Source organism: Salvelinus fontinalis, chromosome 9, assembly GCF_029448725.1.
Source record: "Salvelinus fontinalis isolate EN_2023a chromosome 9, ASM2944872v1, whole genome shotgun sequence".
NCBI lineage: Eukaryota > Metazoa > Chordata > Actinopteri > Salmoniformes > Salmonidae > Salvelinus > Salvelinus fontinalis.
Window position 1 is genome coordinate 10,438,079 of NC_074673.1, and position 288,358 is coordinate 10,726,436.

General features: G+C 42.7%; 5 protein-coding genes across 12 annotated transcripts in view; 1 reads left to right on the plus strand and 4 right to left on the minus strand.

Moving 5' to 3' along the window:
• Positions 1-37,239: 37,239 nt before the first annotated feature.
• LOC129862043 (G1/S-specific cyclin-D1-like) lies at positions 37,240-49,266 on the plus strand. The gene is made up of 5 exons (XM_055933369.1): positions 37,240-37,608; positions 39,214-39,429; positions 39,879-40,038; positions 45,085-45,230; positions 46,552-49,266. Exons 1-5 carry the CDS (start codon positions 37,411-37,413, stop codon positions 46,705-46,707), a joined length of 876 nt encoding a protein of 291 aa, XP_055789344.1. The 5' UTR covers positions 37,240-37,410; the 3' UTR covers positions 46,708-49,266.
• An 18,260-nt stretch (positions 49,267-67,526) lies between these two features.
• On the minus strand, positions 67,527-70,188 carry LOC129862045 (fibroblast growth factor 4B-like). Its single transcript, XM_055933371.1, has 3 exons — positions 69,888-70,188; positions 68,252-68,355; positions 67,527-67,883 (listed from the first exon to the last, which is right to left on the minus strand). The coding sequence occupies exons 1-3, from the start codon at positions 70,186-70,188 to the stop codon at positions 67,707-67,709; spliced, it is 582 nt and encodes a 193-aa protein (XP_055789346.1). The 3' UTR covers positions 67,527-67,706.
• Positions 70,189-72,871: 2,683 nt separating this feature from the next.
• LOC129862044 (fibroblast growth factor 3-like) lies at positions 72,872-76,085 on the minus strand. Its single transcript, XM_055933370.1, has 3 exons — positions 75,110-76,085; positions 74,545-74,648; positions 72,872-73,712 (listed from the first exon to the last, which is right to left on the minus strand). The coding sequence occupies exons 1-3, from the start codon at positions 75,384-75,386 to the stop codon at positions 73,380-73,382; spliced, it is 714 nt and encodes a 237-aa protein (XP_055789345.1). The 5' UTR covers positions 75,387-76,085; the 3' UTR covers positions 72,872-73,379.
• A 37,722-nt stretch (positions 76,086-113,807) lies between these two features.
• On the minus strand, positions 113,808-238,369 carry LOC129862041 (anoctamin-1-like). 3 transcript variants are annotated; one of them, XM_055933367.1, is made up of 26 exons: positions 238,190-238,369; positions 221,882-222,060; positions 198,975-199,322; positions 194,657-194,755; positions 190,943-191,094; positions 187,728-187,782; positions 183,244-183,295; positions 182,777-182,832; positions 182,403-182,444; positions 157,742-157,806; positions 156,680-156,814; positions 148,614-148,774; positions 144,781-144,863; positions 143,596-143,667; positions 143,205-143,282; positions 141,454-141,528; positions 140,945-141,146; positions 134,004-134,115; positions 133,567-133,624; positions 132,932-133,032; positions 132,489-132,631; positions 120,800-120,952; positions 119,289-119,341; positions 116,667-116,842; positions 115,785-115,890; positions 113,808-115,455 (listed from the first exon to the last, which is right to left on the minus strand). In XM_055933367.1, exons 2-26 carry the CDS (start codon positions 221,987-221,989, stop codon positions 115,204-115,206), a joined length of 2,937 nt encoding a protein of 978 aa, XP_055789342.1. In that variant the 5' UTR covers positions 221,990-222,060; positions 238,190-238,369; the 3' UTR covers positions 113,808-115,203. The 3 variants fall into 3 exon arrangements, with proteins under 3 accessions (XP_055789342.1, XP_055789341.1, XP_055789343.1); XM_055933366.1 differs by lacking the exons at positions 221,882-222,060; positions 238,190-238,369 and adding an exon at positions 205,679-205,968; XM_055933368.1 differs by lacking the exons at positions 143,205-143,282; positions 221,882-222,060; positions 238,190-238,369 and adding an exon at positions 205,679-205,968.
• A 16,278-nt stretch (positions 238,370-254,647) lies between these two features.
• LOC129862040 (SH3 and multiple ankyrin repeat domains protein 2-like) overlaps positions 254,648-288,358 on the minus strand; it is a 203,886-nt gene continuing 170,175 nt past the window's right edge. Inside the window, exons 18-26 of one of the 6 annotated variants that reach the window (XM_055933360.1) lie at positions 277,852-277,987; positions 276,360-276,446; positions 271,428-271,451; positions 268,750-268,809; positions 268,077-268,204; positions 265,565-265,706; positions 262,968-265,398; positions 259,673-260,185; positions 254,648-259,498 (exon numbers count right to left, since the gene is read on the minus strand). In XM_055933360.1, the coding sequence (XP_055789335.1) occupies positions 259,462-259,498; positions 259,673-260,185; positions 262,968-265,398; positions 265,565-265,706; positions 268,077-268,204; positions 268,750-268,809; positions 271,428-271,451; positions 276,360-276,446; positions 277,852-277,987 (3,558 nt within the window). In that variant the 3' untranslated portion in view covers positions 254,648-259,461. Of the gene's footprint in view, positions 259,499-259,668; positions 260,186-262,967; positions 265,399-265,564; positions 265,707-268,076; positions 268,205-268,749; positions 268,810-271,427; positions 271,452-276,359; positions 276,447-277,851; positions 277,988-288,358 lie in introns of those variants that run through there. The other 5 variants (XM_055933362.1, XM_055933361.1, XM_055933363.1 and 2 more) reach the window with 5 other exon arrangements.

The window sequence follows — 288,358 nt, forward strand, 5'->3', positions numbered from 1 at the left end:
GGTGAGCATGAGCAATTTGAAGATGATCCTGTATTGAACTGGGAGCCAGTGGAGTTTGTTAAGGTTGGGGGTGATTTGGTCTCAAGGTCTGGTGTATGTGAGGATTCGTGCAGCTGAATTATTTATAAATTGAAGTCTGTCCAGTGTTTTGGCGGGGAGTCCGTAGAGAACGGCATTGCAGTAGTCCAGGCGTGAATGAGTGTTTCAGCAGTGGGGTCAGTGAGAGAGGGTCTGAGTCGGGAGATGTTTTTCAATTGGAAGAAAGACTGACTTGGTGATATTCTGGATGTGGGATTCAAATGAAAGAATGGGGTGAAATGTAACACCAAGGTTCTGTGGAGTTGGAGTGGATGATGCAGCCTTCAATTGTCATGTCGAGTTGACCCAGTTTCTTCATGAGGGAGTTGGAGCCCATGAGCATGATCTCTGCTGACCCAGTTTCTTCATGAGGGAGTTGGAGCCCATGAGCATGATCTCTGCTGACCCAGTTTCTTCATGAGGGAGTTGGAGCCCATGAGCATGATCTCTGTTGACCCAGTTTCTTCATGAGGGAGTTGGAGCCCATGAGCATGATCTCTGCTGACCCAGTTTGTTGATGAGGGAGTTGGGGCCAATCAGCAGGATCTCTGTTGACCCAGTTTGTTGATGAGGGAGTTGGGGCCAATCAGCAGGATCTCTGTTGACCCCGTTTCTTGATGAGGGAGATGGAGCCAATGAGCATGATCTCTGTTGACCCCGTTTCTTGATGAGGGAGTTGGAGCCCATGAGTATGATCTCTGTTGACCCAGTTTCTTGATGAGGGAGTTGGAGCCCATGAGCATGATCTCTGTTGACCCAGTTTCTTGATGAGGCAGCTGGAGCCCATGAGCATGATCTCTGCTGACCCAGTTTCTTGATGAGGGAGTTGGAGCCCATGAGCATGATCTCTGTTGACCCAGTTTCTTGATGAGGGAGTTGGGGCCTATAAGCTTGATCTCAGTTTTTTCGTCATTTAGTTTTAAAATGTTATTGCTCATTCAAGTTTTCACTTCACGTAGACAGTCAACAACAGGGGGGGGTGGGGGGGGGGGGGGTGGCAGAGTGGAGTTGGGTTATGTGTGGATCTAGATCACACCATTCCAAAAATATACTGTAGAGCATCGCTGGATCAATAGAAATTATCCATCTATCCTTCAACTTCTGCCAACAGGTTCTGCTTCAATAAAATCTAAAGTAACATTTAATCACACGCTGATATTACAAGGTCTCTGAATTTATTCTTATTTAAGGTTTTGTGCTGATAGATTCTCTGACCTTTTTCCCCCGACTTAGTCAAATATGATGTCAGGCCTGTGGAATGCATGTTTTACTTGGGTGTTTCTCTACAGCTGTCACCAAAGCCTGGCCCCTGCAGCAGCAGACTCCATGTACGATCCCCTACCGGTTAGAGCCTGTAAGTAAGCTTTTCACTGTAAGGTCTACACCTGTTGTATTCGGCGCACGTGACAAATAAACTTTGATTTGATTTGATTCAAATGGCACCCTATTCCCTATATAGTGCACTACCATTCTAATACACTTACCACCTCGGAGGCATGAAGCTTTCTCTCCTCTGATCACTGTGAGGTCATACAACCTCTGCCTGCCCCTCTCTTTCTTTAAAGGGGCAATCAGTTTCAACAATAACAAATATTTTTTCCTCCACCCCTGTTTTGGTAAAAAGCTGAGGTATGGGGCTGGAGATATCTAACCACTCTTAAATGTATAGACAGATCTATGGATGCAAGTACTGACCATCCATGTTATCAAAAGTTTTAACCATGTTTTGAGGATGTACAGTACCATTCAAAAGTTTGGACACACCGATGCATTCAAGGGTTTTTCATTATTTACTCTTTTCTACACTGTGGAATAATAGTGAAGACATCAAAACTATGAAATAACACATATGGAATCATGTAGTAACCAAAAGAGTGTTAATCAAATCAAAATACATTTTATATTTGAGATTCTTCAAAGTAGCCACCCTTTGCCTTGATGACAGCTTTGCACACTCTTGGCATTCTATCAACCAGCTTCACCTTCCAGCTTCTTGAAGGAGTGATTCCATATGTGTTATATCATAGTTTTGATGTCTTCACTATTATTCTGCAATGTAGAAAATAATACAAATAAAGAAAAACCTTTGAATGAGTAGGTGTGTCCAAACTTTTGACTGGTACTGTATAGTGTTTGTTTACATTTACATTGCTTACAAACATTGCAGAAAACAAGCTTAAATGTAGAACTCCAAAAATGGATGTAGCAACTGCAGATTGCCCCTTTAAAGCTACAGTCTGTGATCTTGGAATCTATTGAATGCCCATTTTTATTCTTGATATTTACCCATTGATTCTTGATTAATATAACTTATGAATGCTTCATGAGCTATAGACCCATCCCTCAGCTGAATAGCAAAACAAGTGACAGCTGCTGTTTTGTGGTTTTTGAAATCCCAGATTGTAGCTTTAAGATGCTCAACTATGTTCCTCGACATCCCAGGAAGAGAGAGAAACCCAACCCTTGTCATGCCAATGTTCCAGTGTTTTCACCCCCTCTGGTTGTAAAATGGGCCATTCTTCTGCTATCTTTGAGGTGGCTACAACTGACCCCTCTCCCTTTCACTTTTGATTGCTCTGAGATGGGTCTGGATGGTGAGTAGAGGTTTGTTCATGATTTACTAAGAACAGCTGTATGCGGGAAGAGAAAGCTGTGAAATAACTGCATTGAAAGGGGGGATTTTCCCGCCTACCCAGCAGCATACCACCCTGCATCCCACTGGTGGCTTGCCTCTGAAACAAAGCAGGATCAGTACTGGATGGGAGACCAGATGCTGCTGGAAGTGGTGTTGGAGGGTCAGTAGGGGGCACTCTTCCCTCTGGTCTAAGGAGATCCCAGGGCAGGGAAGGGGACAATGCCCTGCGTATGGTGGTGTATTTCAGATGGGACGTTAAACGGGTGACTCTCTGTGGTCATTAAAAATCCCATGGTACATATCATTCCCAATCTGGCCCCATTCCATCATGGCCACTAAATCATCCCCTTATTTCTAATTGGCATATATCGCTCCTCACCTCTCCAGCTGATGTGTGGTGAGCATTCTGGCACAAAAATGATTGCCGTGCATCCCCCAGGTGCTACACATTGGTGGTGGATAAGGTGAGTTTCCTCCTACTATGTAAAGCGCTTTGAGTACCTCACTCAGTTGACAGACAAATGCAAAATAAATCCAATCTATTATTATAATCAGGTTAATTTTTTTCAACTTTGTGAAAGATAGCAAAATACATTTACATTGGCACATATTAGTTATACACTATTATGTTTACTAATGGGAGATTTCTTGTTAACATTTTTATATCTAGTATACACTTTATATAGTATACACTCCCTCTAAAAGGCCTCTAAAGATGGTGGCTCTGATAGTGGGCTGAATGTGGGTATCCTGTGATACCCTAATACAAACACTAATTGGTGTCAATGGGAGATTTTTGTCTGACGCCCATATACTGTCTACTGTATGCATACAGTATTTCTCATTATACAATGTGTCCTCTAGTGACAGAAGGCACAGAGTGCTGGCAGAGGTCCATGGCTGGCCTGGCCTGGCACCTAGCCAAAGCCTGTCCTGTCATCAGGGTCTGTTGAGAGGTAGTAGGAAGGGGAGATGAGGGGTCCTCTCTCTATCTGTATATTGACTGAGCTGACGGGCCTGCAGACACGACCCCTACTGACCCTTACTGAAGACCACTGTCTGGCTCTCACAAAGATTCACCTCCATGTTACTCTCTCTGTCTGTCTGTCTCTCATCTCTCAATCTCTCTTTCTCCCTCTATCTCTCTCTCCCTCTCATCTTTCTTTCCCTTTCTATTTCTCTCTTTGCCCCCACTCTCTCATTGTCTCTTTGCCCCAACTCTTTCCCTCTCCCTGCTAGCCTACTCACACACTCCAGCATACTCCTGCTTTCTCTTGTCTTCTTTCTCAATCACTCTCATTGCTCATGACATTAGAATAGGGAGTCTCACCAGGGGTGATGACAGGGAATAATGTTACAATGAATCACAATGTTTGAAATTAATTAATCCAGTAGAGTCGGTTGGTCATCTTCATTTGAAAAAGCAGTGGTAGGAACTAGATGATTGAGTGAGTGAAAGTTGTCCTCATCGTACCACTCTGAAATATGCGCTATAGCAAATCGCTTATGTTTAGAAAATTCTTGCGACTCCAACGGTTCGTTGGACTTTCAACATTAGAGCATTTTCACAGACAAAAAAAGTTTTGTAAAAGTATCTCCCTGTAGCTTCTCAGTGTCTGTGATGTCTGAGGTGTCCTCTGCTCTGGGTATTACAGGTACGATAGGAGAAAGATCAAGTTAATTGTTCATATTTCATTTCTCTCTGCAGTGAGACCTGGTCAACCATGGCTCCAGCCTCCAGGTGAGGCATGCAGAACACGGTGTTAGTCTAGTTAGCATCACAATGTCTCTGCTAGACAACATTAATCTGACAGCCAGGCAAGCATTGAAAAGCTGCCTGCTGAATCGGTCATAGTGGGGGCTGTGTGGTGTGGATCTGTGGGGGGGAGATGGAGTGGTCTTCAGTGGTCGTCACTCAGTGTGAATGAATGAGAAGCCTCTGAGAGAGAAGTTCTGGCCTAGCTCATTCATTCTGATCACAGGGTCAGAGCTGGAAAGAGCAGAGACATGACTTATCAATAGATCAGACAGCCAAAGGAATCTCTCACCCCTCGTCATGACCCTGTGAAGAGAAGCAGGACAACAAGGCCAATCATTAGGATTAAACCACCTAGATATATAACACTGGGCTTTTATTCTGTCTATAAAACAAAGGTTATTACACAGAAATAGATGTCAATGGGTTACTACCCAGTGCTCTTAAATATATGGTTAAGTTATGACCTTGTTTAGATAGCAAGTGTGGCTTAATGATTTTTGGTCAGGAGAAACTGAACAGGTCCTTATACCATGTAATTAATTGGTATGGTTGCGGAACAAAGAAGAAGAGAAGATAAAAAGTACTTGACGTCCCCGAACAAGTATTGATCACCACTGAACTCATTAACTCAATATCAACCATTGACCATTGAGCATTGATTAAATACATGAAATTGATGATCTACATGTCAACGATACCTAGGTAATGTTTCCTGCCCTGCCCTGTAGAAAGCCCTTCTCCAGGTCATAGCCTACCCTACCTGTCAGCAGATGAATGATTAGAGCATCTAAGACAAAGGGCTGTTGGCCCAGGGCAGCCAGGGCATGTAGTGAAGGGGCTTGGTGGAAGCAACCTTTAAAGCTGGGGTCGTGGTTCAAGGGATCAGGGTCAAAATGGATGCACTTTTGATATGGTGATGTATTTCGTTGAAATTTGGGTGAAACTGTGCGTGAGCTTCAGGGTCAGAACTGTGGGAAGATTTCTCAGTGAAGAGGGCCAGAGGGTGGCCAGGCGGCAGCTGCCATTGTGTTCAATACAACTTCAAAAGAAGAAACTGTAGACTATAGAGTCCCAACAGCCATTGTTCTACAGAGCAGTCATATCAGTATGTGGACAGGCTCACGTCTGTCAGCAGTTTTCACTACAGAAAGCACAGAAAGTAAGAGAACAGGAAGTACTAACAAAGTCTTTAGATAAAGTTTATGTTCAATTGTGATTTACAATGCTTCCTACAGTTAGTTGGGATAATAGATAATGACAATATAAGAAGCAAACACACACAACACACACGCACACACATGTACATGTAATAAGTGTTTGAATTTCAATGCACACTGCTGAATGATATCCTGTACTGAGTTTCCAAAGATCCGCTGACCAGGAAAAAGAGATTCCAGTTCGTCTTGCCTGAGACTCTAAGGAAGGAGGCATTTTCTGGTGTTTATGACCTGGCTGGGACCCTCTTCCTCACCCGTCAGAGGTTCTTCTGGCACGAATCGGAGAAAGACATCCGCAACTATGCCAAGACCTATCAAAGGTGTGACCTAAGCATGACCTCAGAGCCTACAGCAAAAATCCCACTGGAGATCACCAAGACCACTGCCCCACTGGAACTTCTGGTCTGCTGAAGACAACAAGAATAAGTCTGTGGATGTTCTAGTGATTACTGATCACTTCACCGAGCTACCACATACATTCTCCTGCCGGGACCAGACAGCGAAGAAAGTGTCAAAGAAGCTTTGGGACAACTTCTTCTGTGTCTATGGATTTCCTACCCATCTCCACTCGGACCAGGGAGCGAATTTCCAAAGTGAACTCATGACCAAACTCTTACAGTTGGCCGGTGTCATGAACTCTTGGATCTCCCCCTACCATCTTATCGGGAACGGTGGCACTGAGAGGTTCAATAGGACACTAGGCAACATTCTGAGATCCTTGACCCCAAAGTCAAAGCATAAGTGGCACCAGATGGTCCAGAACATGAGCTTTGTGTACAACTGTACTGCTCATGCGACCACTGGCTTTGCAGCCTTCTACTTGATGTTTGGTAGAGTACCCAGGCCGCCTGTTGACCTAATGTTCAAGAACTTCTTCCAGCACGAGACTGTCTAAGACTGCGATGTCTAAGTGAAGTCCCTGGTGAGCGACCTCCAGTCTGCCATGCTCCAAACTCAGAATAATTTTTCAGTGGAACAGAGACACCAGTCTGGTCAATACAACAAGAGAGTTAAGGGCCAGTCTCTTTCCATTGGTGAACAAGTTTTCGTGGCTAATAAAGGATGCAGAGGAAAACGCAAGCTCGGCAACAAGTGGTAACCAAATGTCTACACTGTCATGGCTTCAAAGCCTGCACTCCACATCTACAAGATCCAGGGTCGGGCTGGAAATGAGAGGGTGCAGCACAGCAACCTTCTGCTCCAAGTCAATTTCCTCCCCTTGAATGAGACACAAGATGTGTCTGCCCCCAGCTTCCAGAGCAACAACAGTATGGCAAGTGACACCCATCTGACAGATGTCCCTGAGACTGAAGCTCCTCAATTGGAGTTCATCAGCAGCTGAAGCTTCCATGGAGGATGCTCTCTGCTGGCTAGATGGATGAGCTGAGTTAGCACTACTTCCTGGGTCCAAGAACAGTCTTCGGCTGAAGACACTGATGAAAACACTGGCAGCCTTAACCCAAGTAACCAACAGATGAACATTCACTCAGATAAGCTTCCTGTGGCTGTTGCTACTGGTTTTTGGAGGGTTATCAAACCAGTGTGTAGACTGATATAGTCCATGGTACAACAAATTGTAAACACTAAAGGAACATTGATCAGACAGAGTCCCCCGTTACTCAGCTTAGATGTTAAGAAATTTTTGTTCATGACAGAAGTAGAATTTATGGTCTAAGTTGTAATGTTAAAGGTGCCTTGATTTTCTATAAGGAGCAATGAGACCTGATCAATCTCAATTCTGTCTTAACCTTTTATTAGGTCGATATTTTGCTTATATACAGTGCATTCGGAAAGTATTCAGATCACTTGACTTTTTCCATGTTTTGTTACATTGCAGACTTATTCTAAAATGTATTAAATTCTTTTTCCACCTGATCAATCTACGAACAATACCCCATAGCAAAGCAAAAAAAGTTTATTTAATTTTTTTGCAAATGTATAACATAAAATAAATGGAAATATCACATTTACATAAGTATTCAGACCCTTTACTCAGTACTTTGTTAAAGAACCTTTGGCAGTGATTGCAGCCTCGAGTCTTCTTGGGTATGACACTACAAGCTTCTGTATTTGTGGAGTTTTTCCCATTCTTCTCTGCAGATCCCCTCAAGCTCTGTCAGGTTAGATGGGGAGAGTCGCTGCACAGCTATTTTCAGGTCTCTCCAGAGATGTTTGATTGTGTTCAATCTGGGCCACTCAAGGACATTCAGAGACTTGTCCCGAAGCCACTCCTGCGTTGTCTTGGTTTTGTGCTTAGGGTCATTGTCATGTTGGAAGGTGAACCTTCGCCCCAGTCTGAGGTCTTGAGCGCTCTGGAGAAGGTTTTCATAAAGGATCTCTCTGTACTTTGCTCCGTTCATCTGTCCCTAGATCTTGACTAGTCTCCCAGTCCCTGCCGCTGAAAAACATCCCCACAGCATGATGCTGCCACCACGCTTCACCGTAGGGTTGGTGCCAGGCTTCCTCCAGACGTGACGCTTGGCGTTCAGGCCAAAGAGTTTAATCTTGGTTTCATCAGACCGGAGAATGTTTTTTCTCATGGTCTGAGAGTCTTTTAGGTGCCTTTTGGCAAACTCCAAGTGGGCAGTCATGTGCCTTTTACTGAGGAATGGCTTCCATCTGGCAACTCCACCATAAAGGCCTGATTGAAGGAGTGCTGCAGAGTTTCTTCCCCTACTGGAAGGTTCTCCCATCTCCACAGAGGAACTCTGGAGCTCTGTCAGAGTGACCATCGGGTTCTTGGTCACCTCCCCGCCATTCTCCCCCGATTAGATGGACGGCCAGCTCTAGGAAGAGTCTTGGTTGTTCCAAACTTCTTCCATTTAAGAATGATGGAGGCCAATGTGTTCTTTCGACCTTCAATGCTACAGAAATGTTTTGGTAATCTTCCCCAGATCTATGCCTCGACGCAATCCTGTCTCGGAGCTCTAAGGACAATTATTTTTACCTCATGGCTTTGTTTTGCTCTGATAAGCACTGTCAACTGTGAGACCTTATGTAGACAGGTGTTTGCCTTTCCCAATCATGTCCAATCAATTGAATTTACCACAAGTGGACTCCAATCAAGTCGTAGAAACATCGAAAGGATGATCAATGGAAACAGGATGCACCTGAGCTGGGGGGTGCAACAACTGTTGACTTCCGTGTTGTATAATTACACAAAATCTGAATTGTTCTCATGCCTGATGTTAGTGTACATTTGTTTTGCACTTGTCAGTGCCCTTTTTAATGTCACACACTTCCTTCTCCTTGCACTCAAATTGCTTCTTGTCATTCTAAATGGCACCTTATTTTCTATGTAGTGAGCCCATAGGTCTCTGGTCAAAGGTAGTGCACTATATAGGGATAATGGTGCAATTTGGGAAGCACACACATTTAGGCTCTGCTGGACAAAAAGGCCTGTCTGTCAGTTGCTTCATTTTTTCCCACATGTGAGGGAGTAATTACAAACTTCCTCCCGATAACTGTAAACGTTTGACGTTGGAATTTATAAAGGGGAAGGGAGTACATCATAGTGAAAGAGAAAGACACAGAGAGTGAAGGCACGTTTCCCATCCGAAACAGTTTGTCTATATGTTATGATGGCATTTTGTGACATTTTGGTTCGCTTTGGTCTTCAGCAAGGTTTTTTTTGTGCACACAAATGTTTATCATGAGGCTAGCCGAAGTATGCCCCTTCATCAATGATTGGTAAACAGTAGGTTTAGTACATTTTACAGTACATTTTTTCACTTGACAAATACTGCACCAAACATATTTGTTAGATGTAAAATTGCGCAAGTAAGATCTCCTCTGCAAAATTTTTTTAATTAATAACAGATATCTTGAGTTATCTTAGATTCATTCTGACTATTGTCATGAGGTGTAATACTGGCTACGGCGTCTTAAAAGGGACAAGAAGTACTATTGTCACTTTTTTATTGTTTTTCAAGCTTTTAAGGGAGTATGCCTCCTACTATTTTTACTTTAGTTTATTTATTTATTTTTGTTTTCTTACTCTACATTGTTGGTTAAGGGCTCGTAAGTAAGCGTTTCACATTAAGGTCTACATCTGTTGTATTCGGTGCATGTGACAAATAAAATTGAAAACGTATGTGTTCTACATGTAGCTCTATGAATCCACCTTACTAGCGTGAACCGCTACCTGCTAACTAACTGGGAGATGTATGATATCTACTGTAGCTCAAGTGCATTCTGCTACTGTGTATTTTTGTCCTGATGATAACAAACACAATATTTGAAAATGTTTAAAATGGCCGACATGTCAATTTAATATATTATCATATTATATAATCATATATACACCCATATAATAAATGCAGAGTAAACTCTAGATAATTTATGGAAATGAACCATCAGAAATAATTCACATTTGCATAGTCAGCATAGCCTCCATAGTCTAATTCCATTATTCTCTCAGCTCGCCTATTGGTACCTCCTCCTGAATTCCCTGTAGGATGTCCATATTCACCGCCTAACGTGATTTCAGGCACCGCTACTAAGTTCCCTATGTAGCTTGTTCTTAAACGCTGAACTACAAAGTTCATTAGAGGATGTGTCAGCGTGTAACTGCTTGGACGGTTTTGTGCCAGGCTAGAATCCCCTGACCTACCTCCCCAAAACAGAGACACCCTCTAATTCAGCAAGAGAGAAGTGCATAATGTGATTATAGTGCTGGGCAATACAGACTAGCACTGCCTGTCACTGACCCTTCGGTGGAAGCATTTTGCCCACCTCTGGGGAACACTGAGAAACACTGAGGCCTGTAAAGCATTGCTTTAATCCAGGGACACATGGCAGTGGGGGGTTTGGTGCCGAGGTAAATCTTTCTACGCTATAGAATTCTTGGGTATATGCCAGAGTGGGGGGCTACATCAGACGTTCTTATCGGTTGGTTGACAAGCAGTCTTCATTTTCTATTATATTTTGTTGATGTAAAACGGGTTATGGAGCGAGTCTCACTTTCTGCAGTGAAAATAATCCTGAATTGTTTGATGCACCAATGGTTGACCATGACAAGACCAGCGGCTCATTTCACAAACCGTGAGACATGAGGGTTTTTTGTTTTAAATTATGGTCACAACTGGAAATGCACAATTCGTTTTTTCATATTTTTTATATTTTTTTATTGTTCTTTGGCATAGTGTTGTCACATTTTAAACTTTCCAACATGAGAGAGAGGTAATTTTCTTGGACGTGTTTGTATGCAACGGTATATAACTTAACAAACAAAAAGGGTAATTGTCCAGTCGCATAACATGACTCCATATCTTCTAAGTATGATATAATATCAGAACTTGTGATGTAAATGACAGAATCAGACAAATGGGAGGCCCAGTAGAGGAGAGGTGTGAACTAGAGCTGGGGGAGATGAGGGGGGTCACAGCCACAGAGCTCGCTATTCACTGCACCGCCACCTTCAAACAGCAGGCTATCTCCTGTTTGGCAGGCATTCTGTGCCCAATCTCATCAGGCCGTGTCGCTGCTGCTAGCGGGCGGGATGCTCACTGGCCGGCCGAGAATAATTGGAGGAATGCTGCCTCTTGTGCCAGGCCACCAGGCCATGAGAACCTGACCCACTGATATTCAGTCTGGTAGTGCTGCAGAGGACAGGAGACCAGAGAACTAGCTGTCTGCCTCTATACATCACTCCCATTGCAGAGAGGACAGGAGACCAGAGAACCAGCTGACTGCCTCCATACATCACTCTCACTGCAGAGAGGAGACCAGAGAACCAGCTGTCTGCCTCCATACATCACTCTCACTGCAGAGAGGACAGGAGACCAGAGAACCACCTGTCTGCCTCCATACATCACTCTCACTGCAGAGAGGAGACCAGAGAACCAGCTGTCTGCCTCCATACATCACTCTCACTGCAGAGAGGAGACCAGAGAACTAGTTGTCTGCCTCCATACATCACTCTCACTGCAGAGAGGAGACCAGAGAACCAGCTGTCTGCCTCCATACATCACTCTCACTGCAGAGAGGAGACCACAAAACCAGCTGTCTGCCTCTATACATCACTCTCACTGCAGAGAGGAGACCAGAGAACCAGTTGTCTGCCTCCATACATCACTCTCACTGCAGAGAAGAGACCAGAGAACCAGCTGTCTGCCTCCATACATCACTCTCACTGCAGAGAGGAGACCAGAGAACCAGCTGTCTGCCTCCATTCATCACTCTCACTGCAGAGAGGACAGGAGACCAGAGAACCAGTTGTCTGCCTCCATACATCACTCTCACTGCAGAGAGGAGACCAGAGAACCAGCTGTCTGCCTCCATACATCACTCCCACTGCAGAGAGGAGACCAGAGAACCAGCTGTCTGCCTCCATACATCACTCTCACTGCAGAGAGGAGACCAGAGAACCAGCTGTCTGCCTCCATACATCACTCTCACTGCAGAGAGGAGACCAGAGAACCAGTTGTCTGCCTCCATACATCACTCTCACTGCAGAGAGGAGACCAGAGAACCAGCTGTCTGCCTCCATACATCACTCCCACTGCAGAGGACAGCAATCGTCACTCCATACACACCAGGGAGACATTGACTATGTCTTATACTTTAGCTGTGTGTTATAAAAAAGCCCCCCCCACACAAGTGACTTGATTCTCAAAACATATATTGAACGAAAAGCACCCCCCCCTCCCCACACACACACACACACACACATGTTCTCTTAACACCTAAGCCAGATGTTTCAAGCCGACAACTTTAAATCCCAATGAGCTGATTGTTCCCCCAGTCAAAAGGAGCGTCCATCGACACCACTGGGGAAGAACTGACTGTATCAGTAGGTCACCATTGGAATGTAAACAACAGACATTTGTTTCTCTATAGGGTTTCGTTGAGCTACTCTTCAGGAGGGGTTGAGGATCAGTCAGTCACTGAGGTGTGAACTGGAAAGTTGGGGTCCTGCATGGCCCCTAGTATCTCATTGTTTTATTCAGGTGCATCTCATAGTTTCTCAGATGCATCTCATTGTTTTATTCAGATGCATCTCATAGTTTTATTCAGATGCATCTCATTGTTTTATTCAGATGCATCTCATTGTTTTATTCAGATGCATCTCATAGTTTCTCAGATGCATCTCATTGTTTTATTCAGATGCATCTCATAGTTTTATTCAGATGCATCTCATTGTTTTATTCAGATGCATCTCATAGTTTCTCAGATGCATCTCATTGTTTAATTCAGATGCATCTCATAGTTTCTCAGATGCATCTCATTGTTTTATTCAGATGCATCTCATTGTTTTATTCAGATGCATCTCATTGTTTTATTCAGATGCATCTCATAGTTTTATTCAGATGCATCTCATTGTTTTATTCAGATGCATCTCATAGTTTCTCAGATGCATCTCATTGTTTTATTCAGATGCATCTCATAGTTTCTCAGATGCATCTCATTGTTTTATTCAGATGCATCTCATAGTTTCTCAGATGCATCTCATAGTTTCTCAGATGCATCTCATTGTTTTATTCAGATGCATCTCATTGTTTTATTCAGATGCATCTCATTGTTTTATTCAGATGCATCTTGTTATTTTCTTCAGAAAGTGCCTAGTAGTGAATGATTTTAATGAATGTTGCCAGTTTTAGGAAACCACAGTACATTGTCTACAAATCATACTGTATGGTGCCATGGTATTGCTTGTCTAGAATAACAACAATCATTCATGACTGTTTATTTAACTAGGCAAGTCAGTTAAGAAAAAAATATTATTTACAATGACGGCCTACACTGGCGCATGGGACTTCCAGTTATGGCCAGATGTGACTCAGCCTGGATTTGAACCAGGTAATGTAGTGATGTCTCAAGCACTGAGATGCAGTGCCTTAAACCACTGCGTCACCCGGGAGCACCCTAACATGTTGTATCAAGAGCATCTGAATGAATACATCATGGTGCTCACTCCTATATTCATGTATACTCTGCTAAGTTGTTGCGATAAGCCTACCACACACACTGTCAACATATGAAATGCTGTATTTATGCTTCAGATGGGATTTCCTCAAAGAGAGGGTGGCTGGTGGCTCGTTACCAAAACATTTATGAACTGCTAAATATCAATTTCCGTCACAGTGTTACAATGTGATTCAACAAACAAGACAAGGCAACAGACAAAACAACTCTATTTCCCTCCCTTCATTAAAACAGGCATTTTAAAACAAACAAATCCATGCATGGCTGACAATGTGGCTGATTCCCCCAACAGATGCTCTCAGGCTTCCCCAAGGAATCCCTGGAATTTGACAAGCCACCCACTTGGTGTTCTCCATTCATTCATGCTGCTGTAGTCTCTCTTCTCCCCTCTCCCCCTCTTCCCTCTTCCCTTCTCCCCCTCTACCCTCGCTCGCCTCTTTCCTCTCCCCCCTCTTCCCTCTCCCCCCTCTCCCCTCTTCCCTCTCCCCTCTCTCCTCGCTCCTCGTTCCTGGGTTGGACCTCCTTTCTATCCCATTTCTGCTGCCTAGCTGCCCTGGTTTAAGGAAGCCATTTGGAGCTAATGAACTACTGAACTACTGAAATCATGCAAACAGCTTCATTATGTTGACTGAGGGAAGATCATGGGGGTAGGGAGATGGGATGGTCTGGTCTGCAAAGGGAATGCAGGGTATTTTACCAGGATTACATTGAGTTATTTGAAGCAGGAGATGTAAAGGGTGGGGGAGGGACACTGTTGAAAAGGCAAAGAGAAGAGTGAAAACAGGTGGAGAAAGGATACGTGAAGGAAAACTTTCTAGTTGATGATGGTAAACCCTTTAACAACTGAATGTCGTTGGGGAATTGCATAGTTCTAAATATAGGCTACCCTCAGGAAATCTAACCTAAGGCTTTTTGTTGTAAAGATCATTCCCACTCATACAACCTATATCCAAATGTATGCATTTAGTAATGCCATTTGTTAATGGCTGCCATCACATCATATCTCATCAATCATCAACCGACTGTATTCATAATGAAATAAGGATGTTAAGACTACCCAAACCTGTTGAATTCCAAACCTGTTGAATTCCAAACCTGTTGAGGCCCAAACCTGTTGAGGATCAAAACCTGTTGAGGCCCAAACCTGTTGAGGCCCAAACCTGTTTACCAAACCTGTTGAGGCCCAAACCTGTTGAGACCCAAACCTGATGAGGCCCAAACCTGTTGAGGCCCAAACCTGTTTACCAAACCTGTTGAGGCCCAAACCTGTTTACCAAACCTGTTGAGGCCCAAACCTGTTTAGTCCCAAACCTGTTGAGGCTCAAAACCTATTGAGGCCCAAACCTGTTGAGACCCAAACCTGTTGAGGCTCAAAACCTATTGAGGCCCACACCTGTTGAGACCCAAACCTGTTGAGATCCAAACCTGTAGAGGCTCAAAACCTATTGAGGCCCAAACCTGTTGAGACACAAACCTGTTGAGGCTCAAAACCTATTGAGGCCCAAACCTGTTGAGGCCCAAACCTGTTGAGGCCCAAACCTGTTGAGGCCCAAACCTGTTGAGGCTCAAAACCTATTGAGGCCCAAACCTGTCGAGGCCCAAACCTGTCGAGGCCCAAACCTGTCGAGGCCCAAACCTGTCGAGGCCCAAAACCTGTTGAGGCCCAAACATGTTGAGACCCAAACTTGTTGAGGCTCAAAACCTATTGAGGCTCAAAACCTATTGAGGCTCAAACCTATTGATGCCCAAACCTGTTGAGGCCCAAACCTGTTGAGACACAAACCTTTTGAGGCCCAAACCTGTTGAGACTCAAACCTGTTGAGGCCCAAAACCTATTGAGGCTCAAAACCTGTCAAGGCCCAAACCTGTTGAGGCCCAAACCTGTTGACCAAACCTGTTGAGGCCCAAACCTATTGAGGCCCAAACCTGTTGAGGCCCAAACCTGTTGAGACCCAAAAATGTGGCCCTTTTTATATCTACTTGGTTCATGACTGGGAAGGAAGATTCTCAACAGCTGGAGTTGTTTTAAAGATAATTTATATTTTAACAGAATAGGTGCTCTATATTAGGATAAGCCTAGTTCATGTTCTCCGTTGTTTGACACAATAGTTTACCATGATAAAGTGCATAGGTTAACATCATGAAAAGCTTTTTATCGCTGCAATTTCCCCTGCCATTTTAGACAAATTGTTATATTTTTTGAGATCCTTCCTTCCTTTTTCCTCTCTGATAGTTTTGTGGAGCTCCACCCTGGAAATCCTAGGGATGTGTGGAGGCCGGCTGTGGCCATATTCAACTGAGCCATATGGTGACACAAACTGATTGTGTCAAAATAAATATACTGCAGTCAGAGATGGTGGAGGCCAACAGTGAGTTAGTGTTTCCTGACTGTGCTCTTCAGGACAAACTGATACAGACGCTCTAAGACAGTTTCCTGTAGATAAGATATATTAGTAAAGTCCTTGCTGCATGTTCAGGGCGATATTGGTAGAGATATAAAAGCATTAAAGGCTATTTTGATAACAAAAATTGATAATTCTATTGGAATGATGCTTGCCATATCAAGTCAGGTCTGTTTGCCATATCAAGTCCAGTCTGCTTGCCATATCAAGTCCACTCTGCTTACCATGTCAAGTCTAGTCTGCTTGCCATATCAAGTCCACTCTGCTTACCATGTCAAGTCTAGTCTGCTTGCCATATCAAGTCCAGTCTGCTTACCGTGTCAAGTCCAGTCTGCTTACCGTGTCAAGTCCAGTCTGCTTACCGTGTCAAGTCCAGTCTGCTTACCGTGTCAAGTCCAGTCTGCTAGCCATATCAAGTCTAGTGTGCTTGCCATATCAAGTCTAGTCTGCTTACAGTGTCAAGTCCAGTCTGCTTACAGTGTCAAGTCCAGTCTGCTTACTGTGTCAAGTCTAGTGTGCTTGCCATATCAAGTCCAGTCTGCTTACCGTGTCAAGTCCAATCTGCTTACCGTGTCAAGTCCAGTCTGCTAGCCATATCAAGTCTAGTGTGCTTGCCATATCAAGTCAGGTCTGCTTGCCATATCAAGTCCAGTCTGCTTGCCATATCAAGTCCAGTCTGATTGCCAGATCAAGTCCACTCTGCTTGCCATATCAAGTCCACTCTGCTTGCCATATCAAGTCCAGTCTGTCCCCTTCTTCATTGGAGACGTCACCCTGTTCTCATTGTGCTCATTAACCACCCAGCGCCGTAGCTGGGGCCCCTTGGCCCATTGACATTGTTACATAAACGCTGGAGGACTGGGGGCCAAGCATCCACCTGTCAGACCGTTTCACTGGGCAGCCGCCCGATCTGTTTGGTCAGTAAAGGATGGGATGGGAGTGCATGGGACTGGGACCCTCCACACACACACATATACACATTTACACACACACACATGCATGCATGAATGTGCACACACACACACACACACACACACACACACACACACACACACACACACACACACACACACACACACACACACACACACACACACACACACACACACACACACACACACACACACACACACACACACACACACACACACATTGCCCTCCACATTTTGGGACCTTTAACTGTCTACTACCCCTCTTCCCACACTGCTGTAGACCATGGCCCCCTGTTTGTCTGCTGTTCTGAGAATTAGGTCAAGGGCCTCCACATCATCTGTTCATCCATCAGGGGTTTCCAAAAACATATTGCCTGGCAAATTTTATTTCACTGATAGAAAATGTAAAGCGTATTGTTACTAATGTTAATCTGAGAAATGAATTGCTCGGCTTGGAGGTTTGATTAAATGAAGCACGGAGGCCTTATGATGTGGAGTATTACGTAACCCACAGTAAGGTTTGTTACCTTTCCGTAGCCATGCTAGGTCACCAGGTTAGCTAGGACAGCACTGGCCTGATTCTGGCCAATGTGCTGTCATCTATCAGTTTTTCAAAGTTAACTGTAACCCTCTTTTGAGCCCTGAGATAATATCCGATCTTTCAAAATAGTCTAGACCTCCACTATATTCATGAAATCTAGTTTGTAAGTTACTGTAAGCCTACTGTACGTTTTCTACAGTTCTACTGTATCTGTTTAATCCTTTTCAGACATGGTTGAGTGGCAGCCAACATTTGCATGGAGACAATAAAGTGAGTATTGTATCAGAGAGAAGCAGGCTCAAGTTGAACCTCTCTATATTTCCTCTGACTGTGACTTCAAGGGACTGAAGGGGTTCAGAGCCTAGAATCTCTCACTCAGAATGAGGGATTTACTATTTGTATTTATTTTCCAGACCTCTGTTTGCTTTTGGATATGAATGGGGCCCTTCTATCCTGTGTTCCATACCCGTACGCCACAGTTCTCAGCCCATGTCGGCGTGGGAAGTCCGAGGAGGACGTCATTTGAACAGTGTAATGTGCTTTCCAGCTACCCCATAAAAGCCAAAGAACTCCTTTGTTGTTGGAATTCCTGTCCTCATGGCCGCGGGAAGATGTTTTGGGGTGGGGTGGGGGGCTGCTGACAGGGTGGGGGTGCTGCTGACGGGGGGGGGGTAGTTATATGTCACCTTAGCTGACATGTTAGTTATATGTCACTTACAAAACTCAGATGTTTAATGCATGCTAATGTTGCCTCACAGACCATGAAAGACTCACATGATTATTATAGATCTGGGTTAAATAATTTGATTTGTTTCCATAGGGCGAATCAACACACACTCAAAACAACATTCTGCTTGATGATAGGTGTGTAGTAATCAATAAGAACATGATCTGTTAGGGTGTGGATCACCTTATTGATCTGTCTGGAATTGAGATGATTATGCATGATATTAGCCATTAGCTAGTTATGTCCATGTCTCAGACATGACCTTGAGTAAACCTACAAGATTATTTATCAAAACCAATTGTTGAGGAATCTGAACATTTCGATTTGGGTTTTAGTTCCAGTGTTTTTACTACTGTTGAAGTATGAGAAACTTGTCATGAGAAAATTATTATGGTGAATGATCCAATGATTATTGTGAATGATCCGATTGGGTTCTCGTGAAAAAATGGTTATGGCGAATGATCTGATTGGGTTCTCATGAGAAAATGGCCATGGCGAATGATCCGATGGGTTCTCATGAGAAAATGGTTATGGTGAATGATCCAATGTGTTTCACACTTGCACCATAACATTGATGATGAAGAGCTTTTAATGCAAAAGGCTTCTCATACATCCTGGCAAACTAGTTTGAAGTAGGAACTTTTAAATATGATCATGAATCTTGCAGACCTGGGATGAAATAAATGTGTCTTTGAGTATCTGATATTTTAAATAAATGTTTTCTGTGTATTTGATTATTTTCAAATACACACCCCAAAACAAGTACTTCTTTTTGAGGATTTAATTTGTAAAAACATAACAGTCTACCAAATTGATTTGAGAAATACCTATTTCAAATACTATTTTAACATACTTGGGTTAAATGCATGGGAGTGTATTTCATAAATATTCAACTACTTGTCTTTTCAAATAAAATGTATCTGAATACTTACTTTGAATGTATGTGAAAGTAATTTAGATATTTGAAATAGTATTTGAACCCAGCTCTGGAATCCTGCAAGCCAAGCTATACGATTGTTGTTGTTCTCTTATTACAGGGATATTCAACCCGCGGCTCGCTAGGGGTTCACTGAGGTACTGAAGGAACTATTGGAAATATTTAAAACATTTATTTAAGTGTTTTTATGAATATACATGGAAATAACAGAATAAACACATTTTGAATTACATACCTACAGTAGAAAAGAGGGAGAATATCTTCTTTCTAACTTTATTTATCAACTCCTAATATTGAGATAATTACACTTACTGGAGTATCTGACATACTGATGTAGGATCTTAATTTGAGACAGTTTGCTACAGCAGGCAAACAATCCTGCAGCAACAGGAAATTTGATTATTGTTGAATTATTATGTGCACTATAATTCATGGATATGGTTTTTAAGGGTCGATACATTTTATATTTGGCCAAATCAAGTCTGAAATGTTAAAGTGGTAATTACAAACTTTAGAAGCCATTTTAAACCCTGAATACACTAAAAGTTTGCTACCATGTTGTTGTCATGTTGTGTTGCCTCCATGCTGTGTTGTCATGTGTTGCTGCCCTGCTATCTTTTTTTTTAATCCAAGCCCTCGTCCCCGCAAGAGGCCTATTACCTTTTGGTAGGCCGTCATTGTAAATAAGAATTTCTTCGTAACTGACTTGCCTAGTGAAATAAAGGTTACATAAAAATAAAAATACAATTCTCATCAAATAGTGATCAAATTAAGATACTACATCTGTAGGCTTTGAAAAAGCAGTTGTGGTTAGTGCCACAGGCTGCTGGTAGTCTTTCTGGACATACATTTTTGCCCACACAACGCTAACCTTTGTTTAAACAGCTTAAGAGCTGCTCTTAGCGAAAATGTGTTTGGAGTTACTTTTCTAGCTAATAAGCTGTTAGAGTTTACACTTCCTCTTCCAATTATAATGTGGGGAGGTTAAAATATTGGAAAACTATCGACCAAATCTATTCATTTTAGAATGTTGATTAATTTTGCGTGCCATTATCATTCACCTGATGAGTCAAAACATGTGAAACATGTCCGTAAGACCCCTGTTTTAGTCGATTATTTTCCGACTATCATTACACCACAGACAAAGTGACCACCACATTGAAGAAACCCTGCACTGACCGTTGGGTTTAGGGGTTGGTGTTGGGGTGATGGGGCTGGAGCTGTTTTCTCTTTTTAAAGACACCGTCTTTGTAAGGGGTCTTATAGAAGGGGAAACACTGGAGGTAAGAGTGGGGGAAATGCATTGTCCCCTCCTTTTCTCTTTCTCCTTTACTGGGAAATCTCACCATAAAGACAACAGAAGTTCAGAGGATCCCTGGCTATAAGCACTATCCAGATGGACAAAGAGTTCCATGTCACAGGTCACACTGACCTAAAGCTTTGAGAGATGCTAAACGATGTGTCAGCTAGGGCCAAACCTGGCTAGCCTGGCTGACTGAAAAGAAAAGTCTTATCAAGGGGAAGGGAGGAAGGAGTCTCAAGTTGACAAATGGCAGTGCCCACTATACATTTCTCCTCTCTTTCCTTCTTTCTTTCCTTCACTCTTTCCTTCTCTTTCCACTGAAGGATTTACAGCTGGACAGGGAGGGCATGAGCAGGGCCTGAGAGCCTTGGGCCACAACACTGACTCCTGTCAACTATTTACAGGTCCACAATAGGGGAGACTGGGTGGTTCTGATTTGCGATTATCCATGGTGGACTAGCCATATAAGGTCATAGAGGTCCCCTGTAGAGGTGACCATTGAACAACATGCGCCAAAATAGAAGTAACTAACAGGTTCATCTTCAAGTTCATCCATATAACAGTAAACGTAGTGTTGTCGCCTACGTATGTGCTGCTTCCAAATCTGTTAACTAAGTATTGGCTGTTTTGGCATGATAAGCCTGTAGTCCCTCCAGGAGCCTGCTGTAACCAGACAGGAGCATATGGGACAGCGTGTCTAACAGTGGTAATCCTAAAGAGGTGTTCTTGTCATTACCTTTTTGTTTACTACATGGAAAGAGATGTGCAGCAAGCTTTATTATGTCTGTCAGTGTACTAGAAAATGAACCATGAAGACTATGAGCTCTACATGAAAACAATAGAAACATGTTGCATGGTCTGTTACTTGCATGTGTAGGCCTGTGCTCAGGAATTGTCTGTTTTTTTATTAGGCAAGTCAGTTATGAACAAATTCTTATTTACAGTGACGGTCTATCCCAGCCAAACCCAGACAATACTGGCCCAATTGTGCGCTGCCCTATGGGACTTCCAATAATAGCCAGATTTGATTCAGCCTGGAAATGAACCAGGGACTATAGTGATAGCTCTTGCAATGAGATGCAGTGCCTTAGACCGCTGCACCACGCGGGAGCCCAATTTGTGTGCGTGTGTGTGTGCGCCCGGTCGCCAGATGTACTGTCTTTCCTCCGACACGTTGGTGTGGCTGGCTTCCGGGTTAAGCGGACATTGTGTCAAGAAGCAGTGCGGCTCGGCTGGGTTGTGTTTCGGAGGACGCACGGCTCTCAACCTTCGCCTCTCCCGAGTCCGTACGGGAGTTGCAGCGATGGGACAAGACTGTAACTACCAATTGGATACCACGAAATTGTGTAGAAAAAGGGGTACCTTTTTCTTTTTTTTAAATCAAGGAATGTGTGCGCCATGTTTGTGTCGTTGTGTCTCCAAGGAATTGTGGGAGACATTATTTGTTTTTTCACAATTTCAAAACTAGATATAACCCTCTACAACATGTATCCTACAGAAGCAGGCTGGATTACTGTGTTACTGTGGAATATAACTTGGAGAGGAAAATGTCCATGGTTGGCGACCTTTTGGATACACACGACGCAACCGCACTATAAGAGCCAGCTTCATAGTTTCTATATGTAATACCCATCCTTTATCCTGTGTTCCTGTCTTTCTAGTGATGTCCTTTACGAAGGTTTGCCTCTTTTCCCTGTATTCTAAGTTACTTGGGCAAAACGAGCCAAAGAGAACTCCTACAGAATATGATTTGTTTCGACCCTTTAGGTATTATACACAGTTGAACTCAGACACCAGACCAGAATCTGGTGGTAGGAATTTAACATATCAAGGTTAGGTTGCCGGTCAATATCTGTCTGGTTAAGAGACTCAGGTCCACAGCAGCCTGAACTAATGTTGCACCATCTTCACTCATCTTCACTAAAGGAAAGTACAGTAACTTACAGTAAAGCAAAGTACAGTCAAGTAAAGTCAAATATAGTAAAGTACAGACAAGTACAGTAAAGTAACACAAGGTAAAGTCAAGTGAAGTAATAGTAAAAGTAGCATTATCAGTAGCATGATCAGTAGCATTATCAATATCATTATTAGTATCATTATCGGTATCATTATTAGCATCATTATCAGTAGCGTTATCAGTATCCGTAGCATTATCTGTGTCGTTATCCGTAACATTATCGGTAGTGTTATCATTACCGGTAGCATTATTGGCATCCTTATTTGTATCATTATCGGTAGCATTGTCATTATCTGTAGCATTATCGGTAGCATTGTCTGTATCGCTATCAGTAGCATTATCATTATCTATATCGGTATCGGTATCATTATCTTTGTCATTATCAGTAGTCTTATCAGTAGCAGTATCAGTAAAAGTATTAGTAAAAGTGTCTACCATTCATCTAATATATCAATGCACGAGAAATCAACAGGCACTTCTGTGCCTTTTCTTTTGTTGTTTTTCCACTTAAATGCTAATTAGGGTGAGTTAATGAGTGAATCGAGGAGCTGAGTGTGGAGCTGTTTGCATTGTGCCAATGTGTCTAATTGAGCTTTGGCAGGTTGTTTGACGTGATGCCAGGCCTTGCATGGATGGGAGCTAACAGTGGCTTGTGTTTCACAGGAGTCCAGTCTAGATAAGATGTGGGAGATGTAATTACAATGTAATTATTTTCAAGAACCAATGTGTTACTGGGTTAGTAGTGTCTATTTATTATTAAAGTCCTGTCTCTCCTGGCCCATAGACTAATGTCACGGTAAGGAAAGTAAAGATACCTTCATAGAAAATGACTCAAGTAAAAGTGAAAGTTACCCAGTAAAATACTGCTTGAGTAAAAGTCGAAAACTATTTGGTTTTAAATATACTTAAGTATCAAAAGTAAATGGAATTGCTAAAATGTACTTAGTATCAAAATCAAAACTATACATCATTTAAAATTCCTTATATTAAACAAACCAGATGGCACATTTTTATTTTTATTTTGATTGACAGATAGCCAGGGGAACACTCCAACACTCAGACATAATTTAAAAACAAAGCATTTATGTTTAATGAATCTGCCAGATCAGAGGCAGTGGGGATGACCAGGGATGGTCTCTAGATAAGTGTTTGAATTGGACCATGTTCCTGTCAAAATGTAATTAGTACTCTTGGGTGTCAGAGAAAATGTTTGGAGTCAAAAGTACATTATTTTCTTTAGGAATGTTTCTTTAGGAATGTAAAAGTAAAAGTTGTCAAAAATATAAATAGTAAAGTAAAGTACAGATACCCTCAAAAATCGACTTAAGTAGTACTTTAAAGTAGTTTTACTTAAGTACTTTACACCACTGGTAAGGAACCATACAACGATGAGTTCTAAAATGAACGTATCCTTCAATGCTGTCCTCCTAACCCTCAGCAGAATGGTAGGCCTACAGAAACTGCAGTGTAGGAGGGCCTTGCCTCCCATCCCACTTGTCCTCTCCAGCCCCATGGGTGCCTCTGTGACAGGGAGAGGCCAAACGCTGTGTGTGGCATCCAGACTTTACTGGCCCCGGCCCCCTGTCTCAGCTATCACTCTTGGCCACAGCCTCAAGAATGGGGCTGGCGCATCCCATCCGTCTGATCACCAAGCCAGGATCACTTTCCAATCGTCACTTTAAAGTCCACTAGTCAAGGACACATTTCTATTGCAGGAAAGCATGGATCGTTTCAAGCCATTACAAAACAATATTTGTTTATGTTTGAGGGTCAAAGGAAACCAATGCCGAAATGAAAGCAGCCCAGTCAATCATAGTCACTGAATGAATGTCTGCTTTGAAAAAATGCCAAGTCGTCAGATCAATAGACCATATGACTGTTTCCATTATGTTCAAATTGTCCCTTTCATAATGAAAGCTAAGTTGGTTCATTTTGAATATCTTGCATCAGCAAAACATCCATTTGGCAAAATGGATACAACTGCTGTCCATCCCAAGTATAAGCAATGCTAAAAGAAAGGTTAGCTGTGTTCAGTGTGTATGAATCTAAGTAGTGGTTCACAACCCAACAACACAGACTGACCTCTCTCTCCCACGGCTCCCATGGAAGTGGTTTTGAGAGAGAGAGAGAGAGAGAGAGAGAGAGAGAGAGAGAGAGAGAGAGAGAGAGAGAGAGAGAGAGAGACATACTAGTGTCCTGTCAGTACATTACATGGCTACTGGTGTCTGTTCTATCACACTGCCGAACTGTTAGTGTTGTTATTGAACACTCATCTTACTTATGCTAGTTTATACAACGGGTAGGTCTAATCCTGGACGCCGATTGGTTAAAAACCGCATTCCAGCTGGTAGAATAATAAAATGTGACTTTTAGCAGACGCTTTTTTCCAAAGTGACTTACAGTCATGGGTGTAATACATTTTCTGTATGGGTAGTCCCAGGAATGGAACCCACTATTCTTGCATGCTCTACCGACTGAGCTACAGAGGACTTGTGGAATGTCCGTGCAACACCGTCACCCCAGTAATGTGTCTGGTCTAGCGACGGTACCATGCGCTGCTGTAAACTGTTAAACAAGAGATCACTTGCAACCAGTAACCAACTGTTGACATCTACATTCCTCTGCAGGGCCTGCTAATAATGTAATCATTAATCCCTGACCTCTGTTTAAAGTGGACCACCTCACGTCCATAATGACTTTAGCTGTTGTGCGTAAAATAGTGGAGCAGCCTGAACACAGTTGTAACTATCACCTATGAAGGGTTGGACTGACGGCCCATAAAACAGGGTGTTCCTCCCAAATGGCATCCGATTCCTGATTTATTGCACTACTTTTGTCCAGAGCCCTGTGCACTATATGGGCAATAGGATGGCATTTGGGGCGCAGACAGTGTAAGGAGATCCGCGCTGTTATTTTAACTCACATTGACTGAAATAAGAGGTTGTGCTAGTTGGGCGATCCCAGGTACACCATCTGTTCTCAGGATCTTTGGTCCCTAACATCAGTGCAGAGCAAGAGAGAGAGAGCGAGAGAGCGAGAGAGCGAGAGAGCGAGAGAGCGAGAGAGCGAGAGAGAGAGAGAGAGAGAGAGAGAGAGAGAGAGAGAGAGAGAGAGAGAGAGAGAGAGAGAGAGAGAGAGAGAGAGAGAGAGAGAGAGAGAGAGAGAGAGACTGTCCGCCCTCCTGTTTAGTTTTTTCTCTTCTCCTGCCTTTGGCTCCTGTCCTGCACATGATGTCGTGTCTGCACACAGATCAAGAGCTGAGGGGTTTGGTGAGGAGAAAATTCCCAGAGGATGGATAACGTGTAGCTAGAATATGTTAGGTAGCACTATGGGGTCAGGCATGCAGGGACAAAGGCCCATAAGGCCACACTTAGGGCCACTTACTTTGTTATTAATGGGTGGGCTGTATCTTGTTATTTTACATAACTTATCACAGTGGAGATAAATCCTTGAAAATAGACATTATCTTATTTCTGGTGGATAACTCTTACTGGATGGTTTGACACTGGTAGATTTTGTGAATGTCTAGTCACATTATGCCACATAAACTTCAGACAAGTTGTTTGTGAAACAAGGGCAGAATGGTAGCCCTAAGTCTTGATGAATATGGATAATGCTTGAACAGAGCTATAGGGGATTGGGACCCTTTTGTTGAAATACGAACAAACCTTTTTCAAGCCACATACAATGAATCTGAGTTCAAAGTGATTGGGCTGGGAACTCCAGAAGGGTTTCTTTCCTCCCCCAAAATAAAATCTTATAGATATATAGAATCTAGTTAGAAATCGAGGACCTTAAATCCCCTGGGTCACTTCTTAACCAAGAAATCAAAACTTTAGGAATGGAAAATAAATTGCATTGTAAAACACATAAATTCTCAATAGTCGTATTTGCATCACAGATAATTTGGTCAGAACATGCTCATCATTCATCATGCTTATTTCTCATGAGTCAAGTACTGTATATGATCAAGCTCTTTATTAAGCATGATTCATGAATCAAGTACGTCATTTATTTTCAAGCCCTTTAGCAAGCCTGATTCATGACTCAACATGGATTAAAACAAATTATATAGAGCAACAGAGTGCTTTGGCAAAGTTAATGTCCTAATTTAGTTGGAAAATGTAGTTGTTGAGAAATCAGCTAAAAGGAAATTGTGGTTAAAAATGTATGAGTGTGGATGAGTGTAAGTCTGTCGTAAAGTCAGACTGAGCCAGGATTAAAACACTCTCTGATTCACTCATATGTTGGCCAACAAATACACTTTGAAGACGGACATAGGCTACTCTTGGGTCAGGTTAATTAGGTTAACATTTTGCATTTCGGTCATCATAATAAAGCATACTATTTGAATTTCTGTACATAACTTATAAAGTGCTGTGATAACCAGCAACATAAATGTTTTCTCATGTCTCTTTTAGCTCCCTGTCTTTTGACGTGAAACACTGCTATGGTGTAGTCAGATAAATAGGACTTGAAGAAGCAGTCACTTTCTAAACTAAACAGTCTTTTGATTAGTCATTCTAAACAGGACCTCCATGTTGGTTCTGTTGTGGCCCTGTTCCGTTGTGGGGTTCCCACGTGCCTAGAAAATAAGATTGATGACTGCATAATTCCATTCTAATTGGCTTGAAATGTTCTAATTTCCCATCTGCTCCTTTGGCTGCTAACATAAACAACATTCCAGAAGGAAGAGAGAGAGAACAGAGAGAACAGTGGCAGGGCCTTATTGGAGGAAAGGAATGAAGCAGAGGAATGGCCTTAGCTGCTGATCGATCAGGCCAGGAGACCACAGACCCTATTCATCACTACAGGATGTTTAAACACAAACCCCTTTGGGTGCAACTCCTTTTCATGTCAAATCAAATCATCTTTATTTGAGTGGCTAGTGTCTAACTAAGCTCTCACTGAGGAGACCTGTGGAGTCCAGTCCCTAAGAATATTTCTAAACCCAAATGGTCGAGGCCACACGGTAGCCCACCCTGACTGCTTCTGCTCTCTCTGGTCACTGGGGGAAACTTTGCGTTCCTTACGCTCCACTTGGCCTTCTGGTGTCTAAAACATTTAATTTTGCTGCTCCGTGGCTTGCGTGGCCATAGCTCTGCTCTGGTGGAGGCCACTATTGTCTCCGGGTTTTCCTCTCGTTAGCACCCTTGGCCTCTCATTGTCTAGCCCCCTCTGTGTCAGGTCAGGTCGGGTCCGGTGCACAGAGGACCCCCTTCTCTCCCTTTTGCGGATCACTAAACAGGACCATTTCTCTATCCATCGTTTCATTATTGTGGAGACACCCTGGGTTGAGAACGCTTTTCTTTCACTGGGAAACCTTTTTCTCCTCTTTCTCCTCCTCCTGAAGGTTAAGAAAGAAAACGAAGCAAACCCCCAGACTATGTGTCTCTTTTGGGAAGCCCTTATCCGTTTTCTTTTTTAATGCCCAGACTTGATATCCATGACATGAAGAGTATTCAGCGGGACATCAAAGCAGCTGATAGACCGGGAGCCAGAGAGAGCGGCGTTCCCTCGGACGGACAGAAGAGTGGGATGGAAGAGGTGGATTGTGGGAAATTCTAACTCATTAACAGACGAATATTGCAACATTCATTAATGAAGGTCATAAACGGTCATAGAAGGTCATAGAAGGTCTTGTGAAAAAGCTCAGGCTCAAGATGGGTTTTTATTTTAGAAATAAGTTGTTTTTCTTTTAAAGCAAAAAATAAACTTATTCCGCTGCTTTCTTGCCTGTAATAGACTATGTGATACATTGTACATGTTTGCCCCTGTGGCATTGTTACGTATGCTGGACACTGTGTACCATTAGAGGCGTGTTGTCATCTTCAAAGTTCTCACCCATCACTGTAACCTCTATACCAGAATGGGCTGGCATTCCTTAGCTCTTTGGAGACTAAGTCATTGGTACATTTTTATTTAGAAGGCAGCTCCCATTTTACTTGTGTACGCACACTGTCCAACAGACGAATGACAATTATCGCCAATGTGCACAGGACTGTAGCTCCGTGAAGAAGCCTAAGTTCCGTACAGGGAGAAAAACAGCATTCCAGTACTCTTCTACTTGGAACGAACTACAAAGGGACTTGAAACTACAGGAGCTTGTCTCCTTAAATGTTTTTTACAGCTAGGGAAAACGCTATGGTGGAAAATGATTTAGGAGGCTGTCAATGTTTTGACCCCAAGTTGAACCCCTCCTCCCAAAACCAATGTTCCAGTTCAATGTGTAAGCTGATGTTTTAAACTGTAGTGCTTTGTGTTTTATGTTGTAAATGTTTGAAAGTTTGTGTGCTGCTATTTTGGCCAGGTCTATCTTGCAAAATATATGCATAATCTCATTGAGACTAACCTGGTAAAATAAATGTAAAATAAAGATATAAATTAAATATGAAATCGTTATGTTCTGCCTAAGAATGTGTTATGTACAGCTTATTAATGTGTTATGAAGTCCTAAGAAGGTACTCTTCAAATAAAGAGTTTTCAAATAACGATTTGATATAGAATGTCCTGTTTCAGCATTTCATTTATATAGTGGGAATAGGCCAAAGTCCTGTTTCAAAAGCTTTACTTAGTCGTATAATAATGAACATAGATCCGAGATCACATAATCCAACATGTTGGTTGTGCATCATGAATGTTCTCTTTCTCCACGATTGTCTTCCTTCCACACATCATGTTGTCATCAATAGTCTCTGGTCTGTAACAAGCCACCCACTGACTGGGATGCAGCAGGAATGTGTTGTATCAGATAGCACTTGGTTAGTTAGAGGCTTTAGAGAAAACGATACAACACCGGTCTGCATACTTACCCTAGTGCTCTGAATTCCTAAACTGAACAAAAATATAAACACAACATGTAAAGTCGTGGTCCCATGTTTCATGAGCTGAAATTAAAAAATCCCAGAAATGTTTCATACGCACAGACATTATATTTCTCTCAAATTCTGGGCACAGATTTGTTTTAATTCCTGTTAGTGAGACAGGTGTGGCATATCAAGAAGCTGATTAAACAGAATTGTCAATAAACAGGTGCACCTTGTGCTGGGGACAATAAAAGCCCACTCTAAAATGTGTAGTTTTGTCACACAACATAATGCCACAGATTTCTCAAGTTTTGAGGGAGCACGCAATTGGCATGCTGACTCCAGGAATGTCCACCAGAGCTGTTGCCAGAGAATTTAATGTTCATTTCTCTATCATAAGCCGCCTCCAACGTAATTTTAGAAAATTTGCCAGTATGTCCAACTGGCCTCACAACCGCCGTGTGGGCGAGCGATTTGGTGATGTCAACGTTGCAAACTGAGTGCCCCATGGTGGCGGTGGGGTTATAGTATGATCATGCATAAGCTACGGACAACGAACATAATTGCATTTTATCGATTAGAATTTGAATGCACAAAAATACCGTGATGAGATCCTGAGGCCCATTGTGAGGCCCATTTTTTTATGGTATCTGTGACCAACAGATGCAAATCTGTATTCCCAGACATGTGAAATCCCTAGATTAGGGCCTAATGAATTTATTTAATATGAACTGTAACTCTCTTTCAGTCTCTGCTGTGGGTGAATGTAAGTGGGGTGGCAGTTAGCCTGGTGGTTAGAGCATTGGGCCAGTTACCGAAAAGTTGCTGGATCGAATCCCTGAGCTGACAAGGTAAAAATCTGTCGTTTTGCCCCTGAACAAGGCAGTTAACACACTGTTCCTAGGCCATCATTGTAAATAAGAATTTGTTCTTAACTGACTGCCTGCTTAAATATATATTTTTAAGTCACTTTCATTAAAACTCAAGACTTTTTATACCCCAAGGGGGAGGGGGTGTTCTACTAAGCTAACATATGGGATCATTTAGCAATTAGACTTTGATAATTTTGTGAAACACCGCTCTAGCTCTGCCATCTTTCACAGCGGATGCGGAAGGGCAATATCGTCAGATGTGGTGGATTGAGACGCAGCCCATGCAAAAAAAACAAGATATCTCTAGTTTAAACAGACAGATTTTGATGGGGATTTTTTATTATGTTAATTGGATTTCTGCAGGTCCGCGGAAATTGTAGGAGAAGGGTTCATGCAGAATCATACGCAGAGCTGAATTTGAGATAACCAGATATCCTAATGTTATTGAAAAGATATCTACCATCATTAGCAGTCAAGTACTCAATGTGCTCACTCAAACAGTGATTCACCCATTAACCCAAACACAGAACACAGAACATTCTTCACACAAGAGCCCAAACTTCCGGCCTGTCTGTCAGCAACCTGTTGTGACAGAGTCTCACTGTAGTAAAGTGTTTTTCTTCTCAGAGCACCTTCTATCCTCCAGGTAGTTCACACCCACTGTATTATAAGCCTGTCTGAATAAAATATCCTGCCTTAATCCTGTCTTAATTCAGTAGGAGTTGTTTTGTTATTTTTTACGACCAGGCTTGAATTCAATTTCACTAGTCAAAAGAAGGTACTAATCATAACGTTAGTTTACAGTTAGTTTGCAGTTAGTTTGCAGTTAGTTCGAGAGACGATGGAATGCCCAGAGGGCAGGATTAAACGGGTGACAATGTGTCTGTCACCGGTACATCTCATGAAAACTGCGGCGAGGCGTGAAAGATCCTGCAAAACAACACCCTCGTCCCGGCCCCCCTACTGCTCCGTACCCCCACCCCATGCCCCATTACAGCCCCCTCAGTCAGAGGTCCTGAAGCACTAATGCAGTCAGACCTGGGTTCAAAAAACTTTCAAATATTTTTAGTGTTTGCTTAAACCTGCCTGGGCTACCAGATGGTGTCAGGTGCCTGATTTGCACTTTTGGGACCAATTCTATTGGTTCCCATGCAACAGGCAAGCTCTATCAAGCTCAGCTAAAGTATTTGAAATAATTTCAAACCCTTTTTGAACCCAGGTTTGACTGCAGCACATCCATCAATTAGAGATGACCCTGTGTAAACAGCCTCTAATCTAGGCTCCCCTGCTTGAAAGGATTTGGTTTTCCCAGTGATGTGCTTCAGGGGAGGAATCCCACTGTAGCTATGCTCCCTGGCTGTTTCAATGGGGAATTTCCTCAATGAGCTTTTTCTACAGGCAGTGTGCTGTGTTTGCGTTATTGGGTGCTTGACTGTCAGATTCTAATGCCTGTAAAATAATTTTGAAATTGGTCAATTAGTGAAAACAAGGAATGTGTATGATGAAACCATTCACTCAGAATGGGAAACAGTTTTGGCCTGGCTTGGCTTGGCTGAGTACTTTGAAAGCAGGGTTAGGGTTTTTCCATTAGTACTGATTGGGAAATGCTTATTTACTCGTATCTCAACTTGGTTGAATGGAATGTAAAACTGAAAATTCTCAATCTCTGTCATAGAGGAAACGTTGTACGCACAATCACATATTTGTTCTAACTGTATCACATTCACATTGATTGACAAGATTAAACATGTTACGGATCCAGTCATGACAGATTGTTGACATTGATGTTCAAATGGAGTAGCTGCCCACAAGAACACGAGCAGATTGGATTGTTGGTTTGAGATTAGGGATCCAGTGGGCGTGGTATAAAGAGACAAAAGCCCCTCCCCCTCACAGGAGGACAGACTTTGATGCAAATAATCCCCCAAAGCTAAAGCTTTCAGATCACTCACTTCTTCTACATTTATCTTCACAGAAAGACAGAAATGCCAGATCTTTCTCAAAGGGCAGCCGGCATCTATTTTCTTCTGCCTGGCACTTCATTTATCTTCATCATCATTACCGCATAAAACACTGGCCAGGGAGAAGGAGAGTGACTTCAAAAAGATACAGGCTAGCTGGGGATTGAATCACATGCATGCATCCCGAAAGGTACTCTATTCCTTATATCGTGCACTACTTTTGACCAAAGCCCTACGGCTAATTCTAAAAGTAGTGCACTACTCATACCCCTTTAGTGTAGTGTGAAGGGAATAGGGTGCCATTTGGGATGGATCCTTCATACACAGACAGACAGAGAATATAGCCCTGGAGATCAGTTGAATATTACAGCAGCCATAAAGGTAGGTACAAAACCTCTCTCCCACAGGCCATGGCATAACGTCACTGCGTAATCAAGTCACTGAGGCTTGAATAAATAAAACCAAACAACGACAATAAGCGATTAACCTGTACCCCCGCACATTGACTTAGTACCGGTACCCATTGTACGTAGCCTCGTTATTGTTATGTACATTTCTTGTGTTACCTATTGATTGCTTAGATTTTTTATTTTTTTACTTTAGTTTATTTAGTAAATATTTTATTAACTGTATTTCTTGAACTGCATTGTTGGTTAAGGGCTTGTAAGCATTTCACGGTACGGTCTGTTGTATTCGGAGCGTGTGACAAATACAGTTTGATTTGAAGCAGCATTGCACTGGGGTCTGTGTGGAGAGAGGCCCTCATGTAAGCATTGATAGGGACCCTTCTCTGTCCTAATTATTGCTAATGATTGCTATTACTCCGGGGTATTGATATGGTTAAAGGTAAAATGACTAGCAATAAATAACAAGGTAAACACTGATAACATTAAGACCATGCTAAGACAAAGATTCAGTTGAAGACCTATTGGTCCATTAAGCAGGAACCGTACTCAGGACAGGACCAAAATAACCCTGACCCCAACAAGATGATCCAGGCCATACAAAAAAATCCTAATATCAAAACATCATTGCCTTTGTTGCTTGTGCCGGCCAATGACACTCCCTTTCTGACAAGTTCTTTCATTTGGAACCTTTAACACAGGTTATGAGAACCAATCAAACTCCCTCCTTTGAGTTCTAGATTCATTGGGTTTTGAATCTATTCAAGTATAGTTGATTTACAGCTATGGGGTCACAGTGTTGTGGTCAGAAGACAGAGTGTAGACATTCATCTTGTATTACTGTTACATGGTACTCTACCACTCCCTATGTAATTCGTTTTCCATTATGTTGCCTGATTTATGGGGTTGTCAAACTTCAGAATTCTCCAAGGAACTGGAATTTATATTCACAAGGAGATCTGAGGTGTGGCTCAAGATTTAGACCAAAGGGGATTTTTGAAACAGAAGTTATTCAGCTTTCTCTCAGGGGAAATCATATCAGCTGCTGTTCTGTCATCTATTGTATACAGTATGTTGTGACTAAGATAACATTATTGGTCAATTTTACACAATGTCCAACTGAAATTTCACTTCAACTTTTAACCCCTCCAAAAGACACACATATAGGTTGTTGGAAAGGGGCAGGGGACTGCCACACTGGGGAGCTGTTGTTGTGGGGGGGGTTAAGTGCCTTGCTCAAGGGCACAATGTCAGTCAATGGCAGGATTTGCCCGCTCACTTCTGGCAGATTTTTTCAGTCCAACCCAGGATTCAAACTGGCAACCCTCTGATTGCCTCTCTAACCGGTAGGCTAGCTGACGCCGCCGGAATGTATGCTTGCTGTTACTTGTTCTTCATTTTTCTTTTGATTAACTTTAGTCAAATATTTTGGCATTTGTATCTACAATGTCAAATTGACATGTCAAATAGATTGCTGACACAACTGTAAAGCTACAGTAGGTGTGACTCACAGTCAGTGTGGGCAAAAGTGAGAGGGGTTGTTACTTACCATGAATGGCAACCTTTACCTCTCTCATTCATTCATCCATGAATCAGTTTGTTTTGATAATCCATGGCAACTGAAAAGAGCCAGCCCCACTGGCAGCTAATGAGTAGCTATTCCTCAAGCACACCTACAGGTGTATGGCACAGAGGAAGAGAGCAGAGGGCCGTGGGAAAACTGAACTGCCCTCGCCTTCCCATCACCTCCACCTCTCCCACTCTGCTCTACTGGAACTGAAGTGGAGCCGTCCTACACAGGGCTGGGTCAGGCTTTGGCACACACTCACATACCTCCTCTGTTGCTCATACGTGGCAATAGACCAGAAAGTCACTGTGAAATAAGTGAAGTATACAGTATTACTCTTTCTATTGTATTATTCCCCTGATCAGACCAACGGGAGGAATGAATCCCTCTGTCTACCCCTGATGCAAGCTTAGCAGAGGACAATTATAGAAGAGGTGTGTGTGTGTGTGTGTGTGTGTGTGTGTGTGTGTGTGTGTGTGTGTGTGTGTGTGTGTGTGTGTGTGTGTGTGTGTGTGTGTGTGTGTGTGTGTGTGTGTGTGTGTGTGTGTGTGTGTGTGTGTGTGTGTGCGTGCGTGTGTGTGTGTGTGCGTGCGTGCGTGCGTTTTGCCTTTCTTCTTATACCACACAGACATGTTACACTGTAAGGAAATATTTAGGTTTTACAATATATGAGTATGAATACTCAATGGTTTGTTCTGTATTCACAATACATGATGTGAGAACACAAAGTGCTGTGTGGGAAGTGAACTCTGGATTGTTTTACAATAATTCTAAGACTAAAAGTGATTGTTTAACAGTAATTCTCAGACTGAAAGGGATTGTTTTACAGTAATTCGCAGACAAAAAAATATTTTTTTACTGTAATTATCATACTAAAAGGGAAAACATATTTTGTTTAGTTTAGTTTGTTTAGTCCTGATTATTGACATTTAGCCTACAGATGTTGGATCTTAATTTGATCACCTTGTTGCAGGATAACATTTAAATATTTTAGTGTATTTGAGGTTTAAAAAGGCTTCTGAAGTTTGTAATTTACACTTTGAATTTTCAGGCTCGATTTTCCCTTACAAAAAAAGGATCAACCACTACAAAAATGTCCATCAAATATAATCCACATAATAATTCACATTTCCTGTTGCTGCAGGATTATAGCAAATTGGCTCAAATTAAGATCCTACGTCTGTAGTAGGCCTAGTCTATTTATTAGATATTATTTATGCGGTTCTCATATGAGTTTTACAGCTTGTGCAGAGCTGAGAGAGGAATGATTGGAATGTTCCATGCTGCTACTATGCTCAAGCAGCGACCCTTCATAGCAACTAAAATCCATGAGTGCTGCATCTTTGAATTGGTGAAACTGTAATGTCTATATCATTGGATGTAAAGCCTAGAAAGCTAAACCCAGCTACCCTTTTCAGATTGACTCAAATCTTAGTTACAAGTAGTGTAGCCTATAGGCCTATTGTGAACAAGTTGCTAGAGGAGTCAGAGCAGTATTTATTAATACATGCTTATAAAGCTAGAATCCTTCTTTTTTTTAAATCCATTTTGGCATTTAAAGATTCATTATACAGTAAATACCCATTGATTATTGAAGAAGAATAAATGTCTCATAAGCTTAGTTCAACTGTCGTACCCCATCAGAACCCAAAATACAGTGGCTTCAGCAAGTATTCACACCCCTTGACTTGTTCCACATTTTGTTGTGTTACACACAATACCCCACAATGTCAGTGACTGAACCAGGTTCTCCAGTCCTGCCACCGAGCATCTCTGCTTCCCCTTTTGGTACCCCTCAGTAGCTGCACTCATAGCCTCGCTTAGCCTACTGCCTCCAGATCGGACCTGAGACCTCCCACTTGCAATAGCCCACGCAATGTTCTGGCTGCGATGGAAAAGGACTGAGCTCAGGCGTTCTAAAACTTGCCCTCTTCTCTAAGGCGGCTTCTTTTTTAGGGGTCTCTCTCCTGCTGTCTGTCTCAATTGTCAATTCAAAGGGCTTTATTGGCATGATAAACATATGTTTACATTGCCAAAGCAAGTGAAATATATTATAAACATTACACTCACAAATGTTCCAAAAGAATAAAGACATTTCAAATGTCCTATTATGTCTATATACAGTGTCTATATAAAGATTTGCAAATAGTTCAAGTACAAAGGGGAAAATAAATAAAAATAAATATAGGTTGTATTTAGAATGGCATTTGTTGGCATCTTCACTGGTTGCCCTTTTCTTGTGGCAACAGGTCCCAAATCTTGCTGCTGTGATTGCGCACTGTGGTATTTCACCCAATAGATGTGGGAGTTTATCAAAATTGGATTTGTTTTCGAATTCTTTGTGTATCTGTGTAATCTGAGGGAAATGTGTGTCTCTAATATGATCATACATTTGGCAGGAGGTTAGGAATTGCAGCTCAGTTTCCACCTCATTTTTTGGGCAGTGTGCACATAGCCTGTCTTCTCTTGAGAGCCAGGTCTGCCTACTGCGGCCTTTCTCAATAGCACTGCTCACTGAGTCTGTACATAGTCAAAGATTTCCTTAATTTTAGGTCAGTCACAATGGTCAGGTATTCTGCCACTGTGGACTCTCTGTTTAGGGCCACACAGCATTCTAGTTGGCTCTGTTTTTTTGTAAATTATTTCCAATGTGTCAAGTAATTATCTTTTGGTTTTCTCAGGATTTGGTTGGGTCTAATTGTGTTGCTGTACTCTGTGGGTTCGGTTTGTGTTTGTGAACAGTGCCCCAGGACCAGCTTGCTTAGGGGGCTCTTCTCCAGGTTAATCTCTCTGTACAGTAGGCTATGGCTTTGTTATGGGGGGTTTTGGAATCGCTTCCTTTCAGATGGTTGTAGAATTTAACGGCTCTTTTCTGGATTTTTATAATTAGCGGGTATCGGCCTAATTCTGTTCTGCATGCATTATTTTGTGTTTTACATTATACACGGAGGATATTTTTGCAGAATTCTGCATGCAGAGTCTCAATTTGGTGTTTGTCCCATTTTGTGAATTATTGGTTGGGAGCAGACCCCAGACCTCACAACCATAAAGGGCAATGGGTTCTTTAACTGATTCTAGTATTTTTTTGCCAGATCCTAATTGGTATGTCGAATTCTCTCTCTCTCTCTGTCTCTCATGGTGGACGCCGCCTTCCTTTAATCTGCTCTCTAATAACAACAGGCACGTCACTGACCAAGTGCGTGGAGGGGAGGGGAGTTTATTGAGGAGAGCAGAGTTGGGTCGCCTCCTGAGAGCTTCGACACCGCAGTCGCAGCAGACAGAGCAGAGCAACATCCACGGAACTTTTAGGGGAAGCAACCAATCAGTTTCTCTATCAGTCTCTCTCCGTCTCTCTCATTGCTCGAGCGACTGCCGAAGCCGAAGGAATGGAACGTCAGTTGCTGTGCTGTGAAGTGGAGACCACCCGGAGAGCTTACCAAGACTCGAACCTGCTCAACGACAGAGTTCTGCAGACCATGCTAAAAGCCGAAGACAGCTATCTCCCAGCAACGAACTACTTCAAATGTGTACAGAAAGAGATTGTACCTTGCATGAGAAGAATTGTTTCTACGTGGATGCTGGAGGTTTGTGCAAGAAACACTTTCTAACAGAAACATAACATTCCATTCACTGAAACATATCATAGGTCTAGCCTATATGCCCTTTGGAATAATAATAGGCAACATACGCTACTAACATGCGTCTATAAAGATTACTTGTCCTGTGTTGGTCAACGTTTTCTATAGGCCTACCTTTAAAATGTGTTTATTACATTATACCTAGTTATTCACCCAGTTTATCTTTTGGACTACATTAAGAGGTTGTCTGTGAGACTCATTGAGCCTAATTTTACCAGAGACATGCTGCAAATGACGTCAAATATTCCATTATATTATGTATTAAAGGGAACGAACAATTTAGTTCCATAATTCTCTAAATTAAAGTCAATGTACACGTATGCAGTCACAAGTGCCAAAATGCGCCATCTTTGTTTTCTTGTGGTTTATAGCACTTTTGTGTGTTTACATTTTTTATAATTTTGTCACTGATGTTTTCGATATAGTAGGCTAATTGAACTCATATGCATTTGGAGCTATGTTTATATTGTACAACTTGATAAAGCAAATTTACAACTGAACCATCAACGTGGTTGTGATAGTTGCAAAGGTCGGATCTAGTCTAAATATGGTTAATAGCTTCGATCCCTTTCGAGAGAATGCAATGAAAGTGTCATATAATGAAAGAAGAGACATTGCTTAAAATTTACATGATAAAAATGTTCTCGTGATGTGGACGAATATACTTTTTATTAATTTCTAAAGTTGCATGCTGTAATGTAATTCGGGCGCATGCTCCTTGTCCAATTTAGTGGCTTACAAAAAAGTTATTTTTGACCAGTATTATTTTAGCTATTCGGAATAAGACGATTCTGTCCGATTAAGTATACGTCTTGGACTGTTTACATTCAATTGTTACATGCTAAAACAATTTTAAAATATTAAAAACATTTTTGTTGAAAATATGACGAACTACAATTGCTTTCTACGCCATGTGCTTGCCTTGAGGCCGGCCACCTTTGTGTCCAGGAGTGAAATAAAATGTATGTCAAAATGTTGTAGATGAATCCAAAAGGTCTTACATCTGCATTTACGGTCACATAATATGCATTTATATGCATGCATGTATGACTCGTGTTATTGTTTGTTCTTTAAGATTACTTTGTAGTAGTGAGGGTCACCGATATGTAAAATCTCAGTTGCATTTTTCGATTTGATATTGATATCATATCGGTTTGTAGAAAGTACAGTTCATACAACTGCTTTCGGATTGCCCATTGGCTCTGGTGTAAATGTTCTGGTAGCCTAAAGCTACCCAACCAGGTTGAAAACAAGGGGATCTCATCCACAGTTGTTGGCCCATCAGCGGGCAATTAAGTATGCTTAAATCCGAAGATTTTTTTTGCATGCAGGAAGAGTCATGTATGCTTTTTGTTTACAGAACAGTGTAGGTTAACAGGGAGAATAAACCAATATCATGATATGCCTTGCTCATATCGATATCAAACGATACTGATATAATATTGAATTATCAATATTGGTGCCCACCACTACTTTGTAGTATATAGATATAGGCCTTTACAGGTATAGACTGCATATGTAACGCATCTTTCGTTTGGTTTTTGATCACAGGTGTGTGAGGAACAGAAATGCGAAGAGGAGGTTTTTCCCCTCGCTATGAATTTTTTGGACAGATATTTGTCTGTTGAACCGACAAAGAAGACCCGACTACAATTATTGGGAGCTACCTGCATGTTTCTGGCGTCTAAAATGAAGGAGACCATTCCGCTAACCGCAGAGAAGTTGTGCATATACACTGACAATTCCATCCGACCAATCGATTTGCTGGTAATTTGACTTCTCATTAGTTGGCCTTTACAGTTCTCATTAGTTGTAACCAATGTAGATTCTGTTAACGAGCTTTTGTATAATATAGTATAGTGTATGCCTATAATCATAACTATAATTGATGTGTTCATTATATTCCATATAGCCATGGTTAACTTTGGGAGATCAATCTTTTAAAATGAGAAAATAACTCATTCTGAATTAAATTCTCAAACCTAATTCCCATAACATACTGTATCAATGATTGTAATGATAAGTCATTGGCACAGTGGCAGAGGGTAGGCCTGTGTGGTGCATACCCCCTCTAGTGGTGTGTTGGTGTCTTGAACCCTTGCACATTGTCCCACTACAGGTTATTCTCTCTCTCACTCTCTCTCTCTCTCTCTCTCTCTCTCTCTCTCTCTCTCTCTCTCTCTCTCTCTCTCTCTCTCTCTCTCTCTTATCTACAGCAAATGGAACTACTAGTATTGAACAAACTGAAATGGGATCTAGCCTCAGTGACTCCGCACGATTTCATAGACCATTTCCTCTCCAAACTACCCATCCATCAGGACACCGAGCAAATCCTGCGCAAGCATGCCCAGACCTTTGTGGCCCTCTGTGCTACAGGTATGCATGATGGGAGCTCCACCACCACCTGCCTGTCTGTTGTTACAGATGTAGGACCTTAATTTGATCACCCTGTCGCAGGAGAACTTTCCTGCAATGCAGGACATTTAAAACTTGTAGTGTATTTGAGGTTTTAAAGGCTTCTGAAGTTTGTAATTTCCATTTAGACATTTCAGACTTGATTTTTCCTTACAAAAACATCCATTAATTATAATCCACATAATAATTCAGATTTCCTGTGACTGCAGGATTACTTACCTGCTGTAGCAAACTTTGTCAAATTAAGATCCTACATCTGTATACTGCTGACTGCTCTACTGTGCTCTTGCTGTTGTTTAGTGCTGCTGGTTTAGAGGGATGTTGTAGGCTTACATATCCAGCTGGATTATAGATATTCTGTCTGTGTGGTACTAAAGATGGGTTTTTAAGGTAAGCAGTTACATTGATATTTGTCAATGGTGTGATCAATCCCATAGTGAAAGCTGTGAGTTACATATATATTGTCTTCTCCTTATGTCTGATCAGTAGGGCAAATACTTCAGGGAGATACTTAGGCTTAGCTGCTGTTGCACCGTCCATTTTCCACCGTACAGAAATCCTTTAAGCTCTATCATAGGCCTGCACAATGGAAGACTGCTCTCCAATTGCAGGCTGAGTTTTAACTAAGATGATACTGAGGAGAATACCTGCTCTGTAGGTTTCAAACCTGTACCTCCTCAACAAAAGTGGATTTGTGCTAGAGGAAATATTTTGCCCTGTGGTAAGTCAGGGGAAAACTCAAGGTGCTGTTTGAAGTTACTGCATAATTTAGGAGATTGAATGAATCGGCCTGAAGGTGTTTTTTTGCTGGAGGTGGAGGGGGATAAAGGGGGTTTGGGCTGGAGGTGGAGGGGTAGAGGGTTTTAGGCTGGAGGTGGCGGGGGTAGGGAGTAGAAGACTAGAGAGTGTGAAAGCATGTTGAAGATCCTGTATGTCCTATTTGTGATGAGTAATACTTCTAAGGAAGGGATTGAACTATTCTGAACAAAAACGTAAGTGCAACATGCAACAATTTCTACAAAGTTACGTTTCATATAAGGAAGTACATTAATTGAGTCCTAATTTATGGATTTCACAAGACTGGGAATACAGATGTGCATGTGTTGGTCAAAGATACATAAGAAAAAGTAAGGCATGGACCAGAAAACCAGTCAGTATCTGGTATGACCATCATTTGCCTCATGCAGCACAACACATCTTCACATAGAGTTGATCAGGCTGTTAATTGTGACCTGTGGAATGTTGTCCCACTCCTCTTCAATGGCTGTGCGAAGTTGCTGGATATAAGCCGAAACTGGAACACGCTGTCGCACACGTCGATCCAGAGCATCCCAAACATGCTCAATGGAAGACATGACTGGTCAGTATGCAGGCCACTGGAACATTTTCAGCTTCCAGGAATTGTGTACAGATCCTTGCGACATGGGGCTGTGCATTATCATGCTGAAACATGAGGTTATGGCTGCAGATTAATGGCACGGCAATGGGCCTCAGGATCTCTTCACAGTATCTCTGTACATTCAAATTGCCATTGATCAAATGCAATTGTGTTCGTTGTCCGTACCTTATGCCTGCCCATACCACCATTGCCATGATGGGGCACTCAGTTGTGAGGCCAGTTGGACGTACTGCAAAATTCTCTAAAACGACGTGGAGGTGGCTTATGGTAGAGAAATTAACATTAAATTCTCTGGCAACAGCTCTGGTGGACATTCCTGCCAATTGCATGCTCCCGCAAAACTTGAGACATCTGTGGCATTGTGTTGTGTGACAAAAGTGCACATTTTAGAGTGGCCTTTTATTGTCCCCAGCACAAGGTGCACCTGTGTAATGGTAATGCTGTTTAATCAGCTTCTTGATATGCCACACCTGTCAGGTGGATGGATAACCTTGGCAAAGGAGAAATGCTCACTAACAGGGATAAAAACAAATTTGTGCACAACATTTGAGAGAAATAAGCTTTTTGTACATATGGAACATTTCTGGGAACTTTTATTTCAGCTCATGAAACATGGGACCAACACTTTACCTGTTGTGTTTATATTATTGTTCAGTGTAGTTTTGAACTGCTGCCAAATTGTTGTTGTCAAAGGTGTTTCGATAGGCTTTGACACACCCCTGTGAAATACCTCTGTGAAATACATTTACTGTACTTCCTTCATCTTGCCACCATAGAAGAGATGATCCGCTTTTTATAGCTCCTTTTTTCTGAGACTGTGGAGTCTCTTGTTTATATAGTTCCTTAAGGGCTGCTACTGGCTGGCATTCCTACATTTAATCTAAAGGCTTTTAGGGGAGCCTATGATTGGGTACATTTAGTGAGGATGTGATTGGTTAGATCTAGTGAGGATATGATTGGGTAGATTTAGAGAAGATATGATTGGGTAGATCTAGTGAGGATATTGGCCGAGATAATGGCTCTCTGGCTTGCCTTTATGCCAGTGTCAAGTTCAATTAATCTGACAGCTCTCTACCTCAACCCTTGTCTCTAAGCTCTTTGTGGTGCAGGCTCTTGTAATGGGAGCTCAGTCACAGTGATGCCTCATATTCTTTGCATGGGTTGGTGGGTTTAAAGGGGGCTTGTCTCCTAGACTGGGAGGCCCCCTAATTAATATGGTCAAATTAATGGCCTGGTGATTAGACCTGTTGTTTCACACAGTGTGCCTCGCCCGAGGAGCCCCTGTGTGTGTGTGTGTGTGTGTGTGTGTGTGTGTGTGTGTGTGTGTGTGTGTGTGTGTGTGTGTGTGTGTGTGTGTGTGTGTGTGTGTGTGTGTGTGTGTGTGTGTGTGTGTGTGTGTGTGTGTGTGTGTGTGTGTGGGCACCCCTGCCTGGAGTAGATGCATTGTCTCTCTAACCACTTAAAAATAGGAAGTGGGACATGATCTTTCCAGAGAGGGGTATCAGCAGAGCTAGTTGAAAGGTGATTTATTGCGTTGTGAGGCTGTGGAGAAGAGAAGGGAAAGGAGGTTTGGCTGCAGGGAGTAGAGGGGGTTTGGCTGGAGGGGGTAGAGAGGGTTTGAGCTGGAGGTGGGGGGGTAGAGAGGGTTTGGGCTGGAGGTGGAGGGCGTAAAGAGGGTTTGGGCTGGAGGGGGAGGGGGTAGAGGCAGTTTGGGCTGGAGGGGTTTTGAGCTAGAGGTAGAGGGGGTAGAGAGGGTTTGGGCTGGAGGTGGAAGGGGTAGAGGCAGTTTGGGGTGGAGGGGTTTTGGACCGGAGGTGGAGGGGGTTTAGGCTGGAGGTGGAGGGGGTTTGGGCCGGAGGTGAAAAGGGGGTAGAGGGTGTCTGAGCTGGAGGTCGGTGTTAGAGGGGGGTTTGAGCTAGAGGTAGAGGGGTGGAGGGGGTTTAGAGGTGAATGTCTCTCTTTCTCTGTGTGTGATTATTAAGAAGCTCTTTGGCTGAATAATAATTCATCACCAACTACATTATTCCAACAAGTGCAATAGGTTTCCCCTCTTATTTTAATTGCATGTTTTATCTGCTCTTTAATCTTACCTAATGTGCTGTATGCATGCCAATTTACTCTCTAAGTGGACAGAGAGAGGATGATAGAGAGGATAGAGAGAGGGGCTGGAGAAAGGAGGACAGAGCTGGGGCGTAGAGAGAGGGAGATGGAAGGGGAGGATAGAGAGAGGGGTCTGGAGAGAGGAGACGGGATGATGGCTGCAGGGGTGTAATAAGGGCTGGGACCTACAGCATTGGTCCTCAGTAGCAGGCAGGGCATCCTGCCACATATCAGTATTGTGTCACTAGAACTTTAGAATGCCTCTGTTCTGATTCTGCTGGACGCACGGTTTCTCTCCTCTCTGCCTTGCCATTATCTGGTTGTGTCACATTAAAACATTTCCCCCCTCCCCGTCACCTCTTCTCACCCCTCTCTTCCTCCCCCACACCTCCTCCTCACCCTTCACTGCCAAGGTGGTGGATGGAGAAGATGTGGATAGTTAGATTGGCCCATTGACATTTGTAATCTGTGTCTTGTTGTCTCACCCTGTGTCGCCTGCTCCCTACAGATAGTCAAGGGCCTGAGCTGCCTCGTTGCAGCCAGTGAACAAGGTCATTAGTGAATTGTTTGTGGATCAAATGCCTTGCTTCAGGAATTTGACCTGTTGCCTCTTCCTTCCTCTCTCTCTCTCTCTCTCTCTCTCTCTCTCTCTCTCTCTCTCTCTCTGTCTCTCTCTCTCTCTCTCTCTCTCTCTCTCTCTCTCTCTCTCTCTCTCTCTCTCTCTCTCTCTCACACAACGCATTCTCTCTCTCTCCCTCTCTCTCTCTGTCTCTCTCTCTCTCTCTCTGTCTCTCTCTCTCTCTGTCTCTCTCTCTCTCCTCTCTCTCTCTCTCTCCCTCTCTCTCTCTGTCTCTCTCTCTCTCTCTCTCTCCCTCTCTCTCTCTCTCCTCTCTCTCTCTCTCTCCCTCTCTCTCTCTGTCTCTCTCTCTCTCTCTCTCTCTCTCTCTCCCTCTCTCTTCTCTGTCTCTCTCTCTCTCTCTCTCTCTCTCTCTCTCTCTCTCTCCCTCTCTCTCTCTGTCTCTCTCTCTCTCTCTCTCTCTCTCTCTCTCCTCTCTCTCTCTGTCTCTCTCTCTCTCTCTCTCTCTCTCTCTCTCTCTCTCTCTCTCTCTCTCTCTCTCTCTCTCCCTCTCTCTCCTCTCTCCTCTCTCTCTCTCTCTCTCTCTCTCTCTCTCTTCTCTCTCTCCTCTCTCTCTCGCTCTCTCTCTCACCCTCTCTCTTTCTCTCTCTCTCTCTCTCTCCTCTCTCTCTCTCTCTCTCTCTCTCTCTCTCTCTCTCTCTCTCTCCTCTCTCTCTCTCTCTCTCTCTCTCTCTCTCTGTATCTCTCTCTGTATCTCTCCCTCTCTCTCTCTCTCTCTGTATCTCTCTCTCTCTGTATCTCTCTCTGTATCTCTCCCTCTCTCTCTCTCTCTCTCTCTCTCTCTCTCTCTGTATCTCTCTCTCTCTCTCTCTCTCTCTCTCTCTCTCTCTCTCTCTCTCTCTCTCTCTCTCTCTCTCTCTCTCCACACCAGATGTCAAATTCATTGCCAACCCTCCGTCAATGATCGCAGCGGGCAGTGTGGCGGCTGCTGTGCAGGGGCTGCATCTGAAGATGGACGATGCAATGTCATCCCAGCAACTGACTTACTTCCTGTCCCAAGTCATCAGAAGTGACCCGGTACGCGAGGACAACCCAGTCTCATTTATCTATGCCCGACGCTTTAGTCAGCTTGAGATGTATCTTCCACAGATTCCATTTATTGATCTGATTGCTTCCACTATGTGGTAACTCGTGGGGGAGAGAGGGGATGTGGAGCAGCAGGTAGCCATGCCATAAACCCTGTCTCTGAAAGGGGCTAGGAAATGAGAGGCGAGTGAAGTCAGCTCCACAACGACAGTGTGAAAACGTTCTCGCTCATTGTTCTATTGGTCATTGGTACAGGGGCCTAACTCTTGTGGCGTCCAAAAGGAAAGGAGAAAAACATCTAAATAAAATGAAAGTAGAGAAGACACCATCATTAAATGCACTTTTGAGCATGTACTTTTTTTCTAGAAGTCTGTTGTGCATATTCACATAACGAACACAGGACACAGTCCTAATTTCATAATTCAATACAGAATCTCTCATTATTTCAGAGGAATGTCACAAATTACTTTTTTTAAATAAAAACACTTTAAGCCATCCTCTCTTTTAGGTTAATAACTTAGCATTGTTAGCAATAGAATAACTTCTGAAACCTTCCTCACCCACTGGTCTGGCTCTAGTTTCCACAGGCCTCTGTGATCCAGGTAATAAGAAGCGTAATCATTAGAATGCTGTCCCTGGGGCACTCCTTCCCCCACCTGACTGAGGGTCTGGCCCTCTTATCCTTGGCCCAGTGAATTGCTTTAGCTCCTATTGTTTTGGGGCCAGAAATGGGTGCTAGCAGATTGGGTTTCCAGTCGTTCTGGATGTATTGTCTTCCTCCTAATCCTCACATAGTCACAGCCCTTCCCAGTAGAGTACCACTCTGCCCTTGCGGTTCTATGTGTGCTGCCACGACTCCTTAGCCGTGGTCATTGGTACCATTCTTATACTGTATACAGATGTAGGATCTTCATTTGAGACAGTTTGCTACAGCAGGAATATACGTCAGCAACAGGAAATGTGAATTATTTTGTGGATTATAATTCATGGATATTTTTTATAGGGGTTTATACATTTGACTTTCGGGCAAATCAAGTCTGAAATTTGAAAGTAGAAATTACAAACTTTAGAAGCCTTTTTAAACCTTGAATACACTACAAGTTTGAATTCCCTGCAGTACAGGGAAATTCTCATCAACAAAAGAGTGCTCAAATTAAGATCCTGCATCTGTATTGTTCAGATTGATTGAAAGTGTTTGTTAGAAGGCAGTCCAAAAGGCCACCTGTTAGTCAATTGCAAGTGGCACTCATTACTGAGAAACCATCTAACGTTAGTTCATATCTCATCACTAACGATGTGTCTCCCTCTGCAGGACTGTCTACGGGCGTGTCAGGAACAGATCGAGTCCTTATTGGAGACCAGTCTCCGTCAGGCACAGCAACACACTGTTTCCACGGACACCAAGAGCATGGATGAGGAGGTGGACCTCTCGTGCACGCCTACGGACGTGAGAGATGTGAACATCTGAGTGGGACAGTGTTGTCTGGTGCACTCCAAGGAGAGGCCATAGATGGAGGAGAGGGCTTCGGGGAGAGAAGAAGATGCGCTGATTGACACTGTCTCAGCAGCACCGCTCCCCGCTGACTGCGCTCTCACCTACTTACATACCTGTGCTCATAGCACAGGGACTGGTCTGGCCTGGCCTGAACGTCTTGTCTGGCTCCCAACATGTGTTGTAAGGGATCAGCCAGGGCTTCATTCCTACATTGCTCTCTGTCCCTTCACTGGTTTAAGGCAGCATAAATTGGGCGTGGTTCCAAAACAAGCTTGAATAAGAGAAGAAAATTAGATGTAGTGCTGTATGTGCAACATAGACAAACTATAGAATAATGAACCAGGTCTTCTTTTTGTTCAACAGATTGAGTACCATACACCTGCAATTTCTCACATAAAAAGCTAGTTTCAAGTTGTTTGATGACATAGGTGTTTTAAAGAGTGTTAAACCCACTTGTAAAGGAGCAGATGTTTTGCTGTGCCTGGTTTGTTTGGTATGTCCATGCTTGCCTCAACGTTTAACCAACTTTGAGATATTGTTTAGAAAATTGGTCTTCTAATCTCCTCTTATTTTTAAATGGAGAATGTAACCATATACAATGTATTTTGTTTAGCATACTTTTTCAATTATCATCAGAGGACTGTGGATTACCTCTGTCATAACTGCTGAGACACTGCCTTCGGAAGACAGCAAGCTAACCAGTAAGGTACAGTTACTTCAGAATGTCGTCAGGAAAAAGTCTACATTCTATTGTACTGAATACTTGCAGCATTGCATTCTGCTACAGAATGATTAGCTAGCTGTCCTGTATGCTCTCTCTATGTAAGCTAACATAGTCCACAGTCTTTATAGAATTGTTACTCTGTCTTACTTTCTAAAAACATTCCATCGGAAAAGCACTTTGGGTCAATAACTCTTTACTGACTATTTTTGAGAAGAATGGAATGGTTTGGGAACAACGACAGATTTGTCTCTGGGATGTCTAAATATGGTGTTATGTGGGAAAGGCAGGACATAGTAGGATGTTTTGGGGAAGTCTAATCTATTTATCCAGCTATTGTACCTGGACCCAAGCTTTCTTAATAGTAAAGACACAGTGAAAGATGGCGGTGCCATCCTCAGAAGACACCTTTCTATCAGTTCTTCTCATGACAGTTGATGACAGATTTGGAATTTTCTAACTGCTTGAATTGAATCTGAATCTTGTAATTTATAGTTACATGAACAACAACTATTTATTGCACAATATTCTATTGTCAAGGCCAGTGTGGATCATGATGACAGAAGACTATTTCATGTCAATATGTCAAACCATTCAATACTTTGAAAGGCATGCGAAGTGGAAATAAACTCAAAATATTACTATGAAATCATTGCATTGGCTTAGTGTACTGAATGTTGAGGAAAAGCTCAAATTAAAAAACAAAATGTTTTACATTTTCACCTGTCATAAAATAAACATTTAAAGGGCTTATATATCATTTTGCACAAATTCATATATGTCTTTTTTGTATTGTTAGAGATCTGTGGAGGATGAATCTGGAAGACATAACTGAAGTTGCTAAGGGGTTGCTAGGGGAGTGATAGGGGGGCATGAAGTACAGTATGTGGGTAAACTGCAGAATCAATGTGTTTGATTGTATAATGACAGAAAAATAATGAGTGAACACTCCTTATAATGAGGCTGCTATGGAGAAATATTCCCATTAAAGTTTCACGACTAAATGAAATTAAAAATAAAATAAAAACAATGCTTTCTTTCCTTATCAATTGTTTGCTGCTACTTTGTAGATATTTTTATTAAAATGTCAATATACTGCCATGTAATAAAATACATTTTCTCATAGAAAATTATATGATATTATTGATATTGTCCTTCTTTCATAGTTGTATTGGTATGTGATCAGATTTTTTTAAACTCTTGTTTTATGATTTCTGCTCGATCCAAATTGTTTTTCAAATAGAGCTCCTGTTTCCTTCACAATACCTAATGCCACAGACACAATTATCTGTTAATTTCATCTGAGTTTTACTTTTTTATTTGCCTATGATGATAGTTCTGGTATAACATTATAATTTAAAAAAAATATGATTTAATACCATTATCCAAATGGGTCCTGCAGGGAGCTAGTAGAAAGCATTGATTGAACCTGGTGCCATAATAACCAACCTGATGTAATAAAGTTGTTTAACTCCTTTATTACATCTTTATAAGCCCTTTTTAAGTTGTTTCAGTTAAGAAGCCTGTATCCCCCATTAGGTCGATGATGGCCCTATATATATATATATATGTGTGTATATAGATATATATATACTATATATATATTTATATATATACAGCTTTTGTACAAATTGAAAACAGATATGATGACTTTTGTAAATGGGATCTTTACCTATTAAGCCATAGGTTGTTTTCTGATAGCAATTTAACACCATTTTGATAAAAAATTATTAACATTGTGCCATCTTGTGTCATCAGCTCGAAACGACCAGAGACATGACATTATCAATCATGTGTTTTTACTGCACAATAAATGGAGAAAAAAAATGACCCAGGAGACTACTGCATCTTTTGTCTTTATAGTATGTTAGTGTCCCACACTGAGCCAATATTGTGTTTTTTTGTCATAAAATAAGAAAATACTGTACGCCTCTGGTCTCTGTGAGAAAAGTCAAGTAAATACATTGCATGGATATGATGCTGCTGTACAAGTCTTTCTCATTTTGATTCCTACCTAGTGGGGAACATTTGTTGAAAAGACATGGAGGGGGGGGGGGGGGGGGGGCAATAGAGAGGAAGGAGAGGGACATAGTACATACTATTTTGTTATGCATGGAATGCTTTTGAAGGGGGGTTCTGTATAGAGGAATGGAAAGGCTGAAACCCTAATCCTTTCTCACAGGCCAGTGAACATGAGCTGGACAAACAGTGAAGAATGGGCCAGGGCAGTGGAAGGAGAAGAGCAATGCTGTACCCCTGCCTCCTACCACCAGACCGTATCCCAAATGCCACCCTATTCCTTACTGAATGATGTAGGATCTTCATTTGAGCAACCTGTTGCAGGAGAATTTTCCTGTAGTATATTTGAGGTATTAAAAGGCGTCTGAAATTTGTAATTTCCACTTCGAAACTTCAGACTTGATTTTCCCTTACAGAAAATGTATCAACCCCTCCCCCCAAAAATGTCATTAATTACAGTCCATGTAATAATTCACAATTCCTTTTGATGCAGGATTATTGTCCTGCTGTAGCAAACTGGCTCAAATTAAGATCCAACATCTGTAGTGCACTACTTTGCCAGTCAGCCAACCGCATTGTGCCTCAGGTCAAACTGCACCACCATTGTTACGTCACACAATAGAACAGCTGCTATAGTAACCAGCCTCTTACTGCATAATGTCATTTATCAAACAGTAGCGAGAGCAGTAGCGTTATCCTCTTCATTAGCTTGTAAGATTGTAAATCTGCTTTTAGTTTCTGTCCTCCAGAGAGTTAACACAGTAACCATAAAGAGTTGTCTGTAAAGGGATGTACGCTGTGATGTGTAAATTAGTTACAGTATAACGACTGCAGGGTTTTCCTCTTATGTGACGACTTTCGATATCAGCTGTCGCTTGTCTAGAATACTGCTTTCTAGAGAATGCTGCTTTCTCTCTCTCCTTTTCTAAATGAACTCTCTTACCAACACAAAATGCTCTTACAGACAGTGTGCTTCTCAGAGTTGTCCACTTTGTGCTCTTGCATTTTCCACTGACATAGCATTATGAAGAAGAGGGTCATGGTCGTTGGCACACAGGTTTACAAGCAGTAAAGCTGGCAGCATTTGACGTGAAGTGCTGTTTGTTTGCAGAGCGGAGCCTTGAAGTAGAGAGAGAGATACCGGAGAGAGAGAGAGAGAGAGAGTGAGAGAAGAGAGAGCGAGAGCAATGCAATGTTATCGGTGGGCCTCAGTTCATGCCGCCAGTCCGATCCTCACCTGCTGCAGAGTGCTATAGGCCAGCTGTCCTTTCGGCAGCTGGCCCCTGCCTGCTTTGTCCTGCTGAGTTCTGATCCAGGCCTCTTCTAGGAAAAGGAAAATCAGAAAGGCAGCTGTCCAGCAGCATCAGGACAAAACCAGCCTGGCAGGCAGCAGCATTGTGCAGACAGCCTCTGTGGCTCTCATTCACTCTCAACCAACTGTAGTGGCATGTGGTGTCACAGGGTCCCAGAGGAAGGCTCATATCACCCTCTGCTGGAGGGTCCAGAACAGATTGAGCAGATTGAGATTGAGTCTGATAATGAGGCAATCAATATGGTTGTTGTCATACTTCCACCTTTCTATAGAATTTGGGGTCACACTTTAAATAAACAAAAATGTTCAATAGTTTATGAAGTCATCATAAGACCTATATAGATGCATGCTTCAGAAATCATTCCTAATGGCTGCAGAGAGTGAGAAAAGACTATGCCACATTGCTACCTTGTGATTCTCTATTTTACCCAGATGATGGCAGCACTTTGCTGGATTATGTTTGCTAGGTAACTGTTACGGCACCCAGACTATCCCAATGGGGTCTTCCTTCTAACTTTGGAGTCTCACAAAAAGTAATTTAATGTGTGACTGATTTTACTATACTAACCAGTTGAACTGCTTTCAACACCTACATGTCTGATATCTTTTAAAACCCATTGAACCTTGGAGCAGTAGATTAGATGATTAGAACTGTAGTTGTCTTCTTATCTGCTCACCTTCTGTGTTTTTGATCCTTAATTCATTCTCACAGTACCCAGGATCATGTTTGTTGTTGAATCGTTCATGATTTTCTCATTTTTTAAGTCTAATTCAGTCCAATCCAATCTACTCAAATGAAGCAGAATGAGCATTGCTGGGACAAAGTTGGCAAAATAAACTGAGGTACATGCTGTTCAAAGCTCTCCAGGTAAATCCTTAAACAGAACAGGACAAAACCCCTTCCTTTAAATGGGCATTCCTGCAGCCAGCATTGAGCTAATCTGTGCCCCCTGCTCTCTGGTGTCTCTGAAGTGTAGTGCTCCTCCAGGAATATATTGTTTTGTCGCTGTGTCTTATCTGGAGCGGCTCTGCCTTTCAAGGGCTCCCTATCAGAGGACAAGCAGGTAAATAAGGTGGCTTAAAAGAGCCTTTTAAGATGACTGTTTTTGTCAAGGCTGATGGGAAATTGACACGCTATTCTCAGTGTGTGGGATACTGGTGTAATACATGTATAAGGCATTTGTCCTATACTGTACATTCCATGTTACGCTCTAAATTATTGTCACACAAAAATCTCCCTTATTGGTTACAGGGTCTCCTGGGTAAGGGTGCTAAGCTTGTCAATGGGAATACATATTACACCTTTGGTCTGTGATTTACACTATTGGCCATTGCAGAAGAAAATCTAACTCCATGCATGTCAGGGCATAAGCATGAATGCATGTGTACCTACCTGTAAATCTAGTCCACTTCTGCAGGTGAGCCTGAGCGGCACTACAAACGCAGCCTTTGAAATTCCGTCTCTATTCAATCTGTTCTCACGCAACATCGCCCTCGTGTGGGAGCTGCCGCTCCTGCACCAACACGCTACTCACACTTTGAAGATCACATATTGAGGAGGCCCAGTTGAGGAGGTCCAGTTGAGAAGGCCCAGTTGAGAAGGCCCAGTTGAGACGGCCCAGTTGAGGAGGCCCAGTTGAGACGGCCCAGTTGAGGAGGCCCAGTTGAGGAGGCCCAGTTGAGGAGGTCCAGTTGAGAAGGCCCAGTTGAGAAGGCCCAGTTGAGGAGGCCCTGTTGAGACGGCCCAGTTGAGGAGGCCCAGTTGAGAAGGCCCAGTTGAGGAGGCCCAGTTGAGACGGCCCAGTTGAGGAGGCCCAGTTGAGAAGGCCCAGTTGAGGAGGCCCAGTTGAGAAGGCCCAGTTGAGAAGGCCCAGTTGAGGAGGCCCAGTTGAGGAAGCCCAGTTCCATTTTATCCTAGCTCCTTTGATGACGCCTACTCCTTCAGTAATTAAATATGTGAATTTTCTGACTAGTGCTGGTAGATGCACCACTTAGCATGTTACAGAGACTTTTTTAGATTTTTTTGACCTTTATATAATGGCTTAGGGCCGTCACTATACTGCTTCACCTACCGAGTCCTTGAATCTTTTTGGATTTATGAACACAAGAGCCACAGGATCTAAAACAGGAGGCGGAAATGGAACCAGGGCTGACAGGTGTAGTCATCAGGAGAAGCCCTCAGTCAGGCTGACTCCTTGTGTCTCTCAATCCGCTGACTCAACCCACTTCACTTGTTTTGTTTTCCAGTGTGAAGGACGTATCTTATTGCACAGTTTGCTCATCTGCCCAGAGGGTAAGGGAACACTTCCTGATGATGAGTGAGCCTGGCCTGTATAGATGTATTGTCACTCCAAGGTGGGTGGGAGATACACATGCATGCACACACACACACACACACACACACACACACACACACACGCACACACACACGCTCACACACACACACACACACACACACACACACACACACACACACACACACACACACACACACACACACACACACACACACACACACACACACACACACACACACACACACACACACACACACACACACACACACACAGAGAGAGACTGGGGTGGATGTAGTGTCTGATCTCCAGAGCCCATTCCACCACAGAGAGACAGACAGGACAGGACAGACACCTAGAGAACTCACTGCTCACCTGCTGAGAAACTCACTGATGACTCGTGTGTTTGATGATTAGAACACCCCTCCCCCAGAGTGCAACTCTCAACAAGCTGACGTATATTTCCCCTAATAATACTTTTAAAGTGTTTATTTTGCAGCTCACTCCCCCTCAGATTGCCTTTGAGAATTTGTTTCACTGTCAGATAACACGGGAAGGGAATACGCTGCTATATGTAAGTTGGATAGTTGTAGGACATGCTGACAATGTGTTATTCGTAATTTGTTACTAAAGATCTGTACTACTATTCCATCAAACACAAAGGGATTGAATGATATCAAACGTTATTCCATAACAAAAGAATGTTAATGTTATAATAAACCATGTCACATGTTTGTCCCCTTCTGAAGTTTCACTGAGTGCTCTATTCTGTTGACTTAAATCATGAGTAAAGTTTGATTCAGATACAAAATGTGTGCCTACCTCGCTTCCTGCTTAATGACTTCCCATAACGGGTTGTTTGATCTCAGGCTCCCATGGGGTAATAAGGCTGCGGCAGCTTTTTGGAACGATAGTCTCTGCCTGATTTGACATCAACCCCCATAGGCCACTGAGGAGGCACTCAGGTGAAAATGAGGGAAACAGCGGGAATAGGAGTTAATGTAGATAATGAGACCAATGATTAAACACTGCATCTATTCGTCATATGTGAAATGAATGCCATTCATATACTGTAACTAATGCCCTATGCATTATGAAGAACCATAAGCACAGTGAAGTGTCTGAGGTAGTCACAGTTCACAGAGTACCTAAAAACTCAAAGCCCTTTTACCACCAACGTCAATCCTGAGCAACAATCAAGTGTCCCACATCATTTATGAAACGATAATACCCCTGTTTATAGCGAGCCCTCATGTACTGATACGGTACCTTGTTCCCTGTCGCAGCCAAATGTTTGCTGGATCTGATACCTGAGAGTGAAGCGTTTGATCAAGAGGCTGCTAAATGAAAGAAGACGGCTTCTTATGCTTAACAGATCAGATATGATACATCTTTGAGTTAGGGCAGGGCCTGAACTTAGAAACGTTGATGAATGAGATGAGATGTTTCCCCCCCTGAAGCCATCACTTCTTCTCTCTCTATGATAGGAGTCTAGCGGCAGGGCAGGAGTATTATCCCCGGGCACGACTCTCTGAGGCACGGGCATGACAACACTCAGCTGTGGATGTCAACTAGACCGCTGACGAGAGGGATGAGCCAATCAAATGAAGGCGTGTGATCTTAAAGGTACATTTCTCTATTTTTCAACTTCATATTCATAATTTCCAAACACCACCCCAACATACAGTTTGTGAAAATTGTAGTAAAAAATATAGAAGATAAGTGTTTACATCATCAACGAATTAGTAGACAATTAGTAGGCAATGAATACTCATACTTGGTTAAAATCACACGATGCGTAGGGCCTCCCGGGTGGCGCAGTGGTCTAGGGCACTGCATCGCAGTGCTAACTGCGCCACCAGAGTCTCTGGGTTCGCCCCCAGGCTCTGTCGCAGCCGGCCGCGACCGGGAGGTCCGTGGGGCGACGCACAATTGGGCTAGCGTCGTCCGGGTTTATTGAGGGTTTGGCCGGTAGGGATTTCCTTGTCTCATCGCGCTCCAGCGACTCCTGTGGCGGGCTGGGCGCAGTGCGCGCTAACCAAGGGGGCCAGGTGCCTCCAACACATTGGTGCGGCTGGCTTCCGGGTTGGAGGTGTGCTGTGTTAAAGAAGCAGTGCGGCTTGGTTGGGTTGTGCCTCGGAGGACGCATGGCTTTCGACCTTCGTCTCTCCCGAGCCCGTACAGGAGTTGTAGCGATGAGACAAGATAGTAATTACTAGCGATTGGATACCATGAAAATTGGGGAGAAAAGTGGATTTTTTTTTTTTTTTTTAATAAAAAAAAATCAACAAAAAAAAAATCACACGATGCGTATCGATTATGTAATTGTGAACACTTATCTTTCTCGATCTTTTTTTACTACAAAACACAGAAACAAGCAATTTTCACATATGTGGATGTTGGGGTGGTGCTGGAGATGATGAATATGAAGTTGAATTTTTAATTTTATTTATCTTTAACGACCTCACTGACCATGCCGCGAAACAAACCTGGGTCAAGAGGAGCGTGCTTAGGCATCACTTTATGTTGGACCTTATCAGGAAAAAATAAAGACGTTTGTTGAAAAAGAAACCATTGTTTCATGTTCTATTGGAGACGATCTATTTAACTATGAAAAGGAGAAGAACCATTCAATTTCTTACAGAAGTGTACAAGCTGTTTATTTGTTTTACAAATTCACGGCCTGCCTGAGAAATCAGTCTGAGCTGTAACATTTCATGGCCATATTGCCCTGGCAGCACCAACTCAACTGTGAGGGAGTGCCAGAGGAGAAGAATGGGGACGTTTGACAAAGCAACTGGAAATGGGAAAACATGTAGCAGGAATGCAGTAGAAATCTGACTGACCTTTGAGAACAGAAGTTGTTCTATTCCCCCCTAGAGAAGATTCTAATCACACAAACACTGGAGGTGTGCACATCCCTCCTATGTCCTGCCTATACCGCTTGTCACCTGGGGCTCGTCAACTAGTGGGGGCTTTAATGGAGCTTCCAGGAGGGTGGAGCAGTTACACTATACCAGGCGCTATGCCACCGCTAGGATACTATGATCAATTAGAAATGACATACTGTAAGCTAAAGTGTAAAGGCCCTAAACCAGATCCCTGGGGAACCCGCATTGTGCAGTTGTTGGTATATGCGAAGTTCTGATTGAATCTAACACATTATATTCTGTCAGATATGAACTTGGCTAGTTTAGAGAGAATTAACAGGAAATAACACAGTAAATACAACAGTGTTGACACTTCCAATACTTCCAATGTCCTCACCAACCAGTCATTTCCTCTGTGGTCCCTGCAATCAAGTGTTTGTGTGGCGGATCTGAAGAGCTTCAAACAGATGGGTTTAACAGGTCTAAATCCTTGGTTAAATTACCCACAGGTAATTGTCAGAGCATATAATGAATCCTTCATGTAAGTCAGAGCACAAAATGGATCCTACATGTAATTGTTAGAGCAGAACAAAATGGATCCTTATATAGATAATGCAAACATGTTAGCTGATCCAGTTCCCAGTATATGTTGATAAAACACCCAGTGTTAGTACTAACATAAGCTTTCCTAACTCACACACGCTAATCCATTTATCATTTTTTTATGTTTCAGGTTCTGGTGTTTTCAAATGCTTTACTAGAGGTTGTCCCTGGACAGAAACAGGACGGCCAGGAGGGAAGGCAAGTAGAAGTCAAGTTCAAGGTGCCCAAAGTTTACAGACAGTAAAGCCTTGCCTGGCCAGTCCGCTCTATCATGTGAGAGACAACAGCATAGAAAGTGATGTGCATCTAAACTTGTTTCTCCAGTCCAGAACTAGCCCTTTCCTCTTCACACCTGTCGGTGGCCTCTGATTACAAGGCCCAAGTCTGTATTGTTTCCCATCTCTGAACTCCTCCAGTCTGGAGCTGTGTCCCAGAAGACAGGAGCGGAAGGAGGGAGGAGGGAGGAGGGAGGGTAGAGAGGGGGGAGCCGGGGATGTCTCAGCCCTTTTGAAGTGCTGCTCTTTATGGTCAAACATCTGCAGGACCGCACCGCACCACTGTCCCAAACACACACCTCACAGCTGGCTCTACAAAGGAGACCAGGGGCACAAACACGCTGGCTAAACATCCCTTGCTCTGCTAGGCTAGGACTCGGCTCCCAGCTGCAGGTCCGGGCCTGCCACACCATGGACCCAGGCCAAGCCTGGGCCGCCATTGCTGCACGGGGCAGGAGCAGACATGCGCACACTTCTACAGAGCACGCCCAGATAGGAAATGAGTACTTTCACATGAGTGGCCATTTAGTTTGGAGGGAGAAGGAGGAGAAGCAGGTGAACAGCTAAGCTACGACTTCCCAGATTGTGAATTCCTAGCAAAGAAAATGCTGGCCATTACGTGCTTAGAAATGATTACAGACAAACAGACCGGAGCATGTGGCATCTTACTGCAGCCCTGACTGTATATCATGCGATTTCACTCTTAAATGAGCGCTCTTTCATGTCTGGCCATGAGTAATTCCCCTTTGATGTTTAATGTTCTGTTTGCATTGAGAATTGCTTCTTGCGAACGGGACAGTAAACTCGCTTAGTACTTGCCTGGATTCAATACTACAACATTTTACTTTGACATTCATTCACAAAGAACACAGTCACACAAATATTTATATGTTCCCAAAGCAATTGTATCATATTTCAAACCCCATGAAAAAAAAGAATAATTACCAGTTGTTAGCGAGTATGGCTATTGGCTGGGAGACCTGGGTTTGAAACCCGCTAGGGGCACTGCACTGTCATTATTCACTTCAATATTGTACTATAGCTAAGTATAATATGCAAGGTGGTCTGACTTTACGGAAAGAAAGACTTCCATCTGCTCTGTGTTTTGTTTTAGCCCAAGGTGAAGTGACTAGATAAAAGGCCAGGGCCAGACTAAACAGCAGCACAGCCAAACACTAGCCTGGAGTATCACACCAAAGCTCTGAGATCTAGAGAGTAAACCTTTAACACGAGTCAAATGAGATGCAGTGTGGATCGAGTACAGCTTTAATTCACAGTCTTGTGAATCTTCAATTAAATGTGGTCAAAAGGCAAGTGGATTTTGTGTTGAAGACGAAATTACATAGGTGTATCTTACTTTCCCCAAAACACATGTTGAAAGGAAAGTTATGGGGGACTGTGTCCGGGAAAACCAGCCCCTGAAGTCATACTGGATTCACCAAAGCATTGCATTGTTTTACGCTCCCGTGTCTACAGACATTTCATACATGGTCCAGAAAGTCGCTGAACTATATGAGTCTTTAGTAGCAAATCTGACCTCCTACTAAACTACCATACCCACAAACCCCCTCTCTGTGGTGTACTCACGATCCTCCCACAGCTTTTCTCCTATTTGCTCAAGCCTGAAGGCCATAACAGAGAATAAGACATGAGCCCTGTCCTGGAGACTGCTTCCCGGCACTGAGCCTATCGCTGTCTCCCAAAAGCAGAGTCGGTGTGTTTGTTAAAGGAGGATAAAGAGGGGAATAAAACCCCCTGTCTATTTAATGGATTCAGTAATCATGGATGCTGAGACATTAGACATTAATGGGACCATGAATAGTCAAAGGCTCCCCTGACAATCAGTCACAGCAGCAGAGGTAGAGGAAGAATAAGTCAGTCACAGCAGCAGAGGTAGAGGAAGAATAAGTCAGTCACAGCAGTAGAGGTAGATTAAGAATAAGTCAGTCACAGCAGTAGAGGTAGAGGAAGAATAAGTCAGTCACAGCAGCAGCGGTAGAGGAAGAATAAGTCAGTCACAGCAGTAGAGGCAGAGGAAGAATAAGTCAGTCACAGCAGTAGAGGCAGAGGAAGAATAAGTCAGTCACAGAAGTAGAGGCAGAGGAAGAATAAGTCAGTCATAGCAGTAGAGGCAGAGGAAGATTCATTCACTCACAGTAGTATAGGATGATTAAGTGGGAGCTAAATTTTAAGACAAATGCTTAGTTTAACCTTTGCCCTACAATTTCCGTGCCCCGCCGTAAATCTAATTAACATAATAAAAGTTCCCCATCAAAATCCGTCTCTTTAAGCTAGAGAGATATAATGCTTTTTTTGTTGCATGGGCTGCGTCTCAATCCACTGCGTCCGCCGATATTGGCTAGAGCAGTGTTTGTCAGACCATGAGACATCCCGAAAATAGGTCTTCTCACGAAAACGTCTGTAGCGTCCGAAACGGTTTGGCCTACACACTAATATAATAACCCCTCTGTGGAAAGCTGAGACTCTCACTAACACAATAGTCTTCCCTAGGACGACCACAAGCCTCTAAAGACTCATCTGAAGGTCCCTAGTACCAGTTTAAAAAATGAAAGAAAGTAAATAAAGATAGTTTCCTGATGTTTTTTATGTCTCTCATATACAGTGCATAGGACAGACACAAGTTACTTTTCACAGCAGGTTAGGAGAACTTATGTAGCAGGTTAGGAGAACTTATGTAACAGGTTAGGAGAACTTATGTAACAGGTTAGGAGAACTTATGTAGCAGGTTAGGAGAACTTACGTAACAGGTTAGGAGAACTTACGTAGCAGGTTAGGAGAACTTACATAGCAGGATAGGAGAACTTATGTAGCAGGTTAGGAGAACTTACAAGGCAGGTTAGGAGAACTTACGCAGCAGGTTAGGAGAACTTACGCAGCAGGTTAGGAGAACTTAAACAGCAGGTTAGGAGAACTTACGCAGCAGGTTAGGAGAACTTACGTAGCAGGTTAGGAGAACTTACGCAGCAGCTTAGGAGAACCTCTGCAGCAGGTTAGGAGAACTTACGCAGCAGGTTAGGAGAACTTACGCAGCAGGATAGAAGAACATATGTAGCAGGTTAGGAGTACTTACAGAGCAGGTTAGGATAACTTACATAGCAGGTTAGGAGAACTTACGCAGCAGGTTAGGAGAACTTACGCAGCAGGTTAGGAGAACTTAAACAGCAGGTTAGGAGAACTTACGCAGCAGGTTAGGAGAACTTACGTAGCAGGTTAGGAGAACTTACCCTGCAGGTTAGGAGAACTTACGTAGCAGGTTAGGAGAACTTAAACAGCAGGTTAGGAGAACTTACGTAGCAGGTTAGGAGAACTTAAACAGCAGGTTAGGAGAACTTACGCAGCAGGTTAGGAGAACTTACGTAGCAGGTTAGGAGAACTTAAACAGCAGGTTAGGAGAACTTACGCAGCAGGTTAGGAGAACTTACATAGCAGGTTAGGAAAACTTAAACAGCAGGTTAGGAGAACTTACGTAGCAGGTTAGGAGAACTTAAACAGCAGGTTAGGAGAACTTACGCAGCAGGTTAGGAGAACTTACGCAGCAGGTTAGGAGAACATATTGTAGCAGGTTAGGAGAACTTACGCAGCAGGTTAGGAGAACTTACGCAGCAGGTTAGGAGAACTTAAACAGCAGGTTAGGAGAACTTACGCAGCAGCTTAGGAGAACCTCTGCAGCAGGTTAGGAGAACTTACGCAGCAGGTTAGGAGAACATATTGTAGCAGGTTAGGAGTACTTACAGAGCAGGTTAGGATAACTTACATAGCAGGCTAGGAGAACTTACGCAGCAGGTTAGGAGAACATATTGTAGCAGGTTAGGAGTACTTACAGAGCAGGTTAGGATAACTTCCATAGCAGGTACGTTAGGAGAACTTATGCAGCAGGTTAGGAGAACTTACGCAGCAGGTTAGGAGAACTTACGCAGCAGGTAGGTTAGGAGAACTGATGCAGCAGGTTAGGAGAACTTACATAGCAGGTTAGGAGTACTTACAGAGCAGGTTAGGATAACTTCCATAGCAGGTACGTTAGGAGAACTTATGCAGCAGGATAGGAGAACATACTCAGCAGGTAAGGAAAACTTACTTAACAGGTTAGGAGAACTTACTTAGCAGGTTAGGAGAACTTACGTGGCAGGTTAGGAGAACCTACGTAGCAGGTTAGGAGAACTTACGTAGCAGGTTAGGAGAACTTACTTAGCAGGTTAGGAGAAGTTACGTAGCAGGTTAGGAGAACTTACTTAGCAGGTTAGGAGAACTTACTTAGCAGGTTAGGAGAAGTTACTTAGCAGGTTAGGAGAAGTTACGTAGCAGGTTAGGAGAACTTACGCAGCAGGTTAGGAGAACCTCTGCAGCAGGTTAGGAGAACTTACGTGGCAGGTTAGGAGAATTTACGTAGCAGGTTAGGAGAACTTACGCAACAGGTTAGGAGAACTTACGTGGCAGGTTAGGAGAACTTATGTAGCAGGTTAGGAGAACATGCTCAGTAGGTTAGGACAACTTACAGATTAGGTTAGGAGAACTTACGCAGCAGGTTAGGAGAACTTATGTATTAAAATGGCATAGAAAGAGCAGCATACAATAAATACAAATGGATAGCATACGATCATAGACTCACTTAAGGCCACACAAGCCTACAAACAACCACAATGGCAAAGTCACAATAGTTGCGGCCCACTTTTTGGAGGCAGGCCACTCAATTTCGTCTCTGCGTTATATTGGCATCGAACATGTCACCCTCCCTAGGAGAGGGGGTGACCTTGATAATTTATTGTTAATACGAGAGGCTGCCTGGATCTTTAACTTAAAGACCCTTGCTCCCTTCGGTCTTAACGTGGACTTTGATCTGAAGCCATTCTTGTGTTTGTTGTGACTTTGCCATTGTGGTTGTTTGTAGGCTTGTGTGGTCTTAAGTGAGTCTATGATCGTATGCTATCCATTTGTGTTTATTGTATGCTGCTCTTTCTATGCCATTTTAATATTTGAGAAATTAACCAATGATATTAGGTCACTCTAGGCCATGATTATAGACACCTGTGTGTCTTGACACTATATAAACGAGTCATCCCGCAGTGTCTGTGATTGTACCCTGATGAAGACAGCTTGCCTGTCGAAACGTTGGTAAATTAAATATTTTTTGCATCTGAGCTCCTAGTGTCCTTTATTTTCAAGTTTTCTACTCCGCTAGCCAGCACCTCGCCTAAATAGGTGTGCGTTTCTTTTTCTTCTAGGAGAACTTACGCAACAGGTTAGGAGAACTTACGTGGCAGGTTAGGAGAACCTACGTAGCAGGTTAGGAGAACTTACGTGGCAGGTTAGGAGAACTTCCGGAGCAGGTTAGGAGAATTTACGTAGCAGGTTAGGAGAACTTATGGAGCAGGTTAGGAGAATTTTTGTAGCAGGTTAGGAGAACTTACGGAGCAGGTTAGGAGAACTTACGTAGCAGGTTAGGAGAACATACTCAGCAGGTTAGGAGAATTTACGCTACAGGTTAGGATGATTAATGTGGCAGGTAAGGAGGATTAGGTTAATGTTAGGAAAAGGGTTAGGGTTAACTAAAATTACTAAATTGTCCTCAGCGCACCTCAAACATTTCAAGCTACAACCAGGCGTGCACTGAGAAAAGTCTTGGTTTCCACTAATGTGATTCTGCAAACATTTACCACATCCCCCCTTTTGCACCTGAGTTCTCAGACACAAGGTGACGGTTGGATTATACAGGCACTCCTACAACAGCCTGCTGTCAATGTGTCGTGATGGCTGTGAGTTCCCTGCTGCAAGCCTCCATGCCACTCTGTGTGTGCGTGTGTGTGTGTGTGTGTGTGTGTGCGTGCGTGCGTGCGTGCGTGCGTGCGTGCGTGCGTGCGTGCGTGTGTGTGTGTGTGTGTGTGTGTGTGTGTGTGTGTGTGTGTGTGTGTGTGTGTGTGTGTGTGTGTGTGTGTGTGTGTTAGCACTGCAAAGTGCAAAGGAGAGAGGAACACATCACATTGAAAATAGCTAGCAAAAAGCTATCATCTAGCCTGCCATTGCCTGGCTGAGATGTTTAACCCCCTTTCAATTACTATCAATCAATAGACTTTCAGTTATCACACACATCGTTGTCGGTTTCCTGGATTGTCTGGAGTTTGCTGGGACCTTTGTACATCTGAAGGACATGAAATGACCATTGGGCATAAAGCAGACCCTTGAGGTGAGCTGTTCAATGTAGGAGTAGCACCCGAGCGATGCGCAAATATTGGTTTTGATGATGATAGTGCAATTAGTGCGGAAATGACACCAATTTTATAGGTCCTCCCAGCTGCAAGACAGATCTCGGCTGGGAGGGTATCAGTGTACTGTCATCTTTATGGGGGAAGCATTTGGAAGAGGAGGCCTAACATGTTAGTGTGGGGAGTGGACACATACAACACCTGTTTTTACCTAATAAGCCACTACCTTCTGTGATCTTATGATTCTAGCTACTAAAGTAGAAAAACGAATTCCCGGTTGCTACTTTGCATCTTAGAGCCACCTTAGATTTAGCATGTCAGAAGACTAACTTACATGGGCTAAGCACTTTGTTAAAGTTCTGAATGTCCGTCTCTATAGTGAATGGCGGGTTAATCCAGGCAAGCAGAGCATGTATAGAGGCTGAGTGGAGCCAAACGAGGAGGCAGGACTGATGCTCTCCTGACACACAGTACATTCATTCATTGAAATCACACTCTCGGATTGGCTACTGCTTTGTCCTCCATTCACGCTGTCTCAGCCAGCTACAAGTAAAACAGTCTAGTCATGTTTATCCCTGTTAGCATGGCCAATTTTACTGATGAGATTTCCGCAGCGTTACCACTTTAGAGAAGTGTGAATGCAACAGGCTTTTAGCGTGTTAATTTGCTCTCAACACAGTGATAAATACAAGTATGCAAATGACCCTTTCGTCTCAGTGACCTGGTTACCGCTCAGCAACCTAAGCAGCGTGGACTTGGATTTCTCTGTTGAAGTGTCATTGATAATTAGCCTGGAATTTCAGATTTAATCATGCCACGTTTCACCATTCTTTCACTGAAACAGATACGATATGAGACTGAAATCAGTCTAGATTTAAAGTCTAACTTAAAGTGCTGCTGTTAAATCTTTTGCAGGTCTGTAAGTGAGTTTAAATTACAGGGGGGAGTAAGATAATACATTCCGTTATTCATCTCCATCATTAATCGTTTTGTTCACTTTCTGTCTTTTTTGAGAATGCATTCCAACACTGTCATTTTTGGGCAACCCCGATTATTTAGTGTGACACACCGAAGCGTCATAGTTTGAAGTCTGAGCTGTATCCTTATGAGTCATCTTTCACAAGAGCACACTGCGTAACACGTTCTTGTTATGGGAGCGTCTGATAGGCCTAGGTCCCCCAGGCTATCTATTGCCCCAATCAGTAGGCCTACTTGAAAGAGCTTTCTGAATTCCACAAGTGCTGTGAATCGTTGGTATGGACAAATTATCTGTGATATGTGTCTATTTTATATACAGTACCAGTCAAAAGTTTGGACACAGCTATTCATTCAAGAGTATTTCATTATTTTTACAATGTTCTACATTGTAGAATAAGAGTGAAGACATCAAAACTATGAAATAACACACACATTTTATATTTGAGATTCTTCAAAGTAGCCACCCTTTGGCTTGATGACAACTTTGCACACTCTTGGCAATCTCTCAACCACCTTCCCCTGGAATGCTTTCCAACAGTCTTGAAGGAGTTCCCACATATGCTGAGCACTTGTTGGCTGCTTTACCTTCACTCTGCAGTCCAACTCATCCCAAATCATCTCAATTGGGTTGAGGTCGGGTGAATGTGGAGGCCAGGTCATCTGATGCAGCACTCGATCATTCTCCTTCTTGGTTAAATAGCCCTTACACAGTCTGGAGGTGTTGGATCAGTGTCCTGTTGAAAAACCAATGATAGTCCCACTAAGCGCAAACCAGATGGGATGGCTTATCACTGCAGAATGCTGTAGTAGCCATGCTGGTTAAGTGTGCCTTGAATTCTAAATAAATCACTGACAGTGTTACCAGGAAAGCACCCCCACAGCATAACACCTCCTCCTCCATGATTCACGGTGCGAAACACAAATTAATATCATCCGCACATCACAAAGACACGGCGGTTGGAACCAAAAATCTCAAATTTGGACTCATCAGACCAAAGGACAGATTTCCACTGTCCTTAGCCCAAGCACGTCTCTTCTTCTTATTGGTGTCCTTTAGTAGTGGTTTCTTTGCAGCAATTCAACCAGGAAGGCCTGATTCATGCAGTCTCCTCTGAACAGTTGATGTTGAGATGTGTCTGTTACTTGACCTCTGAAGCATTTATTTGGGCTGCAAACTGAGGTGCAGTTAACTCTAAAAAACGTATCCTCTGCAGCAGAGGTAATTCTGGGTCTTCCTTTCCTGTGGTCCTCATGAGAGCCAGTTTCATCATAGCGCTTGATGGTTTTTGCAACTGCACTTGAAGATTCTTTCAAAGTTCTTGATATTATCTGGATTGACTGAACTTCATGTCCTAAAGCAATGATGGACGGTCGTGTCTCTTTGCTTATTTGAGCTGTTCTTGCCATGATATGGACTTGGTCTTTTACCAAATAGGGTTATCTTCTGTATACCACCCCTACCTTGTCACAACACAACTGATTGGCTCAAATGCATTAAGAAGGAAATAATTCCACAAATTAACTTTTAACATGGCACACTTGTTAATTGAAATGCATTCCAGGTGCCTACTTCATGAAGCTGGTTGAGAATGCCAAGAGTGTGCAAAGCTGTCATCAAGGCAAAGGGTGGCTACTTTGAAGAATCTTAAATATTAAATATATTTAGATGTGTTTAACATGTTTTGGTTACTACATGATTCCATATGTGTTATTTCAAAGTTGTGATGTCTTCACTATTATTCTACAATGTAGAAAATAGTACAAATACTGAAAACCCCTTAAATGAGTAGGTGTGTCCAAACTTTTGACTGGTACTGTGTTTGTAAACTATCGAGAGAAGTTGGCATTATTCACAGACACACCATTTTTGTTAGGTTGACTTGAACTTGAGTATTAGCTTGATAGGGTGGTGCAGAGTTGGTTTCAGTCTCTACTTGTCAATGCACTGCTTTCTGGAACAATCCATAACTCAAAGTTGTTATGCTGTCGAACACAATTTATTTACTTTCCTAAAGTCATTTGATAATATGCACTGCACATACACCATAATGTTGAACAGGACCTGTATAAAACTACAGACATAATGTTGATACATACTGTATAGGCTATATGAAATGCATAACATAAGGGGACATAACATCATTTTGAACTGAACGCAGAATATCACAAGAGATAATATTAATGACCACAGTAAGAAACACTTCTACTGCTCTATTCAATCCGTACCATGGAAGTTCAGCGTTAATTACATTTTTACATTTAAGTCATTTAGCAGACGCTCTTATCCAGAGCGACTTACAAATTGGAAAGTTCATACATATTCATCCTGGTCCCCCCGTGGGAATTGAATAAAGTGTGATTGAAATTTAAAAGCAAATTCCCCGCGTTAACGGAGACTGCACTCACATTAAACATTGCATAGAGATGTAGAATCTTAATTAGACCACCCTTTCCTGCAATGCAAGACATTTTAAACTTTTAGCGTATTTGAGGTTTAAAAAGTCTTCTGAAGTTCCCTTACCAAAAATGCATCAACACCTACAAAAATGTTCATTCATTATAATCAAAATAACAATTCACATTTCCTATTGCTGCACGATTATTGTCCTGCTGTATCAAACTGGCTCAAATTAAGATCCTACATCAGTATGTTGGCTAAATCTGAAATTAACTTTATATTTCCATTGGGCAATTTGTCATGCTTCATCGATCCAGACTGAATAGAGCCCTGTTTCAGTTCATGTACATTTTCTGCATCCGCCGTGCCAAACAAGAAATGACATTCTTCTTGGTTTCATTTGCACATAGCAGGCATTGAGTACAACAAGACATATATTTGAAATACAGGAAACCTTACAACGTGACAATGTCATTGATAACTTTATATATGTATATAAAGTTATAATAATCACTAATGTGGCAGTAGAGGAGGGTCCACTCATTTGTGTGTGCATTTGCTATTTATGAAAGAGTTTTTACCATACATGCATACAACAAAAATATAGTTAAACCTGGGACCAGGGTTAACAGATGTGCCACCTAAACTCCGTTTCCCTCTCTCTGATTAGGTTCCTCTCTATTCAATCTCATCAGTGATGTCCAGTGTCGGCTAAGTTGTAAAGCGTAGAAGCGTGGTTGCGTCATACTGTATGTCATGCTCAGAAAGACAAAACAACATAAATGACACTGAACAAACAACAACACAATCCCTCCTTGCTTCCCCATAATGAGGTAGTAAAACACTAAATCAATTAGGAATGAAAAAATAATGGGACCAGTACTGAGCTGAATGGTTTGGACCTGCCATCATCATCTTCCTTTTTGATGCCCGAGACATAAATCTGACAAACGTGGGTCTCCAATTCCTTTAAAAGCAGTACAAGTAGGATAACAATGCTTACTGCACAACCTTTGCTGCACAACAGTTCTTTAAAAAAGTGCTAAATCAATTTTACTCTTAAAAAAAAGAATTCATCTTAAGACACTTATAGCAGCACACAAAACAAAACAATTGTCATTATTCATCCCCTCTTTCTACATTACTCCACTTTCCCAAAATATAAACATTCTCAGGAATCATAAATAAATAACTTAAATATCTCTCTAGAAAAACATTTGAAAGTGCATTGTTTCCAGTCTCTCTCCTCTACCCTTGTTGAAGGTACAGTCTCATTGGAGTCATTCAGATCCTTGGTAAGAAGTGTGTCACTGTCATAGCTGGTGTAACTCGATTTCCTTTTTTGGTTTTGCCAGTCTTACTCAGTCCAATATACATCCCTGGGTGAGCTGCTGACTCATAAGCATTGTAGTTATTTGCCAAGAGATTCTCCTTGAACTTGCACTCATCATTGTAATGACCCTGGAGAAGGGATGAGAGAAGAGAGGTTAATATTTACCTTAAAATAATCCAATGTACAGTAGACTATAACGAAGCTCTGTTGGCCAAATGACCCCAATCACGCATGTCAATCTCAACACTTGGGATTTTTTTGACAATTCCATATTACCATGTAGGCTACTGTACATGTCATGGAGCCCAGGGAAAGGAAATGTCTACACCTTGTATTGAATGCATCTGTGGCCTAGTGTACTATGACGTTCATAAGCTACAGAACATGTACAGGCGTGCCAAGACATTGACTATCATTTTTCTGTGGAGATCTCTCATGAAGCAAAGTATGGTGTGACGCAGAAATACATCCCAGAAAACATGTCATGTCCACTTACAGATCCATACAGCTTCCCTTTGCTGTTCATGGCCAGAAACATACCACTTCGGACGCCAAAGAGCGTCACAACCCCTCTCTCCACAGGTGATATCTCAAGGAGACCTGAAATGAGACAAAGAATATCACTGCTATGTTTACACTGTACTTATCTACACCAAAACCAAGTTGTTTATAATCCATTGTGTTGTAAAAGTAGACGGAGAAGATAAGGACAACTGTAGTAGACAGGTCTGTTTAGGTCTCTGTTCAAACTGGTGCTGGAACATCCTGCAAGGAAATGATGCCTCCCTTGATACTAGGTGATGAATTGGAGCATCGAGTAGGCCCAGTCTAAATATGATATAGACTTCCTTTCAGTCAAGTACCCAGTAACAGGTTGAACTTTTGATTAAATTGCCTACATTGGGCTTGCACAATAAAACAAGATAAAAAAAAAATAAAAAAAACTTTGTCTTGTCTCTCTGGCTCTATTTGAGGATTGTTTAAAAAATAATAATACTTATTCTCATAGACTCATTTGTGAGGAAAGAAGAGGAAAATAGTCCATATTTTCCAATGGGTCCTGACTTTATACACTACTGGATGATGACCAGTCTATTCTCCATAATACCCGGGCTCCCGAGTGATCTAAGGCACTGCATCTCAGTGCAAGAGGTGTCACTGCAGTCCCTGGTTTGAATCCGGGCTACATCACATCCAGCTGTGAATGGGATTCCCATTGGGCAAGCGCCGTCCGGGTTTGGCTGGGGTAGGCCGTCATTGTAAATAAGAATTTGTTCTTTAGTTAAATAAAAAAATATATAATGGAAAACAACTGACCTAATATCACACCAATATATTGATAGCCAACGGTTAAACGCTCCCCTCCTGTAATTCTCACAGAAACCACTTTAGGTTATTTTTTCAACACTTTCCCTGGATGCTACTAGTCTTGCTCAATTAAACATTTCATCTGTGTCATATCAACTTCTTAAGTCACCCCAAGAAACGATTTTGAGGCATTTTGATCTAATATTTTGTGATTTAGAAAAAGTTATATATATATACTCTAATGCAGTTATAGTTATAAACTGTTTTATATATACCAGTAGAAGAGCCTAAAGATAAATAATCCACTTGGTTAGAGAGATTTTTTAAATATCATTTTTTAAATAAAATAGTACATTTTAAAGTGAGTGTGTTTAGGGCGCCCTCCCCCCCCCCCCCCCCCCCCTCTATTCTCAGATCTGGTATCATCCCTGATTCCTTTTGACATCTCAGAAACATGTCCCGAAGCCTTTTTTTTTTTTTTAAAGGCCTGCGAAAATTGTTCAAGGAGGCGCATTAATAATCAAAGCCTTGCAAAGAAGCCGAAATGAAAAATCACTCTTGGCTAAAACACACCGTTGCATCCTTCCACTGTAGTCACATGGGACAATAACACTAACATCCATGTGACGTCAATTCGCTAGTAGCCTAATCTAAACACAGTATTATGCTCAAGTTGGCATGGTGCCCATTCACACAACTCGATCCCATAATATGAAGTTCCAAAGTGGTGGCGCATGGCACAAACAGGTTGGGGACCAAGAGAGGGGCATCAAACAATTTGCGCAAAGATGATGGGTTCAATAAAAGCATGAAAATGAACTTACTGTATCTGTTTTCGTTATGTATTCCAGTTATCTTTCCGTCTGGTAAAACTTGAATATGAAACCCAATGCCGACATTGCAGTATAGACGCCGAAGTCTTTTGATGCCTGTAAGATAGTCACCGTCTCGGTTGATTTCTCTTTTTTCCCATGGGTTTCGAGCCAGTGAGCGAGAGTAGAGCGTTTCCCAATGGCGCTCTGGAGTGTCGGTCTGCCTACCCGCGAACGGGGCAGTGCGCACTGAGGTACACACTAGTCCCCACACCAGCAGCGGCACTGGTAGCCAGGACGCGTGGACAGACATCCCTGTGCGGTCGGTCAGTGCTGTCTCACGTGTTTGAAGAGGTTTTACAATTCCCCAAATCCCCTTTCCCCTGTCCGTGGTGCTCACGGGTTGACAAAAACAAGTTGTGGAGACTGTGGGACTCAGTGAGCCTCACTAGTCTATCCAGTGAAAAAGTTAACTTATTTCTGAGTCTGCATGAAGTCTTTTCTGTAGGCTACTTCAATGGCTCCGCTGTTTGTTTTGTATTACTCTATTCCGAGTTGCTTTGTGTTGGAGTTGTGTGTTGTCAGTCGTGTTGCAGGACATGGCCATGTATCTCCTCTCCTGGCGATACTTATATGTGCTCCGAAATTACATCACACGCCACCTACTGTACCAAAATGTTGCTCTCAACTCTTAGAGTCGGAGTAACCTTCGACGCAAAGTCATTAGAAAACCAGCCCCCTTTCTTGTGCACTTTGATATCGGAGTGGCGGTGGGCAAGCAATTCAATGCGTTTGGTTGATGTATTGACTTTAATGTTAGTGTGAGCTGACACATGTAACCTATATAAAAACGTTTTGCCCAGCCTGTATATAGTGTCTTTATCTTGCTCTTCCCAGGCTTCTCAATGTGTGTCCAGGCGACAGGATGAATTACGCATGTGATCGTTGTCTAAAACTTCCTCCGATATCGTCTGAAATAAAACAAATGTATTGCAGGATGCAGAATAGGAAGCTGAAAAGCCAGCAGACTGTTGCACAGTAGACAGTGCTATAAATGAAACCATAACAGGAAAACAACAGCACTTTAGTGGAATTTCCTACTTTTAAAATAATGGAAATAAGAGACAGGCGGACAGAAAACTATTATTTAAATAGAACAATATCAACAATAAGGTTATATTTGTATTATTTTGATGCAAGACAAATACTTTAGCATCATAAAAAGGTTGGTGACATTATCAACCCAAGCCTCCTGCCATGGGGATGAGGGATATACAGTAATCTGATACAGTAATCTTCTGTTCATCTGATCAGCTAAACACAATGTAAAACACCCAGACTGTACCAAGCGACTACGCACAAGGTTCCAATGCTTTACACACAGGATGTTGGAGATGTCCATTATTAGACTCAACTTCTGGCCCATGGTGGCCAGTGATGCGCAAAACACCCATGCAATATCAATGCACGTCCATAAAAGTTAAATAAAAGTTCATATCAAAGCTTTGCTCGAGGTTTGAACCCTATGTGTGACCGTCCACACCTTGGAAAGCCTATTGCCACTTTGCCAGTGTAATACACAACCGGAATGACATAGAGGTGTCAATTGGGGCGTGAGGCGCAGCGACTTTTGCACCTGTTCACAAACATGATTTCATTATTTCAAGCTGGCGAATTACTGGTGGAAAAATTGCGGCTAATTGTTGTTAAATTATGCATAAAACAAAGACTGAGGGCCATGTAAGAAGCTCTATTAAATCCACAGGAGGCTGGTGTACCTTAACTGGGGAGGACAGGCTCGTGGTAATGGCTGTAGCGGAGTAAGTGGAATTGTATCAAATACATCAACCTCAGGGGTTCCATGTGTTGGTGCCATTCCATTATGTCCTTTCCAGCTGTTATTATGAGCCGTCCTCCCCTCAGCAGCCTCCACTGATCAATCTATATTTACTTTTGATATAACTTGGTCCCGAGTTTAAGTCAAAACGGTCCATTACTTTGGCAAAAGTCTCAAATATACTTAACTTTATTTGATTTTTAAAATGTGGTTTTGGTATTAAACTTCAAACAATATTGCTTATGAATCGGCTCAGAGTAAATGTTTAACCGCAAACTCATGTCCCAAGAAATACATTAGCCTTTAGTCTGATATTTAGATAGCCTACTTATTTTATTTGATACTTGAAAAAAAGTCTGAAAATCTTCAGGTTTAGGTAATTAATTGCTTTGCAAGAATCAAACTTCAACACAGTCTTTTAGATTGTTATTTTTTATTAGATCGGTTGTTTGTTGATATTTACCCATATCGTATTACGCAAGAGCCAAAATATGAATCATAATTTCAGGCTTCTGAATTCTAGCCTATACATACGCGTTTCCAGCTGCTCTCCATGGTACTGCATTTTAGCCACGTGGTTTCGCGTTATAGTCCGATCGATGCTGGACGGGGTGCCGCATCCAGGATGTATTTGTTTATCTTTTCACAGGCTGTGAAACAATGTATGTTAAAGCCACAGTCCGTCACTTGTTTCAGTAATTTCAAATAATAAAATACATTGATTTTGTAAGAAAGTGATTTATGACTACCTTACTGAGATTAGTAGGCCCTACAACACTCTTCCTTATCAATACTCCAATAACGAATGAGCTGTGCTCCTTTCGTTATGTTTCTGTTGTCATTGGGAAATTGGTCAACTAATAATAGCTTAAAATATGTATTTTAAAGAGTACAGTTACTCTCTTGGAATGTAATTTAATGCGAACAGAACGTCTGAAGAGAAGTGGTTTTACTTGCTGCCGCTAGGGTGCAGTGTCTACTAATGAACAGAACCGATGCTACAACTTGAAAATAGAACCCAAAGGCTGCGTTTACACAGGCAGCCCGGTAATTCCTCAAAACTCTAGACTATTAGCCTAATTCTTTAAAAAAAATCTTGACTGCCATGATTAATGAAACTTGAGTCATAAAGACCAGTAGAAAGACAATGCAAAAGCAATTTTGAATGAAAATGTGTTTATGATATAAAAAGCAAATAAATAAACACCACAATGGTAATATACATACTATTTATCATTTGCAAACACTTTTACCCAAAGTAACGTACATCAGGATCGGACCCACAATCCTGGCCTGGCATGCATCAAGCTCTACCAACTGAGTCACAGAGGACAATATACCATTGATTGTACAAGTGCTTTTTTGTATATTATATTATTGTGTAAATCCACATGCATCCTTCCAGACATCTTCCTATGAAATGGTCATCAAGAAAAATACAGGACATTAACTGCATGTACTTCCGATAATGTGAGTTAACAATAAGAGTACAAAGATACATTATATTCAAGACACGGATCACTTTATTCACAGGACAGTATCATTAGGCTGGTTTAAATTAGAGCATGGGGAGCTTGTATCTCTCAGTCACCGGTCATGCTCTTCCCACAGTCCACGTGTCTGACAAGTGAGACTTGTCATCAAGCTCCCTGGAGATGGACACATCTCTATCTCCTCTGCACTGTTCCCCCTGTGAGCCTGAGGGCAGTCTGCCTGTACCCCAGACTACTGTTGATCAACAGGTGAACCATGTCATGGTCCTCGTTGCCCAGGACCCTAGGCAGGAAGAGGGAGGCCTTCTCTGTCTTTCGGGTCTTCAGGCCCCGCCTCGGCTGGCCCTTTCCATTGATTGACACATACCACAGCCTCTCAGCGCTCACCCTTCGCCTACTTCCTGTTGAGGTGGAGTGTGGAGTTGTCTGGTAGCGGCGGGAGGCGTAGGTGTTGTAGCCTAACTCATGGATCCGCTCCATGAACTCACACTCCTGGGTGAAGGCAGCCTGAGAACAAAATGACTTCAGTTGAAACCAAATAAAGATTTACCAAATGTAACACTGTGCACAATGGAAATGAGGCTGTATATGAATGGTAGTCAATTATCCAATTCTTAGAGAGAGAGAGAGATATAACTATTTGACTATGGTTACTGATCAAAACCTTAGAAAAACCTTGACAAAGTACAGGCTCAGTGAGCACAGCCTTGCCATTGAGAAGGGTAGACACAGGAAAACCTGGCTCCCTGTAGAGGAAAGGCTGTGCAACCACTGCACAACAGCAGAACCTGAGACGGAGCTGCATTTCCTGACAAAATGTCAAAAATATAAAACAATTAGAGAGTGCCATTTCCCCAAATTTGAAACTCTTATTCAAGGTTTCAAAGACCTCTCTGATGAGGATAGGCTACCCGTCCTGTTGGGGGAGGACGCAGAGAGCTGTGGGTTGGCAGCGCACTACATTGCTGCCTGCCATAAGTTGAGGGACAGTGTCTGACAGACCAACCAACCTGCACATGTACTCTACTGTATGTTTATTGTTATTGTTGAATGTATGGTTATTTTGACACTTAGTTATTGTTGTTACTGTTGTCCCGTTGACCATTTTGATTCTCATTTTTCTATTGTAAATAAGCTTTGGCAATATGTACATTGTTACGTCATGCCAATAAAGCAAATTGAATTGAATTGAATTGAATTGAGAGAGAGAGAGAGAGAGAGAGAGAGAGAGAGAGAGAGAGAGAGAGAGAGAGAGAGAGAGAGAGAGAGAGAGAGAGAGAGAGAGACAGAAGAACAGAGGGAGGACAAAGAAAGATCTCAGAGATCATGTCTCATTTACAGATGCATGTAGTCGTCCTTTTTGGTTCATGGCCAGATATCTCCCGGAGAACAGTCCTTTAATCATCACCAGTCCCACATCCACTGCTGTGATCTCCAATATACCTAAATTGGAAAACAATTTAGTCAATAAAAATAAAAAAGTTAATTCATTGTCATTTCATGGAATGACAAGTGATACTTATGTCAGTGTAATAACAATGTTATCATAACGTAGATACCACTACAGTTGTGTTGGATGCAACAATGGATTTTAGTTAGACTTCAGTAACACTTTACATCATCAGGCAGTCTTCTGGTCACTCCAATGTAGCCTACCAAATTACCAATGCACAGTGGCTAGTAGGAACGACCCCCGTAATAATGCACGCGACTTGTAAGAAGTAAAACAGAGCTCTGTTTTAACTGAAAAATCATGAATGTCTACTTGAAAACTATTTCCAATCATGTATACCGTGGGACTATTCTTGTTGGGCGTTACCCTCTATAGTGGCTGAACGTAAACTTCAATATATGCATAGCATATAACAAGGCAGAAATAAGAGCGCAAATTATACTGTACTCACTGAAAGGGTTATGCTCCTCCAGGGTCCCATCTATTTTCCCATTGGGATGTATTTGTAAGTGATATTTTGTGGCACAGTACAGCTTTCTGTGTCTCGGTGCTCCCCCAAGGTGCTCATACACTCCTCCGCGCCCCACAGCATCCCTGCGCTGCCTCAGGCCACAGCTCTGCCCACCGACACTCTGCGGAGTAGATGTCCTTACCACCGAAGAAGAACGAGGCTTTTGGTGACTGGGGTGTAATACATTCACCAATAGCAAGACCAGAATTATAACCATTGTGGCATGGCCGAAAATAGTATATTAGTCCTTTTCCATGAGTGACAAAAACGGACTCAATAGTTTCCATCGAATTCTTAGGGAGTCCATTAGTCCAGTCCGATAAAATGGATCCACTTTAGATACATTCGTTTTGCCAACAGTAACTCGCTTTCAGTCAACCTGATTTTGAAATAGTCATGGAAACGAGACGAGTACAAAGTGAAGATGTCCAAGTTGCGCGCAAAATAAAATCCCTCATTCATTCGTTAGTCCTATTGCGGCAATTGTTACGACGGAGAAAGTCAAAGTACGGTCTTGTGTGAGCTATGAGAGTGCAGTAGGTATGGATGGATAAACCATGACATTACACACTGAGGCTCATTGCTGAAAGCCGCATCACAAAGGGCGAGCCAGCCATCTGAGGACAGAGCGTTCCTCTCAGCTTTACTTTTGATGGATCCAAAAGGCCAATTAGACATTCCAAAATTATAGCCTACAGCATCGGTTTCAACACCAGCATTCCCCTGGTCAATTCAAACTCCCAACTCTTGCCCAGTTGGTGGAAAGATGCTAAAACGAAGACATCGGTGGTAAAGATGGCAGAAATGGTTTCACATTCGAAACAGCTGGACACTATAATGTTATTTAGAGGGCAGACATAGTGAGCAAAATATGTACATCTTATTTAAAGTATTCCCACAAATAATATATGACCAAACAAAAAATAGAAACATACAAAGCAATCTATGTTCAGGGCGTGACAGCACCCCCCCCCCAAAGGTGCAGACTCCGGCAGCAAAACCTGAACCGGAACCGGCGGTTCCGGTGAGGGACGTGGACCCCGATCCACTTCTGGCTCGGCCCACTTTAATAATTCTTCTGGAGCGGGAACCCTCACCTCCGACCCCGGATTAGAGGACGCCACTGGACTGATGGTCGAGTCTGTAGTGAGTGGCGCCTCTGGACTGACGGGCGGCTCTGGCGCCTCTGGACTTACGGGCGGCTCTGGCGCCTCTGGACTGAGGAGTGGCTCTGGTGCCTCTGGACTGAGGGGCGGGTCTGGCGCCTCTGGACTGAGGGGAGGCTCTGGTGCCTCTGGATTGACGGGCGGCTCTGGCGCCTCTGGACTGACGGGCGGCTCTGGCGCCTCTGGACTGACAGTAAGATTATTTTCCTGCTGTAGCAAACTGGCTCAAATTAAGATCCAATATCTGTATGGTGTAGATTGTTACACATCTTTAGCTCTGTTTCTCATAGACCCACAAATTGACTATCATGTCATGTTTTTGTGGTGACTGTGTGTGTCTGATGTGGTGGGACAGAGAGTATAGTTATATGAGGCCCTTTGAAGTATTTTTGATCTGAGGGCCTGGTTAGGGTTGTAGGCAATCAAGGTATGGGCGTTGGGGTTGTTTGGTGTTAGAGTTGTAAGGTTGTGAGGCTGTAGAGTTGTAAGGTTGTAGAGTTGTAAGGATGTAGAGTTGTAGAGTTGTGAGGCTGTAGAGTTGTAAGGCTGTAGAGTTGTAAGGATGTAGAGTTGTAAGGCTGTAGAGTTGTAGAGTTGTAAGGCTGTAGAGTTGTAAGGTTGTAGAGTTGTAAGGCTGTAGAGTTGTAAGGTTGTAAGGTTGTAGAGTTGTAGAGTTGTAAGGTTGTAGAGTTGTAAGGTTGTAGAGTTGTGAGGTTGTAGAGTTGTAAGGTTGTAGAGTTGTAGAGTTGTAAGGCTGTAGAGTTGTGAGGTTGTAGAGTTGTAAGGTTGTAGAGTTGTAGAGTTGTAAGGTTGTAGAGTTGTAAGGTTGTAGAGTTGTAAGGTTGTAGAGTTGTAAGGTTGTAGAGTTGTAAGGCTGTAGAGTTGTAAGGTTGTAGACTTGTAAGGCTGTAGAGTTGTAAGGTTGTAGAGTTGTAAGGTTGTAGAGTTGTAAGGTTGTAGAGTTGTAAGGATGTAGAATTGTAAGGTTGTAGAGTTGTAAGGTTGTAGAGTTGTAGAGTTGTGAGGTTGTAGAGTTGTAAGGTTGTAGAGTTGTAGAGTTGTGAGGTTGTAGAGTTGTAAGGTTGTAGAATTGTAAGGTTGTAGAGTTGTAAGGTTGTAGAGTTGTAGAGTTGTGAGGTTGTAGAGTTGTAAGGTTGTAGAGTTGTAGAGTTGTACGGTTGTAGAGTTGTAAGGCTGTAGAGTTGTAGAGTTGTAAGGATGTAGAGTTGTAAGGTTGTAGAGTTGTAAGGATGTAGAATTGTAAGGTTGTAGAGTTGTAAGGCTGTAGAGTTGTAAGGTTGTAGAGTTGTAAGGCTGTAGAGTTGTAGAGTTGTAAGGCTGTAGAATTGTAAGGTTGTAGAGTTGTAAGGTTGTAGAGTTGTAGAGTTGTAAGGTTGTAGAGTTGTAAGGTTGTAGAGTTGTGAGGTTGTAGAGTTGTAGAGTTGTAAGGTTGTAGAGTTGTAAGGTTGTAGAGTTGTAAGGTTGTAGAGTTGTGAGGTTGTAGAGTTGTAAGGTTGTAGAGTTGTAAGGCTGTAGAATTGTAAGGTTGTAGAGTTGTAAGGTTGTAGAGTTGTAAGGTTGTAGAGTTGTAAGGCTGTAGAATTGTAAGGTTGTAGAGTTGTAAGGCTGTAGAGTTGTAAGGTTGTAGAGTTGTAAGGCTGTAGAATTGTAAGGTTGTAGAGTTGTAAGGCTGTAGAGTTGTAAGGTTGTAGAGTTGTAAGGCTGTAGAGTTGTAAGGTTGTAGAGTTGTGAGGTTGTAGAGTTGTAAGGTTGTAGAGTTGTAGAGTTGTAAGGTTGTAGAGTTGTGAGGTTGTAGAGTTGTAAGGTTGTAGAGTTGTAGAGTTGTAAGGTTGTAGAGTTGTGAGGTTGTAGAGTTGTGAGGTTGTAGAGTTGTAAGGCTGTAGAGTTGTAAGGTTGTAGAGTTGTAAGGCTGTAGAATTGTAAGGTTGTAGAGTTGTAAGGTTGTAGAGTTGTAGAGTTGTAAGGCTGTAGAGTTGTAAGGTTGTAGAGTTGTAAGGCTGTAGAGTTGTAAGGTTGTAGAGTTGTAAGGTTGTAGAGTTGTAAGGGTGTAAGGCAGTAAGGCAGTAAGGCTGTTAGGTTGTAAGGCTGTAAGGCAGTAAGGCAGTAAGGTTGTAAGGCAGTAAGGCTCTAAGGCAGTAAGGCTTTAAAGCAGATATACTATAAGGTTGTAAGGCTGTAAGGTTGTAAGGCAGTAAGGCAGTAAGGCAGTAAGGCAGTAAGGCTGTAAGGTTGTAAGGCAGTAAGGCAGTAAGGTTGTAAGGCAGTAAGGTTGTAAGGTTGTAAGGTTGTAAGGCAGTAAGGTTGTAAGGTTGTAAGGTTGTAAGGCAGTAAGGCTGTAAAGCAGTTAAGCAGTAAGGCAGTAAGGCAGTAAGGCAGTAAGGTTGTAAGGCAGTAAGGTTGTAAGGTTGTAAGGCAGTAAGGCAGTAAGGTTGTAAGGTTGTAAGGCAGTAAAGCAGTAAGGCAGTAAGGCAGTAAGGTTGTAAGGTTGTAAGGTAGTAAGGCTGTAAGGTTATAAGGTTGTAAGGCAGTAAGGCAGTAAGGTTATAAGGTTGTAAGGCAGTAAGGCTGTAAGGCAGTAAGGCAGTAAGGTTGTAAGGCAGTAAGGCTGTAAGGTTATAAGGCAGTAAAGCAGTAAGGCAGTAAGGTTGTAAGGTTGTAAGGCAGTAAGGCAGTAAGGTTGTAAGGTTGTAAGGCAGTAAGGCTGTAAGGTTGTAAGGTTGTAAGGCAGTAAGGCAGTAAGGTTGTAAGGCTGTAAGGCTGTAAAGCAGTAAAGCAGTAAGGCAGTAAGGTTGTAAGTTTGTAAGGTTGTAAGGCAGTAAGGCAGTAAGGTTGTAAGGTTGTAAGGCAGTAAGGCTGTAAGGCTGTAAAGCAGTAAAGCAGTAAAGCAGTAAGGCAGTAAGGTTGTAAGGTTGTAAGGCAGTAAGGCTGTAAAGCAGTAAAGCAGTAAGGTTGTAAGGCAGTAAGGCAGTAAGGTTGTAAGGTTGTAAGGCAGTAAGGCAGTAAGGTTGTAAGGTTGTAAGGCAGTAAGGCAGTAAGGCAGTAAGGCAGTAAGGCAGTAAGGTTGTAAGGTTGTAAGGCAGTAAGGCTGTAAAGCATTAAGGCAGTAAGGCAGTAAGGCTGTAAGGCTGTAAGGCTGTAAAGCAGTAAGGTTCTAAGGCAGTAAGGCAGTAAGGCAGTAAGGCAGTAAGGCAGTAAGGCAGTAAGGCGGTAAGGCAGTAAGGCTGTAAAGCAGTAAGGCAGTAAGGTTGTAAGGCAGTAAGGCAGTAAGGTTGTAAGGCAGTAAGGCTGTAAAGCAGTAAAGCAGTAAGGTTGTAAGGCAGTAAGGCAGTAAGGTTGTAAGGTTGTAAGGCAGTAAGGCAGTAAGGTTGTAAGGCTGTAAGGTTGTAAGGCAGTAAATCAGTAAGGCAGTAAGGCAGTAAGGTTGTAAGGTTGTAAGGCAGTAAGGTAGTAAGGTTGTAAGAATGTAAGGTTGTAAGGCAGTAAAGCAGTAAGGCATTAAGGTTGTAAGGCAGTAAAGCAGTAAGGCAGTAAGGCTGTAAGGTTGTAAGGCAGTAAAGCAGTAAGGCAGTAAGGTTGTAAGGTTGTAAGGCAGTAAGGCAGTAAGGTTGTAAGGTTGTAAGGCTGTAAGGCTGTAAAGCAGTAAAGCAGTAAGGCAGTAAGGCAGTAAGGTTGTAAGGTTGTAAGGCAGTAAGGCAGTAAGGTTGTAAGGTTGTAAGGCAGTAAGGCTGTAAGGCTGTAAAGCAGTAAAGCAGTAAAGCAGTAAGGCAGTAAGGCAGTAAGGCAGTAAGGCAGTAAGGTTGTAAGGTTGTAAGGCAGTAAAGCAGTAAGGCAGTCAGGCTGTAAAGCAGTAAGGCAGTAAGGTTGTAAGGCAGTAAGGCAGTAAGGTTGTAAGGTTGTAAGGCAGTAAGGCTGTAAAGCAGTAAAGCAGTAAGGCAGTAAGGTTGTAAGGCAGTAAGGCAGTAAGGCAGTAAGGTTGTAAGGCAGTAAGGCTGTAAAGCAGTAAAGCAGTAAGGCAGTAAGGCAGTAAGGTTGTAAGGCAGTAAGGTTGTAAGGCAATAAGGTTTTAAGGAAGTAAGGCAGTAAGGTTGTAAGGTTTTAAGGCAGTAAGGCAGTAAGATTGTAAGGCAGTAAGGCAGTAAGGCTGTAAGGCAGTAAGGCAGTAAGGCAGTAAGGCAGTAAGGCAGTAAGGTTGTAAGCCAGTATTGCAGTAAGGCAGTAAAGCAGTAAAGCAGTAAGGTTGTAAGGCAGTAAGGTTGTAAGGTTGTAAGGCAGTAAGGCTCTAAGGCAGTAAGGCAGTAAGGCTCTAAGGCAGTAAGGCAGTAAGGCAGTAAGGTTGTAAGGCAGTAAGGCAGTAAGGCAGCAAGGTTGTAATGCAGTAAGGTTGTAAGGCAGTAAGGCAGTAAAGCAGTAAAGCAGTAAGGCTGTAAGGTTGTAAGGCAGTAAGGCAGTAAGGTTGTAAGGCAGTAAGGTTGTAAGGTTGTAAGGCAGTAAGGCAGTAAGGCTGTAAAGCAGTAAAGCAGTAAGGCAGTAAGGCAGTAAGGCAGTAAGGCAGTAAGGCAGTAAGGCTGTAAAGCAGTAAAGCAGTAAGGTTGTAAGGCAGTAAGGCAGTAAGGTTGTAAGGTTGTAAGGCAGTAAGGCAGTAAGGCAGTAAGGTTGTAAGGCAGTAAGGCAGTAAGGCAGCAAGGTTGTAATGCAGTAAGGTTGTAAGGCAGTAAGGCAGTAAAGCAGTAAAGCAGTAAGGCTGTAAGGTTGTAAGGCAGTAAGGCAGTAAGGTTGTAAGGCAGTAAGGTTGTAAGGTTGTAAGGCAGTAAGGCAGTAAGGCTGTAAAGCAGTAAAGCTGTAAGGCAGTAAGGCAGTAAGGCAGTAAGGCAGTAAGGCAGTAAGGCTGTAAAGCAGTAAAGCAGTAAGGTTGTAAGGCAGTAAGGCAGTAAGGTTGTAAGGTTGTAAGGCAGTAAGGCAGTAAGTCTGTAAGGTTGTAAGACAGTAAGGCAGTAAGGCCGTAAGGTTGTAAGGCAGTAAGGCAGTAAGGCAGTAAGGCAGTAAGGTTGTAAGGTTGTAAGGCAGTAAGGCTGTAAAGCAGTAAAGCAGTAAAGCAGTAAGGCAGTAAGGCTGTAAGGCTGTAAAGCAGTAAGGCTCTAAGGCAGTAAGGCTGTAAGGCTGTAAAGCAGTAAAGCAGTAAGGCAGTAAGGTTGTAAGGTTGTAAGGCAGTAAGGCAGTAAGGTTGTAAGGTTGTAAGGCAGTAAGGCAGTAAGGCAGTAAGGTTGTAAGGTTGTAAGGCAGTAAGGCTGTAAAGCAGTAAAGCAGTAAAGCAGTAAGGCAGTAAGGCTGTAAGGCTGTAAGGTTGTAAGCCAGTAAGGCAGTAAGGCAGTAAGGAAGTAAGGCAGTAAGGCAGTAAGGCAGTAAGGTTGTAAGGTTGTAAGGCAGTAAGGCTCTAAGGCAGTAAGGCAGTAAGGCTCTAAGGCAGTAAGGCAGTAAGGCAGTAAGGTTGTAAGGCAGTAAGGCAGTAAGGCAGTAAGGCAGTAAGGTTGTAATGCAGTAAGGTTGTAAGGCAGTAAGGCAGTAAAACAGTTAAGCAGTAAGGCTGTAAGGTTGTAAGGCAGTAAGGCAGTAAGGTTGTAAGGCAGTAAGGCTGTAAGGTTGTAAGGCAGTAAGACAGTAAGGTTGTAAGGCAGTAAGGTTGTAAGGCAGTAAGGCAGTAAGGCAGTAAGACAGTAAGGTTGTAAGGCAGTAAGGAAGTAAGGCAGTAAGGCAGTAAGGTTGTAATGCAGTAAGGTTGTACGGCAGTAAGGCAGTAAAGCAGTAAAGCAGTAAGGCTGTAAGGTTGTAAGGCAGTAAGGCAGTAAGGTTGTAAGGCAGTAAGGCTGTAAGGTTGTAAGGCAGCAAGGTAGTAAGGTTGTAAGGCAGTAAGGCAGTAAGGTTGTAAGGCAGTAAGGTTGTAAGGCAGTAAGGCAGTAAGGCTGTAAAGCAGTAAAGCAGTAAGGCAGTGAGGCAGTGAGGCAGTAAGGCAGTAAGGCAGTAAGGTTGTAAGGCAGTAAGGCTGTAAAGCAGTAAAGCAGTAAGGCTGTAAGGCTGTAAGGCAGTAAGGCTGTAAAGCAGTAAAGCAGTAAGGCAGTAAGGCAGTAAGGTTGTAGGGCAGTAAGGTTGTAAGGCAGCAAGGCAGTAAGGTTGTAAGGTTGTAAGGCAGTAAGGCAGTAAGGTTGTAAGGTTGTAAGGCAGTAAGGCAGTAAAGCAGTAAGGCAGTAAGGCAGTAAAGCGGTAAGGCAGTAAGGTTGTAAGGTTGTAAGGCAGTAAGGCAGTAAGGCTGTAAAGCAGATATACTATAAGGTTGTAAGGCAGTAAGGCAGTAAGGCTGTAAAGCAGATATACTATAAGGTTGTAAGGCAGTAAGGCAGTAAGGCTGTAAAGCAGATATACTATAAGGTTGTAAGGCTGTAAGGTTGTAAGGCAGTAAGGCTCTAAGGCAGTAAGGCTGTAAAGCAGATATACTATAAGGTTGTAACATTTACATTTACATTTAAGTCATTTAGCAGACGCTCTTATCCAGAGCGACTTACAAATTGGTGCATTCACCTTATGACATCCAGTGGAACAGCCACTTTACAATAGTGCATCTAGATCTTTTAAGGGGGGGGGGGGGGGGGGGGGGGGCAGAAGGATTGCTTTATCCTAGGTATTCCTTGAAGAGGTGGGGTTTCAGGTGTCTCCGGAAGGTGGTGATTGACTCCGCTGTCCTGGCGTCGTGAGGGAGTTTGTTCCACCATTGGGGTGCCAGAGCAGCGAACAGTTTTGACTGGGCTGAGCGGGAACTGTACTTCCTCAGTGGTAGGGAGGCGAGCAGGCCAGAGGTGGATGAACGCAGTGCCCTTGTTTGGGTGTAGGGCCTGATCAGAGCCTGAAGGTACTGAGGTGCCGTTCCCCTCACAGCTCCGTAGGCAAGCACCATGGTCTTGTAGCGGATGCGAGCTTCAACTGGAAGCCAGTGGAGAGAGCGGAGGAGCGGGGTGACGTGAGAGAACTTGGGAAGGTTGAACACCAGCCGGGCTGCGGCGTTCTGGATGAGTTGTAGGGGTTTAATGGCACAGGCAGGGAGCCCAGCCAACAGCGAGTTGCAGTAATCCAGACGGGAGATGACAAGTGCCTGGATTAGGACCTGCGCCGCTTCCTGTGTGAGGCAGGGTCGTACTCTGCGGATGTTGTAGAGCATGAACCTACAGGAACGGGCCACCGCCTTGATGTTGGTGGAGAACGACAGGGTGTTGTCCAGGATCACGCCAAGGTTCTTAGCGCTCTGGGAGGAGGACACAATGGAGTTGTCAACCGTGATGGCGAGATCATGGAACGGACAGTCCTTCCCCGGGAGGAAGAGCAGCTCCGTCTTGCCGAGGTTCAGCTTGAGGTGGTGATCCGTCATCCACACTGATATGTCTGCCAGACATGCAGAGATGCGATTCGCCACCTGGTCATCAGAAGGGGGAAAGGAGAAGATTAATTGTGTGTCGTCTGCATAGCAATGATAGGAGAGACCATGTGAGGTTATGACAGAGCCAAGTGACTTGGTGTATAGCGAGAATAGGAGAGGGCCTAGAACAGAGCCCTGGGGGACACCAGTGGTGAGAGCGCGTGGTGAGGAGACAGATTCTCGCCACGCCACCTGGTAGGAGCGACCTGTCAGGTAGGACGCAATCCAAGCGTGGGCCGCGCCGGAGATGCCCAACTCGGAGAGGGTGGAGAGGAGGATCTGATGGTTCACAGTATCGAAGGCAGCCGATAGGTCTAGAAGGATGAGAGCAGAGGAGAGAGAGTTAGCTTTAGCAGTGCGGAGCGCCTCCGTGATACAGAGAAGAGCAGTCTCAGTTGAGTGACTAGTCTTGAAACCTGACTGATTTGGATCAAGAAGGTCATTCTGAGAGAGATAGCAGGAGAGCTGGCCAAGGACGGCACGTTCAAGAGTTTTGGAGAGAAAAGAAAGAAGGGATACTGGTCTGTAGTTGTTGACATCGGAGGGATCGAGTGTAGGTTTTTTCAGAAGGGGTGCAACTCTCGCTCTCTTGAAGACGGAAGGGACGTAGCCAGCGGTCAAGGATGAGTTGATGAGCGAGGTGAGGTAAGGTAGAAGGTCTCCGGAAATGGTCTGGAGGAGAGAGGAGGGGATAGGGTCAAGCGGGCAGGTTGTTGGGCGGCCGGCCGTCACAAGACGCGAGATTTCATCTGGAGAGAGAGGGGAGAAAGAGGTCAAAGCACAGGGTTGGGCAGTGTGAGCAGAACCAGCGGTGTCGTTTGACTTAGCAAACGAGGATCGGATGTCGTCGACCTTCTTTTCAAAATGGTTGACGAAGTCGTCTGCAGAGAGGGAGGAGGGGGGGGGAGGGGGAGGAGGATTCAGGAGGGAGGAGAAGGTGGCAAAGAGCTTCCTAGGGTTAGAGGCAGATGCTTGGAATTTAGAGTGGTAGAAAGTGGCTTTAGCAGCAGAGACAGAAGAGGAAAATGTAGAGAGGAGGGAGTGAAAGGATGCCAGGTCCGCAGGGAGGCGAGTTTTCCTCCATTTCCGCTCGGCTGCCCGGAGCCCTGTTCTGTGAGCTCGCAATGAGTCGTCGAGCCACGGAGCGGGAGGGGAGGACCGAGCCGGCCTGGAGGATAGGGGACATAGAGAGTCAAAGGATGCAGAAAGGGAGGAGAGGAGGGTTGAGGAGGCAGAATCAGGAGATAGGTTGGAGAAGGTTTGGGCAGAGGGAAGAGATGATAGGATGGAAGAGGAGAGAGTAGCGGGGGAGAGAGAGCGGAGGTTGGGACGGCGCGATACCATCCGAGTAGGGGCAGTGTGGGAAGTGTTGGATGAGAGCGAGAGGGAAAAGGATACAAGGTAGTGGTCGGAGACTTGGAGGGGAGTTGCAATGAGGTTAGTGGAAGAACAGCATCTAGTAAAGATGAGGTCAAGCGTATTGCCAGCCTTGTGAGTAGGGGGGGAAGGTGAGAGGGTGAGGTCAAAAGAGGAGAGGAGTGGGAAGAAGGAGGCAGAGAGGAATGAGTCAAAGGTAGACATGGGGAGGTTAAAGTCACCCAGAACTGTGAGAGGTGAGCCGTCCTCAGGAAAGGAGCTTATCAAGGCATCAAGCTCATTGATGAACTCTCCAAGGGAACCTGGAGGGCGATAAATGATAAGGATGTTAAGCTTGAAAGGGCTGGTAACTGTGACAGCATGGAATTCAAAGGAGGCGATAGACAGATGGGTAAGGGGAGAAAGAGAGAATGACCACTTGGGAGAGATGAGGATCCCGGTGCCACCACCCCGCTGACCAGAAGGTCTCGGGGTGTGCGAGAACACATGGGCAGACGAAGAGAGAGCAGTAGGAGTAGCAGTGTTATCTGTGGTGAGCCATGTTTCCGTCAGTGCCAGGAAGTCGAGGGACTGGAGGGACGCATAGGCTGAGATGAGCTCTGCCTTGTTGGCCGCAGATCGGCAGTTCCAGAGGCCACCGGAGACCTGGAACTCCACGTGGGTCGTGCGGGCTGGGACCACCAGGTTAGGGTGGGCGCGGCCACGCGGTGTGAAGCGTTTGTATGGTCTGTGCAGAGAGGAGAGAACAGGGATAGACAGACACATGGTTGACAGGCTACAGAAGAGGCTACGCTAATGCAATGGAGATTAGAATGACAAGTGGGCTACACGTCTCGAATGTTCAGAAAGTTAAGCTTACGTTGCAAAAAAATAAAAATAAAATACAAGATCTTATTGACTAAAATGATATAGTACTGCTGGCTGGTGAAGTAGCCTGGCTAGCAGTGGCTACGTTGTTGAAAGTGAAGCTGGCTAGGTAACCTCGACAATTTCACTAAATTTCTCTAAACTACACAATTATCATGGATACAAGGACAGCAAAGACAACTAGCTAACACTACGCTAATCAAGTCGTCCCGTTGTAGTGTAAGTTTCTACAGTGCTGCTATTCGGTAGAAGTTGGCTAGCTAGCAGTGTTGGCTAGGTAGGAGGACGGCAGCGCGGCAGGCGAAAAATAGCTGGCTAGCTAACCGATAATTACTTGTAAGGCAGTAAGGCAGTAAGGCTACAAGGCAGTAAGGCTATAAGTCTGTAGAGTTGTAAGGTAAGGAAGGACCTTTGGGTTATTGAGTTGGGACTGTATGGGGGTTGTCTGTCTTCGTAATTCCTTGTAATTTTCAGTCAGTCTGGATGACAGGCAAACACAATATTTTTCTCCTTTACTGATATATTTTATAGACGATTATTCTTGAAAGAGATTTTAAAATGTTTATGTTAAGGGTTAATTGTTTTAATGAGTTCCAGATTGCAAGAGATAAACACTTATTGATAGAGATCGCCGACCTCACAGATTAGCTAGCTGAAAACACATACCACCCTCAGGGCACAGCTGCAATTATCACTAGGAGCAGGAAATCACCTGAGATAAATGGTTCTGACAGGGTCTAGATGACTATGGGCTGCAGGCAGCAGGCTGTGGAAACACAACACTTCAAGGGTTACAGGGTTGAATGTTGATAACTTATTATGGAGCTTTGGCCTTTTACCCTGCCTGGATCTAATGATTAGTATACATCTAGTATAAAGTCCCTCCATTTTCCAGCAGTGACCATTATAACATAGTCATGAACTTCAGTCTAAAACAGAGAGGATCCAAATCCGTAAAAAGATGATCTGAAATGTATCCCTATATTTTCTCATAGAATAAAACCACTGCTTTAAAAAATAGTTGTCTAATGACTCAATAATAAACCCATGCAACACACATAAATGTGGTGGTCTGATTTGAACTTGGTAAATGATCATAGCCATCTGGTCTTCTCCTTCAGACTGATCTAGGCTGAGAGGAGCTACAGCGATAATACAGGGATGATGAACATGACATGGGGAGGGCTGACTCTAAATGAGAAGCAGAACGCTGTTCGATGAACAAGATGCTTTCTAATCTGTAATTTAGGAAGTGTGATATATTGATGCTCTCCTTTCCCTCAACCAGTTGGCTGGCTCCTCTCTCTGAACATCCACTGGCTCCTCTCTCTCTCTCTGAACATCCACTGACTCCTATCTCAATTCAATTCAATTCAATTTGCTTTATTGGCATGACGTAACAATGTACATATTGCCAAAGCTTATTTACAATAGAAAAATGAGAATCAAAATGGTCAACGGGACAACAGTAATCTCTCTCTCTCTGAACATCCACTGACTCCTCTCTCTCTCTTTGAACATCCACTGACTCCTCTCTCTCTCTTTGAACATCCATTGACTCCTCTCTCTCTCTCTTTGAAAATCCACTGACTCCTCTCTCTCTCTCTTTGAAAATCCACTGACTCCTATCTCTCTTTGAACATCCACTGACTCCTCTCTCTCTCTTTGAACATCCACTGACTCCTCTCTCTCTCTCTTTGAAAATCCACTGACTCCTATCTCTCTCTGAACATCCACTGACTCCTCTCTCTCTCTCTTTGAAAATCCACTGACTCCTATCTCTCTTTGAAAATCCACTGACTCCTCTCTCTCTCTCTTTGAACACCCACTGACTCCTCTCTCTCTCTCTTTGAAAATCCACTGACTCCTATCTCTCTCTGAACATCCACTGACTCCTCTCTCTCTCTCTTTGAAAATCCACTGACTCCTCTCTCTCTCTCTTTGAAAATCCACTGACTCCTCTCTCTCTCTCTTTGAAAATCCACTGACTCCTATCTCTCTCTGAACATCCACTGACTCCTCTCTCTCTTTGAAAATCCACTGACTCCTCTCTCTCTCTCTTTGAAAATCCACTGACTCCTATCTCTCTCTGAACATCCACTGACTCCTCTCTCTCTCTCTTTGAAAATCCACTGACTCCTATCTCTCTCTGAACATCCACTGACTCCTCTCTCTCTTTGAAAATCCACTGACTCCTCTCTCTCTCTCTTTGAAAATCCACTGACTCCTATCTCTCTCTGAACATCCACTGACTCCTCTCTCTCTTTGAAAATCCACTGACTCCTCTCTCTCTCTCTTTGAAAATCCACTGACTCCTATCTCTCTCTCTGAACATCCACTGACTCCTCTCTCTCTCTCTTTGAAAATCCACTGACTCCTCTCTCTCTCTCTCTCTTTTTGAAAATCAACTGACTCCTCTCTCTCACTCTCTCTTTGAACATCCACTGACTCCTCTCTATCTCTCTTTGAACATCCACTGACTCCTCTCTCTCTCTGAACATCCACTGACTCCTCTCTCTCTCTCTCTCTCTTTGAACATCCACTGACTCCTCTCTCTCTCTCTCTCTCTCTGAACATCCACTGACTCCTCTCTCTCTCTCTCTCTCTTTGAACATCCACTGACTCCTCTCTCTCTCTCTCTCTCTTTGAACATCCACTGACTCCTCTCTCTCTTTTTGAAAATCAACTGACTCCTCTCTATCTCTCTTTGAACATCCACTGACTCCTCTCTCTCTCTGAACATCCACTGACTCCTCTCTCTCTCTCTCTCTCTTTGAACATCCACTGACTCCTCTCTCTCTCACTCTCTCTTTGAACATCCACTGACTCCTCTCTCTCTCTCTTTGAACATCCACTGACTCCTCTCTCTCTTTTTGAAAATCAACTGACTCCTCTCTCTCACTCTCACTCTGAACATCCACTGACTCCTCTCTGACTCTGAACATCCACTGACTACACTCTCACTCTGAACATCCACTGACTACACTCTCACTCTGAACATCCACTGACTTCACTCTCACTCTGAACATCCACTGACTACACTCTCACTCTGAACATCCACTGACTACACTCTCACTCTGAACATCCACTGACTCTCTCTCACTCTGAACATCCACTGACTCCTCTCTCGCTGACTCTGAACATCCACTGACTCCTCTCTCGCTGACTCTGAACATCCACTGACTCCTCTCTCGCTGACTCTGAACATCCACTGACTCCTCTCTCTCTATCTGAACAACTGGAAAGTGATTTGATGACACAAATACTGGTATCCCTACAGTATTATAAGAACATTACGTCACACTTTCTTTGGATAGTCGGGATAGTTTATCTGTAGATGCTCGAGGTGCTCTACAGATGGTCATACTATCAACAAACTATCAGTTGATAAGCCACTGCTTGCTAAAATAACAGTAAGGGTTCAGGTTAGGGTTAGGGTTAGGGTTAGGGTTCGGGTTCGGGTTCGGGTTCGGGTTCGGGTTCGGGTTCGGGTTAGGGTTAGGGTTAGGGTTAGGGTTAGGGTTAGGGTTATGTTTAGGTTTAGGATAAGGGCTAGGCCTAGGGTTAGGGCAAGGGTTAGAAGAGAGTTGACATGAAATGTTACTGAGCATCTACAGACGGACTATCCAAGTAAAGTGTTACATTATAATGGTTTTGGAAGTGAGAATTGTAACATATTCTCCCACAAATCACAACAATGCTGTATGTATGCAATATTAATGACTTTGGGAGGGATCTTTGGTATCACCGATATGAATATGACTGAAATCTGAGGTGGTTGTCCTCAGTGTCGCTGCCCATACAGTACATGGCGTTAGGCATTCTTGATATTTGTCTCTTGAGTTTATCAGTAAACATGGCATAGCCATGATGCAGATGGGATAACTATCACCTTCCTACAGTGTCAAAGTACCTCCCCACCCGGCACCCCCCTTAGAAGAGCGTCCTACTAATTGGTACGCGGTGCACCCAGCCCCTCTATTCTCAATGCAATTAAGATCACTCGATCAGAGAGTGTTAATTCATTCAAATCCCAACCAACCAGGCTTAAGTACGGTGTACACTACATTATCATCCACTTCAGCTTCACAAAGACACTGTGTGTCCCAAATGGCAACCTATTCCCTACGCAGTACACTACTTTTGACCAGATCCTTATGGGTCTTGGTCAAAGGTAGTGCACAATATAGGGAATAGGGTGCCAATTTGGGAGGTATCCTAAGTATGGAGAGGCTCTACTTATCAGCACAACAGAGATCCTGTGTTCATAACTACTACAGACGCTGGCCCTGTCCAGTCTTGATGACCACATTCACTGATCGTTTTTATAGCGTTTTATAGCTTGCCTTTTCTATGTTTTAATTCTGATGATAGTTGTGTATTATATTCATTCTCTTCCGGGGGAATGGGGAGCCCTGAAAAAAATGCTAACACTTTATCTCGTATTAGTTCTCCCATCACAAGAAGCCAAGTAGGAATCACATCAACATTAAAGCTCTTCTTTTTCCCTCTGGACACACACAGGTGCCTTCTGGGAATATTTAAATGCTTCACAATAGCAGTACCGTCAGATATACGGACTCAATATAGTTTTAGAATAAAAGTCTAATACAAAAGCTTACAGTAAATCACAGTTGTAAATATGACATTAACTGAACACACATACAGTCAAATGATAGTCTGACCTATGATATGACAGACAATTTTCTAGTGCATTGGAGATTACAAGAAGACAAACCTGAATGAAGGAATCACAGAGTTGTGATAGTTCTCTCAAATAACCTACTACAGCCTACTACAGACTACTACAGACTACTACAGACTACTACAGACTACTACAGACTACTACAGACTACTACAGACTACTACAGACAACTACAGACTACTACAGACTACTACAGACAACTACAGACTACTACAGACTACTACAGCCTACCACAGACTACTACAGACTACTACAGACTACTACAGACTACTACAGCCTACTACAGACTATTACAGACTACTACAGACTACTACAGACTACTACAGACTACTACAGACAACTACAGACTACTACAGACTACTACAGACAACTACAGACTACTACAGACTACTACAGACAACTACAGACTACTACAGACTACTACAGCCTACTACAGCCTACTACAGACTACTACAGACAACTACAGACTACTACAGACTACTACAGACTACTACAGCCTACTACAGACTACTACAGACTACTACAGACTACTACAGCCTACTACAGACTACTACAGACTACTACAGACTACCACAGACTACTACAGACAACTACAGACTACTACAGACTACTACAGCCTACTACAGACTACTACAGACTACTACAGACAACTACAGACTACTACAGCCTACTACAGACTACTACAGACTACTACAGACAACTACAGACTACTACAGACTACTACAGCCTACTACAGACTACTACAGACTACTACAGACTACTACAGACTACTACAGACAACTACAGACTACTACAGACTACTACAGCCTACTACAGACTACTACAGACTACTACAGACTACTACAGACTACTACAGACTACTACAGACTACTACAGCCTACTACAGACTACTACAGACTACTACAGACAACTACAGACTACTACAGCCTACTACAGACAACTACAGACTACTACAGCCTACTACAGACTACTACAGCCTACTACAGACAACTATAGACTACTACAGCCTACTACAGACTACTACAGCCTACTACAGACTACTACAGCCTACTACAGACTACTACAGCCTACTACAGACTACTACAGCCTACTACAGCCTACTACAGCCTACTACAGCCTACTACAGCCTACTACAGACTACTACAGACTATTACAGACTATTACAGACTATTACAGACTGTACGTTTCAATAATACAAATGTGGTGGTCTGTAACAGTATTTGAAGACTATGCGCTTTCAGTCTACTCTAAATAGCGAGCCATCGTTGGTGGTTTCTGTTTGGTTTAGAACATGCACATTTGTCATAATTTGATCAATACGTCTCATATAGTCTCTCCTCTTCAGAAGCTGCGAGGGCGAGAGCGCCTCTCTGTGCTGCACTGAGAGAAGAGGAGGTTGAATACAAGTACGCATGTCATAAAGTGTGCTTAGCTTTCAAAGGAAACCACATTTCGCAACAGTGTGCTAAGGTCTACCATTCTGTGGTTTAAAGTAGTTTGTGTTTTATTTCACTGTGCCTTTGATTCCACAAATGGTTGCCCCCTGCGAAAACAAACAAATCCAACGATAGAGAATAATACGGGTCATCTTTAGAAAATCTCAACAACAGCGTAGGGAGTCTGTTGGACCTGTGCCCTCTCCTGTCACGCTAATAAAGACAGTAGTCTTTCTAGCCTGCATCATCCAGAGCTTAGAGACCTATAAAATGTAGCTCTGTGTAAAACTCAACCACCACTAAAGGACAGAACATAAGCAGGGCAATATGAGCTTGCATGCAGTGGAATAGTTTTACAATGTTTAGTTAACATTATAGTCGACAAGAGGGTCCCTCAATAGGCCCAGCAGTCTTGGATGGTATGAATCCACCTTTTCTGAAGCATCTGACGTGGGTTAAAGAGCATGACGCTTGCAGGGTTCCCGAGGGGACCAGTACGAAAGATGTGTGCACTCACTATTGTAAGTTGCTCTAGATAAGAGTGTCTGCTAAACTACTGAAATCTAAAAGCTCTCTTGTGAGAAGTCAGATTCCATGTTCAACATGCTACTTCATTCTCACAGACTGCAGCTTATGCTCTATCATCATGTTTGCTCTTCGACCTCATTACTTGTGGTTCGACCTCATTACTTGTTGTTCGACCTCATTACTTGTTGTTCGACCTCATTACTTGTTGTTCGACCTCATTACTTGTTGTTTGTCCTCATTACTTGTTGATCGACCTCATTACTTGTTGTTCGACCTCATTACTTGTTGTTCGACCTCATTACTTGTTGTTCGACCTCATTACTTGTTGTTCGACCTCATTACTTGTTGTTCGTCCTCATTACTTGTTGTTCGACCTCATTACTTGTTGTTCGACCTCATTACTTGTTGATCGAGCTCATTACTTGTTGTTCGACCTCATTACTTGTTGTTCGTCTTCATTACTTGTTGTTCGACCTCATTACTTGTTGTTCGTCCTCATTACTTGTTGTTCATCCTCATTACTTGTTGTTCGACCTCATTACTTGTTGTTCGACCTCATTACTTGTTGTTTGTCCTCATTACTTGTTGTTCGACCTCATTACTTGTTGTTCGTCCTCATTACTTGTTGTTCGGACTCATTACTTGTTGTTTGTCCTCATTACTTGTTGTTTGTCCTCATTACTTGTTGTTCGACCTCATTACTTGTTGTTCGACCTCATTGCTTGTTGTTTGACCTCATTACTTGTTGTTCGACCTCATATCGACCTTGTTGTGTGGTTTCAATTCAATGACTCGAGATTCTCCCAGCTGCTCAATTCAATCTGAACATTAGACTTGATATTTGGAGTGTAACAGTGATTTCACTTCTTCCATTGTGGATTTCACTACTTTCATTGATTTGCATTAAATTATTCTCATGCTAACAGGTTGCTTAACAACAAAATAAAAACTAAAATGTTGGATTCCTGAGTCTTTGGGAAGACTACTTTCTAGGTATTCATAAGACGAGGCACGTTTATACATTGGGTTAGCTAACCCTTTTAACACCAATAGAATCACAAATATTGTAGAACTGCTGTCCAGTGTCTGTCATTACTATTGAGAGAGACAGAGAGAGAGGCAGAGAGAGAGAGAGACAGAGAGAGAGAGAGAGAGAGAGGGAGAGAGAGAGACAGAGAAAGAGAGGGGGAGGGAGGGAGACAGAGAGAGAGAGATAGAGAGGGGGAGGGAGACAGACAGAGAGACAGAGAGAGACCGAGAGGGAGGGAGGGAGGGAGGGAGGGAGGGAGGGAGGGAGGGAGGGAGGGAGGGAGGGAGGGAGAGAAGGAGGGAGGGAGGGAGGGTGAGAAGGAGGGAGAGAGAGAGACAAAGAGAGGGAGGGAGGCAGAGAGAGAGAGAGAGACATAGAGGGGGGAGGGAGGGAGGGAGAGACACAGAGGGAGGGAGGGAGGAACAAACAGAGACGTCCCTGTAAGCACGCTCTTAATGTGTTATTGCTTTGATTCTTAGCCACATCTTCAGAGGCAGACAAACCCTCTCTTTCTCTCTTTATGTCTGTGTGTGATAGAGTTTGCAGGAAGCCCCAGGCTCCCTGTATCCACTGACAGATGTTTATCCACTGGTGTTATTTATTACTCATTACACTAACAACACACACATTTGAAATCCCTCACAACAAGGACATCCCTGCAATGCTATTGAAACTTATTATGAAGAACACCATCTACGGTGTACTTGATATCTTCATAGGGATATTCAGTTTGGCTTCAGAGGCTGTGTTTTTATTAAATGTTTGACTATATGATGTAAAATTCACATCTAAGGCACTCTTTATTTTGTAAATCTATTAACATTGTAATATTTGTCAAGCTGATGCATCGTGTGTAAACAGGAAAAGGAGGCAAAACCTTTAATCCTTGTTCCAGTGCAGACTTTAAATAACTATTTGAAATAATTGAAATGCTTAATCTTGGCTTGATTGACCTTGCCTGGCTTAATGAACTAATAGAATGGTACTAGAACTGCACACCCCATTCAACTGGCCCTCCAGGTAGACTCAAGCAAACACTCAAGTTATTTTAAAGATTTTAACATAGTATTTGAACCAAAGTCCTTTATTGAGGTCTGATAGTGTTGTCCTGATGTAGCCCTGTCCTGATGCAGCCCTGTCCTGATGCAGCCGTGTCCTGATGTAGCCCTGTCCTGATGTAGCCCTGTCCTGATGCAGCCCTGTCCTGATGTAGCCCTGTCCTGATGTAGCCCTGTCCTGATGCAGCCCTGTCCTGATGCAGCCCTGTCCTGATGCAGCCCTGTCCTGATGTAGCCCTGTCCTGATGTAGCCCTGTCCTGGTGAAGTCCTGTCCTGATGTAGCCCTGTCCTGATGTAGCCCTGTCCTGGTGAAGCCCTGTCCTTGTGAAGCCCTGTCCTTGTGAAGCCCTGTCCAGATGTAGCCCTGTCCTGATGTAGCCCTGTCCTGATGCTGCCCTGTCCAGATGCTGCCCTGTCCAGATGCTGCCCTGTCCTGATGCTGCCCTGTCCAGATGCTGCCCTGTCCTGATGCTGCCCTGTCCAGATGCTGCCCTGTCCTGAATCTGCCCTGTCCAGATGCTGCCCTGTCCTGATGCTGCCCTGTCCAGATGCTGCCCTGTCCAGATGCTGCCCTGTCCTGATGCTGCCCTGTCCAGATGCTGCCCTGTCCAGATGCTGCCCTGTCCTGATGCTGCCCTGTCTTGATGCTGCCCTGTCCAGATGCTGCCCTGTCCATATGCAGCCCTGTCCTGATGCTGCCCTGTCCAGATGCTGCCCTGTCCAGATGCTGCCCTGTCCTGATGCTGCCCTGTCTTGATGCTGCCCTGTCCAGATGCTGCCCTGTCCATATGCAGCCCTGTCCTGATGCTGCCCTGTCCAGATGCTGCCTTGTCCAGATGCTGCCCTGTCCAGATGCTGCCCTTTCCTGATGCTGCCCTGTCCAGATAATGCCCTGTCAAGATGCTGCCCTGTCCAGATGCTGCCCTGTCCTGATGCTGCCCTGTCCAGATGCTGCCCTGTCCAGATGCTGCCCTGTCCAGATGCTGCCCTGTCCCGATGCTGCCCTGTCCAGATGCTGCCCTGTCCTGATGCTGCCCTGTCCAGATGCTGCCCTGTTCATATGCAGCCCTGTCCTGATGCTGCCCTGTCCAGATGCTGCCCTGTCCATATGCAGCCCTGTCCAGAAGCTGCCCTGTCCAGATGCTGCCCTGTCCAGATGCTGCCCTGTCCAGATGCTGCCCTGTCCAGATGCTGCCCTGTCCTGGGCTTTGGGAATGGGAGAGCCAGAACCTTGCTGTGAGTGAAAGTATGGCTTCCCTCCATGTCCTGCAGTCAGACTGTTGTCTTATTCTCACATCTTGATCTCATTCCACACTCACAGAGTCCTGTTAACCCTGTGAGAGCCAACATTCTACTAACATTCTGTGTCAGAGCTAGAGGTAGTTTTGTAAGGGTTGCAAAACCCAGACATTGTGTGTAAAGAGTTGTCAAACGGAGACGTAGGGCCACATTCATACATTGATAGACAAGTTGGTGAGGTTGTTTCTGTTTGAAATTCTACAAATATAGACAACCAAGTACTTCAAGGGTAACTTTGATGCCCTCTCTACACATCAAAATAACAACTTTAAAAAATAATCATTATATGTGTGGTTTATGAGGTCAGAATGGTGTCATTGATAAGGGGTTGGGTTAAATGCAGAAGACACATTTTGGTTAAATGTATTCAGTTGTGCAACTGACTAGGTATCCCCTTTACCTGTCCATTCATTTTATGGTAAAGAAGTAAGATAGAAGGTTACCTCTCCAAATCAAGCCAGAAAGGACAACCAAATATTACAAAAAAATAAGTAGGATGTTCTCCATACATAGAAAATAGTTTATCCTTTAAAAATGTATGTTTTTAATTAATAGCAAGATACTATAATTTGGATTGGTCAAATTGAACAATTTGGCTATTTCAGACAAAATATTATTTCATTTCAAATGTACAGTGCATTTGGAAAGTATTCAGACCCTTTGACTTTTTCCACCTTGTTTTAAGTTACAACCTTATTCTAAAATAGATTAAATCGTGTTTTCCCCCATATCAATCTACACACAATACCCCATAATGACAAAGCAAAAATAGGTTCTTAGAACTTGTTGCAAATGTATAAAAAAAAAAAAATGAAATATGACATTTACATAAGTATTCAGACCCTTTACTCAGTACTTTGTTACAGCACCTTAGGCAGCGATTATAGCCTTGAGTCTTCTTGGGTATGACGCTACAAGCTTGGCACACCTGTATTTGGTGAGTTACTCCCATTCTCCTCGGCAGATCCTCTCAAGATCTGTCAGGTTGGATGGGAGCGTTGCTGCACAGCTATTTTCAGGTCTCTCCAGAGATGTTTGATCGGGTTCAAGTCCGGGCTCTGGCTGGCCCACTCAAGGACATTCAGAGACTTGTACCAAAGGCACTCCTGCATTGTCTTGGCTGTGTGCTTAGGGTTGTTGTCCTGTTGGAAGGTGAATCTTTGCCCCAGTCTGAGGTCCTGGGCGCTCTGGAGCATGTTTCCATCAAGGATCTCTCTATACTTTGCTTCATTCATCTTTCCCTCAATCCTGACTAGTCTCCCAGTCCCTGCCACTGAAAGAAATTCCTACAGCATCATGCTGCCACCACCATGCTTCACCGTAGGGATGGTGCCAGGTTTCCTCCAGACGTGATGCTTGGGATTCAGGTGAAAGAGTTCAATATTGGTTTCATCAGACCAGAGAATCTTATTTCTCATGGTCTAAGTCCTCTTGGTCACCTTAATTAATCTACCGTGTAGTCTGCCACACTATGGGAGTTCTGACGTATCTGCAGTAGTTTGAGCCGCCGCCCTCCCGGGCACAGGAGAATCGAAAACCTTCCTCACCTCTGCCATAAATTCCTCCAGGCTATGACACACAGTGGATTCCTGCTCCCACACATCTGTTGCCAAGGAGAGCGCCCTTCCGGACACTAGACCCTTTGCTTTGAAACTCGAAATTGAGCTCAGGTGCATCCGGTTTCCTTTGATCATCCTTGAGATGTTTGTACAACTTGATAGGAGTCCACCTGTGGTAAATTCAATTGATTGGACATGATTTGGAAAGGCACACACCTGTCTATATTAGGTCCCACAGTTGAGAGTGCATGTCAGAGCAAAAACCAAGCCATGGGGTTTGTGCCTTGTGCCCTTATATTAGCTGGACAATTATAGCCCTTTCTTGTTGACTATTTGTCATGATCTTTTATTGTGGGATTAGCATTAAAGACTTAAAGGCCTATTTTGTTTTGAACTGAACACCCTTTATGTACCCACTCACTTCTCGCTCTGGGAATGAATACAGATTATAATAAATTATAAACTAGACAGTTCGAGCCCTGAATGCTGATTGGCTGAATGCCGTGTTATATCAGACCGTATAGCACGGATATGACAAAACATTTATTTGTACTGCTCTAGTTACATTAGTATCCTGTTTATAATAGCAATAAGGCACCTCGGGGGTTTGTGGTATATGGCCAATATACCACAGCTCAGGGCTGTAACCAGGCACTCTGCGTTGCATCGTGCGTAAGAACAGCCCTTAGTCGTGGTATATATTCCATACCCCCTCGTGCATTATTGCTTATTAATCATCCTATGTTGATGACTGGGTTCTTTAGTCTGTTGCCTCAGTTACGTTTATGTTTTAGTAATTTAGCACACGCTCTTATACAGAGCGACTTACAGGAACACTTAGGGTTAAGTGCCTTGCACACTGACAGCACACAAGCTACACCCTAGGCAGTCTGTTCTCCTGATGTATAGCGGTTCTCTTTCTCTCCTAGTCTTTTCATATCGGCAGTGTGTATACCTGCCTTTAAGTAAAAACACTGCCATCTAGTGTTGAAGTTTTGATTGCCTCACTATGTTTCGGTCCTACTTCCCTCATGTCCTGAGGACTACTGATATACAAGAGTAATCCCTTTGTTACACCATTATGAAGTTCTTCCTATGTGGTACGTTTATGAAACGTAAACATGTGACTGTAAAACGCTATATATGAAACTGAAGACAGGGTCCATATTCCACACCGGAAAAAAAGCCGAGAACCTTAGAATGTCAAGTTTTACAGTAGTTTGAAGTCTTTATGCAGTTTGTGATTTTATAAACTACAGTCTAGTGAAGAATGTTATTCTAACACATTCCCTCGTGTAATGTGATTGGTCAATGCAGTCTAAAGATGGAGCGCTTATGAGTCATGAGCCATTGGCTATATGTGTCTTAAAGTGGACCTAATTTCATTTTATTTATTTATTTAACCTTTATTTAGCCAGGCAAGTCAGTTAAGTTCATATTTACAATGACAACCTGGTATTGTGGCACCTTATCTTTCACTGCAGTCGTTTCCATTTTGGTAATGTTTGGTACTTTTACAAAGTGTAATTATACAGAATGTGCTGGTTGGACGAGCGTCACAAATCGCATGACGTCAAACACAATTTGAAATCGGTCTGATGAGAATGTTGCAGCACATCAATTTGGTCACTGATATTTTTGAAATGTCAGCAATGACTCATTTTAACACCTTTAGCCCTGTCTCAGTATGAGCTGGTATCACCTGGGGGAAAGATACACTGTGAAAGGGGAGTGAACCCTTCAGACCTTGGTTCAATAGTATTTGTTTTCTTTCAAACCCTTCAGTTGCGATTCATTTAGCTTGCTTGACACAATTGAACCAATGGAATAGTCCATGGAAGTGTTCAATCTGGAGAGGTTTAACCAAACACTCAAAAGTATTTGAAAGAATATAAATACTACTTTTGAAATCATGTCTGGAATCCTGGGCAGCTGAGGCTGCAGCGCTACACTGGAGTCAGCCAGGGAGGAAGTGACCTCAGTGGGGTACAGAGAGCCTCAGGGCGCTCCATGTCCACTCTGGCATTAGGACTGGTCGGTTGGCCAAGACGCTCTGGTCTGCCACCATTTTGTATAGGTCAGTGCACCAGGGGTGGCTGACGGTGGCTGTGCTCTGCTGCCGTGGTGTACGTACTATGTGAGGAGAGGACAACGTAAAGCTATGCTGTGGGAAAAGTGACTCATCAATGCATTAGTCACCATCCGTGTGCTCTGAACATGTGCCCAATGTGCCCAGTTACTCTGTCTGCTGTGCCTGTGTCAACACTTCTGTATGTGCGTGTGTGTATAAGCAAATGTAGAGTGAATGAAGAGAAGTACGTTTTAGAAGGTGATAGTACATAACGTCTCTCCCCCTGTACTAAGACAAGCTAATTACAGTATATTATTTCAGTGGCATGTGCTGTTGTGTGCTTTCATGCAAACAAATATTCAAGTATTTTTTTAATGCATTTTGACCATCACATTTGTTAAAATATCTGCTGTTGATCAATTAGATTTTTTACTTCATTTCTTGAATTTTTATCAAACCTAACATGTCCAGTTATTGAACTATTTGTTAAAAATAAATAAAAAATGCTTCTTAACAAAAAGTAATTTCTCAAGCAAGAATTTTGCTAGGACTGTCTGTGGTCTAAGTGGGGAAGGGGAAACTAAAAACAAGCTGTTATTGGCAGAGAGGTTTGGAATTCTCTTATTGGTCTATTAACTAATTTACCGCCTGATGATGTCACCAGGCAGGCCAAAACTCCATCCCACCAAAACAGGCTGAAATTCCAGGCGCTTTTCAAACAGCTCTTACACTAAAAGGGCATTATCACAATTTTCACAATTTCACAGTATTATTCCAACCTTATAGTGTGGAAATATATATAAAACAGAGGAAATCAAGATTTTGACTGCACTAGACCTTTAAAGAACACATTCTTATTTACAGTGAAGGCCTGATTTGTTTGATGTCACAGCAAAGTTCCCATTCTGATGCTGTTGACGCGCTCAGGAGGACCCGGCCTCCCATGTCAGCCTCAGCCTGGAAGTCCCAGGGAGATGTGAGGACCTGCCGCTGCTTTTCACCCCTCTCTGACGCAGCCCGTGTCTGGGAGAATCAGCCTCTCCCTCCTCCTGGTGCATATATTTATATGTCTGACTCAATTTGTTGGTGGAAATACGTTTGCTCAAACGGACTTAATACAGCCAGGGGCCCCATGTGAAGGACAGAGTTAGTCACACACAGTCATCAGGTTTCAAAGAACTGAAAATAGTTGAGGAGGATTAAGATGCTAAGTTTTAGATATTGATATAGTATACACAGTAAAGTAGGGCTATTCAGTTATGGTCCTGGAGGCCCACAACCCTTTAATGTTCTATACTTGATAGTTCATTGCACTCACCTAGTGCCCCAGGTCTAAACCAGTCCCTGATTATATGGGAAGAATAAAAGCAATAGCTGCAGCAGTACTCATGGTACTCACCCAAGCTGTTACGTATTATTTGCTTCTTTAGACATCATGAAGGCGAGAGAAACACACACCTGTTTAGGCGAGGTGCTGGCTAGCGGAGTAGAACACTTGGAAAAGAAAAGAAAAGGAGAGACGCACATTCTAGGAGCTCAGATGAAATCATTTAATAACCAACGTTATGACAGACAAGCTGTCTTCATCAGGGTATAATGACAAACACTGCCTGTCACCAGTGCAGACAGTTTGGAAGTACACACACAGGCGTAATCACCACCGGGTGCCTCTTGATTTCATTGGTTGATTTATAGATTAAAATAGAACATCTAAAAAAAAGCATAACATAAGATCATATATATAATTAGGCTACATAGGCCTACAAAACATTATTAACAATGAATAGCAAAAAGACAATAATGACAAGAATGGATCAAACTTTGCGTTGAGACCGAAGGGAGCAATGATCTTTAAATGAAAGATCCACGTGGCCTCTCGTTTTAACAATAAATTGTCACGGCAACCCCCCTACCTGGGGAGGGTGACTTATAAGATTAAAAACACTGCCTTATTGGAGCACGTGATAGCACCTTTGATTGGGATCTGTTTCCCTGTTTGGGGGTGTTTGAACGATCTACATTTGTAAGTGCCATTGCATTGAGCACAGCCATTACACTTGTAGTTTCCATCGGGTAGAGGCCAAAGGAGATGTTGTGGAGGGGGGGGGGGTATTTTGGGGTAGTAAATTTACCAATTGATTTCTGAAAATGTATGCCCCACGAGAATACGACCAAGGGAGAGTCCGAAAACACATTACAGATACTGTCTTTAATATTCTTTCATTTTTTTCCCATCTCAGACATGTTTCTATCAAAATCTTGATTGTTTTTTGCTAATTCCTTTGATTCTACAGAATTGGCTGTAGGGCAAACTGTTTTTCAAGGCAAACGGGTGACAGCTTTCTGCCCTCAACAAACAATCAGTAGGTTTCCTGTAAAGATATATAGAACATTAGAATATTATCCTTACACAAATCAGAAAATCTATGAAACTGATTTGAATAAGATCAATGAACCTGTTTTGCCATGTGTCAGACTGCATAGTAAATCTTAGGTGCTCAGAACAAGAGTTTTGAAAAGCATGGAATGCCTGGAGCCGTGCTACCTGTCCCAGACCTGCTGTTTTCAACTCTCTAGAGACAGCAGGAGCGGTAGAGATACTCTTAATGACCGGCTATGAAAACCCAACTGACAGTTACCCCTGAGGTACTGACATGCTGCACCCTCGACAACCACTGTGATTATTATTATTTGACCCTGCTGGTCATCTATGAACATTTGAACATCTTGGCCATGTTCTGCTATGATCTCCACCCGGCACAGCCAGAAGAGGACTGGCCACCCCTCATAGCCTGGTTCCTCTCTAGGTTTCTTCCTAGGTTTTGGCCTTTCTAGGGAGTTTTTCCTAGCCACCGTGCTTCTACACCTGCATTGCTTGCTGTTTGGGGTTTTAGGCTGTGTTTCTGTACAGCACTTTGAGATATCAGCTGATGTAAGAAGGGCTTTATAAATATATTTGATTTGATTTGTCCCTCCAGACGAAAAAATATATATAATCAAAGTACAATTTCAAAATAGTCATGTTGGGCACAAAAACATTTTTGAGAGTATTGAGAATTGCCTGTTTCTCCATGTAACCCACATACAAATTAACATAGTTAGGAGCCATAGGATCCAATAGCAGTACCCTTTGTCAGAGTAAAGTTTTTTTTTTTAAACATGAAATAGTTATGTGTGAGTACCATTCCAGCCAATGCTATAATGTATGCACAGAGTAGATCTTTGGATCATGTTGCAAAAGAAAATGTCTTCAATACCGCCCTCATGTGGAATATTGGTGCCATTGGACATCATGAACAGAGGATACCAGAGCTTTGGGTAACACATTGCACTCAATGGATTGAAAACAATCATGCTATTCACATTGCTTCCCATGGCACAGAGGAAATCTAGGAATAACTCCTGAATGCAAAACTGGCCTGACCAGATCCAAAACTAACCCACTACCCCACATGCCTACTTACAACAATAGGTGGCAGTGGTGGGATATGAACGCAAGCCTCCAATAACTCCCTAGACACCCGGGCCTACGGTTTCCCACAAAGGATTCAAAGGTCTTCAACAGTAAGATGTCCTACTTAGGCAGGACTTCTACATTGTCATACACAGGACTCCCTGATCACACAGATAACTCCCTATATGCTGTCATACACAGGACTCCCTGATCACACAGAGAACTCCCTATGTGCTGTCATACACAGGACACCCTGATCACACAGATAACTCCCTATGTGCTGTCATACACAGGACTCCCTGATCACACAGAGAACTCCCTATGTGCTGTCATACACAGGACTCCCTGATCACACAGAGAACTCCCTATGTGCTGTCATACACAGGACTCCCTGATCACACAGAGAACTCCTTATATGCTGTCATACACAGGACTCCCTGATCACACAGAGAACTCCTTATATGCTGTCATACACAGGACTCCCTGATCACACAGAGAACTCCTTATATGCTGTCATACACAGGACTCCCTGATCACACAGAGAACTCCCTATATGCTGTCATACACAGGACTCCCTGATCACACAGAGAACTCCCTATGTGCTGTCATACACAGGACTCCCTGCCTACATGCTACACTCTCTACTCCCTATGTGTTACACTCTATACTCCCTACGTGTTATACTCTATACTCCCTACGTGTTACACTCTCTACTCCCTACGTGGTACACTCTCTACTCCCTATGTGTTACACTCTATACTCCCTACGTGTTATACTCTCTACTCCCTACGTGTTACACTCTCTACTCCCTACGTGTTACACTCTCTACTCCCTACGTGTTACACTCTCTACTCCCTACGTGTTACACTCTCTACTCCCTACGTGTTACACTCTATACTACCTACGTGTTACACTCTCTACTCCCTAGGTGTTACACTCTCTACTCACTATGTGCTACACTCTCTACTCCCTACGTGTTACACTCTCTACTCCCTACGTGTTACACTCTCTACTCACTATGTGCTACACTCTCTACTCCCTACGTGTTACACTCTCTACTCCCTACGTGTTACACTCTCTACTCCCTACGTGTTACACTCTCTACTCCCTACGTGTTACACTCTCTACTCACTATGTGCTACACTCTCTACTCCCTACGTGTTACACTCTCTACTCCCTACGTGTTACACTCTCTACTCCCTACGTGTTACACTCTCTACTCCCTACGTGCTACACTCTCTACTCCCTACGTGCTACACTCTCTACTCCCTACGTGTTACACTCTCTACTCCCTACGTGTTACACTCTCTACTCCCTACGTGTTACACTCTCTACTCCCTACGTGCTACACTCTCTACTCCATACGTGTTACACTCTCTACTCCCTACGTGCTACACTCTCTACTCCCTACGTGCTACACTCTCTACTCCCTACGTGTTACACTCTCTACTCCCTACGTGTTACACTCTCTACTCCCTACGTGTTACACTCTCTACTCCCTACGTGCTACACTCTCTACTCCATACGTGTTACACTCTCTACTCCCTACGTGTTACACTCTCTACTCACTATGTGCTACACTCTCTACTCCCTACGTGTTACACTCTCTACTCCCTACGTGTTACACTCTCTACTCCCTACGTGTTACACTCTATACTCCCTACGTGTTACACTCTCTACTCCCTATGTGTTACACTCTCTACTCCCTATGTGTTACACTCTCTACTCCCTACGTGTTACACTCTATACTCCCTACGTGCTACACTCTCTACTCCATACGTGTTACACTCTATACTCCCTACGTGTTATACTCTATACTCCCTACGTGTTACACTCTCTACTCCCTACGTGCTACACTCTCTACTCCCTACGTGCTACACTCTCTACTCCATACGTGTTACACTCTCTACTCCCTATGTGTTACACTCTCTACTCCCTACGTGTTACACTCTATACTCCCTACGTGTTACACTCTCTACTCCCTATGTGTTACACTCTCTACTCCCTACGTGTTACACTCTCTACTCACTACGTGTTACACTCTCTACTTCCTACGTGTTACACTCTCTACTCCCTACGTGTTACACTCTCTACTCACTACGTGTTACACTCTCTACTCCCTACGTGCTACACTCTCTACTCCCTACGTGTTACACTCTATACTCCCTACGTGTTACACTCTCTACTCCCTATGTGTTACACTCTATACTCCCTACGTGTTACACTCTATACTCCCTACGTGTTACACTCTATACTCCCTACGTGTTACACTCTATACTCCCTACATGCTACACTCTATACTCCCTACGTGTTACACTCTCTACTCCCTATGTGTTACACTCTCTACTCCCTACGTGTTACACTCTCTACTCCCTATGTGTTACACTCTCTACTCCCTATGTGTTACACTCTCTACTCCCTACGTGTTACACTCTATACTCCCTACGTGTTACACTCTATACTCCCTACATGTTACACTCTATACTCCCTACGTGTTACACTCTATACTCCCTATGTGTTACACTCTATACTCCCTACGTGTTACACTCTATACTCCCTACGTGTTACACTCTATACTCCCTACGTGTTACACTCTCTACTCCCTAGGTGTTACACTCTCTACTCACTATGTGTTACACTCTCTACTCCCTATGTGTTACACTCTCTACTCCCTACGTGTTACACTCTCTACTCCCTACGTGTTACACTCTCTACTCCCTACGTGTTACACTCTCTACTCACTATGTGTTACACTCTCTACTCCCTATGTGTTACACTCTCTACTCCCTACGTGTTACACTCTCTACTCACTACGTGTTACACTCTCTACTCCCTACGTGCTACACTCTCTACTCCCTACGTGTTATACTCTCTACTCCCTATGTGTCACACTCTATACTCCCTACGTGTTACACTCTCTACTCCCTACATGCTACACTCTCTACTCCCTATGTGTTACACTCTCTACTCCCTACGTGTTACACTCTATACTCCCTACGTGTTACACTCTCTACTTCCTACGTGTTACACTCTCTACTCCCTATGTGTTACACTCTCTACTCCCTACGTGTTACACTCTATACTCCCTACGTGTTACACTCTCTACTCCCTATGTGTTACACTCTATACTCCCTACGTGTTACACTCTATACTCCCTACGTGTTACACTCTCTACTCCCTACGTGTTACACTCTATACTCCCTATGTGTTACACTCTCTACTCCCTACGTGCTACACTCTCTACTCCCTACGTGTTACACTCTCTACTCCCTACGTGTTACACTCTCTACTCCCTACGTGTTACACTCTCTACTCCCTACGTGCTACACTCTCTACTCCATACGTGTTACACTCTCTACTCCCTACGTGTTACACTCTCTACTCACTATGTGCTACACTCTCTACTCCCTACGTGTTACACTCTCTACTCCCTACGTGTTACACTCTCTACTCCCTACGTGTTACACTCTATACTCCCAACGTGTTACACTCTCTACTCCCTACGTGTTACACTCTCTACTCCCTATGTGTTACACTCTCTACTCCCTACGTGTTACACTCTATACTCCCTACGTGCTACACTCTCTACTCCATACGTGTTACACTCTATACTCCCTACGTGTTATACTCTATACTCCCTACGTGTTACACTCTCTACTCCCTACGTGCTACACTCTCTACTCCCTACGTGCTACACTCTCTACTCCATACGTGTTACACTCTCTACTCCCTATGTGTTACACTCTCTACTCCCTACGTGTTACACTCTATACTCCCTACGTGTTACACTCTCTACTCCCTATGTGTTACACTCTCTACTCCCTACGTGTTACACTCTCTACTCACTACGTGTTACACTCTCTACTTCCTACGTGTTACACTCTCTACTCCCTACGTGTTACACTCTCTACTCACTACGTGTTACACTCTCTACTCCCTACGTGCTACACTCTCTACACCCTACGTGTTACACTCTATACTCCCTACGTGTTACACTCTCTACTCCCTATGTGTTACACTCTATACTCCCTACGTGTTACACTCTATACTCCCTACGTGTTACACTCTATACTCCCTACGTGTTACACTCTATACTCCCTACATGCTACACTCTATACTCCCTACGTGTTACACTCTCTACTCCCTATGTGTTACACTCTCTACTCCCTACGTGTTACACTCTCTACTCCCTATGTGTTACACTCTCTACTCCCTATGTGTTACACTCTCTACTCCCTACGTGTTACACTCTATACTCCCTACGTGTTACACTCTATACTCCCTACATGTTACACTCTATACTCCCTACGTGTTACACTCTATACTCCCTATGTGTTACACTCTATTCTCCCTACGTGTTACACTCTATACTCCCTACGTGTTACACTCTATACTCCCTACGTGTTACACTCTCTACTCCCTATGTGTTACACTCTCTACTCACTATGTGTTACACTCTCTACTCCCTATGTGTTACACTCTCTACTCCCTACGTGTTACACTCTCTACTCACTACGTGTTACACTCTCTACTCCCTACGTGTTACACTCTCTACTCCCTACGTGTTACACTCTCTACTCCCTACGTGCTACACTCTCTACTCCCTACGTGTTATACTCTCTACTCCCTATGTGTTACACTCTATACTCCCTACGTGTTACACTCTCTACTCCCTACGTGCTACACTCTCTACTCCCTATGTGTTACACTCTCTACTCCCTACGTGTTACACTCTATACTCCCTATGTGTTACACTCTCTACTCCCTACGTGTTACACTCTATACTCCCTACGTGTTACACTCTCTACTCCCTATGTGTTACACTCTATACTCCCTACGTGTTACACTCTATACTCCCTACGTGTTACACTCTCTACTCCCTACTTGTTACACTCTATACTCCCTATGTGTTACACTCTCTACTCCCTACGTGTTACACTCTCTACTCCCTACGTGTTACACTCTCTACTCCCTATGTGTTACACTCTATACTCCCTACGTGTTACACTCTCTACTCCCTACGTGCTACACTCTCTACTCCCTATGTGTTACACTCTCTACTCCCTACGTGTTACACTCTATACTCCCTATGTGTTACACTCTCTACTCCCTACGTGTTACACTCTATACTCCCTACGTGTTACACTCTCTACTCCCTATGTGTTACACTCTATACTCCCTACGTGTTACACTCTATACTCCCTACGTGTTACACTCTCTACTCCCTACGTGTTACACTCTATACTCCCTATGTGTTACACTCTCTACTCCCTACGTGTTACACTCTCTACTCCCTACGTGTTACACTCTCTACTCCCTACGTGTTACACTCTCTACTCACTATGTTTTACACTCTCTACTCCCTATGTGTTACACTCTCTACTCCCTACGTGTTACACTCTCTACTCACCACGTGTTACACTCTCTACTCCCTACGTGTTACACTCTCTACTCCCTACGTGTTACACTCTCTACTCCCTACGTGCTACACTCTCTACTCCCTACGTGTTATACTCTCTACTCCCTATGTGTTACACTCTATACTCCCTACGTGTTACACTCTCTACTCCCTACGTGCTACACTCTCTACTCCCTATGTGTTACACTCTCTACTCCCTACGTGTTACACTCTATACTCCCTACGTGTTACACTCTCTACTTCCTACGTGTTACACTCTCTACTCCCTATGTGTTACACTCTCTACTCCCTACGTGTTACACTCTATACTCCCTACGTGTTACACTCTCTACTCCCTATGTGTTACACTCTCTACTCCCTACGTGTTACACTCTATACTCCCTACGTGTTACACTCTCTACTTCCTACGTGTTACACTCTCTACTCCCTACGTGCTACACTCTCTACTCCCTACGTGTTACACTCTCTACTCCCTACGTGTTACACTCTCTACTCACTACGTGCTACACTCTCTACTCCCTACGTGTTACACTCTATACTCCCTACGTGTTACACTCTCTACTCCCTACGTGTTACACTCTCTACTCCCTACGTGTTACACTCTATACTCCCTATGTGTTACAGTCTATACTCCCTACGTGTTACACTCTCTACTCCCTACGTGTTACACTCTATACTCCCTACGTGTTACACTCTATACTCCCTATATGTTACACTCTATACTCCCTACGTGTTACACTCTATACTCCCTATGTGTTACACTCTATACTCCCTACGTGTTACACTCTCTACTCCCTACGTGTTACACTCTCTACTCCCTACGTGTTACACTCTATACTCCCTACGTGTTACACTCTATACTCCCTATGTGTTACACTCTATACTCCCTACGTGTTACACTCTCTACTCCCTACGTGTTACACTCTATACTCCCTATGTGTTACACTCTATACTCCCTACGTGTTACACTCTCTACTCCCTACGTGTTACACTCTCTACTCCCTATGTGTTACACTCTATACTCCCTATGTGTTACACTCTATACTCCCTACGTGTTACACTCTCTACTCCCTATGTGTTACACTCTATACTCCCTATGTGTTACACTCTATACTCCCTACGTGTTACACTCTCTACTCCCTACGTGTTACACTCTATACTCCCTATGTGTTACACTCTATACTCCCTACGTGTTACACTCTCTACTCCCTACGTGTTACACTCTATACTCCCTATGTGTTACACTCTATACTCCCTACGTGTTACACTCTCTACTCCCTACGTGTTACACTCTCTACTCCCTACGTGTTACACTCTATACTCCCTATGTGTTACACTCTATACTCCCTACGTGTTACACTCTATACTCCCTATGTGTTACACTCTATACTCCCTACGTGTTACACTCTATACTCCCTATGTGTTACACTCTATACTCCCTACGTGTTACACTCTATACTCCCTATGTGTTACACACTATACTCCCTATGTGCTCAGTCAAAGGACTCCCTTTCTGAGGACTGCCTACTTGCACACACCCAGGGCTCGCTACCTACGTGCTCCGTCTCAGGACTCCCTACGTGCTTCTACACAGGACACTACATGCTCATACAGGGGGATTCCTATGTTGTCATGCACAGGTCTTCCTATGGGCTCTTTATCAGGACTCCCTCTGTGTCCTCAACAGAGCTGAGGCAGAGGCAAGGGGTGCGCCTCACTATGAGATGCAGATGACCACTCAGGAGGCCAGCAAAGAGCACTGGCTGGGCGTTATCCGCACCATGGCAGCTTGTCACCCCTGATCTGAACAGGCCCCATCGGGTCTGGCATTCAGGCCAAGCCTTTCACCACTGGACTATCTTTAGAAGGGCCTTCTCTCTCCATGGACGCTGAATGAAGTATTGGGAACAGGTGTGTTGGCGGGGTGGGGGGACGTGGGGTTCTAAGAAAGTATTTGAATAGTAAATTATGTTTGAATCCTCACCAGAACTACAGATATACATAGGCCTGTTCAGTATGTAAAACCATGCCTCAGATTCCAACACATAGCCATATAGTTAAACAAAGGTTAAATAAAAATTACATTTATAATAAATACCCCACTGGCACTGATGAAGAGATTACAGTACACCAGTCACTGCTACCATCTAGTGGCTATAAAGAATAAAGAGGTACATACAGGGTACAGTATTTGCATTGTGACTCTTCTTAATCCCCATGATGCGCATCAAAGTAGTGTGGAGGTACACGCCACATCAATTAATAAGGCTGAGGGAACAGATGAGAATGTTTAGCTTAAAATGTTGGTGACCTATTATTTCTTCAAATTTTAGGCGCAGCATTGTGCACCTATGTGTGAATGTTCCAAAATGCAATTTAGAAAGAGGGGAGACCTAAAGATGCAACTATGTTGGGTTGCTAGTATGACTAGGATAATGCCTTTGGCTGCTAAACAATTAAATAACATTTAAAGAAAACCAATAGAACATAATGCATATGAGCAGGTCTTTATAAAATAATTGCCTCCATGTTTCTATTGTGGGATTTTGGCTACAGGCTGCTTTGAAATAAGGTAAGACATGCCTCACAATATGAAGTAACATTTTCAAATTTCCAACAACTAAGAAACAGGGAAAATATGGAGATGCTAATTAAACCAGGTCTCTCTTGAAAAGTAGATTTTATCTCAATGAGAAAAACCTGTATAAATAAAGGTCAATGGAAAGGCTTTCCCTAAAACCTTCTCAATTTAATGTTATCTAGCTACAAAGTAGCCTACCTGGCAGAATGACATCATGATGATTTCCATCTATCCAGTGGCCACTCCATCTCATGTGCTACAGAAACACAGCTAACCAAACAACATTGCTAGGTGCCTGGGCACGTGAATTAAAGGGTGATTACACAAAACAATCTAAATGTCTTAGCTTTTTCCCAGGCCTCAAAAGTGGTCTCCTGATGTGGTGTAAGTATTGTTATGCACTTTGAACATCAATTTTTCAACTCAATCGTAGACCTACTGGTAGCCTACTGCACAGTACCACTTGGGTTGGCCTGACTGTGAAGGACCAATAAGGGATTTATAATTTTAGGTCATTCAGAGTGTTTGTCACTGTTTCTCATAGACTTTTTCACACGCCTTTCCTTTGGGAAATTTTTGGCAAAACTTGAGTATAGCCACTTTTCCAGACATCACTACACCACTGCTAATACTTACCTGAGAACAGGTAGCATAACATCCATCCACACTAACATACCACATGATGGTTAGGAATATTGAAAGAAGCTGAGATACACATACACAAGCAAAAGTCAGAGTTTGTTTCCAGTCAAAGATGACTTTTACTATGCCATAAGGCTAAGCATTAGGTTTTGGCAAAACTTTTGAGAGCATTAGTATTTTGGAGCTAAAATAGTATTTATAACCACTTTTCCATCCACAGTTTTCATGAGAGTAAAGTCATACCAAGACAGCTGTCATGGAAACAGGAAGTTTCAGCTACGATGTTATAAATGCAGACAGATCATTTTTTGTTCGACACGATGGGATCTTTTTGTGTCGCTAAAATTAATTATGCGAGAAATGGTGGTGGAAACGCTTTTCGGTGCAAATATTGATATAATAACTATGATATCGAAGAAAACTTGGAGTCATGCGATGACATGGTGTGTGGTCCTCCCACTATGACTTGGGAAACCATGTAGTTTATTATGTTACAGATTCAATTAATTATGATGAACTTCACAGGCTGGTATTATTATTTGACCCTGCTGGTCATCTATGAACATTTTGAACATCTTGGCCATGTTCTGTTATAATCTCCACCCAGCACAGCCAGAAGAGGACTGGCCACCCCTCATAGCCTGGTTCCTCTCTAGGTTTCTTCCTGGGTTCCTGCATTCTAAGGAGTTTTTCCTAGCCACCGTGCTTCTACACCTGCATTGCTTGCTGTTTGTGGTTTTAGGCTGGGTTTCTGTACAGCACTTTGAGACATCAGCTGATGTAAGAAGGGCTTCATAAATACATGTGATTAGATTTTGGTGAAAGTACATGGTATGAGCTTGATACTCCTTTCCAATAAATTTAGAGGGTCTTATTCTGGTGACAAGATGATAGATGCTTGACTGCCGCTCTTAGCAATAATCTCATCATGTAGACTAACCTACCCGCAGAGCCTAACTGTACTGTATCTGTGAGCTGTTTGGCTACAGCACATGTGTGAAGACCAGAGTAGGCACATTTGCTATGTAATGCAACAGTTTTTGTGACAAAACTATCGATAGAGTTGAAAATGCGATGGAAACACATTGAACATGAGATATTTATTCCAAACCGTGAGCGGAAAAAGTATATTTTATATGCAACAAGTCAGTTTGGTGGAAACACCACTTGTGCAAAAATGCAGATATTTTCTTTATGCGGATTGTAGAATATTTGAATGGAACTCTGTTGCCGACTGGAATGAAACCTAGCTAGTGATTGAAAAAAAATACATTTTCTGGGCAAGATCCAGAATTCCATGAGTTTGTTTTACTTCAGTGGAAATGTGGTATTTTCCTCTCAAACTATATACACAGATCTATATAGACTAAATAAAAAAGATGAATGTCTTCACATTGTAAAAATAAAACTTTCAGGGTTCATTTATTTATCTTTAGGCACGATTTCCAGTAAAATTAGCTTCTTTTGTCCCGTCTTAAAAAATGTCACAAGTGCTATCAAGGAGAGGATGTTGGGTTGTCAAGCAGAGATGGAACATTTCCCTTTATTTACATGAAGTGCTTTGTCTGAGTTCGTTCTATCTCCTACAGTTGAAACCGTCTGTCCTGTCCTGGGTCAGGTCTGGCCTATCTCAAATAACACAGGTTCCAGATCACTGCAAGGTAAGGATAGGAAGTTATATGACTTGGTAAACACTGTTATGGGTGATGTCATCCAAATAAAGTACAACGTTCTTTTGAAATTCAAAATGCTATTGTAGCGCTTCAATGTTGAATTCATGTTTCACATTAACAATTCATTGTACTAAACACTGAAGGTAACAATAATATTTGATTGTAAAAAAATAATCTAAGTGATGCCATTGAATTTGATACGGATACTCTATTTTAAAATGCTAAGTTACTGCAAAGGCCACAATCCTGTTCTGTGTATGTTGCTCTTCCTTCCCTAAGAAAACAAAGGCACTCAATACCCACAGCAACATATATTTATTGTTTACATTCAATTTAATGCATTATTTATTCAACGTCACATCTAAAAAGAATAGGCAGATCTCCTAAACATTTACAACATAGTCGGTATCGATACAGTAAAATATGCTGCTATGAAATGATGTTCACTTTTGTATGAATACATTAGTTTGACATATAAAAGGATCAAAGTGTCCTTGTCTTCTGAAGAACGGCAAGTAAAGAACGAGAAATATTATATTTCTTAGTATATCCAGTAGACAGAAGTACGTGTAAACAATATACAGTTTTAAGTACAGTTTAAAAGTTCCAAAATAATATCCTGGCTGGCTTTGAAGCAACACAGAAGCCATAGAGTATCAGTCTGTATTATGGCAGGGATAGACTGGCCTGAACTGTGCATTTTATAACAGGGGATATTTGTAACACTGCTGAGTTTATGTCCTGAAGTAAAGTCATTCAAACTATTTTACTATGTTTAGAAGTATCTGTTAAACAGTGCCTTTTGACTCTTATGCTATAATACAGTCCATGTAATAACTGCTTTAACTCTATGGTAGCATGGGAGCCCACAAACAGCCCTCAACTGTGAGCTTGTTAATTAATAATGAGCTTGGTAGCTAATACCATTTGAGATCTTTGTATCAAAGACGTAAAAAACATGTCACCCATTTAAGAATAAGATTATATTATTTGCTCTACACACAATACATTTCATATTATCCAATTACTTTTAAAATGTTTAATCGATGAAAATCGAATCAATAAAATATGTAAATAAAAAATATAAATTTTGAGAATAAAGCACATTAAGAAAGAAAGAAAATGTGTTGTAATTGAGTAAAACATGTAGCGTATTCCGAGAGTGATTGTTGCACCATAAACATGGTTGAGTCATAACAGTAAAGGATAACGTATCATCTACATCCTTTTAAAACAAGAGGCAAACATACAAATACCTTGTATGCCAGACATACAGTACTGTAAAGCATGTTACAAAATACATTTTCTTGACAGCATTATGCAAAAGGGAAAAAAATATATATATACTTTTCTCTCTCATTGAACATGGTCCGCTATAATTTGCACTACTGTAAGTCGCTTTGGATAAAAGCGTTAGCTAAATGGCATATTTGCGACCTCAAAGCCCATGACCCCACTAGTTGGCAGTTCGTTAACTTGTTGGCAGTTAGCTAGTTAGCTAGTTATTCACTGAGAGGCTTGACAGATAGGCATTGAGCACTGGGACAGTTTCTGTTTCTCCTCGTTGGGCCTCAACAACATCTTGTAGGGAGCACCTCTCCCTTTCTATGGAATGTCTGGACAAGGATAAGGATACAGACAGTAGTAACCCTTTGCCTGGCTAGTTAAGCTACACCTTACAGTAGCTGCTAGAAGTTGTTGGCGTGTGTGTGACTGTGTGTGTGTGGGATGGAGCGCGAGCGGGCTATAGGGGCGTGGTTGTTGCGCTTCTCCTTGCCACCACAAGGTATCATGCTGTCTATGAACTGAATCTTGCCCTGTTCCTCCTTCATGAACAGCTCCACCATCAGGATCTTCTCCTTGTGGATCTGAAGGCTGATGTCTTTAGGGATGTCTGGGATCAGCCAGTCCACGATGTCACTCATCAGCATCACCACATTCTACGGGGAAGGGAAACAGCAGGAAACAGGCATGCACACACACACACAAACAAACACAAACACACAGGGAAGTGAGCGACAGCATGGTGAACAAACAGGAAACAAAGTCTACAGTAAACGTACAGTATCTCGCAGAGCCAAACGAGTGTCTCAGAATATTGCAAATTAGCTGAAGTCTGGCAGGAAAGAATAACTGTACAATAGAACTGCAGCTGTTTGCTTATGTTTAACGCTTTTCATTCTTGGAGGAACACAGGCCCATAATAAAGATCCCCAATCCTTTTCGGTAAATGCAGTCTTTCAAACTATAAATGGACTCCTCCACTCACCTGGAAGACTATGACGAAGGCCAGTCTGGCAGCCAGGACCGCCCAGAACTCTTTAGAGATGACGTAGGGTGTGTTGGACCATGGGGGCTCCCTGTAGTCTTTATACCTGGAGTCAAGAGTCATCTGATTACAGTGACTAAACCAGAAAACATTACAACAGATGGCAAAATATTTACTGTAAAGGTTCAGTAAATAAACGCCACAGTAACTTTAAGTATGGCTATAATATTTCCTGCACATTATATTTTTTTGTAACTTATTAAGGCATCTATTTATTTGCTTACAGTATGTACAATTAAGCAATAAGAAACACACACACACACACACACACACACACACACACACACACACACACACACACACACACACACACACACACACACACACACACACACACACACACACACACACACACACACACACACACACACAGTCTTTTCTATGAGGAGGCTGAGGCTGTATTCTGGCTCCTCAGTAAGGGTTAGGGGTAGCTTCGTCCAATACAACCAGATCATGCACCACAGCAGGCTATTGGCTTCTTCTATATTTAAGCAATTATACCTGAAGGGGTGTGGTATATGGCCAATATACAAAGGATAAGGGCTGTTTTAAGCACGACGCAACGTGGAGTGCCTGGATACAGCCCTTAGCCGTGGTATATTGACGATATACCACTAACCTTATTGCTATTATAAACTGGTTATCAACGTAATTATAGCAGTAAAAATAAATGTTTCGTCATACCCGTGGTATACGGTCTGATATACAAGAGCTGTCAACCAACCAGCATTCAGGGCTTGAGCCACCCAGTTTATAACAATCAATGAAACATGTATAATTTAAAAACTTCACACAGTCAGTCAGTGTTGTGTGTAAACTCACCTACACATCTCCACCTGATGCTGTGGGTCCATGGGTTCTTTACCGTCCTGGAAGTTGCTCACGTTGAAGTAGGACAGGGTGTGGTTGACGAAGCCGTGCATGGAGCCGTCTGAGCTGTACATGTACTGGTAGACCAGCCTCGGGATGAAGTCTGACGTGAAGGAGATCACAAACGCCTGGAGAGAGACAGACAGTGGTCAATGACAAAGCACCTGAAGACATGTGTTTACACCTGGCATTAACAAATGCCCTGTCAACAGATAGGGATTGGATCATCTTGTTCGGTTAACGAAAGTCACATGGTAATACCAGGTAGAGACCCGCCCTAATGATATATGCTGTAGGTTGAATATAATTGTCAACTTCACCCCCCTTGGCATTTTTCCTATTTTGTTGCCTTACAACATGGAATTAGAATGGATTTTTGGGGGGTTTGTAAAATTTGATTAACACAACATGCTTTGAAGATGCTAAATATTTTTTATTGTGAAAAAAAACCAAGAAATAAGACAAAAAAACACAAAACTTGAGCGTGCAAAACAATTCACCCCGCCCCAAATTCAATACTTTGTAGAGCCACCTTTTGCAGCAATTACAGCCGCAAGTCACGTGGGATATGTCTCTATAAGCTTGGCACATCTAGCCACTGGGATTTTTGCCCATTCTTCAAGACAAAACTGCTCCAGCTTCTTCAAGTTGGATGGGTTCCGCTGGTGTACAGCAATCTTTAAGTCATTCCACAAATTCTCAATTTGATTGAGGTCTGGGCTTTGTCTAAGACATTCCAAGACATTTAAATGTTTCCCCTTAAACCACTCGAGTGTTGCTTTAGCAGTATGCTTAGGGTCATTGTCCTGCTGGAAGGTGAACCTCCGTCCCAATCTCAAATCTCGGGAAGACTGAAACAGGTTTCCCTCAAGAATTTCCCTGTTTTTAGCACCATCCATCATTCTTTCAATTCTGACCAGGTACCTAGTCCCTGCCGATGAAAAACATCCCCAGAGCATGATGCTGCCACCACCATGCTTCACTGTGGGGATGGTATTCTCGGGGTGATGTGAGGTGTTGGGTTTGCGCCAGAGCATTTTCCTTGATTGCCAAAAAGCTCAATCTTAGTCTCATCTGATCCGAGTACCTTCTTCCACATGTTTGGGAAGTCTCCCACATGCCTTTTGGTGAACATCAAACGTGTTTGCTTATTTTTTTCTTTAAGCAATGGCTTTTTTTCTGGCCACACTTCAGTAAAGCCCAGCTCTGTGGAGTGTACGGCTTAAAGTGGTCCTATGGACGGATACTCTAATCTCCGCTGTGGAGCTTTGCAGCTCCTTCAGGGTTATCTTTGGTCTCTTTGTTGCCTCTCTGATTAATGCCCTCCTTGCCTGGTCTGTGAGTTTTCGCAGGTTTGTTGTGGTGCCATATTCTTTCTATTTTTTAATAATGGATTTAATGGTGCTCCATGGGATGTTCAAAGTTTCAGATATTTTTATATAACCCAACCCTGATCTTTGTCCCTGACCTGTTTGGAGAGCTCCTTGGTCTTCATGGTGCTGCTTGCTTGGTGTTGCCCCTTGCTTAGTGGTGTTGCAGACTCTAGGGCCTTTCAGAACAGGTGTATATATTCTGGGATCATGTGACAGATCATGTGACACTTAGATTACACACAGGTGGACTTTATTTAACAAATTATGTAATTGTTTGCACCAGATCCTATTTAGGGCCTTTATAGCAAAGGTCGTGAATACATATCCACCAATTTGGATTATTTTGTGCATGTCCAGTACATGAAATCCAAATAAAAATCAATTTAAATTACAGGTTGTAATGCAAAAAATAGGAACAACGCCAAGGGGGATGAATACTTTTGCAAGGCACTGTACATTGGCAACTATCTGTCAGTCAGCATATATGACTGTTAACGTAAATGTTAGCCCTAACCCTAACCCGAGAAGCTGGCCAGTGCCCATGTGAGATTTGGTTCTGTGTTCAGAGATTTGCCAGCACATAAACATAGAAGGCATTAAAGTGAAGAAACCTTGCCATCCTGTTCCATCGGTAACACTCTGAATAAGTGGAGGATGGAGGTGAGGAATTCCCTCCCACCCATTTTGATCGAAAGCCTCCGTTGTCATAAATAACCCAGATCTGGATCTCACTTCAACATCACCATGACGATGGTGAACCCTTTGGAAGTGAAGTGAGAGTCTGCAGGATTTATGACCACGTTAACTCTCCTTCTGACCAAGTATGGTCTTTTCTGCATCGAGGGTCAGTAGTTTTAGAGGTGAAACCATTTAAAAGCCTAATTATGAGGTTTTACAAGCAACCCTCCAAGAGTGTTGACATACTGCATTTTCACAGTAAAGGACCGGCTCTTAAATGTGACCCAGGCTAAGCTTCAATGAAAAACTGTTCTCGTTTTTTTAAGTGCAGACTTGTTATTGTTGAGGTGGTTGAGGAATGAATAAGATGGATAAAAAATGTTTTTACTTCTGCAGAACATTTCAATGACTCCCATATCTAAATCAGAACAGTATATGTTAAAGTGCGAGAATTATATATTTGTTTTCATAATTTGGTCATCTTCCACCATTATATTTTGCTGTGATTACCGGAATGACTTACATTTATGATGACGGCCACTTTAGCCACAGCTCGGAGAAGGTTGTACCATATTCCTAGAATCAGAGAAGAAAGAAAATCATGAGTCAGAACTCTTGATGGTCCAAGTTATTACAATCTTATATTTTAATGATTTTAATTTGTTATTTTATTTAACCTTCATTTAACTTGGCAAGTCAGTTAAGAACAAATTCTTATTTACAATGACGGCCTACAACTGCCAAAACCGGATGACGCTGGGCCAATTGTGCGCTGCCCTATGGGACTCCCAATCACGGCCGGTTGTGATACAGCCTGAATTCAAACCAGGGTGTCTGTGGTGATGCCTCTAGCATTGAGATGCAGTGCCTTAGACCGCTGTGCCACTTGGAGCCTTATAATACATCTATATATGACTTAGAGCAGCAAATCACATACTGTAGTGAACCCCCCTTTTGTTCCCTTCCTCTACAGTCATTGTCTTGGGGTTAATGCCTCTACAATACTGTTGTGGGATGGTATGAGTTTTATGCCTGGATCTATGTCAATCTGATGTTTAGTTAAGAACACAAAAGTGCTAAATAGTACAAAAACACAAGCATAACAATTCCCATAATACATCAGTAGGACAAATTCCCCCCTCTAGTTACGTTTGTAGGTTTGTATGTAGAAAGAATAGAAACCAATAGATCACATTTGCATTCCTAAGTTTTTACCTGACCACATGAGTCCATTTTCATTTAACTTGTATATACACTGATTGTACAAAACATTTAGAACACCTGCTCTTTCCATAACATACTGACCAGGTGAATCCAGGTGAAAGCTATGATCCCTTATTGATGTCACTTGTTAAATCCACTTCAATCATTATAGATGAAAGGGATGAGACAGGTTACAGAAGGACTTTTAAGCCTTGAGTCAATTGAGACATGGATGTGTGCCATTCAGAGGATGAATGCGCAAGAGAAAATATTTAAGTGCCTTTGAACGGGGTAAATTATGGTAGTAGATGCCAGGCGCACCGGTTTGTGTCAAGAACTGCAAAACTGCTGGGTTTTTCACACTCAGCAGTTTCCTGTGTTTTCACATCCAGACAATTTGACACAACTGTTGGAAGCAGTGGAGCCAACAAGGGCCAGCATCCCTGTGGAACACTTTCGATACCTTGTAGAGTCCATCCCCCAACGAATTGAGGCTGTTCTAAGGGAAATGGGGTGGGGGGGTGCAACTCAATATTAGGAAGGAAGATGTTCCTAATGTTTGGTATACTCAGTGTATTCATACAGGTTCATCTTGATGAGATAAAATATCTTAAGCAAAAGTGACTTCCTGGTCATCTGGTCAGCTGGTCACATGGTCAGGAAGAACTCAGAAATAACCATCATGTTTTTTTCTCTCTGTAAATAACGTATTGGACTGAATTCAATATTAGGTTTATTATTGTGAAAGGAATCAATATAAACCACAGTCTAATAAAAAAATAACCTGTGTGCTTAAAGAGTGAACAGTCAGAGGCTGAACTTCGAACCCACCAATGTCTTTTGCCCTTGCAGCGACCGGCCTCCTGAGCTCGGCCACAAACTTCTTGGCATCCAGGCGTATCTCGATGATGTTGTTAAGGAGTGCGAAAAGTGGGGCCAGCGGGAACGATGCCACGAACAGGGTCACAAACCCAAACTGGATTACTGCAAGGACACAGAGATAGAGAGACATCCATCAGCTTGACATGTACATCGCACTGTATACACATAGGGATACAGTATGTCTTTCAGCCTGATCTGTCCATTCACCAGGGCCTGCTGTATTCACAAAGGGTCTCTCATAGTAGGAATACTGATATAGGATCAGTTTAGCCTTTTAGATCATAATGAACACAATTAAATGGACAGGTGCAACCTGATCCTAGATCAGCAATCCTATTCTAAGATGCTTTATGAATGCAGGCCCTGATCACTTGACAAGACCCAACAAATCAATCAGGAGAGATCATCTGAACCTCACATACTGTAACTGGCTCTAAAACATGCCAATGTGCTCATCACATTTAGGATAACAAGAAACCATTGAATGACCCTCGTAAATGTATATAAATAGATAATATATTTGTATATATATACACTGTATACAATGACCCAACACACCTCCAGGCTGTGTAAGGCCAATTTGACCAAGAAGGAGAGTGATGGAGTGCTGCATCAGATGACCTGGCCTCCACAATCACCCAACCTCAACCAAATTGAGATTGTTTGGGATGAGTCGGACCGCAGAGTGAAGGAAAAGCAGCCAACAAGTGCTCAGCATTGTGTGGGAACTCCTTCAAGACTGTTGGAAAAGCATTCCTCATGAAGCTGGTTGAGAGAATGCCAAGAGTGTGCAAAGCTGTCATCAAGGCAAAGGGTGGCTATTTGAAGAATCTCAAATATAAAATATATTTTGATTTGTAAAACACTTTTTTGGTTACTACATGATTCCATATGTGTTATTTCATAGATTTGATGTCTTCACTATTATTCAACAATGTAGAAAATAGTAAAATAAAGAAAACCCCTTGAATGAGTAAGTGTTCTAAAATGTTTGACCGGTAGTGTATATTTGTTAGATAACTACTTTGACTTTTAAGTTATTTAAATCAACATCATAAATGTATTGATGCAGTTGATAATTAAGGCAATTGAGTGGCAGTGGATCAAACTAGAGAGAACAGAAGGGAGCTCTTTAGGTGTCTTGTAGGGAGAGGAGACTGAGGGACAAGAGAGGACAAGAGAGGGGGCTAGGTGGAGAGGGTGAGGGGCAGGGACAAGTCAGGGGTGGTTACGAAGGGAAAGAGACTGAGGGACGGACAAAGGGAGGGGGCCTAAGGCTTCTGTATGCTTCCCAGTCTAAACAGTTTGTGCATATATTATGACGAAATTTTGTGACGTTATGGTTCGTTTTGGTTTTCATGCAAGGGTTTTTCAGCTGTTCATGCACATGTTCGTGCACGTTTCTCGATGTAAGCCGAAGTTCGGTAGCAAAAGTCTACGCCCCTTCGTCGGTGATGGGTCAGCAGTAGGGATTCTTCAATGAAGTGTTGTCATTCAATGAGAGACGACTCGTTTTCATGCACAGTTTTCCACTTGACGGCTCACGATAGTTGTAAAATTAGATGTAAAATTGCGTGACAAAGAGCTCCTAATCAAAAATATCAAAATTAATGACAGATTTCTTAGATTAATTATGACTATTCTGAGGGAGTGGCTACGGCTTCTCAAGATGGACAAACAGTACTATTGCCACTTTTGTCTTGTTTTTCAAGCAACAACCTTTTAAAGGAGTATGCGACGCACAGACGCTCACTTCGCCTAGCCGAGTTCTGCTAGGAGCGAACCGAACCCAGTATGCAGACGCCTATACAGGGGGAAAAGGGACAACGAGGGAGTCTGTGAGGGAGGGAGAGAGTGGGGCGGGAGGGGGCAGACAGGGACAAAGGGGGGGCCAGGCAGAAACACAGGCTGTAATCTCTACTGGCGTGGTGCCAGGGCATGACCAAGCCCAGTATGTCACTCCCTCCCCACAACCCCAGTACTCTCTGTCACTCCCCAGTACTCTATAATGTCACTCCCACCCCACAACCCCAGTACTCTCTGTCACTCCCTCCCCATAACCCCAGTACTCTATAATGTCACTCCCCAGTACACTCTAATGTCACTCCCTCCCCACAACCCCAGTACTCTCTGTCACTCCCCAGTACTCTATAATGTCACTCCCTCCCCACAACCCCAGTACTCTATAATGTCACTCACTCCCCACAACCCCAGTACTCTCTAATGTCACTCCCCAGTACTCTCTAATGTCACTCACTCCCCACAACCCCAGTACTCTCTAATGTCACTCCCTCCCCACAACCCCAGTACTCTCTAATGTCACCCCCTCCCCACAACCCCAGTACTCTCTAATGTCACTCCCCAGTACTCTCTAATGTCACTCCCTCCCCACAACCCCAGTACTCTCTAATGTCACTCCCTCCCCACAACCCCAGTACTCTCTAATGTAAACTCACTCCCCACAACCCCAGTACTCTATAATGTCACTCCCTCCCCACAACCCCAGTACTCTATAACGTCACTCCCTCCCCACAACCCCAGTACTCTCTAATGTCACTCACTCCCCACAACCCCAGTACTCTATAATGTCACTCCCTCCTCACAACCCCAGTACTCTCTGTCACTCACTCCCCACAACCCCAGTACCCTCTGTCACTCACTCCCCACAACCCCAGTACTCTCTGTCACTCCCTCCCCACAACCCCAGTACTCTCTAATGTCACTCCCTCCCCACAACCCCAGTACTCTCTAATGTCACTCCCTCCCCACAACCCCAGTACTCTCTAATGTCACTCCCTCCCCACAACCCCAGTACTCTCTAATGTCACTCCCTCCCCACAACCCCAGTACTCTCTAATGTCACTCCCCAGTACTCTCTAATGTCACTCCCCAGTACTCTCTAATGTCACTCCCCAGTACTCTCTAATGTCACTCCCCAGTACTCTCTAATGTCACTCCCCAGTACTCTCTAATGTCACTCCCTCCCCACAACCCCAGTACCCTCTGTACCTCCCTCCCCACAACCCCAGTACTCTCTAATGTCACTCCCCAGTACTCTCTGTCACTCCCCAGTACTCTATAATGTCACTCCCTCCCCACAACCCCAGTACTCTCTAATATCACTCCCTCCCCACAACCCCAGTACTCTCTAATGTCACTCACTCCCCACAACCCCAGTACTCTCTAATGTCACTCACTCCCCACAACCCCAGTACTCTCTAATGTCACTCCCTCCTCACAACCCCAGTACTCTCTAATGCACCCCCTCCCAACAACCCCCATAGTACCCTTACTACTCTCTGATCTACACAACGCAGCTACAGTAGGGGACTTCAGTTCTCCATTCAAACATGCTGGCTCTTTTGCTAATTGTAGTATTTTCACTGTTTATTGCTCTCTCTCTCTCTCTCTCTCTCTCTCTCTCTCTCTCTCTCTCTCTCTCTCTCTCTCTCTCTCTCTCTCTCTCTCTCTCTCTCTCTCTCGCTCTCTCTCGCTCTCTCTCGCTCTGTCTATTTGTTTCTTTCTGTATCTCTCTCTCTCTCTCTACACACACAAACACATCCACGCACCCCCACAAACACACACACATTGCTCAGTTGTGTTCGAGAAGCAGGTGCTCTTCAAAAGCCCCTCGAGGGGAAATCCAACACCACTACAAGGTGCAGGATTCTGTGAAAAATGTACAACTGCTATAATAAATATGTAGATCTTGGGTGTGACTGGTGAAGGTTTGGACTAATTGTCCGTTGGGAACATAAGAACATTTCTTTAATGATATCATAATATCCATGATACCATAATGCGGTAGGGTGAAATTAGCCAACAGTATCTTTGCGATGCCATGAACAATTAAGTTAAGCCTAAAACTCTCTGTGTCCTGAGAATAGGCCTACTTACCAGGCATTAACCTGTTTGGGCTGCAGGGGCAGTATTGAGTAGCCAGATAAAAGGTGCCCATTTCAAACGGCCTCGTACTCAATTTTTGCTCGTACAATATGCATATTATTATTACTATTGGATAGAAAACACTCTAGTTTTTAAAACCGTTTGAATTATATCTGTGAGTGAAACAGAACTCATTCTGCAGCAAACCTCCTGACAGGAAGTGGAAAGTCTGAAATTGAGGCTCTGTTCCAAGGGCTGCCTATTAAATCCCTTGTTATTTATTAGTTTAGATGCACTTCATACGTCTTCCACTAGATGTCGACAAGGAGTGAGAGAAGAAATGGACTGTGTAACTTGATCTGGACTCGAATTACAGCTCATGGAATGACGTATCCTCCATTTCCTGTTTTCAGGAAGGCGCGAAGAGAGACATGGATTTACCTTCTGTTTAGCTGCCGTTATGGACGACTAACATCTCCGGCTTTGATTTTATTTGATACATGTGACCATATCATCGTAAAGTATGTTTTTTCAATATAGTTGAATCAGATTATTGAACATTTTTCGGGAGTTTTGCCGTGTTCCGTTCTCTGACTTTTTTGACAATGGAGCGATTCGTGCCACTTGGCTAGTGCGCTTCCTAAATCGAGAGGGAAAGTGTCCGTTCTAAATCCAAACAACGACTCTTCTGGACAAAGGACCCCTTGTCCAACATTCTGATGAAAGATCACCAAAAGTAAGAAATATTTTATGATGCTATTTCATATATCTGTCGTGCATGTGAACTAGTCGTCGGCGCCCAACGTTTGGGTACTCTAGCTATACCGAAGTGGATGTCGTAATGAAGTTATTTTTTTGAATTCTAACACTGCGATTTCATTAAGAACTAATGGATCTATCATTTCCTATACAACATGTATTTTTTAGTTATGTTTATGAAAAGTCATTTGGTCAGAATATGTGTGTCAGAAAAAATGTCAGAAAAAGTAGCTACGTTAGCACAATGTATAACCACTGATTTCAGCTCTAAATATGCACATTTTCGAAAAAAACATAAGTGTATGTATAACCTGATGTTATAGGACTGTCATCTCATGAAGAATATCAAGGTTAGTCAAAAATTATATATCTTTTGCTTCTTTGTTACGATCGCTAACCTTTTGCTACTGGGAAATGGCATGTCTTTCTGGCTATTGTGGTAAGCTAATATAACGCTATATTTTGTTTTCGCTGTAAAACACTTAATAAATCGGAAATATTGGCTGGAATCACAAGATGCCTGTCTTTCATTTGCTGTACACTATGTATTTTTCAGAAATGTTTTATGATGAGTAATTAGGTATTTGACGTTGGTGTCTGTAATTATTATGGCTGCTTTCGGTGCAATTTCTGATTGTAGCTGCAATGTAAACTATGATTTATACCTGAAATATGCACATTTTTCGAACAAAACATAGATTTATTGAATAACATGTTATAACATGTTATAACATGTTATAAGACTGTCATCTGATGAAGTTGTTTGTTGGTTAGTTTGGTTGGTTCTTGGTTAGTTAGGTTGGCTTTGTGCATGCTACCTGTGCTGTGAAAAATGTCTGTGCTTTTTTGTATTTGGTGGTGAGCTAACATAAATATACGTGCTGTTTTCGCTGTAAAACATTTAAAAAATCGGCATGTTGGCTGGATTCACAAGATGTGTACCTTTCATTTGCTGTATTGGACTTGTTAATGTGTGAAAGTTAAATATTAAAAAAAAATATCTTTTGAATTTCGCGCCCCGCACTTGAAGTGGCTGTTGTCATAAGTGTACCGGCGTCGGGCTGCAGCCATAAGAAGTTTTAACTGAGAGACACTGCCTCTTGAGAAAGTGAAGTAAATTAAACTGGACTCTTCAGTTGTTTAAGACTTTCTCAAGAGTACAAAGTTCAGACAGAGAACAAACAATGTCTTTCTTTAGAGCTATCTTAATAGCCATCTTACACTGCTAATATATGCTAACCTAAGTACTAATAGTGTATATGTCTCCTGATGTAATAGATGAAAACACTGATGCTCTTTTCAGTTGAGTTGAGGTATGTGCTTGCCAATGCCAGCTCCAGAGATAGGCGGATGTAGGGAGAGAGAGAGAGAGAGAGAGAGAGAGAGAGAGAGAGAAGAAGAAGAAAACGAAGAAGAAGAAGAAGAAGAAGAAGAAGAAGAAGAAGAAGAAGAAGAAGAAGAAGAAGAAGAAGAAGAAGAAGAAGAAGAAGAAGAAGAAGAAGAAGAAGAAGAAGAAGAAGAAGAAGAAGAAGAAGAAGAAGAAGAAGAAGAAGAAGAAGAAGAAGAAGAAAGGAAAAGAGAGATGTGGGCCATGGACCAAACAGCAAGTCAAAGTAAATAGAGCCTGATGGAGAATCTGGCAGAGGTGTGTGCCAACAGGAAGATCTGCTGAGTAAAAACACTGCTGTCTGTAATGAAGAAGGCCCAGGGTGTAGGTTTGGTATGGAGGAAGGAAGTCATTCATTCAATTAGCTACATCCCCTTCTCATTGTGCTTGGCTTAGGGCGCATTTCAAGTAAAAAAGAGGAATGGATTCCCGGAATAATTCCAAAATGATTTCTGGCCAACTCCTACACAGGGAGGACTTACACTGCGTGGACAAAACATTAGGAACACCTGCTCTTTCCATGACATAGACTGACCAGGTGAATCCAGGTGAAAGCTTTGATCCCTTGATAATGTAAATTGTTAAATCCACTTCAATCAGTGTAGACGAACGGGAGAAGACAGGTTAACTAAATAAGTATTTTTAAACCTTGAGACAATTGAGACATGGATTGTGCATTTGTGCCATTCAGAGGGTGAATGGTCAAGACTAAAAAGTACTTTCAAAGTACCTTTGAATGGGGTATGGTAGTAGGTGCCAGGTGCACCGGTGTGAGTGTGTCAAGAACTGCAACGCTGCTGGGTTTTTCACGCTCAACAGTTTCCCGTGTGTATAATGAATGGTCCACCACCCAAAGGACACCAAGCCAACTTGACCAAGTTAACCTGTCTTCTCCCGTTCGTCTGTAGGAAGCATTGGAGTCAACATGGGCCAGCATCCCTGTGGAAAGCAACAACTTGTAGAGTCCATGCCATGATGAATTGAGGCTGTTCTGAGCGCAAAAGGGGGTGCAACTCAATATTAGGATATTAATATTAATGTTTTGTACACGCGGTGTGTTTCATTTGATATGGTTCTACCTTACATTTTGTTTCCCTCCATGAATCACATGAAGCTCGCCAGAAGTTTTACCCTTCAACAGCATGAAACTGTCCAAGACCGAAATGGCAGTAAGCTACATTCTACTCAATCAACGTTGCTTCACAATAGTAATAAACCCAACTAAATGATATAGTCTAAAAACTGGAGTTCTTACCCCCCAAAAGTATTTTTTCCCCCATACAGCCTTTGAAACGCTATTCAATACCCTGTTAAATATTTCAGGAATCATTAATATCTTCTACTAGGTCATCAAAAGAAATGGATTCTAATTAGCTAGCTGAGGAAAATGGCCTTCGGCTCGCACACATCCATTAATGACTTCTACCTCTGACATTTGCTAAAGCCAGCAACCTGAGATTTCATCAAGATTAAAGTCAATACTAATTTAAATCCATCTCTATCTAATCCTTCAATCTATCTATTCACATCTGTAGGTTTGAAGCTGGAGCCAAAAACCAGTAGAGTGACAGTCTAAAAAGCTTTTCTTGTTTGACTCAATTGATTGATTCTAGTTACTCAACCAACGTGAAAGCTTATCAGAATTCTCTCACGACAGAGGTTCACGTCAGTCGGATCACATGATCTTATGTGGTAATGTAAGGTAATGTGATAACATGAAACTACACAAAACTACGTTTGAGAGCGTGAAAATATAATCTTAAGTTAAATAAAACATGGGGATGCAAAATTTCATTCATGTGATTCCTTGTTCCCCGCACTCAGAAGTTTCATGTTGAATTGTATCACGTACTAGTGGTCAGAAAATATCACTGTGATGCTTTGAGATATTATATAACCATAAAGGTGGAAACATGTAAAGCTGGTTCACTCAGTTGTGATACCATGTAACTACACATGACAACATCTGAGTTTTTCCACATGTGAAAAGGCAATTCCACATGTGAGAGTTAGGTTTGCACATGTGGAAAGGCAAATAAAATTTTCACATGTGAAACTACAAATTCCACATGTGAATCTGAAATTCACATGTGTGGTGTAAACATGTTATTCTCCTCACATGTGAAAAGGTAGTGTTAATTAACATGTGAACTCTATATTGAATACATGTGAACATACTGTATGGTTTCATATGTGAACAACTGACCTCACTTGTCTATTTTGTTTTGTGGAAATTTCAGCTCAACATTTGAAAACTATTATTTCTCATGTGAAAATGTGATTTCATGTGTTTTTTTGTAAGGGAAGTAATTAAATGGTATGGGGGGTTTTAAGGTAAGGGATACGCTGTTCAGATTAAATAGTGTAAAAATCGTTCATCAATGACAATATCACTTAGTACTGACTTTTCAATATTACCCCACCTGGGATTTGAACTCACAACCTCTGGATTTGGGGTATGCTGAAGTTTCTGAAGTTTCAATTTGAAGTTCCCTACAAATTGATTTACAATACTTCTCTGCACTTAGCAAAAGAGTCTCATCTGCACTGCTTTTTTAATCTGACCTTTCTCTCATAATCGATTTAATTTCAATTTTTCCGCAATTTTAGGGTTTTCTGTATATTTGACAAATGTTGGTGGGACATATCATTCTGTTTAAGTGTTACTCCCGAATCACGATGATAAAAAACATTGTTTTTCTTGAGTGTATTTTTAACAGAGCTAAGATTTACTTTGAAGTGCACCGTGTAGGAATATCAGTCATTGACACACACTGACACACACGGTGATGTAGCAGGAAGACTGGAAGGCTGTGAACCAAGAGGTTGTACATGTGAAATTGTGATCATGTGGTTCTTTCGTAAGGGTTACGTCTAAAGATTTAAGATCTCCATAACAACATGTACAAGGCTGTTTGTTTTGTTCATTACAGCATCTCATTGGTTCTCTGGCCAACAGAAATGATCCCTGAGTTTATTCAGTGGGGACCACAGTCCTTATTGATTCCATATCTTCTGCTTTGCCACTTTCTGTTGACAAAGGCTGTGTGTACGGTAGTGTGCAAGAGGCAAGGCTTGACACAAACTTTTTTAGCCACTGGAACAGATTTTTTACTTGTCCGAAAGCTCAAGTCACAAAAAAAGAAGTGACTTAACACTATGGGCCAAAAAGGTGAATTAGCTATAAATTGTATGATGCAAGAAAACACTAAATTAAAGTAATTATTATCATTATTAGCCCTGTTACTACAGAGAATCAGTCAGAAAATGTACTCTACTCTCTGCCTATTTGTTTCTTTGCATATTCAAGCCTTTCTCAAAATACAACACTGCCTCTTGAAGGCTCTCTTGGCAGCTGGTTAGCCACTCTTCATAGACTTTAAAATATAGAAATGTTACAATTACAACCAAATACTTTTTATGCCTTAATAAAATAATTGTATTTTTCAATGAATCAGGGCTAAATTAGGCTACTTCAAAGCAAAAGGTAACTAACTAAGACATGCCTATAATCTTGCAATATATTCAGGTTTCAGGGGAGATCTATTGACAGCAAAGGGAGATATTTCTCAATTAGGCTATTATAAGAATATATTTCAGACTGACACGACCAATGTTGAATAGAGGGGAATCCCAGCTTTCTAACAGTGTCAGATTTACTGCGCTGGAGAGACAACTTTACACTGGAGTAAGCTTTGGTTTATTAATAACGCACCCATTCATCAACTGCGTGTCAGTGGAAAGTTTAGGACATCGGACATGACAATTACATTAAGACATGATAATAGCTAAATAGTTAACTAGCGAGATAACTAGTCAGGGTACACAATGTGGTTTGAATCGGCTATCTAGTTGTTATTATTTTATAGGCCTACCTGCTGTCATGTCTCCCTCTCGCTCCTCTGGCACACATGCAGCTGATGCGCTCAGCGTGCATTTACCAGGGTTTTCATGACAGTACAAAGCCTATTTGCTGACCAAATATGTGCTATAACTGTGCAAATAACTCAATGATTAGCCAGTAATATCAGCAAATGTGCACATACGGCTACACGCGGGTCTGCTCTTTGATGTCAATAGCGTATCTCGCAACCGGGGAGGATTGAAAGACCGCCCTGCCTATCAATGCAATACAGAACAGCAACACATCGCATCCAGGGGCCACTCTGATCTAATTGTGATCAGACTAATTGTTTGTAATTGTGATTTTTGTGTGATTTTCTTTACTTGACCATCCGGACAACGCAAATCTATATTCTTCTTGTCGGACCATTTTCTTTCTTGTCCCGGACAAGCAGATATGCGTGAGTAACCCGTCTAATTATGAAATCCATGAGGGTTAGTGCGCAAGTCCAAGTACACACTCTTTTTGGAGATGGGTGGAGAATCGGGACACAACCATAATACTCTGTTGACCTCGAAATGAAACGACAGACATCTGTTATGACACGTGTCTTTGAACGAAGGTGGACCGACTTGTGCTAACAAAACTCAGATGTTGTCATGTGTAGTTACATGGTATCACAACAGTGGTGAACCAGCTTTACATGTTTCCACCTTTAAGGTTATATAATAATATAATCTCAAAGCATCACAGTGATATTTTCCGACTACTAGTACATGATATAATTCAACATGAAACTTCTGAGTGCGGGGAACAAGGAAGTACATGTATGAAAAATCATATATGTCACAGTGGTGGCAGACAGCTATATATATGTTTTTTCTACTGTACTATTGACTGTATGTTTGTTTATTCCATGTGTAACTCTGTGTTGTTGTTTGTGTTGAACTGCTTTGCTTTATCTTGGCCAGGTCGCAGTTGTAAATGAGAACTTGTTCTCAACTAGCCTACCTCGTTAAATAAAGGTGAAATATATATTTTTTTTAAATTAAAATCTGAACAATGCCCATTGGAGACACCATGGCAGAGGCGTGTAGTGTGAAATAGCTGCCATACTAAGAACATGGGGCTGGTCACTGTATAGCAACAAACAGGTTGTTTTACTCACACCTAGAGGCAAGTCAGGCAACCATCACCACATATGTTGATAGGAAAGTGCAAGATGAAAATAAATGCTGTTGCTACCTCGCTGTCAAACCAAGGTGTAAGCTGAACATACAAAGCAGAGAAAGATGCTTTTAAGATCAACTGGACAACGTGGACTGGACATGCATATCCAGATGAAGGTTTCCATGATATTGACTTTAGGACAGTGACATAGTTGAAGATCACATTCTATTGAGAGAAGGGTCAGTCTGACTGATTGGGGGAGGCTGTATACCAAAGGTCTCACAGGGAGCCGTAGCAGTGTCATACGGTTCAACACACACACACACACACACACACACACACACACACACACACACACACACACACACACACACACACACACACACACACACACACACACACACACACACACACACACACACACACACACACACACACACACACAGAGACAAACAGACACAGACACGAACATCACACACACAGACAAACGGAGACACACACACACACAGACACAGAGACAAACAGACACACACACACAGACACACAGACTAACAGACACACACACACACAAACAGACAGACAAACAGACTCACTCATCTCCATGTACTCTGGCGTGAGGCCTGCGAAGGGCTCTAGGAAGTGGTCCGTCTCATAACGCTGTAACTTCTTCTCTCTCTCCTCTTCCTGGAAGGACCTTCTCTTGGACTTGATGTATCTTATCAGCTTCTTCAGCTTCCTGTAGGCGCAGGGAGATAGTCAGAAACAATGGCACAGTCGGACAGGCATAAGAACCAAAGAGAAGTATTGTTCTGTGGATGTTACAGGCTGATGTGAATCCTTGATATACAGACACTATTGGTGTGTGCATACTTGTGTGTGTGTGTGTGTGTGTGTGTGTGTGTGTGTGTGTGTGTGTGTGTGTGTGTGTGTGTGTGTGTGTGTGTGTGTGTGTGTGTGTGTGTGTGTGTGTGTGTGTGTGTGTGTGTGTGTGTGTGTGCGTGCATGTGTGTGCACGCTCGTGCGTGTGTGTACTCACGGAATGCCAATCTCAAATAAATTGTTCTGGATGAGTTGCTTTCCCAACATGGTGATACTGAGCTGAATACACAACTCCATCAGACATCCTCCATGAGCACACTGCCGGGGAAAACCCAGTTAAAGGCCTTCTGTCCTGAAGCACACGTCCATTATAGACAGACTAACATGGTCAAAATACACATACTAAGGATGGGATTTAATCCAACCCAGACTTCCTCACAGCAATAGACTTTTAAAGGCAACTTCCCTGACGTTCACAGAGATCCAAGTTCACTGTAAACGTTGGTCATCGGCTCAAGAGGGACAACTTCTTTAAAAGTTCACCGTAGTGCACAGGTTGTTTTTCTGTGTTTGTTTGAATTGCAGGACTTGAATACAGATTTATTTTGAATATGTGAACTCCTAATGTATGTTTCTAGGTTAACTAACAGTGTTTAATTTGTAGCCATCTGCACTTCAACATTTATAAAGATTGTGTTCAATAGGCAATGTGATGAAATGAATGAAAATTGAATATTTATAAAATTACAAATAATGAATGATTATTTTTCTTCCTTTACTGTCAGATGACTAATATAGAATACATATCCAAATGACTGTTGATGATGCAGAGTCTTCTATCGGTTAGTTTACCTCTTCCATACGATACGACTCAAACACATACAGATAACTTCCAGGTCGACCAACAAGCCTGTAGGAGCACAGGAAGAAAATGAAGGGTTCGGAGAGGCAATACCCAAGGAAACCTCTACTACATCTCACTGACATAGATTGTGTGATTAACATAGCATAACATAACACAGCATAACATAACATGGCATATCATAACATAGCATAACATAGCATAACATAACATATTAACATAATATAATTTAACGTAACATAGCATAACACAAAATAAAATAACATAGCATAACACAACATAAAATAACATAACATAGCATAACACAGCATAGCATAACATAGCATATTAACAAGATATAATCTAACATAGCATAACATAACATAATAGCATAACATAACAAGTTCATACAGATCAGTAGATAAAGACTAAGACTGTGGGGACTCACCTGCCTCTGAAAAATGCTATGTATATGATGGGGGTAAAGGCATTCACAAACTTCAGGATGAACGTTTTGAATATCAATCTCTCCTCAAAGCTCTTGTCTGTCTTTGGAACCTCTGAGAAAACAGACAGTAGATGTGTCATATGTTATTAAATAACTTATAAGGCCGTTTTCTGCTTGAGAGTTGACTTGAAAGAGAATAGTGGAATCCCTACAACAGCAAGGGGAGTGTTAGAAAGTTACACTGCATTTAGTACACCAGTTATAGAAGGAAATCAATTTTGGAGATATTTTCAGTTTGAAAGGTAGGTAGCACGATGAGACAGTACATTGGCACATTGTTAGAAATGTAACCCAGAAAGCCTTGCTTGTGGTAACTTACAGCTAATAGGGAAGCTGGCACACTGTCAATGCAAGATGCACTTAGTTTTTTTCAATTGCTAACATGCATTGGTAAAAACTGAAGTCACATTGTCAAAACTCTTCACACAGTCAGCAAAACAGAAGTGTATGTGAACCAAACTGTGAATCATTTTTCATTGCTTTCACACACAATGCATTCCATGACCACATTTTCTGAAATCCATGGCCTCTCATTCATACTCCACCACCTGCTAAACTATATATTTACAGCATGTTTTCAAATGCAACACACTGTTTCCAAAACAAAACAGAATGATGGAAAATGCTGTGCATTTCTTCTGTAACCAGATTGAAACAGAAAATCTCTGCAGAATATTTAATCATTCCAAACACAGCTGATTGTAATTTCAGCTGAAAGCCGACCCAAGTGTCCTGTTTTTAGTCTCGTTACCAAACAGACAAAAGAGGACGACTTCGGAAGGATTTAGTTTGGAAACATGGATCAAAGAAGACGGGTTGGTGGGGAAAGAAGAGTGGCAGGGAGCGGGAGAATGTATGGAGGACAACGGAGAGGAAGACGAAGAGCGGTGGTCTCTGATGAGATAAGGGACTATTAGATAAGGGATTATTAGATAAGGGACTACTATAGATAAGGGATTATTTACCATGTTGTAAACCATGGTCTCTCTTTGAGAGAGGCTGGTTTAAGGGTGCAACCAAATCTGCATTAACTTCTTGCGAATATAGGGGGTGCTGTTTTGCATTAGCATAATTTGCTCTACAGATTAAACTGCCTAGTACTCAATTCTTGCTCGTACAATATGCATATTATTATTATTATTGGATAGAAAACACTCTCTAGTTTCTATAGCCGTTGGCATTTTGTCTCTGAGTGAAACAGAACTCCTTCTACAGCACTTTTCATGATAGGGAGTCAGATTTCAGACATCTTGGCCCCTGATCTGGAGTCAGTTTAAAGGTCCCTGTAAATGCTATGGAGAAACAGACACTTCTTACGTCTTCCCCTGGATGTCAGTACGTGATGACGCTTTGAATGGAGTCAATTGCGCAATCAGTGCCTCTATAAAATCACCAAATACCGGAAGTAACTTCCTTTGGCTGCCTGCGCCTTACGCACGAAGGACATCGGACTCGCCTCCTTCCAACCTTTTGTTTAGCCAGTAATATTTCTCCGGTCATGTTTTTACTCGTTATAGGTGTTAACAACATCATAAGGTAGTTAATTTGAACCGTTTTATAGCAATTTATATCCGTTTAGTGCGATTTTGAGGCATTTCTTTCTGAGACACTTTGAACCGCTGGGCACGTTTCCAGTTCATGCCGAACATTAGTGGGCATTTCCACATGGCAAGAGGACAGCTTTCGACCAAAAGACGATTAGACCCAAGAAAGGATTCATTGCCCAAGATTCTGATGGAAGAACAGCTCAAAGTAAGAACAATTATTATTATGATAAATCGTGTTTCTGTCGAAAAATGTGAAACGCTTATGCCGCCATTTTGTTAGGTGTAGCTTCGCTTGGCGCAACCTGTATTGAAAAGTAAGGGTAATTTAAAAAATGTAATTCAGCGATTGTATTAAGAATTAAATTGTCTATCAATCGCTGTCCACCCTGTATTTTTTAGTCAAGTTTATGAGTATTTATGTATAAGACTAGATCACTGTCTAATATGGCGCACGACATTTTCTGACCAGCTGGGCTACTTTTGTCATTGTCTAACCATGATTTTGGTGGCTAAATATGCACATTTTCGAACAAACTCTATATGTATGTTGTAATATGATGTTACAGGAGTGTCATCTGAAGAATTCTGAGAAGGTTAGTGAAAAAATTAATACATTTTGGCGATGATTACGTTATCGCTCTCTTTGGCTTGAATCAATGCTCTGGTAACGTTTGCACATGTGGTATGCTAATATAACGATTTATTGTGTTTTCGCTGTAAGACACTTAGAAAATCTGAAATGTTGTCTGAATTCACAAGATCTGTGTCTTTCCATTGCTGTGAGTTGTGTATTTTTAAGAAATGTTTTATGATTAGTAATTAGGTAATACACGTTGCTCTGTATTTTTTCTAGTCGAGTTGTGATGGTGGGTGCAATTGTAAACTATGATTTATACCTGAAATATGCACATCTTTCTAACAAAACCTATCCTATACCATAAATATGTTATCAGACTGTCATCTGATGAGGTTTTTTCTTGGTTAGTGGCTATCAATATCTTTATTTGGCCGAATTGGTGATAGCTACTGGTGTTGAGAGAAAATGGTGGACAAAGAAAAATGGTGTCTTTTGCTAACGTGGTTAGCTAATAGATTTACATATTTTGTCTTCCCTGTAAAACATTTTAAAAATCTGAAATGGTGGCTTTATTCACAAGATCTGTATCTTTCATTAGGTGTCTTGGACTTGTGATTTAATGATATTTAGATGCTACTATTTAATTGTGACGCTATGCTAGCGATGCTACTCAGTGTGGGGGGGGTCCGGACCCGGGGTAGAGACCCGTGAAAGGTTAATAATATGAATTTTCTGTCAAAACAACAGGTGAGATGTGCATCCTTCAATGATAATTGAATTACATATTACAGTACAATACAGTACATTCACATTGTTACATGTACTGACATTTTGAAATATATTGATTGTTTTGTGTTTTTCAGTAGGATCCAAAGGTTGCCTCCCACAGGAGGGAGAGGCAGAATATTATCAGATGGCAGGAAATTGCCATTGTTGACATGGTAATTGGCTACAATGTAATACAACTGTGGGAAATTCGGGACAGAGTGCTGGCAGACAATATCACTTGTGGGAATGTGAATATGGTCAGCTCAACGACAGTTGCCAGAGTCCCAGAGAAACATAAAATAAGGATGAAGCAGTTGTACCCTTTGAGAAACGGTGAACGTGAGAAAGAACTCCGGTATCAATATGTCCAGGTAAGACATCTGTTTAATAACCAAACAGGGTACATACACAGCTATGCATAATGTCAAGTACTGTAAAACTGTGGATTTACTGTATTTTAGAGTAACGGAGATGGAAGCAAGGCAAACTGCACATACATTCATCTTTGTGGAGGAAGCTGGATTCAACCTGGCTCTGATTCAACCCCACTCTGCTGCAGTCACAGACTGGTTTACTACACATCGCAGGATGTCAGTACTATTCCTTCCTCCATACTCCCCCTTCCTAAACCCCATAGAGGAGTTTCTCTCTGCGTGGAGGTGGAAGGTTTATGACCGCCCTCCACATGACCAGATGTCCTTACTGCAGGCCATGAATGCGGGGTGTGGAGACACTTCTCCTGAAGACTTCCAGGGTTGGATTAGACATTCCAGAAGATACTTTCCAAGATGCATCGCCAGAGAAGACATAAGATGTGATGTTGATGAGAACTTGTGGCCAAATGTAGGCGAGAGGGAGAACTAGAACCCTCACAGTACTGTACAGTACGAGTGATTATATTATACATGTTGATGAGAACTAGAACCCTCATAGTACTGTACAGTATGAGTGTTATATTATACATGTTGATGAGAACTAGAACCCTCACAGTACTGTACAGTACGAGTGATTATATTATACATGTTGATGAGAACTAGAACCCTCACAGTACTGTACAGTATGAGTGATTATATTATACATGTTGATGAGAACTAGAACCCTCACAGTACTGTACAGTACGAGTGATTATATTATACATGTTGATGAGAACTAGAACCCTCACAGTACTGTACAGTATGAGTGATTATATTATACATGTTGATGAGAACTAGAACCCTCACAGTACTGTACAGTATGAGTGATTATATTATACATGTTGATGAGAACTAGAACCCTCACAGTACTGTACAGTATGAGTGATTATATTATACAGTACTGTACAGTATGAGTGATTATATTATACATGTTGATGAGAACTAGAACCCTCACAGTACTGTACAGTATGAGTGATTATATTATATAGTACGGTACAGTATGAGTGATTATATTATACAGTACTGTACAGTATGAGTGATTATATTATACAGTACGGTACAGTATGAGTGATTATATTATACAGTACTCTACAGTACGAGTGATTATATTATACAGTACGGTACAGTACGAGTGATTATATTATACAGTACTCTACAGTACGAGTGATTATATTATACAGTACGGTACAGTACGAGTGATTATATTATACAGTACTCTACAGTACGAGTGATTATATTATACAGTACGGTACAGTACGAGTGATTATATTATACAGTACTCTACAGTACGAGTGATTATATTATACAGTACGGTACAGTACGAGTGATTATATTATACAGTACTCTACAGTACGAGTGATTATATTATACAGTACGGTACAGTACGAGTGATTATATTATACAGTACTCTACAGTACGAGTGATTATATTATACAGTACGGTACAGTACGAGTGATTATATTATACAGTACTCTACAGTACGAGTGATTATATTATACAGTACGGTACAGTACGAGTGATTATATTATACAGTACTCTACAGTACGAGTGATTATATTATACAGTACGGTACAGTACGAGTGATTATATTATACAGTACTCTACAGTACGAGTGATTATATTATACAGTACGGTACAGTACGAGTGATTATATTATACAGTACTCTACAGTACGAGTGATTATATTATACAGTACGGTACAGTACGAGTGATTATATTATACAGTACTGTACAGTACGAGTGATTATATTATACAGTACGGTACAGTACGAGTGATTATGTTATACAGTACTGTACAGTACGAGTGATTATATTATACAGTACTGTACAGTACGAGTGATTATGTTATACAGTACTGTACAGTACGAGTGATTATATTATACAGTACTGTACAGTACGAGTGATTATGTTATACAGTACTGTACAGTACGAGTGATTATATTATACCGTACTGTACAGTACGAGTGATTATGTTATACCGTACTGTACAGTACGAGTGATTATATTATACCGTACTGTACAGTACGAGTGATTATATTATACCGTACTGTACAGTACGAGTGATTATATTATACCGTACTGTACAGTACGAGTGATTATATTATACCGTACTGTACAGTACGAGTGATTATATTATACCGTACTGTACAGTACGAGTGATTATATTATACCGTACTGTACAGTACGAGTGATTATATTATACCGTACTGTACAGTACGAGTGATTATATTATACCGTACTGTACAGTACGAGTGATTATATTATACCGTACTGTACAGTACGAGTGATTATATTATACCGTACTGTACAGTACGAGTGATTATATTATACCGTACTGTACAGTACGAGTGATTATATTATACCGTACTGTACAGTACGAGTGATTATATTATACCGTACTGTACAGTACGAGTGATTATATTATACCGTACTGTACTGTACGAGTGATTATATTATACCGTACTGTACTGTACGAGTGATTATATTATACCGTACTGTACAGTACGAGTGATTATATTATACCGTACTGTACAGTACGAGTGATTATATTATACCGTACTGTACAGTACGAGTGATTATATTATACCGTACTGTACAATACGAGTGATTATATTATACCGTACTCTACAGTACGAGTGATTATACTATTCAATGCTGTTGTTGTAATTATAATTCGTTTTTTGTTTCAACTTAATTTTTCACAAGTAAATTACTCCATGCAAAGATATAGAAAAAATAAAGGCTATTGAAGCAAATTGCTGCATTTCTGATTCCTTCTTGTTACATATACATCAGTACAGTCAATAAAGTGAAAAGGTGCTATTCTTATTCTATAATGAAATACTGATTCATGTGAAATCTTTCAAACTTCAAAGAGAAGTTCATCATTTATGTAATGCAGCAATTCAATTTATGTAATGTGTTTTTTAGGTGAATGAGTGAAACTGTATGCTTTCTGAGTAAGAATTGTTGCCAGTGTTATGGTCGAAACAAGCTTATTTTGAGACATGCAATGAAGTGGTTTGAGTGAGTTTTGGGGGTGAGATTAACTGTTTGGCCAAGATGCATGTTGGTAATGCAGACTGTGTGAAGAGTTTTGAAAAAGTGGCTTCAGTATTGACCGATGCTTGTTAGCAATTGAAAAAAAACTGTAATGGATCTTTGGCTGCTGTTGCACTAGGAGTTGTTCACACAAGTTGTCAGACTGATCTAGGCCTGTGATAAAACGAACACAAAAAGCCTTGCTGATAGCTACATGTAGGAACCGTCTTTAAAAGTGCTATAACATTACCACGTTGAATTAGATTGTTGCACCTAGGATGGTGAGCCAGCGGGCGACAGCTCCGTGTCTGTGTGTAAGTTGTCAGACTGTGTGTGTGTTATATTTTCAGACTAACGTACCGAGGACAGTGAGCCAGTGGGAGACAGTTCCGTGTCTGTGTGTAAGTTGTCAGACTGTGTGTGTGTTATATTGTCAGACTAACGTACCGAGGACAGTGAGCCAGCGGGCGACAGCTCCGTGTCTGTGTGTAAGTTGTCAGACTGTGTGTGTGTTATATTGTCAGACTAACGTACCGAGGACAGTGAGCCAGCGGGCGACAGCTCCGTACACCTCGTCTAGGATCAGAATGACCACCAGGTTGAGGATGGCAGCTGTAGTTTTGACCGTCAGACGGACGTTGGACCGCGTGGTGGGGTTGTTGCTCATGTGCAGCGCTGTCTTGGTGGATATCCGGTAAAGGATGACTCCGAACACTATGGCAAACGTTACCCCGATCTGAACGGAGAGAGGAGACGGGGAGCAAGGGTAAGGTCACCATTGATTTATTTGGGTTGGAGTCCTTTTTCAAGGTCACTTCAATTGTTTAGGAATCATTTGTAACACTCTTAAGAAGCCTTCTCAATTTCAAGAGAACAATCTGAGGCATTGACAGAGAAGTGTTTTTTCTACTGAATTACAACCCAAAAGTCTTGCTACTGTATATCTTATACTGATAGTTTAAACTACACTTTTAAAATCCAGTTGAATAAAAGTATCTAAAATACTTCTGAGCAACTTACATCTTAATATGTGTTGGACTCACCATCAAAAGCATCATGACTACGTTGGTCATGTACGCTGGTAACCGGTCTTTGCACGTCAGCTTTTCTTTTTCTGTCTAAAAAAGAGGGGCAAAAATATTCAAACCTGTCGAGTTACAACCAAGTGTACTGCAACTGTTTGTATGTGAAAATGAACATGATCAGTGAGCAGAAGAATCCAAACAGCGATGGATGGACAGGGGAAAAGCTGGTGTTTTGATGCTGACGCGACCACAACACAGAAATCAACATTTCATACACTGACAGTTGTAGTGTTCTCATAGTTCCTTCACTATCTTTCAGGCATTCATTAAGTCATTCTCAGCATTCTTTATGCAGCACATCTCAGTCATAACATGGTTGCCTCTGAAACAGCACCCTATTCCCTAAATAGTGAGCTACCTTTGACCAGAGCCCTGGGCCCTGGTCAAAACTAGTGCACTATATAGGGAATAGGGTGTCATTGTAGATACAGCCATGTCAATAATCTTCCAGAAACCATTTGGAACAGAACAGGCGAACATGCTGTTTATGGCAGGGGTATTCAACCTGGGTCCGCAGCCCCCTAGGGGCCATAGAGGTAATGCAGGGGGTCCGCAGCCCCCTAGGGGCCATAGAGGTAATGCAGGGGGTCCGCAGCCCCTTAGGGGCCATAGAGGTAATGCAGGGGGTCCGCAGCCGCCTAGGGGCCATAGAGGTAATGCAGGGGGTCCGCAGCCCCCTAGGGGCCATAGAGGTAATGCAGGGGGTCCGCAGCCCCCTAGGGGCCATAGAGGTAATGCAGGGGGTCCGCAGCCCCCTAGGGGCCATAGAGGTAATGCAGGGGGTCCGCAGCCCCCTAGGGGCCATAGAGGTAATGCAGGGGGTCCGCAGCCCCCTAGGGGCCATAGAGGTAATGCAGGGGGTCCGCAGCCCCCTAGGGGCCTTAGAGGTAATGCATTACCACATTACTTTTTGTTAAAAGAAACCGAAAAAAAAGTCTAAAAATATATATTTATTTTATTCGAATGTAGCATTTCAATGTAGCAAAAATAGAATAAACTAACTTTTAATTACCTAGAGTAGAAAAGATTTATTATTTACACTCACTCGAGTATCTCTCATAGGCTTTGTGCCGCTGGCTACTGGTAAGCTTTTTTGACTTGGGCATTATTTTGTACATTGCTAACCTTTGTTTAAACAGTTAAACAGCTGCTCTTAGTGAAAATGTTAGAGTTTACACTTCCTCTTCCAGGAGGGTGGTCCCTGGGCTGGAAAAGGTTGAAGACCCCTGGTCTATGGAACTAAAAGAAAACAAACCACACTGGCTCAATCTCACTGCCAAAACATTACAACATGCACCAAGCACTAGCACTACGAAAAATCAGATCTGAAGAATCTAATCACAGAAAGAAAAAACAACCAATCAAACAACTGTCAAGAAGAAATGGAAGAGGAGACCGGTTGTAACATCAGCTCTGTAAAAGGTGACGGCAAGCAGAGGTGTGTGGGTGGATCTCAGGAAGAGTGCTATCTACAGTATGTGAAATGGACTGACGTGTCAAGTCCCAGGCTTAATCCAAAATACTTTATTTGTGGAAACGTTGTATGCATAATCAATCATGTGCTTCACAGAAAAAAAGAGCACCGTCTTCTCTATTCATTAAATTAGACCCGACAGGGTAATGGGATGATTATGGCTTGTCTTGGCAGACTTCCATAGAGTAGCGTGTGTGGGAAAGGTGTGGATGGGAGGTGAGGACACTGAAAGTACCAGTTTTGGCCCAGCCATGGCAGATTGAACTGTTTGCTTCCATTTGTTTGTGGTTTCTTCTGCTATCTCTGTAGGGTTCTGGCAGTCAGAAGACATAAACACAGTAACCCAGGAGAACCGCAAAACAAAACGATCACAAGAAGAGGAAACCCGCTAGTCATGTAAAGCACTGTCATCAGACTGTAGTCTTTAGTCTAACACCCATATCATATACGTATCATACCATACAATCAATCTACCACTGTAAAGGATGAATCATTTTGTAAGAGACACACACTTTCCAAACATCCGGACTAAAGAAGAGACTGCAAATCAAATCACAAAAACTAAACCAGCAACATAAAATCTAAATGGCTAGCTGTAGTAGAAATCTGGAATAACCAATCAGTACCTTCTGTGTCTTGTGTTCTTTCTTCAGGGACTTCTGCATGACTCGGAGCTCGTACTCAGCTCGTGGGTGGTCCTGAGGAGCGAATAGAGACAGAGGCTCTTAAAAATGTATGGACACTGACTGGTACACTCATCAAATACTCCCATAAGGTGCAGGGTTTAATATAGCTGTCACTGTCCACCCAAGTGGAGATTCCTTGTGACAACACACTTGGTGTTGAGGTGAGAAGGTTATATAGCCCCGTCAAGTTCTACAGTACAGAGTAGGTAGAATATGTTCAAAGACTACAGTTGACTACAATCGCTGGTCCCTTATTTCTATTGAGATGGTTAGAGGGCTGCAGTGGCTGCTGGTCTCCTGCAGCATGAATCTTTGTAGAGGAGTTAGGTCAGGGAGACAGAGAGAGACAGAGAGAAGGCTGGCTAGGCCAGGAGATCGTGGGCGGGGGAGCTGAACCTGACATCCGACTCACAGGAGACAGGATGGTACAGGTGCTGTAAGCAGGCCAGAAGCAGTGAGCATTAGGGTTGCAAAATTCCCAGGTTCTCCAGCAATCCTGGTTGGAAGATGCAGAATTGTGCAACGCTAGTGGGCATTCAGAGAAAGAGTGGTGGTTCAATGGGTAGTGGTGGTTTGTGGGTAGTGGTGGTTTGTGGTGCTTTAGGAGGGCGAGGTGGTGTCCGTGGACAGTCTGAGGAAGAAGAGCCAGTGTGGGGGTAGCAAAGCCAGACGGTGATTGAGGGGGAAAAAGATATAGATTTTGTGTAAAATGAAATGTTCCAAACCTTCAGCTCTTCCTGTAGATACCCACGGGGGAAAGAGGAGGACAAGACAGTTACAAAATACCTCAACCTTTAAATATTTTGGGGAAAATGGACTTGAAGTAAAAAAATATAATATTTATTTCCGTCTACTGTGCCAGTTATTGTTGTGTCTCCAAACAAGACAACACTGAGGAGAACTGGAATCCAGTTATACACCATTTTCTCTTCTATTCATTTCCCATGGCTAGTGATGGAATTATGAATAATAAACTATTGTGTGGAGGAAATGTTAATGGACAGGAAGAACAGCATTGTAAAACATGAACTCATCATCTCTCAGCATTATTTGGGACAGTCCACAGTATGGTGCTCCCATTTACAAACAAAGTGGAATGCAAGACTCTAACAGGAGAGCACTCACCTCCTCCTCCTCGAAGCCTGTCAGATCCCATTCATAGTTGAGACGCATCTGTCTTCTCTTCCAGTGCTCCATGAACATGGCAGCTGTACAACCCAACACAGTTACGAGTTCTGTTAAGAGCCCCTTGAACGCAAGAACAACATCATCCTCAATATCAACAAGATTGTCAGTCCTTGGATCGAGAGTGCCTAGTACAAATTCGAGAAGGGTTACGTTTCCAAAGCCTCATCCCTCAGCTGTATACCAAAACAAGCGATGGAGCTGCTGTTTTGTTGTTTTTCAAATCCAAGATTGTAGCTTTGAAGATATTACAGTTTGGTAACGATTTACATTACACGCATCTCCATAAAGCATTTGTTTTCATTCAGTTGTTTAAATTTCAACATTGGCCAGATTATGTAGAAGGTTATTATTATCGAGAGAGGTGCATGTGGAATGACTTATCAGTTACCTTGGCAGTCCAATTATGGTTCCCCGACCAGGATGATTATGTGCGTGTGGCGTAATAAAGGTGCTAAAATTAGGATTGCAGCGATCAATTATTAAATGTATAATGAGAAACAATGATCAATTGCCACGTGTGAGGGATGAGGAGCTAAATTTGGGGCTAATTCAATGCTTGTGTAGAGATGACATGAATTGGATTCCAGGTATGTTTCAGTCTTGTGGGAACAGCAGGGACAGTGGCAGGGAGAGTCTATATGCAGACAGGCACCTGGGGCGACTACATGTTCTATTTTTCATCCATATAATGTTCATCCATCAAAGTGTCTCGGGTTACTTGATGAGTAGTCTCTCTACGGGGCGCTCCACAAGCTGCTGTGAAAAATAAACTCCTCAATGACTAACCTTGGTTCTCTGAATGAGACGTTGTCACCACTATGGGACATGGTAGATAGTTTCCTATAGTGGTGACATTAGCATTTTGGGGTATTTTATTAGTATACCCCTTACTACTCTTCTTGGGGTCCAAACAGGGTTAAAACAGTTACATCACAACAAACCACAACATCATAAATAAAACATTACATCATACAAGACATTATTACATCATACAAGACATTATTACATCATACAAGACATTATGACATCATTACTCTAATATTACAAATGTACAATATAAAAAAGTGGCGCAGATGTCTATAAGGCACTGCATCTCAGTGCTAGAGGCGTCATTACAGTCCCTGGTTCGATTCCAGGCTGTATCACAACCGGCTGTGATTGGGAGTCCCATAGAGCGGCACACAATTGGCTCAGTGTCGTCCGGGTTAGGGTTTGGCCACGGTAGACCGTCACTGTAAATCAGAATTTGTTCTTAACTGACTTGCCTAGTTAAAAAAAAGGATACATAAAAAATTCCACAACATTACAATGTTTTTTTAGCAGATTATACTGCTTGCTTGAGTTACTTGATGTGGAAGAGAGTTCCATGTAGTCATGGCTCTGTGTAGCACTGTACGTTTCCCAAAGTCTGTTCTGGACTTTGAAGAGACCTCTGGTGGCATGTCTTGTGGGAATGTATGGGTGTCTGAGCTGTGTGTTACCTGTTTGAACAGACAGTTTGGTGATTTCAAAATGTCAATACCTCTCACAAAGACGTGTGATGCAGTCAATCTCTCCTCTACTTTGAGCCAGGAGAAATTGACATGCATGTTATTTAAATTATAACGCTCTGCGTACATTTAAAGATCAGCCGTGCTGCTCTGTTCTGGGCAAACTGTAATTTGCCTATGTTCTTGGTGGCACTTGACCATATAACTGGGCAGTAGTCCAGACGGGATAAAACTAAGGCCTGGTCGACTTGTTAAGTTGATTGTAATGTTAAGAAAGCTGAGCCGCGCTTTAACATGGACAGACCTCTCCCCATCTTAGCTTCCGTTGCATCAATATATTTTGACCATGTCAGTTACCAATCTAGGGTTACACCAAGCAGTTTAGTCTCCTCAACATTGAGTGATTAAATGAAAGAGAACACTCACGTGGAGTAAACATTTTAGTATGACAACATGTGTCCAACTACATTAGGGATGCTGATATATACATTTGTGGATAACAAAAACAGCATTCTGGTCATAACGTTGACTCTGACAGGAGAGACAGGGAGGGCAGACAGACAGTTATGCAAAAACATGTCTCACATATTTACTCCAATTGGTCTGAAAATGGCCTTTCAATTCTCCATATTTCACACACTAAGTTGTTCTATTAAAACTAAATGGGGAGTTTGCATTTTTGTGAGTTTGCAAAAATGTAATCATCAGACTTGAATGTGACCCAGAATATTAATGGAATGCCTGAGGAAGGTGTAAAAATGTATTTGAAATAAATGTTTTGGCTAATTGTTAAGGATTGTCCATGTCCTTTGAGAATAACACATTGTATTCCAGTTGAGAGGCTGTAAAACATTAATTCCTACCTCCAACAGTGAGGAACGGCAGTTGCATCATTCTTTCATAACAAAGACACAACATACTGTAACACTTGAACTGATGCAGTACTGTACACGTTAATGTCTCATCCACACCTATGTCTCACACACACACACACACACCAGCAAATTAAACCGCAAATAAATCCTAGTGCTGAACTTGTGCCCTCATGCAGTGCTCCAGTCTATTGCTTCCTGCCTTCAGTCTCAGGCCTCGCAGGCCCAGCCTCACTGGGACAATGAACAGAACAGGAAGGCACCAGCAAAGAGACCATTTTTAAAGGGAAAACATGCATGGTTTAATCCACAGAGTAAGACTCTGTACAGTACAGTCCACAAGGCTGAGTGGCCCACTGGACTGTCATAGAGAGAGAGTGCCGGAAAGGGAGAAAGAGTAGAAAAGAAAGTGGGAAAGAAAGAAAGAATAGTGGACACATGAATGAACAAAGGAAACAAAGAAAGAGGACAAATGGGAGACTGAACATCTGGAAGAACAAAATAGGTGGAAGTGAGGAAGAGCAGAGAGTATGAGTATCAGTTGGTAAGAGTGTAGCGCTAGCGGCCCCCCGGTTAAGGGTTCATTTCCTGCACTTCCCGGGATCACATACTTACACACATTGAAAATGTATGCCCATAATATGATCATCAATCTATTGGACGATAGCTTGTTTGGAAGAAAGGCTGTTTACATTATCTCTCAGTAAATATGTTTTCAATCTGTAAAATTATTGACAAAGTCATCTGTTTTTTTGTTGTTCTCCGGTCAACCTCCACACTAGATAAGTATTATGGGATAGATGTACCACGTAAGCCCTTCACTGTATTCCAAACAATCAATAAAAGCATTTTTGTAAAATAAAGCTATTTTTCTTACGATATAATTTAACTGCACCATTACGTAGTGTTCTATAATTCTGTTCATCAATTTCTACTTTAGATTTGGCTGCTAAGACTTTTGCCCTATTTCTTTGAGAAAACACCTCACCCAGTTCATTATCAATCCATGGAGATGGACGAGCCCCAACTGGTCTCGTTCCTCCTCTAGATAAATCAGCTCCCAGGGTACAGCAGAAAAATCATTTTGAAATTGCACATGATTCAATTTCTATTTGTTTTCTCTTGACCACAATCATTGGGGGTTTCTTTGTAACCTTGGTGTTCATGGTTATGGTCACAATATTGTGGTCTGTCCAGCCGACTGGCATTGATCTGACCTTTGAGCATAGCAATGTGAGGTAGCTTGATGTACATGTACACCACCTGGACAGGATGTGAGTCTATCGCAGGGCCTGACCGTATCATCTAGGGGGTTGATTATTGAGTACTGTCCCTGTTAAATAAATTATACAAATAAATAAAGTTGTGCTGTTTTGTTCTGTTGTGTGGACAAGCCTCAGCCTCTTACCCCAGAGGGCCATGAAGATGGAGAAGAAGACGGTGGCAGGGTTGTCAAAGAGGTGGCTGGCCCGGGCCGTCCCGCAGGCTTCCTTCAGTTTCCAGTAACTACAGGCTCTGTCACACAGCGGGCACATGGTGATGTTGTTCTTGGGGTGGCAGATCTCCATGCTGTAGAAAGGGGGATGGGGGGAGGAAAGAGATAAAACAGTCAGTCCTCGTTATCTCCTTTTATCTCCATGGATAAATTATAAGACTGTATTAGTGCTTTAAATACTTGGATGGCTCACAACTTCCTCCAGCTAAATCAAGATCGAGGTACTTATTGTTGGAGCCAAAGCACATTTTTATTCACGGCACAAAAAAGATAAAATACCGGGTAAAAACCTAGGTGTTATTTTAGATTCTGAACTAAATTTCAAATCACACATTAGGAATGTGACCAAAATATTTTTCTACCACCTGAGGAGCATTGCCAAGGTACGGCCATTTCTCTCTCAGGCTGATACAGAGAGCCTCATCCATGGTTTTATTACAAACAGGCTTGACTACTGTAATGCTCTCCTGTCTGGTCTACCCAAGTATGCCATTGGTCAAATACAAAACATACAGAATGCTGCAGCATGGGTACTGACCAAGACCAGACGGAGAGCACACATTACACCGGTTTAAAGGTCTCTGCACTGGCTGCCTGTGAGTTTTAGAAATCATTTTACGATTATTATTTTTTTTAATTATTATTATTTTATTTTTTTCATGAAACATTTCACGATTATTTTATTGGTTTTAAAATCAATCCATGATTGTGCACCCCAATACATGCTCTTTAATTACTTGTTACTTTTATTCTTATCCGTATTTTTTTTAAACTGCATTGTTGGTTAGGGGATCGTAAGTAAGCATTTCACTGTAAGGTTGTATTCGGCGAATGTGACTAATACAGTTTGATTTGATGTCAGACATGCTTTTAAGTTATGTACCCAGTAGGTCCTTCTGGCCCTTGGCACTGGCCTTTTATCTATCCCAAAGCCTAGGACCAAGAGGCATGGAGAGGCAGCCTTTAGTTACTAAGCCCCCAGCCTCTGGAATAGTCTGCCAGAGAACCTGAGGGGGGCCGAAACTGTGGACATATTTAAAAGAGATCTTAAAACACATCTCTTTAGCTTTGCTTTTCATTAGGGTGCTTTTTAGTTGTTCAGTTTTGGTCATTCATAATTTTTTAAATCTTATGGTTATTGATATTTCAGCTTTGATTTTCATAGTTTTTTTATTTGTTTTATCCTGTGAAGCACATTGCGTTGCATTCTGGAAGGATATTGATCTCATCCCGTCAGTAGAGGATGCCTGGTCATTTTTTAAAAATGCCTTCCTCACCATCTTGAATAAGCATGCCCCATTCAAGAAATTTAGAACCAGGAACAGATATAGCCCTTGGTTCTCTCCTGACCTGACTGCCCTTAACCAACAGAAAAACATCCTATGGCGTTCTGCATTAGCATCGAACAGCCCCCGTGATATGCAACTTTTCAGGGAAGCCAGAAACCAATATACACAGGCAGTTAGAACAGCCAAGGCTAGCTTTTTCAAGCAGAAATTTGCTTCCTGCAACACAAATTCAAAAAAGTTCTGGGACACCGTAAAGTCCATGGAGAATAAGAACACCTCCTCCCAGCTTCCAACCGCCCTGAAGATAGGAAACACTGTCACCACCGACAAATCCACTATAATTGAGAATTTCAATAAGCATTTTTCTACGGCTGGCCATGCTTTCCACCTGGCTACCCCTACCCGGGACAACAGCACTGCCCTCCCCTCTGCTACTCGCCCAAGCCTTCCCCATTTCTCTTTCTCCCAAATACAGTCAGCTGATGTTCTTAATGAGCTGCAAAATCTGGACCCTTACAAATCAGCCGGGCTAGATAATCTGGACCCTTTCTTTCTAAAACTATCTGCTGAAATTGTTGCCACCCCTATTACTAGCCTCTTCAACCTCTCTTTCGTGTCGTCTGAGATACCCAAAGATTGGAAAGCAGCTGCGGTTATCCCCCTCTTCAAAGGGGGGGACACCCTTGACCCTAACTGCTACAGACCTATATCTATCCTACCCTGCCTTTCTAAGGTCTTCGAAAGCCAAGTCAACAAACAGATTACCGACCATTTCGAATCACACCACACCTTCTCCGCTATGCAATCTGGTTTCAGAGCTGGTCATGGGTGCACCTCAGCCACGCTCAAGGTCATAAACGATATCGTAACCGCCATCGATAGGAAACAATACTGTGCAGCCGTATTCATTGACCTGGCCAAGGCTTTTGACTCTGTCAATCACCACATCCTCATTGGCAGACTCGACAGCCTTGGTTTCTCTAATGATTGCCTCGCCTGGTTCACCAACTACTTCTCTGATAGAGTTCAGTGTGTCAAATCGGAGGGTCTGTTGTCCGGGCCTCTGGCAGTCTCTATGGGGGTGCCACAGGGTTCAATTCTTGGACCGACTCTCTTCTCTGTTTACATCAATGATGTCGCTCTTGCTGCTGGTGATTCTCTGATCCACCTCTACGCAGACGACACTATTCTGTATACTTCTGGCCCTTCTTTTGACACTGTGTTAACAACCCTCCAGGCGAGCTTCAATGCCATACAACTCTCCTTCCGTGGCCTCCAACTGCTCTTAAATACAAGTAAAACCAAATGCATGCTCTTCAACCGATCGCTGCCTGCTCCGGCCCGCCTGTCCAACATCACTACTTTGGACGGCTCTGACTTAGAATATGTGGACAACTACAAATACCTAGGTGTCTGGTTAGACTGTAAACTCTCCTTCCAGACCCACATCAAACATCTCCAATCCAAAGTCAAATCTAGAATTGGCTTCCTATTCCGCAACAAAGCATCCTTTACTCATGCTGCCAAACATACCCTTGTAAAACTGACCATCCTACCAATCCTCGACTTCGGTGATGTCATTTACAAAATAGCCTCCAAAACCCTACTCAATAAATTGGATGCAGTCTATCACAGTGCCATCCGTTTTGTCACCAAAGCCCCATATACTACCCACCACTGCGACCTGTACACTCTCGTTGGCTGGCCCTCGCTTCATACTCGTCGCCAAACCCATTGGTTCCAGGTCATCTACAAGACCCTGCTAGGTAAAGTCCCCCCTTATCTCAGCTCGCTGGTCACCATAGCAGCACCTACCCGTAGCACGCGCTCCAGCAGGTATATCTCTCTAGTCACCCCCAAAACCAATTCTTCCTTTGGACGCCTCTCCTTCCAGTTCTCTGCTGCCAATGACTGGAACGAACTACAAAAATCTCTGAAACTGGAAACACCTATCTCCCTCACTAGCTTTAAGCACCAGCTGTCAGAGCAGCTCATAGATTACTGCACCTGTACATAACCCATCTACAATTTAGCCCAAACAACTACCTCTTTACCTACTGTATTTATTTATTAATTTATTTTGCTCCTTTGCACCCCATTATTTCTGTCTCTACTTTGCACTTTCTTCCAATGCAAACCAACCATTCCAGTGTTTTTTTTAGTTTTTATTTTACTTGCTGTGTTGTACTCACTTCGCCTCCATGGCCTTTTTATATTTTTATTTATTTATACATATATCTGTTTGCCTTCACCCCCCTTATCTCACCTCACTTGCTCACATTGTATATACTGTAGACTTATTTTTTTCACTGTATTATTGACTATATGTTTGTTTTTACTCCATGTGTAACTATGTGTTGTTGTATGTGTCGAACTGCTTTGCTTTATCTTGGCCAGGTCGCAATTGTAAATGAGAACGTGTTCTCAATTTGCCTACCTGGTTAAATAAAGGTTAAATAAAAAAAAATAAAAAAAAATTCCATGTCTGAAATGTGCTATAGAAATAAAGCTTGATTTGATTTGAGTACCACCAGTGGGTGTTACTATGCCAGGCTGTCAAGCTAGAGCAGTGGCTCCCAAACTTGGAGTCGGCACCCCATGTGGGGTCCCCCTTTTTTAAATGGAATCCTTATTTTACTAGGCAAGTCAGTTAAGAACAAATTCTTATTTACAATGACGGCCTACACCGGCCCAACCCGGACTACGCCGGGCCAATTGTGCGCCGCCCTATGCGACTCCCAATCACAGCCGGTTGAGATGCAGCCTGGAATCGAACCAGGATGTCTGTAGTGACACCTCTTGCACTGAGAAGTAGTGCCTTAGACCGCTGCTCCACTCGGGAGCCCTGAAATAGACGTTTCCCCTATGAAAATCTGTTCTTTTATCAAACTAATTAATAACTTTTATCTCTTTAAATGGGAATAGAATACAACCTTTTAGTGTCAACTAATGAGCCTCTTACAGTATTGGAATGTGCTTTCATCTAGTTATTATGAAGGACCAAAAATTTTGTGAATATATGAACACACAGCGTTAACTAGGGAGTATAATCTATTCCCAAGTCGGGTTCCCACTATTTTCAAGTGTCAATTTAGGGTTGCACGCAGTAAAAGTTTGGGAACCCCTGAGCTAGAGTGACTTTTGACTTCTGTAGATTTAATATGTCATACAAGGCATTGAATTCATGTAAATATAGTGAATGTACACCCGCACCTCAACCCACAAGTGTTTTGAAAGAAATCTCTACGTTCGCTGAAAATACTATTCATGAACATATTTACACAATAATGTCAGGGATCTGGGTTATGTAGATTAATTAGGTCTAGTCTCACGAGTCTGACGCTCCACACTGTAGACCGCTGGAGCTCAAGACTAAGTCAGATCTTAAAAGTATATTCCGTTCTTGTTTTATATAACAGGTGAGTCGGGCAAACTGTAATAAGATCACATGTCTGTGGAGGATTGTGAGCAGCATGGCAGAGGATCTGGACACAGATAGCAGAGTCTGTCAAACTATCCTGACGACGATATGAGATGTTAGCCAGGGGGAGGTTAATTTCCTCTTGTCATCTACATTAACCAGATGTTGGACATCACAAATCCCCTCTTCCGTCTGTCTTCTGTCTCTGTATAGGAACACGTTTCCTTTTTGTAGTTGTGGACTGTCAAGCCAAGCCAGGCAAGGCTTCAGGCTTCAGGCTTCAGGCAGCAGCAGAGTGACCTGGACTACATTATGAATACTTCATTACACTGCGTTATTTATGCTGGCAGGAAGTGAAGATGATTTAAGACGTTAGTCACGAGCCAGGGAGTAGTGACAGGACAGGACAGAGCTACAGCGCAAGGCAGGTATTCTGAACTGGGAACGAGGTGATGGTTTTATTAAAAACTGTAGGTGTAGGCTATATTAAATACTGTAGGTGATGGCTATATTAAATACTGTAGGTGATGGCTATATTAAATACTGTAGGTGATGGCTACATTAAAAACTGTAGGTGATGGCTATATTAAATACTGTAGGTGTAGGCTATATTAAATACTGTAGGTGATGGCTATATTAAATACTGTAGGTGATGGCTATATTAAATACTGTAGGTGTAGGCTATATTAAATACTGTAGGTGATGGCTATATTAAATACTGTAGGTGATGGCTATATAAAATACTGTAGGTGATGGCTATATTAAATACTGTATTAGATATAAATGGTCTTAATAAGTATTGAATATAAACCGTTTACAGTGCCTTGCAAAAGTAGAAGTGTTTCACAAGAAAAAATATTTTGCATCCTCAAAGTGGTAGGCATGTTGAGTAAATGATACAACCCCCCAAAAATCTATTTTATTAACAGGATGTAAAGCAACAAAATAGGAAAAATGCCAAGGGTGGTGAATACTTTCGCAAGCCACTGGAAATGTCTGCTTGTTCTCGTTTTGGCACTGCAACAAGTTTTGCACTTGTTAGTTACCATGGCACGGTTCTTTATACTGTGTGTTATTATCCCACTGTAAACCATTCTACAGTCTAAAGCTGTCACAAAATCCCACTGTAAACCATTATACAGTCTAAAGCTGTCACAAAATCCCACTGTAAACTATTCTACAGTCTAAAGCTGTCACAAAATCCCACTGTAAACTATTCTACAGTCTAAAACTGTCACAAAATCCCACTGTAAACTATTCTACAGTCTAAAACTGTCACAAAATCCCACTGTAAACTATTCTACAGTCTAAAACTGTCACCAAAATCCCACTGTAAACTATTCTACAGTCTAAAACTGTCACAAAATCCCACTGTAAACTATTCTACAGTCTAAAGCTGTCACAAAATCCCACTGTAAACTATTCTACAGTCTAAAGCTGTCACAAAATCCCACTGTAAACTATTCTACAGTCTAAAACTGTCACAAAATCCCACTGTAAACTATTCTACAGTCTAAAACTGTCACAAAATCCCACTGTAAACTATTATACAGTCTAAAGCTGTCACAAAATCCCACTGTAAAATATTCTACAGTCTAAAACTGTCACAAAATCCCACTGTAAACTATTCTACAGTCTAAAACTGTCACAAAATCCCACTGTAAACTATTATACAGTCTAAAGCTGTCCGAATATACCACTGTAAACTATTCTACAGTCTAAAGCTAATATCCCACTGTAAACTATTCTACAGTCTAAAGTTGTCACAATATCCCACTGTAAACCACTCTACACTCTAAAGTTGTCACAATATCCCACTGTAAACCACTCTACACTCTAAAGCTGTCACAATATCCCACTGTAAACCACTCTACACTCTAAAGCTGTCACAATATCCCACTGTAAACCACTCTACACTCTAAAGTTGTCACAATATCCCACTGTAAACCACTCTACACTCTAAAGCTGTCACAATATCTCACTGTAAACCACTCTACAGTCTAAAGCTGTCTCAATATCCCACTGTAAACCACTCTACACTCTAAAGTTGTCCCAATATCCCACTGTAAACCACTCTACACTCTAAAGCTGTCACAATATCTCACTGTAAACCACTCTACAGTCTAAAGCTGTCTCAATATCCCACTGTAAACCACTCTACAGTCTAAAGCTGTCTCAATATCCCACTGTAAACCACTCTACACTCTAAAGCTGTCACAATATCCCACTGTAAACCACTCTACACTCTAAAGTTATCACAATATCCCACTGTAAACCACTCTACACTCTAAAGTTATCACAATATCCCACTGTAAACCATTCTACAGTCTAAAGCTGTCACAATATCTCACTGTAAACCACTCTACACTCTAAAGCTGTCACAATATCCCACTGTAAACCACTCTACACTCTAAAGTTATCACAATATCCCACTGTAAACCATTCTACAGTCTAAAGCTGTCACAATATCCCACTGTAAACCACTCTACACTCTAAAGTTGTCACAATATCCCACTGTAAACCATTCTACAGTCTAAAGCTGTCACAATATCCCACTGTAAACCACTCTACACTCTAAAGTTGTCACAATATCCCACTGTAAACCACTCTACACTCTAAAGCTGTCACAATATCCCACTGTAAACCACTCTACACTCTAAAGTTGTCACAATATCCCACTGTAAACCACTCTACAGTCTAAAGCTGTCACAATATCCCACTGTAAACCATTCTACAGTCTAAAGCTGTCACAATATCTCACTGTAAACCACTCTACAGTATAAAGCTTCCCGAGTGGTGCAGCGGTCTAAGGCACTGCATCTCAGTGCTAGAGGCGTCACTACATACCCTGGTTCGATTCCAGGCTATATCACAACCGGCTGTGATTGGGAGTCCCATAGGGCGGCTCATAATTGGCCCAGCGTCGTTAGGGTTTGGGATAGGCCGTCACTGTAAATAAGAATTTGTTCTTAACTGACTTGCCTAGTTAAATAAAGGTTGAACAAAAAAAACAAAAAATATCCCAATGTAAACCACTCTATATCCTAAAGCTGTCTGTTACAATATTTGAAGTGAGTCAATTGGATATGTGAATATAATGAGGTCCTACATCTACTTGAGCTATGTCTCTGGCTTTCCATTCGATCTTCTTCAATCATTTCAATGGTCTTAGACACCTTACATACAGTGAATTACTTGTATGAATTGTTACCTCAGGCAACTGCCGGGTAGAACCACTGATTATTTCCTTGGCTGTGTATGGGGCTAACCTGGGAATGTTGTCGTCTACGGTGGCACAGCCGTACAGGAACACGATGACTCCCACTATAGAAGCAGGGATCAGCATCTGGGTGTACAGCCCCAGCCACGCAAAGTACAGTCCTATCTTCTCCCCAAAGTACTTCCTGTAAAGGAAACAATACAGCAATCTCATCTTTCAAATAGAATAGAAATAATAGAATGGAATACAATATAATAGAATACAAAATAATATATAATATCATACAATATAATTGTCACGCTGTGATCTGTTTCACCTGTCCCTCTGATTGTCTCCACCCCCTCCAGGTGTCACTTATTTCCCCCAGTGTATTTATCCCTGTGTTTCCTGTCTCTCTGTGCCAGTGTATTTATCCCTGTGTTTCCTGTCTCTCTGTGCCAGTGTATTTATCCCTGTGTTTCCTGTCTCTCTGTGCCAGTGTGTTTATCCCTGTGTTTCCTGTCTCTCTGTGCCAGTGTATTTATCCCTGTGTTTCCTGTCTCTCTCTGCCAGTTCGTCTTGTATGTTTAGTCAAGTCAAGGTGTTTTTCCCCTTACTCCTTTTCTATTCTCTTTTGCTAGTCTTCCCGGTTTTGAACACTGCCTGACTCTGCCTGTACTACTTTCCCGCCTGCCTGATCATCCTGCCTGCCCTGACCTTGAATCTGCCTGCCCTTCGGTACCTATTGGACTCTGAACTGGTTTTGACCTTTGACCTGTCCACGACCATTCTCTTGCCTACTCCTTTTTGGATTATTAAACATGTTAAACTCCAACAATCTGCCTCCTGTTTCTGCATCAGGGTCTCGCCTTGTGTCATGATAATAATAGAATACATAAAAGAACATAGAATATGTATAAAGTATTTCCTGCATTAGGAAGAACATACTGCATTGTAAGGTTAGGCGCAACACTTTCTCTCTTATGAAAGAAATAATGTATATTTGATATAAAGATTAAAAACATAATGTGACATTGCAATCTAAACAGACCTTCACCAGATAGCGATTGAGGAAGAACAGAGCAATCTCAGAAATAATGTTCCAGTTTCACTATAGGAAACTTTCCCTCACCTTACTAGCCCGATAGGCTGGTATTTGTAAAATACACTGTAACTCGCCCACTCTTCATACAAGAGCTGAAACACAGAACAACAAAATGTCAAAACATAACACGCATTACAGGGGCCACACTTAAAAAGGGGAGTTTAAAAGTCATATTTTGATTTGTCTATTCATTGAAGAGGCAACCATACAGAGCAGATGTTTCGGCTGTTAGGCCACCGTCAGTGTTATTGCCTTCAAACCAGCATGCATTCACTCCAATTCTTCAGCACGTCTTCCTGATGACTCTCACTGACAATTATATCCGTCTCAGTTCTTAGTCAAACTCCTGTAACCATGATTGCTGGAGAGAGAGTGTGTGAGAGCTGTGAATGGGTCTTTTGACCTCTGAAAGCTGATATGAGCTGTAGTTGGAGACCGAGGACCAGAGGGTGAGAGAGGGCCAGAAGGTCAGCGAGGGTCAGAGAAGGTCAGATACATTTGAAGTCAGCTCTCTTTTTTTCCCTCATCTGATGACAGATGTCAGGTGGAACGTAGAGAGAGCGTGCTACCGTGGTAAATGAAAGAGTGGCAGGTGTGAAGGGGAGAGGGGACGAGAAGGGGGAGACAGAAGGGGGAGACAGATGGGGGGGTTGAGGTTGTGACTGGCGGAGGAACAGGGGAGAGCTGTGCAGGGAGAGAGGGGAAAGGTTGAAGAGCAGGGGGGAAACAGACAGGGGAAGGAGTCAGGGGGTGAGGAACAGGGGAGAGCTGTGCAGGGAGAGGGGGGAAAGGTTGAAGAGCAGGGGGGAAACAGACAGGGGAAGGAGTCAGGGGGTGAGGAACAGGGGAGAGCTGTGCAGGGAGAGAGGGGAAAGGTTGAAGAGCAGGTGGGAAACAGACAGGGGAAGGAGTCAGGGGGTGAGGAACAGGGGAGAGCTGTGCAGGGAGAGGGGGGAAAGGTTGAAGAGCAGGGGGGAAACAGACAGGGGAAGGAGTCAGGGGGTGAGGAACAGGGGAGAGCTGTGCAGGGAGAGGGGGGAAAGGTTGAAGAGCAGGGGGGAAACAGACAGGGGAAGGAGTCAGGGGGTGAGGAACAGGGGAGAGACAAATGGGGGAAGGGAGGCGAAGGTTGTGACTGGTGGATGGAGAACACAGTGTACAGTATTGGGATCTGGGGACACAGCTGTGTTCCTTCAATCCAGTACTATTATGTCCTTGTCCTGTCCTCCCTCTCTGTGACACCACTCACTCATTTCCAATCTATCTATCTCTCCGTCCGCCTGTATGTCTGATCAACACCCTTCATGTTGTTGTTCCACTGGCTGACTGCTTTCATCAAACGCTAGAGTACAACTGTGAAGCTTATTGCACAACAATGTCATTATCTGTTATTGAAAGACAGATTCGGGTTTTTTTCTCTTTCTCGTCTCATTCATACTTTCGTCTAGCCTCTAATGTATCTTTGATCATTTCAAAACCAATGGTTCTCTTGTTCCATTGAAGTAAATCTGAGAGGCTGTCTTCCGAGTAAAGAACACATGCTGTTCCCAGAAGAGCTCCCTCTCTCACTCGCTCTCTCCCCTCTCTCTCTCTCTCTCTCTCTCTCTCTCTCTCTCTCTCTCTCTCTCTCTCTCTCTCTCTCTCTCTCTCTCTCTCACTCGCTCTCTCCCCTCTCTCTCTCTCTCTCACTCGCTCTCTCCCCTCTGTCTCTCTCTCTCACTCGCTCTCTCCCCTCTCTCTCTCTCTCTCACTCGCTCTCTCCCCTCTGTCTCTCTCTCTCACTCGCTCTCTCCCCTCTCTCTCTCTCTCTCTCTCACCCGCTCTCTCCCCTCTCTCTCTCTCTCTCTCTCTCACTCGCTCTCTCCTCTCTCTCTCTCTCTCTCTCTCTCTCTCTCTCTCACTCGCTCTCTCCCCTCTCTCTCTCTCTCACCCGCTCTCTCCCCTCTCTCTCTCTCTCTCTCTCTCTCTCTCACTCGCTCTCTCCCCTCTGTCACTCTCTCTCACTCGCTCTCTCCCCTCTCTCACTCTCTCTCACTCGTTCTCTCCCCTCTCTCACTCTACATTTGAAACATCATAGATCATTTGCAGTGTGAAAATGCCATTGAAGAACCATTCACACATACAGTAACATACAGTATATGTACACTGTTTGTACATCCTGTAACATCCTGTACATGTCCTCATGGACGAGGCCCCTTGGCATTGGGTTGTCCCTGTGTGGGTAACGTAGTGTATCTCCCAGCCATGCAGACAGCAGTAAGGTGATCTGTGTGCTTGAGGCCGGGCTCTCCAGGCACATTCCTTCTAACCCTTCCATTCTCAACACTGGTACAAGACCACACTCTTTGAGAAAAAGGTGCTATCTAGAACCAAACTTTTGACTGGTATTATATTCAAACAGCCTACCCGACCCCTCTGAGCTGATTTCTGACTTAATGTTCCTTCTTTTCCTCTCTGTCTCTCTCTCTCTCTCTCTTTCTCTCTCTCTCTCCCTCTCTCTTAATTCAATTTAAGGGGGTACCTTTGGCGTGGGAAACATATGTTTACATTGCCAAAGCAAGTGAAATAGATAATAAACAAAAGTGAAATAAACAATAAAAATTAACAGTAAACATTACATTAAAAAATTCCAAAAGAATAAAGACATTTCAAATGTCACATTATGTCTATATACAGTGTTGTAACGATGTGCAAATAGTTACAGTACAAAAGAGAAAAAAATAAAAATAAATATGGGTTTTTATTTACAATGGTGTTTGTTTTTCACTGGTTGCCCTTTTCTTATGGCAACAGGTCACATATCTTGCTGCTGTGGTCTCCCTCCCTCTCCTAGTGATCCTCGGCCCAAAGACCCTGGCAAGTACCCACTGTATCCTACGCTGCTCAGGTGTTGACAGAGTAGTGTGGGTTGGCTGGTCCGGGGCACCATCAGCAGTAGGCTCCGAGTGTTAGAATGATCCCCCTCTGATGCCCTGCCAGAGACACAACTATCCCATACAGTCGACAGAAAGGGTGGTGAAGCCCCTCTTTCTCTCTCCCTCCCCTCCAACCCCAACAGGCAGGGTTTCCACCACAACCATCCTACTGAAATACTGTACAGGTCATATCCCAACAGGCAGGGTTTCCACCACAACCATCCTACTGAAATACTGTAGAGGTCATATCCCAACAGGCAGGGTTTCCACCATAACTGTCACGTTCCTGACCTATTTATGTTAGTTTGTTATGTGTGTTAGTTAGGTCTGTCTACACCGTTTGTTATTTTTGTTAGTTTATTCAAGTTCGTGTTTTTTCGTTAATAAAAATGTCATTTCACTACGCTGCGCCTTGGTTCCCTCAATACTCCTCCTCTTCCGAAGATTAAGAGGAGGAGGACCGCCGTTACAGAATCACCCACCAAATCTCCAGAACCAAGCAGCGTAATTTGGAGCAACGGGGAGGTATACAGGACTTATGGAGTTGGGAGCAAGTATTTAACGGAGAAGGACCATGGGCTAAAGTAAATCACCGTCCAACAGCTGGAGGCACTGAGGAGAGCAGAGGCTACCGGAGAGAGGAACCGGAGTTATGAGGGAACGCGTCTGGCACGGAAGCCCAAAAAGCCCGTGAGTAACACCCAAAAATTTCTTGGGGGTGGCTAAGAGGTAGTGGGCCAAGGGCAGGTAGGAGACCTGCGCCCACTTCCCAGGCTTACCGTGGAGAGCGGGAGTACGGGCAGGCGCCGTGTTACGCAGTAGAGCGCAAGGTGTCTCCTGTACGAGTGCATAGCCCAGTGCGGGTTATTCCACCTCCCCGCACTGGTAGGTCTAGATTGGGTATTGAGCCAGGTGTCATGAGGCCGGCTCAACGCGTCTGGTCTCCAGTGCGTCTCCTCGGGCCGGCATACATGGCACCTGCCTTACGCATGGTTTCCCCGGTTCGCCTACATAGGCCTGTGCGGGTTATTCCACCTCCCCGCACTGGTCGGGCGACCGGGAGCATTCAACCAGGTAAGGTTGGGCAGGCTCAATGCTCAAGAGTGCCAGTACGCCTCCACGGTCCGGTATTTCCTAGTACCTACAGTGCCTACGCTACGCACTAGGCTACCAGTGCGTCTCCTGAGCCCTGTTCCTCCTCCACGCACTCTCCCTGTAGTGCGTGTATCCAGTTCGGTGCCTCCAGTTCCGGCACCACGCACTAAGCCTCCTGTGCGTCTCCAGAGCCCTGTACACACTGTATCTTCTCCCCCTACTAATCCTGATGTGCTTGTCCTCAGCCCGGTGTCACCAGTGCCGGTACCACGCATCAGGTATAGAGTGGGCTTTGAGAGTACAGTGTGCCCTGTCCCTGCTCCCCGCACTAGTATGAAGGTGCGTATCCTTAGCCCGGTGCCTCCAGTTCCGGCACCACGCACCAGGTCTACAGTGCGCCTTATCCGGCCAGAGCCATCCGTCTCACCAGCGCCATCTGAGCCATCCGTCTCACCAGCGCCATCTGAGCCATCCGTCTCCCCAGCGCCATCTGAGCCATCCGTCTCCCCAGCGCCGTCTGAGCCATCCGTCTGCAATGAGCCTGCAAAGCCGCCCGTCTGCCATGAGCCTGCAAAGCCGCCCGTCTGCCATGAGCCTACAGAGCCGTCCGCCAGACAGGAGCCGCTAGAGCCGCCCGCCAGACAGGAGCCGCTAGAGCCGCCCGCCAGACAGGAGCCGCTAGAGCCGCCCGTCAGACAGGATCTGCCAGAGCCGCCAACCAGACAGGATCTGCCAGAGCCGCCAACCAGACAGGATCTGCCAGAGCCGCCAACCAGACAGGATCTGCCAGAGCCGCCAACCAGACAGGATCTGCCAGAGCCGCCAGCGAGCCATGAGCAGCCAGAGCCGCCAGCGAGCCATGAGCAGCCAGAGCCGTCAGCCAGCCATGAGCGTCGAGAGCCGTCAGCCAGCCATGAGCGTCGAGAGCCGTCAGCCAGCCATGAGCGTCGAGAGCCGTCAGCCTGCCATGAGCGTCGAGAGCAGTCAGCCTGCCATGAGCGTCCAGATTCGTCAGTCAGCCATGAGCTGCCCTTCAGCCAGAAAGGGCTATATACCCAGAACTGCCCCTCAGTCCAGAGCTGTCTCTCTGTCCGGAGCTGCCTTTCAGTCCGGAGTTGCCCCTCTATTATGATCTCCCTCTCTATCTTGATCTACCTCTTTATTCTTATCTATCCCTCTGTCTTGATTTATTCCTCTGTCCCGGTGCTGTCCCTGTCATGGATGTTACAAGGAGGATTTTGTGGGATATGGGTGGACATTTTTAGGGGTAGATGGAGGTTGGGATTGACTATGGTGGGGTGGGGACCTCGCCCGGAGCCTGAGCCACCACCGTGGTTAGATGCCCACCCAGACCCTCCCCTAGATTTTGTGCTGGTGCGCCCAGAGTTCGCACCTTATGGGGGGGGTTATGTCACGTTCCTGACCTATTTATGTTAGTTTGTTATGTGTGTTAGTTGGTCAGGACGTGAGGTTGGGTGGGCATTCTATGTTTTCTGTTTCTGTGTTGGTTTTGGGTTGCCTGGTATGGCTCTTAATTAGAGGCAGGTGTTTGGCGTTCCTCTAATTAAGAGTCATATTTAGGTAGGCGTTGTCACAGTGTTCGTTGTGGGTGATTGTCTTCCGTGTCTGTGTAATTGTTTGCACCATACGCGACTGTTACGGTTTGTTCGGTTTGTGTAGTCTAATTGTCCTATTCGTGCGTTCTTCTTGTTTTATGTGAGTTCGTCGTATAGGTCTGTCTACACCGTTTGTTATTTTTGTTAGTTTATTCAAGTTCGTGTTTTTTCGTTAATAAAATGTCATTTCACTACGCTGCGCCTTGGTTCCCTCAATACTCCTCCTCTTCCGAAGATGAAGAGGAGGAGGACCGCCGTTACAATAACCATCCTACTGAAATACTGTACAGGTCATATCCCAACAGGCAGGGTTTCCACCACAACCATCCTACTGAAATACTGTACAGGTCATATCCCAACAGGCAGGGTTTCTACCACAACCATCCTACTGAAATACTGTACAGGTCATATCCCAACAGGCAGGGTTTCCACCACAACCATCCTACTGAAATACTGTACAGGTCATATCCCAACAGGCAGGGTTTCCACCACAACCATCCTACTGAAATACTGTACAGGTCATATCCCAACAGGCAGGGTTTCCACCACAACCATCCTACTGAAATACTGTACAGGTCATATCCCAACAGGCAGGGTTTCCACCACAACCATCCTACTGAAATACTATACAGGTCATATCCCAACAGGCAGGGTTTCTACCACAACCATCCTACTGAAATACTGTACAGGTCATATCCCAACAGGCAGGGTTTCTACCACAACCATCCTACTGAAATACTGTAGAGGTCATATCCCAACAGGCAGGGTTTCTACCACAACCATCCTACTGAAATACTGTACAGGTCATACCAAAATAACATACTAGACTTCTCTCTCTCCACAAAGCCTAGCTAACCAACAGGCTACAGACAGGCAGCTTATTCTCCTGTTGTGTCACCACCCAAAGATACCCTCCTCCTCTCCTCCTCCTCCCCTCCCCTCTTTATGAGACACTTATCTTCGCTAAACTATAGTATGTTTGCATTTATCTTATCAATAGGATTACGCTGGCTATAAGAATGTAAACTGTTCGATAATTTAATAAAACAAATTTGTTGTGAAGATGAGACACACACACACACGCGCTACAGTATACACATTCCATCTGTCGCCAAGCTGAGCTTATTGTAATCATTCTCAGCGGGAGGAAGATAAGACCCTTGGACACGTCCCCGTTCAGGGAGAATTCCTCAATTACATGACATTATTCTGTTTCAATGATAGGGATGCCAATCGGATCGTTCTAATGCTCAACAGATGTTCCAGACAGAACCATGGCACCACTAATACACAGCAGCCTGGCTACACAACAGGAAAAATAGTGGGTATTTTCTACCATTGCACCACTAATACACAGCAGCCTGGCTACACAACAGGAAAGATAGTGGGTATTTTCTACCATTGCACCACTAATACACAGCAGCCTGGCTACACAACAGGAAAAATAGTGGGTATTTTCTACCATTGCACCACTAACACACAGCAGCCTGGCTACACAACAGGAAAAATAGTGGGTATTTTCTACTTGTTGTTTGAACTCAACTCTATGAAGCATATGCTAAATTATGCAGTATTGCTTTCTAATGTTTCAGGGCACATGCCCTTATCTAGATGTTCAGGAATGATCTTAAATAGGAACGGTATTACGCACAAATGCTAAACTACAGGACACTATTTGGTCGGCGAAGACGAAGCACCGTTCCTGATGAACCATCACAGTCTCCACACCAGACCTCCATTCCATGCAGTATTTGAGGTGTAAACTGAAGGAAACAGCTAATAAGAACAAAGCACCAGAACATCTGAATAAGCTAGCTAACAGGAATGTCTGTTGAAAAGCCAAACAAACCTTGAGTCTGCTCTAAACTAGTCCCAGATACAGTTACTGCAGTCACCACTTTCTTTCTCAGGCTCAATGTAGAGAGGTACACACTTAGCCAGTCATACAGACACACACACATGTACACACACACACACACATGCGCATGTACACACACACACACACACATGCGCATGGGCGCACACACACACACACACACACACACACACACACACACACACACACACACACACACACACACACACACACACACACACACACACACACACACACACACACACACACACACACACACACACACACACACACACACACACATGTACACACACACACACACATGCGCATGTACACACACACACACACACATGCGCATGGGCGCACACACACACACACACACACACACACACACACACACACACACACACACACACACACACACACACACACAGACAGACACACACACACACACACACACACACACACACACACACACACACACCAACAGCTCTCCAGCAGGCAGAGCAGAGGAGGCCTGAAGAGACCTCAGTACAAACAGGACCCTGTGCCAATGCAGCAGAGTCAGCTGATTAGATTGTTTAGCTGTCATCCACAGGGCCCAGCCCATCGTCTTGGAGAGGGGTCTGCCCTGCTCACACACCAAGCAGCTGTACAGTCATTAAACACACACCAAGCAGCTGTACACGCATCAATTAAACCATCTCCAGAAACACGGCTGTTAACATCAATGTGGTCTGTTAACATCAGTGTGGTCTGGTAATATCAGTGTGGTCTGTTAATATCAGTGTGGTCTGTTAACATCAGTGTGGTCTGTTAACATCAGTGTGGTCTGTTAACATCAGTGTGGTCTGTTAATATCAGTGTGGTCTGTTAATATCAGTGTGGTCTGTTAATATCAGTGTGGTCTATTAACATCAGTGTGGTCTGTTAATATCAGTGTGGTCTAACATCAGTGTGGTCTGTTAACATCAGTGTGGTCTGTTAATATCAGTGTGGTCTGTTAATATCAGTGTGGTCTGTTAACATCAGTGTGGTCTATTAACATCAGTGTGGTCTATTAACATCAGTGTGGTCTATTAATATCAGTGTGGTCTAACATCAGTGTGGTCTGTTAATATCAGTGTGGTCTGTTAACATCAGTGTGGTCTGTTAACATCAGTGTGGTCTATTAACATCAGTGTGGTCTATTAACATCAGTGTGGTCTATTAACATTAGTGTGGTCTATTAACATCAGTGTGGTCTGTTAATATCAGTGTGGTCTATTAACATCAGTGTGGTCTGTTAATATCAGTGTGGTCTAACATCAGTGTGGTCTAACATCAGTGTGGTCTATTAACATCAGTGTGGTCTATTAACATCAGTGTGGTCTATTAACATCAGTGTGGTCTGTTAATATCAGTGTGGTCTATTAACATCAGTGTGGTCTGTTAACATCAGTGTGGTCTGTTAATATCAGTGTGGTCTGTTAATATCAGTGTGGTCTGTTAATATCAGTGTGGTCTATTAACATCAGTGTGGTCTGTTAACATCAGTGTGGTCTATTAACATCAGTGTGGTCTGTTAACATCAGTGTGGTCTGTTAATATCAGTGTGGTCTGTTAACATCAGTGTAGTCTAACATCAGTGTGGTCTGTTAACATCAGTGTGGTCTGTTAATATCAGTGTGGTCTGTTAATATCAGTGTGGTCTGTTAACATCAGTGTGGTCTGTTAATATCAGTGTGGTCTGTTAATATCAGTGTGGTCTGTTAATATCAGTGTGGTCTGTTATTATCAGTGTGGTCTGTTAATATCAGTGTGGTCGGTTAATATCAGTGTGGTCTGTTAATATCAGTGTGGTCTGTTAACATCAGTGTGGTCTGTTAATATCAGTGTGGTCTGTTAATATCAGTGTGGTCTGTTAATATCAGTGTGGTCTGTTAATATCAGTGTGGTCTGTTAACATCATGGTGGTCTATTAACATCAGTGTGGTCTATTAATATCAGTGTGGTCTGTTAATATCAGTGTGGTCTGTTAATATCAGTGTGGTCTGTTAATATCAGTGTGGTCTGTTAACATCAGTGTGGTCTGTTAATATCAGTGTGGTCTGTTAATATCAGTGTGGTCTAACATCAGTGTGGTCTATTAACATCAGTGTGGTCTGTTAACATCAGTGTGGTCTGTTAACATCAGTGTGGTCTATTAATATCAGTGTGGTCTATTAACATCAGTGTGGTCTGTTAACATCAGTGTGGTCTGTTAACATCAGTGTGGTCTGTTATTATCAGTGTGGTCTGTTAATATCAGTGTGGTCTGTTAATATCAGTGTGGTCTGTTAACATCAGTGTGGTCTGTTAATATCAGTGTGGTCTGTTAACATCAGTGTGGTCTGTTAACATCAGTGTGGTCTGTTAATATCAGTGTGGTCTATTAATATCAGTGTGGTCTGTTAACATCAGTGTGGTCTGTTAATATCAGTGTGGTCTATTAATATCAGTGTGGTCTGTTATTATCAGTGTGGTCTGTTAATATCAGTGTGGTCTGTTAATATCAGTGTGGTCTGTTAATATCAGTGTGGTCTGTTAATATCAGTGTGGTCTAACATCAGTGTGGTCTATTAACATCAGTGTGGTCTGTTAACATCAGTGTGGTCTGTTAATATCAGTGTGGTCTAATATCAGTGTGGTCTGTTAATATCAGTGTGGTCTGTTAACATCAGTGTGGTCTATTAACATCAGTGTGGTCTGTTAACATCAGTGTGGTCTGTTAATATCAGTGTGGTCTGTTAATATCAGTGTGGTCTATTAACATCAGTGTGGTCTAACATCAGTGTGGTCTAACATCAGTGTGGTCTATTAACATCAGTGTGGTCTGTTAACATCAGTGTGGTCTAACATCAGTGTGGTCTATTAACATCAGTGTGGTCTATTAACATCAGTGTGGTCTATTAACATCAGTGTGGTCTATTAACATCAGTGTGGTCTATTAACATCAGTGTGGTCTATTAACATCAGTGTGGTCTGTTAACATCAGTGTGGTCTATTAACATCAGTGTGGTCTGTTAACATCAGTGTGGTCTAACATCAGTGTGGTCTATTAACATCAGTGTGGTCTGTTAACATCAGTGTGGTCTGTTAATATCAGTGTGGTCTATTAACATCAGTGTGGTCTATTAACATCAGTGTGGTCTGTTAATATCAGTGTAGTCTAACATCAGTGTGGTCTAACATCAGTGTGGTCTATTAACATCAGTGTGGTCTGTTAACATCAGTGTGGTCTAACATCAGTGTGGTCTATTAACATCAGTGTGGTCTGTTAATATCAGTGTGGTCTATTAACATCAGTGTGGTCTATTAACATCAGTGTGGTCTGTTAATATCAGTGTGGTCTAACATCAGTGTGGTCTGTTAACATCAGTGTGGTCTGTTAATATCAGTGTGGTCTGTTAATATCAGTGTGGTCTATTAACATCAGTGTGGTCTAACATCAGTGTGGTCTAACATCAGTGTGGTCTGTTAATATCAGTGTGGTCTATTAACATCAGTGTGGTCTATTAACATCAGTGTGGTCTGTTAATATCAGTGTGGTCTAACATCAGTGTGGTCTATTAACATCAGTGTGGTCTGTTAACATCAGTGTGGTCTATTAACATCAGTGTGGTCTGTTAACATCAGTGTGGTCTAACATCAGTGTGGTCTATTAACATCAGTGTGGTCTGTTAACATCAGTGTGGTCTGTTAATATCAGTGTGGTCTATTAACATCAGTGTGGTCTATTAACATCAGTGTGGTCTGTTAATATCAGTGTAGTCTAACATCAGTGTGGTCTAACATCAGTGTGGTCTATTAACATCAGTGTGGTCTGTTAACATCAGTGTGGTCTAACATCAGTGTGGTCTATTAACATCAGTGTGGTCTGTTAACATCAGTGTGGTCTGTTAATATCAGTGTGGTCTATTAACATCAGTGTGGTCTATTAACATCAGTGTGGTCTGTTAATATCAGTGTGGTCTAACATCAGTGTGGTCTGTTAACATCAGTGTGGTCTGTTAATATCAGTGTGGTCTGTTAATATCAGTGTGGTCTATTAACATCAGTGTGGTCTAACATCAGTGTGGTCTAACATCAGTGTGGTCTATTAACATCAGTGTGGTCTGTTAATATCAGTGTGGTCTGTTAATATCAGTGTGGTCTGTTAACATCAGTGTGGTCTGTTATTATCAGTGTGGTCTGTTAATATCAGTGTGGTCTGTTAATATCAGTGTGGTCTGTTAATATCAGTGTGGTCTGTTAATATCAGTGTGGTCTGTTAATATCAGTGTGGTCTAACATCAGTGTGGTCTATTAACATCAGTGTGGTCTGTTAACATCAGTGTGGTCTGTTAATATCAGTGTGGTCTAATATCAGTGTGGTCTGTTAATATCAGTGTGGTCTGTTAACATCAGTGTGGTCTATTAACATCAGTGTGGTCTGTTAACATCAGTGTGGTCTGTTAATATCAGTGTGGTCTGTTAATATCAGTGTGGTCTATTAACATCAGTGTGGTCTAACATCAGTGTGGTCTAACATCAGTGTGGTCTATTAACATCAGTGTGGTCTGTTAACATCAGTGTGGTCTAACATCAGTGTGGTCTGTTAACATCAGTGTGGTCTATTAACATCAGTGTGGTCTATTAACATCAGTGTGGTCTATTAACATCAGTGTGGTCTATTAACATCAGTGTGGTCTATTAACATCAGTGTGGTCTGTTAACATCAGTGTGGTCTATTAACATCAGTGTGGTCTGTTAACATCAGTGTGGTCTAACATCAGTGTGGTCTATTAACATCAGTGTGGTCTGTTAACATCAGTGTGGTCTGTTAATATCAGTGTGGTCTATTAACATCAGTGTGGTCTATTAACATCAGTGTGGTCTGTTAATATCAGTGTAGTCTAACATCAGTGTGGTCTAACATCAGTGTGGTCTATTAACATCAGTGTGGTCTGTTAACATCAGTGTGGTCTAACATCAGTGTGGTCTATTAACATCAGTGTGGTCTGTTAACATCAGTGTGGTCTGTTAATATCAGTGTGGTCTATTAACATCAGTGTGGTCTATTAACATCAGTGTGGTCTGTTAATATCAGTGTGGTCTAACATCAGTGTGGTCTGTTAACATCAGTGTGGTCTGTTAATATCAGTGTGGTCTGTTAATATCAGTGTGGTCTATTAACATCAGTGTGGTCTAACATCAGTGTGGTCTAACATCAGTGTGGTCTATTAACATCAGTGTGGTCTGTTAACATCAGTGTGGTCTAACATCAGTGTGGTCTGTTAACATCAGTGTGGTCTATTAACATCAGTGTGGTCTATTAACATCAGTGTGGTCTATTAACATCAGTGTGGTCTATTAACATCAGTGTGGTCTATTAACATCAGTGTGGTCTGTTAACATCAGTGTGGTCTATTAACATCAGTGTGGTCTGTTAACATCAGTGTGGTCTAACATCAGTGTGGTCTATTAACATCAGTGTGGTCTGTTAACATCAGTGTGGTCTAACATCAGTGTGGTCTGTTAACATCAGTGTGGTCTAACATCAGTGTGGTCTATTAACATCAGTGTGGTCTATTAACATCAGTGTGGTCTATTAACATCAGTGTGGTCTGTTAATATCAGTGTGGTCTAACATCAGTGTGGTCTATTAACATCAGTGTGGTCTGTTAACATCAGTGTGGTCTATTAACATCAGTGTGGTCTGTTAACATCAGTGTGGTCTAACATCAGTGTGGTCTATTAACATCAGTGTGGTCTGTTAACATCAGTGTGGTCTGTTAATATCAGTGTGGTCTATTAACATCAGTGTGGTCTATTAACATCAGTGTGGTCTGTTAATATCAGTGTAGTCTAACATCAGTGTGGTCTAACATCAGTGTGGTCTATTAACATCAGTGTGGTCTGTTAACATCAGTGTGGTCTAACATCAGTGTGGTCTAACATCAGTGTGGTCTATTAATATCAGTGTGGTCTAACATCAGTGTGGTCTATTAACATCAGTGTGGTCTGTTAATATCAGTGTGGTCTAACATCAGTGTGGTCTGTTAACATCAGTGTGGTCTGTTAATATCAGTGTGGTCTGTTAATATCAGTGTGGTCTATTAACATCAGTGTGGTCTAACATCAGTGTGGTCTAACATCAGTGTGGTCTATTAACATCAGTGTGGTCTGTTAACATCAGTGTGGTCTAACATCAGTGTGGTCTGTTAACATCAGTGTGGTCTATTAACATCAGTGTGGTCTATTAACATCAGTGTGGTCTATTAACATCAGTGTGGTCTATTAACATCAGTGTGGTCTATTAACATCAGTGTGGTCTGTTAACATCAGTGTGGTCTATTAACATCAGTGTGGTCTGTTAACATCAGTGTGGTCTAACATCAGTGTGGTCTATTAACATCAGTGTGGTCTGTTAACATCAGTGTGGTCTGTTAATATCAGTGTGGTCTATTAACATCAGTGTGGTCTATTAATATCAGTGTGGTCTGTTAATATCAGTGTAGTCTAACATCAGTGTGGTCTAACATCAGTGTGGTCTATTAACATCAGTGTGGTCTATTAACATCAGTGTGGTCTAACATCAGTGTGGTCTATTAACATCAGTGTGGTCTGTTAACATCAGTGTGGTCTGTTAACATCAGTGTAGTCTGTTAACATCAGTGTGGTCTGTTAACATCAGTGTGGTCTGTTAACATCAGTGTGGTCTGTTAATATCAGTGTAGTCTAACATCAGTGTGGTCTAACATCAGTGTGGTCTATTAACATCAGTGTGGTCTATTAACATCAGTGTGGTCTAACATCAGTGTGGTCTATTAACATCAGTGTGGTCTGTTAACATCAGTGTGGTCTGTTAACATCAGTGTGGTCTATTAACATCAGTGTGGTCTGTTAACATCAGTGTGGTCTGTTAATATCAGTGTGGTCTATTAACATCAGTGTGGTCTATTAACATCAGTGTGGTCTGTTAATATCAGTGTGGTCTAACATCAGTGTGGTCTGTTAACATCAGTGTGGTCTGTTAATATCAGTGTGGTCTGTTAATATCAGTGTGGTCTGTTAATATCAGTGTGGTCTATTAACATCAGTGTGGTCTAACATCAGTGTGGTCTAACATCAGTGTGGTCTATTAACATCAGTGTGGTCTGTTAACATCAGTGTGGTCTGTTAACATCAGTGTGGTCTATTAACATCAGTGTGGTCTATTAACATCAGTGTGGTCTATTAACATCAGTGTGGTCTATTAACATCAGTGTGGTCTATTAACATCAGTGTGGTCTATTAACATCAGTGTGGTCTATTAACATCAGTGTGGTCTGTTAACATCAGTGTGGTCTATTAACATCAGTGTGGTCTGTTAACATCAGTGTGGTCTAACATCAGTGTGGTCTATTAACATCAGTGTGGTCTGTTAACATCAGTGTGGTCTGTTAATATCAGTGTGGTCTATTAACATCAGTGTGGTCTATTAACATCAGTGTGGTCTGTTAATATCAGTGTAGTCTAACATCAGTGTGGTCTGTTAATATCAGTGTGGTCTATTAACATCAGTGTGGTCTGTTAACATCAGTGTGGTCTAACATCAGTGTGGTCTATTAACATCAGTGTGGTCTGTTAACATCAGTGTGGTCTGTTAATATCAGTGTGGTCTATTAACATCAGTGTGGTCTATTAACATCAGTGTGGTCTGTTAACATCAGTGTGGTCTATTAACATCAGTGTGGTCTGTTAACATCAGTGTGGTCTAACATCAGTGTGGTCTATTAACATCAGTGTGGTCTGTTAATATCAGTGTAGTCTAACATCAGTGTGGTCTGTTAATATCAGTGTGGTCTATTAACATCAGTGTGGTCTGTTAACATCAGTGTGGTCTAACATCAGTGTGGTCTGTTAATATCAGTGTGGTCTATTAACATCAGTGTGGTCTGTTAACATCAGTGTGGTCTGTTAATATCAGTGTGGTCTATTAACATCAGTGTGGTCTGTTAACATCAGTGTGGTCTGTTAATATCAGTGTGGTCTATTAATATCAGTGTGGTCTGTTAACATCAGTGTGGTCTGTTAACATCAGTGTGGTCTATTAACATCAGTGTGGTCTGTTAACATCAGTGTGGTCTGTTAATATCAGTGTGGTCTATTAACATCAGTGTGGTCTATTAACATCAGTGTGGTCTGTTAATATCAGTGTGGTCTAACATCAGTGTGGTCTGTTAATATCAGTGTGGTCTATTAACATCAGTGTGGTCTATTAACATCAGTGTGGTCTGTTAACATCAGTGTGGTCTAACATCAGTGTGGTCTATTAACATCAGTGTGGTCTGTTAACATCAGTGTGGTCTATTAACATCAGTGTGGTCTATTAACATCAGTGTGGTCTATTAACATCAGTGTGGTCTATTAACATCAGTGTGGTCTATTAACATCAGTGTGGTCTGTTAACATCAGTGTGGTCTATTAACATCAGTGTGGTCTGTTAACATCAGTGTGGTCTAACATCAGTGTGGTCTATTAACATCAGTGTGGTCTGTTAACATCAGTGTGGTCTGTTAATATCAGTGTGGTCTATTAACATCAGTGTGGTCTATTAACATCAGTGTGGTCTGTTAATATCAGTGTAGTCTAACATCAGTGTGGTCTAACATCAGTGTGGTCTATTAACATCAGTGTGGTCTGTTAACATCAGTGTGGTCTAACATCAGTGTGGTCTATTAACATCAGTGTGGTCTGTTAACATCAGTGTGGTCTGTTAATATCAGTGTGGTCTATTAACATCAGTGTCGTCTATTAACATCAGTGTGGTCTGTTAATATCAGTGTGGTCTAACATCAGTGTGGTCTGTTAACATCAGTGTGGTCTGTTAATATCAGTGTGGTCTGTTAATATCAGTGTGGTCTATTAACATCAGTGTCGTCTATTAACATCAGTGTGGTCTGTTAATATCAGTGTGGTCTAACATCAGTGTGGTCTGTTAACATCAGTGTGGTCTGTTAATATCAGTGTGGTCTGTTAATATCAGTGTGGTCTATTAACATCAGTGTGGTCTAACATCAGTGTGGTCTAACATCAGTGTGGTCTATTAACATCAGTGTGGTCTGTTAACATCAGTGTGGTCTAACATCAGTGTGGTCTGTTAACATCAGTGTGGTCTATTAACATCAGTGTGGTCTATTAACATCAGTGTGGTCTGTTAATATCAGTGTGGTCTAACATCAGTGTGGTCTGTTAATATCAGTGTGGTCTATTAACATCAGTGTGGTCTATTAACATCAGTGTGGTCTGTTAATATCAGTGTGGTCTAACATCAGTGTGGTCTAACATCAGTGTGGTCTATTAACATCAGTGTGGTCTGTTAACATCAGTGTGGTCTGTTAATATCAGTGTGGTCTATTAACATCAGTGTGGTCTATTAACATCAGTGTGGTCTGTTAATATCAGTGTAGTCTAACATCAGTGTGGTCTAACATCAGTGTGGTCTATTAACATCAGTGTGGTCTGTTAACATCAGTGTGGTCTAACATCAGTGTGGTCTATTAACATCAGTGTGGTCTGTTAACATCAGTGTGGTCTGTTAATATCAGTGTGGTCTATTAACATCAGTGTGGTCTATTAACATCAGTGTGGTCTGTTAATATCAGTGTGGTCTAACATCAGTGTGGTCTGTTAACATCAGTGTGGTCTGTTAATATCAGTGTGGTCTGTTAATATCAGTGTGGTCTATTAACATCAGTGTGGTCTAACATCAGTGTGGTCTAACATCAGTGTGGTCTATTAACATCAGTGTGGTCTGTTAACATCAGTGTGGTCTAACATCAGTGTGGTCTGTTAACATCAGTGTGGTCTATTAACATCAGTGTGGTCTATTAACATCAGTGTGGTCTATTAACATCAGTGTGGTCTATTAACATCAGTGTGGTCTATTAACATCAGTGTGGTCTGTTAACATCAGTGTGGTCTATTAACATCAGTGTGGTCTGTTAACATCAGTGTGGTCTAACATCAGTGTGGTCTATTAACATCAGTGTGGTCTGTTAACATCAGTGTGGTCTAACATCAGTGTGGTCTGTTAACATCAGTGTGGTCTAACATCAGTGTGGTCTATTAACATCAGTGTGGTCTATTAACATCAGTGTGGTCTATTAACATCAGTGTGGTCTGTTAATATCAGTGTGGTCTAACATCAGTGTGGTCTATTAACATCAGTGTGGTCTGTTAACATCAGTGTGGTCTATTAACATCAGTGTGGTCTGTTAACATCAGTGTGGTCTAACATCAGTGTGGTCTATTAACATCAGTGTGGTCTGTTAACATCAGTGTGGTCTGTTAATATCAGTGTGGTCTATTAACATCAGTGTGGTCTATTAACATCAGTGTGGTCTGTTAATATCAGTGTAGTCTAACATCAGTGTGGTCTAACATCAGTGTGGTCTATTAACATCAGTGTGGTCTGTTAACATCAGTGTGGTCTAACATCAGTGTGGTCTAACATCAGTGTGGTCTAACATCAGTGTGGTCTATTAATATCAGTGTGGTCTAACATCAGTGTGGTCTATTAACATCAGTGTGGTCTGTTAATATCAGTGTGGTCTAACATCAGTGTGGTCTGTTAACATCAGTGTGGTCTGTTAATATCAGTGTGGTCTGTTAATATCAGTGTGGTCTATTAACATCAGTGTGGTCTAACATCAGTGTGGTCTAACATCAGTGTGGTCTATTAACATCAGTGTGGTCTGTTAACATCAGTGTGGTCTAACATCAGTGTGGTCTGTTAACATCAGTGTGGTCTATTAACATCAGTGTGGTCTATTAACATCAGTGTGGTCTATTAACATCAGTGTGGTCTATTAACATCAGTGTGGTCTATTAACATCAGTGTGGTCTGTTAACATCAGTGTGGTCTATTAACATCAGTGTGGTCTGTTAACATCAGTGTGGTCTAACATCAGTGTGGTCTATTAACATCAGTGTGGTCTGTTAACATCAGTGTGGTCTGTTAATATCAGTGTGGTCTATTAACATCAGTGTGGTCTATTAACATCAGTGTGGTCTATTAACATCAGTGTGGTCTATTAACATCAGTGTGGTCTATTAACATCAGTGTGGTCTATTAATATCAGTGTGGTCTGTTAATATCAGTGTAGTCTAACATCAGTGTGGTCTAACATCAGTGTGGTCTATTAACATCAGTGTGGTCTGTTAACATCAGTGTGGTCTAACATCAGTGTGGTCTATTAACATCAGTGTGGTCTGTTAACATCAGTGTGGTCTGTTAATATCAGTGTGGTCTGTTAATATCAGTGTGGTCTATTAACATCAGTGTGGTCTATTAACATCAGTGTGGTCTGTTAATATCAGTGTGGTCTAACATCAGTGTGGTCTGTTAACATCAGTGTGGTCTGTTAATATCAGTGTGGTCTGTTAATATCAGTGTGGTCTGTTAATATCAGTGTGGTCTATTAACATCAGTGTGGTCTAACATCAGTGTGGTCTAACATCAGTGTGGTCTATTAACATCAGTGTGGTCTGTTAACATCAGTGTGGTCTGTTAACATCAGTGTGGTCTATTAACATCAGTGTGGTCTATTAACATCAGTGTGGTCTATTAACATCAGTGTGGTCTATTAACATCAGTGTGGTCTATTAACATCAGTGTGGTCTATTAACATCAGTGTGGTCTATTAACATCAGTGTGGTCTGTTAACATCAGTGTGGTCTATTAACATCAGTGTGGTCTGTTAACATCAGTGTGGTCTAACATCAGTGTGGTCTATTAACATCAGTGTGGTCTGTTAACATCAGTGTGGTCTGTTAATATCAGTGTGGTCTATTAACATCAGTGTGGTCTGTTAATATCAGTGTGGTCTATTAACATCAGTGTGGTCTGTTAACATCAGTGTGGTCTAACATCAGTGTGGTCTATTAACATCAGTGTGGTCTGTTAACATCAGTGTGGTCTGTTAATATCAGTGTGGTCTATTAACATCAGTGTGGTCTATTAACATCAGTGTGGTCTGTTAACATCAGTGTGGTCTATTAACATCAGTGTGGTCTGTTAACATCAGTGTGGTCTAACATCAGTGTGGTCTATTAACATCAGTGTGGTCTGTTAATATCAGTGTAGTCTAACATCAGTGTGGTCTGTTAATATCAGTGTGGTCTATTAACATCAGTGTGGTCTGTTAACATCAGTGTGGTCTAACATCAGTGTGGTCTATTAACATCAGTGTGGTCTGTTAACATCAGTGTGGTCTGTTAATATCAGTGTGGTCTATTAACATCAGTGTGGTCTATTAACATCAGTGTGGTCTGTTAATATCAGTGTGGTCTAACATCAGTGTGGTCTGTTAATATCAGTGTGGTCTATTAACATCAGTGTGGTCTATTAACATCAGTGTGGTCTGTTAACATCAGTGTGGTCTAACATCAGTGTGGTCTATTAACATCAGTGTGGTCTGTTAACATCAGTGTGGTCTATTAACATCAGTGTGGTCTATTAACATCAGTGTGGTCTATTAACATCAGTGTGGTCTATTAACATCAGTGTGGTCTATTAACATCAGTGTGGTCTGTTAACATCAGTGTGGTCTATTAACATCAGTGTGGTCTGTTAACATCAGTGTGGTCTAACATCAGTGTGGTCTATTAACATCAGTGTGGTCTGTTAACATCAGTGTGGTCTGTTAATATCAGTGTGGTCTATTAACATCAGTGTGGTCTATTAACATCAGTGTGGTCTGTTAATATCAGTGTAGTCTAACATCAGTGTGGTCTAACATCAGTGTGGTCTATTAACATCAGTGTGGTCTGTTAACATCAGTGTGGTCTAACATCAGTGTGGTCTATTAACATCAGTGTGGTCTGTTAACATCAGTGTGGTCTGTTATTATCAGTGTGGTCTATTAACATCAGTGTCGTCTATTAACATCAGTGTGGTCTGTTAATATCAGTGTGGTCTAACATCAGTGTGGTCTGTTAATATCAGTGTGGTCTATTAACATCAGTGTGGTCTATTAACATCAGTGTGGTCTGTTAATATCAGTGTGGTCTAACATCAGTGTGGTCTATTAATAACCTGTTGGGGATGGGGGCGCTGTTTAGACTACTTATGCTAATTTGGCTAATTTTTGAAACGGCTTCCCACAAAATCCTTGATCGTACAATATGCATATTATTATTATTATTGGATAGAAAACAGTCTATAGTTTCTATAGGAGTTGAAATTTTGTCTCTAAGTGGAACAGAGCCCATTCTACAGCAATTTCCCTGACATGGAGTCAGATTTGAGAAATGTTGGCCACTCTTCTGAAGTCATTTAAAAGGGCACTGTCGTTGCTATGACTATACGGACACTTCTTACGTCTTCCCCTGGATGCCTTTACGTGATGACGATTCCAACGGGGTCGATTGCGCGTTCACAGGCCCTACAAATGAAAAAACCCTGAAGCTAGTCATTCTTTGGGAGCTGCGTCATGAGCCAAGAGTACACCGGCGCGCACCTGTTCCAAGCGTTAGTTTAGCCTGTTATATTTCTCCGGTCATCTTTTCACTCGTTATAGGAGTTAAAAACATCATAAGTTAGTTAATTTAAAGCGTTTTATAGCAATTTATATCCGTTTAGTGCGATTTTGGGACATTTATTTTTGCAACGATGTGAAAAGTTGGGCACGCTTTTCAGTTCATCCCGAACGCAGTTGACATTTCCACATGGCAAGAGGACAGCTTTCCACCAAAAGACGATTTCTCCCAAGAAAGGATCCTTTGCCCAAGATACTGATGGAAGAACAGCTCAAGGTAGGACATTTTTATTATGATAAATCGTGTTTCTGTCGAAACATTTTAGTGGCTTAGGACGCCATGTTTTTTGACGTAGCTTCGCTTGGCGCAAACTGTATTGAAAAGTAAGGATAAATTAAAAAATGTAATAACGCAATTGTATTAAGAATTAAATTGTCTATCAATCCCTGTCCACCCTATATTTTTTAGTCACGTTTATGAGTATTTATGTATAAGAGTAGATCACTGTCTAAGTGGCGCAAGGAAATTTTCTGACCAACTGAGCTACATTTCACATTGTCTAACCATGATTTTGGTGGCTAAATATAAACATTTTCGATCAAACTGTATATGCATGTTGTAATGTGATGTTACAGGAGTGTCATCGGAAGAATTCTGAGAAGGTTAGTGAAAAAATTAATATCTTTTGGCGATGTTGACTTTTATCGCTCACTTTGGCTAGAATCAATGCTGGGCTGCTAATTGCTATGTGCTAAGCTAATATAACGATTTATTGTGTTTTCGCTGTAAGACACTTAGAAAATCTGAAATATTGTCTGTATTCACAGGATCTGTGTCTTTCGATTCGTGTATGCTGTGTATTTTTACGAAATGTTTGATGATTAGTAGTTAGGTAAACACGTTGCTCATTGTAATTATTCTAGTCCATTTGTGACGGTGGGTGCAATTGTAAACTATGCCATCTACCTGAAATATGCACTTTTTTCTAACAAAACCTATCCCATACCATAAATATGTTATCAGACTGTCATCTAATGAGTTTTTTTGTTGGTTAGGGGCTATAAATATCTTAGTTTAGCCGAATTGGTGATGGCTACTGGTGTTGGTGGACAAATAAAAGATGGTGGATTATGCTAATGTGTTTTTAGGTAATAGATGTACATCTTTACATATTGTGTCTTCCCTGTAAAACATTTTAAAAATCGGAAATGTTGACTGGATTCACAAGATCTGTGTCTTTCATTAGCTGTATTGGACTTTAATGTGTGAAAGTTAAATATTTAAAAAAAAAATTTTTTTTGAATTTCGCGGCACTGGTTTTTCAGTGGGGGGGGGGGGGGGGGGGGTGTGCCGCTAGCGCCACGCTGATCCTAGACAGGTTTTAACATCAGTGTGGTCTGTTAATATCAGTGTGGTCTAACATCAGTGTGGTCTGTTAATATCAGTGTGGTCTGTTAATATCAGTGTGGTCTAACATCAGTGTGGTCTGTTAATATCAGTGTGGTCTGTTAATATCAGTGTGGTCTAACATCAGTGTGGTCTGTTAATATCAGTGTGGTCTATTAATATCAGTGTGGTCTGTTAATATCAGTGTGGTCTGTTAATATCAGTGTGGTCTAACATCAGTGTGGTCTAACATCAGTGTGGTCTATTAATATCAGTGTGGTCTAACATCAGTGTGGTCTAACATCAGTGTGGTCTAATATCAGTGTGGTCTATTAACATCAGTGTGGTCTGTTAATATCAGTGTGGTCTATTAACATCAGTGTGGTCTGTTAATATCAGTGTGGTCTAACATCAGTGTGGTCTATTAATATCAGTGTGGTCTAACATCAGTGTGGTCTAACATCAGTGTGGTCTAACATCAGTGTGGTCTATTAATATCAGTGTGGTCTATTAATATCAGTGTGGTCTATTAATATCAGTGTGGTCTAACATCAGTGTGGTCTATTAACATCAGTGTGGTCTGTTAACATCAGTGTGGTCTAATATCAGTGTGGTCTATTAACATCAGTGTGGTCTGTTAACATCAGTGTGGTCTAACATCAGTGTGGTCTAACATCAGTGTGGTCTAACATCAGTGTGGTCTATTAATATCAGTGTGGTCTATTAATATCAGTGTGGTCTATTAATATCAGTGTGGTCTAACATCAGTGTGGTCTAACATCAGTGTGGTCTAACATCAGTGTGGTCTATTAATATCAGTGTGGTCTATTAATATCAGTGTGGTCTAACATCAGTGTGGTCTATTAACATCAGTGTGGTCTGTTAACATCAGTGTGGTCTAATATCAGTGTGGTCTATTAACATCAGTGTGGTCTGTTAACATCAGTGTGGTCTAACATCAGTGTGGTCTAACATCAGTGTGGTCTAACATCAGTGTGGTCTAACATCAGTGTGGTCTAACATCAGTGTGGTCTAACATCAGTGTGGTCTATTAATATCAGTGTGGTCTATTAATATCAGTGTGGTCTATTAATATCAGTGTGGTCTATTAACATCAGTGTGGTCTATTAACATCAGTGTGGTCTGTTAATATCAGTGTGGTCTAACATCAGTGTGGTCTAACATCAGTGTGGTCTATTAACATCAGTGTGGTCTATTAACATCAGTGTGGTCTGTTAATATCAGTGTGGTCTAACATCAGTGTGGTCTAACATCAGTGTGGTCTATTAATATCAGTGTGGTCTGTTAATATCAGTGTGGTCTATTAACATCAGTGTGGTCTGTTAATATCAGTGTGGTCTAACATCAGTGTGGTCTATTAACATCAGTGTGGTCTATTAACATCAGTGTGGTCTATTAACATCAGTGTGGTCTGTTAACATCAGTGTGGTCTGTTAACATCAGTGTGGTCTGTTAACATCAGTGTGGTCTGTTAACATCAGTGTGGTCTGTTAACATCAGTGTGGTCTATTAATATCAGTGTGGTCTAACATCAGTGTGGTCTAACATCAGTGTGGTCTATTAACATCAGTGTGGTCTATTAACATCAGTGTGGTCTATTAATATCAGTGTGGTCTAACATCAGTGTGGTCTAACATCAGTGTGGTCTAATATCAGTGTGGTCTATTAACATCAGTGTGGTCTATTAACATCAGTGTGGTCTATTAACATCAGTGTGGTCTAACATCAGTGTGGTCTATTAATATCAGTGTGGTCTAACATCAGTGTGGTCTAACATCAGTGTGGTCTATTAACATCAGTGTGGTCTATTAATATCAGTGTGGTCTAACATCAGTGTGGTCTAACATCAGTGTGGTCTATTAACATCAGTGTGGTCTGTTAACATCAGTGTGGTCTAACATCAGTGTGGTCTATTAACATCAGTGTGGTCTGTTAACATCAGTGTGGTCTAACATCAGTGTGGTCTAACATCAGTGTGGTCTATTAATATCAGTGTGGTCTAACATCAGTGTGGTCTAACATCAGTGTGGTCTAACATCAGTGTGGTCTATTAATATCAGTGTGGTCTAACATCAGTGTGGTCTAACATCAGTGTGGTCTATTAATATCAGTGTGGTCTAACATCAGTGTGGTCTAACATCAGTGTGGTCTATTAATATCAGTGTGGTCTAACATCAGTGTGGTCTAACATCAGTGTGGTCTAATATCAGTGTGGTCTAATATCAGTGTGGTCTCCTTAGGAATGCCCATATGCCCATATTCATGTCACTCACCTTCCTATCATTGGGCTCAACGTTTTCCCCATCCAAATCTCCCTGCAAAACACATAAACCAGAGATCTTGTTATTCGTCCAGATAAGTTTTCAACGTGTCTACTCAATGTGACTCGTCATGACATGTTTGACTGCACTCAACGACGTCTATTAAAACATCTACTAATCACATACAGTCCAATCGGCAGTTAACTTTATTGTATAGTCAGCACTCAGCAGTGGAATTGACTCCGATGTCTCATGTGTCATTAAACAGATGTATGTGTGGTGTCCACGGGGGTTGGGAATACCATGAGACAGCAACAAACAAACAAAAAGATGTAAACATGTATTTTATTGTAAACACAATTAAGCGGATTGTAATGAGTACTCACATCATGTAGTGGATATGCATCTGTGTAGACTCCACTCCCTAGCAGGCTGGTGAACCCTAGAGACAGACACACCGGGAAGTTGTACTGCCTTTAAAAACCCAAATGAAATACCTACTAATTCTGCTGGTCTTTAGTTACTGCATTAACTAATGGCTGGTACCAGCAGTGCTAGTGTCAACCCAGAGGAACCATTTTTAAAAGTCTAACGGCCAATTTGAGAATCTGAGTTTAGGCTATGTGAATATTCCTGTGATACTGTATCATTTCACACAAACAAGCACACATTTTACAGGCATATACAGTAGGTTATAAAATAGACACATACACACACAAATACAGACACACTCAAACACACATTATTGTGCAGGACACACACTGCATGTAGTGCATGAGGCTCGAACTACACAGAAGGGAAAAGCCCTCCTAGACATTGAGTATATAAAACAAAGCAGAATCTTATAACTTACCCATACTATACTTAGCCTTTGTGCATTTTGTACGTTTCAATACTTCAAAAACCTGAAAAGATAAGAAGAGAAGAACTAATCGTACATACAGAATAGTACATTCCTCAAATCAAATCAGATGTTATTGGTCACAAACACGTGATTGGCAGATTTTATTGGTCACATACACACGGTTAGCAGATGTTATTGGTCACATACACACAGTTAGCAGATGTTATTGGTCACATACACATGGTTAACAGATGTTATTGGCCACATACACATGGTTAGCAGATGTTATTGGTCACATACACATGGTTAACAGATGTTATTGGTCACATACACATAGTTAGCAGGTGTTATTGGTCACATACACATGGTTAGCAGATGTTATTGGCCACATACACACGGTTAGCAGATGTTATTGGTCACACACATGGTTAGCAGATGTTATTGGTCACATACACATGGTTAGCAGATGTTATTGGTCACATAAACATGGTTAACAGATGTTTTTGGTCACATACACATGGTTAACAGATGTTATTGGTCACATACACATGGTTAACAGATGTTATTGGTCACATACACGTGGTTAGCAGATGTTATTGGTCACATACACATGTTTAACAGATGTTATTGGTCACATACATGTGGTTAGCAGATGTTATTGGTCACATACATGTGTTTATCAGATGTTATTGGTCACATACACATGTTTAACAAATGTTATTGGTCACATACACGTGTTAAGCAGATGTTATTGGTCACATACACGTGGTTAGCAGATGTTATTGGTCACATACACATGGTTAACAGATGTTATTGGTCACATACACGTGTTTATCAGATGTTATTGGTCACATACACGTGGTTAGTAGATGTTATTGGTCACATACACATGATTAACAGATGTTATTGGTCACATACACGTGGTTAGCAGATGTTATTGGTCACATACACATGATTAACAGATGTTATTGGTCACATACACATGGTTAACATATGTTATTGGTCACATACACATGGTTAGCAGATGTTATTGGTCACATACACATGGTTAGCCGATGTTATTGGTCACATACACATGGTTAACAGATGTTATTGGTCACATACATGTGATTGGCAGATGTTATTGGTCACATACACACGGTTAGCAGATGTTATTGGTCACATACACATGGTTAGCAGATGTTATTGGTCACGTCACATACACGTGTTTAGCAGATGTTATTGGTCACATACACGTGATTGGCAGATGTTATTGGTCACATACACGTGATTAACAGATGTTATTGGTCACATACACGTGATTAGCAGATGTTATTGGTCACGTCACATAAACGTGTTTAGCAGATGTTATTGGTCACATACACGTGATTAGCAGATGTTATTGGTCACATACACGTGTTTAGCAGATGTTATTGGCCACATACACACGGTTAGCAGATGTTATTGGCCACATACACACGGTTAGCAGATGTTATTGGTCACACACACATGGTTAGCAGATGTTATTGGTCACATACACATGGTTAGCAGATGTTATTGGTCACATACACATGGTTAACAGATGTTATTGGTCACATACACATGGTTAACAGATGTTATTGGTCACATACACGTGGTTAGCAGATGTTATTGGTCACATACACGTGGTTAGCAGATGTTATTGGTCACATACACGTGGTTAGCAGATGTTATTGGTCACATACATGTGTTTAGCAGATGTTATTGGTCACATACACATGGTTAGCAGATGTTATTGGTCACATACACGTGGTTAGCAGATGTTATTGGTCACATACACGTGTTTAGCAGATGTTATTGGTCACATACACGTGTTTAGCAGATGTTATTGGTCACATACACGTGGTTGGCAGATGTTATTGGTCACATACACGTGTTTAACAGATGTTATTGGTCACATACACGTGGTTAGCAGATGTTATTGGTCACATACACATGTTTAACAAATGTTATTGGTCACATACACATGTTTAGCAGATGTTATTGGTCACATACACGTGGTTAGTAGATGTTATTGGTCACATACACATGATTAACAGATGTTATTGGTCACATACACGTGGTTAGCAGATGTTATTGGTCACATACACATGATTAACAGATGTTATTGGTCACATACACATGGTTAACAGATGTTATTGGTCACATACACATGGTTAGCAGATGTTATTGGCCACATACACATGGTTAGCAGATGTTATTGGTCACATACACATGGTTAACAGATGTTATTGGTCACATACACGTGGTTAGCAGATGTTATTGGTCACATACACGTGGTTAGCAGATGTTATTGGCCACATACACATGGTTAGCAGATGTTATTGGTCACATACACATGGTTAACAGATGTTATTGGTCACATACACGTGGTTAGCAGATGTTATTGGTCACATACACGTGGTTAGCAGATGTTATTGGTCACATACACATGATTAACAGATGTTATTGGTCACATACACATGGTTAACATATGTTATTGGTCACATACACATGGTTAGCAGATGTTATTGGTCACATACACATGGTTAGCCGATGTTATTGGTCACATACACATGGTTAACAGATGTTATTGGTCACATACATGTGATTGGCAGATGTTATTGGTCACATACACACGGTTAGCAGATGTTATTGGTCACATACACATGGTTAGCAGATGTTATTGGTCACGTCACATACACGTGTTTAGCAGATGTTATTGGTCACATACACGTGATTGGCAGATGTTATTGGTCACATACACGTGATTAACAGATGTTATTGGTCACATACACGTGATTAGCAGATGTTATTGGTCACGTCACATAAACGTGTTTAGCAGATGTTATTGGTCACATACACGTGATTAGCAGATGTTATTGGTCACATACACGTGTTTAGCAGATGTTATTGGTCACATACACGTGTTTATCAGATGTTATTGGTCACATACACATGTTTAGCAGATGTTATTGGTCACATACACGTGATTAACAGATGTTATTGGTCACGTACACACGGTTAGCAGATGTTATTGGTCACATACACACGGTTAGCAGATGTTATTGGTCACATACACATGGTTAGCAGATGTTATTGGTCACATACACATGGTTAGCAGATGTTATTGGTCACATACACATGGTTAGCAGATGTTATTGGTCACATACACATGGTTAGCAGATGTTATTGGTCACATACACATGGTTAGCAGATGTTATTGGTCACATACACATGGTTAGCAGATGTTATTTGTCACATACACATGTTTAGCAGATGTTATTGGTCACATACACGTGTTTAGTAGATGTTATTGGTCACATACACATGGTTAGCAGATGTTATTGGTCACATACACATGGTTAGCAGATGTTATTGGTTAAATACACGTGTTTAGCAGATGTTATTGGTCACATACACATGTTTAACAGATGTTATTGGTCACATACACGTGTTTAGCAGATGTTATTGGTCACATACACGTGATTAGCAGATGTTATTGCGGATGTAGCGAAATGCTTGTGCCTCCCGCTCCGACAGTGCAGTAATATTTAACAAGAAATACTTAACAAATTACACAACATATACCCAATACACACAAATCTACAATAAACACCTTCCTGTTATGGTTCTCATGAATAAACTGAGATGATCTACTGTAATTAATGGTCTCAATGGTCTCAGTCTACAGTCTACATTCTACAGTCTACATTCAGTCTACATTCTACATTCTACAGTCTACATTATACTGTCTACATTATACTGTCTACAGTCTACAGTCTACAGTCTACAGTGTACATTCTACAGTCTACAGTCTACAGTCTACATTCAGTCTACATTCTACATTCTACAGTCTACATTATACTGTCTACATTCTACAGTCTACAGTCTACAGTCTACATTCTACAGTCTACAGTCTACATTCAGTCTACATTCTACATTCTACAGTCTACATTATACTGTCTACATTCTACTGTCTACAGTCTACATTATACTGTCTACATTCTACTGTCTACATTCTACAGTCTACAGTCTACAGTCTACAGTCTACAGTCTACAGTCTACAGTCTACAGTCTACAGTCTACAGTCTACATTCTACAGTCTACAGTCTACAGTCTACAGTCTACAGTCTACAGTCTACAGTCTACAGTCTACATTCTATAGTCTACAGTCTACATTCTACATTCTACAGTCTACATTCTACAGTCTACATTATACTGGTTACAGTCTCCAGTCTCCAGTCTCCAGTCTCCAGTCTCCAGTCTCCAGTCTCCAGTCTCCAGTCTCCAGTCTCCATTCTCCAGTCTCCAGTCTCCAGTCTCCAGTCTCCAGTCTCCAGTCTCCAGTCTCCAGTCTCCAGTCTCCAGTCTCCAGTCTCCAGTCTCCAGTCTCCAGTCTCCAGTCTATATTCTACAGTCTCCAGTCTCCAGTCTACAGTCTAGAGTCTAGAGTCTACAGTCATGGAGGACCTGGACGACACAGTGACACTTACTATTGAAGCTCTTGTTTTACTATCAAAGAAGGAGTCTCTGTCTGATAAATCAAACCTGTTATGAAGAAACACACACACACACACACACACACACACACACACACACACACACACACACACACACACACACACACACACACACACACACACACACACACACACACACAGAGACAGAGACAGAGACACACAGAGAGAGATAGAGCGAGAGAGAGAGAGAGAAAGAGAGAGAGAGAGACGGTAGAATTAACTGTATACATGAGGGCAGGTTGTTTTTGCAGCCAACTACCCACATTATAAACAGACACTCTTTGTTAGTGAAGTATCAGCATACAATAATCGCTTTCCTGCGTAACACACAGAGGTGTAATGAAACCCATCATAGAGAGGATGTCAGTGGTTAGGCAGCCCGGACAAAGCCTGGTCCCAGATCAGTTCCTGCTGTCTTGTCAACTCCAATGGTCACTGTCACGTGGTGTGGAATTGGCAAGACAGCACAAACAGATCTGGGACAAAAGGCTTACCCGCCTAGAGACCAGAGGGCCTAAATGTCCTTAAAGGTCTTACAGACCTGTCATAGATAACCCATGGGGGATTGTTATGGTAAGCATAGTTACAGCAGACCAGATTAATACATAGCAGGGTTGGAATAGCATAGTTACAGCAGACCAGATTAATAGATGGCAGGGTTGGGGTAGCATAGTTACAGCAGACCAGATTAATAGATAGCAGGGTTGGAATAGCATAGCTTCTAGTGTTAGGGCAATAGCTCAGAATAGACGGCCGTCCAATCTCTACACCAAATAAACCAACAAAACAAACTGTGACAGAAATAACCCTGTTTATAGCTCATGCCTTTACAGATACTTTAGTGTGCTGTTTGAGTAAGATTCAAAGCTGATAGGCCCTTTCTTTTATAACATTAAACACAACATCATGATTATTTGACTTCTGCTTCTGGGCTTGATCATGTGATCGAGTGTGAGCTGGTGTGAGCTGGTGTGAGCTGGTGTGAGCTGGTATGAGCTGGTGTGAGCTGGTGTGAGCTGGTATGAGCTGGTGTGAGCTGGTATGTAAGTCTTTGCGGGAAGCTTTACACACGATTACGGGTTCAAGTTTGGCCCTCTGTATTTTCAAGGAATGGTTTACCATCCGCTAAACTGTTTCACAGTTATTATTGATAGTCTGTTGTTGTACAAGCCGTCAGACCTTCAGACCTTCAGCTATTGTTCTGTTCTGTTGTCAATGGGTGTCAATGGGTATGCCACATACTATACCGTACACCACTACAGTAGTCAATTAGATTATGTGCATTAAATTCCCGTAAACAAAGATGGATAGGCGCAGGAATGTAATTTTAGAGAACAGTTTTGTATATGTGATTGGAAGACATACTGTTTATAGTGATGCATATAATCCCTCAGAACAACGAATATTCCTTCAGCTATTTTTCTTGCCTGTCCTTAATGTGTGCGAACAGGCATATGCCACCACATGCCATATCATATGCCACTAGACATTTACAGCACCAGTCAAAAGTTTGGACACACCTACTCATTCAAGGGTTTTTCTTTATTTTTACTACGTTCTACATTATAGAACAATAGTGAAGACATCAAAACTATGAAATAACACATATGGAATCATGTAGTAACCAAAAAAGTGTTAAACAAATCAAAAATATATTTTATGTTTGTGATTCTTCAAAGTAGCCACCCTTTACCTTGATGACAGCTTTGCACACTCTTGGCATTCTCTCAACCAGCTTCAAGAGGTAGTCACCTGGAATGCATTTCAATTAACAGGCGTGCCGTGTTAAAAGTGAATTTGTAGAATTTCTTTCCTTCTTAATGCATTTGAGCCAATCAGTTGTGTTGTGACAAGGTAGGTGTGGTATACAGAAGTCAGCCCTATTTGGTGAAAGACCAAGTTCATATTATGGCAAGAACAGCTCAAATAAGCAAAGAGAAATGACAGTCCATCATTACTTTAAGACATAAAGTTTAGTCAAGGACTTTGAACGTTTCTTCAAGTACAGTTGAAAAAACCATCAAGCGAGACGATGAAACGGGCTCTCATGAGGACCGCCACAGGAAAAGAAGACCCAGAGTTACCTCTGCTGCAGAGGATAAGTTCATTAGAGTTAACTGCACCTCAGATTGCAGCCCAAATAAATGCTTCAGAGTTCAAGTAACAGACACATCTCAACATCAACTGTTCAGAGGAGACTGCATGAATCAAGCCTTCCTGGTTGAATTGCTGCAAAGAAACCAATACTAAAGGACACCAATAAGAAGACTTGCTTGGGCCAAGAAACACGAGCAATGGACGTTAGACCAGTGGAAATCTGTCCTTTGGTCTGATGAGTCCAAATTTGAGATTATTGGTTCAAACCGCTGTGTCTTTGTGAGACGCAGTGTGGGTGAACAGATGATCTCTGCATGTGTGGTTGCCACCGTGAGCATGGAGGAGGAGGTGTGATGGTGTGGGGGTGCTTTGCTGATGATACTGTCTGTGATTTATTTAGAATTCAAGGCACGCTTAACCAGCATGGCTACGACAGCATTCTGCAGCGATACGTTTAGTGGGACTATCAATTGTTTATTAACAGGACAATGACCCAACACACCCGCAGGCTGTGTAAGGGCTATTTGACCAAGAAGGAGAGTTATGGAGTGCTGCATCAGATGACCTGGCCTCCACAATCACCCGACCTCAACCCAATTGAGATGGTTTGGGATGAGTTGGACCGCAGAGTGAAGGAAAAGCAGCCATCAAGTGCTCAGCATATGTGGGAACTCATTCAACACTGTTGGAAAAGCATTCCAGGTGAAGCTGTTTGAGAGAATGTCAAGAGTTTGCAAAGCTTTCATCAAGGCAAAGGGTGGCTACTTTGAAGAATTTAAAATCTAAAATATATTTTGATTTGTTTAACACTTGTTTGGTTACTAACATGATTCTATATGTGTTATTTCATAGTTTTGATGTCTTCACTATTATTCTACAATGTAGAATATAGTAAAAAATAAAGATAAATCCTTGCGTGAGTAGGTGTGTCCACATTTTTGACTGATATTGTACATTAAAAGTGCATTAAATGTCCTTGAAACCAAGATGGTTTGGAGCAGGAATTGAAGTCCATATGTTAAGGTACATTTATACAGTCTATACAGTCCTGTATACCCTATATTATCATAAGACATAAAGTATATACTCACAAGTGTTGTTTTTCTCTGGAGAACATGTAGGAGAGATGCTTAACATTTTGTGTCCTGTTATCCTCCACGTTGGGATAGAGAGGTTCTGTCGCTTTGTTTACCAATGTGTTGATCTTCGCCCCAACACCCGTACTCTGCTTCATTTCATATACCTACAATATAAAGATATACCTTCAGTTCATATACCTATAATATAAAGATATACCTTTAGTTTATATACCTATAATATAAAGATAAACCTTTAGTTTATATAACTACAATATATAGATAAACCTTCAGTTTATATACTTACAATATCTAGATATACCTTCATTTCACATATCTACAATATATAGATATACACTACATGACCAAAAGTATGTGGATACCTGCTCGTCAAACATCTAATTCCAAAATCCTGGGCATTAATATGGAGTTGGTCCCCACTTTGATGCTATAACAGCCAACACTATTCTGGGAAGGCTTTCCACTAGATGATGGAACATTGCCAAAGGTGTTCAATGGGTTTGATGTCAGTGCTCTGTGCAGGCCAGTCAAGTTCTTCCACACCGATCTTGACAAACCATTTCTGTATGGACCTCACTTTGTGCACGGGAGCATTGCATTGCTGAAACAGAAAAGGGCTTTCCCCAAACTGTTGCCACAAAGTTGGGAGCAAAGAATCGTCTAGAATGTCATTATTGTTTTTGTTGCACTGCTTTGCTTTATCTTGGCCAGGTCACAGTTGTAAATGAGAACTTGTTCTCAACTGGCCTACCTGGTTAAATAAAGGTGAAATCATTTTATTTATTTATATTATTGTATGCTATAGCGTTAAGATTTCACTTCACTGGAACTAAGGGGCCTAGCCCAAACCATGAAAAACATCCCCAGATCATTATCCCTCTTCCACCAAACTTCACAATTGGCACAATACATTGGGGCAGGTAGCGTTCTTCTGGCATCCGCCAAACCCAGATTCATTCGTCGGACTGCCAGATGGTGAAGTGTGATTCATCACTCCAGAGAACACGTTTCCACTGTTCCAGAGTTCAATGGCAGCAAGCTTTACACCACACCAGCCGATTATTGGCATTGTGCATGGTGATCATAGGCTTGTGTGCGGCTGCTTGGCCATAGAAACACATTTTATGAGGCTCCCGACGAATAGTTCTTGTGTTGATGTTACTTCCAGCACTCGCGGTTCAGTTCTGTGAGCTTCTGTGGCCTACCATTTCGCGGCTGAGGTGTTGTTGCTCCTAGACTTTTGATCGGAGCAGCTCTAGCATGGCAGAAATTTTACGAATTTACTTGTTGGAAAGGTGTTATCATATGATAGTGCCATGTTGAATAACGGGTGTTCCTGAAATAGCCGAATCCCTTCTATGCTCGCTCCGAGGCAAGCAACACTGAGGCATGCATGAGAGCATCAGCTGTTCCGGACGACTGTGTGATCACGCTCTTCGTAGCCGACGTGAGTAAGACCTTTAAACAGGTCAACATACACAAGGCTGCGGGGCCAGATGGATTACCAGGACGTGTGCTCCAGGCATGTGCTGACCAACTGGCAGGTGTCTTCACTGACATTTTTAACATGTCCCTGATTGAGTCTGTAATACCAACATGTTTCAAGCAGACCAACATACTCCCTGTGCCCAAGAACACAAAGGAAACCTGCCTAAATGACTACAGACACGTAGCACTCACGTCCGTAGCCATGGAGTGCTTTGAAAGGCTGGTAATGGCTCACATCAACACCATTATCCCAGAAACCCTAGACCCACTCCAATTTGCATACCGTCCAAACAGATACACAGATGATGCAATCTCTATTGCACTCCACACTGCTCTTTCCCACCTGGACAAAAGGAACACCTATGTGAGAATGCTGTTCATTGACTACAGCTCAGCGTTCAACACCATAGTACCCTCAAAGCTCATCACCAAGCTAAGGAACCTGGGACTAAACACCTCCCTCTGCAACTGGGTCCTGGACTTCCTGACGGGCCGCCCCCAGGTGGTGAGGGTAGGTAGCAACACATCTGACACACTGATCCTCAACACTGGAGCCCCCCAGAGGTGCGTGCTCAGTCCCCTCCTGTACTCCCTGTTCACCCATGACTGCACTGCCAGGCACGACTCCAACACCATCATTAAGTTTGCAGATGACACAACAGTGGTAGGCCTGATCACCGACAACGACGAGACAGCCTATAGGGAGGAGGTCAGAGACCTGGCCGGGTGGTGCCAGAATAACAACCTATCCCTCAACGTAACCAAAACTATGGAGATGATTGTGGACTACAGGAAAAGGAGGACCGAGTACGCCCCCATTCTCATCGACGGGGCTGTAGTGGAGCAGGTTGAGAGCTTCAAGTTCCTTGGTGTCCACATCACCAACATACCAGAATGGTCCAAACACACCAAGACAGTCGTGAAGAGGGCTCGACAAAGCCTATTCCCCCTCAGGAAACTAAAAAGATTTGGCATGGGTCCTGAGATCCTCCAAAGGTTCTACAGCTGCAACATCGAGAGCATCCTGACTGGTTGCATCACTGCCTGGTATGGCAATTGCTCGGCCTCCGACCGCAAGGCACTACAGAGGGTAGTGAGTACGGCCCAGTACATGACTGGGGCTAAGCTGCCTGCCATCCAGGACCTCTACACCAGGCGGTGTCAGAGGAAGGCCCTAAAAATTGTCAAAGACCACAGCCACCCCAGTCATAGACTGTTCTCTCTACTACTGCATGGCAAGCGGTACCGGAAGGCTTCTCAACAGTTTTTACCCCCAAGCCATACGACTCCTGAACAGGTAATCAAATGGCTACCCGGACTATTTTCATTGTGTACCCCCCGCCCCACCTCTTTTACGCTGCTGCTACTCTCTGTTTATCATATATGCCCAGTCACTTTAACTATACATTCATGTACATATGTACATACTACCTCAATTGGCCCGACCAACCAGTGCTTCCGTACATTGTCTAATCGAGCTATCTGCATTGTGTCCCACCACTCACCATCGCCAACCCCTCTTTTACGCTACTGTTACTCTCTGTTCATCATATATGCATAGTCACTTTAACCATATCTATATGTACATACTACCTCAATCAGCCCGACTAACCGGTGCCTGTATGTAGCCTCACGACTCTTATAGCCTCGCTACTGTAAATAGCCTCGCTACTGTTTTTACTGTCTTTTTACTGTTGTTTTTATTTCTTTACTTACCTATTGTTCACCTAACACCTTTTTTTTGCACTAATGGTTAGAGCCTGTAAGTAAGCATTTCACCTGTTGTATTCGGCGCACCTGACAAATAAACGTTGATTTGATTTGATTTAAATTCACTAATTTGAAGGGGTGTCCAAAAACTTTTGTGTATATAGTGTACCTACAATATATAGATATAAATTCAGGTCTACTACATGATTCCATACGTGTTATTGATATACATATGTGTTATAGATATACATGTTTGTGCCCAGGAGGTTAACCAGGGCACAAACAGGTCAAAGAGAATGAGAATGGCTAGCATCAGGTCTGTGTCTGAAAACGTTACTAGCTGTCAAAACCTTGATTCCTCTGTCCTTGTTTCCTCTGTCCTTGCTTCCTCTGTCCTTGCTTCCTCTGTCCTTGCTTCCTCTGTCCTTGCTTCCTCTGGTTCCTTACCTCCCTCTCAAAGCTCATTGGAGAAGCTTGTAACCGTTACATGTCATTCAACAGTTAACTTACTTTTTTCGTGGGCATCTTGAGCTTCATAAACTCCGCCTCTCGACAGAGCACATGCCATGGAGCATGAATCTTCACAAAGCCCACACCTGGAGTTTTAGTCTGAAATAATAAAAAAACAGATTCATTTCATAAAATAAACCTTTGGTTGGCAAGTACTGTTTGGTTGGCAAGTACTGAATGCCCAAATTATGTCCCTTTGAATGCTAGACCAACAACAGTATATGACATGACAGCATCAACATTAGAGGTATGTATAAAGGCAACAAACTAAAAGAATGAAAGAAATGCGTGTGTTTATCTCTTATCTTTAAGGAAAGCAATACATTCATCTGGATGACAGTTGGGTAAACAACGGTCTCCAAACAAATCCCTCTTCTATAGTCAGTTCAAACAAAACAATGTCTGGGAACTGAAGGCTACTTACTGTATGGCACAGAGACAAAGAGACACCATGGGAAATCATGAGAAGAATCAGCTACCCTTCTATAGAAACACGTCATCATCATTACCATGATAACGGAAGCATTTGAATCTAGGACAATGACAAAAAAGTTCAAACTAGTACCAACACAAATAGTATTCCACAGTACTGTATGTATGTTGAACAACATCAACGCAGGAGGGATTCACTGTGAAGGCTTTGATGCTGCTGTCACCCAGTCACCCAGATATGACCCTCATGATATCATTTACATGGAATCAGTGGTTACTGAGATGCTCATTCACCCACTGACATGGTACAGCACAGAGCATCTGTTCCAATGTGCAGCTCCTCCTGTGAGAAGACAAGCATGGCTGTCACGTTCCTGACCGGTTTTCTGTTATTTTGTATGTGTTTGACGGTCAGGGCGTGAGTTTGGGTGGGTAGTCTATGTTGTGTGTTTCTATGTTTGTTAAGGGTGACCTGATATGGCTCTCAATTAGAGGCAGGTGGTTTTAATTTCCTCTGATTGAGAGCCATATTAAGGTAGGTGTTTTCACACTGTTTGTTTGTGGCTGGTTGTCTCCTGTGTCTGTGTCAGTGTATGTTACGCCACAAGGGACTGTTTTCGGTTTTGTTTGTTCGTTGTTTTATGTAGTCAGTTTTCCTGTTATTGCGTTCTTCACGTTATATGTAAGTTCGTGTCCAGGTCTGTTGACTGCGTTTGTTATTTTGTAAATTCTCAAGTGTTTCGTGTTCGTCTATCATTTAAATAAATTCATTATGACTGCATACCTCGATGCGTATTGGTCCGACCCATGCTTCTCCTCTTCAGACGAAGAGGAGGAGAGCAGCCGTTACAATGGCTAGCAGGGGATGGCCTCTAACTTGATCTCAAATTCTAAACAACCAACTGTTACAGGCTATCTCAGTTTGTATTGTCTTCAATAGAGCTAAGACACGCATCATGAGTAACAAGGGACGCAGAATCTGAAACAAAACACACTCTCTAACTTTGATCTCTAACCCTTGAACAACCAACTGTCTTAACAGCCTTTGTCACTTTCTATCGTCTATCAGCCAGCATCATGTTTGTTGTTGATACAGATCATCAGTCTTTGCATAACATCTTATGAAAATACCTTGCTACTTGACATGCCTCTGTACTGTGTACTGTATGTCAAGCGACAAATGTCACCATGTCTGAAACATTAGGAGTGACATTTTCAACAACTCAAGACGCGGTGCTGTCAGTGCTATCTATAGGCTGAATCAGTTTGAGTACACAGAGCAGCATTTAATCAGAAGTGATTTAGGAATGCAGCAGCTCGTTTGTGAGAGTGTATCATGTATCCTGTTCCCACCATCACATTGTAAAACACACAGACCCCTCATGGACACAGTTAGAGGTTTTGATAGAGGCAGTGTTAGATCAGAATGTGGTTGTGTAACTGGCCTAACTAAAGGTACGCGGTGGAGCAACCCTGTCTGCTGGTCCTACTTCATTTATACTAGTTTTCTTCGGCCCAACAAACCTTAATAACAAGTGATGCTGCAACAAGTATGGAATTTAGGCGTGCAAATCTAAAAGACATCTAGTCAACCGTAATATAGTCTCGCACTGTCACACATCACATTGCATTCTGGTTCGAGAATCAGAGACAACTAGAATGTTCTAGAAACATAGAGGGTCAAGGTTAGTTCATATGGGTTTCCTAGCAGAATTTTGCATTAATCACATCACTGTTTGAATCCCAAACATTGACACCCCTCCACATCCCATCACCACCTCTGCTTCCTTCCTTCCCACTTCAGTCCCGTCCCAGTGTCCCTCCCTCTATTAGATACAGATGTGAATTACTCCCACTTAAATGTCCTCTATAGACAGATTAGTATAGTCAACAGCACTTTAATGAGCTATAATACTTAGGTCGCCTATTTTAAATCAACTAACTCCACAATGGATGGACGGTGAGAGGGAATGATAAAATACCTAAACATTACTCCCCTCTCTCCGCTAAGATCATAAGACAGAGATTGTTCTGTATGTCTTCCCCCACAGTGAACAGTCTGACACGATCACCACATGGGAAACACTTTGGGAATAGAATGATGGCTTGAATGCAATTTGGGGACAAAATGGAAAATTATACCCAGATGATTTATAACACAGTGAGTGTATGGCACCCAGAACCAAATCTCGCGTGTACCCTGCCTTGTAACAAAAGTCCACAAAAATACTACACATATGACATAATTTATATCTCTCTTTCTCACACACTTCATTGAAAACATGAAAACACTCTGTATGTGTGAGAGTGTGTGAGAGTTTGTGCTGCTCTTAAAGAGTACAGTCAAGGTATTCTGAGTGATCTTCCAGCTGGCATCGCCACACATTAGTTGCCTGGCCCTGTGTGTGTGATTGTGCGTGTGTGTTTGTGTGCATGTGTGTTTGTGTGTGTCTGTGCATGTTGTGATCCTTCCACAGAGCCCTGCCCTGTCTGTCCCTGACTTGGTAAAGAGATCTACCATGGCAGCTGTCATCTTGCCATCCTCAGCACTTGGACCGACCTAGTCTCATATTACTGGACTTCACCCTCATGACATCCTCAGGTCCTGTCCATGACAGGTTACTGTTGGTCAACGCACCACAAGACTACTACTAGAACTACACAGGGCTTTTCTTTATTCATTCGCTCTCATGACATCTAATCCAACAAGTTGATTCAATGGCTGCCATACTTTTTGACATTCTTTTTTACAAGAGATTCATCTTTTGATCCTGATCAGTGATTTGGAATTCAAAATGCATTGGCTTTGAACAAGAAAAATACAGCATAACACCGATACTAATTATGTAATGTTTAAAGGGGCAGTGCAGTTAAAAAAAGAGATTTCCCAATTTCTTTATGATATTTTCACACTATGAGGTCAAAATGACACTAAAACTGTGAAAATTTGGCTAATGCCCATTTTGTGTAAGAGCTGTTTGAAAAAAAAATCCTGGAATTCCAAGCCTGTTCAGGTGGGATGGAGATTTTGGCCCAGATCATGACATCACAATCTGGTCTGATTATTGTAACCAAGGACCAGTCAGTTTTTATTTGCATATGTATCCTCCTACTTTGAAGGGGTAATCAGGGTAGTCTCTAGAGTCTAAACCAATGGTTCTCTAATGGTTTTTCCTCAGGACCCAAATTGGACCAGGTTACAGTGGCTTGCGAAAGTACATACCCCCTTTCCTATTAGATCTTATTTAGGGGCTTCATAGCAAAGGGGGTGAATATATATGCACACACCACTTTTCCATTTCTTTATTTTTTGAATTTTTTGAAACAAGTGATTTTTTTCATTTCACTTCACCAATTTGGACTATTGTGTGTATGTCAATTACATGAAATCCAAATAAAAATATATTTAAATTACAGGTTGTAATACAACAAAATAGGAAAAACGCCAAGGGGAATGAAAACTATTATAAGGCACTGTAAATCCAACAAACAAACAAATCAATGACAGTAGCCAGGGAGGTTAAAAGGTTACCCCGGGTTACCACAGTTACCCTGGTTACTGCTGAAAGTCCTGCTAGCCCTCTATAGGCCGATTTCAGCTGGTGTTGTACCAAAGTACAATGTATCTTTTGTATACTGTTACATGGTGGGGGCTCCAGGCAAACTGGCTGACCTAAGCCCAAAGACAAAAATACCCCTGATCCACCAGCCAGCTGGAAAACAAAGACTGTAGAGGTGCAGCGGTGTTGTGTTGTGTGGAACACTCTCCCCTCTCTGCCCTAAGCTAACTCACAGCTAACGCTAGACTTGACTGGACATTGCTGATAATATCGTGTGGGTTTGGTCAAAAAGAACAGAACAGAGAAGCCGTAGAGAAGCAACTCACATCCTCATCCTTCTCCAACTCCATGCCCATATCCCTCAGGTTGCCCTCAAACTCCTCCCGGTGGAGGCGCTTGTCATCCACGTGGTAGTCCATGCTGTGGTCTTGGGAGGCCACCTCCGGGTCACCTCTGGGCTGAGGGGGTGGCGCTCGCCCCAGCCTGGCTGTCCCGCGGCGGAGGCTCCGTGTAAAGGCGTTGTCAGTGAAGCGGGAGGACTGTCGATTGGAGCGCGAGCTGCTGGGCTTTTTGATGTGGTAGGTGAGGATGTAATCCACCCGCCTCTCTCCATCCTGGAAGTACAGGCCATGCTGACATCCTGTGTTCTCCTCAGGTGTCAGGCAGTTCAGGAGCTGGGGAGAGAGGGGAGGGCTGTGCATTAGAGGACTGCTTGGGCTAGCTGCCTAGCTGAATCATGTGCATGTGTGTGTGTGTGTGCTGTGCAGCTTTTGCCATTTGTCGTGAGAGGCACAGCATGGTTAATGAGCCAGTTAGACTACAGGGGTCAAGGTGGGGTCAAGCTAGTCCCAATAGGGCTCCTAAGGAATTGAGTTCCCCTTGGGGAAGTGATCACTCTCAGTGACTTAGAGCCCGAATGCTGATTTCCAAGGCAAGCAGTATTGATAATTATTAACATGTATTAACATTTTTATATAAAAAAAAGTATTGTGCTGCTACTCTATGTGTGTACAAACAATTAAACAAATATTCCTGCTGCTATATTTTATGATATATCATTCATTTATATGAAAGGTGTCTATAGTTATAGTGTTAAAATCTATTATTGTACAAAATTCAATAGGATTTTCCTGAACATATATCACAGCAGAGAAGGTAGAAATACATTTTATAATCATAACAATCAGAGAATAAATGGAGAATAAAATATTGAAAAAATAAATTTAGGATTTTGACAATACTGTAATATGCCAGATTTCTCATCTACTGTCTCCCTGCAAACCAGAAAATATTAAACTATTGAGAGAAAGCTCTTCTTCACAAAGAATTGCAATCTTTTACTGCGGCTTGTTTAAAAGAAGGCCTCTTATACGGCCATTATAAAAATTTAAAAAATGTACACGAATAATCAAAATTCCTATATATCGACTTGGATATTTGTGTCATGATTATAACAAAATGTATGACATACTCATGGTTGATCCGGTTTCAGTCGGATATGTACAGTATAAGGCAAGTTTTCAGAGGGATATAACAAATGCTGAAATCCAAGCTTGTTTGACCATTAATGTTTGAGTGACCAAAACTCTTTGCTTATTCCTGACCTGGTGGTCCAATATTGTTGCAATAGTCAGTATTATCATTAGATACATCCAACAGTGTTATCTCTGGAACATCACCTACGAAATTATAGAAACAAATATTTGATTTTATGTGTTATGAAGAACTGCATATAATGCTATCTGCCACTATCAACATATAGTATTATTTACCCCAATGGCAGTTACATGGAGCAATGTTAAGGCCTTCCTGAACTACAGTAGCTTATTTCAGGTAAGAGTGCCAAAATGATTGATGATTGCTTGTGTGTGTGCAGACATGTGGGTGTTTCTTGTGTTTGGGTGAGCACTGACACTGATCTGGGTTGGTCTTATGACTTATCAGTTGTAATAATATTGTCCAATATTCCTGCAGACTATTTTGATAGCACTTACTGACCCAACTGATTTTCTATTTTTAATCACAATATGTAAGAAGTGGATTGTGGCCCGCCCCACATTAATATAATCACTTAATTCAATGACCTAATTTGACAATTCCACCCAATTCCATACTCTACCTCACATGCTCCCGAGTTGCGCAGCGGTCTAAGGCATGGCATCTCAGTGTTAGAGGCATCACTACAGACCCTGGCTTGATTCCAGGCTGTATCACAACCGGCCGTGATTGGAAGTCCCATAGAGCAGGAACAATTGGCCCAGTGTCGTCCGGGTTAGGGTTTAGCCGGGGTAGGCCGTCATTGTAAATAAGAATTTGTTCTTAACAGACTTGCCTCGTTAACTAAAGGTTACATAAAGGATGAAAATCTAAGACACTGTTCCATTTGTACCACTGACTGGGAAGATTTTAGGAGGCACTCACTACTGATGTGGGTTATGTGAGGTTATGGGGAGAGTGGAGTAAGTTGAGACATTCAGTATCAATCCGTCAAGGGAAATATAGTATTCTTTCAAACAAAGACATTACACAAAAAATGTAAAATGGTGGCAACAGAGAGGGTTGCCTCGCTTCTAGCTCTTAGGAAACGTTTTTTCACAAGCATTTCGCTACACCCGCAATAACATCTGATAAACACATGCATGTGACTAAATTTTGTTTATTTGATACACTGAGAGTAGAAAATATTAGGAACACCTTCCTCATATTGAGTCGCACCCCCCTTTGTCCTCAGAACAGCCTCAAGTCGACGGGGCATGGAGTCTACAAGGTGTTGAAAGCATTCCACAGGGATGCTGGGCCATTTTGACTCCAATGCTTCCCACTGTTTCAAGTTGGCTGGATGTCCTTTGGGTGGTGGACGATTCTTGATACACACGGAAACTGTTGAGCATGAAAAACCCAGCAGGGTTGCAGTTCTTGACACACTCAAACCGGTACCTCTGGCACCTACTGCCATACCCCGTTCAAAGGCACTTAAATATTTTGTCTTGCCCATTCACTCTCTGAATGGTACAAATACACAACCCATGCCTCAATTGTCTCAAGGCTTAAAAATCCTTCTTTAATTAACATCTCTCCTCCCCTTCATCTACACTAACTGAAGTGGATTTAAACAAGTGACATCAATAAGGGATCATAGTTTTCACCTGGATTCACCTGGTCAGTCTATGTTATGGAAAGAGCAGGTGTTCCTAATGTTTTGTCCACTCAGTGTATATTTCCGGATGTTGTGTGTTCCTGGAAATAATCAGAATTCATGTAAATATTACAGTTTTGTTTTTTATTAATTTTAAGCATCTTTTAACATAGGCTTAACACCTAACAAACACTTTTAACATAGGCCAGGCCCTGTTGTTACCTAATATCCCAGTGATAATGGCTTGCATTACGCATGGGAAGAAACCACTTCAATATGTACAACTTGACATTAGCTCAACCATTGGCTCAACTTACTCCATGGTCATTGACTCAACTTACCCCAAGGCAAACATTTTGAATATATTAGCCCACACAGCTACAAGGATGAACTTTCACTCTAGGTTTAGGAGCTCAAATTGAAGGTTATAGAGCCTCCAACGGAAGTATAGAACAATATTAAAATGTTCTACTTTGGTTTAGATACAAGCATCACGAAACCTCTAACACAATACATGTATTTGACTTGGAAAAAATAATTTTTGGGGACCTAACTTGCTTACCACTTTTTCCATGTGGTTTCTTCCTTCACATTCGCCATGAAATGATGGCCTCTACCTAAATATTTGGTAAAACAATAGATTTTGTGTATTGTTTCCTAAAAACAAGGTGGCTCAACGTACCCTTTTGGCTCAAATTACCCCACTCTCCTCTATCGCTGCTTTCATGACCAATTAGTTAATTCTCTGTGGCAGCTAGCCCGCCAGATGTGGAGTAGGGCTGCGTGTCATAAATTAGTTTGTTTTTGTTTACGTTCAAAAAAAGGTCCACTTTTCACAAACACACATACACACCTCTCTTGTGCATAGTTCAATTCTTCACAGAGCTGCATATGTAAAGTGGGACAAGCTGAAGCAGAGCTAGCATAGGGCGGGCTATGGGTGCAGCCATGGATGTAAGATCCTGCAGATATTTTGAAAAACAAAAATGTCTATGGTCAGGTTTTGACTATAGGCTTCTTTGAAGCAAGGTAAGACATGCCTCGTAATAGGCTATGAAGTAAAACTTCCAGGTTTCAAACTATTAAGTATGCCCACAGTATATGTTTTCAACATGCAGACTGCCTCCAGCTCAGACTACAAGGTTGCTGACGATAGCCTACCATATGCCTGCACTCAAATGGCAGTTGCTTAATATTAAGAGGAGTTGACAACTAAATAGCCTCTTTTTAACAGTGGATATCTGTTGCATGTAGAAATGTTGCGCAATGAGTGGGCTTATCAGAACACATGTTTGATCCTCAACACGGGGACCCCTCAGGGGTGCGTTCTTAGTCCCCTCCTGTACTTCCTGTTCACCTACGACTGCGTGGCTAAGCACGACTTCCAACACCATCATTAAGTTTGCTGACAACACAACAGTCCTAGGCCTGATCACCGACAACGATGAGACAGCCTATAGGGAGGAGGTCAGAGACCTGACACTTTTCCCCCCCAGGAGACTGAAAATATTTGTCATGGGTCCCCAGATCCTCAAAAAGTTTTACAGCCGCACCACCTGATATGGCAACCACCAGGTATGGCAACTGCTCCGCATCTGACCGTAAGGTGCTACAGAGGACAGTGTGTATTGTACATCACTGGGATCAAGCTTCCTGCCATCCAGAGCCTATCAACTTAGGCGGTGTCATAGGAAGGCCCCAAAAATTGTCAAAGACTCCAGTCACCCAAGTCATAGACTGTTCTCTCTGCTATCGCATGGCAAGCGGTACCGGAGCGCCAAGTCTAGGTCCAAAAGGCTCCTTAAAATCTCTTCGGGCTAGGGGGCGGTATTTTCACGTCGGGAAGAAAAGCGTGCCCAAAGTAAACTGCCTGCTACTCAGGCCAAAAAGCTAGGATATGCATTAAATTTGTAGATTTGGATAGAAAACACTCTGAAGTTTCTAAAAATGTTAGAATTATGTCTGTGAGTATAACATAACTTATTTGGCAGGGAAAACCCCAAGGGCAAACCATCCAGGATTTTTGTTGTTGTTGAGGTAACAGTGTTTTCAATGGGTTTCTATGTGGATCTTGATTTCTAAGGCACTTGCTTGCAGTTCCTATCGCTTCCACTGGATGTCAACAGTCTTTAGAAATTGGTTGATGTTTTTCCTTTGAGAAATGAAGAAGTAGGGCTGTTCAGAACGAGGGTCGAGTCTAGTCTACTGTTGTGGTTGGGGCGCGCGACCTGAAAGCTCGCTCCACTTTGTTTTTATCCGCTATTGAACGCAGTTTATCCCGTCTTAAATTTTATTGATTATTTACGTAAAAAAATACCTAAAGTTGTATTAGGAAAGTTGTTTGAAATGTTTGGATCAAGATTACAGGTAACTTATTAGATATTTTGTAGTCATGTTGCGTGAGTTGGAACCTGTGTTTTTCTGATTCAAACGCGCCAAATAAATGGACATTTTGGAGAATTATATTGTTATTTCTGAGTTTTGTGTCGCGCCTGGCAGGTTGAATTATGATTGTCATGTGTTTGTTTAATGGGGTGCTGTCCTCAAATAATAGCATGGTATGCTTTCGCCGTAAAGCCTTTTTGAAATCTGACACAGTGGCAAGATTAACAATAAGTTAAGCTTTAATTTGGTGTATTGCACTTGTATGATTGTTAAATATTTCAATTTTTTTATTTTTTATTTCGTGCTCTGCCATTTCACCTGATGTTGTCGAAACGTTCCGCTAGCGGAACCCCTAGCCGTAATAGGTCAGCTTCTACCACCAAGCCATAAGACTGCTGAACAATTAATCACATGGCCACCTGGACTATTTACATTGACATTTTACATTTGTTTTTACACTGCTGCTACTCGCTGTTTATTATCTATGCATAGTCACTTTACCCCTACCTACATGTACAAATTACCTCGACTAACCTGTACCCCTGCACATTGACTCAGTACCGGTACCCCCTGTATATAGCCTCGGTACTGTTATTTTATTGTGCTACTTTTTAGTAATTTTTTAACTTTCGTTTATTTTGTAAATATTTTCTTAACTCTATTTCTTGAACTGCATTGTTGGTGTTGGGCTCGTAAGTAAGCATTTCACGGTAAAGTCTACACCTGTTGTATTCGGCGCATGTGACAAATAAAATTTGATTTGATTTGATGTGCTGTGAGAGTGATCTCTCACTGCGCAACAGGTGATATTCCGCTCAAACTGGGCTCTGTATGAAAATACACACAAGCCCATTTAATTCCCTATAGACTGATGAGCATGACTGGTCACATTTATTTTTAGCGGCTGACTGCCTAACATCCTAATTTGCAATTTGCATTTATGATAGGCCCGATCAGCAATTCATTTGGTCAGACGGGCCCCTGGAGAACGCCCCGCCCCCTCTGTGCTGAGACTAACTCCACGCCTGGGAACAAGACAGTACAACGTGTCAGACGTCTACACTAGATACTTGTTCTGTAATTAGCCTACATGATAATTATCTCTCTACAAACTGCCAAACCAGGTCAAGCCATTTCTCAACTATATTGAGATAAAAACCTTACAAAAAAGTTATAAAGAATGGATTAACAATAGGCAAAATAGTGTAAATGTAGTTGAAAAAGATATTCAGGCTACTACTTAACCCACTTGATGTGTAAGTAGGTTTTTCAACTACATTTACACTAAACAAACATAAGTCTGACTTCCACCTATTATTTTCCAACAAATCAATCAAATCAAAAGCGTAAGCAAGTGAAATAACTGCCAAACCATTCTTTACTATAAAAACATATAGCAAACTGTTATATGATGAAGATTTCCTCCTGAGATAGTCTTAGTCTCAGTCTCCTAGTATGTAAACACATTATGTAAATCCATACATACTGTGTCTTTGTCATTCTACTCACTTGAAATTTGCCATGAAAAATCACATCCTTTAAGAAGTGCCTGGGCTTGCTAGCTGTAGCCGCTGCGTCATGAAGCAGTGAAGTCCCTGAGCTCTCTGGTGTTTCTCCAGCCATCTTCCCATCACTAGGCGAGCGCTGCCACATACTACTGCTATCAAACACAGCTCTCTCTCTCTCTCTCTCTCCCACTCTCTCTGTCACCGTCCACAGCGTTGAACCAAGCCAAAAGTCTCCCTGCTACAAGACCTAGTACTTGTTACTTGAGAAGAGTCTGAGAGTGAGATGCCAAGTAGCTAATATTAGACTTGATCTGAATGCGACAAGGTGCCCTCTCATTTCCCAATCTCTCATTACATATCATAGGTATAAGAGATATTCCCATCTTCTTCAGGGTCTGCTAGTCATTCCGAGGTTAAGGTTAAGCTGTGTTACATTTCATTAGAATGTAAACATTGGCCCAACCAATACAAACATTCCCCTGAGAGGGTCCTCAGTGAGAGATCGTGTCATCGCAACACAGCGACGGTGTACCACTTCAGATGTGGCACTGGATATGCTCTGTTGAACAAGGGGATTAAACACTTCTAATGCTGTGTATATTCACAAGATCAGTTGGACTAGTAGAACCACAAAATATTACAGTGATTAACAAGGTCAATTGGTACTTGTGTTATCAAGTGAAATTTTAAGTAAATTCCAACAGGTGGGGGGGACGGCCCCCACAATAAGTAGGGGTTGATTGATGCTCAATGATAAATTCAAATCTTCCTACCATCACATCTAAGCCAATATGACACCAATGTCAATGGTGTCCAATAACTCCAATAACTCCTTTATTGGAGTAACACAACACAAGTATCTCGTTATGATCCGTTCAGCTAGTACCAAGAACCACATACAGGATTTTTGTCACGGTCGGTAGGAAAAAATGCAATGTCTTGCAACCACCTAGCTCAAATTCTTGGTGTATGATTAAAACGAGACTATAGCATCCATACGGTGACCATTGGACTTACCATTTGTCGGACTGAATACGTTTGTAAGTAGAACAGTTTTGATTAAATGTATAATTTATCGCTCTCATGTGCCCATAGAGACTAAGCGTTGCGCTAACTTTTTGTAGCATTTCTGTCAATGCTAACATATTTTTCAGCCTAATCTCCGAGTTCTTAAACCCAGTCCAAAGTACTTAAGTTTCTGCACATCTGGTAGCTAGCTAGTAGCAAGCTTACTCTCAAGAACCCAAGGCAACTGAAGGCATTTTGTCTTATCCCAAGGGTTTTCAGCCATGTCAACTACAATGTTTTTAGAAACTTATATACATTTTCTAAAAAATGAAAAGCTGAAATATCTTGAGTCAAAAAGTATTCAACCCCTTTGTTATGGCAAGCCTAAATAAGTTCAGGAGTAAAAATCTGCCTAACAAGTCAAATAATAAGTTGCATGGACTGACTCTGTGTGCAATAATAGTGTTCAACATAATTTTTGAAAGACTACCTCATCTCTATACCCCACACATTCAGACCAATTATCTGTAAGGTCCCTCAGTCGAGCAGTGAATTTCAAACACAGATTCAACCACAAAGACCAGGGAGGTTTTCCAATGCCACGCAGAGAAGGGCACCTATTGGTAGATTCATGTTTTTTTTAAAGAAGACATTGAAAATTCCTTTGAACATGGTTAAGCCATTAATTACACTTTGGATGGTGTATTAATACACCCAGTCACTACAAAGATACAGGCTAACTCAGTTGCCGGAGACGAAGGAAACCACTCAGGGAATTCACCATGAGGCCAATGGTGACTTTAAAAGTTACACAGTTTAATGGCTGTGATAGGAGAAAACTGAGGATGGATCAACAACATTGTAGTTACTCCTGTCACGTTCCTGACATGTTTTCCATTGTTTTTGTATTTGTTTAGTATGGTCAGGGCGTGAGCTGGGTGGGTAGTCTATGTTATGTGTTTCTATGTTGGGTTCAATGTGTTGCCTGATATGGTTCTCAATTAGGGGCAGGTGTTTGACGTTTCCTCTGATTGAGAACCATATTAAGGTAGGTTGTTCACACTGTTTGTTTGTGGGTGATTGTTCCTGTGTCTGTGTATGTCGCACCACACGGGACAGTTACATTTTCGTTCGTGTATGTGTTCGTTCTTGTTAGTATGTTATGTTCTCTAGTTCAGGTTTGTTCACATCGTTTATTGTTTTGTAGTTATCCAAGTGTTCTTCGTGTTCGTCTTTATTTAATAAATTCATCATGTCTTCACAACACGCTGCGTTTTGGTCCGATCCCTATACCTCCTCTTCAGACGAAGAGGAGGAAATCAGACGTTACAACTCCACAATACTAACCTAAATGACAGAGTGAAAAGAAGGAAGCCTGTACATACAAAAAATATTCCAAAATATGCATTTTGTTTGCAATAAAGCACTAAAGTAAAACTGCAAAAAAAATGTGCCAAAGAAATAAGCTTTATGTCCTGAATACAAAGTGTTACACGGAACCCAAACCCGGCTGCGTGCTTGCACCATCGTGGGCTATCGTGCATACATGTATTTTGCCTCCTCACTCCAAACGCGATCACGACACGTAGGTTAAAATATCAATACAAACTCTGAACCAATAACATTGATTTGGGGACAGGTCGAAAAGCATTAAACATGCATTAAACATGTATGGCAATTTAGCTAGTTAGCTTGCACTTGCTAGCTAAAGTTAATTTGTCCTATTACCTTGCTGTTGCTAGCTAATTTGTCCTGGGATATAAACATTGAGTTGTTATTTTACCTGAAATGCACAAGGACCTCTACTCCGACAATTAATCCACGCATAAAACGGCCAACCGAATCGTTTCTAGTCATCTCTTCTCTTTCCATTCTTTTTCATCTTTGAACTTATATGGTGATCGCATCTAAACTTTCATTGTATTACCACGACAACCGGTAATAAAGTTCATCTTTCAATCACCCATGTGGGTATAACCAATAAGGAGATGGCATGTGGGTACCTGCTTCTATAAACCAATGAGGAGATGGGAGAGGCAGGACTTTCAGCGCGATCTGCGTCAGAAATAGGAGGAAAATAAACAAAAATAAGTGAGCCTCCAACCCCAACGTTCCACCTCATTCCCCCAACCCCACCCATCCAACATGTCTCTATCCAACCACCCAACCCCACCCATCTAAGATGTCTCTATCCAACCACCCAAACCCACCCATCCAACATGTCTCTATCCAACCACCCAACCCCACCCAACCCCACCCATCCAACATGCCTCTATCCAACCCCCCAACCCCACCCATCCAACATGTCTCTATCCAACCACCCAACCCCCCAACCCCACCCATCCAACATGTCTCTACCCAACCCCCCAACCCCACCCATCCAACATGTCAATACCCAACCCCCCAACCCCACCCATCCAACATATCTCTATCCAACCCCCCAACCCCACATGTCTCTATCCAACCCCCCAACCCCACCCATCCAACATGTCTCTATCCAACCACCCAACCCCACCCATCCAACATGTCTCTATCCAACCACCCAACCCCACCCATCTAACATGTCTCTATCCAACCCCCCAACCCCACCCATCCAACATGTCTCTACCCAACCACCCAACCCCACCCATCCAACCTGTCTCTATGCAACCCCCCAACCCCCCCACCCCACCCATCCAACATGTCTCTACCCAACCACCCAACCCCACCCATCCAAACTGTCTCTATCCAACCCCCCAACCCCCCAACCCCACCCATCCAACATGTCTCTATCCAACCCCCCAACCCCCCAACCCCACCCATCCAACATGTCTCTACCCAACCCCCCAACCCCACCCATCCAACATGTCTCTACCCAACCCCCCAACCCCACCCATCCAACATGTCTCTATCCAACCCCCCAACCCCACCCATCCAACATGTCTCTATCCAACCCCCCAACCCCACCCATCCAACATGTCTCTATCCAACCCCCCAACCCCACCCATCCAACATGTCTCTACCCAACCCCCCAACCCTACCCATCCAAGATGTCTCTATCCAACCCCCCAACCCCACCCATCCAACATGTCTCTATCCAACCCCCCAACCCCCCAACCCCACCCATCCAACATGTCTCTACCCAACCCCCCAACCCCACCCATCCAACATGTCAATACCCAACCCCCCAACCCCACCCATCCAACATGTCTCTATCCAACCACCCAATCCCACCCATCCAAAATGTCTCTATCCAACCACCAAACCCCACCCAACCCCACCCATCCAAGATGTCTCTATCCAACCCCCCAACCCCACCCAACCCCACCCATCAAACATGTCTCTACCCAACCCCACCCATCCAACATGTCTCTACCCAACCCCCCAACCCCACCCATCCAACATGTCTCTACCCAACCCCACCCATCCAACATGTCTCTATCCAACCCCCCAACCCCCCAACCCCACCCAACCCCACCCATCAAACATGTCTCTACCCAACCCCACCCATCCAACATGTCTCTACCCAACCCCCCAACCCCACCCATCCAACATGTCTCTACCCAACCCCCCAACCCCACCCATCCAACATGTCTCTATCCAACCCCCCAACCCCACCCATCCAACATGTCTCTATCCAACCCCCCAACCCCACCCATCCAACATGTCTCTATCCAACCCCCCAACCCCACCCATCCAACATGTCTCTATCCAACCCCCCAACCCCACCCAACCCCACCCATCCAACATGTCTCTATCCAACCACCCAACCCCATCCAACCCCACCCATCCAACATGTCTCTATCCAACCACCCAACCCCACCCATCCAACATGTCTCTACCCAACCCCCCAACACCACCCAACCCCACCCATCCAACATGTCTCTACCCAACCCCCCAACCCCACCCATCCAAGATGTCTCTATCCAACCCCCCAACCACACCCATCCAACATGTCTCTACCCAACCCCCCAACCCCACTTATCCAATATGTCTCTATCCAACCCCCCAACCCCACCCATCCAACATGTCTCTACCCAACCCCCCAACCCCACCCATCCAACATGTCTCTATCCAACCACCCAACTCCACCCATCCAACATGTCTCTATCCAACCACCCAACCCCACCCATCTAACATGTCTCTATCCAACCCCCCAACCCCCCAACCCCACCCATCCAACATGTCAATACCCAACCCCCCCCCATCCAACATGTCTCTACCCAACCCCCCAACCCCACCCATCCAACATGTCTCTACCCAACCCCCCAACCCCACCTATCCAACCTGTCTCTACCCACCCCCCAACCCCACCCATCCAACATGTCTCTACCCCACCCCCCAACCCCACCCATCCAACATGTCTCTACCTAACCCCCCAACCCCACCCATCCAACATGTCTCTACCCCACACCCCAACCCGACCCATCCAACATGTCTCTATCCAACCACCCAACCCCACCCATTCAACATGTCTCTATCCAACCACCCAACCCCACCCATTCAACATGTCTCTATCCAACCCCCCAACCCCACCCATCCAACATGTCTCTATCCAACCCCCCAACCCCACCCATCCAACATGTCTCTATCCAACCCCCCAACCCCACCCATCCAACATGTCTCTATCCAACCCCCCAACCCCACCCATCCAACATGTCTCTATCCAACCCCCCAACCCCACCCATCCAACATGTCTCTATCCAACCCCCCAACCCCACCCATCCAACATGTCTCTATCCAACCCCCCAACCCCACCCATCCAACATGTCTCTATCCAACCCCCCAACCCCACCCATCCAACATGTCTCTACCCAACCCCCCAACCCCACCCATCCAACATGTCTCTATCCAACCCCCCAACCCCACCCATCCAACATGTCTCTACCCAACCCCCCAACCCCACCCATCCAACATGTCAATACCCAACCCCCCAACCCCACCCATCCAACATATCTCTATCCAACCCCCCAACCCCACATGTCTCTATCCAACCCCCCAACCCCACCCATCCAACATGTCTCTATCCAACCACCCAATCCCACCCATCCAAAATGTCTCTATCCAACCAGCAAACCCCACCCAACCCCACCCATCCAAGATGTCTCTATCCAACCCCCCAACCCCACCCATCAAACATGTCTCTATCCAACCCCCCAACCCCACCCATCCAACATGTCTCTATCCAACCACCCAACTCCACCCATCCAACATGTCTCTATCCAACCACCCAACCCCACCCATCTAACATGTCTCTATCCAACCCCCCAACCCCCCAACCCCACCCATCCAACATGTCAATACCCAACCCCCCCCATCCAACATGTCTCTACCCAACCCCCCAACCCCACCCATCCAACATGTCTCTACCCAACCCCCCAACCCCACCTATCCAACCTGTCTCTACCCACCCCCCAACCCCACCCATCCAACATGTCTCTACCCCACCCCCCAACCCCACCCATCCAACATGTCTCTACCTAACCCCCCAACCCCACCCATCCAACATGTCTCTACCCCACCCCCCAACCCCACCCATCCAACATGTCTCTATCCAACCACCCAACCCCAACCATCCAACATGTCTCTATCCAACCCCCCAACCCCACCCATCCAACATGTCTCTATCCAACCCCCCAACCCCACCCATCCAACATGTCTCTATCCAACCCCCCAACCCCACCTATCCAACATGTCTCTATCCAACCCCCCAACCCCCCAACCCCACCCATCCAACATGTCTCTACCCAACCCCCCAACCCCACCCATCCAACATGTCTCTATCCAACCCCCCAACCCCCCAACCCCACCCATCCAACATGTCTCTACCCAACCCCCCAACCCCCCAACCCCACCCATCCAACATGTCTCTACCCAACCCCCCAACCCCACCCATCCAACATGTCAATACCCAACCCCCCAACCCCACCCATCCAACATATCTCTATCCAACCCCCCAACCCCACATGTCTCTATCCAACCCCCCAACCCCACCCATCCAACATGTCTCTATCCAACCACCCAATCCCACCCATCCAAAATGTCTCTATCCAACCACCAAACCCCACCCAACCCCACCCATCCAAGATGTCTCTATCCAACCCCCCAACCCCACCCAACCCCACCCATCAAACATGTCTCTACCCAACCCCACCCATCCAACATGTCTCTACCCAACCCCCCAACCCCACCCATCCAACATGTCTCTACCCAACCCCACCCATCCAACATGTCTCTATCCAACCCCCCAACCCCCCAACCCCACCCAACCCCACCCATCAAACATGTCTCTACCCAACCCCACCCATCCAACATGTCTCTATCCAACCACCCAACCCCCCAACCCCACCCATCCAACATGTCTCTACCCAACCCCCCAACCCCACCCATCCAACATGTCAATACCCAACCCCCCAACCCCACCCATCCAACATATCTCTATCCAACCCCCCAACCCCACATGTCTCTATCCAACCCCCCAACCCCACCCATCCAACATGTCTCTATCCAACCACCCAATCCCACCCATCCAAAATGTCTCTATCCAACCACCAAACCCCACCCAACCCCACCCATCCAAGATGTCTCTATCCAACCCCCCAACCCCACCCATCAAACATGTCTCTACCCAACCCCACCCATCCAACATGTTTCTATCCAACCCCCCAACCCCCCAACCCCACCCAACCCCACCCATCCAACATGTCTCTACCCAACCCCCCAACCCCACCCATCCAACATGTCTCTATCCAACCCCCCAACCCCACCCATCCAACATGTCTCTATCCAACCCCCCAACCCCACTCAACCCCACCCATCCAACATGTCTCTACCCAACCCCCCAACCCCACCCATCCAAGATGTCTCTATCCAACCCCCCAACCACACCCATCCAACATGTCTCTAACCAACCCCCCAACCCCACCTATCCAATATGTCTCTATCCAACCCCCCAACCCCACCCATCCAACATGTCTCTATCCAACCCCCCAACTCCACCCATCCAACATGTCTCTATCCAACCACCCAACTCCACCCATCCAACATGTCTCTACCCAACCACCCAACCCCCCAACCCCACCCATCCAACATGTCTCTATCCAACCCCCCAACCCCACCCATCCAACATGTCTCTATCCAACCACCCAACTCCACCCATCCAACATGTCTCTATCCAACCACCCAACTCCACCCATCCAACATGTCTCTACCCAACCACCCAACCCCCCAACCCCACCCATCCAACATGTCTCTATCCAACCCCCCAACCCCCCAACCCCACCCATCCAACATGTCAATACCCAACCCCCCCATCCAACATGTCTCTACCCAACCCCCCAACCCCACCCATCCAACATGTCTCTACCCAACCCCCCAACCCCACCTATCCAACCTGTCTCTACCCAACCCCCCAACCCCACCCATCCAACATGTCTCTACCCAACCCCCCAACCCCACCCATCCAACATGTCTCTACCCAACCCCCCAACCCCACCCATCCAACATGTCTCTACCCCACCCCCCAACCCCACCCATCCAACATGTCTCTACCCAACCCCCCAACCCCACCCATCCAACATGTCTCTACCCAACCCCCCAACCCCACCCATCCAACATGTCTCTACCCCACCCCCCAACCCCACCCATCCAACATGTCTCTACCCAACCCCCCAACCCCACCCATCCAACATGTCTCTACCCAACCCCCCAACCCCACCCATCCAACATGTCTCTACCCAACCCCCCAACCCCACCCATCCAACATGTCTCTACCCAACCCCCCAACCCCACCCATCCAACATGTCTCTACCCAACCCCCCAACCCCACCCATCCAACATGTCTCTACCCAACCACCCAACCAACATGTCTCTACCCAACCACCCAACCAACATGTCTCTACCCAACCACCCAACCAACATGTCTCTACCCAACCACCCATCCAACATGTCTCTACCCAACCACCCATCCAACATGTCTCTACCCAACCCCCCAACCCCACCTATCCAACCTGTCTCTACCCAACCACCCAACCCAACCCCACCCAACCCCACCCATCCAACATGTCTCTACCCAACCCCCCAACCCCACCTATCCAACCTGTCTCTACCCAACCCCCCAACCCCACCTATCCAACATGTCTCCATCCAACCATCCAACATGTCTCTACCAGGATATAAGGTTTCCAGTTTGCATAAAGTCCAGTGTATATACAGGTAACTGCCTAAATAAAGCAAACACTTGAGTAAATGATAAATGACACAAAGTTTATTGAAAGCAGGTTCTTCCACACAGTTGTGATTCCTGAGTTAATTAAGCAATTAACATCCTTGCATGCTTAGGGTCATGTATAAAAATGCTGTGCATGCCATTATGGAACCGGGGTCATCGGTTTTCCACGCCCTAGCTGGCTCGAGAGGTTTCCTTGCCCCGGTTGGCTCGGAAGGCGCCCATCCCACGTCGGGCCTCAGCCGGATCGTCAGTTCTTGTTCGCCCAGCTGGTCCAGGAGTTTATGTTTTTTGTTTTGTTGGTGACGTCGGGGTGGATCCTGCCGCCAATGGAACCGGGGTTGCCTAAGCCAGCCCGTCGGGCTTTCACGCCCTGGCTGGCTCGAGAGGTTTCCCACGTCACACTCCACTGGAACATCGGGCTCCCCTTCTGCTGCGGGATCAACAGGCTCTCATTGCCTCAGCTGGATCGTCAGGCTCTCATGCCTCGGCCGGCTCGCCAGGCTCTCAAGCTCCTGCCGGTTTCGTCGGGATTTCTCGCCCCAACCGGCTTTCCCAGCGCCCATGTCTCGGCTGGTTCGCCTAGGTGGGACGCCAGGTGGCGTCCCAAGAGGGAGGGTACTGTCACGTCTGCTCCCGCTCTTCCCTTCCCCTGGCGCTTGAGGGCGCCAGATTACCCTGCATCACACGCTCCTGCTATCATCACTCACACCTGCCCTCCCTCGTCACTCGCTTCAGCGTTATTGGACTCACCTGGACTCACTTATCACCTGTTTATTTTCTCCCCTATATTTGTCAGTTCCCCAGCTCTGTTCCCGGCTGCTGCATTGTATTGTTTTGGTCTCTTGAATTTGTTTCTGACGCTGTTCCTGTCTCGTCTCTGTCCGTTATAATGAAATGTTTTACTCCCCGTACCTGCTTCGTCTCTCCAGCGTAATTCCGCGTGACACAGTCATCGAATATGCTGTAATAGAAAAAAATCGGCCATGTTCATAAAAAAAAAGATCCTCCCTCATCTTAAATGGCAGCGACCGACACTGCTCTGAAGAGTATGAATTAGGCTTTTTGAGAAGGTTTGAATCCTAAGCAACTTGCCTACACAATGTTTGAAGTACAATAGACGGAGACAGCTACTGTAACAGGTCAAAGCTGTGTGCTGGAAATCCTTGGTAGAGCATGGGTAAAGTAGTCAATGTGGTGCTCGTAAATGTCCTTACTTTTACAGTTTCAGACCAATGCCCAGCTCTCATTCAAAACATGTTTTTGTTTGTTTCTAATTTAACCTTTATTTTGACATGCTGAGACCAAGAATATTTGACAGATGAGCTCGGTTATTACAAAAACAAATTAAGGTTAGTAATAGAAGATAGCCAACAAAGGTAAAACTATATTTGTGAACTACTAGTTAATAGCCACAACAACAAAAAAAATCTGGACAGAATCTTAAAATTATGTGACATTGCATAACTCTGAAAAATAGCCTCCAGGGACAGTTTATTTTTAGCTACTAAAAAAGTAAAACAAATACACAACTAACTAATAAACATAACAAGAGCAGCCTTGTAAACCAGCGAGTGGTCCCAGAGGAAAACATGTCTCAGTCTGCTCCACACAGGAAGCTGAGGCAAAGTTCACTTCTCACAGGTCTAGGGAACATAAGGATGTGGTCAGATCACCCCAATGCTTAGTGTTACTGTATACAGCTAGCCTAGGACACTCCCCATTTTTATTTATTTATTTTACCAGGTAAGTTGACTGAGAACACATTCTCATTTACAGCAGCGACCTGGGGAATAGTTACAGCGGAGAGGAGGGGGATGAATGAACCAATTGTAAACTGGGGATGATTAGGTGGCCATGATGGTATGAAGGCAGATTGGGAATTTAGCCAGGACATCAGGGTTAACACTCCTACTCTTACGAAAAGTGCCATGGGATCTTTAGTGACCACAGAGAGTCAGGACACCCGTTTAATGTCTCATCCAAAAGACTGCACCCTACACAGGGCAATGTTCCCAATCACTGCCCTGGGGCATTGGGATATTTTTTTAGACCAGAGGAAAGGGTGCCTCCTACTGGCCCTTCAACACCACAGCATCTGGTCACCCATCCATGGACTGACCAGGACCAACCCTACTTTGCGTCAGAAGCGAGCCAGCAGTGGGATGCAGGGTGTTATGCTGCTGGCAATGACCCAAGTGCTGTATACTGCTAGGAAAGTCCTTACAGCTAGCCTAGGACATTACTGTATACAGCTAGCCTATGACATTACTGTATACAGCTATCATAGGATATAATATGATTACAATATTTTTGCTGGTAATGTAACTGATTACCGTTTTTTGTAATCAGATTACATGTAGCATGTAATCAGTTACTCCCCAACCCTGCCAATACATTTTCTCAATAATGCACGTAAAATGTCTAGCAAACCACCTGTAGGCCAAACAACTAATTAACTTCAGCCAGCATTTCCCAAAAGGCTTGTTACAGAACTGTTCCATGTCTACATCAACCCAAAATATCCAACACCTAGCAGACATCGTTTCATGTTATCAGTCAGTCAAGAGTTATACACTTGTCACGGTGCGGAGTGTTACGTATGCAGACAGAGTAGAGAAATAGAGTACCAGTCAAAAGTTTGTGATTGGAAGACATACTGTATATAGTGATGCATATAATCCTTCAGAACAACGTACAGGCCTTCAGCTATTTTTCTTGCCTGTCCTTAATGTGTGCAAACAGGCATATGCCATATCATATGCCACTAGACATTTACAATACCAGTCAAAAGTTTGAACACAACTACTCATTCAAGGGTTTTTCTTAATTTTTACTAAGTTTGTAGAATAATAGTGAAGACATCAAAACTATGAAATAACACATATGGAATCATGTAAAAAGCAAAAAAGTGTTAAACAAATCAAAATATATTTTATATTTCAGATTCTTAAAAATAGCCACCCTTTGCCTTGATGACAACTTTGCACACTCTTGGCAATCTCTCAACCAGTCACCTGGAATGCACTTAAATCAGGTGTGCTTTGTCAACAGTTAGTTTGTGGACTTTCTTTGCTTCTTAATGCGTTTGAGCCAATCAGTTGTGTTGTAACAAGGTATGGGGGGCGGGGGGGGGGGGGGGGGGGGGGGGGGTGTATACAGAAGATAGCCCTATCTGGGAAAAGACCAAGTCCATAGTATGGCAAGAACAGCTAAAATAAGCAAATAAGTCCATAATTACTGTAAGACATGAAGGTCAGTCAATGCAGAACATTTCGACAACTACTGTGATTATTATTATTTGACCATGCTGGTCATTTACGAACATTTGAACATCTTGGCCATGTTCTGTTATAATCTCCACCCGGCACAGCCAGAAGAGGACTGGCCACCCCTCATAGCCTGGTTCCTCTCTAGGTTTCTTTCTAGGTTTTGGCCTTTCTAGGGAGTTTTTCCTAGCCACCGTGCTTCTACAGCTGCATTGCTTGCTGTTTGGGGTTTTAGGCTGGGTTTCTGTACAGCACTTTGAGATATCAGCTGATGTAAGAAGGGCTGTATAAATACATTTGATTTGATTTGATTTCAAGAACTTTGAAAGTTTCTTCAAGTGCAGTTGCAAAAACCATCAAGCGCTATGATGAAACTGGCTCTTATGAGGACCGCCACAGGAAAGGAAGACCCAGAGTTGCCTCTGCTGCAGAGGATAAATTAATCAGAGTTACCAGCCTCAGATATTGCAGCCCAAATAAACGTTTCAAAGAGTAACCCTCAACATCAACTGTTCAGAAGAGACTAAGTGAATCAGGCCTTCATGGTGGAATTGCTGCAAAGAAACCACTACTAAAGGACACTAAGAAGAGACTTGCTTGGACCAAGAAACACGAACAATGAACATTAGACTGTGGAAATCTGTCCACATTTTTGGTTCCCACCGTGAAGCGTGGAGGAGGAGGTGTGATGGTGCTTTGCTGGTGACACTGTCAGTGATTTATTTAGAATTCAAGGCACACTTAACCAGCATGGTTACCACAGCATTCTACAGTGATACGCCAACCCATCTGGTTTACTCTTAGCGGAACTATCATTTGTTTTTCAACAGGACAATGACTCAACACACCTTCAGGCTATGTAAGGGGCGTTTGACCAAGAAGAAGAGTGATGGAGTGCTCCATCAGAGGACCTGGCCTCCACAATCACCTGACCTCAACCCATTTCTGAGATGGTTTGGGATGAGTTGGACGTAGAGTGAAGGAAAAGCAGACAACAAGTACTCAGCATATGTGGGATCTCCTTCAAGACTGTTGGGAAAGCATTTCAGGTGAAGCTGGTTGAGAGAATGCCAAGAGCGTGTAAAGCTGTCATCAAGGCAAAGGGTGGCTACTTTAAAGAATATAAAATATAACTTTTTTTTAAATTTGTTTGACACTTTTAGGTTACAACATGATTCCATATGTGTTATTATATAGTTGTGATGTCTTCACTATTATTCTACAATGTATTTAATAGTAAAAATAAAGAAAAACCCTTGAATGAGTAGGTGTGTCCAAACTTTTGACTGGTACTGTATGTAGATCATAGGAACATTTCTTTATCTAAGACAGCTGAGACAGAATGTATTTCCTAGATCAGTACTCCTACTCTGAGGCTTGATACATACGGCCCCAGAACAAAAGGAAACAAACAATGAGGTATCCCCACTGTGATGTAATGCGGTATCCTAACTGTGATGTAAACTTGTGATTGGGCACACTAATCAATTATAATATACAGTTGAAGTCGGAAGTATACATACATTAGTCATTAAAACTCGTTTTTCAACCACTCCACAAATGTCTTGTTAACAAACTATAGTTTTGGCAAGTCGGATAGAACATCTACTTTGTGCATAACAGGTACTTTTCCCAACAATTGTTTAAAGACAAATTATTTCACTTATAATTCACTTATAATTCACTGTAATTCCGGTGGGTCAGAAGTTTACATACACTAAGTTGACTGTGCCTTTAAACAGCTTGTAAAATTGCCAAAAATGATGTCACGGCTTTAGAAGCTTCTGATAGGCTAATTTACAGAATTTGAGTCAATTGGAGGTGTACCTGTGGATGTATTTCAAGACCTACCTTCAAACTCAGTGCCTCTTTGCTTGACATCATGGGAAAATCAAAAGAAATCAGCCAAGACCTCAGAAAAGAAATTGTAGACCTCCACAAGTCTGGTTCATCCTTGGGAGCAATTTCCAAATGCCTGAAGGTACCACGTTCATCTGTACAAACAATAGTACGCATGTATAAACACCATGGGACCACGCAGCCGTCATACCACTCAGGAAGAAGACGCGTTCTGTCTCCTAGAGATGAACGTACTTTGGTGCGAAAAGTGAAAATCAATCCCAGAACAACAGCAAAGAACCTTGTGAAGATGCTGGAGGAAACAGGTACAAAATAATCTATATCCACAGTAAAACAAGTCCTATATGGACATAACCTGAAAGGCCGCTCAGCAAGGAGCCACTGCTCCAAAACCGCCATAAAAAAGCAAGAATACGGTTTGCAACTGCACATGGGGACAAAGATCATACTTTTTGGAGAAATGTCCTCTGGTCTGATGAAACAAAAATAGAACTGTTTGGCCATAATGACCATTGTTATGTTTGGAGGAAAAAGGGGGAGGCTTGCAAGCCGAAGAACACCATCCCAACCGTGACGCACGGGGGTGGCAGCATCATGCTGTGGGGGTGCTTTGCTGCAGGAGGGACTGGTGCACTTCACAAAATAGATGGCATCATGAGTAAAGGAAAATTATGTAGATATATTGAAGCAACATCTCAAGACAAAATAAATAAAAAATCAGTCAGAAAGTTAAATATTGGTCGCAAATGGGTCTTCCAAATAGACAATGACCCCAAGCAAAATGACTTAAGGACAACAAAGTCAAGGTATTGGAGTGGCCATCACAAAGCCCTGACCTCAATCCTATAGAAAATATGTGGGTAGAACTGAAAAAGTGTGTGCAAGCAAGGAAGCCTACAAACCTGACTCAATTACACCAGCTCTGTCAGGACGAATGGGCCAAAATTCACCCAACTAGTTGTGGGAAGCTTGTGGAAGGCTGCCCGAAACGTTTGACCCAAGTTAAACAATTTAAAGGCAATGCTACCAAATACTAATTGAGTGTATGTAAACTTCTGACCCACTGGAAATGTAATGAAAGAAATAAAAGCTGAAATAAATCATTCTTTCTACTATTATTCTGACATTTCACATTCTTAAAATAAAGTGGTGATCCTAACTGACCTAAGACAGGGAATTATTACTAGGATTAAATGTCAGGAATTGTGAGTTTAAATGGTGTAGGTAAACTTCCAACTTTAACTGTATGCCATTTAGCAGATGCTTTTATCCAAAACAACTTACATGCAATTTTTTCTGCCTTTTTCTCCCCCAATTTCATGATTACGATCTTGTCTCATCGCTGCAACTCCCCAACAGGCTCGGGAGTGGCGAAGTTTGAGTCATTCATCCTCCGAAACATGACCCGCCAAATCGCTCTTCTTAACACTCGCTCGCTTATCCCGGAAGCCAGCTGCACCAATGTGTCGGAGGAAACACCGCTCAACGGCGACCGAAGTCAGCCTGCAGACACCCAGGCCGCCACAAGGAGACACTAGAGCGCAATGAGCCAAGTACAGCCCCACTGGCGAAACCCTTCCCTAACCAGTGCATTAGACCGCTGCGCCAACCATGTATACATTTTTTACGTATAGTTGTCCTATGAATCAAACCCCCTATGCTGATGTTGCCACTGCCAGCACCATGCTCTACCAACTGAGCCACAGAGGAACACCGAGGGTATTTACCACTGTCAACCCTGGTTTAGCTGTGCTGCTACGTTTTTTTTCCCAAAATCACATGCTTTGCATGCTGCTACAGTTTGCTATGTGCTATGGACTTTGATTTGTCAGTTGCTGAAAACTAAAGGTGACCGACTTACTATGGAATCCGGCTGAACATAGCCTATGTCCTCGATGCCCTTGATATTGATGATATCCACCTCTTTCTCTTTGCCAGGGACGGGGGTGGACCTCTCATTCCGCTCCATGGCTTCTCCAGGCTGCTGACCAGGCTCTTGGTGAGGGTCTTCTGATGGGTCGTGCGTCAGGTGGGCTCTACCTGGGGAGACAAACAGTAAGGTGCACCTCTCAAGTCTCAGCACATCCATTCTGGGTTGGTTGAAAAGTACCGTAGATTCCGTAGGCTATAAAATAGGCCTATATGAGTCCAAATGTGTAGGCACATATAATATATGTGCATATATTTTATATATTTGTGCATATCTTTGTGCATATCTTTGTGCATATCTTTTATATATTGTATATCTTAAACTTGCCTTGACTGTGGTAAACCAATGCTATTCAAACTATTTCAGCGGGGACCCCGTTTATTTCACCAGAACTCCTGGGGACCTAATTGTATTCTCCAGAAATGTTGGTGACCCCCCCACACACAACCTTAAAATTGATTCATTTTGATTTTCACATCAACAAATAACCTTCAATTTATTACATTTTCACCTCCCTTGACAAAAATTAGAGAACTAATAAATACATTTACTTAATGAAAGTGTCTTTTTCTAAATATTTTTCTCAAAAACATTTGTATATTGTCCCATAAAAATCAGGGCCTTGCAAAAGTATTCATCCCCCTTGGCGTTTTTCCTATTTTTTTGCATTACAACCGGTAATTTAAATTGATTATTTTTTGGATTTCATGTAATACACAAAATAGTCCAAATTGGTGAAGTGAAATGAAAAAAATCACTTGTTTCAAAAAATTATACAAAACCCCCCCGAAAAAGTAGTGCGTGCATATGTATTCACCCCCTTTGCTATGAAGCCCGTAAATAAGATCTGGTGCAACCAATTACCTTCAGAAGTCACATAATGAGTTAAATAAAGTCCACCTGTGTGCAATCTAAGTGTCACATGATCTGTCACATGGTCTCAGTATATATACACCTGTTCTGAAAGGCCCCAGAGTCTGCAACAACAATAAGCAACAGACACCACCAAGCAAGCGGCACCATGAAGACCAAGGAGCTCTCCAAACAGGTCAGGGACAAAGTTGTTGATAAGTATAGATCAGAATTGGGTTATAAAAAAATATCAGAAACCTTGAACATCCCACAGAGCATCATTAAATCCAAGAATATGGTACAACAATAAACCTGCCAAGAGAGGGCCGCCCACCAAAACTCACAGACCAGGCAAGGAGGGCATTAATCAGAGAGGCAACAAAGAGACAAAAGATAACCCTGAAGGAGCTGCAAAGCTCCACAGCGGAGATTGGAGTATCTGTCCATAGGACCACTTTAATCCGTACACTACACAGAGCTGGGCTTTACGGAAGAGTGGCCAGAAAAAAGCCATTGCTTAAAGAAAAAAATAAGCAAACACATTTGATGTTCACCAAAAGGCATGTGGGGGACTCCCCAAACACATGGAAGAAGGTACTCTGCTCAGATGAGACAAAAATGTTGCTTTTTGGCACTCAAGGAAAATGCTATGTCTGGCGCAAACCCAACACCTCTCATCACCCCGAGAACACAGTGAAGCATGGTGGTGGCAGCATCATGCTCTGGGGATGTTTTTCATCGGCAGGGACTTTGAAACTGGTCAGAATTGAAGGAATGATGGATGGCGCTAAATACAGGGAAATTCTTTGAGGGAAACCTGTTTCAGTCTTCCAGATATTTGAGACTGTGACGGAGGTTCACCTTCCAGCAGGGCAATGACCCTAAGCACACTGCTAAAGCAACACTCAAGTGGTTTAAGGGGAAACATTTAAATGTCTTGGAATGGCCTAGTCAAAGCCCAGACCTCAATCCAATTGAGAATATGTGGTATGACTTAAAGATTGCTGTACACCAGCGGAACCCATCCACCTTGAAGGAGCTGGAGCAGTTTTGCCTTGAAGAATGGGCAAAAATCCCAGTGGCTAGATGTGTCAAGCTTATAGAGACATACCCCAAGAGACTTGCAGCTGTAATTGCTGCAAAAGGTGGCTCTACAAAGTATTGACTGTGTTGGGGGTGAAAAGTTATGCACGCTCAAGTTTTCTGTTTTTGTCTTGTTTCTTGTTTGTCTCACAATGAAAAATATTTTTGCATCTTCAAAGTGGTAGGCATGTGGAGTCAATCACCACCTTCCGGAGACACCTGAAACCCCACCTCTTCAAGGAATACTTAGGATAAAGCAATCCTTCTGCCCCCCCCCTTAAAAGATTTAGATGCACTATTGTAAAGTGGCTGTTCCACTGGATGTCATAAGGTGAATGCACCAATTTGTAAGTCGCTCTGGATAAGAGCGTCTGCTAAATGACTTAAATGTAATGTAATGTAAATGTGGTAGGCTCCCAAGTGGTAGGCCCCCCAAAAAATATATATTTTAATTCCAGGTTGTAAGGCTACAAAATAGGAAAAATGCCAAGTGGGGTGAATACTTCGCAAGCCACTGTATATGAAAATATTTAATAATTACTATTTTCAATTTACAATCACAGAAATTGACATCTGATGATTTTGTTAAGGTTGACCTAATGTATTACTGTGTGAGGAAGTCAGAGAATACCTTTATGCTACATTTCACATAAATAATTTAGTACATTAATGTGCATGAATATCAAATAATGATATACTGGCAAAATAATATAAATTAACACATTTTGGAAAACCATCTTCATCTTCAAGAAAGGTCTTTAATCCCCCTTTACACTTGTGTAATCCACATCTATGTAATAACAGAATGTTTAAAAGTGTTGCATTTGTTTTCCATGGTCATCCAACTAAAGCTTCTAAAAGCAACATTTATATCTATGAAATCATCCCTCTTGATCTTCCTGCTAGCTGCCCAGGCAGGCCAGGGTCTGAGGGAGATGACATCTGAGAGTTTGCAACTGAGCGTTGTTTATTTTTTAGACATACTGCATGTGAATTGCTCCTTGGACTCTGTTGAACCTAACCCGGATGGTGCTTGTCCTCCACTCAAAAGAAAAATGTGCGTGCATCTTCACTAACATAAGCTACTGTCCAGCTGGTCTCCATCTAGTCCCTGACTATCTCTGACTCGGGGCTCACTTCTGTGCAACTTGAATTCCCTGTTAGCTTTAAAACATCGGGCTTCCATCCAGTTGTGTGTTTGGCAGTTTAAATAAGCAGACCCAAATATAAGAAGGAGTCTCCGTGGGAATCATTGGTAAAAAAAAAAAAAAGATAAGTGAAGCGTAGAATAAAAAATAAAAAAATTGACTTCCTCTTGTTCTAATATTAGAATGGTGTCTGTGGAATTTGGACACACTACACTTCAATTAATATCAAGTTGCCAGTAGGTCAATATATCTACACAGGATACTGCAAAACTGTCTATAGGTCAATATATCAACACAGGATAGTACAAAACGTTCTGTATGTCAATATATCTACACAGGATACTACAAAACTGTCTATAGGTCAATATATCTACACAGGATACTACAAAACTGTCTATAGGTCAATATATCATCACAGGATACTACAAAACTGTCTATAGGTCAATATATCAATATAAACTAAAATGGCCCCAGAGAAGAAGGCAGACGTTTTACCTGACCCCAACCGATTGCGCTTTTTTGCTCATTTATTTGCGTTATTTGTAACTTATTTTTTACTTATTTTGTACAAAATGTTGCCGCTACCGTTTCTTATGACTGAAAATAACTTCTGGACATCAGGACCTCGATTACTCACCACAGACTGGCAGAATCATTTTTTTCATCTAACGAGTCTGACGAGTCCGACGCTTTCTCGAGAACAGGCCCAGATCTACGTGATTTGCGTGAAGAGGAGGCGGAGAAAAAGTGGCCGGACGGCGGGCTTCCTTCTGTGAATTTGTAGGCGATCGAATAAACCCCCATTTCCTTCCATTCTGCTAGAAAATGTGTAATCTTTGGACAATAAAATTGATGACCTACATGGAAGATTAAACTACCAATGAGACATTCAAAACTGTAATATCTTCTGCTTCACGGAGTCGTGGCTGAACTATGACACTATCAACTTACAGCTGGCTGGTTATACAATGTACCGGCAGGATAGAACAGCGGCGTCTGGTAAGACAAGGGGCGGCAGACTATGTATTTTTGTAAATAACAGCTGGTGCACGATATCTGAGGAAGTCTTGAGCTATTGCTCGCCTGAGGTAGAGTATCTCATGATAAGCTGTAGACCACACTATAAACTGTACCTAGAGAGTTTTCATCTGTATTTTTCGTAGCTGTTTACATACCACCACAGTCAGAGGCTGGCACTAAGACAGCATTGAATGAGCTGTATTCCGCCACAAGCAAACAAGAAAACGCTCAACCAGAGGTGGCGCTCCTAGTAGCCGGTGACTTTAATGCAGGGAAACTATATATCCGTTTTACCAAATTTCTATAAGCATGTTAAATGTGCAACCAGAGGAAATAACTCTGGACCACCTTTACTCCACACACAGAGAAGCATGCAAAGCTCTCCCTCGTCCCCTATTTGGCAAATCTGACCATAATTCTATACTCCTGATTCCTGCTTACAAGCAAAAATTAAAGCAGGAAGCACCAGTGATGAGATCAGATAAAGCAGATGCGAAGCTACAGGACTGTTTTGCTAGCACAGACTGAATATGTTCCGGGATTCCTCCGATGGCATTGGAGTACACCACACCGTACGTACATACCCCAACCAGAAGCCATGGATTACAGGCAACGTCCGCACTGAGCTAAAGGCTAGAGCTGCCACTTTCAAGGAGCGGAATTCTAACCCGGAAGCTTAAAAGAAATCCCGCTATGCCCTCCGATGAACCACCAAACAGGCAAAGCTTCAATACAGGACTAAGATCGAATCGTACTACACCATCTCTGATGCTCGTCGGATGTGGCAGGGCTTGTAAACCATTACAGACTACAAAGGGAAGCACAGCCGAGAGCTGCCCAGTGAAACGAGCCTACCAGACTAGTTAAACTACTTCTATGCTCGCTTCGAGGCAAATAACACTGAAACATGCATGAGAGCACCAGCTGTTCCGGAAGACTGTGTGAACACGCTCTCCACAGCCGATGTGAGTAAGACCTTTAAACAGGTCAACATTCACAAGGCCATAGGGTCAGACGGATTACCAGGATGTGTACTGCGAGCTTGCGCTGACCAACTGGCAAGTGTCTTTACTGACATTTTCAACCTCTCCCCATCCGAGTCTGCAATACCAACATGTTTCAAGCAGACCACCATAGTGTCTGTGCCCAAGAACACTAAGGTAACCTGCCTAAATGACTACCGACCGGTAGCACTCACGTCCGTAGCCATGAAGTGCTTTGAAAGGCTGGTCATGGCTCACATCAACACCATTATCCCAGAATCCCTGGACCCACTCCAATTTGCATACCGCCCCAACAGATCCACAGATGATGCAATCTCTATTGCACTCCACACTGCCCTTTCCCACTCCACACTGCCTTTTCCCACCTGGTAAAAAGGAACACCTATGTGAGAATGCTATTCATTGACTACAGCGCAGCGTTCAACACCATAGTGCCCTCAAAGCTCATCAATATGCTAAGGACCCTGGGACTAAACACCTCCCTCTGCAACTGGATCCTGGACTTCCTGATGGGCCACCCCCAAGTGGTAGGGGTAGGTAACAACACACTGAAAAGATTTGGCATGGGTCCTCAGATCGTCAAAAGGTTCTACAGCTGCACCATCGAGTGTCACGCCCTGATCTGTTTCACCTGTCCTTATGCTTGTCTCCACCCCCTACAGGTGTAGCCCATCTTCCCTATCATCCCGTGTATTTATACCTGTGTTCTCTGTCTGTTTGTTGCCAGTTCGTCTTGTTTGTTCAAGCTAGCCAGCGTTTTTCCTGTCAGCTCTTATCGTTTCCCAGCCTCTCTTTCCTTGTCCTCCTGGTTTTTGACCTTTGCCTGTCCTGACCCTGTACCCGCCTGACCTTTCTGCCTGACCCTGAGCCTGCTTGCCGTCTTGTACCTTTGCTCCACCTCTGGATTACTGAACTCTGCCTGTCCCTGACCCAGAGTCCGCCTGCCGTCCTGCACCTTTGCATTACCCTGCATTTTCGACCCCTGCCTGCCTTGACCTGTCTTTGCCTGCCCCTGTGCTACAATAAACATTGTTACTTCGACAGTCTGCATCTGAGTCTTACCTTGATTCCTGATATCGAGAGCATCCTGACTGGTTGCATCTCTGCCTGGTATGGCAACTGCTTGGCCTCCGACTCCAAGGCACTACAGAGGATAGTACGAACGGCCCAGTACATCACAGGGGCCAAGCTTCCTGCCATCCAGGACCTCTATACCAGGCGGTGTCAGAGGAAGGCCCTAAATATTGTCAAAGACTCCAGCCACCCTAGTCATAGACTGTTCTCTCTGCTCCCGCACGGCAAGCGGTACCGGAGCGCCAAGTATAGGCCCAAGAGACAGCTTCTACCCCCAAGCCTTAAGACTCCTGAACACCTAATCAAATGGCTACCCAGACTATTTGTATTGCCGTTCCCCCCACCACCTTCATGTACATATTACCTAATCTAACCGGTGCCCCCGCCATTGACTCTGTACCAATACCCCCATGTATATAGTCTCTTTATTGTTATTTACATTTTAATTACTTGTATTTTTTAAAACTGCATTGTTGGTTAGGGGCTCGTAAGTAAGCATTTCACTGTAAGGTCTATACCTGTTGTATTCAGGTGTAGACATGTGACTAATACAATTAGATTTGATATATCTACACAGGATACTACAAAACTGTCTATAGGTCAATATATCTACACAGGATACTACAAAACAGTCTATAGGTCAATATATATATACATAGGATACCGCTAAACTGTCTATAGGTCAATATATCTATACAGGATACCACTAAACTCTTCATAGGTAAATATATCTACACAGGATACCACTAAACTCTTCATAGGCAAATATATCTACACAGGATACCACTAAACTCTTCATAGGTAAATATATCTATACAGGATACCACTAAACTGTCTATAGGTCAATATATCTATACAGGATACCACTAAACTCTTCATAGGTCAATATATCTATACAGGATACCACTAAACTGTTGCAAATAAGAGAAACCAAAATAGCGTAAATTCACGATAAATGTTCAATCACCTAATGAAAATAAAATAAAAACCCAAAACATGCTTATTCAGCAGAAATCAGTATTACACTCAAAAGAGTTGCACTGTTAGATCTCCCAGACCAGACTCTAATTAGAACTACCTTGCAAAGTCAACAGACAACAACAATCTTTGTGGACAGAGTGAGGTCTTTCCTCCCACAACCCAAATTGTAATCCCACACCAAACTCAGTCCTACTCATAGTGATTGACTAGCTACTGGCTACATAAGTCTCTATAAGACAAGGGGAGGCGATATAGGAACAATTACATCAGACTAGAGATGACATTTCAGTGGCCCTTAGGGATATAGTGTACTGTTAACCTCTATCCAGTACAGTCAGAGTCTGATAGACCACCACACTGCACCTTGTCCGATCACTGCACCTTGTCCGATCACTGCACCTTGTCCTATCACTGCACCTTGTCCTATCTCTGCACCTTGTCCTATCTCCACACCTTGTCCGATCACTGCACCTTGTCCTATCACTGCACCTTGTCCTATCTCTGCACCTTGTCCTATCTCCACACCTTGTCCTGTCACTGCACCTTGTACTATCACTGCACCGTGTCCTATCTCTACACCTTGTCCTCTCACTGCACCTTGTCCTATCTCTACACCTTGTCCTCTCACTGCACCTTGTCCTATCTCTACACCTTGTCCTATCACTGAACCGTGTCCTATCTCTGCACCTTGTCATATCTCTGCACCTTGTCCTATCACTGCACCTTGTCCTATCACTGCACCTTGTCCTATCACTGCACCTTGTCCTATCTCCGCACCTTGTCCTATCACTGCACCTTGTCCTATCACTGCACCTTGTCCTATCACTGCACTTTGTCCTATCACTGCACCTTGTCCTATCACTGCACCGTGTCCTATCTCTGCACCTTGTCATATCTCTGCACCTTGTCCTATCACTGCACCTTGTCCTATCACCGCACCTTGTCCTCTCACTGAACCGTGTCCTTTCTCTGCACCTTGTCCTATCACTGCACCTTGTCCTATCTCTGCACCTTGTCCTATCACTGAACCTTGTCCTATCACTGAACCTTGTCCTGTCACTGAACCTTGTCCTATCACTGAACCTTGTCCTATCACTGCACCTTGTCCTGTCACTGCACCTTGTCCTATCACTGCACTTTGTCCTATCACTGAACCTTGTCCCATCTCTGCACCTTGTCCTATCTCTGAACCTTGTCCTGTCACTGCACCTTGTCCTATCACTGAACTTTGTCCTATCTCTGAACCTTGTCCTGTCACTGCACCTTATCCTATCACTGCACCTTGTCCTATCACTGCACCTTGTTCTGTCACTGCACCTTGTCCTATCACTGCACTTTGTCCTATCACTGCACCTTGTTCTATCACTGCACCTTGTCCTATCTCTGCACCTTGTCCTATCACTGAACCTTGTCCTATCACTGAACCTTGTCCTGTCACTGAACCTTGTCCTATCACTGAACCTTGTCCTATCACTGCACCTTGTCCTGTCACTGCACCTTGTCCTATCACTGCACTTTGTCCTATCACTGCACCTTGTCCTATATCTGCACCTTGTCCTATCTCTGAACCTTGTCCTGTCACTGCACCTTGTCCTATCACTGAACTTTGTCCTATCACTGCACCGTGTCCTATCTCTGAACCTTGTCCTGTCACTGCACCTTGTCCTATCACTGAACTTTGTCCTATCACTGCACCGTGTCCTATCTCTGCACCTTTTCCTATCACTGCACCTTGTCCTGTCACTGCACCTTGTCCTATCATTGCACCTTGTTCTGTCACTGCACCTTGTCCTATCACTGCACTTTGTCCTATCACTGCACCTTGTCCTATCACTGCACCTTGTCCTATCTCTGCACTTTGCCATATGCCTTTTGCCATCAACTCCCCTTTATTCTAATAACGACACTATACTGTATTTACACTGTGGACATCACTGTACCTGTACATGCTGTATTTGTCATGGCAGCATCCCTTCCTCTTCATGCATCAATATTTTCCCTCTGTAAATTGGACATCATCACTGTAAATCAGCTTTACTTCAGAGTTTTATGTTTTCTGTATTTATATAGTATATGCTGTATGTTGACTATGTTGACCTTGTGTCTTTATTCTGTCTGTGCATTGACTATTGCTGGCAGCACTTATTCACTAAGTATAATTCCAGGTATGTGCAAATGTACTTGGTGAATAAAGTGATTCTGAGCCTGGTTCCTCTCTAGGTTCCTTCCTTCTAGGAAGCACAATATTTGGGGTCTAGGTTACTGTAAAAGCACTTTGTGACGACTGCTGATGGAAAAAGGGCATTATAAATTTGATGAATTGGCTCGATGGGACTGCATATAGGTCATAGGACAACCTTGCAAGTGAATGTGACCCCAATGTGTTGACACTGTGTTGACATTCTACATCCCAAAAAGCATCTACCACATGACGACCCCCAAGGCAGAGAGTGGGAGGGTGGTGTAGCAGTGAATCCTTCTAGGGACCCAGAGCAAATGACATTGCAGATTTCAGGGGTCCTACAGGTAAAGTAGTATGTGATGTGCGTAAACACCTAGTAATTCCATAGCAGATATTGACTTAAGGAATCTGACTGAATTTACGCAGTGTAACCATACCAAATTGTTTCAAATGCACGTTGACAGCACACGCATGTAGGACCCAGACCGAATGACACTTCAGATTTCAGGGGGCCCTTGAGCTTTAGAAAATGTCTCATGTGTGAGCAAATACATTATTAGCCAAACTGCACAGTCATTTTTAGAGTAACTGTCCAGTATTTCAATTTTTCTATGAAATATGATCTATAACTACTTACAATATGGGTGAAATAGTTTTCCTTTACACATTTTTTTAATTAAGTGTTAAAAAGCAGTCTTTTTCTGTGTTGGAATGGTGTGGGCGTGCCCCAACAACAGAATGGTGTGGGCGTGCCCCAACAACAGTATATAACGGTAATTAAAAATATTAATGTGAGTAGATTGATGATTGGCCAGCTCATCCTCTGCAGGACTATGACATCATCCCCTATGAGGAAATAGCAAGAATTGTGGAAACTGTATGTTTAAGATACAACTTGTTGGTGTTTTTTTAAAGTGATTTTAGCCAATTTATGCTTTCTCCACAAATACTGGTATACAGTAAGATGAGTCAGCAACATTATTTAGGTATGAGTTAACAGAATATTAACTTTTAAAATTGAGCTTTTCTATGGACAGTTACATTAACACAGCGTTCCCAAACCAAGGATCACAACCCCATGTGGGGTCGTCTGATATGACAACTAGGTTGCCGGATAATTACCAAAATCTGGAGAAAAAATATATATACATACAAAAATATACACTGCTCAAAAAAATAAAGGGAACACTTAAACAACACAATGTAAATCCAAGTCAATCACACTTCTGTGAAATCAAACTGTCCACTTAGGAAGCAACACTGATTGACAATAAATGTCACATGCTGTTGTGCAAATGGAATAGAAAAAAAGGTGGAAATTATAGGCAATTAGCAAGACACCCCCCAAAACAGGAGTGATTCTGCAGGTGGTGACCACAGACCACTTCTCAGTTCCTATGCTTCCTGACTGATGTTTTGGTCACTTTTGAATGCTGGCGGTGCTCTCACTCTAGTGGTAGCATGAGACGGAGTCTACAACCCACACAAGTGGCTCAGGTAGTGCAGTTAATCCAGGATGGCACATCAATGCGAACTGTGGCAAAAAGGTTTGCTGTGTCTGTCAGCGTAGTGTCCAGAGCATGCAGGCGCTACCAGGAGACAGGCCAGTACATCAGGAGACGTGGAGGAGGCCGTAGGAGGGCAACAACCCAGCAGCAGGACCGCTACCTCCGCCTTAGTGCAAGGAGGTGCACTGCCAGCGCCCTGCAAAATGACATCCAGCAGGCCACAAATGTGCATGTGTCTGCTCAAACGGTCAGAAACAGACTCCATGAGGGTGGTATGAGGGCCCGACGTCCACAGGTGGGGGTTGTGCTTACAGCCCAACACCGTGCAGGACGTTTGGCATTTGCCAGAGAACACCAAGATTGGCAAATTCACCACTGGCGCCCTGTGCTCTTCACAGATGAAAGCAGGTTCCCACTGAGCACATGAGCGCATGTGACAGACGTGACAGAGTCTGGAGACGCCGTGGAGAACGTTCTACTGCCTGCAACATCCTCCAGCATGACCGGTTTGGCGATGGGTCAGTCATGGTGTGGGGTGGCATTTTTTTGTGGGGCCGCACAGCCCTCCATGTGCTCGCCAGAGGTAGCCTGACTGCCATTAGGTACTGAGATGAGATCCTCAGACCCCTTGTGAGACCATATGCTGACACATGCACATTTGTGGCCTGCTGGAGGTCATTTTGCAGGGCTCTGGCAGTGCACCTCCTTGCACTAAGGCAGAGGTAGCTGTCCTGCTGCTGGGTTGTTGCCCTCCTACGGCCTCCTCCACGTCTCCTGATGTACTGGCCTGTCTCCTGGCAGACAGACACAGCAAACCTTTTTGCCACAGCTCGCATTGATGTGCCATCCTGGATGAACTGCACTACCTGAGCCACTTGTGTGGGTTGTAGACTCCGTCTCATGCTACCACTAGAGTGAGAGCACCGCCAGCATTCAAAAGTGACCCAAACATCAGCCAGGAAGCATAGGAACTGAGAAGTGGTCTGTGGTCACCACCTGCAGAATCACTCCTGTTTTGGGGGGTGTCTTGCTAATTGCCTATAATTTCCACCTTTTGTCTATTCCATTTGCACAACAGCATGTGACATTTATTGTCAATCAGTGTTGCTTCCTAAGTGGACAGTTTGATTTCACAGAAGTGTGATTGACTTGGATTTACATTGTGTTGTTTAAGTGTTCCCTTTATTTTTTTGAGCAGTGTATATATATTATAATATAGTCGTTGTATCAAAATCATTGTAATGTGGTTAACCTCAAAATTCTAAATGAAAATTATTTAAATCTAAAATATACAATTCAACCAGAGAGCCAGCCCCCTTAGATCATGGAAAAAGTCTGCACTTAACCATTGCACTTGAATCATTCCCACCGTGAATGGTTAGGTCCGCTACGCCTTGAAACCACACACTATTGCAGAGACTTTGATATTACAGGCCGTAATTGATATGGTGAAAATAATGTGTGGGGAGGCAAAGGCACAGAAATACAGATCAATACCTTTGTCAGATAACACTGTTAAACGAATATATACATTTACATTTAAGTCATTTAGCAGACGCTCTTATCCAGAGCGACTTACAAATTGGTGCATTCACCTAATGACATCCAGTGGAACAGCCACTTTACAATAGTGCATCTAAATCTTTTGGGGGGGGGGGCAGAAGGATTGCTTTATCCTAGGTATTCCTTGAAGAGGTGGGGTTTCAGGTGTCTCCGGAAGGTGGTGATTGACTCCGCTGTCCTGGCGTCGTGAGGGAGTTTGTTCCACCATTGGGGTGCCAGAGCAGCGAACAGTTTTGACTGGGCTGAGCGGGAACTGTACTTCCTCAGTGGTAGGGAGGCGAGCAGGCCAGAGGTGGATGAACGCAGTGCCCTTGTTTGGGTGTAGGGCCTGATCAGAGCCTGAAGGTACTGAGGTGCCGTTCCCCTCACAGCTCCGTAGGCAAGCACCATGGTCTTGTAGCGGATATGTTATGCTATTGCTAGCAATCAAAACGAAACTAACTGCTGAACGATTCAAAAACTCCCCAGCTTATGCTCTCCAAATTGACATTAACTGTGAGGGCCGAGATGCCCATGCATTGAATTTTGTTCGCTATACATGTCGGGGGATGCTATTCACGAGGACATATTTTTCTGTCTCACGATTCCCGAGCATCCAACTTCACAATGGGATGTTCAGTGTGCTGCGTGGCCATATTGACCAAAAACAGATTCAATGGGATCGAATGGTGGGCTTTTGCACAGATGGGGCTCCATCTATGGTGGGACGGGGCGCGGGCACATGCACTCATAAATGTGTCTCCCTCTGTCATATAGACGCATTGTATGGTACACCGAGAGCAAATGTCCTCAAAAGAGCTGAGCACAGAAGTCAGAAATATGCTGCAGCAGGTAACTTTGATTGTAAACTGCATCAAACCACATCCACTGCGCGCCCGCCTGTTCGCAAAACTACGTGAAGACAGGGGATCAGAGCATGACAATGTTCTATTTCACACGGAGGCTTGGTGGTTATCGAGGTGTTGGAACGATTTTTCACATTGAGAGAGGAACTGCTGTCATTCACAATGGATGTAAAAATTAGACTTGGTTGACTTTTTGTGTAATGAAAATAGATATATCGTTGAACACAAGCATACAGGAGACATAGAAAACGTTCTACAGATAAGTGACTGAATCAGTGGATTTAGAGGAAAGAATTCTTATTGGAGTCTTTCAAAAGCAAACCATGCCCCTGCCCTCGGCTGTGCATGTTTCTAACAGAAAACAGCATCTGTAAGTGTCCCACACGAGTGATGACTGATCACCTTCAAGGCTTGGAAGAGCACATTGGGACCTACTTCCCAATCCGTTTGACTGTGCCCCTGATTCAATTGACATGCCGGTAAGTGAAATCGAACAGCTGAGCGAGCTGTCATGTGACCGAATGCATTCACTGGTCACTACCGAGGAGTTTTGGTCCCTGACTCAACTCGAATAATACCCTGCCGTCTCCCTCTGAGCATTAATGCCGCGTTCAAAACAACTGGGAACTCGGGAATCTCCGACTGCAGTGCGTTCAAGACAACTGGGAACTCTTTTTTCAACCAAAAACCAACTCGGAATTCCAAACTCAGGAAATTGGGCTTCTTTCTCGAGCTTCCGACTTTCCGAACTGAACATCATGGACGTCATGATTTGACCTCGTATTTTTCTGAGTTCCCAGTTGTCTTGAAAGAACCACCAGTGCTCGCATCTGTATTAAAACCAAATATCGATACAGGTTGGATGTGACAGCAGAGATGTCGACCACGCCCCCTGACTTTTGAGAACCTCAGACGCGACATGCATCAAGCACACCCATCTCATTAGTGGTGGTGAGATAAGACACATTATGTCAGACTAATTTGTAATTGACTGTCATAGCCCCACATTAAAAGTATGTGATGGGGAGTTGAGAAGACAATCATAAATACTGTTAGAATGTTTTTCAATTGATTGCCACAGCCCCAAATAAAAAAGTTAATTACATAATTATTTTCACATGGTGGTCATCGCAAGAATTTTCAGATATCAAAATGGGGTCGTGGGCCAAGCATGTTTGGAAACCCATGCATTAACAAGAATAATTAGTGCAAACCAAACCAAATTGCAAACCAAAATGCTATCAAACAGTTCACAAAAGGGGGTCTTCTTGTCATGAGATAAACCCAATACATTTATCAGTTACAAGTTACACAAGTCTCACACTTGCAGGGTGGATAGCCTCGGCCTACAATAATAACTCAATAGACCGAACACACAACGCATGCAGCATTGACAAGATTACCTTCTGACAGCCTTGCAAAGTGCACACAGACCTGACTGACAAAGACAGGTGAGGGTTCCACCACAGGGAAAACTCTTCCCTCGGTCCTGGATTAGTACACATGACACCCTAGAATCAGAATGGGTTCCCCTCCTCAAGCTCGGCTATCATCACTAAATCATATCCGACAATAGAAAAGGTAAACGGGACGTTGTGGTCACTCTGCTATCAGGCATCGCTTCGGACAAACAATGCGCTCTGAGTCAGTCAGTGTAATTTAGAACTGACCTTTGTAGCTCCCTATTTTAAACTGTCAACGGATAGCTTAATGTTTGTCTACCAAATAATATACTCACATTGTGTAAAGTTGCACTGTAACGGAAAACTGTATATTATACGGTAATTTGGGAAATACTCTGAAACGTAAAATACTCTGAAACGTTTTACTGTAGAATACTGTCATTTATGGTGCATTGTGGGAAAATGGTGAGGCCAGGGAAAGAATCCTGTCTCTCAAATGGGACTGTAATTCCATCCCACGGTATACAGTACCTATCTTTGGAACGCCAAACACCTTTTGACCCCTAATGTGTGCATGTTATTGTTGTTTCTGGTTTATTACCATTTTTTTTGAGTTGTGCCTCGTAAGAGGCTTTATTTGTTACACATGTGAGTGAGAATGCTGTACCAATTATTTTCATATGTGCCCGTCAATTTAAAGTGTATAGGGACAAGGCTACAAGTCTTAAACCTTAATTGGTTGAGCATCTTGCCATGTCCTTTTTGTCTGTTTTTCCCTGTAATCGCTGCCAGTTTGGAAGCCTTTGTTAAGGCCTCTAGACGTGCAAGTGATTTAAAACACCAACTATTCATTGATATACTGTAATGAGTAAAAACTTTACCAAGCAGCCAACCTGCTTGCAATTACAGTATAATAGTCAATTTAACGGTATTGTACTGTGTGTCATTACATAAGTACTTGCTTCGATATCGTATTTATATTACAGTAGGTGTACTGTAATATGAAATACAGAATTGTACTTGCCACCGAGCTGCCTGCAAACTTAAACTACCGTCTAATTCACTTTAACCATTTGTGTAGCCTAGTTTCATGTCTGTACAGTACAACAAAACTTTGTTAACGTTCGCTCAGACTCAAAAGTATAACCTTATCAGCAGCTCAGTCTGTTTGAATTGCCTCTCACATTGCCGAGTCCAACCAGTCCACATCCCAACATCATGTAAACATGTTCTCTTTACAGTTTAAGTTAAAGAAGCAAGAAACAAAGTAAAGAACTAGTTCACAGCATTTTACATCAGAATCCTAATTTAAAACGTATATTTATTCACAAAACTTTCGAGAAAGAGATACACATCTCGTTTAATGTTTGTTACATCGTTATTAAGCATGCATATTAAAGGGTGTTATTGTCCTGCGAGAGAAATTGAGATGGCATGATTCATTTTGAAATATGCATTTAAACATACAACATAATAGTTTACTGTGAAAAGGCTAGTCATTGCTTCAACATCCCCACCGAACCACAGACATGTCCACCGAACAACATAATAGAGAGATGTATCAACCACTTTTTACCTGCAATTGATGAAATAGTGTAAGGATGTCCTGTCCAACCTACTGATACTGCTTACAGGTCATTTAAATCCATAACGACTAAGCAGTCAGCCTCTCGTTGTTCGGAGGACAGTCAGCGCACTGCGCTCTTGTCAACCAATTGTACAAGCGCACGAGCGCTCCTTCCTCGAGTCGCGCAGAAAGTGTTCAGGCAGAGGTATGCATGAACATCTATGTCTGAGGCAGTCCCTGTGCGGTTGACGTCTCAGTCCTATTTCTAATGGTGTAGAACAAATTTAATTAAGGTACCAAACAAGCCCAACTCAATAATTACATTTTTCCAATATATTTACGCAGGCCATCTGGGTTTTGATCCATATGCAAGAGACATCCTACTTCACTTTGATGTGTAGGCGGGCATTATTCTCTGTTCTACAAATAACGCAACTAACCAATCTACTTAATAGCTAGGTACTCCACCATGTAAAATGTAAAAAGGTGCACTGCAAGCAAATATGAGCAGTTCCTGTGGTTTTAAGATATAAAATATATCTTAATCTGTAGTAGACATTGTGCATCCTACAAGACATACTGCAACCATCACATTTGGCTTTGATACCTCAACCTTTGTTGTGATAGGATCAACTACTTGCAATGACACTTTTAGTCATGCATAATGATAACAATCAGATGGTAGCCTAATCATCATATGCTATGGCTTTAAAGTTGTCCTGTTTGGAGAGAATCTCGCTTGTTTACTGCTGGATACTACTTACTATGTGAGATCACATCAAATGCTAAGCCAGAGCTTTTCTTTACCTGACCAGGTAAAACTCTACCTGAGTATTTGAGTTGTTGTTGAACTCGCATGACTTCAAGCTGAAAAATAAGGGAGATTTCCTCCCAAAAATGTAATCCAAAGGGGAATGAAGCACAACACATTATAGGTTTAAGATTTCGCCAACATTCTTACAATTAAATGCCAATTGAATAATTGGATTTGCCATCACATACGCAGTTCAAGCAGACAAACAAACTCAAGTCACAAGTAAAATCAAATCAAATCACAGTTTATTTGTCACATGCTTGGTAAACAACAGGTGTAGACTAACAGTCAAATGCTTCCTTACAGGTCCTTTTCAAACAATGCAGAATTGAAGATAAATATAAAACAAATTATAATTAAAATAGAAATAGTGCCATGAGAAATAAATACACAGTAAATAATGAAAAACAAAATCAAGTAAAAAATAACATGGCTATATACAGGGACTACCAGTATCGAGTCAATGTGCAAGGTTACGAGGTAATTGAGGTAGCTATGTACTGTAGCTATTCCTTTTGTCCAGGTGGGTGAGGGCAGTGTGGAGTGCAATAGAGAATGTGTCCTTTATGGATCTGTGGTGGCGCTAGTTAAATTGGATTAGATCCAGGGTGTCTGGGATGACGGTGTTGATGTGAACCATGACCGGCCTTTTAAATGCCCTTCATGGCTACCAATGTAAGTGCTACTTAGTAGCACTTAGGCAGTCAATTAGGCAGGCAGGCTACCTTGGCGTTCTTGGGCACGGGGACATGGTGGTCTGCTTGAAACAAGTTGGTATTACAGATAGGTTCAGGGATAGCTTGAAAATGTTAGTGATGACACTTGCCAGCTAGCTCTCAGTACGCGTCCTAGAATTCTGTCTGGCCCCGTGGCTTTGCAAATGTTGACCTGGTTAAAGGTGTTACTCACATCGGCTATGGAGAACGAGATCATACAGTCATCCGGAACAGCTGGTGCTCTCATGCATGGTTCAGTGTTGCTTGCCTCAAAGCGAGCATAGAAGGCATTTATCTTGTCTGGTAGGCTGGGCAGCTTGCGGTTGGGTTTCCCTTTGTAATCCGTGATAGTTTGCAAGCCATGCCACATCCATCGAGCGTCAGAGCCGGCGTGGTAGGATTCCATCTTAGTCCGGTATTGACGCTTTGCCTGTTTGATGTCTCATCAGAGGTCGTAGTGGGATTTCTTATAAGCGTCCAGATAGGTGTAGGGTTCCTTGAAAGTGGTAGCTCCAGCCTTTAGCTCAGTACAGATGTTGCCTATGGCAACATGGCTTCTGGTTGGGGTATGTACGTACGATCACTGTGGGGACAACTTTGTCTATGAACTTATTAATGAAGTTGGTGACTGATGTTGTAAACTCCTCAATGTTATCAGCTGAATCCCAGAACATATTCCAAGTGAGTCATTAGAACAAGAACTCAGTGGCCATGCCACTTCAATATTGTTAAAGACCATCCTGGATCTTTAATACTTGAGAGTGAAACAAACCCGTTGTTTTTTTGTTCTTTGGTGCAATATTAAATAAGTGGTAATCAAATCAAGAGCCTAAGAAAGACTTCGAATTTAAAGCATTTCATTCCATTACAGAATTTTTTGGGGGTTGGTTGGTTTATGTAACCATCTAGCTTCTTGTGAGTTGATTTCCAGATAGGTTTGCCTGCCTGCCTGCCTGCCTGCCTGCCTGGATAACCACCAGAAGACACAATAGTCTGCTGTGCTACTGTAGATAACATCACCTGGAACAGACCTGGGTTCAAATACTATTTAGAATCTTTCAAATACTTTGAGTGTTTTCTTTAGCCTGCCTAGAATGGCAGGTGGGTGGGGTTTGCATTTTTGGGATCTTTTGGGACTTCTCTATTGGTCCCATAGAGAAGGTAAGCTAAAGTATTTAGGAAGAGCTAAAGTTAGGAATTAGGAACAGCTAAAGTATTTGAAATGATTTCAAATAGTATTTAAACCCAAGTATGCTCTGGAAACAAACAGATAGCAGAGGCTTTCAGAAATGGTTAATATTTCATGGCACACATTCTACAACCAGCAACAGTCAGCTATGATGGCAGATCTCTTCAGTAATTGTTAAGGATGCATGATTTATGGTCTTGCAATATTATAGTAACTCATACAACTTTGAGATGCCACGCATCTCTGTCATACAATTTCACAAACTCACTGAAAAAACTGACATTGGTCCAAAAGGCACAATTAAACGTCACACAGCAAGGCTCAAACGTCACACTGAGTGGCACAGTTGCGGATTGTTTCACAGCAGTTAAAAGTAAGAGCAATGCTATCAATTCATCCACATCCAGCATTCTATTTGACATTCATTCTTCTTTTAACCCAGTGAGTGAGTTATCACAGACACACACACACCAGTGTGTCACGTTCCTGACCTATTTCTGTTAGTTTGTTGTATGTGTTAGTTGGTTAGGACGTGAGTTTGGGTGGGCATTCTATGTTTTCTGTTTCTATGTTGGTTTAAGGGTTGCCTGGTATGGCTCTTAATTAGAGGCAGGTGTTTGGCGTTCCTCTAATTGAGAGTCATATTTGGGTAGGTTGTTTCACTGTGTTCGTTGTGGGTGGTTGTCTCCTGTGTCAGTGTTTGTCGCACCATACGGGACTGTTCGGTTTGTTTTTGTACATCGTTCTTTTGTGTAGTCTATTTTCCTGTTTGTGAGTTCTGCGTTGTATGTGAGTTCGCATGTCCAGGTTTGTTTACTCCGTTTTGTTGTTTTGTTAGTTTATAGTCAAGTTCGTGTTTTTTCGTCTTTCTGTAAATAAATTATGTCATCACAACCCGCTGCGCCTTGGTTCCATAACTACTCCTCCTTTTCGGTTGAAGAGGAGGAGGACTACCGTTACACAGTGGAAGCTCCTTGGAGGACCATCCTACTCAGTGAATTTCAGAAAAATAAAAACAGTGAAACACTTAGTTATCCTTTTTAGACAAAACTATACTAAATATATTCACGTCACCAAATAACTGATTAAAACAGACTGTTATAATGAAGGTCTACAATAGCATCAACAACACTTTCTGGTGTAGCGCCATGGTTTAGCCGGAGGACAGCTATTTTTCATCCTCCTCTGGGTACATTGACTCCAATACAAAACCTAGGAGGCCCCTTCCATAGACTTACATATTAATTATGACGACTTCTGGAGGACGTCCTCCAACCTATCAGAACTCAGCATGAACTGCATGAACTGACAATCACTGGCTGACAATCACCGGCTGACGGAATTTTGTGACCGCCACAGCCCTAACTATGACAACTTCTGGTAGACATCCTCCAACCTATCAGAGCTCTTGCAGCATGAACTAACATGTTGTCCACCCAATCAAAGGATCAGAGAATTAATCTAGTACTGAAAGCATAAGATACAGCTAGCACCGCAGTGCATTACATGTGGCGAGTAGTTGACTCACAGAGAGAGAAAGCCAATAGTTGAACAGTTTCGAACAAATTAATTTCTTCCAAAATCAATGAAAAGCAGCAGCAGCGAGAAAGAGCTAACTATATTTTGCTTAATTTTTTCACTTTCACTTACTTAGCTATCTAGTGCTGTTAGCTAATTTAGCCTACTCAAACACCCAGCTCAAACACAGAGGAATGGTGTTAATGTTATCTAGCTGGCTAAAGCTAACCAACACTGGAAATCTTCCAAGTCAAGGTAAGCTTTCGGTTTGATGAATTTATTGCCACCGGGGCACACCGGTGTAACTGCTAAACTGCTTGCTGTACTGCATGATTGTGTCGGGTTTACTAACACGGTAGTTCTAGTATCTATGTTGTTGACTATTACATTAGCTAATATGGTGACAATGATGTAGGCTGTGTGTAGTGGTCAGGGAAAGGTAAAGGGGATACCTAGTCAGTTGTACAACTGAATGGATTCAACTGAAATATGACTTCTGCATTTAACCCAACCCCTCTAAATAAGAGAGGTGCGGGGGCCTGCCTTAATCGACATCCACGTCATCGGCGCCCGGGGTTTGTAGTTATGGTATGAAGGTTTGGCTTTGAGAGAGTGTGCAAGGTGGTATTGAATGTGTCACTGTCACCTTCATTACTCCAATTTGTCTTTTGACGAACATGTGCACCTACGTTATAAACTTTCATTTGTAAGCTAGGTTGAAGCAATGGGTATAGGGAAAATGTTTTTATCATGTAGTAGCCTAATATCGATGTTACATTGAGCTGGGTGAATGGAATATGAATGACAGTCATCCAATATGCTGTAATAGAAATAAGGCCATGCTCATTAAAAATATTATCATCCTCCCTCGTCTTAAACGGCACCGACCGCCACTGACACACAGAGAGAAAGAGACACACAGCAGCATCTGCTAGGCCAGAGGCTGAGGGAAGAATGACATCGTGGGAAGTGGTGTCGGGGCGATGGTTTCCCATCCATATCTGTGGCAGTTCAGAACCACAGCTCCCCATGCAACAGAGCAGCAACAGCTCCCAGAAGGACCCTGTAGGCCTGTAGACCATTTCCTGCTTCTAATCAACAACACCTCATTGGATGGTTTTAGTCAAGGCCGTAAGGAAGCTAGATACATGATATATGGAAAAGAAAGGCACTTAATTACATGATGGATACACTGCATCCATGTTGGTAGTGTAAAGGAAATTAGACAATAAGGCAATCATTGTAGTCAAAGTTAGATATATGATTTATGGATAAGATTATAGGCTTCATAATGCTGCGTTCGTCTTTGAAGTTTAAAGAAAATGTGAAATTAGACCAGCTAGGACTAACAGGCAGGCACATGTGTGTGAAGATATTCTCTTTAATCATAATCATCCTTCATATTTTAGTTGAGGAAGAACAGTATATGAACCACACATTGCTCTTTTCATGCAGTATATTTTGGAATTGTTTCTTAATTAATTAAATATTCCACCTTACCAAAATACTACCCAAAACATTATTCTCCTCAATTCACCTCACAATATTGTAATAAATATTGTTTCCTGGGAAATGTAAAACATTGACTGAAAAGGGCTGAATGAGTCATCTGAATCAGGGGAGCATCATGACTGAGTATTTATCCTGTCTGATTGTTTACCACCAGTCTTTATTTCACTGCATGGGAATAGAAACACAGGATGCTATACATAAATGACTAATTACCCATTTTCTTTTTTTACAGATAATAAAAAACATCTGCTGTCTGAACTTGTGGCGTGGGATCACGTTTACCCTGGTAGAGTATGTTCGGTTATCAGCAATTTGTTGTAGAGATAGGTGAATATCACCCATATATTTCAATATACAGTATACTGAACAAAAATATAAATGCAACATACAACAATTTAAAATATTTTACTGAGTTACAATTCATATAAGGAAATCAGTCAATTGAAATACATTCATTAGGCCCTAATCTATGGGTTTTCAATTTTACAGACCGAATGTTGATTGTTCCAAACGTATATCTACAATCAATCAAATGTATTTATAGAGCCCTTCTTACATCAGCTGATGTCACAAAGTGCTGTACAGAAACCCAGCCTAAAACCCCAAACAGCAAGCAATGCAGGTGTAGAAGCACGGTGGCTAGGAAAAACTCCCTAGAAAGGCCAGAACCTAGGAAGAAACCTAGAGAGGAACCAGGCTATGAGGGGTGGCCAGTCCTCTTCTGGCTGTGCCGGGTGGAGATTATAACAGAACATGGCCAAGATTTTCAAATGTTCATAGATGACCAGCAGGGCCAAATAATAATAATCACAGTGGTTGTCGAGGGTGCAACAGGTCAGCACCTCAGGGATAAATGTCAGTGGCTTTTCATAGCCAATCATTCAGAGTATCTCTACCGCTCCTGCTGTCTCTAGAGAGTTGAAAACAGCAGGTCTGGGACAGGTAGCACGTCCGGTGAGCAGGTCAGTGTTCCATAGCCGCAGGCAGAACAGTTGAAACTGGAGCAGCAGCACGGCCAGGTGGACTGGGGACAGCACGGAGTCATCAGGCCAGGTAGTCCTGAGGCATGGTCCTAGCACTCAGGTCCTCTGAGAGAGAGAAAGAAAGAAAAAGAGAGAGAATTAGAGAGAGCATACTTAAATTTACACAGGGCCCCACACATTATTGTTGGTGGGTGGGAATGTGCGAAGGGAGGGGGTGGGGGAGTTTTGGAGGCTGATATAAGAAACAGGAAATGGAATCATAAGGAAGTTGCTCTAGTCACATTCATTTTCCTGATAATATTCATTTTTTGACTTATAGCCATGTTAGTCCTCAAGTAGTGTACATCTCAATGAACTCCCTGTTTACAGCCTTCAGCCTTTTACAGGCTTCTATGTTCCTGTCCTTGTCCCCAGGGGACCTCTGGGGAGGATGAGTTAGTGATGAAGATAGACCTTTGAAGCAGCTGGATGTGGATGCAAGAACACACAGAGTGATCTGGCAGAGTTCAGCCTGCCTCCAGAGACCGCTGGCCCAGCCTGGTCAAAGGTCATTGAGAATGACCAACGCTAGCATGACTCTGCGACCACGTCCTCACGCACATCATGGGCTGTGTTTTGACCAGGGCTCCATGGGCAGAATAGTGTGCCATGTAGGGTGCTATATGTAGGGAACAGGGTGCTATGTAGGGTCCCATATGTAGGGAATGGGGTGCCATGTAGGGTGCCATATGTAGGGAATAGGGTGCCATGTAGGGTCCCATATGTAGGGAACAGGGTGCTATGTAGGGTCCCATATGTAGGGAATGGGGTGCCATGTAGGGTGCCATATGTAGGGAATAGGGTGCCATGTAGGGTTCCATATGTAGGGAACAGGGTGCTATGTAGGGTCCCATATGTAGGGAATGGGGTGCCATGTAGGGTGCCATATGTAGGGAATAGGGTGCCATGTAGGGTCCCATATGTAGGGAACAGGGTGCCATGTAGGGTCCCATATGTAGGGAACAGGGTGCCATGTAGGGTCCCATATGTAGGGAATATGGTGCCATGTAGCGTCCCATATGTAGGGAACAGGGTGCCATGTAGGGTCCCATATGTAGGAAATAGGGTGCCATGTAGGGTGCCATATGTAGGGAATAGGGTGCCATGTAGGGTCCCATATGTAGGGAACAGGGTGCCATGTAGGGTCCCATATGTAGGGAACAGGGTGCCATGTAGGGTCCCATATGTAGGGAACAGGGTGCCATGTAGGGTCCCATATGTAGGGAATAGGGTGCCATGTAGGGTCCCATATGTAGGGAATAGGGTGCTATGTAGGGTGCCATATGTAGGGAACAAGGTGCCATGTAGGGTGCCATATGTAGGGAACAGGGTGCCATGTAGGGTACCATATGTAGGGAATAGGGTGACATTTGGGACAAAGAACATGATAGGCTACAGCTCTCTCACCAAAACAAACTGAATGCTTTTTGCTATTTTTGTCCTGTCTATGGATCCTACAGTCAAACAGACTTTGCTTTCATGGAGTACAACATACCAATATAACAGTCTTAACTGAATTTAAACCCATTGCTTTAAAACCTTTTCTCAATAGGGGGGCGCCATTTCGACTTTGTAAAAATTCGTTCCCAAATTAAACTGCCTCGTACTCAATTCTTGCTCGTACAATATGCATTTTATTATTACTATTGGATAGAAAACACTCTCTAGTTTCTAAAACCGTTTGAATTATATCTGTGAGTAAAACAGAACTAATTTTGCAGCAAACTTCATGTCAGGAACTGAAAAATCTCAAATCGGGGGCTCTGTTCCAGGGTCAGTTTATAAATTTGACATGTAATCTATGGGTCGACATGCACTGCATACGCCTTCCCCTAGATGTCAGTAAGCAGTGAGAATTGGAATGGGATGTCTGGGTAGTTCTGAGGCCGTATAAATGCTCTTGGAACCGGGTGTGCAGTCTTTTCAACGTTCACCATGACGCATGACAGACCTCAGGATTGCATTCTGAAAAGCTCTCGTTATAGGCTTTAGATATATCCGGCTCTGATTTTGTTCGATATAGGTGTTAAAAACATCATAATGTTGTTATTTTAAACCGAGTTATATCAGTTTATATCAGTATATTGCGATTTTCGGTATTTCATTTGTGCTGCGTTATAGTGAACAATGGGAATATAATTATGGTTTATAAGGTTCCTGTCTTTTTCAGTGGCTAAACCAACTAGGCTCCTAATTTAAAAATGTTATTCTTATTTACAGATGGCATACAAGTTTGCTATTAAGGCACATGAAAGTTCCCGTTCCAGAAGGCATTTCTGCAAAAAAATGCATTTAGATTTTTTTTTTACGCTTATGTTCTTACGCTGTCCTGTGAAGTAGTGACGCGCGACATACGCCAAGTTTCCTGAAATGAGTCACATATATGTCCTTAGAAGCTGCGTAAATATAAAGTCACTGCAACCTTAGATGGCTGCACCAGACCAGTTGGTGGCACTACAGACGTCATTGGCACCAGTGGCACCATAGGATACCAGAGCAATAACTGTTGATCAAGTGAACTTTGTCTCATGCAAATTAATGTTCAATTTAAATTATGCAGAAGAACAACTTGAAATATCATGATTAGTATATCTGTATAATCACATACTGTTGTCTGAAAGTAGTGAAAAGTGGATCTTTGATTCTGTAAAATGAGAAACCGGAAAAGAAAGGAAAGGGAAGTGGGGTACCTAGTCAGTTGTCCAAATACGTTATTATGTCCTGCCACTTGCGCGTATTACAGCTGTGAGAGTATATTAAAGTATTTTGGAACGCTAATGTGGAGTGTACCAACAGAGATTTAAGGGCTTGTTAGTAAGCATTTTACGGGAAGGTCTACTCCTGTTGTATTAAATCAACATGGTCATGCTTTCACTGATTGTACATAAAGGAAGAAAGTTCCTATATGACAGAGTGCTTGCTTTTTAATCCAACTGATCTTGTTTCCTTTCTGTCATCCTGTGAACCCCATTCATTGCTGCTTGCAACTATATTTATTATTTACTTGTTTGTCAGTCAGTCTGTTTTCTGTGAATGCTTATTTTTCCTGGAAAACTATTTAAAACATCTCCCTTCAAGTATAAAACTGTTGGGGGAAAAGGACCAGAAAAAATGTTCAAAGGAATGATCCAGTGGGTGGCCATCATAGTGCGAGATTTAAATGGCACCCTATTGCCTTTATAGTGTTCTACTTTTGACCAGGGCCCATACGTCTTTGGTCAAAAGTAGTACACTACATAGGGAAAAGGTAGCTGACTAAACTCAACTCCATGGTGAAGGAAGTTTCTGATGAACTCCACCAACAACGTTGAGCAGAGACCAGGCTTTGAGGAATTCAGCTCCGACTACATCGATTCTCCCAAGGTCATAGGTACAAGGTAAACGTATCATTATTAGCATTTTTTAAAGTATTGACCTTGGGTGAATCGATGTAGTCGGAGCTGAATTCCAAAAAGCCTGGTCTCTGCTCAACTCCAATGGTGTAGTTCATCAGAAACTTCCTTCACAATGGAGTTGAGTTTAGACAGCTAGGGGAAAGGGTACCATTTGGACAATGAGTATTTTGAGACCTAGGCCTACGTCACTGGAGACAAACATGGGAAACAGTCTTTTGATTTAAATCAGTAGATCATGTTTGGAGTCTTCGTCGCAGTAAGATACAAAGAAGATGAGGGCCTAATAATGTTTCATCCAGTCATCAAACGTTTCAATCCTAGGGCAGAGTGTTTTTTAATATGTTATGTTCTGAACACATTTTCTGTCTTTTTCTAATTTACTTCGTAACAGATTTGGATCTTAATTCCAGAACTGAATGTGTTTTTTTATTCTTATTTACAATGACGGCCTACCCCGGTCAAACCCGGACGACGCTGGGACAATTGTGTGCCACCCTATGGAACTCCAAATCACGTCTGGATGTGATACAGCCTGGATTCAAACCAGGGACTATAATGACACCTCTTGCACTGAGATATAGTGCCTTAGACCGCTGCACCCCTCGGGAGCAGTAGGCCTATTACAACACATCACAACACTATGACATAAATATGACACCAGTTCATTGATTATTCATGTCAATATCAATATTGATTATTTACTGCATATCAATTCATTGCCAGAGTCACGTCATACTTGTATACGCTGCCTCAGAGGCATGATTACCAGTGACTGAAGGCCTATATACAAAATGTTTGCAATGAGGCGATGAAAAAAGATGTATTCCATGCACGAAATTCAAACATCTCCTTTAAACATTGATGAAGACAAAATGCATGCAGGATCTTTTCAGTGCTGTGCTGAAATAATAATTGTGAATTAGAAAAGGGAGTGAATTTATCCAGACTTTGCATAGCCGTGTGGCAGTTTGTATCACAACTCATCACCTTTATGTTGCACTGTGAAATTAAAGGTGAGTTTTCTCACCCACTTTCCCAGGTGTCGTCGAATCAGCACCTCATGTTCACACCTGGCAACCCCGTGGGGGTGATCTTCATTTCAAATGAATGACATGAATGTATCTCTTGTTGCGGATTCAGAGGTATTCTTAACATAGTAGTTCAGTTCAGGGTCTGAGAACCTGGCTCCTCTCCCCTTCCCATTTTGATCAATTTTGCAGACACAATGTAATGCTGACTCGTTCCTCTCTTGCAGTAGCATAATGTCTAGCACTTTAGAGATCATCTTTAAATGATATATATTATGACCTCACCATTATTTGAGTTGGACACGTCTTCGTCACATGGCTAATGTTTGCTGCTAATTCCTAAGTTGAAGACGACAATCTACAACCGAGCAATACACGACAATCTACAACCTGAAATATGCACATTTTTCGAACAAAACATATGCTATACAATAAATATGTTATCAGACTGTCATCTGATGAAGTTGTTTCTTGGTTAGTGACTATTTATATCTTTATTTGGTCGAATTTGTGATAGATACCTATGCAATAAAAAAATTGTGGAGAAAAAGTTGGGTCTTTTGCTATCGTGGTTAGCTAATAGAAATACATATTGTGTCTTCCCTGTAAAACATTTTAAAAATCAGAAATGATGGCTGGATTCACAAGATGTGTATCTTTCATCTGGTGTCTTGGACTTGTGATTTCATGATATTTAGATGCTAGTATTTACTTGTGGCGCTATGCTAGGCTATGCTAGTCAGCTTTTTAAATGATGAGGGTGCTCCCGGATCCGGGATGAATACCAAGTAAAAGTTAAGGTGGAGGCTGCATCAGTAGCTTCTTTTAAATCACACATTGGACCACTGCTGTGTAATGCAGGTTCAAATTGTTTTTTCCTCCTCTTGTGTACAAACACATTACAGATTAGCCTTGCTAATAGGTTTCCTTTCCTCATCTGCAGTGTGTTTGTGTGGGTGTGTGTGCACCCCATCGGGTATATAAAGGCACTTTCTCACCATTTCACAATGGGCATCCAGTTTAATTATCCCCAGCTGGATGTGCAGCAGCAGTCCTTAGAGGCCTGAGGACCACTGAGGGACGCCTGGCCTGTAGGGCGTGTATGTGTGTGTGCCTCACATACAGGGCGGGAGCCTGCAGCCGGCAGTGCCACTGACCAAGGATACTCCGGAACCTGCCCGGAACCCTTCTCGGAACCTTCCAATGGCCAAAGATGTTCTAAACCAAATACATTCATACTGTAGGCTATAACAGTGTAATTACTATTTTACTAGATTGTACTTTCTAAATAAATACCTTGTGAGGAAATACATTATCCAATTCTTCAGTGTAGCTTACTGGCGACATCTTCCGGTAGGAGTGAGTCCATCGCTCCTATTTTGAGCAAAGATTGAATGATGTAAAAAGGACATTTAGAGCCATTGCTCAGAAACATGATAACCAGTAGAGGTCAGCATTCCCCAAATACACTGCATTCAGAAAGTATTCAGACCCCTTGACTTTCTCCAAATGTTGTTACTTACAGCCTTAATCTAAAATGTTTTAAATTGTTTTCCCCCCTCATCAATCTACAATAAATACCCCATAATGACAAAGCAAAAACAGGTTTTTAGAAATGTTAGCAAATTTCTTAAAAAATAAAAATTGGAAATATCACATTTACATAAGTATTCAGATCCGTTACTCAGTACTTTGTTGAAGCACCTTTGGCAGCAATTATAGCCTCAAGTCTTCTTGGGTATGATGCTACAAGATTCTTCAGTACACCTGTATTTGAGGAGATACTCTAATTTTTCTCTGCAGATCCACTCAAGCTCTGTCAGGTTGGATGGGGAGCATCGCTGCTGTGTGCTTGGGGTCATTTTCATGTTGGAAGGTGAACCTTTCTTTCAGTCTGAGGTCCTGAGCGCTCTGAAGCAGGCTTTCATTAAGGATCTCTCTGTACTTTGCACCGTTCATCTTTCCCTCGGTCCTGACTAGTCTCCCCGTCCCTGCCGATGAAAAATATCACCACAGCATGATGTTGCCACCACCATGTTTCACGGTGTTATTGGGTACCTTCAATGCTGAAGAAATAATTTGGTACTCTTCCCCAAATCTGTGCTCATCTGTGCCTCGACACAAACCTGTCTTGGAGCTCTACGGACAATTCCTTTGACCTCATGGCTTTGTTTCTAGCTCTGACATGCACTGTCAACTGTGTGACCTTATATAGACAGGTGTGTGCCTTTCCAAATCATGTCCAATCAATTGAATTTACCACAGGTGGACTCCAATCAAGTTGTAGAAACATCTCAAGGATGATAAATGAAAAATAGATGCACCTGAGCTCAACTGAGTCTCATAGCAAAGGGTCTGAATACTTATATGAATAAGGTATTTCTGTTTTTGTTTTTAATACATTTGCAAATATTTCTAAAATTCTGTTTTCAGATGGTTGTCTAGGTGTTCACAGACAGTAATTATTGTTCAATGAAAATTACTATAAATCAACAAATAATATACCATCATGTCTAATACAGCTGAACAAATTCAGATACACACACACACACACACACACACACACACACACACACACACACACACACACACACACACACACACACACACACACACACACACACACACACACACACACACACACACACACACACACACACACACACACCTGCTGCCAAACTCTAGCTCATTGCATCAGAGTGTAATCCAGAATAATTCTAAAAGAGATAAAGTCTTGTCTGGCAGAACCCTTGCTACAAATGCATTACATTTTCATTGGTTGCTAGGGTTGTTGCTTCTGGTAAATTGTCCCCCCTGTGACACCCTCAACAATACTAGGAGGTGCTTGACCTCGCTATACCAGTCTGAGCTCAGAATATCTTTATTTGCACAGGACTTTGGGTCAGTGCTGTATATTGCACCTTTGATCAAGCGGTAAGGGTAGTGGAGATGACGACTTACAGTACCAGTCAAAAGTTTGTGTAACAGTATAACTTTACGTCGTCCCCTCGCCCCGACACGGGCGCGAACCAGGGACCCTCTGCACACATCAACAACGGTCGCCCACGAAGCATCGTTACCCATCACTCCACAAAGGCCACGGCCCTTGCAGAGCAAGGGGAAACCCTACTTAAGTCTCAGAGCAAGTGACGTAACTGATTGAAATGCTACTAGCGCGTACCCGCTAACTAGCTAGCCACTTTCACACACTTTCACACTTTTTGGTTACTACATGATTCCATATGTGTTATTTCATAGTTTTGATGTCTTCACTATTATCCTACAATGTAGAAAATTGCAAAAATAAATAAAAACCCTGGAATGAGTAGGTGTGTCCAAACTGTTGACTGATACTGTAGTCCAGACCTCCTGTGGATTGCATCATCATAAATTAATGGATAATTGGTATTCCTAGAACTCTGTTATTGAACACTTCCATAGATCTCAATTTGTGCTTTCTTGCCAACTCCCATAATAATTTTCAAGCCAAACATTGAGGGATGCAAGAGGCCATAGGAGTTGCCGTGCGGGTTGGCAAGACAGCACAAACAGATCTTGAACCAGGCACATTCAACACATCTATATAACTTTGGACAACGCCCAGTGCTATAGCTGTCAATGAAACAGAGTGCCATTGGAAAACTCTTTACAAGACAAAAAAGGCAATATGACATCAATGTCATCAAATATTGTGTAATATATTTATTAACCTGCATAAAATGTTGTTTTCCATACAAGTATTGTGGACTTACAAATACTTTTCTTCCTGTGATCTCAATAATAATATTTTAATCTAAAAGTAAAATTAAATGATTCGTAGCACAAAATTACAGCAACATAGAAAGCATGAAAAGGAAGTTGACAAAAAAAAGGATTTTGATTCTTTATCTGTGAAGAATAAAACAAGAGGACATACATTTTGGATCTGACACCTGTTAACTGGAATTTACTGCATCTTAGCATGTCCCATGTAGCCTGAGATTCCAGACCGCATCATACTACAGTTCACTATTGTTTCACACTGAAACATGAAATAGTGTTTTATTCATCCAGGATTTGTAGGCTATGTTCGATTGGAACCCTACGGGGCAAAGTAACTTTTAAAACTTTACCCATTAGGGGCCACGGTACAGTAGTACAGCCCAATCTGCTGATGAATTAACTTTACTTCAAACTCTCTGCACTTCAGATGCCTTAGTATAATAGGTCCGGTCAGCTTCACTATAATAGGTCCGGTCAGCTTCACTATAATAGGTCCAGTCAGCTTCACTATAATAGGTCCAGTCAGCTTCACTATAATAGGTCCAGTCAGCTTCACTATAATAGGTCCAGTCAGCTTCACTATAATAGGTCCGGTCAGCTTCACTATAATAGGTCCAGTCAGCTTCACTATAATAGGTCCAGTCAGCTTCAGTATAATAGGTCCAGTCAGCTTCAGTATAATAGGTCCAGTCAGCTTCAGTATAATAGGTCCAGTCAGCTTCACTATAATAGGTCCAGTCAGCTTCACTATAATAGGTCCGGTCAGCTTCACTATAATAGGTCCGGTCAGCTTCACTATAATAGGTCCAGTCAGCTTCACTATAATAGGTCCGGTCAGCTTCACTATAATAGATCCAGTCAGCTTCACTATAATAGGTCCAGTCAGCTTCACTATAATAGGTCCAGTCAGCTTCACTATAATAGGTCCAGTCAGCTTCACTATAATAGGTCCAGTCAGCTTTACTATAATAGGTCCAGTCAGCTTCACTATAATAGGTCCAGTCAGCTTCACTATAATAGGTCCAGTCAGCTTCACTATAATAGGTCCAGTCAGCTTCACTATAATAGGTCCGGTCAGCTTCACTATAATAGGTCCAGTCAGCTTCACTATAATAGGTCCAGTCAGCTTCAGTATAATAGGTCCAGTCAGCTTCAGTATAATAGGTCCAGTCAGCTTCAGTATAATAGGTCCAGTCAGCTTCAGTATAATAGGTCCAGTCAGCTTCACTATAATAGGTCCAGTCAGCTTCACTATAATAGGTCCGGTCAGCTTCACTATAATAGGTCCGGTCAGCTTCACTATAATAGGTCCAGTCAGCTTCACTATAATAGGTCCGGTCAGCTTCACTATAATAGATCCGGTCAGCTTCACTATAATAGGTCCAGTCAGCTTCACTATAATAGGTCCAGTCAGCTTCACTATAATAGGTCCAGTCAGCTTCACTATAATAGGTCCAGTCAGCTTCACTATAATAGGTCCAGTCAGCTTTACTATAATAGGTCCAGTCAGCTTTACTATAATAGGTCCAGTCAGCTTCACTATAATAGGTCCAGTCAGCTTCACTATAATAGGTCCAGTCAGCTTCACTATAATAGGTCCAGTCAGCTTCACTATAATAGGTCCAGTCAGCTTCAGTATAATAGGTCCAGTCAGCTTCACTACAATAGGTCCGGTCAGCTTCACTATAATAGGTCCAGTCAGCTTCACTATAATAGGTCCAGTCAGCTTCACTATAATAGATCCAGTCAGCTTCACTATAATAGATCCAGTCAGCTTCACTATAATAGATCCAGTCAGCTTCACTATAATAGATCCAGTCAGCTTCACTATAATAGATCCAGTCAGCTTCACTATAATAGGTCCAGTCAGCTTCACTATAATAGGTCCAGTCAGCTTCACTATAATAGGTCCAGTCAGCTTCACTATAATAGGTCCAGTCAGCTTCCCTATAATAGGTCCAGTCAGCTTCACTATAATAGGTCCAGTCAGCTTCACTATAATAGGTCCAGTCAGCTTCACTTAAATAGGTCCAGTCAGCTTCACTATAATAGGTCCAGTCAGCTTCACTATAATAGGTCCAGTCAGCTTCACTAGATAGGTCCAGTCAGCTTCACTAGATAGGTCTAGTCAGCTTCACTAGATAGGTCTAGTCAGCTTCACTACTAGGTCTAGTCAGCTTCACTACTATGTCTAGTCAGCTTCACTATATATCTAGTCAGCTTCACTACTATGTCTAGTCAGCTTCACTATATATGTCTAGTCAGCTTCACTATATGTGTCTAGTCAGCTTCACTATATATGTCTAGTCAGCTTCACTACTAAGTCTAGTCAGCTTCACTATATATGTCTAGTCAGCTTCACTATATATGTCTAGTCAGCTTCACTATATATGTCTAGTCAGCTTCACTATATATGTCTAATCAGCTTCACTATATATGTCTAATCAGCTTCACTATATATGTCTAATCAGCTTCACTATATATGTCTAATCAGCTTCACTATATATGTCTAGTCAGCTTCACTATATATGTCTAATCAGCTTCACTATATATGTCTAGTCAGCTTCACTACTATGTCTAGTCAGCTCCACTACTATGTCTAGTCAGCTTCACTACTATGTCTAGTCAGCTCCACTACTATGTCTAGTCAGCTTCACTACTATGTCTAGTCAGCTTCACTACTATGTCTAGTCAGCTTCACTACTATGTCTAGTCAGCTCCACTACTATGTCTAGTCAGCTTCACTACTATGTCTAGTCAGCTTCACTACTATGTCTAGTCAGCTCCACTACTATGTCTAGTCAGCTCCACTACTATGTCTAGTCAGCTTCACTACTATGTCTAGTCAGCTTCACTACTATGTCTAGTCAGCTCCACTACTATGTCTAGTCAGCTCCACTACTATGTCTAGTCAGCTTCACTACTATGTCTAGTCAGCTTCACTACTATGTCTAGTCAGCTCCACTACTATGTCTAGTCAGCTCCACTACTATGTCTAGTCAGCTTCACTGTAATAGGTCTAGTCAGCTCCACTACTATGTCTAGTCAGCTCCACTACTATGTCTAGTCAGCTCCACTACTATGTCTAGTCAGCTCCACTACTATGTCTAGTCAGCTTCACTACTATGTCTAGTCAGCTCCACTACTATGTCTAGTCAGCTCCACTACTATGTCTAGTCAGCTTCACTACTATGTCTAGTCAGCTCCACTACTATGTCTAGTCAGCTTCACTACTATGTCTAGTCAGCTCCACTACTATGTCTAGTCAGCTTCACTGTAATAGGTCTAGTCAGCTTCACTACTATGTCTAGTCAGCTTCACTACTATGTCTAGTCAGCTCCACTACTATGTCTAGTCAGCTTCACTGTAATAGGTCTAGTCAGCTTCACTGTAATAGGTCTAGTCAGCTTCACTGTAATAGGTCTGTGCTTGGCCTCAGTGCAATGTGCAGCCATCAACTGTACATCAGCAGTCCCATTCAGTGGTGTGTTTTTCTCATGGTCAAGTAACATTTCCTATAGCAAATAGTGAAGACAGGTACAGCCTGAGTATCTTCATAGTATACATACATGATGCACAAACTATGCAAATATCAATTTATATCAGCTTTTAATAATTAATAATTAAATAATTACAGAGGCTTAGTCAAAACATGTGACTATCAATTGCTAAAAGATTTGAAATATGCTCTATAGGAATATGGATGATAACACAATTATTTATATCAATTTTAAAAATAGAGACTTAATCCTGTTACATGTATAATTATTAACCTGGAAAATAAAAATAACATCTACTTGAAACAGAATGTATATTATATTGCTTCTTAACCATATTTCGCTGCTTTTCGGAAAACCTAACCACACCTCAGGGTTGATATGGCGACAACACAGATAGGAATATACCCTCATGATAAATATCTCTACATCATCAAAAATACTGTGTTCCTTCTTGTTCCTGTGGTTCTTAACATAAGATCTCATCTCAAAGTGTGCCCTCAAGTCGACAGAGAGTACTGTCAAAGATGGTCGGAGTCATTACCATAGAAATATAATTCATTCTATTTCTACGGTTTCTGTGGACTACTTCTACGGACTAGAACTTTAATGCTGTGATGTCATGCATATCAGTCATCAGACATATCGTTGTCAGTTTATCCCCTCTCAAACCAATAGATCCCATGCACATGTAGATCCAAAATAACCTTCCATAAATACTGTCATTGGGATTTTAGCTAGCACCCACATTTATTTACTCGGGAAATTCAAATACCAAGAAGTTTAAACTGTTAAACTGGTCCGGAATATAAACCCAACGCAAACTGAGTGGAAAATACAAGTTCAGCCCGTTTCAGACAAACTCAGTGGAAAATACAACTTCAGCCCGTTTCAGACAAACTCAGTGGAAAGTGTATAAACTACATTTTAAACTCATTCACGTTATGATGAGTGAATCTCTGCCTTTTTGGACTTACTGGTGATAGTATGAAGAGACCCTGTCTTGAAAACATGGAGGGAAATGATGCTCAACTCAACCAAATGTAAAGCTTTGATTTACATTTGGTTGAGTTGTCGACTAACATGAATTTAATGTGAAATCAACCAAAAATGTCATGATGTCATTGGATTTAGGTTAAAAGTTAAAAATACTAAATTCCTTTACGTTGATTACTTTTTGTTCAATTCAAATCACTTTTCTACGTTGATTCAACGTCATCACTTAGCTTTTGGGGTTGAAATGACGTGGAAACAACGTTGATTCAACGTATGTATGTGGCCAGTGGGTTTTGAGCTCTGTGGATGCATACAAATGTCTTTCTCATTAACAAAACACATCAAAACACCATCATAGATTAAATACATCTCTAATACTTAAATTATCATACACAAAAGGTAAACATTCCTACCAAATTGATTCCTAGTGGTATCTGCGTCTCTCTTTGCTTGCCAAACAAGTTGAACTCTGCTCCTTCCGATGCCAGGTTTAGTGTTTGTTCACCTACTTTTTCCCATAGTGCATACACTTCTCTGATATCTGTCTTCAAAAACATTCTTACTTTGCAGTGTTGGGGTAAATTCCTTTTCAATTCAGGAAGTAAACTTTAATTGCATTACCAATTTTACACAATGCTTCTCGTTGCAAAAATTGTAGAATTAGAAATTGCGATGAGCAAGATGCAAGACTTCGCTCTCACACAGTATCTGTGCATGTGTCATAAGGTGAATGCACCAATTTGTAAGTCGCTCTGGATAAGAGCGTCTGCTAAATGACTTAAATGTAAATGTAAATGCTCTGGTTCGATTCATGCACTTACAACGTGGTAGCCACAGGACCAAAACAGCAGAGAAGCTGAGTGTCGCAATCTAACTCTAAGATGTCGCATAAAATTGACCCACTATGCTGTTTACTTTGTGCATCCACGTCATATCGCTGACCCTACCTTTAATTGAAATGGAATTGACCCCAACCCTGTAACTCTGAGTCATTCATTCCTGATAGTGTCTTCAATCCTAAAGTCCTAAACATCAGTTCAGGGTATACAGTAATAACCTAATGTGATAATGTATGTATTATTCCTCTCAGAGGACATAGAAGACTGTGAAAGAAAGGATGACGGTTGATGATAACGATTGGAAAGCCCTGACTGCCAGTGCCAAGCACTCTGCCCTGTCATGTTCAGGAGACTACAGTAAGGGGAGCTGTTGCCACACAGTTCAGCTTCCTGTGGAAGACAGTATAATGATTTATGAACAATTTAATTAACATTTTCAATACTGTGTTTAAAACCCTCAAGTAAACATGACCAGTAGTAAAACAGCTATTGAAATAAGGTTGAAGGGCAACAACTTTGCTACTGTACCAATTTAGAAATTATTTTAATCTTTGATTTCCTTTCTGTGGTATAAATGTCTGTGTCTGAGAATACACTGTACGGTCTCTCAAATCAACCTACAACCCAGTGAAAAGGGCGAGAGAGAAAGCTTAATTTCACAGGCAGAAGTACACATACATACTGTAAATGTTTTCCCCTTTCTCCTAAAAAGATATTCACCGCATAATTTCTAAATGAGAAACAGTAGAAAATGAAACCCCTACGAAGCTGGTTCTGGTTATGCATTTAAATGAGGTTGATTTCAGAAGTCCGTAAATCCCATAGCGATTAAGCTGCTGTTGTGTTTGATAGTGTAGTATGTTCCATATCACAGCCACATCCCGCGTATCTACTTCCTTCCTTCCTACTGACAGAGCAGCTCTGCCTCACCTGGGACCACTCTATCCCACTCTGGGGGACCTTCTTGCTTATTCAGGAAACTGCAGTGCTGTTTCAAGTTGCAATTTCTTCAGGATACATGAGGATATTCCTAAATTTCAACAAAACAAGCATCATCATAACAATTATACAGTAAGTATAGTTTAAATAAGTCAACATAAATAAAAATGATTGTTATGGACATAATTGATAATTAACTTAGAAGCCTGTTGTGAAGTTGTAGTGTTGGAGACTCAGAGACCTCATCACCCTCCTCACTTCTCACCTGTCCATCAGAAGTTTCAAAGCTCTCTCTATGTTCATCCGATGTCCGACCCTGGTCACCCCGAGGTCTATGAGGTCGTCCTTCTGCAGGCTGGGCAGGTGGCTGCCCTCGATGTCGTTGTCCATGAAGGTGTCTCTGTGCTCAGCCAGGTTTAGGCTCTCCAGCCAGTCGGCCACGTCGTGCTTGCTCCACATCGGAACCGGCTTGGTGGCAAAAGGCTTGTTGGAGACGGCCTGGATGAGGGTGAGGGGGGAGGGCGAGCGGCTGCTCCCCGTGCCCAGGCTGAGAGGGGGGGTGGGCAGGCCGAACACGTCTGATAGGGTGGGAGAGGTGGCAGGGAGAGAGGAGGCACAGCCGAGGCCTGAGTCTGGGGGAGAGAGGATGGGGCTGGGGGCTCTGTGGTGGGAGGGGCTCTCTGTCTGTCGGTTTGGAGATGGGGCAGGCACGATCGGGGGGAGCTGGGCAGCAAAAGAGACTGTGGTACCTGAGGAGAGGGACCCACTGTCCGGACCCCTACAGAAAGTACAGAACACATTAGGGTTGATGACGAGAGAGAGAGACAGAGAGAGCAAGAGTAGAGTTAGAGAGAGAAAGAAAAAGAGAGAGCGAGAGAGAGAGAGTAGAGAACACACTAGGTTAGAGGACAAGAGAGAAAGAGGTGTTGCTTATCAGAAAATAATGAGCTAAAACATTAAACAGAGACCCTGAGTTAGCATGACAAACAAACTGAAACATTCCACAACTACACCTGGATGCAGTATAGACTCATCAACTAATCCTATGACTGTTCTAACTGGGCCAGTAAGAGACGGACACTTTGATGTCTCTCCTCCTGTGAGGAAAAGAAGAAGTAGTCCACCTGACCTGACAGACCTACTGGAGGATAAATACACAGACCTGACTGACCTACTGGAGGGTTAATACACTGACCTGACAGACCTACTGGAGGATAAATACACAGACCTGACAGACCTACTGGAGGATTAATACACTGACCTGACTGACCTACTGGAGGATTAATACACTGACCTGACAGACCTACTGGAGGATTAATACACTGACCTGACTGACCTACTGGAGGGTTAATACACTGACCTGACAGACCTACTGGAGGATTAATACACTGACCTGACTGACCTACTGGAGGGTTAATACACTGACCTGACTGACCTACTGGAGGGTTAATACACTGACCTGACTGACCTACTGGAGGGTTAATACACTGACCTGACAGACCTACTGGAGGGTTAATACACTGACCTGACTGACCTACTGGAGGATTAATACACTGACCTGACTGACCTACTGGAGGATTAATACACTGACCTGACTGACCTACTGGAGGGTTAATACACTGACCTGACTGACCTACTGGAGGGTTAATACACAGACCTGACAGACCTACTGGAGGATTAATACACTGACCTGACTGACCTACTGGAGGATTAATACACTGACCTGACTGACCTACTGGAGGATTAATACACTGACCTGACTGACCTACTGGAGGATTAATACACTGACCTGACAGACCTACTGGAGGGTTAATACACTGACCTGACAGACCTACTGGAGGGTTAATACACTGACCTGACTGACCTACTGGAGGGTTAATACACAGACCTGACAGACCTACTGGAGGATTAATACACTGACCTGACTGACCTACTGGAGGATTAATACACTGACCTGACTGACCTACTGGAGGATTAATACACTGACCTGACTGACCTACTGGAGGATTAATACACTGACCTGACTGACCTACTGGAGGATTAATACACTGACCTGACTGACCTACTGGAGGATTAATACACTGACCTGACTGACCTACTGGAGGATTAATACACTGACCTGACTGACCTACTGGAGGATTAATACACTGACCTGACAGACCTACTGGAGGATTAATACACTGACCTGACTGACCTACTGGAGGGTTAATACACTGACCTGACCTTTCCCTAAACAACACCAACTCCTTCAAAACTGCAGACTGGAAGGAGGTTTCCGTGTTTGTGCGTGTGTGTGTGTACCTGTGTGTGTGTGTGTGTGTGTGCGTGTGTGTGTGTGTGTCCATGAGTGTGTAGGTCCGTGTGTGTGTGTGTCCGTTTATGTTTGTGTGTACCTGTGTACCTGTGTGTGTGTGTGTGTTTGTCCGTGTGTGTTTATGTGTGTGTGTCCGTGCATGTGTCCCTGTGTGTCCGTGTCCTAACAGTGTTTTCCTTCCCATAGAAACTAACAGTGTTTTCCTTCCCATAGAAAGTAACATTCTTTTTATTTGAAAGTGTCAGAAGATCTCTATTCAATTATTTATGTATCAGGTTGAATCAGGTTAACCTAATATCTAGTTCTGATCAGGCTTGTTCTGTGCTCTGCAGTATATTCAGCATGAACCACACTGGTAGCAGAGCTTTGGTGGTACAGCCATGACTTTTAGAGTTAGCCTCATCTGGTCTGCTCTGTAAATAACCACAGCTTTCCATAATAAATGAGTTTGTTGCTATCCCAGAGGACTGCTGTAGGGTGGAACGCACAGTGTCTGTAAGAAATGCCATGCCGGCTTACGTAGCCTGCTGTACAAACAAGATATATGCCAGTTACACAAATAGACATACCGTACGCGCAGCGATAAACAAACGTACAGACAGTGACCTGCGTACACAAAACTGTTCTAAATACACACAAATATGCATTCATATCTGCAAAACCCAAGTACACAATAACAGCCTACAATCATACATCCCACACATACACCACTCCATAGCCTACATCTGTTGGAGCCTCAATGTATACACACACATTCATATCTAGTCTACGATGACAATCTACTTCTAGTGATTTGCGGTGACTGGTAGAGGAATGAAGAGGAGGGTTAACTGACAAGAGAGGCCCATTGGTACTTGACCAACTCTGGGTTTGTTGAAATGACAGACGATTGAGAGACAGGTTACACACACATCATCCACCCCTGTTAAAACAAACTGTGGATGCATCTCAAATGGCACACTATTCCCCATTCCCCTATGGGCCCTGGTGCACTAAGTAGAGAATAGGGTGCCATTTGGCACACAGCCTCTGTGCTATTTTGAACCGTGCTGCTAGCGACACACAGTGACACACCGCTCACCCCTTCTTTCGGAGGAAAGCACTGTGGCGGTTTGGTCTCTATGATAATCAGACTGGCATGACGTTGTTGCTCATCTACTCCTCAAGGCTGCTGCTCTCATTATTAGGTTGCTAGGCAACTCCTTCTGCTCTCCGGCAGAACACACACACACACAGAGTAGCCTACCTGGATCCAAAAACAGTCCTACATCCTGAGGAAGAAGAGTCTATCCCCTCTCCTGGCTTTGGTGTCCTGTCCTTGTTCTGCATGTCCTGGGGGTTAGAACCTGGAGGGTCTCCCCATAGCTTGGAGGTTCTTTGAGTTGGTGTTCTGGGGGGCTCTGAGGAGACCCTGGCCCCGGGGGGAGGCGGTGGGATGGAGGAAGGTGCGGCGAAAGTTCTTATGTTCTCCTCTCTATCCATCAAGGCAGGGTCCTTGTAAAGTGCGTTGCTCTTGTTTGCTGCAGGTTGCCTGGTTCTTGACTTTGAAGTCCGGTCCACCAGAAAGGCCTGTCTGTCTGCATAGACTGTACATGTGTTGTCCAGCACCTCGCCACCCTCGGACGACAGCGTGGAGATACTGGATACGGTGGACATAGTGCTTGTAGTCTCCAGCTGGGGATCTCCAATACTGCGGCTGTCCGGCTCCACATCAATGCCCGAGTCACTGATAGGATCGTAGCTCTCCAAGAGGGCGTGGGGGAAGCAGGGGGGCGTACAGTTGGTGAGCACCGCAGGCCGTTTGATCATGGTCTGGTCAGGGTGGCCTGGGGTGTTACCGTGATAGGGATAGAAGGGGGCTAGAGATGATGGTGCCCTGCCAGCATTTCGTTGCTGTTTCAGGAGCTCAGCGATCGCCCCCTTTTGGTCCTCTGGGATGTCGAAGCTGTTGGCGAACTCGAGCGGCGGTGGCAGTGGGTCAGCAAAGAACTCATCGTCGATGTCCACGGAGGGAACACAGGGTGGAGGGGGGATACTGAAGGGTAGTTTGACCGGCTCGTCTACTGAGGTGACGGTGATCATGGTCTTACTACCTCTGGGTCCAGGGCCCATAGAGTGGGGGTTGTGGGGATTAGGGGAGGCCATTTTGGGGGTGTTAGGTTGGTTGGGGTCCCGGAGCTCACTGGGGGTGCTGTCTGGACTGACCGCCCCGTCCCTCTCCCCCACAGACAGGTTGTTCTCGTCAGTGGTGTGGACCATCAGCAACCCAGCTGACTTCTGCTGAGACGTGTCACCAATGTCTATCAACATGTTCTTCTTCTCCTCTTCTCTCTGAGGACGGGATAGACTCTTGTCCTTGTCTTTGGCCAACGGGTGGTCGTATTTGGACTCTGTCTCGTACTTTGCCTCTGTCATCTGCCTTCGAAGCCCCGCCCTGCCCGGTCGACCCATGGTGGCGGTCGAGGAGAAATTTGTGCCCATGCCGGTCCTTAGCTTGGTGTCGATGAACAGAGGCTTGTTCAGGTCAGGTTTAGGCGGTTCGGTCTTCAGCGGGAGTGGCTGGGACTGCTCTCTCATGGCCCGGTCCCGTGCAGCCAGAGCCAGGGCCAGAGGGGAGTTGGGGTCCAGAGGCTTCCCTGTGACTGGGTGGACGTAGCGCCCACTACTGGAGGTATAGGTCTTGGTGGGCAGACTGACCGGGCTGTGGTGGCCAGTGCGCGTGTGGAGCGGCTCTCTCACAACAGTGGGCTCCGGAGTGTTGAAGACCGCTACGTTACCCCCTCTTCTGGGGATGCTGAGTAGTGAGGCAGGTGGGGCCATGAGGCGACGCAGGCGCTCGTCACTACTGAACATTCCCTCGTCGATGGACTTGGAGTGGCGGAGGCGAGGCGCAGGCGCGGGAGGCGAGTCTTCTTCACCCTGGTCGGTGAACCTGTAGGATGGGGAGTTCTGGTGAGAATCCACCATCCTCATCTCACGTTCTCGCACTGCGCCTGCCATGGCTGTGGCAAAGGGACTGCTGGGGTTGTGTCCGTCGTCCGGACAGAGTTGTCCTGAGTGGTCATGGGATCCGGTCTCTATCTCCATGCTGCTGCCCTGGCTGCTCTTCCCACTGCTAGATGTAGAGGGTTCCTTGATGATGATGGTTGGGATTTTGATGGTGCAGGTCTTCTCTGGGCTGTCCTCAATCTTGTTCTGCTTCATCAGCATGCCCTTCCTCCTCTGAGGTTTGTTGGGGGCAAACAGGCCCAGGTTGCCCATTTTCCCCAGGTCTGAGTATGGGTTCTCTGGGATCTGGGCCCTGCGGTTCAGGAAGCTCTGTTGGGCTGTGAGGCCTTGGCCTGGACTCTGGCTACCCTGGTGGTGGTGGTGGTCTTCAGACTGATACTGTTCCGACTGGGGCTCTGTGCAGTACATACCCCCCTGTTCCCTCCATCCGTCCCTGCCGCCCGTGTTGGGGTCCCCACCTCGCTCAGGGGCGGTGCCTTTGGGAACAGTGTGTCTGATAGTGCCGTAGCCTCTGCCCTGGGGGTTGGGGTCGTTGTTGTAAGGAGGAGATGGAGGGGAGATAGCGGGCGGGGGTGGGATGTCCTCTGATGTGTCCGGCATTGATAGGCTCCTGGTGAATTTCAACATGGGAGGGGTCAGGAACTGAGGGGTGTCCTCTTCTGTTATTCCTGAAAAAGAAACATACATTGACTATTACTTTCCATTAACGGCAATTATAGAATTGAAACCTTCAAGGGTGTGTGTGCGGGAAAAAAGGTCATTGAATACAGATATGTACAGTATGTATGCAGGTTAAATATTTGCATGGACAGAAACATGTTGATATGTAGTTACCAGATGTTCCTATGGACTTTTGTCGTCTCATGGTCCCCTGTCTGTTTGGCACCCCCAGGAAGGGGCCTCGACCTCTGGGGCTGCCTGGCTCTCTGGGCTGGGTCTGGGTCTGCATCGACACATCCTGGCTCTCACACATGGACTGTAACAAAGAGAGGAGAAGAGACTGAGCCTGCATGGGAAACAGTCTGTCAGTTTATAGATCAGTTAGAATGATTGTTGATGTACATTTCCTTTCATTTTATTTCATAGCCCTTTACACTCGTACCCATATACGGGTTGAAAATGGCAGATTTCAAATCAAATCAAATTGTATTCACATTTCCATATCATAAAACTGATGTAATATAAAGTGTCAATGTTTATGATGACTATGTTAGATGTACAGTTACAAGATGACCTGCCGTTATACCCTGGGTTGTTCTGAACACAATGAGACTGTTTGTTGTATTGTGAAGAACATTTGCAGTGGACCACACACCTGAGTGCACTCATGACTCCATTCTATACACACCTGAGTGCACTCATGACTCCATTCTATACACACCTGAATGCACTCATGACTCCATTCTATGCACACCTGAATGCACTCATGACTCCATTCTATGCACACCTGAGTGCACTCATGACTCCATTCTATGCACACCTGAGTGCACTCATGACTCCATTCTATGCACACCTGAATGCACTCATGACTCCATTCTATACACACCTGAGTGCACTCATGACTCCATTCTATGCACACCTGAATGCACTCATGACTCCATTCTATACACACCTGAGTGCACTCATGACTCCATTCTATACACACCTGAATGCACTCATGACTCCATTCTATACACACCTGAATGCACTCATGACTCCATTCTATGCACACCTGAGTGCACTCATGACTCCATTCTATGCTCACCAAAATGATGACCTGCTTCCCTGAATTGCCTTGTGAAAACCTAACGCTGTACTTTCTAATTTAGCTCGTCATGTTGGCAAAAGAGCAAGATTAAAAATGATGCTTACCTGACCCAGATTTTGAATTTATAATGGAGCGTTTATGGCTTGAGTAAACAACATTCATTGTTTAAAGGCGGGGATGCAGGGCTTTATTCAAAACAAAACAACTACAAGTGTGCTTGCTCTAGTTCCTTAATGACATAGCTAGGAGTCATAAAAATACATTGAAATGCATTATGAACTGTGCACACTTTGGAGAGGTGTGTGGCCACTTGGAAACACCAGTTAGACCTCTCACTGTTATGTTGCACCTACTGTACCCCAAATTGTCCAAGAATATTATTATCATGTTACTGAATGTATCCAGATTTTCTTAATTTTTTTATCAACAAATGCGGCGAAAAGTACAGTAAATGTAAAATGCATATAAAATCAACAGTGTAATGTTTGGATTCAGTCTTGTGTCAGGTGAACTGTTGTGTCCTCAACTTTGGACTAATCATTTTCCCATAATCTCCAAACTGTTCCCTTTTAATTGCTACCTTGGTTACGCATACACTTTAAATATTTATTCCGTAAGAAACATTTCAATTTAGCCCTATCCATATTAGGCAATTCCCACGAGTGTAGGAGGTTATTAACCTAACACATTTATCTGTCCTCTGCTGCAGGTCAACTTGTGAAAGATCTAATGGAAAAGAAAGAACATGAAGCTGTTTAAACCTAAATACTAGTTGAGAAGCAGGTCAGAACATAAACACCTCCTAACAGATGAGGTCCATCAGAACCATGAATACCTAACAGATGAAGTCCATCAGAACCATGAATACCTAACAGATGAAGTCCATCAGAACCATGAATACCTAACAGATGAGGTCCATCAGAACCATGAATACCTAACAGATGAAGTCCATCAGAACCATGAATACCTAACAGATGAAGTCCATCAGAACCATGAATACCTAACAGATGAAGTCCATCAGAACCATGAATACCTAACAGATGAAGTCCATCAGAACCATGAATACCTAACAGATGAAGTCCATCAGAACCATGAATACCTAACAGATGAAGTCCATCAGAACCATGAATACCTAACAGATGAAGTCCATCAGAACCATGAATACCTAACAGATGAGGTCCATCAGAACCATGAATACCTAACAGATGCTGTCCATCAGAACATAAACACCTCCTAACAGATGAAGTCCATCAGAACCATGAATACCTAACAGATGCTGTCCATCAGGAACATAAACACTTCCTAACAGATGCTGTCCATCAGAACCATGAATACCTAACAGATGCTGTCCATCAGAACATAAACACCTCCTAACAGATGAAGTCCATCATGTACTTCCTATTCCAGCCAGCTTGGAGCAGTAAATTGCAACAGGCAATGGTGCACCCATCAGTATTCTCACAGCATAGATCTCTATGGTATTGCTCCAGTGTCACATATCAGCAAACTACACACACAATAATGAAATACATATGCATACCTCACAACAGAGTAGTGTAGATAGTAGTAGACTAAAGCCTGGTTAGTGGTTATACTTACGTTCATCTCTGGGTTCATGGCCAAGCACCTGCTGTTGGGCCGTGTTTTGACCGTGTTTGCGACCCTTATGTCAGTGTTAGAGTTGTCCCACATGGGCTTCTGAGGAGGCATGTTCTCTTCCACTTTATCTGGAACACAAAGACAGACAGACACCGCTCCACTGTGAGTGTTGGATACCATAGCCTACACTCTACATCTGTCTCCAAGCTAAAATGAGCCATCATCTCAGCCAATGACAATCCATTCCGTCAGGCAGAATGGGAAATCAAACCGAGCATTAAGGAAAAGGGAACAGAAATAGTCACACTGACATTGGTCAAAGTCAAAGCCGTGCAAGCTAGCTATCACTTTCTTTTGGTTCTATGATTTAGCTGTTTTGGTCTGTTTTTAACTCCTTGTCTGCAACCTAAATGGCATCCTATTCCCTATCCAGTCCACTACTTTGGACCAGGGCCCATAGGGCTCTGTTTAAAAGTAGTGGACTATATGAGTTAGGGTGCCATTTAAGACGCAACCCTTAAATAATTGACAATGAGTGACAAGAAGTTGGTAAGACGGCACAAACTGATCTGGACCAGGCTATGGTTCAGCGGAAACTGCACAACCAACATGCTAGTGGTTTTTTTCCTTCTTTTTTTCTCTTTTTGAGCGCTCCCATGCATGGGACGATTACTTAGAGTGACTGAGAATACAATCCTCTTCTTTAGACGCTCATTATCTGAAGAGTGATCATCTAGAACAGGAAGAAAAGGCAGTTCAGATAGGGACATCCATACGGTATCTAGAGTTATTCTGATTATACATTCAAAACACCCTTCTCTCTCACTGCTGTCAAAAACCTGTGAACTGGGGAGAGAGGGCTATAGGCTACATCCTACTGTCTTCATGAAATACATTATTACTGAATTAAATCTAAACAAGAGCAGGTTGACATTTAGTGTCATGAGTTTTGTCCTGAAGGTAGAACTGAGTAATTTCCCTTTAGATAGGCCAGCTGCAAAGTTAAAATTGGCTATATTGTAAACAATTATGAAAATAAGGTTAGGGTTAAGCATTAACGTTAGCAGTGTGGTTAAGGTTAGGGTTATGTTTAAAATGAGATTTTATGACTTTGTGGCTGTGCTAGCTAGTGACCACTCTGCAGAGCTGCCTCCAGAACAAGATTCATGATGAAAAAGGCTAACCTGCTAAGCAAGAGCAGTTTATGTTTGACGCACATTGTCTGCTATTAGTGTATTAATAACCTTTATCGAAAGACACAGTGTATGACAAATGATAAACATGACTGTTCTCTATTTAAACCCCTGTTGACAAAACAGCTTCATACAGTAATACTCTGATCCTTCTGTCTGCATACTAAGCTCACAGACATGACCATGTGTGTACTGTATAATTAAGATGGAGAAGATTCCAGTGCTGTCTAAAAACATTCTCACCATCACTGGCCACCCAGCTATAGCTGTCTCTCTGTCACATCCGCTGATACAGTAACATAGCAGTATTTATGGCAGTAAGGAACCCTGGTGGATTGATGTGAAGAAGCCACACATTTTAAGACACCTCAGTGTCTGGTGTCAACATGCATTCTAGACTTCTAGAAGCATTGCTGCAAATCTCCAGTGTTCTGGTGTGAAGTAGTGAACACAGAACGAGGCCGTTACAGCTGAATAATGTGCCTAAGACTAGGCAGCAGCAGGACTGTACACTCTTAGAAAAAAAGGTGCTATCTAGAATCTAAAAGGGTTCTTTGGCTGTACCCATAGGAGAACCCTTTGAAGAACCCTTTTTGGTTCCACGTAGAACCTTTTTGGGTTCCATGTAGAACCCTTTTCAGAGGAAAAGGTGCTCCTATGGGGTCAGCCAAAGAACCCTTTTGGAACCCTTTTTTCTAAGTGTATATAATATTTTTTTGCAGGTAGAATGCTCTCCTGTTATAGTTGACAATGCACTGTACTCTATGCAGCATTATTGCCATGGCAACATCTTGTTTCTGTATGAGTATGAGTCAAATGCCTATTTGTAATGGGCCCATTGTATAACAGTGTTGTGCCCTTAAAGTTAAGTCTGTAGTGTATTCTGAGAAGGCAGCTACCTACTCTTTGATATACGCAGCTGACTGTTGTGCATTAACTCTAGGTCTTCTAGTTATTATCCCATAAAGGTGTTTCAGATCATTTTATCATGACAGAAAACACTACAACCATTTTAGAAGGTTACAAATCTGTGGTTAAAGTAGAGGGATGCATCCTAATCCCAAATGACACCCTATTCCCTTTATAGTGCACTACTTTTGACCAGAGCCCATAGTGTTTTGGTCAAAAGTAGTGGACTATATAGGGAAAAGAGTGCACTTTGGGAAACAGGCAAGATATCTGCTGTTGCTTTTTTTCCTGATCTTGCATAACTGTGTCTAAAAGAGGGCCAGAACCATGAATAATGCATGAGAATAGCACTGCGCTCTCACACTGAACTGAAGTACGTAGGCTTTGCTGTGAAAAGTTAGTGTTTAAAAAGGTTCTTGTTCAGAAGGGCATTTTCATATGCTGTTAATTTTTACAACACCCCTGTTTAGGTTACAACCCCTAGACAACAAACACTAGTTCACCTTCATACCCACTAAATGCCCTCTAAAGTCCAGTGAGCATGCAGGTAAAGTACACTGAGTATACCAAACATTAGGAACACCTTCTTAATATTGAGTTGTGTACCCCCCCCCCCCCCCTTTTGCCCTCAGAACAGCCTCAATTCGTCGGTGCACGGATTCTAGAAGGTGTCGAAAGCATTGCTGGCCCATGTTGACTCCAATGCTTCCCACATTTGTGTCAAATTGGCTGGTTGTCCTTTGGGTGGTGACCCATTCTTGATACACATGGGAAACTGTTGAGCGTGAAAAACCCAGTAGCATTGCATTTCTTGACACAAATCGGTACACCTGGCACCTACTACCATGCCCTTTCAAAAGGAACTTGCACCTTTTGTCTTGCCCATTCACCCTCTGAATGACACACATACACAATCTATGTCTCAATTGTCTCAAGGCTTGAAACTACTTCTTTAACCTGTCTCCTCCCCTTCATCTATAATGATTGAAGTGGATTTAACAAGTGACATCAATAAGGGATCATAGCTTTCACCTGGTCAGTCTATGTCATGGAAGGAGCAGGTGTTCTTAATGTTTTGTCCACTCAGTGTCTAGCTAAGGATCTAGTGAGTGAGAGAACATATCATCAAGTATATAGCATTCAATCTAATTGAACACAATCGTAAACAAATAGGTATGTAGTAAATCAAGTCAAAAGAACAGCAGTTGTTTTGTAGATGTATTGTATAAAGCATGCCGATTACACTTACCACCCATCTTTTTCCTCAAAGTGGCTTACAAATTAGAAAAAGGAAAGAATTTATATAGCAGATGATCAAAAGTAATCAACAAAATAATCTCTCACCGTCAACACAGGCTGTTATGCAAAAACAGTGTAATATTGTCATTTAAAGCTGAATTATATTATAACCACTACTGACAGTTGTATTTTCATTAAGCAATTGTATACAAGCTTCCAAACATGCCACTTGCCCCATAGACAAAGACATAGAATGACCAGTAATCACATAGACAAAGATATAGAATGATCAGTAATCCCATAGACAAAGACATAGAATGACCAGTAATCCCATAAACATAGAATGACCAGTAATCCCATAAACATAGAATGACCAGTAATCCCATAAACATAGAATGACCAGTAATCCCATAGACAAAGACATAGAATGACCAGTAATCCCATAGACAAAGACATAGAATGACCAGTAATCCCATAGACAAAGACATAGAATGACCAGTAATCCCATAGACAAAGACATAGAATGACCAGTAATCCCATAAACATAGAATGACCAGTAATCCCATAGACAAAGACATAGAATGACCAGTAATCCCATAAACATAGAATGACCAGTAATCCCATAGACAAAGACATAGAATGACCAGTAATCCCATAAACATAGAATGACCAGTAATCCCATAGACAAAGACATAGAATGACCAGTAATCCCAGACATAGAATGACCAGTAATCCCAGACATAGAATGACCAGTAATCCCAGACATAGAATGACCAGTAATCCCATAGACAAAGACATAGAATGACCAGTAATCCCATAAACATAGAATGACCAGTAATCCCATAGACAAAGACATAGAATGACCAGTAATCCCAGACATAGGATGACCAGTAATCCCATAGACAAAGACATAGAATGACCAGTAATCCCATAAACAAAGACATAGAATGACCAGTAATCCCATAGACAAAGACATAGAATGACCAGTAACCCCATAGACAAAGACATAGAATGACCAGTAATCCCATAAACATAGAATGACCAGTAACCCCATAGACAAAGACATAGAATGACCAGTAATCCCATAGACAAAGACATAGAATGACCAGTAATCCCATGAACATAGAATGACCAGTAATCCCATAGACAAAGACATAGAATGACCAGTAATCCCATAGACAAAGACATAGAATGACCAGTAATCCCATAAACATAGAATGACCAGTAATCCCATAGACAAAGACATAGAATGACCAGTAATCCCATAGACAAAGACATAGAATGACCAGTAATCCCATAGACAAAGACATAGAATGACCAGTAATCCCATAAACAAAGACATAGAATGACCAGTAATCCCATAGACAAAGACATAGAATGACCAGTAACCCCATAGACAAAGACATAGAATGACCAGTAATCCCATAAACATAGAATGACCAGTAACCCCATAGACAAAGACATAGAATGACCAGTAATCCCATAGACAAAGACATAGAATGACCAGTAATCCCATGAACATAGAATGACCAGTAATCCCATAGACAAAGACATAGAATGACCAGTAATCCCATAGACAAAGACATAGAATGACCAGTAATCCCATAAACATAGAATGACCAGTAATCCCATAGACAAAGACATAGAATGACCAGTAATCCCATAGACAAAGACATAGAATGACCAGTAACCCCATAGACAAAGACATAGAATGACCAGTAATCCCATAAACATAGAATGACCACTAATCCCATAGACAAAGACATAGAATGACCAGTAATCCCATAAACATAGAATGACCAGTAATCCCATAAACATAGAATGACCAGTAATCCCATAGACAAAGACATAGAATGACCAGTAATCCCATAAACATAGAATGACCAGTAATCCCATAGACAAAGACATAGAATGACCAGTAACCCCATAGACAAAGACATAGAATGACCAGTAATCCCAAAAACATAGAATGACCAGTAATCCCATAGACAAAGACATAGAATGACCAGTAATCCTATAGACAAAGACATAGAATGACCAGTAACCCCATAGACAAAGACATAGAATGACCAGTAATCCCATAGACAAAGACATAGAATGACCAGTAATCCTATAGACAAAGACATAGAATGACCAGTAACCCCATAGACAAAGACATAGAATGACCAGTAACCCCATTGACAAAGACATAGAATGACCAGTAATCCCATAAACATAGAATGACCAGTAATCCCATAGACAAAGACATAGAATGACCAGTAATCCCAGACATAGGATGACCAGTAATCCCATAGACAAAGACATAGAATGACCAGTAATCCCATAAACAAAGACATAGAATGACCAGTAATCCCATAGACAAAGACATAGAATGACCAGTAACCCCATAGACAAAGACATAGAATGACCAGTAATCCCATAAACATAGAATGACCAGTAACCCCATAGACAAAGACATAGAATGACCAGTAATCCCATAGACAAAGACATAGAATGACCAGTAATCCCATGAACATAGAATGACCAGTAATCCCATAGACAAAGACATAGAATGACCAGTAATCCCATAGACAAAGACATAGAATGACCAGTAATCCCATAAACATAGAATGACCAGTAATCCCATAGACAAAGACATAGAATGAGCAGTAATCCCATAGACAAAGACATAGAATGACCAGTAATCCCATAAACAAAGACATAGAATGACCAGTAATCCCATAGACAAAGACATAGAATGACCAGTAACCCCATAGACAAAGACATAGAATGACCAGTAATCCCATAGACAAAGACATAGAATGACCAGTAATCCCATAAACATAGAATGACCAGTAATCCCATAAACATAGAATGACCAGTAATCCCATAGACAAAGACATAGAATGACCAGTAATCCCATAAACATAGAATGACCAGTAATCCCATAGACAAAGACATAGAATGACCAGTAACCCCATAGACAAAGACATAGAATGACCAGTAATCCCATAAACATAGAATGACCAGTAATCCCATAGACAAAGACATAGAATGACCAGTAATCCCATAGACAAAGACATAGAATGACCAGTAATCCCATAGACAAAGACATAGAATGACCAGTAATCCTATAGACAAAGACATAGAATGACCAGTAACCCCATAGACAAAGACATAGAATGACCAGTAATCCCATAAACAAAGACATAGAATGACCAGTAATCCCATAGACAAAGACATAGAATGACCAGTAACCCCATAGACAAAGACATAGAATGACCAGTAATCCCATAGACAAAGACATAGAATGACCAGTAATCCCATAAACATAGAATGACCAGTAATCCCATAAACATAGAATGACCAGTAATCCCATAGACAAAGACATAGAATGACCAGTAATCCCATAAACATAGAATGACCAGTAATCCCATAGACAAAGACATAGAATGACCAGTAATCCCATAAACATAGAATGACCAGTAATCCCATAGACAAAGACATAGAATGACCAGTAATCCCATAGACAAAGACATAGAATGACCAGTAATCCCATAGACAAAGACATAGAATGACCAGTAATCCTATAGACAAAGACATAGAATGACCAGTAACCCCATAGACAAAGACATAGAATGACCAGTAATCCCATAGACAAAGACATAGAATGACCAGTAATCCTATAGACAAAGACATAGAATGACCAGTAACCCCATAGACAAAGACATAGAATGACCAGTAATCCCATAGACAAAGACATGGAATGACCAGTAATCCCATAAACATAGAATGACCAGTAATCCCATAGACAAAGACATAGAATGACCAGTAATCCCATAGACAAAGACATAGAATGACCAGTAATCCTATAGACAAAGACATAGAATGACCAGTAACCCCATAGACAAAGACATAGAATGACCAGTAATCCCATAGACAAAGACATAGAATGACCAGTAATCCTATAGACAAAGACATAGAATGACCAGTAACCCCATAGACAAAGACATAGAATGACCAGTAATCCCATAGACAAAGACATGGAATGACCAGTAATCCCATAAACATAGAATGACCAGTAATCCCATAGACAAAGACATAGAATGACCAGTAATCCCATAGACAAAGACATGGAATGACCAGTAATCCCATAGACAAAGGCATAGAATGACCAGTAATCCCAGACATAGAATGATCGGTCCAATCATGATATGTCTATGACCGGCCCTTCAAAAGACATCTACTGCAGAACAGTTGTAAGCAACATATGAGTCAGCAATAAATTAAAAGCTTTTCAAAAGATGAGTTAAATCAAAGCTATTTACATACAGCATACAGCTCTGAGGTAAATCAATCACACAATCAATTAAATGTCTAAGTAAATTAATAATATATATTTTTAAAGCGTATTAAATTCAATTTATGATTACATGGCGTGGAATTATGCAATTGTTATGATGGTTGAAAACAGTTCAAAATGATCAGTCATGCTGGCTAATGATCTCTTTATCACTTTAGATGATTCAGCACCGTCCTTCAAAATGTTCTCTCCAGCTCTCTTCAGATCAAACCCTACAGAGCAGAATAGCTTTGTGCCTTTTTACAAAGTACATAATTGTTCAAGCCCCCTCAAAGAAGAATAAATATAGTCATCTCTTAAATGACGTAAATGAACATTTAAAAATGAGAGAATTAAAAAAAAAAGAAGCAAACCAGTGCGATGCGTGCAGCTGTGACCAAACACTAGCTAAGGTATACTGCATACCTTTGTCCACTGTAGAGGCAGGTATTGAAAAGAAATCAGGAGTGCACAGTTACTTTTAAAAAGGTTTTCCAGATAATCAAATCACTAAACAAACACACAGAGAACAAACCACAAGCATACAAAATGCATTTGATCTCTTGGAATTCTATTGTCACAGGTCCACGGGTATATGGAGGATGCTTTGCTGATTCCTACCTAGCTCCTCCAGCTCTGAGGTCATGGATTTGGAGCGCATGGCCATGGACAGGGCAGTGGGAGGAGTCCTGCGTGGAGGTGTGGCCACTGCAATGACACAACACACAAAAGCACAGGTATATTCAAGGATGTGATAGAATAGAGTCAGCTCTATCACAAACTATCTGACGGAAAATAATTTCTGTTCTACATTATACATTTCTAGCTGAGAGTTCTGTAATGTTACGTCATCCTGTACAGGCCCCAAGTGTGAGATTTATTATAGACAGAACAGGAGTTTGTTGACTCCTTAATTGAGGAGGATGGACTCATGGTAATGGCTGGAGTGGAATGAGTGGAATGGTATCAATGTGGTTGATCAATGTGGTTAAGCCATCCTCCCCTCAGTAGCCTCCAGTGGTAGACAGGGATGTTAAAAAGCAGGCACACTTCTTTAAATGCCTGTGCTGCAGCAACGCTGGATTGTTCATGTGACAACGTCACAAGTCTCGCTGGATTGTTCATGTGACAACGTCACAAGTCTCGCAGGGTGACACCAATCAAGCAGGGTGACGCCATGCAAGCGCCAAGTTCAGTAGCAATCTTCTAACAAAAACATCTAAAAATGTATTTCCCAAATATGCCCCTGACAGTGCAGTTACATCCACTTTGAATTGGACCTGTGCTGCAGTACAGGTTAACTTTGAATTGGACCTGTGCTGCAGTAAAGGTTAACTTTGAATTGGACCTGTGCTGCAGTACAGGTTAACTTTGAATTGGACCTGTGCTGCAGTACAGGTTAACTTTGAATTGGACCTGTGCTGCAGTACAGGTTAACTTTGAATTGGACCTGTGCTGCAGTACAGGTTAACTTTGAATTGGACCTGTGCTGCAGTACAGGTAAACTTTGAATTGGACCTGTGCTGCAGTACAGGTAAACTTTGAATTGGACCTGTGCTGCAGTACAGGTTAACTTTGAATTGGACCTGTGCTGCAGTACAGGTTAACTTTGAATTGGACCTGTGCTGCAGTACAGGTAAACTTTGAATTGGACCTGTGCTGCAGTACAGGTAAACTTTTAATGCCCCAACTGTAAAAACCACCGTCTCAACTTCAAGGCTGAAAAGCACCAGTGAATGTTCTTCTAGCAGTCAGCTTCTAGCTTCCTGATACATTACAGTACAGTACAAGGACGGGCCACGACAGTTTAGAACCACCTGGATTCAAATACTATTTGAAATATTTAAAAAACTTTGAGCATTTGCTCTAGCCTGTCTGGAGTATGGGGTTTGATGTTTTGGGTCTATCTATTGGTCCATTAAGCCAGGCAAGCTAAATCGAGGTCAGATTAAGTATTTAAAATGATTTCAAATAGTATTTGAACCCAGTTCTGGTTTGAGGACCAGCTGGGACCCTCACTGTGGATTCACCCCAACCGACCAGACATTGATCCCACTGGCCAGGTGGTGTAGGGCAGAGCAGCAAGGTGAGAAAGAGAGGATAAGAGGCTTACCTTTCTTCCTGGCCGTGTCATCAGGGTCCAGATTCCTGCTAACTGTCACCACTTTGATGATGAGCCGGTTGCCCCCGTGTCGGATCGTATTGACCACCTGTTTGTGGCCCACCTTCACAACATTTTCCTGGTTCACCTGCAAAGAAGAGGACAATACAGCTGGGAGTCATTACAACATGAACCTTCAGGACTCAATGTAACATCGCAACCCTAAAATACAGCTGTAACAGAACGTATTCCATCAGATGTTACATCTCTCAATAACAACTCACTATCAAGCTGATATGAACTCGGCAAAGTCAACATCACTTCAGGACTCAATGACTGGACAGAAATATAACATTACAACCCTAACATAAAATTGTAATAAATCCGTATCCCCATGGAAACAACTCTCCATCATCAAGCTGTATGACATCAGCCTCTTCTAATAACACAGTACAGTATGACATCATCCTCTTCTAATAACACAGTATGACATCATCCTCTTCTAATAACACAGTATGATAGCATCCTCTTCTAATGACACAGTACAGTATGACATAATCCTCTTCTAATAACACAGTATGACATCATCCTCTTCTAATGACACAGTACAGTATGACATCATCCTCTTCTAATGACACAGTACAGTATGACATCAGCCTCTTCTAATAACACAGTACAGTATGACATCATCCTCTTCTAATAACACAGTATGACATCATCCTCTTCTAATAACACAGTACAGTATGACATCATCCTCTTCTAATAACACAGTACGGTATGACATCATCCTCTTCTAATAACACAGTACAGTACGACATCATCCTCTTCTAATAACACAGTATGATAGCATCCTCTTCTAATGACACAGTACAGTATGACATCATCCTCTTCTAATAACACAGTATGACATCATCCTCTTCTAATGACACAGTACAGTATGACATCATCATCTTCTGACACAGTACAGTATGACATCAGCCTCTTCTAATAACACAGTACAGTATGACATCATCCTCTTCTAATAACACAGTATGACATCATCCTCTTCTAATAACACAGTACAGTATGACATCATCCTCTTCTAATAACACAGTGCAGTATGCCGTCATCCTCTTCTAATGACACAGTACAGTATGACTTCATCCTCTTTTAATAACACAGTACAGTATGATTCCATCCTCTTCTAATAACACAGTACAGTATGATTTCATTCTCTTCTAATAACACAGTACAGTATGACATCATCCTCTTCTAATAACACAGTATGACTTCATCCTCTTCTAATAACACAGTACGGTATGACATCATCCTCTTCTAATAACACAGTACAGTATGACATCATCCTCTTCTAATAACACAGTATGACATCATCCTCTTCTAATAACACAGTACAGTATGACATCATCCTCTTCTAATAACACAGTGCAGTATGCCGTCATCCTCTTCTAATGACACAGTACAGTATGACTTCATCCTCTTTTAATAACACAGTACAGTATGATTCCATCCTCTTCTAATAACACAGTACAGTATGATTTCATTCTCTTCTAATAACACAGTATGACTTCATCCTCTTCTAATAACACAGTACGGTATGACATCATCCTCTTCTAATAACACAGTGCAGTATGCCGTCATCCTCTTCTAATGACACAGTACAGTATGATTCCATCCTCTTCTAATAACACAGTACAGTATGAAATCATCCTCTTCTAATAATACAGTACAGATATGATATCATCCTCTTCTATTAACATACAATAACATTACAGTAGATCTGTTCTGGGTGACACAGACAAAGACAGAATCAGCATATGCTCTGGGAGCTAGAGCCAACAATCACTCTCAAAACGTGGTTCCTGTCATAAACAACTCTGTATCATATCAAACAATCTCCCCACTTTTACTCATCATAAAAGTTCTCAATCTCCATCACAAAGCTAGACAGCTAATACAGAGAGATCTGGGGGGCAGTATTATTGAGCCAAGCCTAAAGCCAGTGGAGTATCTTCATCATTACAGGGACAGTATTGTATTGAGCCAAGCCTAAAGCCAGTGGAGTGTCTTCATCATTATAGGGACAGTACAGTATTGATCCAAGCCTAAAGCCAGTGGAGAGTCTTCATCATACTACGCACAGTATTGTACTGAGCCAAGTAAGTGTCATCATAACCCCCATCTGCCAGAGACGTTTCCAAATGGCCAAAAGGCTGATCACATATGGTGTTGATGATCGATCGTCAGTTAGGCCCTCTACGCTGCCTGACCTCAACCCTCTACGCTGCCTGACCTCAACCCTCTACGCTGCCTGACCTCAACCCTCTACGCTGCCTGACCTCAACCCTCTACGCTGCCTGACCTCAACCCTCTACGCTGCCTGACCTCAACCCTCTACGCTGCCTGACCTCAACCCTCTACGCTGCCTGACCTCAACCCTCTACGCTGCCTGACCTCAACCCTCTACGCTGCCTGACCTCAACCCTCTACGCTGCCTGACCTCAACCCTCTACGCTGCCTGACCTCAACCCTCTACGCTGCCTGACCTCAACCCTCTACGCTGCCTGACCTCAACCCTCTACGCTGCGTGACCTCAACCCTCTACGCTGCGTGACCTCAACCCTCTACGCTGCGTGACCTCAACCCTCTACGCTGCCTGACCTCAACCCTCTACGCTGCCTGACCTCAACCCTCTACGCTGCCTGACCTCAACCCTCTACGCTGCCTGACCTCAACCCTCTACGCTGCCTGACCCCAACCCTCTACGCTGCGTGACCCCAACCCTCTACGCTGCCTGACCCCAACCCTCTACGCTGCCTGACCTCAACCCTCTACACACATCCAGAGGACTAAGATAGTTAGACCCCAGGTCTATCACACACAAACACTTCAATCTAGCCCCCTGTCCTCTTCAGATACAAATCCGAAGTAGAGAAAACCTACTGTACTAATACACCAGAAAAATCAGACATTTGCCCTGAGAAGGATACTCGAAAGTAGTTTGAATCGTTGAAATTATTATTGAAAACATGAATAGTGGTTCTGCGAGCATAATAGAATGCTGATGCTTGTATAATACCACTCCCAGAGAGTCCCAGGGTGACAGGGAGGATGCTGATCCTTTGGGGAAGGTGAGTCTCGTCACCATCTCTGACCTCTGACCTCCATTAAAGTGTACAGTAAGAGAGACTACAACAGTAACCCTTGTATTTCATAATGATGATGCCTCCATAACAGAAAGAGTACCAGACTGGCAGGAACATCCCTGGGGGTAGGTGAAATACTCCTCACCCTCTATGACCTCCGCCACAGTCACAACCCCCTAATATCACAACCCCCTAATATCACAACCACTTAGTGAAAGTCTCCTCACCCTCTGTGACCTTTGCCTTCGCCACACCACAGTCACAACTAGGGCTGTTACGGTGACCGTATTTACCGTCACACCGGCAGTGACGAGTCATGATCGCAGTCAAATTCCACGTGACCGTTTAGTCACGGTAACTAGGCTTCTCCAAGCTCTGATGCTGCTGATGGTCATTAGTAGCCTACCAAACTTGCTAACTGCCTGGTACTCAGCACTCTATTGACCCTCTAATCACTCTGACATCAATGCAATTGTGTTTGAAAATCTTTTAAAAAGCCTGTTGGACCTAGACTTGGTGCTCTGGTACCTCTTGCCGTGTGGTAGCAGAGAGAACAGTTTATGACTAGGATGGCTGAAGTCTTTGGCAATTTTTAGGGCCTTCCTCTGACACCGCCTGGTATAGAAGTCCTGGATGGCAGGAAGATTGGCCCCAGTGATGTACTGGGCCGTATGCACTACCCTCTGTAGTGCCTTGCGGTTGGAGGCCGAGCAGTTGCCATACCAGGCGGTGATGCAACCTGTCAGGATGCTCTCGATGGTGCAGCTTTAGAACTTTTTGAAGATCTGAGGACCCATGCCAAATTATTTCAGTCTCCTGAGGGGGAACAGGCATTGTCGTGCCCTCTTCACAACTGTCTTGGTGTGTTTTGGACCATGATAGTTTGTTGGTGATGTGGACACCAGGTTGTAGAAGCTCTCAACCTGCTCCACTACAGCCCAGTCGATGAGAATGGGGGCGTGCTCGGCTCTCCTTTTTCTGTAGTCCACGATCATCTCCTTTGTCTTGGTCATGTTGAGGGAGAGGTTGTTGTCCTGGTACCACACTGCCAGGTCTCTGACGACCTCCCTATAGGCTGTCTCATTGTTGTCGGTGATCAGGCATACCACCGTTGTGTCATCTGCAAACTTAATGATGGGGTTGGCGTCGTGCTTGGCCATGCAGTCATTGGTGAACAGGGACTACAGGAGGGGACTAAGCACGCACCCCTGAGGGGCCCCCGTGTTGAGGATCAGCGTGGGAGATGTGTTGCTACCTGTCGTGATTCCACCTGTCACCAGAGGGCAGCAGAGACCATCCTAGAGACATTAATGATATTCAAGCGTGTCCTATTACTCATTATGATTTCCCTGCTAAAAGAGGGTTTTCTGGTTTCTTTTGCAGAAGCTTGAATTGTTTACCTTGTGCGTTTGTTTCCTGAGTGAGTTTTTCAGACTTAGTGTTTGTTGTTTTTTCCAGTGTACTGTGATCCTGTGGCTACTGTTTATCAGTAAAGTATTTACGTTTATCCTTAACCACTGATTCCTCGTCTGGTCTCTTCTCTGCACCTGGGTCCAACCTCACCACGTCACAGTTACCTACCCTTACCACCTGGGGGCGGCCCCCGTCAGGTAGTCCATGATCGAGTTGCAATGGGAGGTGTTTAGTCCCAGGGCCCTTAGCTTAGTGAATAGTCTGATGGGAGACAATATTAGCTTATCACTTGTGAATTATATATTTTCACTTGTGAATGATGCCTAGCTTGTGTGTAAGCAGGCAAGAAACAGCGCATGCCTTTTATTTGCAATTTTTTCATAATCATAGTCCCACACCTCATGTAGCCTAGTCCATGGGCCTAGGTGTTTTGATAAGGTTCGGACATGTGTCACAACTAAACTGGCCAAATAACTTCTTAAAAATAAGCACATGGATCCACTTTACAACTGGTGTAGAGCCTAACACGCATACTGTACATAGGCAGCGTGTGAGTTTGGGGAAGATAATTTCCCCCATAAATATGCACCTTTATAAAAAAAGCGTTACATGCATAATTACATTTGGGGTCTTTTACACTAATTTATTGCATTTTGGAACACTCGTGCTTATAGCCTACTGTCGTGTATGCATTGCTGCGCTTATTATGTGAAGAAATAGCCTAATATTTATCAACATTTTAAGCTAAACGTTCTCATCTAGGGCATCAGCCTCATAGCTTTAAAAAAAAAAATTGATGCAAGTGGTTGTATTAATTTGGACTCTATCGCATCAAACAACTGTCCCAGACTATGTTTGGAATATTTATTTCTCACACAGAAGGACAAGTTGACCAATAGAATAGTTCAACCTTAGCACTATGGGGGATAATAGATTGCCATAGGCTTGTGCATTTGCTGTTCATTAGGCTTACTCATCCTGTTGGATGACAAAAAGTAAATGTGGACAGTTTTTCTATCTTCAATATGCGTCTCAGAATTCGATAAGAAGGAAGTTGGCAGTCGCGTCCTCGATGTGTCTGTCTTCACTTGTAGCCTAATTCGCAGCTGAGATAGATGCCTGTGAGAAGAACCCGATCACGTGATGGCCAATGGCTAATATGAATTGAGATATCTGAGAGAGCCATGTGAGTGAGAGGTGCTTTGGAACACGCAGCCGGGAGAAGGGAATTATAAGTCACACCCTGATCTGTTTCACCTGTCTTCGGGATTGTCTCCACCCCCCTCTAGGTGTCGCCCATCTTCCCCTGTGTATTTATACCTGTGTTCTCTGTTTGTCTGTTGCCAGTTTTTGTTGTTCGTAAAACCTACCAGTGTTTGTTTCCATGGTCTGTCTGTTTTCCTGCTCCTGTTTTCTAGTCTTTCCTGGTTTTGACCGTTCTACCTGCTCTGACCCTGAGACTGCCAGCCGTTTTGTACCTTACCCCACCATTCTGGATTACCTACCTCTGAGACTGCCTGCCGTTCTGTACCCGTTTCATCCTTTCTGGATTACTGACCCCTGCTTGCCTTGACCTGTCGTTTGCGATAAACTCTTGTTACTTCTACACTGTCTGCATCTGGGTCTTACCTAAACGTGATATTATCATATTCAGCCCAAAGGCACAATGGCCACTGACTGGAAAAGGTCTGGATTTTTTTAGGGGGCAATCGGAGGATGCTGCCGGGAAATTCGAGGCATTATCAAGTGCTCGTCAAATTGTAAATGAGAGACTGATGAAGTGTGTGCAGCCTGTGCAAGAAGCAAATCAGAGCTCATGCCTTTCATGCTACTTTTTTCAAATTTTTATTAGAGTTGCATCATGCAGCTTTATAATGTACTAAATTTGCAAAACAACTCTAAATGAAGCATATAGGAGGACGAGTTTATTTGCCAACCGTTCAACACAGAATAGCGCACTCCCTCAGAAATCGTTAGGAGAAAAGATCCTTTCTACTTTATTCAGCTCATACTGTGTTATTTATTCATGTTCCATTGTATTCTTCATACTATAAACTCCCCAAACATATGGAAGAAGGTACTCTGTTCAGATTAGACTAAAATTGAGCTTTTGGGCCATCAAGGAAAATGTTATGTCTGGCGCAAACCCAACACCTCCCATCACATCGAGAACACCATCATTCTGGCCATCATGCTGTGGGGATGTTTTTCCATCGGCAGGGACTGATCAAAATTTAAGGAATGATGGATGCCGCTAAATACAGGGAAATTCTTCCAGAGACTTGATGGGACAAGCAGGACAATGACCCTAAGCACACTGATAAAGCAACACTCAAGTGGTTCAAAGGGAAACATTTAAATGTCTTGGAATGGCCTAGTCAAAGCCCAGACCTCAATCCAATTGAGAATCTGTGGAATGACTTAAAGATTGCTGTACACCAGCGGAACCCATCCAACTTGAAGTAGCTGGAGCAGTTTTGTCTTGAAGAATGAGCAAAAGTCCCAGTGGCTAGATGTGCCAAGCTTATAGAGACATACCCCAAAATACTTGCAGCTGTAATTGCTGCAAAAGGTGGCTCTACAAAGTATTGAACTTGGGGGGGTGAATAGTTATGCACGCTCAAGTTCTGTTGTCATATTTCTTGTTTGTTTCATAATAAAAAATATTTTGCTTATTCAAAGTGGTAGGCATGTTGTGCAAATCAAATGATACAACCCCCCCCCCCCCAAAAAAAATTGATTTTAATTCCAGGTTGTAAGGCAACAAAATAGAAAAAATGCCAAGGGGGGTGAATGCTTTCGCAAGCCACTGTAACGAGGTCTCAGGAATGGAGGGGGCGTGACGAGATGCATGTCAACCCCCCAAACAGGAAATCTCACCCTTGTCTTTTAATCTGGTTAACGTCTTTGGTATAGGGGGCAGCATTTTCACTTTTGGATGAATTTCGTGCCCATAGTGAACTGCCTCCTAATCTGTCCCACATGCTAATATATGCATATTACTATTATTATTGGATAGAAAACACTCTGAAGTTTCTAAAACTGTTTGAATGATGTCTGCGAGTATAACATAACTCATATGGCAGGCAAAAACCTGAGAAAAAATCCAAACAGAAAGTGAAAATTCTGAGAGTGGTCGTTGTTAAAGTCATCGCCTATTCAATTCCCTGTAATATATGGATCTGTTTGCACTTCATACGCCTTCCACTAGATTTCAACAGTCAGTAGAACGTGGAATGAAGCTTATGCTGTGTTGTGGGACCGGATGGGAGGGGAATGAGTCAGTGGACTGGCAGATTGCCAGTTCTTGGTCACGCGCTTTCCTCATTATATCGTCTTGCGTTCCATTACTTATAGAGACTGAAAAGAATTCTCCGGTTGGAACCTTATTGGATATAAATGATAACAACATCCTGAAGATTGATTCTCTACTAAGTTTGACCAGTTTATGCGACCTGGAATATAACTTTTTGAAGTTTTCGTCCGACGTTTGCCTGCATCTGCGCGAGCGTTTGGACATGTGTACTACACATGCTAGAAAAGTTATCTAATTGGACATAAGTAATGGACATTATCGAACAAAACAACGATTTATTGTGGAACTAGGATTCCTGGCACTGCATTCTGATGAAGATAATCAAAGGTAAGGGAATATTTATGATGTCATTTCGTATTTCTGTTGACTCCAACATGGCGGAGAAATGTTGTTACATCTGAGCGCCGTCTCAGATTATTGCATGGTGTGCTTTTTTCGTAAAGTGTTTTTTAAATCTGACACAGCGGCTGCATTAGGAACAAGTGTATCTTTAATTATATGTAAAACATGTATCTTTCATCAAAGTTTATGATGAGTATTTCTGTTATTTTACGTGGCAGAAATACTCATCATAACTTTTATAATTACTCCGGATATTTTGGAGGCATTTCTGAACATGGCGCCAATGTAAACCGAGATTTGTGGATCTAAATATGCACATTATAGAACAAAACATAAATGTATTGTGTAACATGATATCATACGAGTGTCATCTGATGAAGATGTTCAAAGGTTAGTGATTCATTTTCTCTTTTTCTGGTTTTTGTTACTACTATATTTTGCTGGGAAAATGGCTGTGTTTTTCTGTGGCTATGTACTGAGCTAACATAATTGTTTGGTGTGCTTTCCCCGTAAATCCTTTTTGGAATCAGACATGTTGGCTGGATTCACAACATGTGTAGCTTTAATTTGGTGTCTTTCATGTGTGATTTCATGAAATATATATTTTTATAGTAATATATTTGAATTTGGCGCGCTACATTTTTTCTGGATTTTGGCCAAGTGGGACGCTATCGTCCCACCTATTCTAGAGAAGTTAAGCTAGTTACATTTGGACTACAGCGAGTCTGAGACAGAGAGGGCAGTACACCCACACACACCCGCTCACATGCACGCACCAACAAACACACACACAAAAAAAACATGGGGGAGGGGAACCAGATGCTTAATTTAACAAAATAAAATGTCTCAAAATCGGATCCCAAAATCGGCTTACTGTAATGCTTTATACTGAATGACCCTGCATGCACGGCTTACACACACACACACACACACACACACACATTAAGGGAAGAGTGTTGCTCTGTGGTCTACATCCCAATGCGTCATTAAAGCCTGATGAAATTAATGACTTTGCCCCTGATCAGCCAACATGGACTCTACAACACACAGAATGGATTAGAAGATGCTGTGTCCTCCATTTTACTCCTCTTATCTGTTCACTAAGGGTTGCTTTTGTCTTTGGCTGTGTCCCAAGAAAATATTGACACCCTGGATAAATATGAGCAAACATTACTGTTTAAAATAAATAATTCAAATACTGAGCTACACTACATGACCAAAAGTATGTGGACACCTGCTCGTCAAACATCTCAATACAAAATCATGAGTATTAATATGGAGTTGGTCTCGCCTTTGTTGCTAGATGTTGAAATATTGCTGCAGGGACTTGTTTCCATTCAGCCACAACAGCATTAGTGAGGTTAGCACTGATTTTGGGCGATTAGGCCTGACTCGCAGTTGCGTTCCAATTCATCCCAAAGGTGTTCAATGGGGTTGAGGTCAGGGCTCTGTGCAGGCCAGTCAAGTTCTTCCGCACCAATATCGACAACCATTTCTGTATGGACCTCGCACGGGGCATTGTCATGCTGAAATAGACTAAGATACAGTAGATGGTATAGAATACAGTACACACACATACAGTGGGGCAAAAAAGTATTTAGTCAGCCACCAATTGTGCAAGTTCACCCACTTAAAAAGATGAGAGGCCTGTAATTGTCATCATTTGGTACACTTCAACTATGACAGACAAAACGAGAAAAAGAAATCCAGAAAATCACATTGTAGGATTTTTAATGAATTTATTTGCAAATTATGGTGGAAAATAAGTAATTGGTCAATAACAAAAGTTTCTCAATACTTTGTTATATACCCTTTGTTGGCAATGACAGAGGTCAAACGTTTTCGGTAAGTCTTCACAAGGTTTTCACACACTGTTGCTGGTATTTTGGCCCATTCCTCCATGCAGATCTCCTCTAGAGCAGTGATGTTTTGGGGCTGTTGCTGGGCAACACGGTCTTTCAACTCCCTCCAAAGATTTTCTATGGGGTTGAGATCTGGAGACTGGCTAGGCCACTCCAGGACCTTGAAATGCTTCTTACGAAGCCACTCCTTCGTTGCCCGGGCGGTGTGTTTGGGATCATTGTCATGCTGAAAGACCCAGCCACGTTTCATCTTCAATGCCCTTGCTGATGGAAGGAGGTTTTCACTCAAAATCTCACGATACATGGCTCCATTCATTCTTTCCTTTACACGGATCAGTCGTCCTGGTCCCTTTGCAGAAAAACAGCCCCAAAGCATGATGTTTCCACCCCCATGCTTCACAGTAGGTATGGTGTTCTTTGGATGCAACTCAGCATTCTTTGTC

Coding starts and splice junctions, on each gene's coding strand:
- LOC129862045 (XM_055933371.1), bottom strand. CDS start 70,188: ATGTCTGTCCACGCGTCCTGGCTACCAGTGCCGCTGCTGGTGTGGGGA. Junction 68,356..69,887: donor ACATAACGAAAACAGATACA/GTAAGTTCATTT, acceptor GTCTCATTTCAG/GTCTCCTTGAGATATCACCT. Junction 67,884..68,251: donor AAGGGAAGCTGTATGGATCT/GTAAGTGGACAT, acceptor TCCCTTCTCCAG/GGTCATTACAATGATGAGTG.
- LOC129862043 (XM_055933369.1), top strand. CDS start 37,411: ATGGAACGTCAGTTGCTGTGCTGTGAAGTGGAGACCACCCGGAGAGCT. Junction 37,609..39,213: donor TTTCTACGTGGATGCTGGAG/GTTTGTGCAAGA, acceptor TTTTGATCACAG/GTGTGTGAGGAACAGAAATG. Junction 39,430..39,878: donor TCCGACCAATCGATTTGCTG/GTAATTTGACTT, acceptor TCTTATCTACAG/CAAATGGAACTACTAGTATT.
- LOC129862041 (XM_055933366.1), bottom strand. CDS start 205,822: ATGTGGCAGCGCTCGCCTAGTGATGGGAAGATGGCTGGAGAAACACCA. Junction 194,756..198,974: donor AGTTGGAGAAGGATGAGGAT/GTGAGTTGCTTC, acceptor TTATTATTTCAG/ACTAAAACTCCAGGTGTGGG. Junction 115,891..116,666: donor CATCAGGTGGAGATGTGTAG/GTGAGTTTACAC, acceptor TCTTGACTCCAG/GTATAAAGACTACAGGGAGC.
- LOC129862044 (XM_055933370.1), bottom strand. CDS start 75,386: ATGGTTATAATTCTGGTCTTGCTATTGGTGAATGTATTACACCCCAGT. Junction 74,649..75,109: donor GGAGGAGCATAACCCTTTCA/GTGAGTACAGTA, acceptor TTTCCAATTTAG/GTATATTGGAGATCACAGCA. Junction 73,713..74,544: donor AAGGACGACTACATGCATCT/GTAAATGAGACA, acceptor TTTTGTTCTCAG/GCTGCCTTCACCCAGGAGTG.